Source organism: Trichoplusia ni, chromosome 3 (genome assembly GCF_003590095.1).
Source record: "Trichoplusia ni isolate ovarian cell line Hi5 chromosome 3, tn1, whole genome shotgun sequence".
NCBI classification, from domain to species: domain Eukaryota; kingdom Metazoa; phylum Arthropoda; class Insecta; order Lepidoptera; family Noctuidae; genus Trichoplusia; species Trichoplusia ni.
The window spans coordinates 16841645-17128821 of NC_039480.1; the positions used below are offsets into that span (position 1 = coordinate 16841645).

The 287177-nt window shown below is 36.2% G+C and overlaps 30 protein-coding genes across 42 annotated transcripts in view; 16 read left to right on the forward strand and 14 right to left on the reverse strand.

The window, feature by feature from the left end:
• The first annotated feature begins 30449 nt into the window (after window positions 1–30449).
• On the forward strand, window positions 30450–32094 carry LOC113492178. Its single transcript, XM_026869527.1, has 3 exons — window positions 30450–30707; window positions 31310–31546; window positions 31889–32094. The coding sequence occupies exons 1-3, from the start codon at window positions 30623–30625 to the stop codon at window positions 32041–32043; spliced, it is 477 nt and encodes a 158-aa protein (XP_026725328.1). The 5' UTR covers window positions 30450–30622; the 3' UTR covers window positions 32044–32094.
• Window positions 32095–32342: 248 nt separating this feature from the next.
• LOC113492179 lies at window positions 32343–34282 on the forward strand. Its single transcript, XM_026869528.1, has 3 exons — window positions 32343–32623; window positions 33190–33443; window positions 33751–34282. The coding sequence occupies exons 1-3, from the start codon at window positions 32544–32546 to the stop codon at window positions 34017–34019; spliced, it is 603 nt and encodes a 200-aa protein (XP_026725329.1). The 5' UTR covers window positions 32343–32543; the 3' UTR covers window positions 34020–34282.
• A 76-nt stretch (window positions 34283–34358) lies between these two features.
• On the reverse strand, window positions 34359–35945 carry LOC113492180. Of its 2 annotated transcripts, none has more exons than XM_026869529.1 (4): window positions 35693–35945; window positions 35404–35527; window positions 34854–34880; window positions 34359–34547 (listed from the first exon to the last, which is right to left on the reverse strand). In XM_026869529.1, exons 1-4 carry the CDS (start codon window positions 35772–35774, stop codon window positions 34415–34417), a joined length of 366 nt encoding a protein of 121 aa, XP_026725330.1. In that variant the 5' UTR covers window positions 35775–35945; the 3' UTR covers window positions 34359–34414. The 2 variants fall into 2 exon arrangements, with proteins under 2 accessions (XP_026725330.1, XP_026725331.1); XM_026869530.1 differs by having other exon boundaries at window positions 34359–34529; window positions 35693–35940.
• A 1615-nt stretch (window positions 35946–37560) lies between these two features.
• On the reverse strand, window positions 37561–39018 carry LOC113492412. The gene is made up of 4 exons (XM_026869891.1): window positions 38742–39018; window positions 38500–38618; window positions 38073–38227; window positions 37561–37781 (listed from the first exon to the last, which is right to left on the reverse strand). Exons 1-4 carry the CDS (start codon window positions 38893–38895, stop codon window positions 37610–37612), a joined length of 600 nt encoding a protein of 199 aa, XP_026725692.1. The 5' UTR covers window positions 38896–39018; the 3' UTR covers window positions 37561–37609.
• Window positions 39019–39370: 352 nt separating this feature from the next.
• Window positions 39371–42621, forward strand: LOC113492181 (leucine-rich repeat and death domain-containing protein 1-like). Its single transcript, XM_026869531.1, has 3 exons — window positions 39371–40618; window positions 40840–40940; window positions 41333–42621. Exons 1-3 carry the CDS (start codon window positions 39537–39539, stop codon window positions 41593–41595), a joined length of 1446 nt encoding a protein of 481 aa, XP_026725332.1. The 5' UTR covers window positions 39371–39536; the 3' UTR covers window positions 41596–42621.
• A 1119-nt stretch (window positions 42622–43740) lies between these two features.
• Window positions 43741–45787, reverse strand: LOC113492185 (nucleoside-triphosphatase THEP1). The gene is made up of 4 exons (XM_026869535.1): window positions 45393–45787; window positions 44924–45180; window positions 44533–44730; window positions 43741–44107 (listed from the first exon to the last, which is right to left on the reverse strand). Exons 1-4 carry the CDS (start codon window positions 45436–45438, stop codon window positions 44018–44020), a joined length of 591 nt encoding a protein of 196 aa, XP_026725336.1. The 5' UTR covers window positions 45439–45787; the 3' UTR covers window positions 43741–44017.
• Window positions 45788–46017: 230 nt separating this feature from the next.
• Window positions 46018–52416, forward strand: LOC113492184 (probable enoyl-CoA hydratase, mitochondrial). The gene is made up of 6 exons (XM_026869534.1): window positions 46018–46251; window positions 47880–48056; window positions 49931–50079; window positions 50465–50669; window positions 51881–52068; window positions 52203–52416. Exons 1-6 carry the CDS (start codon window positions 46152–46154, stop codon window positions 52266–52268), a joined length of 885 nt encoding a protein of 294 aa, XP_026725335.1. The 5' UTR covers window positions 46018–46151; the 3' UTR covers window positions 52269–52416.
• Window positions 52417–52881: 465 nt separating this feature from the next.
• Window positions 52882–59438, forward strand: LOC113492183. 2 transcript variants are annotated; one of them, XM_026869532.1, is made up of 6 exons: window positions 52882–53293; window positions 54107–54256; window positions 54911–55085; window positions 55565–55761; window positions 56187–56366; window positions 56660–59438. In XM_026869532.1, exons 2-6 carry the CDS (start codon window positions 54128–54130, stop codon window positions 57584–57586), a joined length of 1608 nt encoding a protein of 535 aa, XP_026725333.1. In that variant the 5' UTR covers window positions 52882–53293; window positions 54107–54127; the 3' UTR covers window positions 57587–59438. The 2 variants fall into 2 exon arrangements, with proteins under 2 accessions (XP_026725333.1, XP_026725334.1); XM_026869533.1 differs by lacking the exon at window positions 52882–53293 and adding an exon at window positions 53310–53460.
• Window positions 59439–65392: 5954 nt separating this feature from the next.
• On the reverse strand, window positions 65393–85618 carry LOC113492186 (glutaminyl-peptide cyclotransferase). Its single transcript, XM_026869536.1, has 5 exons — window positions 85336–85618; window positions 83441–83771; window positions 80102–80334; window positions 76345–76570; window positions 65393–65868 (listed from the first exon to the last, which is right to left on the reverse strand). The coding sequence occupies exons 1-5, from the start codon at window positions 85423–85425 to the stop codon at window positions 65717–65719; spliced, it is 1032 nt and encodes a 343-aa protein (XP_026725337.1). The 5' UTR covers window positions 85426–85618; the 3' UTR covers window positions 65393–65716.
• Window positions 85619–89308: 3690 nt separating this feature from the next.
• LOC113492187 (raffinose invertase-like) lies at window positions 89309–92088 on the reverse strand. The gene has a single exon (XM_026869537.1). The coding sequence runs from the start codon at window positions 91207–91209 to the stop codon at window positions 89686–89688; it is 1524 nt and encodes a 507-aa protein (XP_026725338.1). The 5' UTR covers window positions 91210–92088; the 3' UTR covers window positions 89309–89685.
• A 144-nt stretch (window positions 92089–92232) lies between these two features.
• On the reverse strand, window positions 92233–97257 carry LOC113492188 (sorting nexin-8-like). 2 transcript variants are annotated; one of them, XM_026869539.1, is made up of 7 exons: window positions 97147–97257; window positions 95744–95953; window positions 95168–95393; window positions 94803–94908; window positions 94456–94588; window positions 93700–93922; window positions 92233–93078 (listed from the first exon to the last, which is right to left on the reverse strand). In XM_026869539.1, exons 2-7 carry the CDS (start codon window positions 95947–95949, stop codon window positions 92938–92940), a joined length of 1035 nt encoding a protein of 344 aa, XP_026725340.1. In that variant the 5' UTR covers window positions 95950–95953; window positions 97147–97257; the 3' UTR covers window positions 92233–92937. The 2 variants fall into 2 exon arrangements, with proteins under 2 accessions (XP_026725340.1, XP_026725339.1); XM_026869538.1 differs by having other exon boundaries at window positions 96957–97255.
• On the reverse strand, window positions 96982–98601 carry LOC113508728 (N-acylneuraminate cytidylyltransferase). The gene is made up of 5 exons (XM_026891812.1): window positions 98503–98601; window positions 98186–98382; window positions 97822–98035; window positions 97499–97666; window positions 96982–97120 (listed from the first exon to the last, which is right to left on the reverse strand). Exons 1-5 carry the CDS (start codon window positions 98532–98534, stop codon window positions 96997–96999), a joined length of 735 nt encoding a protein of 244 aa, XP_026747613.1. The 5' UTR covers window positions 98535–98601; the 3' UTR covers window positions 96982–96996.
• A 291-nt stretch (window positions 98602–98892) lies between these two features.
• LOC113508729 (ATP-dependent DNA helicase Q1-like) lies at window positions 98893–104563 on the forward strand. Its single transcript, XM_026891813.1, has 5 exons — window positions 98893–101070; window positions 103626–103718; window positions 103789–103991; window positions 104164–104426; window positions 104499–104563. The coding sequence occupies exons 1-5, from the start codon at window positions 99132–99134 to the stop codon at window positions 104548–104550; spliced, it is 2550 nt and encodes an 849-aa protein (XP_026747614.1). The 5' UTR covers window positions 98893–99131; the 3' UTR covers window positions 104551–104563.
• LOC113492190 (UPF0193 protein EVG1 homolog) lies at window positions 101266–103398 on the reverse strand. Its single transcript, XM_026869540.1, has 5 exons — window positions 103157–103398; window positions 102822–103005; window positions 102489–102652; window positions 102031–102252; window positions 101266–101916 (listed from the first exon to the last, which is right to left on the reverse strand). The coding sequence occupies exons 1-5, from the start codon at window positions 103278–103280 to the stop codon at window positions 101774–101776; spliced, it is 837 nt and encodes a 278-aa protein (XP_026725341.1). The 5' UTR covers window positions 103281–103398; the 3' UTR covers window positions 101266–101773.
• A 60-nt stretch (window positions 104564–104623) lies between the features above and the next one.
• LOC113492191 lies at window positions 104624–105314 on the forward strand. Its single transcript, XM_026869541.1, has 2 exons — window positions 104624–104758; window positions 104866–105314. The coding sequence occupies exons 1-2, from the start codon at window positions 104730–104732 to the stop codon at window positions 105251–105253; spliced, it is 417 nt and encodes a 138-aa protein (XP_026725342.1). The 5' UTR covers window positions 104624–104729; the 3' UTR covers window positions 105254–105314.
• Window positions 105315–106724: 1410 nt separating this feature from the next.
• On the reverse strand, window positions 106725–107891 carry LOC113492192 (histone H3.3). Its single transcript, XM_026869543.1, has 3 exons — window positions 107780–107891; window positions 107340–107627; window positions 106725–107254 (listed from the first exon to the last, which is right to left on the reverse strand). The coding sequence occupies exons 2-3, from the start codon at window positions 107619–107621 to the stop codon at window positions 107126–107128; spliced, it is 411 nt and encodes a 136-aa protein (XP_026725344.1). The 5' UTR covers window positions 107622–107627; window positions 107780–107891; the 3' UTR covers window positions 106725–107125.
• An 806-nt stretch (window positions 107892–108697) lies between these two features.
• Window positions 108698–118653, forward strand: LOC113492193 (putative E3 ubiquitin-protein ligase UNKL). Of its 2 annotated transcripts, none has more exons than XM_026869544.1 (6): window positions 108698–109035; window positions 109109–109345; window positions 110940–111223; window positions 111301–111401; window positions 111509–111746; window positions 111831–118653. In XM_026869544.1, exons 1-6 carry the CDS (start codon window positions 108977–108979, stop codon window positions 112895–112897), a joined length of 1986 nt encoding a protein of 661 aa, XP_026725345.1. In that variant the 5' UTR covers window positions 108698–108976; the 3' UTR covers window positions 112898–118653. The 2 variants fall into 2 exon arrangements, with proteins under 2 accessions (XP_026725345.1, XP_026725346.1); XM_026869545.1 differs by having other exon boundaries at window positions 108699–109035; window positions 109136–109345.
• Window positions 118654–119993: 1340 nt separating this feature from the next.
• On the reverse strand, window positions 119994–144428 carry LOC113508730. The gene is made up of 23 exons (XM_026891814.1): window positions 143783–144428; window positions 142107–142260; window positions 138270–138341; window positions 136672–136890; window positions 136391–136496; window positions 134497–134643; window positions 134038–134196; window positions 133530–133669; window positions 132803–133070; window positions 130910–131163; window positions 130133–130256; window positions 129611–129731; window positions 128849–129089; window positions 128392–128513; window positions 127876–128029; window positions 127086–127242; window positions 126618–126764; window positions 126286–126417; window positions 125847–126003; window positions 125530–125674; window positions 124926–125017; window positions 124696–124831; window positions 119994–124329 (listed from the first exon to the last, which is right to left on the reverse strand). The coding sequence occupies exons 1-23, from the start codon at window positions 143967–143969 to the stop codon at window positions 124206–124208; spliced, it is 3558 nt and encodes a 1185-aa protein (XP_026747615.1). The 5' UTR covers window positions 143970–144428; the 3' UTR covers window positions 119994–124205.
• LOC113492194 (diphthine methyltransferase) lies at window positions 143165–153411 on the forward strand. Of its 3 annotated transcripts, XM_026869548.1 has the most exons (6): window positions 144500–144779; window positions 144964–145157; window positions 151384–151523; window positions 152028–152489; window positions 152607–152742; window positions 153065–153411. In XM_026869548.1, the coding sequence occupies exons 2-6, from the start codon at window positions 144970–144972 to the stop codon at window positions 153366–153368; spliced, it is 1230 nt and encodes a 409-aa protein (XP_026725349.1). In that variant the 5' UTR covers window positions 144500–144779; window positions 144964–144969; the 3' UTR covers window positions 153369–153411. The 3 variants fall into 3 exon arrangements, with proteins under 3 accessions (XP_026725348.1, XP_026725347.1, XP_026725349.1); XM_026869547.1 differs by lacking the exons at window positions 144500–144779; window positions 144964–145157 and adding an exon at window positions 143165–143426; XM_026869546.1 differs by lacking the exon at window positions 144964–145157 and having other exon boundaries at window positions 144484–144779.
• A 1351-nt stretch (window positions 153412–154762) lies between these two features.
• On the reverse strand, window positions 154763–162792 carry LOC113508731 (uncharacterized protein CG5098-like). The gene is made up of 10 exons (XM_026891815.1): window positions 162152–162792; window positions 158910–159044; window positions 157615–157733; window positions 157403–157485; window positions 156983–157281; window positions 156415–156900; window positions 155893–156351; window positions 155507–155802; window positions 155141–155363; window positions 154763–154843 (listed from the first exon to the last, which is right to left on the reverse strand). The coding sequence occupies exons 1-10, from the start codon at window positions 162224–162226 to the stop codon at window positions 154763–154765; spliced, it is 2256 nt and encodes a 751-aa protein (XP_026747616.1). The 5' UTR covers window positions 162227–162792.
• Window positions 162793–163188: 396 nt separating this feature from the next.
• Window positions 163189–165153, forward strand: LOC113492195 (B9 domain-containing protein 1). The gene is made up of 3 exons (XM_026869549.1): window positions 163189–163656; window positions 164093–164320; window positions 164610–165153. Exons 1-3 carry the CDS (start codon window positions 163407–163409, stop codon window positions 164729–164731), a joined length of 600 nt encoding a protein of 199 aa, XP_026725350.1. The 5' UTR covers window positions 163189–163406; the 3' UTR covers window positions 164732–165153.
• A 5803-nt stretch (window positions 165154–170956) lies between these two features.
• Window positions 170957–190881, forward strand: LOC113508733. Its single transcript, XM_026891816.1, has 3 exons — window positions 170957–171223; window positions 185488–187201; window positions 189097–190881. The coding sequence occupies exons 1-3, from the start codon at window positions 171206–171208 to the stop codon at window positions 190818–190820; spliced, it is 3456 nt and encodes a 1151-aa protein (XP_026747617.1). The 5' UTR covers window positions 170957–171205; the 3' UTR covers window positions 190821–190881.
• Window positions 190882–192591: 1710 nt separating this feature from the next.
• On the forward strand, window positions 192592–203339 carry LOC113508734. The gene is made up of 4 exons (XM_026891817.1): window positions 192592–194334; window positions 196865–196995; window positions 197200–197500; window positions 201046–203339. The coding sequence occupies exons 1-4, from the start codon at window positions 192592–192594 to the stop codon at window positions 202786–202788; spliced, it is 3918 nt and encodes a 1305-aa protein (XP_026747618.1). The 3' UTR covers window positions 202789–203339.
• A 1465-nt stretch (window positions 203340–204804) lies between these two features.
• LOC113492199 lies at window positions 204805–209240 on the reverse strand. Of its 4 annotated transcripts, none has more exons than XM_026869554.1 (4): window positions 207025–209240; window positions 206111–206249; window positions 205992–206024; window positions 204805–205892 (listed from the first exon to the last, which is right to left on the reverse strand). In XM_026869554.1, exons 1-4 carry the CDS (start codon window positions 207155–207157, stop codon window positions 205514–205516), a joined length of 684 nt encoding a protein of 227 aa, XP_026725355.1. In that variant the 5' UTR covers window positions 207158–209240; the 3' UTR covers window positions 204805–205513. The 4 variants fall into 4 exon arrangements, with proteins under 4 accessions (XP_026725355.1, XP_026725354.1, XP_026725358.1 ...); XM_026869553.1 differs by having other exon boundaries at window positions 206111–206264; XM_026869557.1 differs by lacking the exon at window positions 205992–206024.
• A 109-nt stretch (window positions 209241–209349) lies between these two features.
• LOC113492196 (acylamino-acid-releasing enzyme-like) lies at window positions 209350–218759 on the forward strand. Of its 2 annotated transcripts, none has more exons than XM_026869550.1 (15): window positions 209350–209529; window positions 210300–210349; window positions 210926–211137; window positions 211877–212043; window positions 212524–212672; window positions 213058–213195; window positions 213542–213671; window positions 213941–214074; window positions 214628–214805; window positions 215229–215344; window positions 215597–215744; window positions 216115–216249; window positions 216595–216892; window positions 217907–218116; window positions 218493–218759. In XM_026869550.1, the coding sequence occupies exons 2-15, from the start codon at window positions 210329–210331 to the stop codon at window positions 218593–218595; spliced, it is 2139 nt and encodes a 712-aa protein (XP_026725351.1). In that variant the 5' UTR covers window positions 209350–209529; window positions 210300–210328; the 3' UTR covers window positions 218596–218759. The 2 variants fall into 2 exon arrangements, with proteins under 2 accessions (XP_026725351.1, XP_026725352.1); XM_026869551.1 differs by lacking the exon at window positions 216595–216892 and adding an exon at window positions 217218–217515.
• A 571-nt stretch (window positions 218760–219330) lies between these two features.
• On the forward strand, window positions 219331–224615 carry LOC113492198 (forkhead box protein J1-A-like). The gene is made up of 3 exons (XM_026869552.1): window positions 219331–222373; window positions 222515–223191; window positions 223448–224615. Exons 2-3 carry the CDS (start codon window positions 222538–222540, stop codon window positions 223916–223918), a joined length of 1125 nt encoding a protein of 374 aa, XP_026725353.1. The 5' UTR covers window positions 219331–222373; window positions 222515–222537; the 3' UTR covers window positions 223919–224615.
• A 2260-nt stretch (window positions 224616–226875) lies between these two features.
• LOC113492200 (alcohol dehydrogenase [acceptor]-like) lies at window positions 226876–230299 on the reverse strand. The gene is made up of 3 exons (XM_026869558.1): window positions 229720–230299; window positions 229361–229563; window positions 226876–228867 (listed from the first exon to the last, which is right to left on the reverse strand). Exons 1-3 carry the CDS (start codon window positions 229859–229861, stop codon window positions 227434–227436), a joined length of 1779 nt encoding a protein of 592 aa, XP_026725359.1. The 5' UTR covers window positions 229862–230299; the 3' UTR covers window positions 226876–227433.
• An 81-nt stretch (window positions 230300–230380) lies between these two features.
• LOC113492201 (geranylgeranyl transferase type-2 subunit beta) lies at window positions 230381–233670 on the reverse strand. Its single transcript, XM_026869559.1, has 6 exons — window positions 233381–233670; window positions 232719–232836; window positions 232356–232449; window positions 231851–232021; window positions 231337–231490; window positions 230381–231105 (listed from the first exon to the last, which is right to left on the reverse strand). Exons 1-6 carry the CDS (start codon window positions 233572–233574, stop codon window positions 230829–230831), a joined length of 1008 nt encoding a protein of 335 aa, XP_026725360.1. The 5' UTR covers window positions 233575–233670; the 3' UTR covers window positions 230381–230828.
• Window positions 233671–242507: 8837 nt separating this feature from the next.
• On the forward strand, window positions 242508–262903 carry LOC113492202 (galactokinase-like). Its single transcript, XM_026869560.1, has 9 exons — window positions 242508–242773; window positions 248485–248652; window positions 255677–255863; window positions 257038–257164; window positions 258803–258928; window positions 259354–259535; window positions 260874–260989; window positions 261709–261867; window positions 262770–262903. The coding sequence occupies exons 2-9, from the start codon at window positions 248485–248487 to the stop codon at window positions 262881–262883; spliced, it is 1179 nt and encodes a 392-aa protein (XP_026725361.1). The 5' UTR covers window positions 242508–242773; the 3' UTR covers window positions 262884–262903.
• Window positions 262904–266266: 3363 nt separating this feature from the next.
• LOC113492203 (guanylate cyclase 32E-like) overlaps window positions 266267–287177 on the forward strand; it is a 122230-nt gene continuing 101319 nt past the window's right edge. For all 3 annotated transcript variants that reach the window (XM_026869561.1, XM_026869563.1, XM_026869564.1), the window contains exon 1: window positions 266267–266436. The gene's annotated coding sequence lies outside the window, so the exon portion shown is untranslated. The remainder of the gene's footprint in view (window positions 266437–287177) is intronic.

The following is a 287177-nucleotide window of genomic DNA, read 5'->3' on the forward strand; positions in this document are numbered from 1 at the left end:
TATCCGCAGTACACCTTTCTTCCCTCTTCCCTAACAAGCAAAATCCCTAACAAATGTAGTCCAAAAGGAGGAACAAACAATACAAAGTTTATGATATTATTATGTCGATCAAAAATGTCCTGAAACGAATGCAATCGTTCGATACGTTACAAGAGGCTAGGACATTCCGCATAGGGCACGTAACATGCGCGCCGAGGACTCGACTCACGATCAGTCCTCGCTATAACTCCGGTAATTGACGTCAGCCACCCAGCCGGCAGGGGGCGAACGAATACGGCATAACGCAGGGATAAAAGTTTTTGGGAAATCAATTACACTTATAATGATTATATATTCTAGGACATCTCTAACGGTGGAAAAAATATAACGAGGCAAAATAGATTTCAAAAATTACTACCTGACATCGCCAACATCATAATTATGGGAAGTAACCCCTCCCAGAGGGACGTATATAGGTTTTAAGGATTAGCGCTTATGAGTGCTTCGGCTGCACCATAGCCTGTATTTGAGTGTCATGATTATTGTTTACACTAGGTTAACATAACTGAGCTACACATGCTCATACCCGTAATACCCGATACCATACCCGATTTAGTTTTTAATCTAGTTTTTAAATACTTAGCTTTTAGTTCTTAGCTGTCGTATTATACCCTAATACGACAGCTAAGAACTCCTGATCCTGAAGAGATCCTGTAAAGATAGTTTAAGGTGTTTTTTTTTTAATAAATAAATAAATAAATAAATTTCTCTCACTATTGAGCGCGGATACAGATTGAGTCCAAAACCATGCATGCAGTCAACCAGAGTTGATGGTTATATTTAGACTTAATAGTCAAGAAAATGTTTACAATTCAATCACATTTCCGAGCTGTTATTTAAAAAAATATACTACTACAATATCAGAAAACCTTAAAAAAAATCTTCTCTAGAACAAAATGAAGAACGTAATGATAAAAATACTTTTTAGCACCATCAAAAAGTGTGACACTTAAAAGAATCTCTTGAAGATGCTTCAGACCCTGATCTCGACATTTTCTCTAAATCCTCAGTTGTCCCACTTGCGCCGGCGGCTGTCGGCATCAACTCGTCCCTATAACTCTTGGGTCGCGTGCGGTGACTTCCCTATGATAATTTAATTGTTGTGCGTGCGCTACGAAATATATTTATAGCTGGCAGCGAGCTAGGGCCCGATAGAGATGGACTTCACTTTAATAACAGGTGCTTGAGGGTTAAGGACTAGGACTTGATAATTAATTAGTGATTAAAAGGCTGGGTAAATGGAAGTCTTAGCGTTAAGAGGAAAGATATTATTATTGCAGAAAAGATTTAATCGAAACAAAATACTCGCAAACGGTAATTAAATTAACTGATAATCCGTTTTACTGTAATTTGCTGTCATAAACACGGCGACTTTCAATTGTTTTCTTCTGGTAACATGTTAAAGTGTTAACTCCTGGTTACTGGCTATGTGGTGCCAATTAAGCTGATCAATCGTATCATTTCATGTAACTTCTATAAATTATTAGGTATATAAACTTCATCTCATCATTTGTTCAAGCTCTCCACGCCTAGAATATAACCATTTCTCAGTTATTTTTTTATATCATTGTTCTGTAACAATATGTATAATATGTAAATTTCAGTCAAGTCTATCATTTTCTTAAGTCTATAGCTCTACAAAACAAAGCTCGTCCGTATCGTATGTACTGGAAATTAGGGCTGGCACTGCGTCAATTTAAAACAATACAGAGTCTTTAATCAAATAGATGTTTTGTTCTTTGTTTTCGAGTCCAAAGTAACAATGGATTTATTTGTGTTTGTCTTCTCGTGTTTATTGAATCTTAAATGTGTTGTATTGATTTTGTTTATAAGGTTTTGTAAGGTTGTTTGTAATTGGGTTGTCGATTTAAAAATAAATATGAAGATTTTAGAGGAAAAGTGTATAATATATAAAATGGTAATACTAATTATATACTTAGACCTGGCGAAAACGATGCTATAAAGTGAAATATTCCACGCATTTTTTATTTTGATTATAAGCATTAATTCTACAAGACTAATTAGGTTGAATTACTAGGTGTGACAAGTCAAAATCAAAATCGAATTACCTTTTGGCTCAAGTTTGTGACAACCCTCATTCACTAATACTTCTAATCTTCCTACTTTGAAGAACTCATAAAGAATGTAAAGCCTGGCTCAGCAACTAATCTCTCCTTAGTCGTGTCGGATTGCTTTACCATTGGGGCACAGCAATAAAGGAATAGAATAGAACTGTAGTTAAGCAGAGAAAACAATTTTTGACAATATACTTAGTAAATATTATCAATTTAAACATTTTTATTTATTTGAGTCTACAACGAATGAGAGGCCAGTAAGGCATTGCAATAGCATTCTTCTCTCTTACACTTTTGATCACTTATTCTACTCCTAATAGTCCAGATGAGGACATTGTATGACGATGTATGAATATCTTTTGATAGTAACTGTCGTGAGAATGATTAATTATTAAATGATGTAACGGTTTACTCACGCGTATTTATCGGGGTAGCTTTTAATAATGTATGAAAATCCTCTAATTTTCTGCAATATTTTCTAAATTCTATATTTCTGTGATACAGCACCGTCTCTTTTACACTCTTTCCCTATCTCTTTTAGTTGTTATAAACTAAAATAGTAGTAATACTGACTCTTTATAGACAGTAACTTTTAAGAAATGAAAGCGAATCTCATGAACTGAATTGAATTCTGGCCATGAATGAAGTAAGATTCTAAGTGGCAAAAAGCTGATAGAAATTTTAGAAAGTATTTTATCGATGATCTTATATTCAAAATGGCAAATATTTAAGTTGATGGGAAATTCAGAAAGCTTTTTATCGAAGGCCTTTATAAATCAGTAGGTATACTATGTCATCAATTCTCCAGGACAGAAAAGTCTCTCTCATAGTTAGTTGTACGTACCTCGGTCCCTCGTCCCGCCAGCCCTACTCCCCGCGGCACCACAAAGCGTGTAGCCCGAAAGCTCGCAATATCTCGGTCCGTTGCTATCCGCGTTCGTCCTCGCATAACATTATATTATTTATTGTATTAGTGCCGTTGTACTAACACGACTAATGACGTTTGTGGGACATTCATTATGCGGTGTAATTGTTGTTTATCTCCATAATACATTCTCGATTAGGTGGTAAAGTATTGCGTACGGTTCGTGTAATGGGTGCATGCTATACAATATATTGGTTATTCCTTGTAGTCTACATAAAATTACTTTTATGTGTATTTATTTGATTTTTATTGCAAGGAATTATAATATACCCATATATTAGAAGTGTATTTCTTGCAATTGGACTTAAATCTTTCTATAACAAAATTATAAATACTAACCTTGCAAAGAAAGAAGTTGTAATCAGAGTCCCTAATAATTATCAGTTCTAATACTTTCAAAAATGTTCACCAAAAGTTTTGCTTAGGTCCAAAATATAACAATGATTCTTTAAATAATGTTGATGCAAATACTTAACTCCCATAACATTAGACCTTCGTTTATATGAAACAATAACGTGCAGCTCCAGAACAGTTTACAACGCGTAAAATCGTTGTTTAGCCCGCGGCGACCGATGTAAGATGCATTACTTCGACAATAAATTATTTTGTTCTTTTGAAAATCATATCGCTAATTTTATAGTGTTATTTTCTAGCGGTGGGAGTAAGGATGCTGTGTAGTGATTACAAATGGTTCGTTCATTTATATACATAGTTCATGAAGATACGCGAATTCTAAAAAGAATATAAAGTTTTATTATTTTTTGTATGCATGGAATTAATCTCATTTTAATAGACATGAATATTGTCAACAGTCAATTTATTTTTTACTGGAAACTGAAAACCAATTTTTTGAAAAAATATTTTGGTTATGATCGCGAAAGTCAATTTGAACTATCATAAAAATTGCCCAGGGTTGAATAAGTTAGAAATAGGTTAAGAACTTTACTGACTCGATTCTTTATTTTATTTTATTTACCACAAAAAGGCTTTTTACTCCTTCTTTTCTGGGTTTTCCTCGGTAAAAGTCTTCCGCCCAACCAGAAATCGGTAGGTCTCATGTAAAGATTTCCCATCCGAAAAAGGCTTTTCGTGTCCAAAATCAACTAATTATCTTATTTTCAACGTTACATTTTAAAAGATACATATTTTTAAGTACAAATGACATTAAAAGCAAATCTTGACAAACGACATATAATTGATTCAAAATTGAACAAGAGCTCCAGGGCACCACGACACATCGATTTCAACATTCGTTTTTTCTTTTTTACTTCAAATGGCATCCTGAATGAATCGAATGCAACCGTCGCTAAACTGGCCAGTGATTGTAGAATGCTACCACGATCATGCGCAAATGGTCTCAAATAATCAGATGTGTGCTGACCACCGCAGATATAATGGGGCGATGCACGCCGTGTTGCCATGTCGATCGGGTAAGGCTTTATTGGATAAGCGGAGCGAGAAACAAGGCAAATTCAATTTTAGTGACAATTCTGGGTATCAAAAAAATATCTTACCGGGAATATTTTGAACGGATCGTAAGAATACTTTGAACTAATGGCAACTGTCGTAGGTGTCAATTTTTAGAGCCTTCTGAGATGTCACAGCTGGGTAAAGGCTTCCCGCTTTTTTTAAACTTCTCTACTACCCAAATTTCTTACTAGTTCATGACACCACCTTCGGATAATAATAGCTACGATGTCCTTTCTCTTGCGTCTAGTGGGTAAGCACCTTTGTGCATCAATAAGCCTGTTCGTGCGTCTTGATCAATCCACCTCCACCAGCTTAGACCAGCTGTTAATTCTCAGATAATCTTCTACTTACGTTATGGAGCAGAGAATGTTGTGTCTAGCTTGGTCTGACCGATAGCTCCTTACGTCTTTTTCTCTTCAAATAAATATCATATTTTCAGACACACGGCTATTGGACTGTTATGACTCACACAAAAGCCACTAAAAACAACTGAGAATTAAATTATCAATTTTCGCAGAGATGATTTCTCCTCAATAGCAAAAAAAGAAAATCCACACAATATGAAGACAGAAAATAACTAGGTCTAAACGCGCCACTCAACACTAAGACCGCAGCTTAAAGGTCAGCTTGTATCAGCAGATACTTGCAATAGGTAAACGCTGCAAATTGTAACATGTTTACATCGCGGCTGGGATTATGGTCAGCCAGGGGTTTTGAGGCCGGCTTCCTTTATTGTAGACTCATAGATTAGTTAAGTAAGATAAGATAGGATATTTTTGAGAAAATACCTCTTAAAGAACCTGCCCCAGAAAAAGAAGAACAAAGTCAAAGTCAGATTCTTTATTTCAATTAGACCAGTATATGGCACTTTTGAACGTCAAAAAAATTTACATAGTTAGTCAGTCTGTCGGTCAGTCTCCTATTGAAGCTACCGCTCGTTCGGAAGGTAGATTCTCATGGAGAAGAACGAGCAAGAAACTCCATGGTTACTCATCATTTGAGAGGGTTAAAAAAACTTACACACCCTTAGATTTTAACCGACTTCTAAAAGGGAGGAAGTTAACAACTTACTTGGTATTGTTGATATACATCTTTTACTCCAAAACGATCCGGTTTATGTGATATTTTTTTTGAAGCCAAATAGCTACGATTTGGTTGAATTTGACTAGTTTCATTTTAAAAGCATCATTCGTAATTTGTCCGTCGAATTATCGTAATGCTGGCGAGACTTAGGTTATTCATCCATCCATCAATATTTTTACTATAAATCTACGACACCAATTTAATACACCTTTTCCAATTGCAATCCGAATTCAAATAAAAAAACACTGGCAAGATTAAATTCAAATCATTTCTTCTAATTTTAATACCGTCCATTTACCCTTCTAATTCTAAAATCAAAGTCGCCGCCCCTACTAAAACAAATGCCCGACAATACTAAGACACCAATAGTGTACTGTGAAACCCGAACGTTTATCACGTCAAACCTTTGTGTCCTTGAGTTATGCAGACGTTATTACTCGCCCGGATGACTTAGGACACGTCGCTGTTCCGACAGACTTACGTTTCGTATCGGCTTTAAATTGTGCTGTACAAGTGGTAGGGGATTGTGTTTTTAATGGTTTGTCCGGTTGTAAACATTTTATAATGGTAGATAAATGAATTTCGTGAAATTCAGCTTTCCTAATACTTAACTATGCACTGTATACGTGTGTGTAGTCCCTTAGACTTTAAAATAAATATATATTTTGAGATATACAAACGAGTCAAACTTTTAATGTATCTTCGCAAAAATTAAAACACCATTCTTATAAGTATAAATACTATCTGATTACTACACATTAAATATAAGTAAGAAGGTATTATTTTTGCATTCCAGTTTAAACATTTTCAAACCATTGTCCAATGAAGCTAAGACACCTGCTGATCACAGTGACAATCGAAAGCAATATTCAACCTCCATCCTAAAAATACAAATTGCTTTTAATTAATCCTTACTTTCCAACACTAATTAATGAAATTGCTTTATTTTATCAATTACAGTTAAGTCGTGAAGAGATGTTGAGATAAGAACTTCAATTACCGTGTTCCTTGTATTGCTAATTGTTTATGTAAATTATTACAGTTTACAGTAACGATACAGATAGTCCTAATGTGCTTAACCTAGAAATATATCTGTTTTATCGATGTTATACAAATAGTAAAGGCGGTTAATATCAGGCACTTAAAGGCAATAAAACCTTTTTTTATTAGTACGGTAGTTATAAGTAAACAAGCAGGTATCGGTTAACTTAGCTTTCAAGACAAAAAAATATGAAAAACATTTTATATAACGGGCATGTAATTTGACTTATCAGATTTATAGATTCAGACAGGAATAGACATTTAATGTCATTTTTCTGAAACACGACGCTAATTGATGTAAATGTCATCCGAAGACATTTTGCGAAATTCGAAAAGCTTCTTCCAAAAACGGTAAACAATAGTCTAGTTATAAGGATGACAACATTTCTATTCAATATTCCAAGTATCCCGACGAGCATGAGAGCCCAGCTTTACAATATCCTAAGCAATCATTAAGAACTAAAATCAAAATTCAAATCGCAACATCAAAATCATATATTACAGGACATACGAGGAACGTGATCGCATTTGTTCCCTATTGTCATCGCTGCCGATACGGGCCGAATAGAGCCGAATAAAGCCGAATACACCCGATACGCATCTCGCGCTCGCGGGCGCATGACACAGATAATCTAAGCATTCAGCCACCCGCCGAGTTACCAGCGATTTTATACAGCCAACTTAATAAATGCCCATTAAAATAAATTGTTTGGCATTGTCATAGCTTCCGATCCGCTTGCACGTTGCATGAGCCTCGTTTACATTAGCCATTCTCAGTTAATATATGGGCTGTAATTTATGCCTTTAACTATGTCCATAAAGAATAGTAATGGCCCAAGATTGCTTCTATTGGGAATGGATATTGAAGAGTTAATAAAGTTTTGCGTGATTGTGGATTGTACGCGTGGAGAATATAAAGTGTGCTAGAACACGGCTTGTTTGTGAATCGTTATTTATGTGGCTGCATTACTTGTTATTATGTGATTATAATGCAAGCACTTAGACGCTTTGGAGTTGTTCGTTTATATAAGTAATTGAAATATTGTCCTATTTGCTTTACTTGATTGTGTGAGCACTGTTGTAATATTGTAAACTTATTTGCCGAAAACGCGAGACGGGTAGAAATCATGGAGAGGTCAACGAACTGTTTTAGTGAATTACCTATTTATTATGGCTTGATTATTAGATCTACTTTATTATGACTATAACATAAGCTAAACTACACACATACATTCCTGTTTTTTGTACACGCACAAAAAAATATTTTGCTTATTTGCAAAAACTTATTTGTAATTAGTAAACATATTTTTACCTATTCATATTTCAAAATTAATTATTTTTAGTATTCTGAACTGCTGACCGTTGTAATCAATGTCATTGTAATGCGTCATGCAACAGATATGTTTCGTTGATAACAATTATTGTCACACCAACAGTGACAAATTATTTTGATACCCTATCATTTACGGATAAAATACACTTTGTATGACAATATCTCTATCACATGACTTTAAATCCTCACAATTAACGGCTGACATTTTACTGGGTAGTACAAACAATTGTATTTATATAATTACACCATATCTTTCAAAATTAATGAAACAATCAAAAGATTATAGCTAATAATTAAAAACATCGGTTTTCATACAATACAATAATACAGATTAAAAAATTGATAACTTTCATTATCAAAATTCAAAATGGCGGATGACAGTTCAACCGTTCTAAGCATACCAATTAATGGTTTTTATAATGTTTGACAGGAGCCAATGTCAGATATATCGTTTGTTTTAGATAGTGATCGTGACAGACGGACAGACGGACAGCAGACACTCTCGTTACATGTTAACCAGGTGCTGATGTTCTTGTTTTACAAACATATTTATATTTTCAAGATTATTGTGGATGTAATATTTAGTTTCATGTCAACATTTATAATGGACTTCAATTTTATAATAATGACTAGGTACAGCATGTTTTTCCTTAAAGGGTCCGGCGCTGTATACTGCATCGTCCTTCCCAAACGAAGTCTTTAAACTGCTATCGAATCAAACCCAAAATCGATTAGTGATTGTCATTTTTCAGCGTCGCGTCATTACTTATTTGAGTTTTGCTCCAACTTGTGCCAAAGAACTAAATCAATCACAATTCGACTGTGACTCAATTTTGTCAGGCATAAGAATACTTACTTTCTACGCCTAGTTCCTCAGAATTTTATCGATAGATCCAATCGACATGTTTCAATCATTCCACACATCAAGGGGTAGTTTCCTATCGTTAGCAGATCACCGATAAACGGTTATGAGTGCGATTGTTATAAACGCGTGTTCGGGGGCGCTCGTGCTAATGTGCTCGTGGAGTGCTCGGACCACCGGCGTGACTCTGCCTAATACTAGGGCTGGTACCGCCGCGTACACTCCAAGGAACCAAGCATTGAGTTTCAACCAGAGAAACATGTGCGTGAGTAAAGCAGGACTTCTCGTCCAGCATTTAAATTGAGAGTTTTATTAATTCGCTTCAAAAATCTCTTGCATAGGTAATAGACATTACTTAGTAGTTTTGTTAGTATGAAACCCTCGTCAATGTCACAGCAAGAACTACAAAAGTACTTTCAAAGAGTTACTAAAAGATAATACACTGAAACACGTGTTTAACTTTAGTACGTTGTCTTAACCTCTAATACTTCTACTTGCTGTTAATATACACAAGGCCTGATCGATACCTACTAATAAAAAAACTAATTTAAATAACTATCGTAAGGTATTCATAATTTGTATCGTAATCGATCGACTAGTTTCACCAACTAAATAATTTACAACAATGTTAATTTAAAATTATATCATATTCAAAATCTTGCTAGAGCCCGTTCCAGTGATAAAAATACATTGCAATAATGAAAGAACAAAACAATCAAGTCGACAAAGACTGCTGGATCTAGCCTAAGTATCAACCCTATTTAATAGTCTGTTTTACATGTAAATGGCTTGTAAGTTGCTTACATATGCAACACACTAAGATATAATGTTTTGATAAACATGAAAACTGAAATAATGGCGGGCATAATTAAACCCTTTCGGATGAAACATAAAACTAATTGAGAATACATGCATACAATATGGCACAGCGTCACGTTTTGTTAGAGGACCGGATACATAAATGTTATTTATTAGTGACAATCTCCAGCCCAAGAGCAGGCCTTCCTGTCATGTAGCTTTTAAATACCTTCATATTTTAAAACCTATGCCTCTAGCACGACTGCCATCTAAATGTCATTCGTCGAATCGAATTTTTATTTGTGTCCACAAATATGTTCAAAAATTAGAAGTCCAAGAAATATATTTTTCGTGGCTTCTCTTTTCACACCGAAAAAAGGAGTGTTATCTGATTTTAAAACAATCGAGCTAGGTAGTCAGTCGTTTGATTGTCGAATAGATTCACAGACCAAAATTTCAGTTACCTGTCAACACCCATTCACCTCTTAAATATTTTTGAATCCTTTTAAGAACGTTAGGACCCGTATATCCTCGATCAGATCCTTATATCTCCTCCATTTCATAACTACCTCAAAGCCTTCAAATAAAAACAAACTACATCGATCTCCCTCACCGCCTGCCTAGCCAACGTCAGCAAAACCTATATTTATATTAACGCTCAGACCTAATTTTATAAAAGTTATGTCTTAAAATTATACACCGCGGTAGGTGTGAAATACTAGGTTAGCTCCGAGTTTCAACCTAAGTGATCAACTGATCAATTTTGATGGAATCCTGATTAAATATCAAAGGCGATGAAGTAAATAACAGCCTTTAAGAAAGTAAACGCAATTTTGACATGGATGTAATGGGTTAAATAGACAAATGGCTGGAGAACACTTTACTAAGTTAAATGCAGCGATGCGGGATTTTAATATTAATGTACTATCGAAGACAACTTTATTTTCCCGCAGTGATTATTATTCATGAGAAATAGATGGGCGATCAGCAACAGTCGATCTTGTAAACTATGAGACGAGTATTTGCTTCGACATTGTGCAATATTGCGGATTTAATTATTATAAGCAAACGAGTAAGTTCTCAAAACCAATAGAGTGCAGGTTAGCGAAAAACTCATTTTATTTTTGCAAACACATATGATGTAAAAGATAAAACTCGTACTGTAACAATTGCTTTTAAAAGAGTAATTTACGAAGTTTCTTGCGGGGTCTTCTCCGCAATAATGACACTTTGAAACTGTCCGACTAGAGTCACTGGTGTAACGTTTTAAAAGTGCCTGGAAAACAACCTATTTGAAGTAAAAACTTTTGATTTTTACCGTTGAACGTTTGTATTCAATGTATTAGCAGCTAATATAACAGTCTAACCTACCCAAAACATTTGAATTATCGATATAAAACCCTTTCCTAGCACATGTTCTGAAAAAATCTGATATAAATTAGATTGATCGATTTATAATTCGATATATCGTCGGTATAATTCATGAGAACAAGATTTATTATCGCGGAGTACCGCTGCTACATCCCTAATGACGTTATCGAGACTTCACTTTATGATATCTGTGCGTTATTGATTGAGAACGATACTGATTATGTGGTCCAAGTAAAGAATAGAAGCGTTTAAAAGATTATTTATTTATTTCATAACGATTAACTCACAGGTATTTCGACTAGTTTCCGCCGCGTCAGCTCATGACTTCGGTTTAGTTCGGGATTGGCCGGGCTATCTATCGTCAACTCGTCAGTAAATAATAATTAATCCGCCTCACGACAATTGTGCTTTACGCACGTGTGGCACAGACGCTCCCAAATTGTAGACGACGCTCAGTATGAAGAAATACTGACACCGAATACGTAAAGTGACCTAAGAGTTCAACACACAAATGAAACAGTAAACATTCCTTCATATAATTTAAGCTTTACGACTTCTTATTTTTAAACCTAAATCGCTAACCACTCTTCACATAGCCCACAATCTTTACCAACCCAATGCTCCCGCCTTACAATGATCGATCGCCAGCGAAACGCCCTCTTTAAAGGTTTGTCTCAGCAAATTAAGCGGTACTTATAAAATGTCAGACCACAGATTAAGAACTAATGCCGACTGCTATAATTTCCTGTGCGTAGATCTAGACTTTGAGAGATGAAATTGCTAGGCTAGATATATAGAGGTCCCAAAGGTCCCGTGTTAATCAACGTTGGTTTGAATGAGATGCGATTTTTTATATGCTAGAGAAGTCAGATTTGTAATTACAGGATTTTCTCTGAATAGGGATATTGATGGGCTTAATTGAGGCAGAAATTGGTGTTATGGGTGACGGATTAAGACTGGAGAAAGGTGTTGGATTATTGCGTTGTGACCTGCCTTTTATTCAAAAGTTAATGATGCAACTGTGAACTGCTTTTCTTCCGTCATATCACTTGATGAAACTTTTCCCGTAGACTTGAGATGCGATGAGAAATTACTTAAACGTATTGATCGAAACTATTCCCAATGGCAGCGGCAAACATCACTATTGACTTTTTCTAATAAAAGTTACCTATAACTTTTAAAAAGGGATGGCTTTTGAGACATCTAATAGTAATATTATTTCGGGTGTCTAAGAGAGATTCCGATCTATGCTCTGCCACTGCTGCACTGGTCCGAAAACTACAATAATAATTCTTCAAAATGTATATACATCAAATAAACGAAACGTCAAAATACTTTTACGTAAACCTCATTTAAAGGTTAGAAGTCCCTTTAAAACACTTCAATTTCAAAACAATGTATTTGGGTCAACACCTGCCTATCTCTTCACGTAATTATAAAGCTTACAATGCATTTAACACCAGCCTGATTCACTAGACGAGTAATATCTTAGAGCTCAGACATTCACACATCAATCGAAGAATAACCATTGTTTTCATATCATGAAACTTTTATATACTATTGCGGAATACCGGGTGTGTCTGCCTACTTGTATAGCGTACACATGTTTCGTACAACTTTTTGGTATGAATGGGATTTATGCTAAAAAAACTGTCTCTTCTTCTCTTAATCTTTTTTTTACCAAAAAAAGATAGTTAAAAAGAAAGACCTAAAATCACGCAAATTTACCAATTTGCGTGATTTTAGGTAACCCTAACCAAATTTCTTTCGATAATATAAATGGCATGACTGACACGTTGTGTCGTTAACCCAAACATTGTACAAACGACCAAAAATTCAAGGGCTATGATAACTTATTTGGGGGTTTTTAAGCTCCATTGGATAATTACTTAAAAAACATTTATTACATTTTTCAGCTAAGTTTTTAAGTTCTTAAGACAAAAGGACAAAAGGGTTGTTTCCTTTTTTAACTACCTAACAAATGGAATATACGTATTTAGTACTATGTACATCTGTAAATGAGATTTTCATCTACTTATATTTCCTAATTATACAGCGAGCAGTTCTCATACACCACCCACATAAAACCACCATAACATTAGCATTTAATTCAAGATAAACACACACGATTCCGCATTAGTAGATATCATAGTTCAGTCGATCGCGATAACTATTCTTTACTGCTGCCGAATACAATTAAACAATACTATTGCTGACTCCGTGCATCGCTTGATACTAAACCTCGTTATAATGTGTAAAAAACGTAGATTGTGTTTAATAGTATAATAGTAATACCTCTACAGATAAAATATTCGATAAAATTTCGGAATTATGTAATTGTCAAAAATAACAGTTTGATTATTGCCAAATGTTTTGTAAAATGTTTCCCACGATTCGAAGGTTAAAAACATTAAATTAATAAACTGCCAAAGGACCATTTTTTGGAATTGTGTTTTCTTTTATTACATTTTATTAAGAAAACGAGTTTATGCGGATTGTCTGTTTTTTAATGTTTAGTTTAACTTATTTAATAAAAATACACAAAACAATTTAATTTTAAAACCCCTATTTATTTCGACAACTTCGTTTCTATTTCTTTTAACCTGATGGTTATCAAATGACAATGCGACAAATACAGTCGCATGCCAATAAACTCAATAAACTTTAATTGCCATTTATTTGTCGTTAAAAATAAATACATCTTTACTTTACACCATCAATTTTTTTTATTACCGGCTTCTGTCATTTGGTCTTGAATACGACCTATTTGTCGAAGAACTCTTTGAAAAGTTCGGAATTAAAGCTCATGCGATTGTTCGTAAACGGTGGATAAATACCGATAACATTTAATTTTATTACCAATATTAATATTATTTTATAGATTATGTAATAAAATATTAAAACAAGAAATGTTTTTTTAGGCTGGTAACAAAAGAGAATTTATGACGTTCCAATGAAAAAAATTATGGGCGGCCATTTTATTAATTGGCAAATCGTAAAATCATGCAGTTCTAGTATAGATAATAGAGTATAAAAATATAATAAATAAATGGTCAATAAACATGAGTGGCAAAATGGCCACTAAAAATTGGAATGGGCAGTTAGAGAAATAGTTTGGCAGTTAACACTAGGACTTACCATATGTACGACTGTCATATGGACGACTGAACTAGGCTTGGTCAAATATTCCCCATTTCAAAGAATATTTTTATTTGCAAATAACATTCATAAGAAGAGAGTCGGTCCTTTCAACCCGACTGCAAAGAAAGGTTATGTTATTTGCGTGTATCTTGTAAACTTATTCTTAATTACCTCACGCCTGCTAAAACGCCGAAACATAATTGAGGATTAGTTAGATTCGTAGCAGACAGTGTTTCTAGATAGGTGACGTCAAAAAAAATATAGTTGCCTTTTGTAAAAAATATAGGCTTACCACAAAAATTTTGGAAAGATATATTATAATTATAATTTCAGTATCTTTTAAGTAAACCTTCTTTAGGCGCAACTAGAAGGTAACTAGACGACGATGCAACGGAAGTCCGTTACGGCAATATGGAGTACCATTCAGTTTTTAAATTTTTAGTTTTTTTTCTGTCTATAGAGAATTTATAAACAAAACCTTTTTCAAAAGTCACAACTTTTCAGAAAAGTTTTTGCGATTTTACTCAGGCGGGTATTTCATAAAACTTGTTAAACAAAAGCTTTTATTTCATACCAAATATAATTACGATAAGATCTCCCCGTATCGAGTAAGTTCATATACAATTGTAACATTGAAGAGTCAGTCCGTGTCTAGTCTGACACAGAACTATTTGCGTGCCGGACCTGCACGGGGAGCAGGTTGTGAACACTCGCGTGCGAGGATATCGACACACGTCACGTTTGAATTAAATTTATAATTTATTATTTAGAATACTGGGTCATTTCGTCTCATGTTTTATCATATTTCTAGCCAATTATTGTGTACTAACATCGTGCCATAACTTATCATAATTAAAACTATATTTATATTTCTAATCGTTAACCTCCTTAGCTTAAAATGTTATTGACAAACCTTCACTACTTCTTTTTGACGCCAATAACTCTTTCTGATCACGATATTGGTTTTTTTTTACCAAAGGAAAGTATTTGGATTTTTTTTTAAAAGTAAACGCTAAATAAATGCATAACACACTATTGAACGTAGCCTACGCATTAGACGCATTGTTTCAGTAACAGGTAGCAATAATAACAAATACAAATAAAACTAAAATAATAATATAATATAAAATAATATAATATTCAAACCAGCTACTGAAGACACCACTGTCTCCGCGGTACTCCGACACTCATTGTGGATATAATTGGAGATTTCCCTGTAAGCCCAACTACGGCCGGTTATTGAGTATTCATAGCCCAAAGCTGGCTAATTGACAGAGCCGACCGATGTGACGTTGTCGCGAGGTGCGAACTGTCACAAGCAGGGCTGGCGAAAATAGGTTTATTGAGGTTGTGGTAAACCTCCTTTTACATGCCTACTATGTGGACTTTGGTTTTTCATGAGTAATTTACATACCGTCTGATTGTAGGAAATATTCATCGGAGTAGTCCTATCGTCAAGTGAGAACGCTTGTGAAAAGACACATTTCCTTTTGGTGACTAATAGTATTGAAATTCCGTACATTTCATTGATTTCCATCATGAGTTAACACTTTCAGAAAATCCATTTTTAACAGGAGTACCATATGAGTTTTACTGGAAAACACAGTTTTATGGGAACAGCTCATAACACAGGATTAAAATTTATTTTCAGAAGAGACCTTTCCAGCTGATTTAATTTTAATTCCAATGTATCTTTGACAACCCTACATAAACTCAGTATGGATATTGGATAGTCGCATCGCTATGGACAATAAAGGCTCGATACAGCATGTGCTTTGTAAATTAAACCCCGACACAGGTTGTGTCGTGCGGAATATTCACTTAATTATGCTTGTTAGGACTTTCGAGACGGGTATGCTGATTCTGTTGCTACCTTTTAAAATTAATTTGTTCTCACTGTGTATCTTACCTAGTATTCTAACATACACATATTACAGTTAACTAAGGTTTCACTGAAAATTGACAGCAAACAGTAACGAAATACTTACTTTCTAAATTATCAAGTGGATACCTGGTTTTCGTTTTGTTGGGTATAATTCAGGTGAAGTCCATACACATTTTAACATTATTTCTTTCCCTATGTTGTAAAATTATTAGGTTATATGAATGTTAACTACGTACTCTGTACCGCTGTTGTGCTAATTTCTAACTAGTTTTAACTAAGTTTAATCAATTATGCCAAACAGCATTTTAAACTGCATATTGCATGACAACTATCCGAACGTTTAACACCTACGTTTCCACAAGCCATAATTATAGAAGATGGTTGGACGTTCAACAATATAAGTGGCATAACCATCTGACAATCATTATGAAATTCTAATAAATGTCTTGTTTGTTCTCAACTTAAATGAATACGCCATAAAAAGTTGATTAGAGTAGCTTTATAATTAACATACGGACATTGTTACACCTGTCATCTACTGCGTAGGGCAGAGGCGTATTTGTGAGGGTCTGTTAGTTGTAGCGTGGCCGTTTCTAAAATAGTATATTTAGGAGAAATCGGAGACACTAAAATCTAAAGCAATCACTCAAGCTAAATTTAAGACTGGTCGAAGAAAAAATAAACATTGGATCGAAGACAAAATAAAGATTTGTTGTGTGTGTGTATATATATATAATACCCTGGTCATATATAATATGTATGTACAACACTTTAAAATATGGCCTAGCTATTGAGATATTTTCTTTTTGCCGACGCGGTGTAAGCGATACATTTTTTTTTGCCACCCTTCCATATTTTCATTTTTTTGACGTCCGATATGATTAGAAAAATTATCCGGTGCCTTCCGAAATAGCCGTGTCCTGAGGACCATGACCTGAACTAGAGAGAAACAGTTCTGGCTTAAAGAAATTTTCCAAAAATACATCCTATGACAATGACAGTTAACCATCTAGGTCGTAGCAAATAAAACCTTATTTTTGAGAGTCTTATTAAAATATCTAATTCCGCACCTGAGCACGCCCCTGTTATTGGCCAGTATACATTTTAATTTGTTTTGACAGTGTTAGATGCGTTCCTATTATTACAAGCATCGCATATTACGCACAGCAGGTGAATCCACACTGTTAGTAGATATTATATTAACTGTATAACTGTTGTTCTTAAAACTAATAACGATATAATCATATAGAATTTGTAATTTATACCTTACGTATTATTTTTCGCAATTCGTTTATTAATTCTCTGGTTTCTAATATATCCATTTTTTAACATAGTAAAACATCACATGATCTAAAAACATGAAATCAAACGTAAAAAATGTTTACCCATCCCTCCCTGTACACTATACTCCACATTATAAAAAAATACAAACCATGTACTTGACAGATTGAAAAATCTATTTCCATGCCTCATTCTACAGACTCGATCCACACATCATAAACAACCATTAATCCTGTAATCGACTCATTCAAACCGCATTTGCAAAGTAATCGATTACGTACCACTATTAAATAAAAACGATCGCAACTCATAATCAATGATTTACAAGCAAAACGAATAATTATGATAGATCAACAACAGGTTGATTCTAATTCATAGCCTTTCGTATGATTAACCTGGTAAGAATGAATGGCGTCGTGTTCTCAATAAATTGCTTACAAGCGTCGTAAAGTAAGCGAGGTGATGGCGACCGTTTGTATTCGGTCGGGTTACTCCTAATTGGGCGCCTACAGATTTCGATGCGTTGCATGTTTTTTTGGAATATTGCAACGATTAATCGGATATTTATAGTACTTATTAAAGGAAGATTTTTTTTTGAAGGTTAATCAGAAGCAGTATTTTCCTTCTTCTGTCTTTTGAAGAGCTCTGCCAGTTCAGCATATTGAAACTTAATAAATTAAAAAATCGTAGCTTATAAATATTCAGATCCTCTTTGAAAATTAATGCATACATCTTACGCTATGATAAAAAGAGCGAATGGTATAACCACCATAAGCCTACGAATCGGAGATTCGATCCCCGTTTAGGACAAGTATTTGTGCGATCCACGAAATCATATTCCGATTCTGGGTGTTTTGTGACGAATATGACGTCAATTTTTGTTAAACCTCCATCTACAGAAGGATTTAAGTATATTGTGCCGTAGTAGATTATTTTTTATTTTTTAAATAAACCAAAATTGGGGTTTAAATCATAGGGATAAAGTTTATTTCCCACTTCTTTTATTACTACTGACGTTGGTTGTTTTATGTAGTCTATAAATTAAGTATCTCGAAGGCTCGTGCGACACATCGACATCAATTTACGAGCACATTACGAGCTTAATTAGACAAAGTGCAGAACTGTGCACTGAACTCGCTATTTACATTACGATTTGCAGAAGACAAATTTAATTGCTGGGTACTGGTAAATAATAGTAAGTTGCAAATTTTATTAACTGTATTAATAAAATTGTTATCGCCGAAATATTACGACACTCGTAGTTCGTTTTTAGGATTACGATCCAAAGGATGATAAAGGAAGGCTCCGATATCTGCTCATTTGACCATCCGTCAAATGGATGTATCTCATAAACCGTGTTAGTAAGACAGTTGCAATTTTCACAGATGATATGTTTCTACTACCGCTGTTACACCAAATAATACATACGAAGTCGAATTACAGCGACGGTTAATACTTCCCAAAGTTTGATGGGTCACCATTTTCTTTTACAAATTTGTTTTTCTTTAGACCTTGTGCACGGTACCTTCAAAGACGCGGGTCCGAGTTACATAATTTTGATTTAAATTTAATATAGATCTTTATATTATGAGTCTTCAAAAAATATGTAAGCTCAGTTTCCCACTATTACTGTGAAGTAAGTGGGTACTGTCAGCAATTTTTTTTTCGCAATGAAAAATATATTCCCTTCAAGAAATGAAGCTAGAATGGCAACATTCAGACAAGAATCAGGATGACCATCAAATGAATGAGCAGAACAGACATTTCCCTAGTCCCCTGCCCTCGTTCGTTAGATAAACAAATAAGATACAGTATAAACAACAATTTGTATGCCAGATTGCCGGCATAACGACAGACGCGATTTTAACGCGAACTCTGAATTTTTTCGCCTTTAAGAAAAATGTGGTATGGAGTTGCCTGATGTTATTTAGTTGAAACAATTTAGTTTAAACCGTTGCCTATGTCTGGCGAAAAGGGTGAAACAGTCAAAACGTGCGCATAGGGTAAACTGTAACCTTATAAAAAGTATATCATCATAAATAAATAGATTACAAAAAGGTTTTATGATAGAAATTTTGACAAGTACGAGAAAGGAGTTTTTCATATCTATTTTTTAAATACTGTACTTTCGTTTTGGGCATTTAAAATTATGTACTTTAAAATGTACTCGAGATTCTATTCTGTTAATCCAAAACCAAACCAGAAAAGCTCTATAGAAACTAACTTATACTTCTTTATCTATAGTAATATTTTGCAGCAAGTTCGTTTAACGCTGTCATCTAGATCATTTTCTAAGATCAAGATACTTTCGTCAGGATCTGCATGTGCCAGTATTTGCGCACATAGCCGACTCCTGATCACATCTACTTATGCATACTATCTCAAAATAACGCAAGCCAGCTCCATAGATTTTTGTGTCGCGATGACATCTGTGGCGTGAAGCCAGTCCATTACCGACGTATCACGTTCGTTAGTACGACACATTCTAACTGCTCGTTACATTAAGGATCAATATCGTTTCCACACTCCGCCGTCCGCCTTGGAAATGCCACAATGCGGCACTTAATCTTTAAACGAATATAGACTTTATTGCGCTGGGAATTCTTCAATTGTTTGACATGTCGAATAGTCATTGTGGACCAATATCTATTCGGTACACAAAGTTGTGTTTGCGTTTACTTGACCCAAGATTGTTGAATATTCAGCTTTATTTCTTGGGTCATAAGATTCTTAGGTTATTCTGTGGTTTAGTGAAGTTATTTGGCAGTATATGCCACCCGCATTTGGATGGCGTTTGATAAGAATTGCCAGTAATGGGATGCTGTGGTTAGCCTGGCGAAGACTCGGCTATCTCTATTATTTAGGAACAAAAATCTGGTATTGAATATCAAGTGAGAGGTATTTTACAGAAATAAATGTTTGTTATTATTCCCTGGGAAGTATTGCCGTCGATGTCGTTTGTTCTTCGAGAACGATAAATTAAGATACAAAGAACTATTATTTTGCCTATGGTAAGTGAATCTGCAACATGGTATGTTTATAGTGAAAGAATATGAAAAAAATAAGGAAAGTTACATAGTATAACAAAACTAACTGATAATATTTTTACTTCGTAACTAGAGTGGTTGAAGTCACTACGCCCAACCCACTGTGCGCGACGTGTCGCAGGTTCCATCTCCGCGTAGGACAATCGTTATCAATGTGTTCATACCAATGCTTGTCCTGAGTCTGCGTGTCTTTGTGCATGTGCACTTGAATATTTGTGAAACCCCTTATGTCGCGGAAGGTTATTTAATTCTATTTATCGCGGGAGTAGTAAAGAAAATAACTTAGGAACACCGCTTAAGCTTCGATCAATAATGAAACTTCCTTTAGCACACTAAAAGCGAGCTTAACATTATGTCTTTCGAAATTAACAAATTACTGTCAATCACAACACCTAACACGACATTTGACAGCGGAGTTCCCGGCAAAGATTAATGGCTTCTGCCAAGTGCACGTTACATAATGGCTAGCTATAAAGTAAGGTGCGTAACTTCACCGCAATTACCATATCGGCAACGCACGCTCGCTTATTGAAACACATACTGCGGATTATACGTAAATAAGACATTATGAGGTGATACACGGGAGGGTATTGTGAACGGGAATGTTTTACATTCGATAATAGATATATAAGTATCTGATCATCATCTCAGCCTATAGCTGTCCACTGGTGGACATAAGTATCTGATAAAAGTGTAAAATAGAAATTATAGTTTTAAAACTCATTGTATTGATCATCATAATAAAAACTTAAAGCGCTTTCTTCGCTTTAACATATTACGTGTCGTCAGAGTTTTCACCATCACTCCTTAATATGTGATATTATAGTCAAGAAGATAAAGATGCATCACACAATAAGGAAACCAGAAGCACAAGTTCATGTTCACTCCTTAGCTAACTTTTTTAATTTCCCCATTACTACTACTCTATCAAAACACCTTTTTTTGGTTTGCCGTGGGATTCCTCATGGACACTTTCTCCCCGAGGTAGAGTCAGACTCTTACTGACCAAACCTGAACTGCCGTGCAATGTCATCTGTATTTGCTTGTTGTATGGCAGTGCATAGCAATTCATCATACACCGCAGATAGACATCTGTCCCGTTACAATTACCAGCCTGTATGTCTCATCCCATTGCGTTGACTGCTGATTACAGATTGGTTCCATGACCCGGTTACCGGCTGGAAGCTCCTATGTTTAGTGGAACACTCCTAGTTAGTGATCAAATTGGAACAATCCAAATTATGCTTATCCCTCCACTCACCACGGAAGAAGATCAGCTGGTGTCGAGACTCCCGTTATTTTACTGTACATTATAATACATTGTAATTTAAATCTAGAGAGGCAAGTGAACTCGAAACTGTATTGTTGTATGCCACCACACTTTGCTACCTTCTCAATACTGCAACATCGATAAATGAGGAAGGCATACTCGTAAATTGTGAGTATTTATTTGATTTTTTAGGAAAACACTACTTATAGAAATGTAATCCAATAAGTACTATCTATCTATCTTCTAAATTAAATATACCATTACTACCATATGTCTTTGTTTGTCCAAATAAAAGACAAGGGAAAGTCTAGGTCTAACCCAACATCAAACAAAATCGATAACACAATCGATTATACCATTTTTGTATCGAGAATCGGTAGTAATACATCGATAAGTACCGATATCTACCACGAGCCTATAATCAGATACCAGCTGTTTACATTCAGCGGGATATTTAAATGTACCGATGTTGTCTGGGTTCAACCTGTGTGACCCGAAGATTGCCGATAGGAGCCGAGGATCCCCGATAACAAAGGATTGAGAGATTTGAATTTCATACTTGGATTGTCTTGTGATGAGGCTTTTGTTTATCTTATGTCAATGATGGGATATGGTAACGTGACTCATTACATTGATTTGCCGTTGATCTCTTGTTAACACCTTCATAAATAAATACTCGGAAATCCACAGGACCAGTCATCGTGAATCGCAAAAAAAGGAAAACATTTTTTCTGATATAACTTCCTATGGGATAGTCTTACCAGAACATTATCGAACTCCTTTGCTAGTAATTAAAAAAATAATAAATAACAGTAATCCCATTTTGTTTCATGTTGTACTGTCCATCTTTCCACAATTTGGTGGAAGAATCCAGAATTTGCAACAATATTTAACGTTCTTTCTATGTAACTTTGATAAAACTCAGATTAAAATCAAAGCACAGGATCTCCTGTTTCTTCCACATGTTTTCTGCACAACACACAAAGACGGACAAGCAAACAAAATAAATAAAGAAGCGCGGGTCAGATAGCCGCGGGGTCCATACATCTTAACTACCATCTGGTCGACACAAACACTGTTGTTTACAATCTAATCTGTCCCGATTACAATAAATATGATCTCTGATAGCAACACGGGAATGGTACAAGGAAACCGTTGTCAAACGTATATGGTGTCGCTTCCTCATTAGACGAGGGAAAGTGCGTTTTCTTGTTCAGGGTTCAAAGGTTTTAAGTCTTGTGGCTTGTTACAACATTGTTTTTGAAAAATTATTCGACGTAGTAGCTTTTTAGCTTTTAAGTGGCCTATGGTCAGTGTACTGTAACGGGTTGAGGATGCATGATAAAGATGACGCAGAATAATTACAAATGCTACAAATTAACGACCTGGTTTTAAAAATCGCTAATTTATTGCATTGTTAAATCAAAAGTAACTTTGGCATGAGATTTGACTGATTATATATATATACATCATGATATTTATCTTTATAACGTTTTATGAAACTAAGTAAACTATTCTTGCTTTCCATTAGAAAAACCTACTGCTGTCTAAACAGAAACAAGTGGTGTTCAGTCACTCGCTACCCACAGCTTGAAGATATAAGATAAATAAAACACCGCAGGTAGCGATCACGATGTTAAACTTTAGTCTCGCAATCGTTCACTGGAATGAGCTCCTAATATTAAAAGGAAGTAAAGTATTGAAGGCATTAAGAGCTGGCCCGTTGCGTCAGAACACCCAGATGCGCGATATAATACTTTGGTTTTGATTTAGATTGCGGCCCAATTTAAAAGATCCAGCGAAATGCGTCGTCTAGAGTCAAAAGGCAAATGCTCCATATAAAATTAGGAATTCAGTTGAATCCAGTAGGGAGGCAGACCCCAATAACGCTTTTTAGAACACGGTAGGATTTTCATTATTGTAAATTTAAATTTTGCACAACATTGCCAAACCCATTGTTCCCTACCTTTGAACAGATGGACCATTTTATGGTAACTTTCGTAAAGATGATTCATATTTAAGTAATGAAACGGTTTACTCAATCTTGGCTCGGCTTACTGAGATAGCCCGACACGTTTTAGCCCCAACCTTAGTCGTTAATCAGGACCTGACGCAGCGAGGTCAGAAGTCCAAAAAATCGAGTGGCTCTAAAAAATCACAGGTTTAAAGTAGGTAAATAATATATTTTTATTATAAAAATATTGGTATTCGTTTAATCCTTTCCCCTGGACAGCACTCCACAGAGCGCACGAACGTAAAATATATCGAGTGTTTACGCGCGTGCGCCGCATTAGTACACGACACGCCGCGGACGGCCCCCGATATTACTGCGTAGATCTAATGATAGATAACAAACACCAAACATTCGTCATTTACTTACCTTATTGGTATTTTGGTTATATTCGAATATATTATAGATCTATTTATTTATTTAACTAAAGTAAATAATGGTATACTAGTACCTCTAAAGGTGGAAGACGGGCGCCATTTTACGTCGTTTATGCGTCGTCTTCCTTCCACACAATCTTCAAAGGTAGGATTTCAAAACTAGCATATTTTTTCTAATTATTAGTGAAAGGAAAAGTTAGACACGGGGAGGATATATTATACATATAATATGTGATAAAAACATGGTATTCAAGTGAGTGACAAGTTCCCGCAAAACCTCTTAAATCGATTACTCCTTGTTAAATATAATGTGATATAACATAAGGCAAAGCTTTTCAGGGAATAATCCATATTTCATCGTAACTCATAAGTAGTTATAACGCTGCAACAGTCTTCGCCTTATTTTATGGCAGTTTTATTCGATTTTAAAGGTGATTGAGCTAGTGCTGTCAACTCAATTTGATCTAGTTTATGTCTTTATTGCTTAAAACAAAAACCCACAGTTTATGGCATTAAACTATAATTTTCGGAAAAATAAAAGCCAGAAGATTTTTTTACTTTTTTGAACTGATATGAAAATTAGTGGCCTATTACCTCGAGACGTGGTGATGCCAGATGAAAGGGGATTCATAGGACATCCTTCTTCTAACAAGACAAATACCTCCATCTGAATCGCTTATTGTCCTAACACGTTTTGCCAAGTCACAGTACAGTAAGAAGAAGTGACAGTCCCCCTTTTTCGGATTTTAAATCATAAGATGACTCCTCCCACTTTGGGGTTGAGCGGAAGGGAATATCAAACTTTTACTAACTAAAAGTCAACCATGTAACTTTTTTTGCCTTAATGTATCAAGACTGTGGTAATCCTATCGGACAATCACACTGTAGTAGTAAGATATGGATGATACAGAACCCACCAACGAGGAAAGATTCTCGGGTTTTAGAAGACATAATATTCTTTTAACAAAAGTACAAAGCCTCGGTGGCTGTAAAACCCAAAAGGATTTCCCAAAATTTTACTTTCAGACCTTAAATCCAACGACATTACCTATACGCCTGCATACCATGAAGTCGTTCACAGCCAAGCAGAAACTCTAATATTTAAAAACATTACAACCACAAATAAAACCGTACAACCAATAACAATAAAACAAAAAGGAATCGGTAAGTACAAACATTTACGATAGGATCGGGGCTTAATACTAATTAATTTGGGCCCACCGTTCAATACGCGGTATTTATTGGCCATAAACGCCGCACAAAGAGTTAAGGCGTAATGTCAAGCAAACAATGCATTTGTTGAACACGAATCGCTTTGCTGTACCGAAAGGCAAGGAACTAAGAAGAACAACGTTGATATGAAGGACTACGTGTATGTTCCGTGGTCTAGCTTGGAGACTATTGGAATTCGATCGGAATTGGGATTATTGAGCAACAAAAGATAATAACGCAACCCCATGGCTAGCGTTAAAACTGAGGGTTTCGGGACAAAGGGTTAGGAGACAAATGAATTTATGGGCATCCAATCTCAAATTTATTGGTCGACCACCAACAATAGTATGTCTATAACAAACGTTATTTAAACACGATCTTCATTTTTAGTATTTGTTATTACAGCGGCATCAGAAATACATCATCTGTACAAAGTCTAGCTATCACGGTTCATGAGACAGCTTTATGACCTACGAACGGACAGCGGAGTCCTAGTAATCCTAATAAAAAGACGCCTTGTTTCTATAATGTCTTCCTTCATTCGTCTTACTTTAAAAAGAGGAAGTAAGTTTACCGGTCCTGACTGAATTCCAATTATCTTTTGAGACTTCACTGTTTGTCCCCCCGAAGCTTTGTTAGGTACCAGTAATATCGCTAATTCACGATTCAATAAACCAAAAAGTTCTTACTGGATTCATACCGTTACGACCCGTTACCACTGGCGACCAGGTAATGAATTTGTTAAATTAATATTTTGCCCTAAGTTGACAATAAATCATGGTATTTATGAGCGTTGTTAACGACTTCCCTGTTAAGAACTTTTGCCGCAAACACAAAATAAAATCGTTGTGTTCAAATCATAAATACGAAAATGGAACGTCAACGGAAAATAGGGGTCGAGCGAATTGCCCCTTGTTTTTAATATGTCACGATAACTTTCTTTATTTTCACGACAACCCTAGATATTTTATTCTACCTCTTCACAAAATGAAACATATTTATTTTATGAGATCGATAATCTTATATTATTCTTAATCTTATTTATTTATTTTTATTTAAATGATGTTGCTCGTATATCTACGTCATCGCCTGGGTGGTTGATTGACTTCGTTATTTTAATTGGAGTAAACATTACAGGTACACTAACGTCCATATCTCATAACACAGAAAATAAAAACTAAACCGGTCTAAAGAGCTTATAATTTATTTTAAACTTGCGAATACGCAAGTTCAAAATAAATTTGCAGTTTTGACATGTCAAAACTTTCCGTTTATAGATTTTTAATTAATTCTAAATCTAAAACACCCAACATCGCTATATACTCCTAATAAAAATCAAACAATTCCTCGTTTAAATTTGAACTTCGTGCATCTCCGGCAATCTCCGTCGCTCGTGCGGCTCGGATTGGTGGAAACAATGCTGTTATAAGATTGCTGCTAATGGCAACAATAGCCAAGATAACCGTCTAACTCCATTATTCTGCACGGATTCTGAATAATGTACTAGTTTTGAAAGCATTTAGATTGTTATTATTCAACCGGAGATTTATTATAAGTCTAGTTAGTTTTAGTATTGTGGAATCATGCCGCTTCGTTTGGTACCTGACTATGATAAAACGCTAAATACGAATTATGGTTGTTACAAAATTGTAATGTTGTTGTAATCTATTATTAGCTGTTCGCTTGTTTCCACCGATTCAAAGTGCGACTATACATCAATTAAACGTCATAGATAGTTGATAGTATTAAAGTATTGCTTGTTTCCGCCTTGACAACAAATGGTTTGCAAACATGAAAACAATTTTCCACCAATAAAGCTCAATTTATTTAACAATTTATATGCACTGAAAATTCATAGTAAGAAGGATTTGAAAAGATATTTACTAGGGTTAATTTCAATCGTTTGCTTTTTTTATATTTCGATAAATTAAAGCAGGCAAAGGCTTTAAGACAGTCTGCCATAATTTGCCATTCGAACTAAATCGATATAACGGCACAGAGAGTGAGGGAATAAGTTGGCAAAGCACAGGTTGATAAGTAAAGGCGAACTACTTACCCAGTCCGGAATAACATAAACCATCTTCATCTAACCCTACTATATGATCATCTAGAGATATATGATTCATATCCGATGTAATATCTAGATCACAATAATAAGGATGTGATATTAATCGGAAGTCACACTACGAAAGCCTTTAATTAATTTACTACTGGTTTACATTTCCTCATTTCCTAATTTCCCGCACTTCATATAATTGACTTATTTAAATACCGGAATTGTTTGAAATCATAACTATCTGTGTGGTCGTCTCTATATAAAACACGATGCTTGCTCCAATACCTGTTAACATGTCATAATTCACAGCCAATAGGGTGAAGGTAACTATTATAGGCCGTTACTTTTTACGGTTTGATATGTACCTAGTTTGGTAAATTAATCGCTATTTCATGCATGGTGCGTCATTACCGGATTAAGATGAGATGGTAGTGATATGGTTGCAATGTAGGCCGGTAAGCTAGCTAATAGGTTAATTATGTTGTTTGAGCCATAATACTGTCTTCGTTGAGGACTTACTTTGTAATACAAACCCTTTTTAAACAGACTTAATATCTACTTGAAATTGATTAAAAATATGCTCGTAACGAGACGAACTGTATCAGGAGTCAAATTTCAATTTGTACTCGTTACTGTATCGGCAACTATTCTTAAATATTAATTTTGAGCAGCTCCAATCTCAAAAATACTTTAAGCGATCTACAATAAAATAAAAATCGAAAATCCAACTGCCGACAACATGTGCCCCCTCCCTAATATTATCCGCCAATAAAATCATTTTATCGACTTGACCACCCCGCATAGATGTTACGATTACAAACTTATATAAACCACCGTAAACACCAAAAGACCACCTTCTCACTTAGACCATAAGATTTACAATCGTATGGCTATAATTTTGCCAGCATCATTAAAAAGTTTGCCGATAATTCACATCAAGAGCATGGTTAATGATTATCAGGGATATAAATCCACCTGTTACAACCACATTCTGTCAGACTGTCCATCATAACTCTTGGAAAGACACCCACTTGGATACCTGTATTGAAATTGGCCCACATAATTGCGTAGTGTCACCAACTATTATCATTAGGTATTGCCTGTTGGGGAGAGGTGATTGGATTTTTAATAGGTAGTGAGGATATTATCTTTAGAACGAAGTTATCGTAAGGTGCCGAGGATTTTCTACGTGTAGCTTCAGAGTTTACCTATTAAAAGTCTTTATTATATTATAAAGTAATTGTGGAGATCGAAAAATCGAAAAAAAAAAATATTATCCGGGAATTTTCTAGTAAATACTTTTGCTAAATTTAATTTAAGTTATTAATTATTCAATTTCACTGACAAATACTATCAATTTCAATAAAAACCACCAGAGCTCACGCCATATAAGAGCAAATGAAATACTCACAAATATTATGTGAATTCTAAGTAATAGCCCAATAACTTTCGTAATATAAAACAGGTAGAGCAGTATCAACGGCGACAACTAAACAATGGACAATCGTATAATTATATTGTGGCCGGCGCCGCTGTATCGGCCACAGATAAACTTGATGCATTATTTTGTTAGACAATTAGTGCGTCTGTTAGTCCACTGTCCACGCAATTTGGAACGTTTATGGATCGTTTGTACCTGGTTGGGGTACATTGCTGTCTAGATGATATTGGTGCAGAAAAGATTTCTGTTTCTAGACAAGTTTTTGAATTGGTGCCATACTTACGTATTGCAGGTTTCAGGATACACTGATTGTTTCTATGCAAAGAAGTTTGCAATTTTAAACAATATTAAATCATTTCTTTATTAATCCAGTTGTGTTCTACTTAACGCTAAAATTGAAACTGAGAACGTCTGTTAAACTGCCATGTCGCAAAAAAATAAATAGCATTTAACCTAAAAAAATATATTTCCATTTATTTATTCTAATATCTATTAAAATATCAAGCAGTATGCTAGTATGCAGTGTAACCAAACCTCCAGGTGGTAACAATCGCACCGCGTCAGAGGCCGCGCAATATTATAGACCATAGACAACGAAATACCACCAAAGTAAGACTGTGGCATTTGTGGAAACGAGACGCTACTATATATCCAGTAGCGCTGTCTCGCTCTTATAAAGGCTAGTTTAACTTTGTTAGTATTTGAAGTATGATAGTAGGTCCTATAAGAGAATATAAGCACTAGGTTTTACCTTCGCGATGGACGGGCCCGATAGCACGCGTGCCATATTATCCTCGCTCGGTGCTAACATAGGGTTACGTCTTGTAGTCTCAAGTCTGAACAGAACTGATCGAAAATATTGATGAAACACTCCCTTTTGTTTTGTTTTGACTAATGAATGCAGATTGTAGAAAGAAAAAAAATGTTTTTTTTTTGGTTTTTACTCAATAATTCAAGCCGTTACTTTGATGAACTCTAGTAAAAAGTGTATCCCTTATGGTTATATTTGCAGTAACCATTATTATTGTTAGCTCATTTTGTTTTCCACTTTTAGCACAATGGGATTTTTCGTATTTTCTCTTAATGTTACCATTAACGAAAAATAACAATAACGACCTTTCCTGCCCCTTTTTATTGTATACTTATAATTATTGTTGAGCTGTCTACGAGACTATAGACTAAATAAATTAGTTCAGGCCTCCTTACATGGGATAGATTAGAGGGAAGCGTGAAATGCTGGTATATTTCGGTGCTATCAGCTGTCAGACACAGAAGGGGGGTCAATTAACTGCGCCGGGCCACGATTGTGTAAGCTATTGTTAATTAATTGTCTCTGGTCTTGCCTCTATGGTATTGACGTTGTTCTGTCGGTAGAATTTGCATATTTGAATTTGGAATTGGTATGAATTCCGTGTTAGAAATGTTTTAACGAAATTACGTTTACTTGTTATTCTAATCAATTAATTAAAGCATTTATTTGTTAATCCACACACTATAAATTAGATAATTGAACACTTTAACTGTGAGTCAATTGTCAATGGGTCTGTATTTTGAGTGAAATTGTTCAGTGCACCTTTAAAACTTATTCCATATTATTTGCTTCTTATTTATATTCTAGATCACGTCTGACTTCCTCAACTTTAATCAAAGTGCCGCTACCTACACTTCACAAAAAAAAAAAAAAAAGTTTGAATTCCCGACGTTAAAATATTTTTTTGTTTTATGTTGTGAGTGGTGACCGCTACTCGACATTATTATCAATACCAAAGACCAATATATATGCCCATTAAAGTTCCAATCTTCGATCGCCAATTTACAAGTCGTTAATATAAATTGGACTATGAAGCCCACAGTTGATTGGCTATTGTTGGTCCTCGCAATGCTCAGTTAAGAAAACTCTAAAGATGAAGGGAATCGTGTTGGCCGCCTTGTTGGCTTGTTTGGCCAACCATGTTGGCGTATTGGAGGGATACATCGTAGGCGCGGGATGTAAGTATTCAAAAAGCTGCTGAAAAATATAGAAAACCTTCATTTGATTTGGTGTTTTAATGTACCTATCGTAAAATTTTATAAAATTCAAATCGTACTCTCTTTTTAGAATTTGATGTTTGGGGTATCCCTACATCGAAGCAAGTGAATATATTTTTACAAAAAAAAATGCTAGAACCCTTTTTTCAAAGGGGGAATCCTTATTGAAGCCCATACCCCCTCGGGGGAGAAAACGGGTAGTGTCAGAATCTTACTGACTAAACCCGAACCGCAGTGCTACGTCATCCGCGTTTTTGTATCGGTGTATAAATAAATAAATGCGCATTTAAACAAACATCACATAACACTTTGCAAAGTAACTTCCTAAAGCATTTGTGTTATGGAATTCAGATAGAACGAAGGTACCACAAGGTGTATCTACCTGTGGCAATGCGGTGCAATCTTTCGTACACCAAGGAATCCACTTTTCGTGACGAATTTACACGACGAAAGTGCTTCTTTCTATACGACCTAAATACCCGTACAGTTATTTTCAGAAACAGATGTTTTAAATTTTTTGCCCTACACTCATGAAGCCAATAATGTTCAATTGTTTCTCATAGTAAACGTCCGCTTCGGCCAAATGCTTTACACGGACAGTAAATACCAAGTGCTTAGAGAGGAGATGGTGAAGACCAACACTCGCAACCTGGTGTACCACTGCCGAGCAGACAAGAGCGACTGCGACGCCGCGCTCGCCAAAATGCGCTATAAGGCCAGCAAGCACTTCTATGCGCTGTCGAAGGCAGTGGTGGACTATGTGAAGAATAAACGCCAAGCGAGACCCACTGGATACGTCGGTTAGTGTTTTGTTTTCGTCACCCGCACTAAGGAATTTAATCCTTGTCTTTATTATTGCTTAACCCGCTTTAAATCACCTATGTTGTCTCTAAAAACGGTATGTAATACTGAACTAGTAGTAGGTCACTAGGGCAGTCTGTTGAATATTATGTGGTCCCTGTATCAATTTCGTGGGTCACAAATGCTTGTCATACGCGGGATTGAACCCACGATATAGCTCACAGTTCGACTCCTTGTCTATAACGGTACATTAGCGTAAAGCCCTCTTATAGAATTGATAAACATCCTTCTTTATTATTCTAAACCTCATTCATCCAAACCCCTAATCTTTTCGTGCCCAGGAACTGCCACGTTCTGTCAAGACAACATCTGCGTGCCGGACACAGACCCGCCCATCGTGTTCGGCGGCTGCTTCACGCTGGTCTCCTGCGGCGGCAACCAGTCATGGCACCTGGACCCCATAGCATACAAGAAGAAGAAGGGCAGATTCTTTTAGTTGTATGCTTAATAAATATAGTGCTGGCAAACTTGTTTATTTCTATTACTCTATCTATTGTCAGTACATAGACAAAGTTGCCTTATGAACATATTTTTCACAGAGACCAAATCCGATCTGTTACCAAAAAGTCTTCAAACCGCTGGTTTTATAGACACAATGACACACTTCAGATTCAAACTAAGTTCATTTCGTTCTACCGTTAGCCCAAAACCCAAAATCAAACAAAAAACGAACTCATTACCATCGAAGCCAATAACATGTTAAAACTAAAAAGTTCCCCTGATATAATATGACGCACTCGTCAGCCGAACTCAGAAAATGAATAAAAAGAGGATTCAAAAGAAAAGAGTTCATTCACCACCTGTTGCATTGTGCAGCAACAATGCCACTTCCATTCATTGTTGTATTATCAGTTGAAAATAGGCTTTAAAAGACCTTCGCTAGTGTTGCGTCGAATTGTTAAAATGCTGCAGTCCTGAATACTGGTGACCTACGAAATGGAGCTTCTGTGCCTGATAGTCTTGCTGCAAGTTTATTTTGCAGCCTCGGAAATAAGATCCAGTTTAATTGTGAACAAGTGAGTAAACCTTTACATTTAGAACCATTGTATTGTGACAATGAGTGTCACAATACAATGGTTCTAAATGTAAAGATTGGCATGGGTTATCAAGTGTAAATATGTGAACAACAATAAACGGATGAAACAGATATAGAAAGATGCAAAGAATGTTATGGTGTGCATTTAAAATAAAAACGTAGTTCACACTGATTTCCTTGTAGAGGAAGATGGCTTTAAAAGATTTAGTCGTCCTGTCACATTCTAGGGAAATAAGTGCTAACAAAACCCACTTAGAAGTGTCAATCGCAGGTGCAGTGTAGGTAAGTGGTAAACATTGCGTCGTCAGTTATCGATAAAAGGTGTGTTACGCAACAGAAATTCATGGACGATTTTAGCAAAACCTATATAGCATTTTAAAAGTACTGTGCAATGAAAGCAAATATACAATTGTCTCTTGGAATAGGTTCAAGTATCCACGAATATATTTCTAATACTTGCTATAATATAAATTTCGTCATCAATTTCTGCAAAGCAACGCTGGCGTATATTAATTATTTCTGTAATTTTCCAAATCTTTTGACCAGGCTCTCACGCGTGCGTCCAGTAGGCGCCCATGTCGGGAAGAGCTTCGTTCCCCTCACGGAGATCCCTCCCCCCCACATCCCTCACATCCACGTGTCGCCTTCGCCGTCGAGGCGTCACCTGAGCGATGACTGCACCAAGAAGCCGCCGCCCCGCGAGGTCCACGAGGGACCCAGGGTCGAGATCTTCGGAGACTACTACGATGATAAAATTATGAAGACGGTAGCTACTGTGATCTTTCCAGATCATATTGACCGTAAGTTTTCGATTTTCTAGCTTTCGTTTTTGGATGTAAGAAAATAAAGTAGCGATAAAGACCGTTGTTTCGTAATAGGACAGAAAAATACTATTTATTAAAGATATTTTTTCGATTAGATTTTTGACTTCAACTGTCTGAATTTAGTTTCCATTTCAATCTTCGCTTAAGTTAATCTAGCGAACTTTGTTTACGAATCTTTTAAATAATTATCCGAAACAAAAAGTGTTTTAAGTATGCAGACACGCTTTTATATTTGAAATTTTGTAGCTACTGTTACTGTACTTGCTAACTCTACTGTTTTCAGACAAACATTTTCAAGTAACCACACAAGTGCCTTACCTCACGTTGGGCCCGATCGAAGCCATCGGGTACCACCCGAGCACGATAAAAAGCGAACACCCGAGTGAGTGCGAGAAAATCTACCAGGATCACTTAGACGACCAGTACTCCGAAGAATCCAAGGACTACTCCGAGGAGTCCCTGGAAATGGCCAGGATGCCTTTGTTCCCGGCAGAGGTACCGCCGTCCATAGAAGAACACTTGGACAAAATGTACGACGATATGGACAAGTAGACAAGCGTCTGATTTTATATTTTTTTATAGTTACTTGTAAACGAAACTTATGATTAAATGCTTAGTGATTATTTTTGTTGACTGTTGAGTTTTATTTGGTACGTAGGTTCTTTCAATTTCAGGGTAATAATTTAACATTTATGTATATTTAACTTATATATGATAAAGATATATCGCAAAGCATGAATAAGACATATATTTTTTTACCAAAACGAATTCTAAAACTGCTATCACTAACATAACAAAATATGTTTAAAACGTGGATGAACAACGCCCATATTTTTTCTGCAATGTAGCTTGCTTACTAAAGATGCGAAACATATCAGGGAAACAGATAGGTCACTTAACAAGTTTATTAAACATATCCTTATTTCTAAATACTATATTACGATATGTTACACTGGGCCTGCTTGTAGATTGTATTTATTTGGCACTTTCACATCCTTATCCTTATCATCAAATATTTCTTCCGTGTCATCGTCATCAAAGTCATCCATATCCAAAGGATTCCTGTGAAGGGAAGAGAACCTGCAATATAGTACATTTATTTGTTCTTTTCGTTTGACACTGGTTGTTAGACAAGTTGTATTGTTTTCAGCATTGGTGGTCTACTCGTGGGACTGATTACTGAAATGTGTGGGAATGACATTGCTTTGTGACGTGACTTTGACATGTTTGTCAATTCAATGTGTTTGCGAAAAGAAATTAAAGTTGCCTACTTATGAATACTTGAGGCGTTGACTATAATACTAAACAGCTCATCAAATAATATGCGAATAATGAACTAACTAATTAAAAAATATAATAATGCATGTGTACAAAATTAATACTTACTTGTTCCAATCAATTTTATGCCGTTTTCTGAAAAAAATACAGATCAATCGTTAGATAGTGCAGAAAACATTGTATAATTGAAAAGATTGTTACGTATAATTCTATGAAGGCACTCATTACAATTAAGTAGTGTACTCTGCTCGATATCTCGGGTTTATAGATATGTTCTAGAATATTCTAATTATTAGTAATACTGGCTAACGTTATAGGATCATAGTAAGAGGTTGTGACGACCCCTTTCTGATGCTCTCGCCGAGTAAAGGTGATTGTGAGATCCACGAATGCTTCTCCTCGGCACGAGGATTTAATAATTAAAAGCGGGAGTCATTCACGGAGAAAAACATCAATTTGATAACTATACCATATGTAATCACTATCATTAGGCAGTCTTCATTAATTTTTGCCATTCTCCTCTATCTTGCCCTATGTGCTTTAAGTTACTTCTGCGGAAAGTAAGACAGAGTTCAGCCTTGCTTCCACGATCAATAATCACGCTTTTTGTACGGGCATGATAATTATAGCCTAGTTGTATACCACTGGTATCACCCACCTATTGGTTGCTATGTAGTCTTGGTCCATGTATTCCTCGGACACTTCTACTGATAACGGCTGCCCTCGATGGTCCTGCAGGATCCCGAAGTACCGCGGTGCTCGTGTGACAGTGAATAGTAGAGCTGTAATGAGTGCAAACGGTAAGAAAGGTCTAAGAAGGTCAAGAATTATAGGAATAATGATTTCAACGGGTTAAGAAATAAAAAGGATTCAATATCCTATAAGCGGGGAAATCTAATAATATAGAAGAAAGACATAACACAAACACGATCAGTAATTATGCTTACAATCATCAACTGCTAAAAACCCTTTAAATGTTAAACATAAAACTATTAAAACTACTTGTAACTTTAATTTTGTTTCACACATTTTTCTAATTATTTGAATAAAGTCTTTTTCTCTGAAACTACTATAACTGGCCACAAACTAACGTTTTACCACATAACTTAAAAAAAAACTGAAATGTCTTTCACCGCAAACAGGTTGTTCAGTAAAAAGGTCTTGTTCTAATTTTAAAATGAGTTTAGGCTTTTGATTTCCGTTGCCATGAAAGTTTGTAAAACATGGCGCGTGTTTATTAACTCGCCAAAGTGTTGTAGCGGTTCTCTCATAGACATTACGAACAATGGGTTGCATAACTAGGCATGATGCACGTGACTTTAAATTAGTCCCGTGTTTATTTCTTTTATGAGAGGTGAGTTCCACCCAACAAAGATATAAACGAAATACATAATCTTACGGAATATAATGTAACAACAACGCTGCCAAAACTTGGGGAATAATATGAATCATGCTGGACTCGCTCTCAGCTTGCGTGACCGTGAGCGATCCAGCTAATCTGGCTAGGGTAACAGAAAATCACACTCTACATTAAAATTTAATTTATGAATCGTTATCGGATAAATATTAGAGTAAAAAAAAACATGAAAGGATTAAAGAAGGCATTAAGTACCACAAAATACTATTAGATTAGAAAAGCACGAATAAAAAATGGTGTGGGATATCGATTACCACATTTACCACCGTGTGCGATGCGCTGCGTGTTCGCGACTTACAAATGTTTGGTCTCGGTGACTTCGTCCAAGTTTTATTTGTTTATGCAAAGTTTCGCGAAAAGCATTTAATTCCGGGGTACAGAAGACGTTTCTTGAACAAGTAAAAATGAATCTTAAACTGAAAACAGTTTTTTAAACCTATAACTAAAAAGCTCTCACTTGTCATCACATCCCAATAGGTTACCTTTTGTTTTTTAAACTATCGTATCTGGTATCGCACAGTCAGGGTGAAGCTTCCTTTCCATGACGCTCCTTATTCTGTGAAATTCACTTATGCATTGATCTAAGCTCTTTAGGAAAAGTCTTAGTTTTGACCAATCAATCATTCCTATAGTAGTGCCATAGTGTCTAAACTAACGTTTGAATTGGCCGGATTTCCTAGGCTGGATGCAGTTTTAAAATAGGCTAGTAGGTGACAAGGTGAAGTCTGCGGAGTAACTAAGCTGCCAGCTTAGGGATTCGTATACTAGACATAAAACTACTAGTTCAAATAAATATAAAATGATATCGGAGTAAAGGAACTCCAAACAACAATTTACACTCACTTTATAGAGTCAGTTCACAATGTTCATGGTCTCACTTATGATATAAGAAGTGGTCATCGTGACAACTAAAGGATCATTGATACAATAACTAAAGCTCATTTATGTACGTTTTAATTTGCTTCAGCTACCTTCACAAAGAAACAGTTCCCACATTAACCTAGGTCACCATGCAAGTGCATAAAGCGTGCGACATTTTTGGACAAGCGGAGATTAAGTTACAAAGGGTGCGAAAATAGATAGATAGGTATAACAATGATATTAGCAATTATTCCGCAACAGCAGCCAAGGATTACTATCCAGTTATGTTATTTTACAAGTAAATGATCAATTACTTCAGAAAATGATCTTTATATTGTACATAGTCTACCTAAGGATATGTATAACGGTATTCCTATTTGGTTTTGATTCCGTGCGAATGTCATGCCTTTATGTATCTATTTATTTTTTTGCGCATATGATTACCAACACGTTACATTAGACGTGAATTTCTAATTTATTTTTAGCTAATAGGCGAAGCTAGCGTTCTCAAATAGTAGCTCAATAAAAAGTCCCATATCTACAAGTATTCATTTAATATACAACTATCATTTATTTAAAACTACACTTATTTCCTATAGAAGAGGTTCCCCTCCCCGCCCCACAGCCTCCTGCCGCCGTATCCGATCAGATCCTGTCGAAGAGTGTTGTATTTCTTGAAGAACAACTTCTTTAAGATGCGCTTACGACGCTTGTCCTCTTTGAGACACGACTCCAGCTTGTCCATGCACACGTCCTCTCTGAAAAGACCAGAATCGTATTAGGAAAAATAAATGCTACTTGGCTTTTTGTTCATTAGAATGAAGCTTGGGACGAAGAAACCGTTTCTTATTTTTTTGGTTGTGTTCGGGAAATGCAGACTGCATTTCCCGAACATCAGACTTCACTTTGCAGTAATAAAGTGTGTTCAGCATTTTGCAGATCGTACAAGAGACTTACAGCCACCACCAAAGCAGTCCTGTTGCAATAAAGGCAATCTTGCTTTCAAATCAGTATTGATTATAACTATTCCTGGTATCTAACACACTTACTTATAATTCTGATCTAGCAACAACTTGATAGGTTCTGTCTTGGTGAACTTGTCAGGTAGTCGTGCGCCCGGCGGTAACTTGGCTAGCTCCTTCATGATACCCATTATAGTATTCTCCAGTTGGGCCAACTTTGGCACCATCAGCCTTTTTATGACCTGAAATATTTTTTTTTCTGTTTATCATTTCTTATACTAACGTAAAAGTAGTCTTTGTTTAAAAATCATCTTTAGTTGAGACAATCTTGCTCCTAGATACTCAATGGTCGTATGTAAAACCTATGTTATTCTCACACACAAGTTAACTGGATAGTGGATATTAAGACACAAGTTTATGACAAATGGATTCATTACCCATTGCCATTCAATACAAATTACTAGATATACTAAAAGTCTCAAGGTAGGTTAGGTTATCAAAAGTTAGAGTATACCTTTCCGCATCGATTACCAGTTTTACAGGGCGTCCGGAACTTTCGGCCGAGCTCCATGGTTGGTAGATTTTGTATCTGAGTTATTACGTTTGAAAACGTTCCTGTAGCTGTTTTTTGCGCTGAAATTTAGAATTTAGGAATGTTCAAAGTACCCTCATAACTCAATATTTTAATTAAATCTATTTTTTCTTATAACACGATGATGAAACCAAGAAATCACTACAATGGTATTTTTGACTTACCCATTTTAGCTTTTTTCGTTTTCCCTTGCCTAGCAATATCCGGTTTGGTTCCACTGGCGCTTGTATATTCATCAGAATTCTTTGCACCGTGTACAAAAGTAACGAACAAAATGGTACATATAAACTTGACTAAAATATATTTCTTTAAAATCATTCTAAGTGCTAAACGCGACCACTTCCTTCTACTGCTAATGTGGAGAGTAAAAACATGGGATTTTCGGCTGAAAAGTGTTTACAAAACATTACTTCTACCAAGGAAATTTTAGACTTTTACGCCTTAACGTAGCACAATATAAATTGTTACATCAAGCAATGTTTGTAAATGATGAAAAACTTTTGTTATTAGCATAATACCATTGTGTAGCAGGCATAATACCGTATGGAGTTGTAATACAATATATTACAACATCGAGGTTTTTACTGTTCCAGACTAGTTTGGTTCCGTATTCAAATTAGTTTTTGTAACTATTCACACAGATGGAGCAAATACATAAAAAACAGCATTCAAATAAAAATCCTTAACTACACAATATTTTAAATGTAAATAATAATTTTAACAAAACTTAAATGTTTGCTTATCCATTTTTATTTGATATTTCTGGCACTGGCAACAATTCTTGCAATTCTGTGACCATGACAGTGACATCAATGTCAAAAGTTTGATTTATACGTTTTCAAGCGGGAGCAGCTTATGTTTGTATTTTGAACATAATATTTTATTTTTATTTTTTGTTGTCATACGTTTAATATGTTTTTTATTACTTAATATACAGTAAGCTTATATCAATTAACAAAATGGTGGGCACGGGCACTAAAGATAAAGATGACAAAATCTCGAATATTACTAATGGAATTGAAAATAATCATATATTTGAGGTAGATTACCTAAATAACATTACCGTCCTTGATTTGAGCAAGAGAAATCTATCAAGTATAAGTGAGGAACTGGATGTACTGCCTAATATAAGCCACCTAAACATATCCCATAACAATTTTATTGAAGTTCCCAAAACAGTGATGAACTTGAAGAATTTAATAACTTTAGACATTTCTTATAATGCCATAATATTTTTCGATGACCTACCGAGTTTCTGTGATATAATAGAAAAACTTGATATATCAAACAATAAACTAGAAGGCCCACCACTTTGGGTATGGGTTGAAAAACCTAAGAAATTATCTCAATTGAATATAAGTAACAATAAGTCCATATGTCAATCATTAGTAGCTGGCTATTTTGAAGAGCTACTTCAGTACAAAACTCTAGTCAATGAAATAATTATAAATAATTGTAAATTGAATAAACATATGACCCTACTGGCCACATGTTCTAATGCTAGAGTTATACAATTAGGTTCTGAAGACTATGATTACCTAGCCGTCAATCATTTAGACCATGTGCCATGTGTGGGACTTGACAAGTGCCTTGATGTAGAAAAGTTGCACCTGTGCAACACACAAATATATGATATAAACTCGGACATAGATATATACAAGAATTTGAAAGAGTTGGATTTATCACAGAATCATATTAACAGTTTACCTAATGAGTTTAGCAACTTAGAGAATTTACAAATATGTGTATTATCATTTAACAAGCTTCTTTATTTACCTGAAAACTTGAATAAGTTGAGAAAGTTAGTTAAACTTTACCTGGACAACAATGAGCTTTGTATGTTGCCAGAAAACTTGCACGAGTTGCCATGCTTGAAGACATTGGACCTCTATGGTAATTACCTTTGTGATGGGTTAGAGTCTGTACACAATCTGGAGGAACTAGATATGGCACAGAATTATTTTGTAGAGCCTGATAATGAAGAATATTTCATTAAGAAAAATAAATTAAGAATCCATCGCACTAATAGATTGGATGGCCAGTAAGTTTTATTTTAATTATAAAAAATCTTTAGAATTTCATTTATTTAGATAGTGGGTGATGATAATGACCAAAATACTTAACCAAGTAGAAGATCACTGCTTATGTTTCTATCAAGAAAAAAAATACTACTTAAACTTGTAAACATTCAAAAGTAAAACCTTATACTGAATATTTATTTGAAACCAATGCATTAAGGCAACATTTTTTATTAATTTTCAGGAGAGCGGAAGCTGTCCGAGAAGAAAGTGAATACAGTAAAGATGAAACTGATGATGAAGAACTGTACAATGCTATAAATAATGGATGTCAAAATCAACAAGGTATAATCTTTTGCATAAATTTATTACTATGTATAAATATTAAAATTGTATGACAATGATTCTCCTAAGCATCCCTGCTATACTTTTCGGAAACTGAATTAAACGTCACACTATTTTATCGATTTTTAATAAAAAAAAATTTTACCAACTTAATATTTTATCAACTGCACGGATATTCGGATGAGGTCATCACGCCAAACCCCACTGAGTGCGACGTGTCGCGGGTTCGATCCCCGTGTAGAACAAGCATTTTTGCGATCCACAAATACTTGTTCTGAGTCTGGATGTCACACCCACAAGGATTAAATTCCTTAATGCAGGAGTTTTTTAAAAAAAATCACAAGCCACAATTGGATATCGATAAACAAAACAAACTTTCGTACGTATTACAGATAAGCCATGTAGCAGATCGAGTACTCCAGAAGACTGGGATTCTGATGACTACTGGATCCCACAATACTACAAAGCTATCTCCCCACCGCGCTCCCCATGGCTGTTCTTTGTGAAGAAGAAAATGGAAGAAGGCAACTTCTGCCCAATGGATGCACATCCTATATCAATATCTGAAAAAGTTAAATATGAGAAAATGATGAATCCCCAACCAGTGCATGAGTCTGATGGACAGTTTGATGATTATTCTGATGATGACAGCTAACAACTTGTTGAAACCTCTTTATTCAGAAAATCAAATCAAAAGCTAATTATCATGTCCCTTATCGGCAACCTATGACCTACGCGACTTTAAAGCCACCGTCATAGGGCATCGCATTGCTTACTATGTTACCAATACACCAGAGCCCGCGGCAGAAGCTTACGCATTATCGCGGACGACTTTTCCCCACACCCACTCATGTGTGGTTGTTACATTGTGGTTTAATTCGTGATATCTTTAATGGTGGAAACCGACCATTATGTGCCATATTCGTTATTACAGTTTTATAAATATGGCGCTCAGAGGGCCTACCCCTTAAGAAATATTATTGTAATTGTGGAAGAGAGATACAACTACGCCATGTTATCGGTTGCACTCTTCTAAACCTGCAATAATATATGACTTCAAGATGTCGTAGTTGGCCTTAAGCTTTAACTAAGCAGTACATATTTACCAGAATAACTGGTTGCTTTAATATGAATCTAAATAGGTTAAAGAAGTTTAACGGTGCTAATTGTTCCTGCCGTCATTTTGTTATAATTACCTATGTAAATGTACAAGTATTATTTGTCAGATTTAATTGGAAGATCTTCATAATATGTATTTTTGTTTCTATTTTCGTTTGGATAAATAAACATATTTTGTTAATTAAATGCCCTATGATTTTAAAGTGATCTTCGAACCAGGGAAGGACAGCAAAAGCTAGAAGTATAAATTGTTTTTTAAACAAAAGCTGCAAGCTTTCTTAAAACTTACGAATTTGAATCGATTTGGTACTAAGTTCAGCACTTATTCGTTGAGCTAATTTAGTTGGAACTACGCCTGAACGAAAGCTAACGATGCTGATCACAAGATCGCAGCTTGATCTTCGTTTACACCATTTCAGAAGCAGATCGAGCACCGAATTTATTTAAGCTGGCGCACTTATAGCGAGTGTAAAGATAATTTCTTTGCGAATCCGTAAAATAGACTTTAAAACAATAGGTGTAAAGAGCATACTTAATTAAAAAGCATCGAGAACAACCCAAGATTTTACATCATTTTATGAACTTAACATCGATTGTTTTAAGGTCTATTTTCCAATATCCTAAATATAATGCTGCACAGCGCGTTTATATGTGGCGAGTTATAGGTACGTTACACAGGTAAAGTACTGAAGCTAACAATCATTTCTTCTCAAATTGGAAGCAGATCAGTGCATTCTTAATTGACTCAGAGTGTGTAATTTTAATGTAACTCCAGCCTCTATTTAAATGTAATTTGTAGTTTGTTTCCAAATCTTTTATCATTAACTATTTCGAAGCACGACTCTTTGCTAAACTGCAACTGCACAAGTGGATTGATCTCAGGTTAAGCTAAGCTTGTTACGGTCGGTCCATGGATGGGTGACCATCTATTTCATAACGAGTTCCTCCGTGTTTCGGATGACACGTTAAATTGTGGGTCCCAATAACACATCTTTGACAGTCATTACGGATAGTCAACTAAGGGACAACATATTGCCCAGATAACTGGATTGAGCAGGATAGGCAGATAGGCAGTCGCTCCTTGTAGAAAATCTGTTATTCAGCTGCATCCAGTTAGACGGGAAGCCAACTCCTACATAGTTAGGAAAAAAGCTAGGATGGTGATGATGAAACACGACTTCATGTCCTGGAAACAAAGGAATCAAACTAGCAAAACTAAAACTATTTTAGGTAGAACTTACTTTATTTTATTTATTAAATCATTAATATACGCACAAAATAGTAAAAAACAATATAACAAATCACTACATTAAATTTTAAATTAATTCATTTTAAATCTCTACGGAAGCCAAAAAAAGTTTTTAATCACAAACCAACATTACATAACACGTACTTATATGCATATACATACATTCCTATCAATAAATATACACACAATTACATTGATATTGATACATCATGATGATGATTTTGAAAGACTATTAATATTCATATCATAGCCATAGTGATCAAACATGTTTTCTACAATACTATAGTAAGAATAAAGATAATTTCAATAATTTATTATTCAGTGATTTCTTAGGTACACGCGAATGTTAGACATTGAAAAAAAACTACTTATACGGATTTTATCGCGCGCCATCTCAGTCTGCCCGTCTGCAAAGATGTCGAAACGTCGGGAACGAAAATCCAAAATTTAGCCGCGATAAAATCCGTAAAAGTAATTTTATTTCAATTTATTATTTATTAACTTAATCACTAGGATGTAATGTTTTAATGCAATTCTTAATTGTTGCAAACACTAAGACCTAATGGTTTTTGAAGTGAAGTTTACGAACGGATATGAAATAGGAATCAATGAGGTGAGTTTAGAATGATCACAGTACACCAGTAATAAGGGTATGTTGTATTGTTTACATGTGTGTTGTAAATGTGAGTATTCCAGGGCAGACTTCAATTTAATATGATTTACATACTATTATATTATATACTTTATTCATTTCTTTCAGTATTTCGTTGTGAATGGTATTCCTATTCACTTTGGTCACCTGTAAAAGGAAAGGTTTTATTAAAAAAATGTTGGTTTATAGACCAAACAAAAAATTCTAATCTGGAATTAAGTTACTGTGTTTACTGTTCTTTCATGAATTTATTTATTTATACAACACAGTTTTAGCAACATTCGCAAATAGCTGTAACATATTGCTTGCTAGTCATGCCCTAGCAACTTCAGTCATGTGCAAAAGTGACTTTGGACACTGTTTTTAGACCTGGCCTTTGAACAAAATGTACTTATTTCACTTTAGGAAGCATTGCCAACACACTTGCTTACTAAGTTATTTAAGACTCAAGTCGTGGGGAATTTCACAAACATTCAATTCACATGTGCTTTGGTGTGGTGACCTCAACCACTTCATGCAATCAAAAGGGGGTTTTAAAAACCATACTTAAAATAATTATTTATCATCCTTACCGTGAACACTCTAGCTTGACTATGGTTCCTGATAGTCTCAAGCAGTTTATGTCCATTCTTTATAGGTATGGTGGCCAGAACTGTGTAGTCTGATGATGGAGCAAATATTGTTTTTATTGCATTCTTAAAAGGCTCACTAAAAAACTCCATTTTGCCAATTTCATCAATGACAAGTAAATGTGCCTCCGAACTTACTGGCTGCAAATAATTAAAAATAATTATAAATAACTAAGAAATACATAATCAATATGACTTGGCTGTGACTTTGGCAGTGGCCTAACTCAGCTTACTATAACAACATTGTAATTTTACTATTTTTAAACTAAAAAATACACATTGAAATCTGCTGTTTATCAGACTGTAAATAGAAGTAATAAAAGTCTAAACAAACCTTTTTCAAAGCTGGTAAAGCAATACTTTCGAACTCGTCTACTAGAACACCGTATCTGCCAACTCTATGCTTCACTGGGGTATTCAATAGGCAAAAGTCTCTTGCCAAACGGGCTCTTGTGCCATCAAAAGTAACTACATCAAAGCCCTCCCGAAACGTGGGATTGCGAATCTCTTGGGTATAAAAGCCTGTAGTTTTTATACCATTGTTTGCCATGGCTGACGATAGCTTTTTAGTTAAAGTTGTTTTGCCGACTCCTGCAAAAAAAACCAATTAATTATTTATAGGAATATGAATGCATCAACAAAACTGATGTCACCGCCCAAATCGAATTTGTCGTATCCGACATAGAGGCCTAGGAGATCGAAATTTTTGTTGAATATTCTACTTGGGCGACGGTTTATTAAATAATATTATATTGAATGGCAGCGGAATTAAATCACTCCAAATATTCAGCGTAATACCTAACCAGGTTCGCCGGTGAGGATGAAAAACTTGTTCTTATTTTTTGCCATTGCTGATATAACACAGGCAGACGATATCTCGATATTAGAACAGATTTTCTATAAATAGATAATAGTTGAAGTTTTCTTCTTTCTACATTATTGATCGTTTCTTCCCCTTTATTTTGATTTGTCAAAAAATGTAAATAGCACAATTTTGACACCTGAGCTGTGGGACGTGTTGTTTCCTAGTGGTTTTCTCGTATCGATTTTTTGAGTTTTTAACTACAACGGTTTTTACACGATTGAAGATTAATGTCTATTTTATTTTAAATAGATTCTACTGGGTTATAAATTTATATATATGAATGATACATTTAAGGCCTTATCATACCCCTATTAATTGATTGAAAATTTTATTTTAGAACCATTTTAAATCAGCATCAAGCTAACTAAACGCAAATGTCGTAAGGCAACAAGTATGAACCGCCGAAATTAAAATGCCTTAAATCAAATGAGGCGTGTAGTGGAAACATCTATCATTTAAAGAAAGTAGTATAATACAAACTTTATTTACTCCACGATGTCAGTTCTCTTTCACACATACGAATAATCCGTTTATTGGTCTCGCTTTAACGCACATTTATTGTTCTTATCATTTACTTATCGTGCAGTATCAAAGTTCATTCTTTGGAAGTTATTTTTGCCGGTGTTTGAGATTCATCGGCAGTCATTTCATTTAGTATTTGTTAAGAAAGACTACGTTATAGTAGTTATCACAGAAAATGGCCTCTATTGGTGCTGTAACTCGTGTTTTGTTGGGAAAGAATGTGGCCAACAAGGTAGCTGCCGCGAATACCGGTTTTATAAAATTCTATAGCACTGGTAAGTAAAACAATATATTCAATTGTGACGTGATATACCCACATGTGACCCATCGGTCTTTAATTTAATGATGTAATTGTAATTATTGATAAAGATAGACGTGGAGTTATTGTACTTCTCAAATAGTCGAAGTGTTTTTTTCAATATTCTGTTAAACTATAGCAAACTGGAACCAGTTTTACTGCTTTTAAATTTATATTAGTAACCTTTTTCTATAAATATTTATATAGATAACAATATGAGATTCTTTATTCCTTTGAAGTTTACCTTTGTAACAGTAAATGTACCTGGTTAAATTGTAAATAAAGAATAACTTTTTTTCTAGTCTAGCAAACAAAATGTTTACATAAGGAAGACTATAATTATTACGATCAACAACGACTGTAAAACAATTGAAATCTTGACAATAACTTATTCACATTAACATAAAGTAAGTAGATTAAAATTGTGTAAATATTTGCATAAATATGCAAAACATAAAAGTTTTGATAGGTTTAAAAGACAAACAAAGGTTAACTACTCCCAAATAATAGTATTATTTTCTCATAATAGACTACCTGCAGGTGATGAATTATAAATTAAAGAGGGACGGACCCACGATTGCAAGTCAAGGTTAAAAAAAAAGCTGTGTTACTATGCCAAATAGTAATTAATCATAAGCCTTGACAATGTAGCATTTTATTATCTTATCATTCAATTATTGTCTTGGACTAAGCCATAGTCAGCTAATTTTAAGGGTATAACAATATTATATCAATTTGTAACTTTTCACACTTTTGACAAAGAACCGCCATAAATTTGCATAGCTTAAACATTACTTGGCACACTATCAGAATGTTTAAAATAAAAAGTTTGTCTTTAAAATGTAGTTATGCTTGACGAGAACATTTGTTAATAAAACTGAAATAATTACTGATAACAGGCAAAGTATTTACAACCAAAGAATTATAAGAAATACAGCATACATATTTATATGGTGTTTTTTGTGCTCCTCCTTGTTGTAGAAATGGAACATAAAGTTATAGAAACATAAAAAGGAACTGTTCAGTTTCTTGTTACCTACTTCAAAAGAACCAAATATACACTGCTATAAAATAATGCATTATTGTGCATATATGTAGATCTGGTCCTACTCTATGCAACATTAGCCATACATTTTCAACCATCTGCTCTGAACCAAACAAACACTATATACCTTTCTTTAACATACTTCTAAATGATAAAACAACAATCTATATTCTATAATACTCTATAATCTATATCTATATCTTCTATACTTCTATATCTATACTTCTATACTAATATATAAAGCTGAAGAGTTTGTTTGTTTGTTTGTTTGAACGCGCTAATCTCAGGAACTACTGGTCCAAATTGAAAAATTCTTTTTGTGTTGAATAGACCATTAATCGAGGAAGGCTTTAGGCTATAAACCATCACGCTGCGACTAATAAGAGCGAAGATAAGTACAATGGAAAATATGAAAAAACAGGGCAGGTATAAATCATAACTTATATCTTCTACCCACGGGAATGAAGTCGCGGGCAACAGCTAGTTCATAATAAAACAGCAACAGACTAAAAGTTAATTCAGTATCCGCCAGTAATAAGTCAATTGTCACAAATCCCCAGCTCCAGCTTACGAGAACATCAAAATCGATGTAGTTGGTGCCAAGAAGAATGTAGCACTCATCCAGCTGAACAGGCCCAAGGCCCTGAACGCTCTCTGCGGACCCCTGTTTGTGGAGCTCGGCCAGGCCGTGAGGGACTTCGATGCCGACGACAAAGTTGCCGCTATTGTCATCACAGGTAATATCATCATTATCATAATTACTTACTAAGAGCATACTCATTTATCGCGTCAGCTCATGGTTAAGGACTCCGGTTGGGCTCGAAACTAGTCGGGCCATCCCGATAAATAAGCGTGATTAAACTGTAAAAAAAATATTATGATTATTTTTTTTCCACCCAGTAGTGGGCCAAGTTTAATCAATCAAATCAAACGTCATTTTATCAAATTAGGCTACTTTAAGTAGCACTTTTTGAAGGGCAGATTACATTGGATAGCACCAAGTTTCGCCCAGCCTTCATCGCTTCCTAAATGCTTTCGCTGTCACAAACGTATCGTTCTGGGTGCCTACCACAATATTTTAAATATAAATTATTGCAGTTGTAGAAACGTGACTGCGTCCTGTATAGCCTGGTTTCTCGTCCGCAGCTGCAAAAAGATTACTTAACAGTTGGTTGTTTTCAAAGACTGCATTTTGATCGCAGGCCTATATATTCCTTTTTGTCGTTAAAACCAAGCTGTAACGCTGAAAATAAAAGTTTAATCTAGTCATAATGCGCATGGCAGACTATTTGCGACATAATCTTATCGCTTAAAACGGCAACTCATGAAATAAACAACTAAGGTCATTTTTATAGTGTAACTGTGTTGTGAATTATTAATGATTAAATGATGCAACAAACTGACTTTCGAAAAGCGACCCCGTCGCTTGAGCTCATGATTAAGGACGTCAGTTGGGTCTGAAACTAGTCAGGCGATAGCAATAAATACGCCTTACATCATTCAATATATAAAGTCATGTCGCAAAATCATACAGATATTCCTGTTATTTATTTACTGGGATTTATAAGCGAATCTGTTTTCTATTATAAAAATAGCGACAACGGATATCCAACATCCGTAAAAAAAAATGTAGTAATAGGGTTCCGTTCTTACCTTTTCGGTACGAAACCCTCACTACTTAGTTAAGTTAATGGCAGAACTCGGCCCTCCCTGTCCTAACTATGAAGAAATTCAAGGAATTACATAGTTTTCAATTATAATTGTCTTCTTTCTGTTGCCCCGAGGCATTATGCCGTCTTTCCACCCTAATGCTACTTGTACTAAGCTACTCACATTGTGCTAATTTTGTTTATAATGCAAAAAGCGGACTCTAGACTTCGAACTGGTCTGTCAGCGTTCCACTTAATATTACAATAGCAATAATATCTATTTCAAGTTCGGCAAAACAGCTTTATAAATTCTATTTGTAAGCCTAAAACTAATAGTAATCTAGCCATAATTTACTCCACCGTATCTCTGTACGGTAGTAATACTATAATTTATTATGTAACCAGAACACCACACCTTTTGAAGTACTCCCGCGATAATACGTTAAATAGCTGATAAGTAGCATGTTTTATCAGTGTTCCAGATAATTCGTTACGGAGATAAAGTTTTTTGTTCAAATATAACATATATTGCGAACTTAATCTATTAAACGATGTTTTTAGTCTTTCTGTATTTTTTATCTACGTGTCATATGAATAATGAGTACCTGTGTATGAGCTGTAGCATTTAGCATAATTCTTAACTTTTTTTTAAATTACTCTTGCTATCAGAAATTGAATCAAGGGGTTTCATAAACATTCAAGTCGCATGCACAAAGACACCTAGACATAGGATAAGAATTCGCGGTACACACAAATGCTTGTCCGACACGGGGATCAAACCCGGACAGATCGTTCTCAGTGGGCTTTTGGATTGGCCTTTAGACTTCTGATTTCACAAGGAGTTTTAGCCTCCTACTTGGCCAATTCTCAAACCTAATTAAAGTTGACCATAAAGCTTCTTGAGCTCTCGTTTCACTGATCACTAACCATGTTTTCTTAACACAATGCGTCTTCCTCACCAGGTAACGAGAAGGCTTTCGCTGCTGGAGCCGACATCAAGGAAATGCAGAACAACACCTACAGTGAGAACCAGAAGAAGGGATTCCTCAAGGACTGGGAAGACATCTCCAACTGCGGCAAGCCCATCATCGCTGCCGTCAATGGATTCGCTGTAAGTTATTAAGGGAAATATGATGAAAAACAATGCTTTATTCAGTATTAGTGTATTCGTTCTCACACCATCCAAAAACCTTGTAAAATCTATAAAAAGTTGAATGTATATTTGTATTCTGTATAATAAATTAATGTTCCGGATGCCTTATAGTCATACCGAATGCTATGTCTGTTCAATAAATCAATATCCCAGTATTCCCAGTTGTAGGCATACTGCCCTTCGACAAAGATAATTGTCCATGAGGTGAGAAACGAAACGTTTCATAAAAGAAACAATACTTGGTGGGGCTCTGGTGACCAGCAACACAGGTTCCACAGACTTGATGAGAAAAAGAAGAAAACTTATTGTGATAAGAAATGTTATCATCCTCTTACTTCCACAGTTGGGTGGTGGTTGCGAGCTCGCCATGCTGTGCGATATCATCTACGCCGGCGAGAAGGCCAAGTTCGGTCAGCCGGAGATCAACATCGGCACCATCCCCGGCGCCGGCGGCACCCAGCGCCTGCCGCGCTACGTCGGCAAGTCCAAGGCCATGGAGATCGTGCTCACTGGCAACTTCATTGATGCCGCTGAAGCTGAGAGGATGGGTAAGTCACTTGCTTAAAGAGATTGAATTCTTAACCTCGAAAAATGCTCTCAGGTACAGAAAAAAACCTTGCGCGACTTAAATGAATAAAATACGAATTAAATGAAATAGTTTATTTTCCATATAGGATAGACGTCATCAGACGTCATATCACTTTTACAAGTCATTTTTAAGCTAGCTATAGTCGACATTTCCTTGCCCGCTAATGATAGTCATACAAGAATATGATCAATTCACGGGCGAATTGACTTCAGTATAGCCAAAAATATCGGGTACTACTGTAAAGCAACTACAATTCACATTACGAAATCTAAAGTACTTTATAAATAAAATAATAATTTAAAAAACAAAAAACCCGCCTGCATGGATAACTACAATTAAAAATCAACTGAAAAGACTGAAACAAAATAAAAATTCAATGATAAGGTATTTAAAAAAGCAATGATTAGGTAGGTACTTAAAACTAGAAACGTAAATTGAAACACTACAAAACCTATGTACCTACGTATTGTACACTTAGAAATATCAGCACGGTAGTCTTTAAATTTTTTGCAACAGTATGAACAGAATTGCAGTCGGAGGCATGCGCAAAGAGATAATAATTTATCATATAGAAGCACTTAATTTCATTTTTTTTTAATTATTATTTTTTAATTGTAGTTATCCATGCAGGCGGGTTTTTTGTTTTTTAAATTATTATTTTATTTATGTCTTTTTAGTTAAGAAAGATTACGTAACCGGATTAATTCCTTAAATTAGTTTATGTCATGTGGTTGATTTAGCAATTTTTTAGCGTCAAGAGAACTGAAAGTTATGATTTTTATGTCACTTTGAGTACGTTATTCATTTTTTTACTATTTATTTATCGTTCCATTTAATATTAAAAATGCAATTTATGTACATACTTAGAATCAGTGTTTAAAATCCTTCATTTTGATACCCCACTTAATATGCCTGGTAGATTTATTTTTGTTTCCTCACATTATGGCTTCAAACAGCCGCTATATTGTTTTTTTTTTATATTTCACCTACCTAAGAACACTCAGGCTATTAAGACAAATCTAACGATACCTCAAATGTGAAAATCCATTCAACGGTTCTAGAGATACAAGGTAATAAAGAATATTACATACATACAAGATACGCGCTAAACACATAACCCTCCTGGCAGTCGGGTAAAAACTCCTTTTCACATTTACCCTCTCTCCCCAGGTCTGGTCAGCCGCGTGTTCCCCGTAGACAAGCTGTTAGAAGAGACCATCAAGTTAGCCGAGAAGATCGGCACACACTCCCCGCTTATCGTCAAGATGGCGAAGGCCGCCGTCAACCAGGCCTACGAGACCACGCTCAAGTCAGGACTCCTGTTCGAGAAGTCCTACTTCTACGGCACTTTTGCTACTGTAAGTATCCTGTTATATGAATATGAACCGTAATTCATTGACATAGAGATGATTGCACAAAAACAAACCTTGTTATCCGTTAACATAGCCACAACTGTCACTTGTTTTTAATTAATTAATTTTTATTTTTACAGGCTGACCGCAAAGAGGGTATGTCTGCATTTGTTGAGAAGAGGCCACCAAACTTCAAGAATGAATAATTTTCTATGAATTTTTATACATCATATTACAATCATGTGTCTTTATACTCTAAGAGAAGGTGCAATAAACTACGTAGTACTTTTTTAATTCCTGTTATCCAGTTTGTATTTGTATCGTTTATACATATAAATGAATTTATTTTCTAAATAACTTGTTTTAATATAAAGTCCCCTAAAAATATCAAAAAAATGGTAGCATGCAACAGAATGAACAGCACATAGCCACCTTTCACAACACATTTCTGTAGATAGAATCTGGCTATTTGGAAATCAACATATCGAAGAATCCTACAATATACTAGACTAACACCCTACAAATATTATTGAAATGATTCCTTTCAAGTAGGTTTCTTATTGGAATTGTGCTCGAAATGATTATAATGATGTAATTTAATTGAAGCAGAGATAAGGCGAGCTTTCCCTAGAGAGTAAAAATCCAAGGTTATAATCCAATACTGTGCATTCATATTCATATTCTAATAACCACGCAGTACATTACATGTATGTGTATCCGACCATCGATTATCAAAAGGTTTGGGCGGTTCGTACGCACAGCTGTCAAAGTATAATACGATCAATTTTGATAGTCACCGAATTGACAGCAAAACACTCTATCATAATGAATTGCTTTAGCATTTCAATTTAGTTAGTATGTTTTGATAGGCCGAAAACACTAGTTGTTGTACGTAATACGCCCAAGTTTCTTGTATATAAATGAATTAATTTACATAAATCAACTGCTAAATAACAATGTATAAAATAAATAAGTAGTTGTTAGTGTAGTTCCGGTGGGTAAACAAGTGTTTTGCGGTTATATTGAGAGAATCTGTGTCGATGTTTTGGGACCATGTTTACCGTAATAGGCATATCATGCAAGAGTTTGAAGACCTAGAGGTACACAAAACAAGTGTATCTGTGTTCGTGGCCCTATTTTATTTAGAAATGCTATATATTTTGATCATGACGTTATCTATTTTAAATAGATTAAATCAAAACTTACCGTCGTAAACTTATTTACATAAGCCGTGAGTACTGTTTTTATTAGCATTTTGAAGCTAACATCTGTTTTCTAACCTTCAACTTTAACCCCTGGTTTAATATTATTTATATTCAAGAAATAATACGGGAATATAACCAGACATATTATTTTTTTTCTATGCGACCCAGCTACCCGCCCACATTTGAAAAGACGGTAATTGGAATTTACTTGTTAGTAGATCTCTTAACATATAAAATAATTGTTTGCAAAATAATCAATGATGAAAACCAAAAATGCAAAATCACATATTTTTATTTATTCTTACTTTAAAGAATAAGGTACTTAAATATGTTCACAATGAATGACTAAAAATATTTAATACTTTCAAATCCCCTTCGATTTTTATCATCAAATCTTGAAGTAATATCACCATACTTATGGAAATGTGACAGTACAATACACTGTATAGAGCGGCATTTACCTTTCACACCCACAAGAATAACTTTAAAGTGGCGCTAAACAACCAACCATTAAGAGTTTGTAGGATTTCCAATAGTCATATTTATGTACTTATTTAATGCTTTTTATAGAATTACACCTTATTTGCATGATATCCACTGTATTTCAATGCACGGTTTTGTTTAACAATATAAACGGTATAATAAAAGACTTGTGTTAAAACAATGACACAAAAAATATAATAACTAGAATTTAATGTATTTTTGACTGTATTGTGATGTAAAATTTTATGATATATTATGATGTATTAATATATAATTTGAAGATGTATCTGTGTCTGTAACTGTTGCCTAAATTATATTTTGCTTTTTAAAGTAAAACAATTGACCGTTATTTTCAGTTCCATATTTAAGTGCTCAAGATGATGTATGAAGACCCTGTGGACAGCCTGTACCTAACTCATTATGATGAAACCTTTATCGTTAGTAACAGTAATGTACCATCACACCATACTGATGGAATCCGCTTTCTCTTCAAACAATTTAAAACGGTTAGTGTATGATCAAATTATTTTCATCTTAATTATTGTTTTCACACTCTCATTTAATACTTGCGGAGCCTGTACAGACGAACAGGCAAGTAATAAACATATTCAAGTATTATTTCATTCATACGCAGATTGTGTAGATTATTAAATATCATAAATATCTACTGAGGGTTAAAATGCTTTAAAGTTTAGGAGAGGGAACTTTGACGTAATATATAATACGCAAAAGTCACGGCACACGTAACACTGTAATTAGAGCAATTTATGTTTGCGGGATAGAATAAATATTACATATCTCTATTATTGAGAATTGTTCATGACGTACATTAATCTCAAGACTTTGTTGAACTATATTAACCCTTCGACGTAATGCTACTGCCAAGCGCGCGCTTTACAACCGCCGCTATATTTACGTCATATCACAACGCAACTAATGGCTGCAGTTGCGATATGTCAATCTTCTAACGCGTATTAACGTTCTACTTACTCGAATGTGGGCCTGCCACCACATCTAGTTTAGAAAGAGACAACATACTACACGGCGTATAGCGGCATCTCTCTTTCACAACTACAGCATTCTTTCTCTAAACCGTCTGTTTAACGAAACAAAGCGTCATTAGATCTTGAGCTAGACATTTAATTAATGTTAATTTTCAGAAAAAGCCTGGTGTGATAATTAACGATCCATATGGGTACGGGCGTAATATCCAGACGATACTGTTCCTGAAGGCCATCCGCCGGCTGCTCACCAAGCCCGTGCTCATCATCTGCGAGGAGGGCAACGAGTTCGAATGGGTCGAGCGGTTTGATACTTGGACCGATATGTACCATGGTGAGACTCAGTTATATGGGATGAAGGCTGCAATTTTGAAATTTAGATTCCTATGGTAGCCTATTTTTGTTTGTTTTCTTTCTTTTTGGGTAACGGTGGTGCTATACCACTCTGCTATCCGTCGTAGACTCAAACCCGACGTCAGCTTTTACTAAGGACTTCGATTGGTTCTTATTACGAACAATTGTATAATTTCAGTATTAAGTTTGCATGTTAGAGAAATTAATTAATTTAAACAGAACATGAGAGCACACACGATATTTAAATACAATATGTTTATAACATTACTTTTCTAAGCAAGTAGCTATTTATAGTTTGTCCAGATCCACTATTAAAGTTGTTGAACATTTGATTCAAAACTTCATTATGTAATATTTTGACAAAGGTACCCTTTACGGAAAGAGGCCTATGCCCAGCAGAAATACGTATGTAGACTGGTATTATTTTTATAACAAATCCAAAAATAATTCAATTTCCAGAAGTAACAATAGAAACACACTACCCTAGCACCAGGAAGATGATAATGATTAACACTATGATCAACCTGCCGAATTTCTGCAAGCACGACTGGAGCGTGCTTATCGTAGACGGACAGAAGGATAAGGCTGTCTACCAGATACTAAAACTACCTTTCAAGGCAGACTTTAAGATATGGAACACGCCGCTTAATATGAGAGTAGGTTGATTTTTTTATTAAGGACTTTCACGGTAAGACATTTCATCCTTGTGTCGCGGGGGCTTTCGCAAACTTTCAAGTTACGTGCTCAAAGATACCCAGACTTAGGGCTACATTCGAGGATCAGATAAATGTTTGTCCTACGTAGGGATCGAAAATGCGACACGTCGCGCTCAGTGGGCTTGGCGTGATGACCTCAACCATTCGGCTATCTATATAGACAGTCAGTCAAAAGTAAAGATTTTTAATAGTGTGAATATGGCGATTGATACTCCATATTTCAAAATAAAACAGAGAAATAAATAACAGCGCATTAAACTTTTAAATAAATCACAAATATCAACAAAAATAGAAAACGAAAAATCATGCAAGCAAATTTCACTTTTGTACCATAGATTTAAAGTTCAATTTTCTTTAAATTGCAGGAGAACCTTAAAGTATTCGGGGAGCTGTTCAAATGGCTGTACCCTAAGGAACAGTTTGACGAGTCGTACTTCGTGCCGGACCACACGAACACGCTCGACGTGTACGAGAAGATGATCCTGCTCGACTCCTTCATGGAGGATATCGTTATAAGGAGAGATGATTTAACACGATCTTTTGATGTAAGTACTTTATTACGAACTTAGTTTGCAAGTGAAGAGTGGGGGATACTGCATTCCTTAATAGGTTCAATTGAATTCATAATTTATTTTTTTAATAAAAACAATCAGTAAAAATATTGTACAACAACATCCGGCAAAAGTCAAATAATAAATCACCACATATTTCCAAATATCACAGTTAAAATATTGTTGTATAATTAAAACAAGCAAAAATGAATAATTACTGTTAGTACCAAATGACCCCGTGGGTATACGGGGTCAGCACGTTATAAAAAGCCCTTCTATTGTTCCAGAAATACCAAAGAGAAAACCTAATGCCACCACCAAAGGCTCCACCGAAAGTACCTCCAGTTCCATCTAAGAAAAACAAAGACGCGACGGGAACCAAGATCAAGCGATCGAAGGGGAGAGCGGCAGAGCTAGCGAAGGAAGACAGTGACCAGGCAAAGGTGGTCCCTCATACTGCGGTCACAGAAGAGGCAGGGGGGTCATCTAGCGGTGGTTTATATGATAGCAAAGATGACTACAGCATACAAAACTTCAAGCGCAACTACGACGGCGATTTCCTTAACTCAGAAATAGAATCACAGTTCAAAACTATTGATATTAACCCTTCAGAAAACAGTGAACTGAAACTGTATTATGAGTCAGACCCCATTCCGCCAAATGTTGATGAAATCAACCACAGAGCGTTCGGAAGCTCCGCCTTCGATAGCCCATCAGGTTTGCTAAGAAAAAGGGGTTCTAACATACCTTTTACTTATTCCGAAGATAATTTATCAGAATCGGACGATGAGGTCTTCATACATAAGCAGAAAAGCGCTGACATTTATAACGATTTTGTACTAGAGGGCACCAGTAGTAACAGTAAAAGTTCACCTTCTGACGATCAAATAGCAGCTGAGACTCCGTTGCCAAACGATGACGAAACCTATATAGATAATAAAACTGTGACAGCTGAGTGTGATAGTTTAAGTTTAATACCAAATAATGGAAGCATGAATCTCAATTTGTCTGAAAATTTGGATGATGTTCAGCCAGAAATAAGTCAAGAAAATGAAAAAGCGAATCAAAGCGAACGTCTGCAGGATATCGGGGCTGCGAGTATCAAACAAGTCACAAATAATTTAAAACGCAACAACATCGATGATAAAATCAAAGAATGTGAAGCCAAAGTTGCAAAGAAATTTAAGGGATCCTTTTTAGATAGTTTATTTTAAATGAACGTGTCAGATGTTAGATCGTGAAACTGTTTTTATGAGCCTTACGTTATACGTACAGTTGAAAGCACAACAGTGGGGTCTTTCAAAAGAACATTTTGAAAAAGCTTGTAGATTTAAATTGGAAATTTGTTACCACTGTCATCTAGTTGACTGTGACTGCGCTATTCTGTTTGCTGTGATCGTGTTGCTCTCAAATATGATCACGTGTTTCAATTACATGTATAGCCTTACGCAATACGGGGTCGCATGACCACGATATCGCGCCGGATCCACCGCACACCGTGGGAAGCCTGTTTCAAAAGACGTACGCATAAAATATCAGTTACTCTAAAAACTAATCATGGGGTTGAATTTAGCTGTGATGCTTATTGAACATAATAGAACTGGAAAACAGAAACATAATCTTTGAATATCCCGTAAACAAGTAACATTCGTGCAAGCGTCAACGATAATAGAAATTGCTGAAATGTTGGCTCATATTTTGGATAAGTCACGTGACAACTTTTTATACACGAATCTGAGCGATTTGATCAGCGTTTTCGCTAGAAGGCTGTCACTTGTTTACGATTGTATAAAACTGGCTTGGTCCCGATTCGCTTCAATATCAATTTTGACTTATCCCTACTTCGGGCCGGTTTTTTAATCGCCAGATAACATTTCTGAAACGAATATGTTTGACAAACGTTTGGAAATACGATAAACATTTCTCAGATGAACTGATGATTGAAAAGTCGGCCCTTTACAGATACATTAGAGCAATTCGACTTGCATTAGCACTGGAATTAAAGCAAGTTGTCTAAGGGCCGTGTTTCTTGTCTATAGTAGACTGTTAGCACAAACACCTAGTCATTTCCTGAGCCCTGATATTTGCCTTCACATTTAACATTAGAATCATTTATACTGCAAAATGATCAAAGCTCGGTATTACAAGGAATTATTAACGGTCTAGGAAACAGCAACGAATTTGAAAAAATCATGGCAGGTATTTTGGAGTCTGGTCATACCGGGTGACTTGTAAATCATTATATAGTAAAAATTTAAAGAATAGTTAAGAGTTGCAAGGAATGAGTCCATCAACCGCCAATTGGACCAAAAGCGAAAGAGACCAATTGCAAATTTTATAAACCTGGTCCCACCAAAGGATGCCAATAAGATTCTGAATGAAACTGAAAGCGAGGTCGAAAATAGTCTTCGACACAAACCGTTATATAATCCTACTAATATTATAAATGCGAAAGTGTGTATGGATGTAAGTTCATCTTTCACGCAAAATACACTGCGCGCATTTAGAGGGAATTTGTTACGCAGACAGTTTATAACCAAGATAAACAGACTAGATAAGTTTTAAACCCATTTGATGTTCCCGTGGGATCATTTTTGATTTGTAGCGGGCGGGCCCGCGGGCTACAGCTAATCTATAAGAAAGTATCATTTACCAGTCACCCTGTATAGACCAGACAAAGACGTCAGTAAGACTGTTTACTTGGGTCGCTTCCACTTGGGAGGCCATTACGCATCGTTCTTCAGAGGCTCTCTACTTCTCTGAAATAAACGTTTAAATGTAGTTTCTATGTTGTAGTGTCTTGATTACCACGTCAAAGCTGTGATGCGAACCAAGTGCGAGTAAAGAACTGTTTTATGAGATGTAGGATGTTTGAACCTCCGGTATCTGGATGGCTGGTCAATTTGATGTTGTCAAATAAAATGATAAGACCATTAAACGGGATAATGGTCAGGGATGATGACAACTTTTTTTTCAGTGACCTTCTTGTATTCAAATACATAATAATAGAGGCGTATTTTTAATTTGTCCATGAATTGATCAAATTACAGTGAATATGACTTAAGCGTGACGTCACTATTGATAAAATTTTTAATTTACGAACTGACGGACTAAAGGATTTTTTACTTTTTATAATCAGTCATCATAGAGATATAGATTGATCGGCGTTCGAGAAACCGGCTGAAAATAGTACAGGTTGAAACAATCATGTTTAGAATGAATTGAAGCATAATGTTGTATGAGACTCGCACTTGGATGGACTGATTTGCAGTGGCGGCCATAGAAGGGATATTTAGGCTTTTAAGTAAATTCATTAACAAAACGTCAGGTTTTTAGTCCATTATGATATTAAAATGTAAATAAAAAAAAATTAAAAATGAATTCGGCTGCCGCTGCTAATTTGGATAAGTATTTTAATACAGGTGGTATTTTAGATATTTTCCCATACACAAATTTGGTGGAGTATCAACTAGCTCTTAAGTATAGGTGTTCTAAATAAAATAAGTTTAAAAACATCAACGTATTTATTTTTTCTACTCATTAAGTAGGTAATAGGACTACATGTATAACATTGTTTCATAATTGGTTTGATTTGAACTAATAAACAAAGTTATATAATATTCCAAAAATAGAAATAATACATTCTAAATGTCGTTTCAATGATTTTCTCAGTGTTTTCATAAGAATTTTCTACGTAAAAGTAGCGAACAATATTTGAAAACTAACTTATTGTCGAATACTGAAACGTTAGCTTTAAGTCGCCAAGTTTTATGGTGTGTTTTTCTGGGTGTAAGATGGTGACAACTATACTCAATTGCTTAAGATACTTAAAATGAGCTAAACAATCTTGATGTGTCTTATTGTCTTAAAATAAAATGTTACTTAAAACCAATTTGTCTTGAAAACAATGAGGATTTTATGTATGATTTGACTTGGTTTTAAGATTTATACAAGTGAATATAGCTGAATGTCAACAGTCCCTTATTATTTACTAAATAATAAACGGCTTTACAAATTTTAATAACACCAACATTGTTTACCTTTTTATGTACCTAAACATTTAGTTAAACATCACGTACGATCACCGTAAGAAGTTGAAAAACAGTTGTATTCTTTGAATAGAATGCATTGAATTGACAATTCAGTCACATCACTTAAAGAAGAATGACATTCCGATTGATTTCTCATTCCGTTCCAAAAACATCTAAGACCAAGTACGTTTCAGTATTCGGGTTTTATAAAGACATGTTTTCTTAGTAAATAAGTACAACTATGTATTTTTAGAATAACATACCAATACATATAATTCTTTGCGAAATGTATAATTATCGCAACTCTCTAAGTAAGTACATTGTGGAATACAGTTCAGAACACTTTATTTAATTGTTTTATTTGGTGAACTTCCAAATGCATTGACCCTTATGCTTGAAGATCTTCCTCCGTTTTCGGAGTCGGTTATAAAACGCAAAAATCCTGATAGGCGAATTACTTTTCAACAAGAGTCGCTAATTAATTTGGAAAGTCACGTGACATCCAAATCCGACATACACTGTGATTTTTTAGTTGTCTTACAAAAGCAGCCCAGTTCATGTATCCAATGACTAGAACACGTTCATGATAAAAAAATAGGTAATTATGAGATTTGAATAAATTTAAAATGCAATTTTTATTCAATATTATATATTATGAATTCGTAGTTTTTTAGAAACACAGCTCTGTGCGAGCGCGGTCCGAGCCTTGTAACAATGGTGAGGGGCGCGGGCGGCGGCGTTTTTATCATTTTTAAGAGTATATTTCAGATTTCTCTTGTTAAATTTTTCTTAGTACTTATTATCTTACTTGATGATAAAAAAATAATAATCGCGCCTAGGGGTATTTTACATCGGATACATGAACTGGGTTACTTTTGTAAGACGACTAAAAAATCACCGTGTATAAACGTCTCGTTCAGTGTTAATCATTGTAAAAATGTCACTCGCTTATCAGGATTTATAAGTATTGCTTAGTTATGCTAGCCAATAATAAAAAAGCATTCGAACTTCAAGAATATAAAACAAAATAGATAAATATAAACTTTTTCAGAATAAATACTTTTTCACTAGAAATATTAAAACAATAGTTATTTCAATAAAACAGGTGTGGTACCAATAGTACTATGAACAAAGAATGAGTATGTTATCAAAAATATACATTTGATTACAAAGCTAATAATTTCAAAGCTGGAAAGCGATTGAAATAGATTATTTATAACTAGGCAATATCATTTTAGTGGTAATTTTATACTATAATAATATTCTTTAAGTATATTTCCTAATAGATTATATACCTCTCATAATTTGACAATTTTCTTAGTAATTTTATACAGTCAACGACAAAATTAAAAAATCGTTCGATGAAATATTTCAATCAGACTGGGACGACTCACATTAATTACATGAGAGACTATAATATATAAATTAAGTATTTATATTTCATTTTAAAATCTGACTGCGTTAGGTAATAGTTACAGATGGAATTAAGAAAAACCTTTAGCCTATTGATATAAAATAAAATACAAAAGCAGTGTGTAAAAAATAAGGTTGACCTGTAAAAATAATACATTTGTTGAATTGTCAAAAAATAATCATCGCATTGAATGGTGTAGCCACATGTAAAATTGATTACCTTCACAGATAAACTTATAGATCAAATATGAACCTTATACATACGCATTAAAGTCTATTATACTACTTTACATATTTATGTACATAAAATGATGGAATATGAAAATATGGTTCACTAACGTGCAAATCCTTTTCACACAACCGTTTAGGAACGAATCGGTATAGATAATTGAGGTTATTGGCAGATATATGTGTACGGCAAAGCTATACTTTAAAGAATAATGAGTACCAGCATCAATATATAAGTAGATCATTAATATAGGTAAAAGTGGCCAGCTTTGACTGTCCATGAACTGGACCCCAATTCTGCTATTTACAAGGGGAAATGAATGAATGGAAATTGGATAATATGAGCACAATTCGTATTATTCTAAGCATTTTTCGAACACAATAATTGGCAAAATGTTTAAGAAAATAGGAATAATTTAGTTTCATATATACATATTCGGGCATATACGGGGCCCTGGTCGTGAATCCATGAATATATTGATTCTTAACGATTGTTTTTTACCTAACGCAAGAAATATGTTTTGAGGGGCAACTCTCACCTCTTAAAGTTAGAGTGTGGAAGAGAGACGACGTTCTACGCCATATAGTGCTGTCCTGCTTCCACAACTGAAATGAGGTTGTGGTCGGCCATTAATTTGCTTACTTGTTGAAACTATCATAAGATAGCCATAAGAAAAATGCTTTTATAAAAGTGTAGGAATGTTTGAAGTACATAAAGTAGGTATTTTAATAAATTCTCATTTATAGGCAATAAAGGCAAATAATAACTAATAAAATTATAATATATACAATTAATGCACTTATCAAATATTAATAAAATGTATTCATGTCTATCAAGCTACCGCTAATGTAACATAAAATATTCATAATAATTATATTATCATTTAAAAGGCCGACAAGTTAAATATTATTAAATAGCTCATTACTCATTAAAAATAAGATAATAGATGATAAAGATCATATTTTGAGTTTAGAGGCGAATCCTTTGTCGGTAAACTATTACCGACAAAGCGGCGAAATGTTATCAAATGGAACAGTTACATTAAAGTAAAACGATCGTATCTTTGATGCGCTAAAAGCATACTACTGTTTGCTGTCGGTTAAGCAACTTCAGGCACGTCAGTCAAAGATGGGTGGTTAATAATGACTCAACATTATTAATTTGTTAATTGATTAACAATAGTACACTGATCTGCAACAAGAGCCACTACTATAACGTTTTAAAAGTGCCTGGAAAACGGCCTATTTGAAATAAAAACTTTTGATTTTGATCATCTATAATATTAAATATTTTCGTATAGTTTATGTAAAAGATCTTTAACTCGAGACATATATTATGACAGTGATTTTAGGCAGAGGAATACTAAGGGCAAATGCAATATACAAAAGAGTGGAAGCATCATTCGATTCTGAACTTTATGACATTGAGTTAAGAATGAATTTACTATATTCATTAGAAGCTGGCTTCCTGGTACTTCAAATCTTCTCTAAAAAGTTTTTTGCGTCTACAGATGGATTTTGATTGAGAAAGTCGTTTAGGTACGCCGGAACTCTATCATTAGTGAAAAATATCTATATGTATAGATTAAATGCAAATAAGCATCTAAGATAGATATCTAATAAATAATTATAATTTGATAAACTATCAAAATTATATTTAAGTAAATAGGATTTATCAACGCATTATTAATTGCAAAAGCAAGTTGCGTTCTGAAAAAAAAAGATAACATTTAGTATATAATATGTGTATTGGAATAATAAAATAGCTCCGAAAAATAAATAATTTGCACAAAATATTTAATTAATATTTTGTACATGTAATAAATTAAACATTAATTTCATTCGTTGTACGGAAAAAAATATTGTAAATATGCATTGGAATGTTTTTATAATACCAAATGTAAATAAAACTATTATACAGAGTAAAGTAAAAAATAAATCTAGGTTTAGCACCGAATATAGCATAACATAAGTTCGGTCTTGTTTATTAAAAAAAAAAAATAACGTTCATCTTTATCTTTTCCGTCCGTGTCACTATTTAGCACCTAACAGGAAATTAAAGAAATTTACGGTTATAGTAAATTTGATTTTAAATATTTAATTTAGTTTTTATTTTGATATAAGCGGGTAAAAGAGCGCCAAACGCGACTGTAATATAATTTCATAAAAAAAAACTTTACATAATTATTATTTACGTAATTAGTTAGTTGGCAACCCTGTCGACAAAACGTAACCGATTAAAATTATAAAATCAAAACTGGAACTTAAAATAATGAGTGTAACAAAATATGTAACACGCTTACATCGGTGGCTATTGAAAATTTAGAATTTAATGGCCTGTAGCATTGATACAGATTTAAGAATTATAATTGGTTTTATTTTCCTACATGTAGTCGATAAATAGATATAGTATATATTTAAGAATAGACTAGAAGAGGTCAAGCATTTTATGCATGAAATTAACCTGCCTACTAATTAAAGTATCAAAGCTAAGCAGAATCTTTAATAAATAAAAAAGTGTAAATAAAATGTACCTGTTTCTTGTAGTTTATGATTTAAAAGAGCTCATAATTCTATGGCGTTACGGTTGGGCTTTATGGGTGACCATCTTTGTCATAACGAGTTCCTCCGTGTTTCGGAAGGCACGTTAAATTGTGGGTCCCGGCTGTTATTCCTACATCTTTGACAGTCGTTACAGATAGTCAGAAGCTGAAAAAAGTCTGACAGCCAGTCTAACCAAGGGGTATCGTGTTGCCCAGGTTACTGGGTTGAGGAGGTCAGATAGGCAGTCGCTCCTTGTAAAACACTGGTACTTAGCTGAAACCGGTTGGACTGGTAGCCGACCCCAACATAGTTGGGAAAAGGCTAGGCCGATGATGAATTCTATGGCTTTACGAAAAAGATCTTTAGGAGTATGGGACATCAAGCGATACATCTAAGATATAATAAACTGCAATACAAAGCATTAGAAACATATGTGTACTAAAATACGCAAAAAAAACCATTTGTATTTTTTATGAATTGATTGAATCGTGTGACATGAGTATTAGCGATTGGATAATTATGGAGTTTTTGTTTTCATTTTGGCAAGATTTGTATAATGCGAGACTTGGCTGTGAGGAAATAACTAAATATATATATCACAAAATTAATATAACTGTACTAATAAGACCTCAAATTGAGATACCTACTAAATAAAACTACCTAAAATATTCTCTAACTATAACCTGTTCCAATCGAAACTTTTGACAGTTGTAATTTGACATTCAGCACAGTGGCGGATTCACCAGAAGACTGAGTAGGCTTGATTGAGCCTAGGGCGGCAAATTGAGGACCGATATTTTTTTGGCTACCAGAAATCAAGAATATTTCTGGATGACGGTTTTCTGTATTCTGAAGTTTTATAGATAGAGGTCTGCAACAAATTTTGCCGATGACTTTCTCTTCTCACTTATCATTGTACGTCCCGTAAATTTTTGAATTGTAAAAATAATCTAGGACATGACAGTTTGAAAATTGTGGATCCGCCTGCTCCGAGATCCGCCGCTTGTAAATCCGCCACTGATTCAGAACTAATGTTGCCAACTTATCTTACTGTTATGTTTTAAATTAACGTAGCCGTTTCTTGTACATTTTTATGATCATTAACTAGTGTCCTTGCCTTGTTGCCTGCTAAGGCTTGATGTGGAGGTACTCAGCGACGAACACTCGAAGTATTTTGTTTAGGTTTTCAATAGTGTTGAAGTCTAGGGCTGAGAGGTTGTCGGCAGGCGTGTGCCAGACGTCCGGGAACGGGGATGGAATCACGTGCAGTATATCCACATCTGAAACAATTAAATAATGGGTCAAGTTAAGTATAGTTAGACTTTTCTAATTTTTTATTTGGTAGTCAATAAAAATCATAAACGTGTTCTGAGTTTTAAGGTAACAATATGGTTTTATGATCTGTGTACGAATACAATGTTTCAAAAATATTTTTGTTGACGTGTTAAAAACTATTTTTTTCGCGTCTTTTTGTTAGCTTTTTATCTTCTTCACCCTTAAGACATGGTCTTGTAAATGTCAGACAGTTTTGTCGATGATACTTTTTGTTTGTTAACAATCTTTTGTATAAACGGAATTAAGACAATCCTGTCTCATCTCAAATTAACACTCGCCCTTTAGCATGTGTACATCACTAGTATACTAATGACGGTACGATAATGACGTTATCAAACAGCTGCAATAGTTTTTTATCGATAGAACGGATTTCATTATGAGCGCTTTACGGTCAGGTACAAATTTCAAAATAAAATGTGTTCTATTGAATTGTCAGTTTTCAGGCTATTATCGGATGTAAAAAATCCGGATTGCGAGGTCCCTAGACCCCCTGAATACACTTATTTATTTTTTTATTGAATAAACTATTTCTGTCATAAATGTTTTATTATCTAATGACGTAATAAACCAATTTTCATTTCCAAGCCCAGTCTCACCTATTGTAAAATTTGTGGAAATGGTTATCGTGAATTTTATTTTATTGAGACGTCACAAAATAACGTCAAAATTATTATCATCAAAATCAGATACGGCCAGGAAAGTTATTGTGAAGTTATAATCCTATTAAAATCTGATTACGTATCTTAATACTTTCCAATGGACGTGTGGTATCTTTATTTGTTTTCTTCTTCAATTTACCTCTTTAGTCTATAAACAAATAAAATCTTATGCTGTGCACATTCAACCTTGTACCATAATTATAATAATGATTTATTTGCCAACAGTTACGAAATATGTAGATACATATAAGGTCTTAAAACATGCGTAACCTCACACAGACAATAATAATCATGCAAATAATTTAATTAGACACGGAACAGCTTGCAGATTGTTTACTTATTTTTTAAATAACTATTCATAAAAACCATGACTTCATTCAGAGTGCAAAATGCCGGCCGGTTCGGGGAAGATTCGTCGTTTCTTAAGCCCGTACATTAAATAAAAACTCCTGTTTCCCTTTATTTCTTTTAATAAACGACCGAAGTAACGAATTTAATTATTGTGTGTCGAAGGATTTTACAAACATTTTAGTCATATGTACAAGACATCTAGATCACTTCTTGGATCATTAAAATGCTTGTCCTAAGTGCGAATCAAACCTGCGATACGTCGCGCTCACTAGTGACATATACCATTCAACTACCTATGCAGAATAAATTGAGAATTTATGAGGATATTAAAATAAAAACGGTTAAAAAAGTTAGGAAAACTTTCAATAACTACCGTTAAAAACAGTACCCCATATATATAACTCCTTTACAAAGTTAGTAAATAACTGCAACTACTTTCAATCAGTACGATTTTATAGCGGTTATCAAACCTCAAATTGGATCAAGGTAAGCTCAGGCCATTATACCTCGGGTAAACTGTTAACTGACCTTGCTCTTGTGCCATTTGTATTATAAACAAATAAACGCCACCTGTACTTTCACAGCATATTGTTACGACTTATTATTATAACAGGATACTGGTCTAACGCGACAGTAAAAAGGTTTTATTGCCAACAAATTAAAACTCGGTTTTAATGTGCAGATCGCCCTACTATAATTGTAATTTTGCTATTTGTTATAACAATACAACACGTAAACGCGGTATATTGAAAGCCAAAGGCATTTTATCCGGCAATAAGCTCCTAACACTTCATTGACTGCATCTGATAGCGCAAAATAGGGATAGATTATTGATTTTAGCAATGAGTGATAATACACAACCGAATCTATTTATACAATGTATCGGTAAAGTTGTTCTATTAAGGGTAAGTAGGTACATGAATCGAAGTGTTTAAAGCAAATTCATCTGTATTACAACAGCATAAAACTCATATTTCTCAGAGGGGCAAATAGAATGCGAGAATTTACAGAAAAAAAGCAATGTTGGTGTGTCCCTTGTGTCTGTCAATTCCGTGTTACCTTTTTAGAGTTTTATTGGTAGGAACGTTTTGCGTAATCAATTATATAAAACGTGCTCAAATAGATGCACGTACAACGAATTAAATGAGAATAATACAGAGGAAGCTTGTTGCATCTATTTTTGTAAAGATGACCGTGACTCAATTGGTTTGTAACTTGAGAATTATAATGGTGGCCGCTTGCCCATACTAATGAATCCTTTGATTGGATTGAGAAGGTTAGGACTAATACCTGTGCTATTCATGTAAATATAACTAAAGAGTTTGAAAATGATTTGGCATAGCATTGCTGAAAGATTTTATACTAATCGAATAGTTTTGTACTGATATGCAGAAATATGAATATAATTTTGTCGATGTGGATAGTTTTGGTTAAGGATATCACATATTGAAGGAATTGTTATTTTAAATTAGCTTCAATCCCAGGTATTTACGTAAACGACTATATTTCCGCTCCGAACCACGTTGAATATGTTGTTAAACTGCGATTTCGGTTTTTCCAACATATAATAGTTGAGGGAAAACTAAATTATTATTTTTATTACAGAATAAACAATCTTATCATGATTTCAATAAAAACTTTATTAAAATCATATTATTCTATTAAATTAATAATTCGTCATGTTGAAAAATGTGATAATATTATGATGACAGTCTAAAATATCTTTTATGGATTCTAAAACTCTATGGTTGAAAGAAAGGGACAGTGGTTAATGGGTTAGCAGCTACATCTCTCTAACTAAATATTTCTTTTTAATTTCTACTTCGGGCTTTGAAGTAATATGTTTTTTTACACCCATGCCATTGTATACATAGCACTTTAATATAAGCATTTCGCCTTTACACAATACTTTCATTATAAATCATAGTATTCAAACAGCAACGCTTCCAAGTAATGAAAAAGGTGTGTCATACATTCAACAAAAACGTCACAATTTTGGGCATAACAATTAAAAGCACGCTTCAAGTGACCGGTTTACCCGATAAGGGCTTAACACAATCATATCGAGTTAGTCCGAATGGCTTATCGAATAGATATATATTCCAGCCTAATCGATTGCGTAAACAGACGAAATTTGAATATATTATTTGTCCTGGCGATAAGTGAAAGAAAACCCAGACATTCGTTGCAAATATTATGTATTCTTCTACAATTTCACACGCACAATCCAGTCTCAACTGACACGAGGTCGACTTCGACGATGACTCCCACCAAAAATGCCCCGCCAAAACTAGTTTTTTTTCATCAAACGTCAAATCAAAACGTATATCCGGTTCTGTGTTGCCAGTTAATTAAACAATATTGCGTATATAAATTATCTTATGCTAACATTCGGCTAATCCTGACGTCAAACGCGGCCTCGCGTTTAACAAACAAAACCAAAAGAGATAGAGAAAAAAAAAAAAGGTTAGTGAAACAATTAACAGGACCAGGAATTAATCGTTAAAATTATTATACACATCACTTAATAACGACTACAGGCACTCTCACCGGTAGCGACTCACTCTTAAATCTAACATCGACTACAGGCACTCTCACCGGTAGCGACTCACTCTTAAATCTAACATCGACTACAGGCACTCTCACCGGTAGCGACTCACTCTTAAATCTAACATCGACTACAGGCACTCTCACCGGTAGCGACTCACTCTTAAATCTAACATCGACTACAGGCACTCTCACCGGTAGCGACTCACTCTTAAATCTAACATCGACTACAGGCACTCTCACCGGTAGCGACTCACTCTTAAATCTAACATCGACTACAGGCACTCTCACCGGTAGCGACTCACTCTTAAATCTAACATCGACTACAGGTACTCTCACCGGTAGCGACTCACTCTTAAATCTAACATCGACTACAGGCACTCTCACCGGTAGCGACTCACTCTTAAATCTAACATCGACTACAGGCACTCTCACCGGTAGCGACTCACTCTTATCTCGTATCATCAAATATAAGCGCTTTCACTTGTAGATTCACTCATTACTAATTATCATTTTTCATACAACATTTACTTTCAGGTTATTATTACAATATCTATAAGTCTAATTCTGGCTAAAATCACTATCATAATATCTATCGATTTATACTTCACACAATACATAATAATAAATTAATTAGGTTCTTTAAACTTCGAAACTTAACTTTTCCCTTTACAATGATTTCTCGACAGACTTATTTACTTCATACTGGTTTCATTTTTATGTAACTCATATTTATACTTATACTGTTTCGATCTAACTACAAAAGTAGATATAATAATTTTGTTAACAAATACTAATCTGTCATGCATTTCACACTCATTTACTTCTTTCCATAATACATTATTAGACATCATCATCTCATTATATTCATTCACGTAATAATAATAATTAAGAATGGGTCTGACAGTTCTACTACACATATTCATTACAATACTGATTTACTCTGAATCACTCGAGATCACATCATTATTAAATACGAGCCAAGGATGTATCTTGTCAACCGCATACACTGACCGGTAAGGCTTACTACCTTCTTTTCTGGTGATAGGAGTATCTTCTACTTCGTAGCGATCATTACCAATTACTTTTGAAATCCTAAACGGCCCTACGAATTTAGGTAATAATTTACGACTGTGCCCGGATTCCGTACGAATTTCTTTTTCGATACGAACTAAATCACCTATTTTATATTGAGCTGGTGGTTTATGTGAACTATCAAAACGTTCTTTCTGTTTTTGTTGATTTCTTTGAATCAACAGTTCCGCGTCCGTTCTTATTTTATCACGGTCTAACTGGACATGAGATTCCGACACAACCGAATTCATAATACCATCTGAAACACCAGTCGTTTGAACACCAAACAACATTTCTGATGGGGTGCGGCCAATAGCTTTATTTATAGTATTATTAAGTGACCATTGTATTTGAGGTAAACGTAAATCCCATTCATTTTCAGGTTTATCGTGATTAGCAGCTGTAAGGGCATCAACTATAGTACGGTTATACCTCTCAACTTGCCCATTGGCCCTGGGAGAGGCGACCGCATTTAAAATATGCTTAATTCCCTTTTTATTGATGAAGTCGGAAAACTCTTTACTGGTGAAACAAGTACCACGGTCAGATATAACTCGACGAGGCACTCCGAATAATGAAAAGTAATCCTCAAATATTTGTATTGTTATACTGGTTTTGACACTTTTTACTGGCTTTACAAATATGAATTTAGTAAACGCGTCTATTATAACCAAAATATGGCAATTTTTCTTTTTACTAATCGGAAAAGGACCACAATGGTCTACATGAAGTGTATCAAATGGTTTATTAATCTTAGGAATAGGATGGAGCTCACCTTGTTTTGCTCCAGCGGGTACTTTATTATGAGCACAGTTTAAACATGAGTTACAATACTTTTTAATGAAACGCCTCATTTTTTTAAACCAATAGGCTTGACTCACTTTATTGTAAGTTTTGTCAAAGCCGAAGTGTCCAGCATCGTCGTGATTCATACGAACTATTTGCCATCGTACTGCTTTTGGAACTACCCACTTTAGATTAGTGCTTTCATTGTCCGTCGTTACTCGATATAAACGGTCATTTTTAACGGTATAGTTCTTATGAATCTCAACGATGTCTTTGGTATTTGAATCCTTTAGAATACTAATGATTCTTTGTATTTCAGAGTCTTGTTCCTGCGCTGTACGCAACCAAGCATCATCATCGATTGCTAAAATGTCAACTACGTCAACAACTTGTTGAGTTACGTCAGTATTGCTCGGATTACGTGACAGTGCATCAAAATGACTCATTTTAGTGCCGTCTCTATGCTCTACAATAAAATCATATTCCTGCATCAAAATATACCAACGCGCTACCCTCGGTATTAGGTCCCTCTTTGTCATTGTGCTGCGTATAGCCGCACAATCCGTGATTACTTTGAAGGATTTACCTAATATGTAGACTCGAAATCTGTTGAGAGCGCAGACCACCGCCAAGGTCTCGAGCTCATATGAATGTAATTTGCTCTCGTCAGACGTCGTTTGTCGACTGTAATAGCATATAGGGTGTGGAAGTTCAGTATTTACGCGTTGTATTAAGATTGCACCTATCCCTATTTTGCTAGCATCAGTGTGGATTTCAAATTCACCTTGGGGGTCGTACAACGCTAGCACAGGTCATGTGGTAAGTCTAGCCTTTAATTCTTTGAACGCATTAACTTGAGCTTCGTCAAAATGCCACGAAGCATTTTTCTTGGTCAAAATTGTCAAAGGTTTGGCTATCACCGAATAATTTTGGATAAACCGACGAAAATAACTAGTAAGACCGACATATTGGCGAACTTCATGAACGTTTTTAGGTTCGGGAAAATCCACAACTGCTTGAACTTTAGCAACACCAGGCCGAATTCCATCGGAGCTTATTTCATAGCCCAGATAATTTATACGAGTTTGAAAGAAGTCACATTTTTTTAGATTTAGTGTAAGTTTAGCAGATCTTAACAGCTGAAAAACTTTTTCTAATTTATCCAAGCCTTCTTCAAACGTTTTCGACATCACTAAAAGATCATCCATATATGCTAAGGCCAAATTTTGCCTACCTTTAAGCATAGTATTAATTGTTCGCTGAAATACACTAGGAGCGTTAGCTAGACCGAATGGCATTCTTTCAAACTCATACAAACCATCGGGTGTTACAAAGGCAGTAAAACGCTTACTGTTTTCACTCATCGGCACTTGGTAGTACCCCGAAAAAAGGTCTAGACTTGTAAAGTATTTGTTACCGCCTAATCTGTCTAACTGATCTTCTATACGTGGCATGGGGTATTTGTCTTTCATTGTTTTTCTGTTTAGAGACCTATAATCAATGCATAACCGCTTTTCACCATTTTTCTTGCCTACTAAAATCACGGGGCTTGAATAATCAGATGTACTTTCTCGAATTATGCCATTAGTTAATAAATCATTAATAATTTTGTTAAGATGTTCGCGCTCACTATGAGATATCCTGTAGGGATTATAAACTACTGGTTTATCATCCGTTAATGTAATATCCATCTGTGTTATATTAGTTTTGCCTAATTCTGTCATATTCATAGCGAAGCAATCCCTATATTTTGTTAATAAAGCATATAATTGGTCTTTTTGTTGTTCCGATATCTCAGTACTAATTTTTACATCCATTAATGGTAACGGTTCATAGTTTTTAGCTTCATCTATTATGCCTATATATTCATTATAATATGTCTCGTTAAATTTGTGACCCCTAACTAGTAAAGAACCTTTATTAATTATTAATTTGTTAGAAGATAAATTTGTCAACATTATATAACCCCGTCCTAACTGGAAGCTAAACAGCCCTGGCATTACTATATATTCATTATTTGGAATAACTCGAAGACTAATCTGCACATACAATCCGCCAGTATATTTATCATTAGCGATCACATTAACTGGCATAGTCATTTTAGGTAATACGATTTCGTCCTTGTCTGCACAGAGTGTAACCTTCGAGTCATTATCACTTAAATCAGGTGTAGTTATGAACAGCAATTCGCTTTCCGTTTTTAAAAGTATAACGTTTGGTTTTTCCGTAAATGACTGTCCTACTAGAATTGCTGTTCGTAAGTACTGATCACTAACAACAAGAACTTCTGTCTCAGCTTTAACCGTACCAATACCTAACATAACTGTTATCCTACCTAATGGTTCTACTGCAGAATTACCAAACCCCTGTAGGGTCGGTAAGTTCTTGGTATCCCATTCATTGCATATAAGTTCAGCACTGGATCTACGCATTAGAGTACATTTACTACCTAAATCAATATATCCTCTTAAAGTTATATCGTTCACTGTAATATCTTTGTAATATTTCTCATTATCAGTATCATTATTAGTAATACACATAACAGCCTTGTTTTGTTCCCTGTCACTACTAACTTTAGTCGATTCGTCATTAGTGTTGTTCCTTTTACGACAATCTTTGGTATCGTGTCCTAATTTAAAGCAAAAGTTACATCTTTTAATAGGTTTGTTACATCTTAAACTTATATGTCCCGGTTCATTACAATTAAAGCAACGTAAAGTATCTGTGCTACTATTTTTAGTTTGTTCATTATTAGGGATATTAGACTGTCTAGACTGCGTATTAGTACGAATACGTGAACGGTTAGTAAACGAATTATTTTCATTTTGTGACACTGTGCGCAAATAATTAAGGACCTGTTCAGGTTCGTTAAACATGCAAGCTCCGGCTCCCATCCGTACAAACTTATCGTCAATACCATGTATGAGACAACCAACAGCCTTGGTTCCGGTTATTTCGCATTTATTTATAAGCGCCATTTTATCATAATAATAATGTTCTAGAGATTGCCCAAACCTACAACGGAACCTTAACATTGTCGACAGTAAGTCTCCGTAATTTTCGTTAGAAGGAAAAGCTAGCTTTAATTTTTGAATCCACTCATCCCAAGTGTACAAAACTGAAGGCAGCCCCTTGTACCACTTCTTGGCTAAACCGCTCAATTTAGGAAGTGCATAATGACATATTTGTCGATCATTCCAAGAATAAATTTGGGCGCATTCATTGACCTTATTAATCCAATTTTCTATCGTCTGACTATTATCGCTAGGGTCGAACTCGGGTACCACACTAAATGCTACAGGAAAATTATTTTGAGCCCAGAAATTAGGAAATGACAAAGGCACAGATGAACTACTTGCGTTATTCACTTGAGGGATATCAAATGTCGTGTTATTGGTACTAGGTAAATCGGTATTCGATTGATTATTTATAATTACGGGAGTGTTAGACATGTCTAATTGTACAGCCGAGGTAATTGGCGGCGTTTTGGTTCCTTCACGATTAGAATTAATTTCAGAATATTTTTGACCCCTACGATCGGAACGCGTTTCTTTTCTACTCCGCCTTTTACTACGTTTGTGACCATGACGTCGTCTTTTCCGTTGTCGAGATCTACGAGTATTAGTCTCACTACTACAAGACGAATCAGAATAAGAAGTACTAGTATCGCGTGAGTTGCGTCGCTTTCGCTTAGAATTACCCATTACTTTATCTAAAGTGATTCAAAGTACAAAAGTATCTACTATTTAAAAAAAAATAACCAAAATGATCAACGATAAATACAATAACAAAGTCAAATATATTCGTACGGTTTCACTTTTAAATCATCAAAATTAACTATTTAAATTGTGACGGTTTCAATAAACAAAATTATCAACGATAAATAAAATAACAACGTCAAATATACTCATACGATTTCACTTTCAAATCAACAAAATTACCTATTTAAATTGTAACGGTTTCAAATTGAAAATAATTTTCACCAACACAACGTAAACAAACACTGTTAATGTATCACTTTTAGTTGTTAGATATTCACAACATTATCACCACTTTCCTATTTAGTTGTAATGTACGTAGACTTGCACAATATTAATCAATAGTCTCGTGATTAAATTTGGAATTTCATCACGTAGATTCCGCGAGAATAACAGCATGTGATGTAGATATTGTAGGTAGTTTATAATGACATTAAGCTCTGACCTTAATCATCCACTGTTCAGGAACCTTCAGGAGACCGCTGCATGAGGCACGTGGAGATCACTATCCCACTTCTGACTTGAAAGAAAACCCAGACATTCGTTGCAAATATTATGTATTCTTCTACAATTTCACACGCACAATCCAGTCTCAACTGACACGAGGTCGACTTCGACGATGACTCCCACCAAAAATGCCCCGCCAAAACTAGTTTTTTTTCATCAAACGTCAAATCAAAACGTATATCCGGTTCTGTGTTGCCAGTTAATTAAACAATATTGCGTATATAAATTATCTTATGCTAACATAAGGAAAGTTTGTCAAAAATACACGCCCAAATTACGGTCCCTGAGGGCTCGTTAAAAATGACCCAAAAAGAGACTCAGCTCGTTTCCATAAAACGAATGTTATCTTTTATAGATTACTGACCGATTTACCGGTAATCCGTAGATTAAATCTATTTTTAATTCATTGAGGTAAGGGCGTTATTCCTTTTCTAAATTTTTATCTTTGTAACATCTTATTTATTTAAATACCTTCAACTCTCATTACAGAAATTATATCCCAATACGATACGAATACTAATTGCATTCTATCCCAATCGGGCTAGCTAATCTAATTTAGGAATAAATTCTGGTTTCAACACCAATTAGGCTGTTTCTAAAGATCAGCAGCGAGCGATATGTTTTTAAGAACCGAGGCTAGTGTCACACAGACTATTGACGAAGCCATTTTATTTACTTTTTTATTAGTCATATATAGATGGTAGTTGTTTGCATAAATTGAAGAGTTAAAAAAACTTACTTTTCCTCATAAACGGTATATGATCGTCTTCTATAACGGCACCAGAGCTCCTCAACCTGAAGTACGTCTGTTCGGCCTGCCCTTTGGAGTAAGCCTGGAACTGGTCGAGCTCGGCCAGCCGCTGCTCGGCCACTGCTAGCCTCACGTACCACTTCTCAGTGGACTGGAAGTAGCTGTAGAAGACTGGGTCAGGGGCGCCGAGGAGATCGAGCAATACCATCACGTCCTAGAACAAAAAGTATTTGTAATCTGGTGGTTGTTACCGTTGTTGTGTTGCTTTGCTAATAATGAACTAATAGAATAATGAATGATAGAAGGTCAAGACTCATTGATAAGGATCAAGTCTTTATCAAGAGGAAGAAGAATAATGATTGGTTAGGATCAGGGTCCCATATATCAAGAAGTATAATGAGCATTAGAGCTATTAGGGTCTAAACAGACAGAAACACTCACACGACTGCACGCCGACTGCAATTGCACTTCTGTTGCAGTCGTGTCAACTGCATTCAAACTGCATTCGAACTGCAAATTTGCAGTTGGATTGCAGTTGAAATGCAGTCCGTCTGTCTAGAGCCTTACTATTCTGGTATTTCTGGACATAGTAATTTTGCTACATGCTAAAATGCGAATACCGAAATTTGCGACTTGAATACTTGTTAACAAAGTCACTAACGAACTATTTAGTACACGGCGAGTTGATTCGGCACATATGAATATTCCGTGCACGTTTTAGCAAGTTAAATTTCTGCAACGAAAACTTTAAACTAAATTTCATATGCATAATTATTTTAATGAATACAACATATTATAATATATTTTTGTCCGAATGTATCTAATCCCTCGGGTTAATCAAAATTAGCCATATTCAACAGTTGTTCTGATATCTTAAATCGATATGTTGAAAATGCATTATTATCGATATTAATCACTACCGAAGACGAGCGATAACATCTAATGTCTTGTAAATATTGAATCCCACCAAAAACATTAAATGTAAAAAAATGCCAAGTCTCTCGATGCAGTCTTTCCATCGTAAAAAGTTTTGAGATCTCATAGAAGCCAAGTCCTATTCAAAATATTTTGTAGTTATAAATCAACATTTAGTAATTGTATCAATAGTTTTCTTTATATTATAATTATAGTGACTTGGCAATGAGCACAAGAAGAAACAAATAAAACGGCATATTTGTAGGAGTTGAAAGTTACACACACCGCATGCGTAAACATTAATATCACAAAATTAATTTTCTTTTGGTTTATCCGTGTCGTCCCAACCGAATTTCGGCAACGGCAGTCAGTCTTAGTGTACTCTCGATTCATTTACTTTCATAAAGCGATGGCCCGTAAGGTATTCTTAATTATTGTATTGGAGCATGTAGTCGGTAGTGACCATCATGATTCACACATAACAAATAATCTGATCACTGGTCTCGTCAGTAACATTTGCACATAATTCCAGGCATCAAGCAGCTTTTAATTTGTGCTCATTGCCAAGTCACTATAATTATAATATAAAGAAAACTATTGATACAATTACTAAATGTTGATTTATAACTACAAAATATTTTGAATAGGACTTGGCTTCTATGAGATCTCAAAACTTTTTACGATGGAAAGACTGCATCGAGAGACTTGGCATTTTTTTACATTTAATATTTTTGGTGGGATCTCATTTATTTTTTGTAAGTGTATTTCTTTCTTTTTTTTTAGGTGTCATAATTTCTAGGACTTCAGCTACTGCTTTGCTTAGAACCCATTCTCTATCTCTATCTCTTTTGTTTCTTCTCTGAGACTTCGTTACTTCTAATGTAAACAAGCTTAAACTTATATATATATGCATATATATATATCTACTAACTTACAAACTATAGCTAAACTAAACTAAATAACACGTAAAGTTCTCCGAATATCAATTATCACTACAATATTTTTTAGTTTCGAAATGGTTTTTCATAGACAGGTGGCGCTATCAAATGAAAATTATCGAATTATTCTGAAGTACTACTTAGACTGCGCTTTGTAACGAAACCATAGCGCGATTCAGACACGTACAACGCCATCTATCGAGCGCGCATACAATATTTATCGCAATACAATGGAGTTTTAGCTTTATTAATTTAATGAATTATGAATTTTATGTATTAATTTGTATTAATGATAGTCTGTGTATTACATTTATATTATTCTTTTCTATTCTATGTATGTATTCATCCAATTGAATAGGTACTTAAACAACGAACAAAGTTAACAATGCAGTCAAAATCCATACATAATGTTCTTGCCAAACCGCAAATATAAAATTGTTTTCTATGGCATATTATTTTTTAATGTTTTTATAATTTTTCCTTTATATGTGGCTAAGGACCTATCTTGGTGCAAAATTTGAAGTTTCTAAGTCTGCTAGAAGTACCTTAGATTTTTGATGATCTGTCAGTGAATCAGTGAGTGACAAAATGGTGTAGCTTTGATCGACCGTAACTCCTAAACCATTAATTCAATTGGCATGTAATTTCGAACTTAAGCTTGTTCTAATGCCTACTATTATTCCCCGAAAAGCTAAACTCCTAGCTTTGTCCACGTCGAAGATACAGGGGGGGCGAAACAGCCGCGAATCGCTTCGAGAAAAGATGGTACGGCCGTGCCCGTTTTGCTCGAGACTTGGCAGGGGCACTGCCGTGCCCTCAGATTGTTATGATTTTAATAATTTCCCGGGATCTCATTTGTCTATCAGATCCTGATTGCAGGTACATTATTAATGTAGAATTACTAGTATAATAATTATTAAACTGTATTAAGAGTATTTCTTTTAATATTGATAGCTAAGTTATGTTTAGGTACCTAATTGTCAATTTCATTAATATACTGAAATACGCACGGAGGCAGCGGGGCTTTTCATCTATTCGTGATGAAATACAGACAATATTAAAAACGATCTAAAAATGTAAAGTAACACTTACTTATATTTTTAAAGCGACTTTACAATTCATTCATACGCAAAAACTATCTATCTCCACCCGCCTTACAAAAGAGGTTGCAAATGTTTCATCGGAGAGGGCCTACTTAACAGAAACCGTTTTCCTCGTTCATTAGTCCGGGGAAAGTACGCGTGTTAAATATCAAGCTGCGAACTAAGGGTATTTATAGAGGCGACCTATTTTTTCATCTTACAACACCGCCTTAATTAGAAGAAAGTTGAAGACGTAACGACCCTTGTTTGAAGTGCTTGGTTTCAATTTTATTATTTAAAGTTTGTTATAGTGTGGTCGGGAAAATTTGGAAGTTTTTACATCGGTATGACATATTTAAAAAGTATGTTTTTAAAGTAGTAGTAGAAATCGTTAAGTATGGCAATGTATTGGCTTAATTTAATTTTAAAGAGCCCTTCATTTAAGGTAGACCAATCTGTTTACCACGGTATGGTCCATTTCCGCATACTGCTTTGCTTAAACTTGTTTTTTTAAGGTTTCCTTGCTTGAATGACTAATTTTCCACAAATCAATTTAGATTTGTTAGCGACTGTCAGGTTAATTAGCGACAGATAATTATCGAGAATGTCTGAAACTTCGATTGTAGTACCTACTTTTACAAACTCAAATTACCTTCGGTATAATAACCATGTGTGTGTATAATCTATCTTAAATCTTATGACTTTATGATTTTATATTAGATAGAGATCCTTAATAAACGATTACTCACGTCAATTTCACTTTCAGTCAATTTTGTAGGATCTTTTGGAGGTTATTTTAATGAAACTCACCATTCTCTTGAGATGACTAGCCCCATCTTTGTATTCCGTGTTGTGCCATTCCTCAGCTAGATGCTTCGCTCCATATATCGAGTCCTTGGGTCCCCACTGCCTGAAGGCCTCCTCTCCGTCGAAGAATATGAACATGAGGCTCAAACGATTTTTCTTCAGTGTTTCTAGCCTCGCTGACATCACTTTAGCTAAGTTGATCATCATTGCACAAGGCACGGCTGAGTCCGTCGCACCTGTTGAAGAAATCTTTTTATAAATATACTTTGTAGTAATAATAACTTTTGGGAGGCGGTTTCGTAACTATTTATTTAGTAACGGGTTGCTCACGCACATTTTTTGATAGCCCGAATTATTTCCAAGGTATAAGAAGTAGTAATCAATCGAGACATTGTTGGATATCCAAAGTCTGATTTTTAAACAAAACCTGAAGGGTTCTAGAGTCACGAGATTTAGAATGTAGAACTGTAAGATTTTGACTTTGAGATTGCTTTAGGGCTTAGTTTACAAATACTAAATACGTTTTCTAGTTATCAATAGATAATAACCAAGCAATAGTCTGACCTCCACTCTCAGTTACACATTAAGATCGTACTCGTAGCTACTCTGTACTAGTAAACATCTGAACTTTCAACCCATAGATAAGAAAAAAAGTACATTCATTTTTATATTTTACCTACATCTTGGTTATTGAACTGTCTCATGTTAAAATTCAATAAATCATCGAATCTGAAATCGATAACCCGTAAGTGATCAATGCTCTAAATTTTCCTATATGAGGAGAGGCTTTAGCCTAGCAAGGAGACAGTACAGGCTAGGATTATAAAGCTGGTTGGAAGCTGTCCGGGAGAATAGTTAAAGCCGAGTGAACTCAGAACGATGTAACGATGTATGGTTTTCTGTTAATGCTGTATGGACCAAACTGGGAGCGGGTTGCTAATAGGGCAACTCGCAACGCTATGAAAATGTATATCTAGTAGTGCCTAGCCACTAGTGTTTTATTTTGTTGTAGAAAAATAAAACACTAGACTATTTTTTTTTGTTTACTCAAATACCTACGTAAGGCCTGCCTAAGGATTCAAACGAAACAAATGAATCAACTTTAACATCGATATCAGTTAGTATTACCATAGCCGACAGCCGTGAGCCAATAGCATAATGTTTGCTATGTATAGCAATGTCACGCGTGGAATTTATAACAGAACAAAGCAGACAGAATATAATGGACACTGCTTTATTATATGTTAAAGACATACTAAAACTAATAAATAGCAAATAATTAAAAGAGAGTTCGACTCGCGATCCCGCCGCGTCTGCTCATGATTAAGGACTCCGGTTGGGTCCGAAACTAGTCGGGCTCTCCCGATAAATACGCGTGAGTAAACCGTTACATCATTTAATAATGAATCATTCTCACGATAGTTACTATCAAAAAAATAATAATAATTAAAACACCAATTAGTGACGACTGGGAATAAAAAGCTAAAAATCTATTTAGTCATTCTGTTAGATAATTAAAAAATATTAAAAATATTAGGGACGTATTTATGCGTTTTTCTGAACAACAAAAATTTACAAAGATAAATTGCTTTAAAGTTTAGGGTTTGTGACGTAACGTACGAAATGGTGACGTCACGCGTTTGTTTAATTTTTCCTTTTTTGGGGGGGTAAATTAATTTATCCATAATTATGCACTAAACTACAAGAGGCACACTGAAAATAAAAACGTCGTATTCCTATCACATTACGATGACAGTTAGTTTCTTCTAAATTTAATTTGTTTACTCAGACAAATACGCGAAGAGCACACGTAAGTTAAACGGTGTTATCTCTAAAAGAATGGCAAGTTCAATACATACGAGTATTTTGTCTGACATGCAGCTCATACGAAACTAACTACCTTTTGTTTTCCGCGGGGCAACAACTAGAGTCGACTTGGCGTGGAGATAAGTGACGGTATTGTCTTAACACTAGTCGATACAGGCAAAACAATTTATAGGTGTTCACTTACAAATAGTATGGTTTTCTATCAGTTAAGAACCCTGAGTAAATTAAAAATAATTTTCACCATAACTTGCGAACAAGCGAATAAACTTATTTTTGACATTCTTATGGTATTAACAAGGATTTAGTGTTTTACGAGTATGTTAGTCAACTTTCTCTTAATATTTTTTTCTCTATATGATTTACATGTTTGCTTATATTTTAGCTTAACGCGCTGGCCGTGACTAGCGGCTAACGAAAATGAAAGTGAGTGAAAGTTCCATACCCTTAAGTATTCCCGAGAGCGAAGCACGTCCACAAGGATTCCGTTGGGTCAAAACAAAACGCAAAATTAGTATAGAAGGGTGAAAGCAAGTATAATATTAAAACTTTAATATTTGAACAAATTTTTTCGTAATAACAATTACTACATGCTTGTAATAGAATCGAAAGTAGTAATATAATTGAATCGATAAAATCATATCGTAAGTAACTTTTACGTTTTATTAACATATACTACCTTTTCGCCTGCGTCGAGGTCGGTTATATCGCGTTTCCAAGACAACTCTTCAAAAGTCCGGGATAAAAACTATCCTATGTCCTTTCTCAAGGTCAACTCTATCTCCGTACCAAATTTCATTAAAATCAGTTCAGTGGTTTAGACGTGAAAGCGTAACAGACAGACAGAGTTACATTCGCATTTATAATATTAGTAGGGATAAGTATTTAGCCTTTCCTCTTAACAAAATCCAATTACAACCATAGTCACAAAACACCGACAAACATGAGTCATGTAAGTGCATGCATCTGCGAACATTGAAACGCGTAGCTAGTCAGTGGCCGTGACAGGCAGTTTGCTTATGACGAGCTTCCGTTGCTAATCCTGAATAAACTGTTTGTTTGTTTGCGATTTTAGGGAAAACTGTAAACAATCTCTGATACGTTTTTACAGGTTATTTATCTTAGAAAGACATTCTACAGATCGACTGGCAGTGACGCTGCGATAGCGAGCGATCAAGGTCTCTGCCTCTCTACGTATCCTAAAAAGTCTCGTGATTACAGTTAGATAATGTTTGCACTGTCATAAGTAAATGGGAAATGTTAACTTAAATATAAAGAGGTTTTGGATGGCGTTTTAGTTTGTTTGTATTCATTTCGAATAGGAGCTTGTTTTTGATCACGTTTTACCATACTGTATAGATATTTTTTTCTGACTATATCGCAAAACTTTGAACTAAAGTAAGTTCATTAAAAGAAGATAAACATAGGAAAATCGGGATTAAGTGTACTGGTTTCGGATAACTTCTAAAAAAAATACTTTCTAAAGTACGTATTAATAAAAACCAGTATAATACTTACCAACAAACACGTGTTCCCTCATATACTTGCTGTCATAATGGCACGCCAGCACCAAGAATCTGTCCGCGTCGCGGTTGAGTTTCGCGATGATATTCTTGAAGGTGAGTGTCCCAAACACGGGGGTTTCGTCCTGGAACTCGTTTTCCGTGACGTCCCAACCCAGACCCTTCATTTGATCAGAGATGTATGAAGCAACTTTGTCATGGCTCGGAGTCCCAACCACTCTTGGTACCAGAATTTCATTTAACACCGTTTTAAAGTGTTTCATATCTGTTAATGCAGCTAAACTTTTGACATCTCTATCAGAAAGTTGATCTGCTTCGTGGAAATTCTGTAAATAAGTTTCGGTTTTAGTATACTTTTTTAATACGAGATTCGATACGAGAAATTCAGATTAAAGTGAATCATTTCCTGGTATTGCTGAAAAAACAAACATCAAAATATCTAAGTAATATAGCGCACAGAAATTTGGGAAAATAAAATGTTGTAGTGGACAAAAACAAACAGCTATCACAATTGGTACTTGAGATATTAGAAAGCATTAGTGCTGATGGGTAAAATGACCTATCAAACCAAAGCATGACCTTTTCTCATCATACAACCTTGTTTTAAATTTAGCTCACACATTAAGGCAGCTGAGAGAAGAATTATAAAGTCTGATAAAGTCATAATAAACAGCAACAAAAAAGCAATTGTCATTATAGCATTTGGATTAAGTAATGGGAAATATCACTTAATTTTAACATTATATTTATTGCCCCACATATTTAAGAAACTGATTACCCACATAATATATAATTACTATGCATTGCAACATACACATGAGTAGTAGACATGTTTAAGTATGCCATGATAACAATAAAAAAAAAACAGGAACAAATAATTGTAATTTAAAAAGAAAACTAATTTAAATTTTTTGATATGGTTTCTAAGCATTATTGATTTAAAGAGTTTTATTATACAGAGGTGGATTTCATATGCTTAATGCCCTGGACTTCGGGCCCAGTCTATTAGGCCTGGCCCAAATCCACCCCTGGCCTTAATTATTGCCAGAAACTTACTAGAAATTAAAACACGACACATAAGCTTAAGCATCTTGATTCTTTTGTAATCAAGAACCTGTAAATGATTAAATTAAAAAAAAAATTGAAGCAGAAATAAAAGCAAACATCATAAATACTTTTTAATTATTACACAAGCCTGTATTAGGCAGTAAAGATATGTGAATGCAGTGTGAAAATTAAAATGTATTCATTTTTTCTTCACAGTTAAGGGAAAGCATGGTTCAATTGCTTTCATGTTATCAACAACAAATAAAGCCATAAAATACATGAAAATGCTAATACTTAATTTATGAAAATTAAAATGGTAATGCAATTATTTAGGTACACATTTTCATTTACCTACAAGACTTATAAAGACACCTAGCCAATAGCAGATTATTGCACAGATCTAACTTTCAAACTTTTGATACTGAGTCATCATCAGAAATATCATAAGAATATTATAAGAAATATTAAATAATAATGAAAAGGCCATAAATTTATATACCACAAGTCTTGCAATATAAGATAATAATTAACTCGTTTTAGTGCATAATTTGCCAAAAAGTTTGATACTCATTTCATGATACTCTTGGCATTTGCAAAAAGTATAATTTATTATAATAAATTCTTATTTAATGCTCCTACTAATACAGACATTAATAGATCCAATCTAACAATTAAAACTTGATTTTAGTAAAATTTTCTACATGAAAGAAAGTAGGAGAGAGAGAATACAGAGTTTTAACTAGTAAAAGTCGTACTTACAGTAAAATTTAGCTAAAAAGTGAAATAAATAATTGTAGAAATAAATGAAAAGTTTTTAATAACATGCAAAAATAAAATACTGACCTTTTCCTGGTAAAATTTTAATTCTTTTTTACTGTTTACAGAAGCAAAACTTAGTATCGCGAGAACAAAATAAAACAATGATTTAGACATGGTTTATATAGAATATTCAGTTTATACGTATTTTAGTCACTTTTGTAACATATGCACAGTTTTACTACGGTACTGTTGTTCACACGACGACTCAACAAAGTACTGATAAATGTTAGTTTTACGAAACTTGTTACGACAACCTTTCACCTCTCCTCTTCCTTACTCTACTTTGACTTTGACAGTTCGCGTCAATGAAGAAGTGATGCCACGATACTAAATATATTCTCCCTAACTCGCCATATTACTTCGTTTTGGAGGGAGTAAATATTCTTTAATTTATTTATAAAGTTATTGCCTTTGCTAAAAGAAAAAAAATATTACAATACCCGTAAACGCTTGTGTAACAAATTCTCATAGTATTGAACAAAGTCTAATCATATGACGAATAAAAAAAATATTGATCACAACGTTGACTCATTTTTTATTGAAATATTTCAGGATCTTAAAAACGTCGGCTGTAATAAAGTTTATTGAGAACATAATTTTGCCGCTATCGAAGGGTAATTGTTTAAACTATGGCAACCCTAAAGGCATAGATCAGAAAATATAATTTGTTGAGAGAAGGCCAAACAAACACAATTTACAGTTACGAGATATGATCTCGCTAATCATTTGTCCACTTTTGAATAATCATTGTGTAAATAATAACAGTACAATAAATGCCGTAGAATTAATAAAACTACCCGATGTTTGTGTAAGTAGGTATACTATACGGCTAGCTTTAACAACCAACTTACTCAGGCCCAACAAATTAAATCGCATAACTACGGGATAGGAATCTTTTTTAAGTAACCCGTCCAAATGTTCGAAAGCAAATCTCCGACTTTAAGGGTTACACTTTAAGACTACTTTGTGGTTTTAAGCAACAGAAGCTTCATTCGTCATAAATATTGCGTCAGAGGACCTATCTGTTATTGTAATCTTTGGTATCGTACATATGACGTCATAAGCGGACTTTCTTGTGACGTCAGTGTCAAGTTAATCAAAAGCGTCGCAGTATACTAATTCTGAAAAGTGTGTAGAGGCTTTAAATTTCATAAATCTTTTAAAATATTTGCCAACTAATCTTTTTAGTTTTTAGTCCTTCTAGCGACGTACCTAAGTGATTGAAGCAACACTTGTCATCATTTTTAATTTAAAACAACAGTCAGAGAACTGCAATATCACTGTTTTATTACTGCTACGTAGTCAGCTAACATCTATGATAAATATCAACAATTTACTTAACGATCTTTAATTAACTTTTTGGCCATGATCGTGTTAATAGATTAGGGAGTAATGGCAGACTTTGGTGTTACGAGAACGAGCTTTTATTTTCCTCAATCAGGAACCAGCTCTGACCGTGGGCGGTAAATATTATTTTATGACTTTACGTGTCGTATCAAGATTCGCCTCCCAAGAGAAATTCGCCATGTTATTATTTTCGAACGACAAGGCCATTTGTAAGTACGTCTGTCTACTAAAACAAGATAGCTACCTACCCACTTAATTTAAATGGTAGCCACTAGCCACTTAGTTAGGTAAATATTCTTGAAAGCCGAAAAAAAAAATCGATTTGGATTTCCAAAATAAATTATCATTCATCCTTCATACAGACTTTTTTAAGAAACGAGACCCATAGGTACCGCGTATTTACACCACGCAAGAGAGTAAAAACACATGACATTTAAAAGGGGTACGTGAACAAGTTACTACTTGAATTTCAAACACACGCTTGTGTTGTTTAAGAGCTAAAGGCATACGCCCACGACATGAGGGTTATTCTTCTCTAGCCTCCCACACAAGATTTCATTCACATTTTGTATCATCCGTGGGTGTATGGACGTCGTTATTGCGTCAAGACAATTCAGTAGCGTTAACAAGTCACTTATCTTATAATTAACGTAATAATAATCCCAAACCATCAATTATGTCAATAACTTTGACGCTCAGCAATCATCGCGTAGAATACTAATTATAACAGTGAGTAAGGCTTATGGTTTTATTTTTTACTGACTAATTAAGTCGCCTTGTTTAAAGGTTTAGGTAGGTACCTACCATAGAAATCTAAATAACAAGGTAATAGAAGTGCCAACGCCGCGTGACCTTGTCGCCACACTGGTGTCTTGGACGACACCAGCGCGCGAACTTACGCTCAGTCGCTCGCGGAACGTCGTCACAGCAAGAACCACTAAAAATGGTGTTTTGCGGGGTTTTTTCAGGCCGGAAATTCATCTGCATCGTGTAATAACATAAATAAATAGATAACATTTTATCGGTAAGTGAATTATTGCAGTAATATTGCTGTTATTGCAAAATTAAATTTCAAAACATAACCTTCATTATAAACCATATTTATATCGCACCATCCTGCAACAATTGCATTCTTTACTAATCATTGCCTCTGCAGTAGGAAACTTACAGAAATGCACCGTTGTAAAAAGAGAAATGTATAACGAAAAATAATATTTATCAATGCGATCGTATTTGTAGTGGTACGGCCGCACAAAACTGTCGGAAATAGTGATGTGGTTAAGTGCGGACAAATTATCTAAAATGAACATTGTATACGAAAAGTAACAATTTTAATAGTCGTTTGTTTTTGTGAACATATTATTGAATATATTTTTATTTCAGATTCCCACAGGATTAAAATAAATACAAAAGACAAGTGGATGTCTACCACGGGTAAACGAAATTGGTACCCTACAACTTAGGCCGAATATACACTATGAAATTAGTTGCATGCTTGATAACTTGCCGCCCGCCGCCGCCCGCGCCCCTCCCTTTTTACGGCTCGGACCGCGCTCGCAACTGAATGTTTCAAAAAGTACGCCTTGCGTTATAGCATAGCATTGAATAAAAATTGCAATTTAAATTTATCCAAATCTCATAAATACCTATTTTTCTATTATGAACGTTTACTAGTCATTGGATACATGAACTGGGCTGCTTTTGTAAGACGACTAAAAAACCACCGTAGGTATATACCAAACCTACCTACCAAGTATTTCCTAATAATATTTTTTTTTGTCAACCGACAATTAGCGAATTTTTTTTTTGTAAGTACATAATATAGAAGAATACAACAAAAAACATTGTCACTCATAATTTCGTCTTTCATTATATCCGTAGTCAATCCCTAGTGTAGTTTACGTAATCACTACGACTAACGCAAAAAAATGCAATGACTGTGTGAGTTAGTGAATCCATACAACGACAAAGTCAACCTTATTGCAATAGATGTACAGCCTAGTGTTGTTTGCTTGGTCTTCTCGATGTTAATGTTTGCGTGATTGCGTAGTTATTTGCTATGAATGTGTTGAAGCCCCGCCCACCGGCGACATGCGTTTCGATAGATCGCCGCGGTGTATGCCATTTCTATTACCTTGTTATTTAGATTTCTATGGTACCTACTGTAAATTTATTTTTCTACAATAGGTGACAATTTATTTTTCAGTTTCTTGTAGTTTAATGCATAGCAATGGACACGTATTTTATTTTGTCCTACGAACCTAAATTGATCAAATTCAGGGAATGCAACTTAGGAGTGACGTCACTTCTGTGCATAATTTTTACGAATTCGTTACGTCATGAGCTAAACTTAAAAGCAGTTTATCTCATAAAAACGTAAAGATATGTTTTTTTAATATTTTAATAACTGAGGGATTTCAAAGATTTTTACTGCTCATACCTAGTAAACTGCTATAACGTAGAGAGGATTGCGAGGCGGTGGGATTTACCCGCTTTAAGACGTGAGAAATACCTGTGAATTTTATGTACACTTTTATACTGTGTCTCGTTTTAGATTTACTGTGTGAGCCTTCACTCAGCGTCCCTCCTTCTCGGCTTCCAAATATGTAAATGGAATAGACACTAAATATAATTAAGAAAAACACAGTTGCCAGGAAATAAGTAGATATGTGAACTTAATTTATTTATCTGTATAAAAAGGTACTCATTCAATACAAACTAATTATACAAAATGTTGTGTTTAACCTATATCTATTCACCTACCGACCGAATTAAATTCCTAATTACGAAAATCACAAGTCAAAAATTTTCTTCCAAAAAAAAGTCCATTGATAAAAAAATAAGGCTAGATACACCTAACACTTTTCACATGATGTTCACTTGACTTCAAGTAGCAGTATGCCAAAACGCCTAAGGTTTTCAAATGTACGACCAATAAATACAATTGTTTAAGTGAGATCTTAGATCGTGGAATATCTCGCGTACGCTGCAATTGTTACAAAATAAACATTCTCAATGTGTCATGCTCTAATGATACCTGTTTACTACGTGATTCTTCAATTGCTTTCGTAGTTTGTTGTCGTAGCCGACGCTGCGTCTAAGCCGATATTGTGTCACATGTAACTGTGTATCCCCAGCAATTCTAATGCGCATAGATTTCCTCGGATAGATACGACTTGAGAACACAACTTCTCCCATACCGCAGAACACTTCTATGGAACTGTAGTCTACGAAGATTCGCCAGTGAATATGATTGACGGGATTCCAGTCAGCTCTCCTGATGCCGTCGGCTCCTCCGCGGTCCACGCTCACGAAGCCGCGGTCTGATGAATACGCTATCGTGTACTGCCGCTCTCCGCTCCACTCTAAAACAATTGCGGCGTCGTACATGACCGTGCTCGAGTTAACGAGCATCTCGAACGCCCTCGAGCCCGCGTAAAACGCCTCTCCAGGGCTGTACCACGCATCTTCTAAAACTTCGGCCCGAAGTTCAACAATTTCCCTAACAGGCACCATCAGAATTCTACCTTGGAATGTGAGTTTCAGTTCCCTCACTAAAGTCAGCATACTCGCCCAGCCGTCGTTTGACTCCTCGAACTCACTCTCCCACATTCCCAACCAGGCCACTAACAATCTTCTGCCATCATGAGACTGCATAGTTTTCGCAGCATAGAAGTCGTGCCCAAAATCCAATTCATTGAAGGTCGCTGTTGAAATCTCTAAATCTTCGAATTGTCCATTTAAATAATTAAAATTACCGACCACATAACCGGTCTGATATAAATTTCTAAATCGATGTCCGTCGCCTTGTATACCTTGAACTGATAAAATAAGAACGTTAAATCCATCCATTTCAAAGAAATCTGGACTCTCCCACATGTGGCCCATGTCTCCGTATGATTTAGCTATAGTGCCATTCAGTTTCCAGTTAAACAAATCAGGAGATGTATATAGGAGTAAATATGCCTCCTTTAGATTCGATGTTCCGATGAGCATGTACCACGAGTTTCTAAATCTCCACACTTTAGGATTTCTGAAGTCTTGATTCCCGTAAGGTCCTTCACGTACAACTGGGTTATACAGATATTTTTGGAAGATAATACCGTCCGCGCTGATCGCAACGTTTTGGGTTTGATGAGTCTTGTTGTTGGTCATCACATGTCCAGTGTAAAACAGAGTCAAATAACTGTTGTGGATGACTGCGGAGCCAGAGAGACAGCCGTGCTTGTCGTAGTGGTCCTTAGGCACGAGCGCAGGCGGGTAGAAAGCCCAGTCGACGAGGTTGTCACTGATCACATGTCCCCAGTGTATCGGGCCCCATGCGCCATTGTACGGATGATACTGGTAGAATATGTGGAACTGCCGCTTGAAGTATATGAATCCATTGGGATCGTTGAGCCAGCCCACCGGTGCTGATATGTGATACATCGGTCGATATTTCTTCTTGAGTAGGTACCGTTTCTGCTGAATGAAGTCCTCGATGTGCGCCAAGTCCTGCGCGAGTTCGGCGGTGGCAACACACAGCCACACCGCTAGTATGAACACTTCCATCTGTGAGTGAGTTCAGTCTCATACTAAAGCGTAGTGAAAAAAACTATCTGGCCGTGATGACTCAAAGACGAAAGTCACAATAGAATATGTTTGTAAACGTTTCGTCTAATAATGACTAGATTACACAACCACTTGTTCTAGTAAGGGCCATATTGTAAACAATTACGTTATTTGAGAATTTTAGATCATCTTCACCAAAATAAAGAAGTGTGCGTGAGTATCTATTGTAACATACAAATCAAGACATGGTCGGCACATAAAATACCTTAGTTTAAACAATAATATTGTATGAACAACGATCGGTATTTGTTTTCATTGCATACCTGTGTTTATTGATCATATTGTGGTTCACATGTAACATTTATCTAGGTAGGTTTCTATCTATTGACTAACAATAAATTCACAAGCTATCCTGCGACAGCTATGGTACTGATGTAGGTACTTCTAGAACTTTCTGCGTGTGGAACGTAAGGCTATGTAATAAGTTATAGGTACAAAAAGGATGTAAAGAAGATAAAAGAGTAACTTACATACTCACTGCTCACACAAGGTTTTGTCTTCACGAATATCCGAATGATCAGCACGCAAAACCCACCGAGCACGAAGTGTCGCGGGTTCGATCCCCTTGTAGGACAGGCGTTTGTGTGGTACGATACAGGAAACTTCTGTTAAGTGTACAGTGTATCAGTGTATGTTATTTTAAAACAAAATAAAAAAATTCCATTTAAGGAGTATGCTGCGCTTTTCCTCTGGCTGTGGGGGAAATCAGGCCAGGTTACAGGCACTAAAACTAACTAACTGCGATGTCGAAAAAAAAATTCTATCCGGCACGTAATAAGTATGTTTTTATGTATGAATGTTTGTTCCTCTTTCACTCAAAAACCACTGAACGGATTTGGATGAAACTTGGTACACAGATATTTTATAACCAGGATTAACACAATATATCCCGACATATACCTTGTAGTGCGCACATTCACAACCGTAATACAATTTCTTTTATAGGTAAATAAATAACAGAAGTGTAGAATAAAATATTGTATATTTCTTAGATAACAAGTACAGAATTTAGTAACAAAATAGAATGTTAAAGTCTTAACAATCGACCTAACCAATATTCGAGCTATTTTTAATAAATCTATATTATTATCCACTTCAACATAGGTATAAAATCCATCATCACGAAATTTTGTTTAAAAACTCACCTTAATCTAAGCCTAATTTATTGTACCTATAAATAAAATAATATTTGAGCACATTTCCGCCTTGCGTAAAACTAGTGGAATGTTTTATTTATTTTGAGATTACATCTTAATATCTATAAAAAATATAATAAATTTTATGCGTAACTTAATATAATATAGTCAATGGCTAACATTACTCGGTAAATAATACATTAATTAATATATTTTATCGTAAATTTAGATTATACAATTTATATCTTCTTTTTATATACTCTAGTGTGCTGCCAGTGGTAAAGTTTTAGCAACATTTTACCTCATTACAGTCAAAATAAGTATATATGTAGTTATAACTAATAACGGATATTTCATACGTCTTCGACATTATGCGTCGAAAATATTATTGTTCACAGTTACCTACGTCAAAAAAGTGTGGAGAAATATAGAAAATAATAATTGAGCTAACTTCTTTCACTTATTTTTACATTAACATGGTCAGTATCTACTATTATGGTCATAGTTTGTCGTCTGTAGGTGTTATGCTGTACTACGCGTGTGTGAGTGTGAGCGCGCGATGCAGGTCCTGCCAGAGCTCGGCGTGTTGCGCGTGCGCAGTGGCCTGAGCAGCGGCCAGTGCGGGCAACGCCTGTAGCGCACGCACTACGTATGCCCGGGCGACTGCACCCTCCTGCAGGTGATGGTGTTATTAAAGTAAATATAAGAACGATTAAATAGTGAATTGACTAATGAAAATCTCTTTTTGGTATGGGACATAGTGTTTTAACAAAATACAATGAAATTCATGCTTGGTAACTACTACGCTAATAGATACCGCATTTGGCAAGCTGAATTAAAAAAAACTGGGGAATCTAAAATCACCAACCCGCAGTAGGCTACCTTGGTGATAAATTGCTCAACCTTCCCACTAGGGGAAGGGGCCTGTGCCCAGTAGTACTTGGTATACAGGCTGAAGTATATAGGATAGAATTATTATTATTATTATTCAATACATATGTTCGGTCCCCGTATTCTATTAGTAGGTTATGGGTATTATAGCAGCCCGCGCGACAGCCGCCCGCACAGCGCGCGGTAGCCCGCCGCGGCCAGCACTACCCTCCGGCACTACTACTGACCTGCAGCGCGGCCCTGAGCGCGTACCGGTGTCGGTCCCGCAGCGGGCGCGCCTGCGGGGCGTGCGGCGCGGCGGCGGCGGCGGCGGCGCGCTCGGCGTGCAGCCCGCGCGACAGCCGCCCGCACAGCGCGCGGTAGCCCGCCGCGGCCAGTACTACCCTCCGCCACTACTACTGACCTGCAGCGCGGCCCTGAGCGCGTACCGGTGTCGGTCCCGCAGCGGGCGCGCCTGCGGGGCGTGCGGCGCGGCGGCGGCGGCGGCGGCGCGCTCGGCGTGCAGCCCGCGCGACAGCCGCCCGCACAGCGCGCGGTAGCCCGCCGCGGCCAGCCCCGCCAGCCCCACCAGCCCGCCCGAACACTCCTCGTCCTCCTCCTCAGCTGGACCCACAGCGCACGCCAGCCTTATAGGACAAATCATAATATATTTCGACATCTTACACACTATGCCATCTAGCCTTAAACTGAGCAAAGCTTGTGTTATGAGTACTAGACAACTGATAAACACAATAATATTTTTTTAAATAAATATATACATATTATAGAGATATTACACTCAGACACGAAACAAATGATCGTGCTCATCACGGAAACATGTCCTGAGTAGGAACCGAACCCAAGACCTCCGATGGAGCTGTCTGTACGACTAACCACTAGACCACCAAGCTATAAACTACACATTTGAAAATGAATCTCATTGGATCGACAGCAAGCCTTTTATCATTTGCGACACTGACATGCCTATCATTAGTATTTAAGTTTTACGTCAACTTCTTCATTTTCTATTATTTACCACAGCCATATCGGCATAACATATAGTTTTATCCGTTTTCGATAAACAAAACGGTCATATCTACACACTGAAGCTTGCGTCCCACAAGGTTCGATCCTGGGTATCATGTAAGTCATAAATAGTAAAATTAAGTTTAGTACATACTGTGCGGCAGCGGCTAGAGAGTGGGTGACGCTGACCCATTGGGGAACATCGGGCGTGGCGGGAGTCGCCAGTGCACTCAGAGCGGCTCCTAGCTCACGAATGTCCGCGCGTTCAGCACCACTGCGGCTTTCCACTGAATGCAAAATAAGTATTATCAGCTTATATTATAGTTACGATGGACAAAGATTTTAATAATGCCATTTGCTAAAGAATAAGTGTCACAACAGATTTCGCACATATCCAGATTAACCACAAAAGAATGATAAGTGACAGAATATGATGCTAAAATAAGCCACAGGCACATTGCAGGAAGCACTATTTATGCTTAAGCACTTGTGACAACTTACCTTTCTCGAAGATCTGTGTGAGTCTGTCGAGGCCAAGGTGCGCCAGTCGCAGCTGTTCCTGCTCGCTTATGAACGCGGCTTGCATCTCTTCTATTGTTACATCACTCTACAAATATCACAAGCTATGTAAAGCAGACTATACTAACTACATACATATTATACAACATACAACAATGCACTGGTAATTTAAGAAACTGCAAATGTGAACCTTAATACTTTGGCATAGCGCTAACAGAAATAAATTGTGCTACTTTAACCTTATTTACTTACATTACATTTTCCTGAGATATGAAAGCATGTAAAATAAAGCTTGGTTATACTGCTTACATTTTTACTTAGACATATCTAGTCCTGAGAAAACTTACCGGGGTGTCCTCCTGTGTACCAGCAAGAACAAATTCATCATGTTTGGGCTTCTCGAGTCTGACATTGCTCTCGCATAGGAATACTCTGAGGTCGGCATCATGGGCCAGTACTGGGTGTCGAGCGACTAACGTCAGCCATCGCTGTAGGGCTGCGCGCCGGCGAAGCAGGAACCGGGAGCTGCCTCCACCGACCACTACGCGCTTTGGTGGTAATCGGCATATGGCTCTGGAAGAAACGATGACACAGCTATAGTTTTTGACAAATCATATGGCCTAAAATCACTCATACAATTTATTTCAATACTCTATGAAAGCTTAATAGATTGATATTGATTGAAGTCAGATAAGAATAGCATATAAGTCAGTCCAAGGTGGCACCTATCTCCATACCAAAATCGACCCAGAAAATCAGGTGTGAAGAGGTTACAAACACACTTCCATGCTTCCACATTTAGAATATTAGCGAGATTGGGGATTTTTGTATAATCTTTGTAGGAGTCACAATTGGAGTGAAATAAATTGTTCTTATCATCAATTTTGTAGATGAATCTGAATTTTTTTATTCATATAATTTACCTGTATGGATATTTTGCATACAAAACATCATAAAGCTGCACAAAATCATTATATCGTCGCGAGACTGTTGTACCGTGTCGTCTTGAGCTCACATAGTATTCACAATGCTTCAAAATCAGCCCTTTTCTCTCTGGTATTAGTTCCACACTTATTACATCCGTTGCTTCTAAATCTTCAAATGTTACTATTTCTGTGATACTTGACATAATACTGAAAAATATAAAACTTACTTTAGAACATTACTCACTTTTACAGATATTTCATCCATAAATATGCATTTTTGCATCAACAATTATTACTATTTTTATTATTTTTTAATTATTATAAGCCCTATGTTGACCCTACTGGCCTCTCTCTATTCTTTCCATTTTTAATTTTAAGCTCATCATGCCATTTAAGCCTCACATACGATTGTTATACAATTTTATTATAATTTTTATGAGATAAATATAAAACTATTATCAAAACACCAGTGCCACATAATGCAGGAGATAAGAGTAATATCAGTGTTCCTGCAAAATTGCCAGTCTGGTTACCAACAAAACTGTCAGATTGGTTTTAAAGAATTTTTCCTCACTTATCATATTAGATGTGTTATGATAAAAATGCTGATTTATAAACCTGACCTAGAGGTTTAGCATGGTCATTTAATGTGACAATGCTAGAAGCCTTGTTGCACATTCCCATCTCCCAGCAATGATGCTGGCATATTTTAGAATGCAATGTTTAAAATTGTTTTTTTTAAGTGATTTATTCTGTGTGCTATTAGATAACAAAGTTATAATTGGATACTAATTATGTAGGTCAGTTATTCTTCATTTAAATAAAGAATATGTTAAAAAAAAATGATAAAAATAATAAGCAGCGTTGCCAATTGATACATCTTTACAAATTGTATTTGTTTTCTTCTTGTATCTTGTGTGTTCATATTTGTGTCAACATATTTTCATAACAAGTTACAAAAACAGACTAGTATTAAAAATAATATAGGAAGTTTCATATTCCAGTGCAAACAGTTTAGTGGGGTTTTAAAAATATATAAATAAAATAAAATAGTTTAATAAATATATAAATAAAATAAGTGTTGTTGTGGCAAAACTTGGATGTCAAAACAGAACTTTCTTTTACAAAAAATATATATAAACAAGTAGCGTAGAGTTTCTTTATTGTTAAAATAAAAATATATGATTTAAACAAGCCAAGAGCTACGTACCTTGATTACTTTTCCTATAAAGCACGATCTAATCTTAGCCTTAAAAACCTAAGTTAGCATTAAGTAGAGTATTAGCTAGACGTAGATCTTCTAGTGTATCCACTTCCAAGCTTTGAATACCACTAACCTCTTGCACTGTGCAACTGTAATCATGAAAACATTGTATTTACTAAAATATAATAATAGTCACCTCGTAATATTGTTGTAAATTTCCAAATTCAGCACTCAAAATAAGTATGCTTGAGCACTTGACACTGACAGATTTGAGACATGACATGACAGCTTGATAAATGTCACAACTTTTTAATGTCAAGCTAGAGCTCAAATCAAATCAAATTTATCAAATCAAGTCAAATAAAACTATATATATGGTAAAAAAAATATCAAGTCAAATCAATCTATTTTCTCTAAAGACATTATAATATATTCTACTAATTTTCTCAAACTCTCTCTCTCTAATCTCCAGCCAGCTATTATGGTTCTCGTTCCAGTCTTTGCTACAACGCTTTCTTAGAAGTTCAAAGACTAAATTAATAACTTACTTATAATTTTGGAATTGACCATTTTCAAGAAGCCACCTTCTGGTTATATAAAACGCTCCAGTTTCCAAAAACTCACCATCCCAATCTTGCCTACGAACTCGATTTTTAACTTGGAAGTTGGCAGGATGCAATTTGCCTTTTATAAGACGCCAACGAAGTTTATTACTTCTAAAACAAAATGTTATTGATTTTAGTACAACGTAAAACTGTAAAGTATACAAATATTTGTAAGATTTACCTTAAATATAGATAGACCTTTAATGAACAAAACTGTTGGTAATTATAATAAAAGTAGTTGTAAATAAGGTCAAAAAACTACTCGCCTAGTTACGGAAAAAACACAGTCGAATGGAACTGGATTGTTCAATTTTTCCACAGCGCTCCTTATATCTGCTGGTTGAGTGAACGGCGAAGTTGTTTGCATCAATATAAGAACAGTAACGTTAGGTTTGGCCTCTAAAAATTCTAATGCGCCCCATATTGAAGGTGCCCAATCTGTAGCGGTGGCAAAACTGCGACGAAATTCGGTAACATTATCTAGGAAAAAGTATTTAATTAAATATTTATCTCAAGGGCTGAAGATTTTCTTAACAATATAGTACCGAGTACCTAGTTAAATAGATGATCCATGTTTTACTTAATCAATAGAATTTGATACCCAAATAGATAAAGAAAAAATTAACAAACCTTTCACAGCTTCAAGAGCTATTAATGGATGATCAGTCGACACAGTGATATCGTGTAATCCAGCAGCCTTGGCCGAATGAATTGTACGACTTAATAAACTAGTACCGCCAACCTTCCTTAAGTTTTTTAGTCGAAGTCCCTTAGAGCCTCCTCTAGCAAGAATGAGGACAGCTATTTCGGCACTACAGCAATATAGACTAATAGAAAGAAACATCGTTTATTTCATAATAATTATTATTTATGTGAATAATATATATTCTGAGCCAAAAGTAATAAACTGATATTTTTAAGATAATCATTAAAATTAATTAACTTACATTGTCGACAAGCTTAACACTTGAAACCACATTGCTTACAAAATAATCTATTCTTCATTATCAGACTCATTAAAATTGTGTAAATATAAATAAAGTCACGTCTTTAACGAAATTGGCTAACAAATATTAAACCCTGCGTGTGTTACTGATCGCTTCCTAAACTGTAATGGAGTTGAGAAAAGGAAGTCTCTAATAAAACTGTTAAATAAATAAGCTTGTTGAAAAACATAATTTATTATGAATCAGAGCGCACTTATAATATGAAAGCAGGATGGGATGGTGCATTACTCAATACTCTGCACTGTGGATTTGGGTGGTTTTAACAACTTTTGACAACACTGTTCTTTGATTGACGGTTCACGGAGGTTAATGGTTTGACGTAACGTAACTTGTAAGGCAAATCGATCAATGCCTTTTGTTGTGATCGTGTGAGAACTGAGAATGTGTATAATTTAATTGAATTAAATTTTATGAATATTGTAGGAAATGATGAAATTATCGACTAACGTGTACCTACCACACTAATGGTTTTTGTAACAATTAACTATTAGCTGAAAAAGGGTAACAAAAACGAATCAACCTCAAATTACTTGTAAAAACCAGCTACAAGTTTAACTTGTATTGTAAAAATGGCAAGTATGGAAGAAATTGAGAGGGATTTACTGAAGATAGACAAGGAGATCGATAGGATTGAAGCTGTTATAAGCAAGTTGAGGCTTGATCAACGCGATCTTATAAAAAGAAAGACAACTTTGAAAAATTGTATAAATAAAATAAGGTCTGACAAATTATCTCATTTAGATTGGGCCGGAACTACGTACGAATGGTCTGAAGACGTACTCAAGATTTTGAATGATGTTTTTCACATTACAAGCTTTAGACCCAAACAACTTGCTGCAATTAATTGTACTTTATCTGGCCAGCATGCCATTGTAGTCATGCCAACAGGTGCAGGGAAAAGTTTATGCTATCAATTACCAGCTCTTGTAAAACCAGGAATAACTTTAGTAATCTCACCACTGGTCTCTTTGATGGAGGACCAAGTGAGGTCCCTGACTAAAAAGAACATACCAGCAAAGTTATTGTCAAGCACGAGCCCCAAACAAGAGACCACAGAAATATTAAATGCATTAAAAGACAGTCAATCAGATATGAAATTACTGTATGTAACTCCAGAGAGACTAGCAAAAAGTAAGAGATTCATGGCTAATTTACAAAAATGTCATGAAGAAGGCAGACTACAAAGAATAGCTATTGATGAAGTACACTGCTGTTCTACCTGGGGCCATGATTTTAGACCTGATTTTAAATTCCTAGGGGTGTTATCTGACATGTTCAAAGGGGTACCTATTTTGGGTCTCACTGCTACTGCTACAGTGAATGTACTAGTAGATGTTCAGAAAATATTGAATATTTTAGGCTGTTTGGTTATTAAATCAACCTTTAATAGACCCAATTTATTCTACAAAATAATGGAGAAGCCCACATCTCAGGATGAGTGTATGTTAATACTAGAAAAATTACTCAAAGGAAGGTATAAAGGTCAAAGTGGAATTATATATGCCCACAGCATAAAAGATGCAGAAGATATTGCAGAAAAATTACGGAAAAGAGGATTGAAAGTGGGATGCTATCATGCCAATCTAGAAGCTGCCACCCGATCAGAAGTACATCTGAAATGGCATGATAATCGCTACCAAGCTATTGTGGCTACAGTGGCCTTTGGTATGGGGATAGACAAGCCAGATGTTAGGTTTGTGATACATCACAGCATTAGCAAATCAATGGAGAATTACTATCAAGAAAGTGGCAGGGCTGGCCGGGATGGTCTAAGAGCAGAATGTGTGATTCTGTACAGAATGCAAGATATTTTCAAAGTCAGCACAATGGTCTTTTCTGTTGCTGCAACACTAAAACACCTTTATGGTATGGTGAAGTACTGTTTAAATGGTTCCTTATGCAGAAGGAAGGTGATAGCTGAACACTTTGATGAAAATTGGGGTAGTACTGACTGTAGGCAAATGTGTGATGTCTGCTGCAACCCAGAGAGCATTGTTAGAGAAATTGACCTGAAACCACACTGTAAAACAATATCTGAGGTTGCTGCCATTGCCGAATCTGAAGATGTCAAGCTGACAGCTCAGAAATTGCTTGATGCCTGGTTTTTAAAAGGTCCAACTAATTTAAGGCATTCTGGAAAAGCACCAAACATCTCAAGATCCCTTGGAGAAGATATCATTGCCTATTTACTAGTTAAAAAGTGCTTGAATGAACAATTTCATTACACAGCATATTCTACTATTAGTTATATAAAAACTGGAGTTCACATGGCTAAGATAAAAGATGATAATGATGTCTTTAAAATGCCTGTTAGAAAATACTTTAGTTTTGATCTGGATACACCTCCTGATATGGATGTGGAATTTATGGATATGGATGAAACTGATGAAAATCCTACAGAGACTGTTGAGAATAAGGACAATAAAAAGCGGAAGTCTGATAGCAGTAAAGAACCCAGATCGAAATTGCCCAGACCAAAATCATTAGTGATTGATAGTGATAGTGATTAAATTAATGTTAGAGCAAAAACTTTCCAGTACTGTTCCAATAATTTTATGTGTATGCAACATTTTATGTATTAATCGTGTATGTAATTAGAGGTGTGTTGTACGAAGTATAATTTAATGTTTTTAAATGTATCTGTTGAGTAAAGTGTCTAATAAAACTTAAAGATTTTTTTTTTAAAGTGTCATTAAAGAAAACAAGTTCTGTAATAAATATTTTCATTGTAGCTCACAATTGAGCTAAAATTAATGTTCGTAAAAATAATATTGCGTGTTTTAAAGAAGAATCAGTAATGTGGTATTGGAGACAAGAATCACTGAAATTTCACTATTTTCGTTGTTAACGTGCATTTTGGTAAGCAGCATATAAATGTTTCAGTATACATAATAAGCAACAACCAATTAATTACCCTAGGACCATTAGTATTTCTCTGATTTTAGATTTCAATATTTTACATCCAGGGGCCTACAGCCGCTTCTTAAAGCTATATTACTCCGGGTCTAGGTGTGCAAAACAGATGCCTCTCGGCGCTGTGTATTGGGCTGTCACGCTACTACGAATAATATTTGTAAGACGTCGTGGTAGGCCCTCTGCAGAAGAATACTTTTTATCAAATTTTATTTTCATAGATACAAAAGAGTCTACCCTATCATTTGAACAATAAGTCTGAACTTTGAGTGTATAGGATGAGGGTTCAAATTTCAGCTTAAACGCGACGTCTTGGCGAATACTGTAAAGGCGACAATTGCGTGTAGCTGGCAACATTTTCTTCTTTCTTTTGGGCTCTCGTCGTTCCTCGAACACTACGCTTTCCTTTACTCCCATTTGATTTAGTCGAAGTAGCTGAAACTAATAGTAACAGCTGTTAAGGAACCTATGCGACAGCAATGCTATTTTTATGCCTTAATCGTAGCATTTAAAATTGAAAGCGAAACATATAAACAGTTTAAAAAATATAAATACCTGGTATGGGTTGGCGTAACGGCACATCTTCTCGACTTCTTCTCGTACTAAACCCTGAAGCACTAGACTTGGGAGTGGAACATTCACTGTCGATACCCAAAGCGTCTAAAGCCCGCATCCTTTCCGCTATTTGATCTTTTATAATATCCCGATGTGGGCCCGCTTGCCCCAAATACTCCATTTCCGCAAGCCATTCGGTTCGCTCGCGAATTTGAGTTACCACTGAAAAACCACCACCACAACTAATTAAGTATTCAAGGCTTACATCGCATATAGCGGGCAGAATAGAACATGGACTTGTAGAATAAAAATGAGGCTTATAACAAAAACGGAGGTACAATAAGTAGTACAAGCAGAAATAGCCGCCATTTGGACAGAATTTTGGGCGACGGTTAGCTTTAAATATTCAAATGGAATTAAAGGCAGTATGTTTGATATATGAATAGCTAAGTCCTTACAGTCATGCCAAACTTCTTTTGTAGATGGTAGCTTCGGTGCTTGCTTTTTAGGGACAGTAGTAACAACTTGTACGGTTTGTTCCTGATTGTCCCCATATGCCATAGTGTTTGCGAGTTTTTCTTTCATTTTCTCTCTATCTTCACCGCGTTTTAATGGTCGATACCTATAAATATAATGTATTTTTGATGTTATTACTTGATGTTGCGCGCGTTATGGTTGTGAAGATGTGATGTCTCCTCCCCGTCAATGTCAATGTATCTATTGTTTCCCAAATAAAAATAAATAAATATTATAAAATTGACGATCTTAATAACTCGCGGTGAGTGACTTACTTGTCCATATCGTATATGCCTGATTCCCGAATTGCGGACAACGATCGCCTGCGGGATGTGCGCGGACGGACCATGATTGGCATCCGAACTTGTGGTTGTTCTTCCGCTCTTCTTTCATCTTCACGCAGCTTTAGGGCAGCTTTTTGACGCTGAGCGATAGTAAGTTTAGATTCTTCTACCTGTACTAAACAAACACGAAAAGGAAAACGAATTTTAAAGGTAGGTCATTAAACTCTTAAGTTATTTAAAGATAAATTAACGGATTTATGGATGTGATGACTAAATAAACAACTTTGGTATAAAGATTGCCTAACTCGAACCATAATGGGTAATACCTTTTAATAGAAGACGTTGGTTTTCCGTTGGTTCTGCGACACGAGTGTGAAAAATACCACCGTGTGGTATATTTTTACTAGGCCAGTTGATATTGACAAAACCGTTTGCATCAGGGTTTTCCATCCTGGATATATAATGTATTTCTAACTTTCTATCTGTCTGATATTTTGATTTAGGATGTCACCTTAAAAATATTGTATCAACATGTAAATAAAAAGTTGCTTGTAATATTTCCAAGGTAACCGATTTACCTCAATACCATGCCATTCCGTTAAACGGATAAATAATATTGTTAAATTACAAAAATATATGTTACTAGATTGCAATTGACTGCAACTAATTAATACTTACAACACAAATTAAAAAAAAAACATTCATTCATGACACGCGCCGTCTGGGTCGTCTGGGTCTAACACAAAAGCATTGGCGCCATTCAATTTCCCAAATTCTACACCTAATCGAATAATATTTACGTCATGGATAATTCAGTGGGGCAAACTCTCGAAAAAATTAAACTTCAAGAACAAAACAATGAGATCAAACTCAGAGAAAAACGTGAATGTAAGTTCACTTTATGATTTGATATTTTTTTTTGTTTTTTGTTGGGTAATAACTATTTTAAATCCAACAGTGAACAATGCCCTTATGTCTCTCCACCGAGCAATTCGCGACTCCACATCTCAGTTAGGACAACTTTCAAAAGAGTATGTAAGTCTGACTGAAACAACTGATAAATTGTCGGCTCGTTTAGAAGTAGAAAAGACACGGCGAAACGCCCTCGCCGATCAACTTTACAGCAGTTGTAAAGAATTAGATGAACTTCGAAACTCATCTGTAAGTATTATCTAGAAACAATTTGTTGTAAATAAACTTCACGTGCCCTATTTACCGAGTCATTTATATTTAGAGTTTAAGTTTAAGTTCTAGGGCACAAGAATTGAGTAGAAGTTCTCTTAACAATTAATGCAAATAGTTCACTATATTTTCCTAAAAATGCGTTTTATAGTGTGATGGCGTAACTGCAGTGTGGAACAAAAGATCTAAATTACTTGAGGCAATTCAAGGCATCGCAGACAAATGCGACATTTGGGCGTTACTGATTAGGCCCACTTGCAATGATATTGGACCGTGTGCGAAAAACTATGAAATTAATCAAGAACCCGTACTGAATGATGATAGACTGAAGACCTCTATAGAACGACGGAACAAGATGCTAGCTGAGCGTGATCGCTTATTAACTGAACCTGAAATAGGAGAAGAATTTATTAGGAAAGTACTATTATATTAGTACCTATTTTAATTATTGTCATCAAAAAGTTAAACATGTTATTTTTTTTACAGAATCAAGAATGCACTACAATATTCAATGGGATTCGCTGCTAACGTTGAATAAAATAAAAATGTTTTGTATGGTATGGTATCGATTATTTTATGAATGCATTTTTTTTCCTGTCAGGTGTCACTGTGAATGTGTCAAATTATTAAATAACAACTTATTATAGTGTTCTCTTGCGTTCTCTGCCGATTTCAGTGTATTTATAATGATAGAAAACGTTCAATAAAATTGTGAAAATGAACAGGCAAATTTGTAACGTATTGAGGTATTTGTTTATGCATAGTAGTATAATGCTTTTCTTCCAACTAACCTTCCTTTAGAATGTAAATGTACTGTGTGAGGGTTTACTTAAAATAACGTATTTTATTTCAGAACACCTACCCGCTTCTGCAGAGGTCGTAGAACGTTCAGTAGTGAAATAAAAAATAGTGAAAATGAACCAATCAAATTTTCAACGAGTCCAGCAGCACGGAGGGCAGTCGCTACTGTTTTTAAGAAAGTGGACTCTTCCATGCCTTGGTATCAGCCATATTCTGTAATCGGCAGTGTTGCAGTATTTTTAATATACTTCTGTGTCTTGCGAGAAGAAAACGATGTCGACCAGGAATTCAATAAAACATTGTACGATAGAATTAAAGGTCTAGAAAAAGAACAACTTCTACAGTCCTACAGATTTAACAAAGAGCACGGAAAAAGTGTTGAAGACATAGAAAAACGACTTCAAGAATTAGAAGTAGCAGAAAAAAAGCTTGTCGCATAGAGTTAAGAGAAATAGTCATGTACATGCACCTACACATTATTTAAATAGAATATTTAGTTTATATTGACTTTTATTCGCTCTGTTTCCTTACCCATTTTAAACTACGAAAGTGTAGGCATTCTCCTGCAGTTTATGTTCTGACTAATAATAATCTATCTTATACACTAGAGTTTCATGCACAGAATCACCGAAAGTGCTGACAAAGTGGTTCGTAACTAGATTCCGGCTATTCCAGCAGTTAAGTGCCATTATTGCAATTCTTTATGAAATAAGTCGTTTTATGCTTCTATACTAATATATAAAGCTGAAGTTTGTTTGTTTGAACGCGCTAATCTCAGGAACTACTGGTTCAAATTGAAAATTCTTTTTGTATTGAATAGACCATTCATCAAGGAAGGTTTTAGGTGATAAACCATCACGCTGCGACTAATAAGAGCGAAGATACAATGGAAAATGTGGAAAAAACAGGGCAGGTATAAATCATACCTTATATCTTCTAACCACGTGGACGAAGTCACAGGCAACTGCTATTACTAGATATAATTCAAATTTAATTTATACCTCTGCAAATGAAACTGCTCAAATTCAGCAGCACAGCATGCTGCGTCTTGGTGGTGATGCAATGCATGGTACATAATAATACATTGCACAATAATGTAGCATTATTGCTTAATAATTGTAAATATTCACGATAGGTACCTGATTACATACATCAGGAGAGAGCTCTTTCTTTTGAAAAATATTTTTTAAATGAATTAATTATTTTAAAGGTAGTAGCAAAAATTCTTCATCATTGAAAATTTTACTTGTCTAACAACGGTGAGTCACCAATCACCATTATAGTGAAGTGACAAAAAGACAGATGGACATTAGAGCCTTTATTATTTATTATTATCTTCTGATTTTACCATGCTATTTTTTAAACCTAAGCAGGTGATTAATAACTATATGGGCCATTTCACCTGGCCAGCTTACCCCCCACAGAGAATTACAATTGTTTAGGGTAGTGCCCATAAGGGCAGCATCAAATTTACTGACATATATTAAGATTAAGCTCCTTGTAAGAAGCAGACCACTCAGGAAAAGTATTTGTTGCTTAGATAATGGATTTGTTAATCATCTGTGATCTGGTAAGATAAGCTTGCATAAATAATTTCAGTGACAGAACTTGTGCATCTTTCAGCAAGTATTATAATTTACTGGTATCATTCTCCCTTATTGAGAGGTGGTAATGACACTTCTATTCCTTATTAATCTATGGGAAAAAGTTTTCATGTTTTAGAAAATACTGTTGAAATGACTTTTCAGAATTAGTTGAGACTAAAAGCTAATTATAGACTGGACTGTATGTCAGTCAGTCAGTATTATAGTCTGGTACTAGTCAATATTGTGTAACATGATGTGTAATACTGAATAAATTAATCATAAGGTTGGTGAGTAATGATAGCGTGTAGGTAAGAAAAACAAAATGTTTAGACCCTAATCATATTATTTTATTATTAATAAACACCAATTTTACTCATTATACATCATTAGATGCCACTTAATTAATGCCAAACACAGAATTCTCACACATTGGTTGACAACATTACCTATTAAACTACTTAAGAAGTAAAATTACTAAAATACGGCTGTGCTCATGTATGGTCTACTTGAACCATTGAATAAATTCAATGGTATAACCAACATGTGCATAGTCAACTTATACAATAAGAATGTATTTAATATAAAAACTCAGTTCTGCTGCACCCTATCTTAATGAATATGAAGTTAATAAAATAAATGTTACATTACAAAAATGTTATGGAATTTAGATCTATTGAATTACAAATAATTTATGATTAAAGTATACCTCTACTATAGAAAAAAAATTTAAGCACGCTCGCCACGGATTCGTCGGGCAAGCTGAATATCTTTAGGCATGATAGTGACACGTTTGGCGTGGATAGCGCACAAGTTGGTGTCTTCGAACAGACCCACCAAGTAAGCCTCGCTAGCTTCCTGAAATGAAAAAAAGATGCCATATTTAGTTTTGAATTTACTTTTAGGGTATGGGAAGTCAACTATAGGACTGTGTAATGCTTACCTGCAGAGCGCCAATGGCAGCGGACTGGAAACGCAAATCGGTCTTGAAATCCTGGGCGATTTCTCTCACCAGACGTTGGAATGGCAATTTACGGATCAGCAACTCAGTGGATTTCTGGTAACGACGAATTTCACGAAGCGCTACTGTACCAGGGCGATAACGATGGGGCTTCTTGACTCCACCAGTGCTTGGCGCTGATTTACGCGCCGCCTTAGTGGCCAGCTGCTTACGCGGAGCTTTACCTCCGGTAGATTTACGGGCCGTCTGCTTGGTACGAGCCATTATTCACTAAAACAGAAAAATTATGTTACAAAGGCGCGCAACGATTTCAACAGGGACTCTCGAAATCACAACCACGGAAATATCTAACTCCCTAGTACTGAGTGAGTCACTTTTGAATTACACTTGATTATCATACAAACATTTACCAAATTACACACCTTTTTGAGATATTTGTAAGAGATTAACCACAAATATTTATATAAACTGGATCAAGCGACCAACAACAATGATCATATGCTCAAGATGGCGTCGAAAGAAGGAATGGCGGGTGAAACTGACGCCAATGTTTCTAACGTCCGATTGGTTGAAAGCTGAGCAAAGTACTGTGTTTGATTGGTTGTTAATAAAAGACCTCTGATTGGCTGTTTCATCTGTGACTCTTTTGTACAAGTGCTGTGATTGGTTGTAACACTTTAATGTTGCCAAACAAAACCATTCTAAGTTTTTTTTTTTATTAAAGCTTTAAACACACTTACCATATTACTAAATCCAGTCTCATGATTTCAGCTAAATGCAGTTACACACGTATTACCAACTATTTTAGTATGTGATCTTAAAAAAAGCAGTTTAAACATTTAACAAGGAAATGAAAGCGATGTATTGTACTTATACAAATACAAAGTCTTTATTCGTAGAATATAGGTAGTAAATAGGTGTTTCATCAATAGAAATGACCGCTATGTCTAGCCGGGACCGGCATACAAATATTTTAAGTTTAACACTGAAAATTGACAAAACTCCTTCATATTTATTTAGCTAAGTTTTGCCCTGATAAGTATCGTGATCGTGCTTAATGTTAGAATAGTATCGTGACAGGTCCAAGGTTTCATGAATAATAAATTTTAAACAAGCTAAATGCTATTTTTCGACATTCTATCATGCACAATAATTTTGAACTTTTATGATGCTTTTTAGTTTTCTGATACAAAATGACAGATGAATTTTCAATTTTTCCGTTTTGTTATCATTGGTAATACTAGTCGTTTTGGTTTATTGTTGGTGCACAAGTTTCTTTGTCCTATTTTTTATCTCTTTCTTTCCAAAGAAAGATGCTACTGAGTAGAGTGAACCAAATAGAAAACATACAACTTGACAGTTCTGTCAATTGATTGCGTTCAACTTTTTTTTGTTGCCGAAATTAAGTTCGTCTTGTGAGATAACGCTTGTATAAGTTCAAGGCCATTTAAAATTAAATTCTTAAATGATTTTAGTAGTATTTTGATAATACAAGAACTCTATTTACATTTTTTACCTTTCTAAAATATTATGTATCACGTGATCGTATATTGAATTTTAATTGGTCGTCGGTGAGCGTGCCCTGCGCGACGCGAGAGGCGCAATAATAGTTTTCCAAAATGCCGTCGGAATCTAAACCTTTGTTAGCAGCTCAAACAGAAAAACCAAACCATTATAAGTAATTTCATGTTTCTATTCTATTTTAATGTGAAGTGATAGTGTTTCGAAGGACTTACAATATAGTGTATTAGCTCTGAGTCTACGATTTTATGTTCCAGATATCTAAAGGAGTTTCGTGTAGAGCAGTGTCCGTCTTTCTTACAACATAAATGTACACAACATAGGCCTTTCACTTGTTTTCATTGGCATTTTAATAACCAAAGAAGACGAAGGCCAGTTAGAAAAAGAGATGGGACTTTCAATTACAGCGCCGATAACTACTGTACAAAATATAACGAGACTTCGGGCATCTGCGAGGATGGGGACGAGTGAGTGTCGTTGCTTTGTTTTCCTTTCTCTTTATCATGGATCATTCATGAAATGTTGTTTAAAAGTACAAAATAACGAATTAACCTTTGTATGGATAAATATTTTCGACAGTCACGATGTATTTGAAACTAATTGGTTTCCATAACATTTTGTTTACTGCTATCTGAAATGCAATCCGACCAATTTACAAAGATGCAGTTGCGGTATACATTCGCGGCATGTTATGGCGTTGTGTTTTGGTAACGTAATATTGATGTCGCCCATTGTTCATATTTGTTTTGAAATTTGAGTCACAATAAAGATTTAGTTATTTGTGAGATTTACCATTAATGCAAGTTTGTAACTTCAGTATTATAAATATTAACCTTTTATTAAATCACTGTAAGAGTATTTGGGTATTAAAAATAATCATGTACCTACAATATTTTTGGCCAGTTGTAAATTGTAAAAGTTTTATATGCATCATATTTATAAAAATAGTATACCTACTATCTGTACTGGAATAATTGATTTACATATTCAAATATGTTTTCATTGACTGCTATTATCATTTGTTGTGGGTAGTTAGAAAAATATATATAAAAATATTGATTGAGGTTACATAGGCTTTCTACATATTTAGTTGTAATTTCAGCAAAATATTGTTAAGGCAAACATTCTTATATGTAATTGATTAAAGTGCAGGTGTAATATTTTCTAATAAGTAGTGAAGTTGGTCTAACTGGATTGCTTTCTTACTTGAATCTAGAAAGTTCTTTTTGCACTCCATAACAGTGGCTGGTATAGCAAACAACATTATGCAATCTAAAAAAAATCTGTTTGCTACAGTCTTAGTTAAAGGAAAAAGGCTGCTAAGAACCTAACACATATTGAAATTAACTAATAATTGTCAACTTAAACTGTACCACAAAGCAATTTTATAACATAGTGTAAATAGTGTAAAATGGACAATACCCTGTGTTTACAATTGATTCTCCTATATAGTAGAAAAAGCATATTCTATTACAAGTTCTGCTTAACCATAGAAATGCTAATTTTTTGGTATTAGAGACGATAATATTATGTTACTTTGTTTCAAAAACTTTGGTTGAAAACCTAAAAACATCAACAAATTTAAGAAATTGTGTCTTTTTGGAATAAACAATCTTATATTACCCTAATTTCTTCTGTATTCAATAAAGTAGTAAGTTCTCTTGTAACTTAAACCATTGAAAGTCTGATTATTTTTACAATTAATATTTTAGTAAAAAATCATCTCACTTCTTTATCAGTGGATTTTTGGTTGTTACACTTGTTATCAGCCTGGGTTTATATAATGTTTGTAAAAACCATTTTATATTCTTTATGATAGTGAAAGTAATATTTTAAGTAAGTGTAAATAAATGTTGATGTACAAACAAACAAACAAAATAAACCCATTTTCCTAATTGTGACATAAGTCTACTATAAAAATGGATGAAAAGCCAAGTAACCTAATTTCAATATGATCAATGTTAGCCAATCTAGTGGCAAGCCTACCATTTTAGAATGTTCTATTAACAGAATATGATGTTTACAGTACATAGTGAAGTGAGGTGTTATTTGTTGTTACAGATGCCCATACCTGCACCGCACCGCGGGCGACACGGAGCGGCGCTACCACCTGCGGTATTACAAGACATGCATGTGCGTGCACGATACGGACGCGCGCGGGCTGTGCACCAAGAACGGCGCGCACTGCGCCTTCGCACACGGCGCGCCCGACCTGCGCCCGCCCGTGCTCGACATGCGCGAGCTGCAGGCGCTCGACAACCCCGACGCGGCCGACGGCGACGCCGCCGCGCCCAACGCGCTCGACCGCGAGCGCAACCTGCAGAAGGAAGACCCCAAGTGGCAAGGTACCAAACTAACAACATCTCATCTTGTCACTTCAATGTACTTTGTGTTAAGATACTAATAAGAGTTTTTATTCCAGATACAAATTATGTTCTATCATCATATAAGACAGAACCGTGTAATCGACCGCCTAGGTTATGTAGACAAGGATATGCATGTCCTCAATATCACAATAGTAAAGTAAGTATCATGTTTAAAATCATATTCAATATCCAGCAAAATTTTTGATTAAGATTTGAGCTATTATATGTAAGGCTAAATTTACTTACACAAAACGCAACTTTCAGGATAAACGTAGATCACCAAGAAAGTATAAATATCGTAGTACACCTTGCCCAAATGTAAAGCACGGTGAGGAATGGGGTGAGCCTAGTAATTGTGAAGCAGGCGATGCCTGCGGCTACTGTCATACACGTACCGAACAGCAATTCCACCCTGAGATCTACAAGTCTACCAAGTGTAATGACGTGCAGCAGGCTGGATACTGCCCGCGTGGTCTGTTCTGTGCATTCGCTCATGTTGAACGTAAGTGGTGCTAGTCATTATTGTTATACCATAATTTGTATTAATGCGTCTTCTTTTGCCGGCTCACATTTTTTGTGTCCACAGCTGAAGAGTTGGGCGCTCGCGAGTTGGGTGGCCCGCTGGACTGCGGTACTAATTTGGCCGATTTGTTGTCGTCCGCCCTGCCGCCCGACAAGAAGTCTGAGCACCGCACGGCGTCCCCCACGGCCCCGCACAGCAACGGCAGCGGCGACGGCTCGGAGTGCGCGTCCACGTCGTCCGGCGGCTCGGGCGGCCGCGCCGGCCCGCGGGACGAACACAAGCCCGCGCCGCCGCAGCATCCCGTCTGGCCCGCGCGCGCCACCTTCGATGCCACCGTGTTGCAGGAGGTCGTCGGGAACGCACTCGACGATTTGCATCTGGATGACCCGCTCAACTTGGTGGCATCGTTGGACCGAGATTTGTCCGACGGCGAAGGTCTGCTAGGAGGCTCCGCCCCAGTCAACATCCCGCAGTCACGCGGAGGATTGCGCGGTTTCAGTCCGCCGCCCGGCGGTTCGCCACTGCCGCCGTTCTTGCGCTACACTAACGACACCGAGCGCTTGTTCAATGCTCACGCCATGAAGGCGGGCAGCTTCGGCGGCGGCGGGGGCGGCGGGGTGTTCGAGTTCCCGTCGGCGTCGCCGTCGGCGCCGGCCGAGCTGTCGCGCCTGCGCGAGGAGGTGGTGGCGTCGCGCGCGGCCGTGGCGCGCTGGGACGAGCGCATCGCGCAGGCGCGCTCGGCCTGCGAGGCCTGGAAGCGGGAGGCCGACGAGGCCGCGCGCGCCGCCGCGCTGGCCGAGCGCCAGCGGGACGACGCGCTGGCGCACGCGCTGTCGCTGCGGCGCGAGCTGGACGCGGCGCGCGCGGCGGCGGCGGCGCTGGGCCCGCGGCGCGAGCTGCGCGGCCTGCCGCTGCCCGCGCTCAAGGCGCTGCAGCTGCAGGCGCGCGCCGAGCTGGAGGACATCGAGAAGGTGTTGTACCTGGAGACGGCCACCAAGTGCATGGGCTGCGAGGAGCAGCCGCGCAGCGTGACGCTGGCGCCCTGCAACCACTACGTGCTGTGCGACGCCTGCGCCAACACCTGCGACGAGTGCCCCTACTGCCAGACGCCCGTGCAGCATCACCAGTAGCCACGCACCTGCTGCATCGGATTTTGACAACGTTTTTCTAATTGCAAGTAGACGAGCTAAACGCATCTCGCGTTAGCAATAATCATAACATATTGTAAGGCCTAGGGATACCTTTTATATACAGTTCTAATTCGCGCGTTGCCGTGTACGTCCGTAAAACTAATATTTCTGGACGCTGTCCGACCAGTTCCATTGTTGTTGTCACTCCACGTTCACCTGCTCACCAAAGTTGCAGACACTATGTACAAATATATTTCCTGTATCGATATATATTATTATCAGATGGAATGATATTTATATCCAGCATATATACTAGAAATATAATGTTATCAGTATGATGCTTTTGATGTTAACATTTTTGTTTTTAGCCTCTCGTGTTAGTGGACTGTTTGTTGCTTTTACTCGTAAACAAACATACAAAATATATATTATAGGCATTTAAAAGGTTTTTATCTTGAAAGTTATACTTTGTGGTTATGCTTTCACCAATGATCGTAGATGTTAAGAAAATTTTGTATCGATTTGGATATTCTCAATGTGACTCAATTTATATGTAAGTTATATATTATGTATTGATATTGATGGAAGCACGGCCATGAACATTAGTGATTATAAATATTGGAGAATATTAAAAGTAGTATTTAGTTTTATACAGATATATCTACAAATCATTTTACATATTCAGATTAGAGTAATAATATTATGGTGTACTGAGAGTAGTGCGGCCGCCGTGATCAGAACTCGTGGCTTGTTTCGCCTTCCTCGTTTTTACTTTCACTAATATATTTACCATCTAAGGACCAAATTTTTGTATTAATGTATCGATCTTGTGAGCGTGGCAGATGTATTTCGTGCGACGCCCGCGCGCAACACATCTTCCACGAGTCACTGCTTGCATATTTCACTTAAAGCCCATACTGAAACAAGCTGTATATATTTTTGTAGACAGAGCATTATGTGCTTCATTGACCAGATTTCTATGAAAATCTTGTGACTTGTATGGATTATTCATAATCAATTTGTATCAAGCGTTTGCTCGCAGCTATTCGCGAAAAAAAAAGAATCTTATATCGTTTTTAAATTATTTTTATTGTTCTCGCTATCTCCAGCGAAGACTACGTCAACGAATTGATGGAAACTTAATGGGCAAACGAGTATTTTTCGAAAGAAATTATTATATGAACATGGTATTGTAAGTATTCTAAGTTTTATACGAGTAGTATCGATTGAAACTGTAACCGCCGCGCGCTGCGCTCGTGCGACCGCTCGTCCGGCGCGCGGCCGCAGCTCCCGCCGCGCGAGCTTGGCGCGTGAGGCCGCCCGCAGGGCCCCGCGCCATCGCTCACACGCCAAGCATGCTCGACTAAGGATAAGCTTACTGGCAGTATATAGTTTTATTATTTAATAAAATCATGACATTTGTCTGCCGTTTGCTGAGATTGTGTGTTTGAGTAGGTTTATTTACAAATCGTAGCATTTTATGTTAACATTCCCAAATAATCACTAGATATATATTTATATTGAATTATCCTAACGTTAGCTTCCACATTGATGATAAATTCTTACAGAAATATTGTATAATGTTGAAACATTTAAATATTTAGAAGTAATATTTTTCTGACTAAAAACGTTTTAGAAAATGAACATGTTTACACTTTAATACTTTGAATAGCACATTAACGCATTTAACTATCATTTTTGAAGATAGTTAAAGGGTGTGTATTTAAAAAATAAATGATAAAATAGGATTAAATGTCTTGAAACGCAAACACAATTTGTAGATATAAATCGCCTAAATATGTTGAACCTAATTACTTTGAAGAATATTTAATGTCGCAAATGGTTCCCAGGTGCCACGTGTTGTAAATGTTGATATAAATAATATTTTAGTACTGATAGATGATATATTTATATATTTAAATAGCATATATTTGGTTGTTAGTCTATAACATGTTAAAGAAGTTACGTGTCATAGAGTCCGCACGTGAGGTATTCAAATGTTCAGGATAGATGGCTTGCAAACTCCATTAAATATTTTATATTCCATAGGCTTAGAAGAATTGATCAACGTTAATAGAGCTATATAAAGCTATCCGTGACTCGGCCCCGTGTTAACAAGTACCTTAAAATTTCTTTAAAAAATATTTTTTCTTATACAGCTTCTTGCGTGATAATTAAAAACGTAGAAAAGTCAACGTAAACACAATAAGACATGATAGATCATAGTTATAATGTTACTAAAGTAGAGTTATTTAAAGCTTTAATAAAATCTTATATCAAATTTAATAATAAGTACTCTTTTACGCTGCCATTGGTCTACTTGATGATTCTAATAGAAACTGTGATTTTTCAAGAAAATTATGAATAATTGGTTAACTATGACATGAATTGCTACATGAAAATGATTTGTTATAATGTTGCATTAGTTATTTATTTTTTAAATACACACCTATGCTCGTTACTATTTGCGTGACAAATTTGTAAACCTTTGTGTCTGTAATACAATGTTATTACGGCAGATGATCATTATAATGATTCATTTGTACCTTGTTGCTGTCTAAATAAGGTCTACTTTGCGGTGACTGAACTTGATTGGCCGATTTCTTAATTTTTTTGTGCCCAATTATCCACATTTGTTTAGAGTTATGAAGTTAGTATCAATGTGACCCCACGGATGTCATGTATTATGACGTGCCAACCACAGATTTTACATGAAAAACTAAATTGAGTACAGCGACATTTGAATTTACGTTGCTTTATTGTCGTTTAATTTTTTTATATAAAATCTAAAATCTTGACGTGAAAATGCACCTTTATTGGGATGGATGGATATCCAAAAGTATCTTATTTATAGAACAACAATAAGATTACCAGCCGTCCTTAAGTTTGACGACGCGTGTCTAAATGTGAACGCGGGTTTGAATGGTGGTAATCGCTCTAAAGCTCGGTGAATTGCACTACCTCGTTTATAAGGATTTGATACTTACCAAAATAATTTAATTGTTGTAAAAACATAATATTACAAACATGCAATCGTTACAAGTGTCACGCAAACAGAAATATGCTTTTTACTGTTACTGATGTCTTATAATCTGACCCGTTTTATCTTCAGATGTTTGGCCCGCAAGTCGAATATCCTTTATTGTTATATTTAAACATTCTACTGTAATTTTAACAAATTTCCTATAACACGTTTTATAGATACATGTTTATTTCAATTTTGCTATTTTAACTCTTACACCGCCGCGGGCGATACCCATTTTTTTATTCTCCAAAAATTTGCATTTGGTGTGTAGATGTCGCTACTGTGCTTGCATTTAATCCTTCCACTAGGCAAGAGAGAGACACGGTGGTCGACCTAATTAAATAGCTTTTGGACTTGCGTTGTAGTATATTCGTCTAATTAGGTACCTATAATTAGTTTCCGCTTCGTATTTATATCATTAAGACCAATATCAAATCTCTCGCCTATTGGTTTTATTGAATGGTCATTTCGACGACAACAATAATTAAAAGCTTTTATTTCGCATTTCATTAATTTGCGTCACATGGCGGTGAAAGAGCTAAACATATTTATACTATGAATCTTTTAAAGTTTTTTTGTATGGATATAATATTGTAATAGTAATAACAAATTTAACTTAGATGTAACTTAGATTTAAGTAGTGTTTTCAAATTGTAATGGACATTGTTTTTAAGTGTGTAGAAGCGTCTTGTATCGTAAACAGAAGCAATATGACCACAGCCGCCTTTTATAATATTCAGATATATTCAATGTTGAAGGCGCGGCGCGCAGCGGAGACGTTTGTTGTAATGTTATTATGGAGATAAGCTTTCGTCTGTCAACGCGGGGGCACGGGCCTGAGCTAATGTGGATGAGGCTAAAACTTGAACTTCATATTCATTAAGGAACAAACATCAGACCGTTCTAATATCTGTATGTACACAGTGTTTGAAATGTATTTGCTGCACATATCTTTTGGGTTTATTAGCATCGGTTGCGTGCACCTGCTTGATCAATCCTATACAAACTGTTCAGTTAGATATAAGTACCTAAGAAACCGACTGCCTTATAAATTGGCTCCGCTATGCGTCGCTGCCCTTGTACAATTATGTCGACACGGTACATTTTGTATACTGGCTTGTTTTTGTGATTGTATTGATAAAGGATCTCGCTAAAGAAAGCTTTGAATGGTGTGATATGTAACGTTAGTTGTAACAGGGAAAAATATAACTTTTGAATTAATTTTAACTATGAAATCACGAATTCGTAATACTGAAGCGGTTATTAAGACTATTGAGCGTGAATATTCAAAAGTAGAAAAAGTTTGCAAATTTAGGCCATGATACAAAAAAATCTAATGGCCGAGATACATTCATAACGAAGTGACTGTAAGGATATGTAATTAACAGTGACTCAATCAATCTTTGAGCAAAACAATTATTTATTAAGAAAAAATAAGTTCTTTAAAGTAAACTTAATAATAAAAGTAAGCAATTAAACATTCTTACCTTCCATTCAGATATGTATAATTAACTGGCTTGACAAAAACGTTTGCGCTCAATCGTACTAAAATGAACGAACAGAAATTCTTAAATTTGATTCTAAATTGTATCTCACCTTGATGTCGGAAGTTGTGATAAATTATAATTGGCGAGTGCTTCTAGACTCGGATGTTTCGGAGAGGGCCGGAGTCTCATTTGAATGGCGTCACACGTACAGTCGCTTCATTGTATTTCGAGTGGACGCTCTCTAAGTAAGGTATGAGTACGGTAGTGAGTGTAAGAGATCGTCACAAATATCGCGTTTGTAATTGGATGTAGTGTGAAACAAAATGTTCTGTGTGGCCATAGCGTGTTATAGTCTAGCTTGCTAAATAATTTGAGATTTAGATGTGTATTAGAGTCGATATTTATTTTTATATAGAAATCTTTATCACATGGAGAGTGTAATTTTGTTGATGAAATTTTGTAGTTGCTATAGTTATCGCGTGGATCCTATCTGTACCTAGAGTGATTTAGTTTAGTCTACTGACTTGTGCATTTCACTAACATCAAAGAGAAGATTAGAAATATGTTTATACATAATTTACAAATTTGAATGTCGTTTGTATGTCACAATACGTAAGGAAATGTACAATGGGACGCTACCGACATGCGGCAGGCGGGCGAAGGGCACGGTGTGTCGCTCGTGTCGCCCGCATCACTCGCACCGCTCGCACCGAGTGACCGACAGGCGTGGTGTGGTTCTTGTTGTTGTGTTGTTTTATCCTCGTTTTAAGCTATTATTTTATTCAACTTTTTTTAAACAATATTTACAGTTTGCATTTTGTTTTTAGTTTGTTTAAGGACCAAGGTAGTTTAAAAGGCTTTTGATTGGTGGTTTTCGCATGAGCATAATAACAACATTCGACTATTTTACTTAATATATATACATATTTTTAATTTTATTTAATTTTTAGGTAGGTAGGTCCAACAAATTCTTTCAAATTTTTATTGTTAAATTTAGAAATAGAATGTTGTAGTAGATAACCAATTGAGACATGCGTTCACACTCACACAATGGAGATCAAATTGTTTTAATTATTTTATTTATTACAAAAATATGCATTATAGCTTTTAATATCATAGTAGATATTTTTTAACAAAATAATTTTCAAATCCATGTGATACAAATGTGTAACAGAGATGTGAAGATTATGAATATTACTAGATAGGTAGGTTTAATAAATTTTAAATTCCATTCAATAACAAAAGTGTTTTATTTTATACCCTATTTGAAAATGTTGCTATCCTTAACTGAAGTCAAATTTCGCATATACCATAGAATTTATTCCTATGGTATTTTCCTGGCGGTGTCAACGAAGCCAAAAGGGATTTCAATACTGAGGCTGGTCAATCTGTGACTGGTCTGAATCTAATGAACGTAATGTGTAGAAATGGGCGACTACGTTACTAAGCGAGGTCGCGCGCAAGCTCGAGCATGCGTGATCCGTATCCGGTATCCGTATCCGTAAAGAAAATGCCCGAGGCCTCTGGGGGATTATTCGTCCCCGTCCACACCGATCCTTACACGGTAGTCTTTGGTAGGCAAGCCCAAATTCGGAACATCTGTTAGGCTAAAGTGACTGGAGCTTATTTAAATTTAAAATAAAACAACATCGTAAGTTCTGGTTCTTTAATAAATATGTTTACAATATTGCATTGCTTTAAACGAAAGTGTTGATTAACAAAAACAAAGTTTAGTCAGATAAGTGCACATAGCGTTTAGTTTCATGTCATTTCTTACAGTTAACTATTACGGATTATAATTTATTTATTGCATTTTGTCGACTCGTTCGATCTGTGTCGGGCCGAAATTATATTTATTATTAATCACTATTACGTTCTAAAAGTTCAGAATATAAGGCAAACATTGTCGTGGAACGCACTAAGGTCATATTTTTATCTATGGCAACACATCTAACCGTTATGCGTCTACTTAAAATAAAAAGTATTCGAGGTCAATTAGGCACTTTTCTACTTGTCAGATAAAACTATCTCATTAGTAACTTAGTATCTATACCACGCGACTCATGCTCTTACAATTATATTTTTAAGCGACTCTGCGCGAGTGAGGTCACAAATATTTTGGCATAAAACATTTACAGACATCAACAACATTGATAAAAAAGTAAAGTTTATAAAGAAAATAATACAGTAAAATATTTCATATCTTAACCTGAAAAGAATTTAAAATAATATTATTAACATAAAATGTTATTATTTTTCTCATAATTTATTTGTAAAAAAATGTTCTAAAGCTACTAAAAATATCAAAATAAAATTATTTAATGAAATCTCACTCGGCTCGCAACAGATACGAAGAGAAACACATCACTCTTATTTTTGAAACTAGCTTGCATTATTATATTTTAAACAACCACACTATAACACTCATTCATTTGCAAGTGAGTCAAAACTACAAATAAAACACACAGAGGTGGTTAAAGAGTAAAGCTTAGAAATGCATCAGACAATATTCCTAGGAAGCGGTACCTCCGTTAGGTCCCATCGACAATCTTTTAAATTTTAATGTTGTTGCTTCCATAATTCCATTGTATTTGAAAAAAAAAAAGAATTGAAAGTTGCATTTAATGGCAATAGACATTTTCTTTAGTTCGAAATTAATTAAACAGATAATTATATGTTTGAAAATAGTGTAAAAAAATTAGATATAATGATTTAGATAATTACTTTATGGTTTTAATTCTGAAAAATGAAATATATTTCAGAACTAATAAACACACAAGTTCTTGATAAATGTTTTAAAAAATCTTGATGTGTAAAGATATATAATAAGTTGGGTATGTAGGGTGGATAATTACAAAGGACGGATGTGATGTCAAGTCAAAAATAGCTGCCAAATAGTTATTAGACGGAAAAACAAACATTACAAACTTCTTAATTAGTTTCTAAATAAAAATGTGGGTTTAATTTACTTAATTGATATGGCAGCGGAAGAATGATTACGATGACATGTAAGGACTTACGTTACAATAACATCATGATACTACTTAAAATACTGGACGCGCTGCTCAAAAGAAACGTTTTGTTCGTAATGGATACTTAAAAGAGGTGACCCGGTCATAAAATTGTATCTATGAAACACATTCAACCTTTTTAAACTCACTTTACAAGTATATTTTGAGGTAGTGTACGTTGTACCTGGGTCTGACAGACAGTGCCTGCACATAGCAGAGGCAGCGTCGGCACCTCAAGCAAGCAATACGCATCATACTCAGAATAGCGCGTCTAGTTAACGTACGTATTTCGTTGTATTGTGCATAATAACAAAACGAGATACATCCTATGTCGTATATTTAACTTAGAATATGAGCAAATGCCGCTACGTTGACCGAACAACAGGCAACACTAACCTTACCCTACGTTAAACGATTTAGCAAATTATTTTATATTTTAACACGGTGTATAATAGGCCCGATATTATATTAAAATAATTTCTTTACGCGTTAATCGTATTTTATAATCTAGTTGTTTTAGAATCTAGAAGAGAGCTTCAACCTACTCATAATAGGTACTATAATACAATAAGATTTTAATTGTAATTAATAGAGGCATCAAGCATTATTTACACTAACACCATGAATAAAAGGCTCTTTGGTTGAAACAATCAGATCTCTGGCACATAAAAGAAAAAAGTCCTTACAACAAAAGTGGGACAAAAATAATACATAACTTACTTGTGGTAAAAATACATACTGTTCTTACTGGTTACAGAAAAATATTTTACGAAGAAATTTTATTATACAGGTTGTCACTTTTTTAAACGACATCCAAATAGCGAGTAAATTTTAACCTGATGTACCACTGATGTACTACTACAGATTATAAAAGCGCTTCAGCTGTTCAGTAGGTGTGTTTAGACCTTTCTGTAAGAATTGAACAATTTATTGGACATCGTCATTTGCGGTTCTTATTCTGAAAGCGAAACACATCCCGTCTCTTGCCACCTACGACGGTTAAATCAGTCCTTTTTTATACTAAAACATTTTTTCCTGGCGAAATTACGCAATTGCACAAAATAAAGATAATTTCATTAATTAGTATAAATTAACACTTTGTAAGAAATAAGGAATTATGTATACTCTAAAATAAAGTTTATGATTTTTGCACTTTATGTCTGTCGCTTGAACGTGTTTCGATTTTGCAAACGTTCACAGCAATAAGACGTACATATATATTTATTTCATTAAATATGACCTAACCTAAATAAAGCTTACGCCCCGTCCAACTTGGATATTTAACATTATTGAGAACAAGCCACTAGACGTAGGTTTTGAATTTATATTCAAAATATACTTTTAGCTGAACTTTATGTGCAACCTGGTGGCCGAGTTTAAACAGCCCGACGGCTGACGTGGCTTTAAACACCATTCAACAATTTTCAGGTTTGTATTTTATGTTGTTTTCCTTCACGACGAAGCTACAGTCATAGTCTTAAAGCAAAATGACAATAGTATAAACGATCCGATAAATAAAGGAAGAATAAATTGTAACTCCTTCGGCTGGGAAAGTGCCCGCAAGGCTGGCGCCATTGCCATGTTCATTGGCAATTGTAATCCACTGTACGAGGGTCTCTTGTTTTGTATGTATTTGTTTTTTATTAGTCCATAGCTAAAGTATGTTTAGCTCGAGACGTGTTTTCTCGAGAAGCAATAAATGCAACGAAAATATTTAACCGATGACGAGATAAGATGAATATTTCATGCAGTTTTCCGGTAATAATCAAATTGATTTTATCCTAATAACAGTATCCAAGTTAAATGACACAGATGTTTTATACTATATATAAAACTTAAGAGGTAATAGATTTGAATATTACTAATAAGGATACGAAATACGAATTACACATGGGATTAAAGCACTTTGTACACGAGGCAAAATACTCTCACTGACAACACTTGCATACGTACAAGCCTCTATGATTGTATGGTGGTACGATGCAACAGTTAACTTACGCGTATTTATAGGGATTGCCCGACTAGTTTCGGACCCAACCGGAGTCCTTAATCATGAGCTGACAAGGCAGGGTCGCGAGTCGAACTCGAGTCAGTAATTATTAGCAGTGATTGCCTCATGTAATGGCTTCATTTGTCGATAAGGATTTAGGGTCTAATATAGGGAGCTCGTTTTACCGACTGAGCCATTACTCATTCTAGACATATCTTAACGTTTACACGAATTTCCAAGATTTTGTGCGCTCATTTGGCTCAGTCTTACTACAAATGCTTATAATTGACTCTTTGTATTCCGACCGATATTATTGCTATTTTGTTATAACTATTTGGTGTAAAACATTGGGTAAACAAATGAGGAATACTTAAATACGATGTTTTTCAATGTTAATTATTTCTACCGTAAATTAGAGCTGCCTTTTTTTCGTAATTTATACCTTAAGCTTCTATAAATAAGTTTCATATTTGCTACATTGTTATTCATTTGTCATTTGATACGTTTCGTTTTGTTCAATGTTTATAACACGAATACCGGATATCTTTTGTTTTTGTTCGACGTAATGATTTTGCTTCAAATATATTATTTAAATTTTAAATATATTTTGCGGTATATTTTATTTACAATATATATTATTATTGGAACACTAAGTTTCGTGCTACGTCCGTCTAGTCTAGGCACTATAAGTCGTATTTTACAAATGCGTCGAGTTCAAACAGCGTGGCGTTACAGATACAGCATTTACACTGCAGAAAGTTTTAATAATATTTCTATTCATAGCGGCTACTTTAAAATGGTAAAATTGTTTAATATTTCATTTCTATGCCAATAAAAATATCTCCACTCATTAACGCTTGCATCAAGCTCAAGTCAAACGATTTGACATAAGAGAACAGAAGAAAGTACAAAAAAAAGATACATTGTCATGAAAACCTAAATTGTAAATACAATATATTCTATTTTGGCAAGCAATAAGCCAAAGAAATTTCATAATTTAACTATAAAAGAAATACGTTTATCAATAGAATTGATCAAAATGATCCCACTTGAGATTCAATACAAAAAATAACCCAATAATCTCATTAAGGTTATAACCGCGAGATCTTTCGATTTTCATTCAAAGTTTATATCTAAAGTCATAATATACGAATAATGGGTTTTTGTGACCTGCCGAATACTAGTTAAATGACCAATTTATTTAAAAGTAAGATGAAAATATGATGAGTTTTTACCAAACGTTACTAAAGGCTATATTGGTACTGCAGAGGTGCCGAACATTTTGCTCACACCAAATTTTTAGTGCCGCGTAAGACTTGAAGGGAAACTTTTAAAGGTAGTCACTAACGAACGATACGCAGCCAATGTTACGGGTCAAAGCGAGTGTGTATGCAGTCGATCGATTCGTATTCCAAGTATAGACTTCTCAAATACTCGCTTTGTAGCTTAACATTACGACGAATATTGCCGATCAGTACTCTAACCCCCCTCCCCCACCGCCGCTCCACTTAAATACCGTGAGCGGTGATAAGCACGGACATGTACACATAAAATTCGTGTACGTTATGTCAATGACGCCTTACTCCCTGCTCTCCTTTGCTTGAATATCGCATGCCGTGAAAAGCATGCACATGTACACATGAAAGTCGTGTCGTTATGTCAATGACGCCTTACGCCCCCCCCCCCCCCACACTTCGCTTAAATCCGCGAGCGGTGATTAGCACAGAGTATATAGCCAATAGGTGTGTTCTAGTAAGGTATCGGAGTGTAGTGACATGTGCAGGCAGGTCCCCGCTCAGACGGAGGTCCCGTGCGCGCGCTCGGTGTCGAGCGTGACGTCCTCGGGGCTGGCGAGGTCCGCGCGCAGCCGCACGCCGCGGCCCGTCAGCGTCCAGCGACACGCCGCGCCGCCCGTTACCCTGCACATATGAAACACTAGTAGGGAAATGTTTCTTGTTTTACACTTGATGTTGGGCTACCAACTGCATTAAGTACGAAAAAAGAGAAAAAGGAAAAAAGACTTAAAACTTAAAAAAAAAATGAATGAATATCTATCGTACCGTTGTCCTACAGCGTGTCAATAGACTAAACTCCCCAGAATTGGTAGTCACTTGGTCATTCACAGTTCGCCCGGCGATAGCGGGAATATTGATTCAATGAGATATCATACAATATTTTCAATTAATTTTTTAGTAAGTAATTTTTTATTCATGTGAGAATGCATTTGCACAGACAAGAGAAAATATCTGCACAGTGCACAGACAACGTAACATAAATTATGGTACCTGCACAACGAGTCCTCTGGCGTCGGTGTAGGTAGCGGCGCGATGTCGGCGGGCGCATCATCATCGTCAGGGGACCCATCACTGGCTGAGCTCGAGCCAGCGGAACTGCCGCCGCCACGGTACCGCTCTACTTCATCTATACAATAAGTATAATTTATTTAAATTTATAGCAAAATAATGATAGAATCGTTGATTTTTTGTGATAGTTAATTTTGAAATAAAGACGTTACCTCGTTTGTCATCGCAGTCAGGAGCGTCCTCTAAACTTCTCAGTATTTCGGCGCAAAGCTCTGAATCTAACGGCACTGGGTTGTCAGATTCTCTGCAAAGCAACATAAATTTTATTTTAAACGTGTAGCTTGTATAAAATAACATGGCCCAGTTTCCATTCTTTGAATTGTCATGCCTAAATGACCCCTGACCGATGATTGTCGTTGGCCTTAGGTTACATAAAATTTTTAGTTTGTAGAGAATAGCAGTGATAACATAATGGCTTAGAGATAGACAACATTGATTTTAGTCGTTTATGTCATCATCTCCTCACTTTGTCCAGTTATGACGACTCCCTGTATGTTTCAGACTTCAGACGCGGTTCTGTGTGCACGTCCGAGGAGACACACCGTTTTAACCGGTAAGAGTCCGGCACTAACTCCGCCTGGTATGTTTCCCCAGGTGAAGTTAGTCCCTGCGGATTTCCATCGTTAAAAACTGTTGTTGTATTGCTGGGAAAAGATTTCAGTGTGTGTGTGTGTGTATGTATGTGCGTGCGCGTGTGTGTGTGTGTGTGTGTGTGTGTGTGTGTGTGTGTGTGTGTGTTGGGGTGTCCGTCCTCACCGGTTGTGCAGCACGAGCGCGACGGCGGCGGGGTGCGGCACGGGCGGGTTGTGCGGCGCGCGCGGGCTGAAGGCCGCCGCCTCCAGCGCGGGCGGGGGCGCGCGCGGGAGCGCGCTGCCGCCCCACTCACACCACACGCCCATCGCTGGGGAGGGGAGGGACACGGTTATTGATGTATGATGTTGTTGATATCAAGTAGTCCATGTCATTTGCCACGAATGTGAGATTTGCCACTACTGTCAAACAGCCGTAGCTGTAAGTGTGTATTTCTATCACATTTATGTCAAGTATCGCTAGTATATGCAGTGTATAGTTACGCGCGGCGGCCCCCCAGTCGTCCCGCTCGGCCAGCACGTCTGGCGGCGCGGTGTGTCGGCCGCAGCGCGCCGCCCACGCGCGTTCCGCCTCACCGCGCTCCAGCGGCAGGCGCGCCTCGTCCGCCTCCAGCGCCACCAGCACCTCCGCGTCGAACACCTGACAAAACGTATTACAATTGTTAAGCCATATTAAAGAAAAAAGACACCCCCCCCAGTAAAGTCTATGCATTGTAGTTAGAACTACAATGCATAGACTTTACTTACCTGAAATCAAAAAAAATAAGGCAAGTATTTTTGGAAACCTTTTTGTCCAAAAGGGTGGTATGGTATCATAAATAAAGAAAAGAAAACTGCAAGCCCAGGCGAGCGCGTGCCAGTCGGGCGCGTCGAGCCCGCGCGCGGCCCACCAGTCGTGCGCCAGCCTATGTACATGACGTACCTCGACGAGCGTGTTGGCGGCGAGCGCGTGCCAGTCGGGCGCGTCGAGCCCGCGCGCGGCCCACCAGTCGTCAGCGCGCGCCGCTGCGCCGAACGCGCGCGCCAGCTCCTGCGCGCACGCCTGCACGGCGCGCTGGGGACCACAACATCGTAAAGGTTATTTACTGGGTCAGTAGTCGTCAAATTACGATTTTACCTAACATGTTAAAACTCTATTAATAATTTTGATGAAAAATGGTGACATGCAATAAATTGGAACTTAACTTTTTTTAAACGTCGTAACTTTTAACTCGACACATCTTGCTTACACAACTACAGCGTTATTGAGCTCACCCTCAAGTCCTGTGACGTCATCCTGACGCGCGCCCGGGCCGCGTCACTGAGTCCCAGTGCGAGCTCCCGCCGCCGCGCGCTCGCCTTCTCCCTCAGCGACGCAGTTAGAGAGTTACATTCCTTCTCTAACTGCTTGTAAGACCCCGTCTATTGAAAACATAGGTTCATAAGAAATACAGTAGGTATACTTTATTTTTAAAGGGAGACTTCTAGATGACGTTTTGAACCGAGAAAGTTGAGTTATAATTGTAACGTTTTTAAAGTGTCTCAAAACGGACTATAAAGGACGCCTGTGTGAAGTTATGAATTAGAACTTGCAAAAAGTGTGAAAAAGATTGCAACCATCGTAAGCTAGATTAAAAAATATCGAACTTAACATTTTATTTTTCACATTCCTGGTGCCAAATCTCATGATAGGTATAACATGTATACATTAAACATTTGTTTTCTTTATCCAAATGATGTTACCTTAGCTATTTGCACAGAGAAGGGTCCGAAGCATGCCTGCACGAAGTGTTCGTAGTCCCTGAGCGGGCGCTCTATGGCGTGCTCGACCTCCGACACCCACGTCGCCAGCGCGTCCAGCTCGGCGCGCGCGCATACTGCCGCCAACGCTTGCCCGCTCCTGGATGAAGGACCATCTTTGTCATAACGAGTCGTTACTGGTAGTCAGAAGCTTGAATAGTCTGACAACCAGTCTAACCAAGGGGTGTCGTGTTGCCCAGGTAACTGGGTTGAGGAGGTCAGATAGGCAGTCTCCTTGTAAAACACTGGTACTTAGCTGAATCCGGTTAGACTGGAAACCGCCCCAAACGTAGTTGGGAAAAGGCTAGGCCGATGATCTATAATAAATAAATGCGGACAACATCACATACATTGTTCTGAACCCAGAGTAAGTTGCTAAAGCACTTGTGTTATGGAATTCAGATACAACGAAGGTACCACAAACACCCAGACCCGAGACAATGTAGAAATGTGCATTTTTACATTGGCCCCACCGGGGTTCGAACCCGGGACCTCAGAGATAGCGACAGCTTGAAACCGGTACGTATGCCATTCGACCACGGAGGTCGTCGATCTGCCTCTAAATAGCCTTATTTTACTCAAATTTAGACGAAGATCGTTAAAAAATTTCAACATAATTGTTTGACGATTATCAACTTTAAGATATTCGTGATGCCTTGACTGTAGCAGTGAACATTTTCATAAAATAACGAGGGATTCACAAAACATTGAAATGATGTAAGTATGCACGCACGTGATCTGGTAGTATGTCTTGGTGTGCAGGCCGGGCCCGCGCACGCGGCGGCAGAAGGCGGAGTCGTGCGCGGGCACGCGCGCGCCCCGCGCCAGCACGCCGCGCCACGCCGCGCGCTCCCACACGCCGCGCAGCCCCCACCACGCCGCGCCGCCTGACCGCACCACACACACGAGATTATTTCGTTAGTTTCGATCCCCGAGTAGGACAAGCTTTTGTGCGATCCACGAATGCTTGTTCTGACTCTGGGTGTCATTGTGCATGTATATTTGTATGTTTGTTAAACTCCGTCGGTTGTACATGTTTACTTTGGTAATCTGTGTCAGCTCGACTTTTAATTGACTGTCCATTTTCAGGTCAAATAATGATTTAGTTTGATATTAATAATTATCGAAATTTATTTTCACAACCATATTTTTACAGATTTTTTTATATAAAATCGTCTAAATCACATATAATCAAATAATAATCTTATCCACAGAACACTAAAAACCTACTAACTACTACACTACTCACCGACTAACAGCAACAGCGCGCCCAATGGACATAATACTACCGCCACTATAAGCGCCGCCAGTGGCTGTATTATACCCAAAACGCCGATCCGCCATATCAACACTTCCAACAACACGAACCACCTAATATAAATCATGACTTACTTTAAGTACTTGACTAACTCATAGTGAAGATCATAGGCGGTAAATCAGAACAAAAATTAAAAAAATATTGCGTTGATATTTGAAACAATATCTGCCTGGCGAAAGGGTCTATCAACATTTTGAGTGGAAAAATAAATATTTTGTTTAAATTAATAAAAGCATAACGACAGTTTTAACGTCTTTCTTCTCAAAATCGGTTCATAAGAAAAAAAGGGAAAGTCAAACTGATTACTTCCAATAATGACCTATATATAACACTTGTCATTAGACCTTAATTAGACTGTTTTAACTAAATTAAGTAGTCCAAATCTTACCTATTCAGTTTATCCGGGTCAGGACAATCCACATCATAGACCAGCGCGTTAGTGGCGTGCAGAGCTAGAGCGAGCGGCGGCAGCCAGAGCGGCACGGCCAGCGCGAGCAGCCCGCACACGGTACACGCGGCCAACGCCACGATCGGGAACCCCAGCAGAAGGCCCGCGGAACCCAACCCGCCCACTATGCCGTAGTTCCAGATGCGGTTCGCTTGTCGGCTCAGGCCCTTCCCTAGTAAACCTGCGAAAAAGATATGATTTTCCGTAATTACTTATAAATATACTAGAGATCGCTCGCGAGTTCTCCCGCGTGGGATATCGCTGTAAAGCATAACCTTTTTTTTATTCGAGTAAAAATAACCCTATGTTACTTCTATTGTCTCCAAGAATCCGTGCACAAAGTTCGATGATGATCGGTTTAGTATTCTTAGCGTGAAAGCGTAACAAACAATTGTATTATTAGTAGGTAATGTAGGGATTATTGTGAAGATCGTCGGAATTGTTTATTTTCTTTGGTAAATAAAACATTACTATTATTATAGTTTTGGAAAATGAATGAAATTTTATTTAAAATTTCCAGAGAAAGCATATTAACTAAGTTGTAGGAAGTAAAAACTATGGAAAAAAAATACGTGACCAATTCCATGGGTACTACATATTAGCAGCTTACGTTCGGTATTGCTCACTTAACTAATAAAACGATAATAATTTTTCATTCACCATTATCAGATTTCACATAATAATATATTACTAGTACATTACCTGTATCGGGTTCAGTTTCGAACCGCGTGCGTTCCTTAGACACGTGCCGCCACAGCATCAACAGCCGCGACCACATCGTCTGGGTCTCGCTGCTACGCTTCGGAAATAGTGTCCCGTTCACCTAAATATACATAAATAATCAAACAGCTGTTGTATACACATAAAGGAAACAATAGTCTTAAGCTCTTAGGGTCCACTGCTGGGCACGGCCTCTTCCCGTAATGGGAAGCGAGCATTAATCACAACGCCTGCTCACTGCGGCGATACCCTAATATTACTTTTTTCACCATTTGTGGTAAAATAAATCATATTCACTCTACCTGCGTTGGAATCAAACCTGCATCTCATGCATAAATCCGCAAAGCCACCACTGAATTCGAAATCAGTGACTGATGTCGGGATATAATCTATATTAAAGCTTAGCGTTTCTACCCGGTTGCACTGGCCGTGATCGTAAACAGTCCACTTGCGACCGCGGTCTCTATGTTTATTCCGTTTGACGTCATTAAATTGTGAACATACCTGTGACAGCTCGTAGTCAGGCACAAAAGGCTTGATGCACAAGAGAGTGCGCAGAGACACCACCGAACACCAGGGCACCAACACGCCCAGCACGTACATTATGTTCCAACACCAACACCACGTCCTGTGTGAACAAACACAAATTGAAGACTATTTTGTCAGGGCGACATCGATTTAGGAAGGTAGCGGTCGAAAATCAAGGACTTATTAGTATAATCATTTAATTTATTAATCATTCGGCCGGCCAAAACGTCATGAACTACACATTTTCTTTTTATTTACGTTCGCAGTAAGGTATTGAATCCTTCTGTTGCAGGGAGCTTGAAAAATAATTCAAATCACGTGCACAAAGACACCCAGACTCTGGCAAAGTATTCATGGATCACAAAAACGCTTGTCCTATACGAAAACGCTAATGATTTTAATCTACGCCGAGGGTATGGTGTGGGGATATGTCGGATTTTCTCCGACTAAAAACATCCTAACCCCCCCTTGAACTGCCCGAGGCGGAGTCACGGGATCACTCCGCACACGTTCTGCGCGACTCTGGATGTCGGTCACAGTGTGTATTGCGTGGCTAGGATGAGCAGTACGGCTGAACTGATTTTGCTTATTTTAGTCTTGAAATATTCGTGGAAGTCCAGGGAAGGTTGGAACGGTGAGAAAATATGGAAACAAAAACAATTTTCGTCTGAATTGTTATCATCGATTGTAGGTACGTAGTTCGTAGTTAAATATATAAATTGAGGTCGCATCGTCGGTAACGGAAGCATGGACCTGTGCGCCAGGTTGAGCAGCCGCCAGGCGGGCCAGCGCGTGGTGGTGGTGCGCTGCGTGTCGCGCTGCAGCAGGAACACGGGCTGCGACGGGTCGGAGCGCGGCGTCACGATGGACGTGGCGCGCGCCGACAGCACCGTGGCCACGCGCTCGCGCCGCCCGCGGAAGTGCCGCTCCACCTGCCAGCGCGACGCGCGCCACGTGCGCCGCGCCCACGTGAACGCGCGCGTCGGCGACACCGCGGCGCGCAGCTCCTGCGCACACATGTAACTTGTGCATTGTGCAATACAGTTACAATTCAAGGTTACTTGTGTTTTTTTATTGAATTTTGATTTTTCAGTAAGGTAACGGTGACCGCTGACGTCAGTTTGACTCGCGATCCCGCCGCGTCAGCTCATGATTAAGGACTCCGATTGAGTCCGAAACTAATCGAACACACCCGATAAATATGCAAGAGTGAACCGTTACATCAATTAATAATGAATCAGTCTCACGATAGTTAGTAGCGCGATTAGGTACGTTTGCTGCTACAACCAGGATTTCGCAATATTTTGAACTTTTGTGTTTACTTAAATTAGATAAAGATATATGTATATAAATCGATCTCAGTGGCGTGCACTTGGAGAGGCCTATGTCCAGCAGTGGACTTCGATAGGCTGATGATGATGATGATGATGATGATATGTATAGGTTCCATTTATGTGAATAAACGAAATCAATTAGTTTTGTTAATTTTTTGTAAATAAATATCAACTAGATAGGAAATCTATATATATAAAAGAAAGTCGTGTTAGTTACACCACTTATAACTCAAGAACGGCAGAACAGATTTAGCTGAAAATTGGTAGGGAGGTAGCTTAGAGCCAGGAGACGGACATAGGATACTTTAATTCCCTTTTTTATCCCGTTCGACAGCGTTCCCGTGTGACTTGACATGAAACGTCAGTCACTATAAAACGTGGTATAACAAAACGCAAATGACAGCTATGTAATGACGTATGGATGACAATTTGATATTTGTAAGAAATCAATATTAAAACTACTTCTATCTCTATATATATATATAAGAAAGTCGTGTTTGTTACAACACTTATAACTCGAGAACGGCTGGACCGATTGCCATGGTTTTTGATTTGTTGGATTTGTTTCCGTCCCGAAAACAGAATATATCTTAAAAACAATGAAAACTCGATATGTGTAATGAATACTTTCATTTCAATAAATGCTGATTTGTTTATTACATGTAAAACTTTTGTTGTCCATAGGGTGATACCAGGAGATCAGATAGTAGTATTTCATGAGGGTTGTAGCTGGGGAGCACGAGGGCGGTACCAGGAGAGCACGTAGCCGTAGTTGATTAGGGTGATACCAGGAGATCAGATAGTAGTATTTCATGACCTTAGAGTAGGTAGCTGTCATGAAGGGATTACCAGTAGAGCATTGAGGGTTATAGCTGGGTAGCAGGTACTGTACGCGTGAGAGTAGGCTGGGACCTTAGAGTAGGTAGCAGTCATGAGGGGATTACCAGTAGAGCAGGTAGCAGTAATACATGAAGGTGGTACCATTAAATCGGGGAATGGTAGTCAAAATCAAAAATAAACTAGATATCTATTGGCAGCACCCATGAGTTTGGCTCTAAGTTGCAGTAGATGTATATGAAGGTGGTTGCGATCTTGCTGAAGGGACGCGATTAGCATAAAAAACTAATTCAATTGGCAATATTAGTAAATCATGTGTTTCTTATTTACAACCTATATACAACTTAAAATGATTACTTAAAAATAATCAGCAATATTATCATCGACTCTAAGGCGGTACGAAGTCCGCCGGGAAAGCTAGTGTAAGTATATAACCTTTGTTAACACTAACAAATTGGACAATGGAAAACTTTACCTTCATAAGTAGCGGTTCTCTGTCCCTCAAGAAGGCAAGATCTCTGAGTAAGAAGTATCGATGTTGATGCAGCTTGTGGGCTTGCATCGCTGCAGCCGCGTCCTCCATAGGCGTCCAACGCAGCTCGTTCTGTAGGCGCAGCGCTGCAGCCGCTAACTTCTCTTTACGCCAAGCCTCTGCCCGGGACAGGATAGGATGTGTCGCGCATATTCTAGCTTCGGCAGTCGCTAAGCTTGCTTCTAGTTTTCTGCGGACGCCTTCTTCAGCTCTAGAGACAAAAAATAAAATTAATAGATTTAAAAAATCTAAAAACCCATGTTTTTAAATGTCCTAAAATAAGAACTCGATGTAGAATAAGAAGTCACTTCAATCAAAATTTTATCAAAATCGGTCCAGCCAGTGTCATCGGACTTGAAGCTACGCTGAAATTTTAGCCTTCTAGCTTATCAGGAAGTACCACAAAATTGAGTTACAAAAATCCAACCGGAACGACAAACAAAAAAACAAGAAAAACGTGGAAAAAAATATTATCTTCCTGATAACAGAGTGAGTTATTTGGTCACACTATTCGGGCGATTTGTTTTTCAAGCACAGCATTTTTTTTTCAAAAGCCTGTACTTCAGTTGGAGGTAACATATTTGGAACAAGTTGGACAAAATATTGAAACATGACTTTTTATTTGACATTGTAATTTGAAAGAATTTGCCTAAGTTGCTGAAGCTCTTACCTAGTGACAATGGCGGAGGCCCTGAGCTGCGCGGCCAGCAGGCCGGGCACGTCGGGCCCCAGCGCGGCCAGCGGCTCGCTCGCCAGCACCGCCTGGCACACGCGCGACACGTACTCACGCATGGCCGCCTCGCGCACCTCCTGATATATTACAATATTTAATTGGTATATTGTGAAATTAAGGCAGTTTCATTATCCCAATTAGTGGAAAGTCGCTGATGTTTCTGGTAATGATGTGTATGATAATCGAAGAAGCTATTTGGGCATGTTTTTGATGTCACGTGAATCCTTATTTACGACACAATTGAGTTTAACCAAGTAAAGTTCGATTGCAGTTTAATTACAGTCGGCGTGCTATCAGACTGTGCTAGAGCGTAAGTCATGAATTAGTATTTTCTGATATTACACTTTTTAGACTATGTAGCAGAGCTTAAGTACAATACGAAAGTGTCTCAAGAAAACAGCCTATTCTTGTACTGCTTGTTTACTCAACGTATTTAGCACGATACCTCTTCGATATCCTTCATGGGCATCTTCTGGCTGGCGAGCTGAGCCGCGCGTCGCTCCCTGAAGTGCAGGAACCAGCCGCGCGACTCACGCTCCAGTAGCGACTGCAGCGTAGACGCCGCGCGACGAACTAGCTCGCGACGGTATAGGCGGAGATCCACCTACAGTAAAATTAATAGTTATTTCATATTTTAGTGCTGGTTTTTATTGATTATTGAATCATAGATAAATACCAAGTCAAGTGCTGTATCTGTGAGTACAATAAACAGCAAACACTAATTCTTTTTGTTTCGATGATAGATTTAAAACAATCATTAAGCACAAAAACTGTCTTAAAGTTCACCTCCCAGTACAATAACGGGACCTTATTTGGCGGTGGTGAAACAGGCCCTAAGTCATCAATCAAACCAATATTAATTGATTTCCTTTAGTTCAAGTTATACTATGGTATATAACAGTACCTGTGTACGTTGCGGTGTGGTATACAGGCAGGGTACGGGCGGCGGCGGGCGCGGCGGCTCGCGCGCGTCCGTCTTCTCTGCGGCCGCGCGACGCATCGCCCGCGTCACCCACGCCGCGAGCGCTGCTATGTCTTCCTGGTGCTCCGGCTGGGGAAATGAACACATATTGTGTTTTTTATAAGCTGGCGAGCCCACTGCTGAGTCAGCTCGTGATAAAGGACCTCCATTGGGTCTGAAACTAGTCGGGGTATACCGATAAATACGGGTGAAATCGTTACATGCTAAACAAATATTGAATAAATACATTACGTTGTATCGTTAAGAAGACGGTTTTTCTCGGCGTTACAGTTGATGCAAAATTAAAATGGACGGCGCATATTGCATACCTAGCAAATAAACTCAGCTCTGCGGCTTATGCGGTTAGAAAAGTTAGGCAGATTACTGACGTGGACACAGCTCGTCTTGTTTATTTTAGCTATTTCCACAGCGTTATGTCCTATGGCATACTTTTGTGGGGTAGGGCAGCAGATATCGAATCGATATTCGTCTTACAAAAGCGAGCTGTCAGATCCATTTACCAACTAGGCTCTAGAGTTTCTCTTAGGGAGCGGTTTAAAGAGATAGGCATTTTAACGGTAGCATTCCAATTTATTTTAGATAATATACTACTGATACGAAAAAACCTTCACTTATACTCCAAAAATAGTGATATTCATAGTATAAATACACGAAATAAACATAAGTTAATTGGTACATCGCACCGGTTACACAGGGTACATAATTCATTTGTGGGACTTGGTGTTCGCCTCTACAATAAACTGCCTCTCACTTTATTGGAATTGCCTTTTAACTCATTTAAAACAACGGTTAAAGATAAACTGTGCAAGAAGGCTTACTATACAATCAATGATTATTTAAATGATAAAAATAGTTGGTCGCCGTGATTTGCACAGGACGGTTTAGTGTGGATTAATGTTTGACGTGTATTTGTGTAATTTGATAGACATACTCTATGTGTGTAACATTGTGTTACCTATTTTGTTTTATTTTTAGTATAATTATACGCATGCACGTATATATTATTTATTATAAATTTTGACATGTATAATTTATTAATTATAAAATTGAATGACGTAGCAATTTATGCCGCCTCCGTGTTTAGGGCTATGCCAGGTAAATCAACGTTTGGGGTATTTCTTTCAGTCTTATTTTATTTTATTAGCCGGCAGCAGATACGTCATGCTCCCTAAGTCGTCACTGCCTGCGGTGGCGTCTTGGGTCGGGTCACCTCCTTCCCTCTAATATGGCGAGGGAGGTGATGGCTGACCCTTGCGTCATACTCGTGAACGGGTGCTGCTTGCGGTGGCTGGTCGGTCTGCTGACCTTGGCCTTAGTACTTAAAGTTTAATTTCGTATAGGTTTATATACAGCGACCTCAAACTTTTGTTTGTTTGGCATGGCACCTGCACACTTATTTTTGTTATTGTTCTGTACAATTATAATATTTTTTGTAAACGGAATGACAGCGTGCTGCTGGGGAGTTTGTTGCGCCGTTTCTTCTCTCACAGCAAAAGCACTTAGGAAGCGGTGAAGGGTGGGCGAAACTGGGTGCTGTCCAATGTAAATGACCTTCAAAAAGTGCTACTTAGTAGCCTAATTTGAGTAAATGAATTTTGATTGATTGATTGATTTGAGACGATAACAAAAAATAATTTGGTTGCCTTTGCGAAAGCTAAACGGCACACTTATTAAACTGCAACAGTGTGTACACGGAAGACCCCCTGAAACTCCTAACGTTTTAATTTTTTCTGATGGCTACCAAACTTTTTGATGTTTCCAGTAAACAGAGACAACTAAGTACGTTTGGTCGACAAGAGAAAAACTGTTTACGTACCTTACAAATTAGTTCAGCTACTAGGTAACGAGACCTTTCTTCTCTGATTTTCTTGTCAAGGTCGCGCGCTTCTAGGGATGACATTCCGAATGCCAAATCCAGTAGTCTAAAATATTTTATGAAAAAAATTATCTCAAATTAACAGAAACATAGAGCATGTAGTACTTAACGATTAAAAACTTTAAATTATTTTTAATAACGACTAAAACTTCAAATGTTACAGTCGACAAACAATCCAATCCATTTCAAAGTCCAGACAGTTGTCCATCAAAACGACATACCTATGCAGCCCCTGCAGCAAGGACTTGGCTCCAGCGATGACTGAAAGCAGCTCGTCGCGCAGCAGGCGGTCCCTCGCCACGACCACGATGAGCGCGAGCGCGCGCGCGACGTGCCGGTAGAGTTCCTCACGCGCGCGCGCCCGTCCCCGCTGCAGCCAGCCCGCGACGCGCCACACGTGGGTCTGCCCGGGGAAGTGACGGGAGGGGACTTCGAACTCCCTGTATGAAGTATTAATATATCAATTTTTAGAAAGTTATCATTGATAAGGGTATGGTTGCTATGTTGGATACGTAATTATTCCGATTTATTTTAGTGGAAAAAGGTTTTGTCGAAGAGTTTATTTGGTCGAAGTATTTAATCAAAATTATTACAATAAGTAAAGGATTATTAGATAAGCTTTTTGTAATATTTATGTAGATAATAAGTCCGTCTTTACACTGCAGAGACAAAAATAGCGTAAAAGAACTGAAATTTCATTTACATTAATGAAATAAAAAAGGGCATACAAAGTATAACAACCTAAATTCTGTAACCTATAAATATTACTACTACATTGACTATGGTTTCAAAACCATACATTCAACAATCACGATTTCAATTCTCCATTGTCATATTTGTAAGAAATAATCGTATGCACGCGACAAAACCTTTTTAAATCGCGTCGCGAAATGACGTCACAGAATTGATTTTTAAGTAGACGTATTGTATAGCGCTGCGCCGAACAGACAATAGAAAAGAGGCTACGTTTAAAAAGGTTCCATCACCTATTGAAGTTACTGCATATTTAAAAGAATAATTTACAGAAGTAATTTACCTAAAGTCTATTTCAAAGAGATCTTATTTACAACACATTTACAAAGATTTATTACTCGCTTAGCTTCTTGAACAAGAATCACAATAGACGCTTTGCAGAAAATATACTTGGTCAGCTATAATTTTTCTAATCTAAAAACTAAATCGTTAACTAAATGTACGGTAAAATAAATCATGGAAATACTGCACAGATAAACAATGCATTTCTAATGGTCATGCTATGATAGGGACAACAACACTGGCTCCAATGTCCTTATTCATAAGCCGAGGTATTTAAATATAAAGCTCGAAAGCCCTAACAAAGCGTGAATGGGAAAGGATAAAGCCCGCAGCACTTGCGCGGGAATTAATTACATTACGCAACAGATTAAAAATCTACTGGCAAAGCGCTGAAATACAGGACCGCACTCTAAAAATTAAATGTTATATTCTTATTTTGCTATTGGGGGTACGAATACAAACTCATTTTAAATTACATATTTGGGTAACAATGTATACTATACATATTAAAATAAAAAGTATACAATAAACATAAGATATAACAACAACAATAATAACTCGCTAAAAATACTAATAATAAGAGGGAACACAAATCAGTAAAATATAATAAGATTCACAAATGTAAATGTAATGTGATTATTATAAAATTCGAAATGGCTGAATGGGGAAGGTGATATTTATATAAAATCTCATTAAAAACTGCACATTGGAGCCAACGTTAAAAATAATAATAACACACGTAAATGTAACATACATATACATAATATAATATAGGGCCACATACCCCCATTCACGTATCGATTCCAATTGCTTAGCGTTTAACTTCCTCGGCTTAAAAACTTTGTCCTTGTGCAAGCTTCATGAGAAAAAAATCAGCTATATTGACCATTACACATAAAATGCGAACATGACACTATGTCCTAGTGATTCTAAAACTTTACGTCATCTACACGACGCTAAGGGTATGACAATACTTAGATCTAAAAGCGTATTTTGATTTAACGCATTTTATATACGTCGACTTATCTTAACTGGAACACGACTGTGATCGGTAATTACGAGACTAAAATTACCAGCGAATAAGTGATGTATTTACGCAAATAAAATCAGCCAGTATAACATAACAAGCTTAAATTTTATTGAAGAACCTTCTTATGGACGAATAGCGTCGACCTAACCAAATATTTATTGGGGCGTGAAAACACCCGAACATCCCTATTTATAAAAATCTTCGCTTCGCAAGAAATATATTATATTATCCTCTCATATTTGAAATCAAAGTGAATTAGGTTTACCGGTATAAACAAAACCTTTTAATATTCCCCAAATGCTACTGAATTACAGTGTAATATAGGTCAAAAGTTTCTTATAATTCCCGTAACGAATTGGCAGACCCGACCGCGCATGGAATCGGCTCTCAGCTACCAATGTACCTGCCAATTACGTAGATTAAGGCCAAATAACAATGTCCATTTTACGCACTGCAGTAGTGGGACATAAAAATATAAATAGGGCGACCCAAGTCCAGTACTGTGTATGGTTGTATTAACTTTACGAGTTTCGTCTGGGCGGTAAATATTTGTAAAATTGCTTCGACTCGAGCCTAGGACAGACTTACTTAATTACTTTATCAGACGGTGAAAGTTTTCTTGCACAAACTGAGATGGGATGTCTGGGTTCTATGTAACTGTACAAGTTTTAGTTCTATATGGGACTTGGAATTCAAATTTAATGTAAATTATAGCTATCACTTAAAATATCTGTACGCTTGGATACCACAAGGGTTCGCCCGGCAGAGGGTGTCAATTTCAATGCTTGCCGACTGAAACGAGTCTGGTTATAACGAGGGCGAGTTAATTACCATTTATAGGTTTTTAAATTGTTATAGGCCTTTTACAAATTTCGTTGTATAAACCCCTGATGTATATACAGGGTGACTTACCAAGTAAGAAGTGTTATTATAATTATGACCTGACTAAACTGTATATTTTACGTAATTTTCTTTCCAGAGTTTTCCTCTCTGCCATGTCTAGAAAAGTTTGCAATTCTACGTGTAAATATAAGTATGACACGACACCGGCTAGTCCAGTTCGTGTAGAGTTACATGGATATAATTAACTGTATTAATTGAATAGGCGTCCTGACAATGCGGAGGTGTTGTGTGTCTAGTTCAGTGTTCCACACGTAACGTAGTGCACATTACATGTTTGTAAGGTTGTCGTTAATTGCAGTTCGAGTAAACACTTTTTGATCCTCCTATTGAACGTAACTTTTTTTTTTGTTTACCTTTACTGGTATTTCAGCCGTCACGTATTAAACTATACTCCTTCGTTAAGCTCAACTTAGATCAGAAGCCATAGATTGAACTCGTCTTGAAATTTTCTTTCTTTGTAACACATAAGAATTGTGTGAAAATATATGACTCATTTTAAAATAAAATGTTGCCTGTTATATTTTGTCAAATAAATCACTACTACGTAGTAAAACTGACATGCTTGCGTGTAATAAAGCTGTAGCCGTGTAACGAACTGTTCACTTACGCTCTTAACTGCACGACACGAGAGAAATTCTCGTTTGGACAACGTTTTTATATAGATCAGTAAAAATAGAGTCCGTTGTACGTTAATTACGCTACCAATTCACATCTGGACACACACACAATGTGCGAGTATTTGAACATATTAAAGAACTAAAAATAGCATGTGTTTTTGTTAAAACACATGAGTTACATTTGGTTAAGCGCCGATGTGAAACAAAAGAAAGTGCAGCGATCACAGTGCCGTGGGACACAATTGTACAAGTCGGGCCGAGCGCACTGCACCGGACTTAAACGTTTGAGTGAAAATATTAATTGAGCTTGATGAATAAAGGGCATGAAGAGATCCCCTGCAAGCTGCTTAACGACAGCGAAAACAGTTAGTTAACGTCAATTATGAACGTTACAGAACGAAGTTAACGTTTTCATTAGGAAAAGGTAATCAAAAATAAGAGCTTTATAACATTACGGCTTTAATAGACGTAATAAAATTTTAAGCTCTGTATTTTAATTTACAAAAAATACTTCCTAACTACAGTCTATTCACAAGTGATTGTTCCGTAGTATTAATTATTTTTAGTATCTAAACTTTTAAACACTTTCGGTGTGGTCCGTGACACACGTATACTAATGAACGTTTAATTACGCCGGTGCTACTATTAACTTGGGCCGATGTGTACATATATCCGGCTGGAGTAAAAAGCATATCAACTGCTTTCAATTTCAATCATGTCTTACTCAACTGGGCTTGACTCACCAGCGACGTATTGACGAAGATTGCAGAATACGCAAAGAGGATAATTGTACTTGCTGAAACCTTTTTTAAATCTAGCTTATTGTCCGTAAAGTATTTATAAAGCCATAATTATGCATTTCTTCAAGGTTAACTATGATTGAACAAATGTGACTGACCAAACTGACCTCAACATCGAACTGTTTTAATTGAGCTCGTTAGAGTTATTGAGGTGCATTTTTGACGTGTATCAACGAAACAGTTTTTCTCATTCATAGAAATATTTCAGCCGTCGTTATCATATCATGATTTTTGACTACTGGCATGGATCGAGTATGTAACCGGTTGCTCAGACTTGGGCCTCCAAAAACACATTTTATTAAAAAAAAAGATGCTCTGTTTCAGGTACCCAATACTTTCCAGAAAATCTAAGGCTATGTCTAGGTGATGTCTGTGTATATTACACCTATATTATTATAAGTAGCAGACCTAGTGAACGGGTTGCGCTTCGCAAACGAGTTATTTGTTGTACCATTGTTATATATGCAAGTTGTGTTGACGTGTATTTGAATGCCACTGTTATAATGTGTTACTCATATACGAATGCGTCAAGAAAATTATATTTGAAGAGATTTTCTAATAAGAGTTTAGATCACTGTACAAATATATGCAAAAATCTTGAGCTTTAGCCAAAAGCAGAAACCTATGTTTGGGTCCTACCTAAACCTAAACATTGGTCTATAGTTTATTAATCGGTTGAGTATTGTTATAATATTAAGATTTTTAGTATGCAATGTGTAGAACCGAATACCGCTAAATCCTGTGCCTATTTATCTCTTTCTCTTTCGAAGCCAGACGGCTACTACGCACTGCGCAGGGCGTAGCAACGTCTCACCTTCGTAACTGCAAGACTGTTTTTGCGATATTATGATAAACGTACTTTTACATAATAGAGCTCGTGGCTAAGCTATAACTACATAAGTGAATCGATCACAGGTTAAGCTCGCTTGACGCGGTTGGTCGTCCTTATATGGGTGACCATCTTTGTCATAACGAGTTCCTCCGTGTTTCGAAAGGCACATCAAATTTTGGGTCAGTATTTTGGTAACAGCCTACTGTTATTCATACATCGTTGACAGGTAGTCAGAAGCTTGAAAAGTCTGACAACCAGTCTCGTGTTGCCCAGGTAACTGGGTTGAGAAGGTCAGATTCTGCAGTCGCTCCTTGTAAAACACTGGTACTTAGCTGAATCCGGCAAGACTGGACCGAACCCAACATAGTTGGGAAATGGCTAGGCCGATGATGATAATAAGTAAAGCACTAAGCTCGCACTAGCTTATTCCACAGCTTACCCCTTCTCCCTGATGGCGTGCAGTTGCTTCGCGGAGAGGGGGTGCGGCTCCACCCCCGCGTCCAGCGCCGCCGCGTCGAGCTCGTCGCATGGCGGCGGGACGATGATGTCTGATGGCCGGTTGCCGTGACCCGTGAATCGGGATGGAGGTAGCACTGTGGATGGATTATGTCTTTAGAGGATATACTTTTAGGTGCGGTAAAAGGTCATAATTTCGACTTCTAGAGTGATTCAGGGTATTTATCAGGCTTAAATATTGGTGGAATTTATACCTAAAAAAATAGTTTTTCTTAGCCCTGGATGTCCTGGAACATGTAACTTGATAGTAATTAGTCTGATTGTATCTTTAAATTATAACATGACCAAATGTTTTTGATAAATCAAAAAATTAAGGTATTTATCTCAATACACTTTCTTAAGCACATCTTACATATATTTTTTTTTCAGTAAAAAACAGTTTACATTGATATTTTATCCCTTTTAGAGTTTTTACCACTAACACATTGATCATTTAATAGGCACCTAAATAAAAATACCAATCAAAATATTTTCAAGTATACAAATTCACAAATTGTTATGATAATATGACATTGTTTACTGTTTCTATATTAGTATTGTAATCACTGCATTGATATATTGTGACAGTAGTTTGTAAACAGTGACTATGAACTACAAAAATGTTTCACAAAGTGACTCTGACATAGAGTAGTTTACTATAAAAACAATTTGCTTTGTAGGCACTGTAGTAAATGATTCATGGAAAGTATGGCAACTTTAATATATTTTAGTATGTCAGTTAACATACTTAATTCAAAAATCACATTAATGTACGGTTTCTTTAAATAATAATAAAATTTATTTTAATAAAAAAATATTATTGTTTAATGTATTTTATCTCAAATCTGTTCCAAAGCACTGATCAAGCTATCAAAAATCTTTTTCTGGTCAACTAAGTTATTTATTCCTGATAAAATATATGATACGGTCAAAATAAATAAAAAATTAAGCATATTTCAGGTTTTCAATGTTTCTTCACATTTATCTACAAGAACAACAATGGGCATTACTAATAGCAGACAATAAATAGCAGCTAATAATAGGAACAAGAGACAAAAAGGTCAGTTTAATTCAACCTTTTTGGTAGGTTCTACAATGCTACAACAATAGAATTTATACTCTAAGTGTTAGTCATTAAGGACTATATTAATGCAGAAATCTAACAGATTGATAGAGAAGATAACTACAGTAATGAGAATTCCTACACAACAATTAACATTTTTGTAGTGAGGAGAAAATGTTGCTTACAACAAGCTAGATAATGGTATGTGAACACTTTCATACTAAACATTCTGTTTCTAAAATAGTTGTGTAGCCATATAATTAAGCAAATATGGCCTACATACTGAAATATTTTAGTCTTAAAATTCAATGTTTCATACATTTTTTACTATTATTTTTGGTTTCAATGCATTCTTATTAGGTTATTAATATAAGTATTTATAAGGCACTGGTAAAAAGAAATGTACTTCCTAAAACAAAGGAGGCAGAACAGACTAGTTGATGTAAAAAACTTGTAAAGCAGTTTGTCTGATTTATGTTACATATTATTCAACTTTAAAAAGTAGCATCAACAAAAACAACAGCGACTAGAACAATAAACACAAAAACAGTTCTCACCAATAGGGAAAGTCTTCCAGTGATAGAGGAAGTCCTCAGCCACTTGCTTGATGTTGTTGACGAGTTGCTCGACTTCCGGCGGCGCGCCGACCAGCTGCACGTCGAAGTGCAGCGGCTCGCGCTCCGGGGGCGGCGCCTCCAGCACCAGCGAGTTCGGCCGCGAGGCCCGCTCGCCTTCCCCAGACATTCTCAGAACTCCATCGACATCAACTCGACACACAATTCCCGTCTCTCTAATCGCATAATGATCGCAGTGGGCGGAGAAATCACTTAACACCGACCTCTTATTGTTTTATTATTTACATTTATTTAATCAATTTAAAATAATACATCATTGATAACGCAAACTTCCTAAACCTAAATTACATCTAAAACTATTCCTCATGGAATTCGATGCTATACTTATATTTTGTTTTGGTCACTTAAAAATAGGTTTTCGTAGACTAAATTAAATTGCCAAGAAAGAAAACCAATCCCAGCCTACGAGACCGATTGACAATCTGAAGTCCTGTTACAATTTACGAAACAATGACAGGCGGACAACCAACGCTAGGAAAGAAGTTCAATAGGATGTAGATAATGTTTCAAGTAAATTGGAACGTATACTGCGGCAAAATGCAACATAAAAAGGATTTCAGACTTTAGGCTTAAAATATTTTGAATGCTTATTATTTAAATATGTCATTGATCATTATTAATAAATTAATATAATAAACTTTCAAAATAGTACCATTTTAAAAGTTTCCTGGGCTGAATGTCTCGGTGTCTATGCCTCGCAACATCTCAATAAAAAAGATTAATTATTGTCAATGTGGTAATTTGTGGACTTGTTTGTTATTTACAATAAAATCGTAAAATACGGGTTTTAGTTACGAAAGTCGTTTGCATTTATAGAAATATAATACATTCCAGCATAGTTTACTACGACCACTATAAGTGTGATACTTACGCTAAGCGACATTGGTTTTCTTGAAGAACCCGAAGGCGAACGGATTAGGTATGTCCTACATAACACATAATTTATTGTAGAATTTATCACTTATCACAAGCGGTTGTGAGTTCGGTCCGTGTTTTTGCTCGTGAAAATGTATAGTCGATAGTTTTTAGATCGGTAAGTTTCGTTTTGTTAGTGTATATTGTCGGTTTCCTTTGTTTTGCTAATATCGCACAAACTCTTTCAGTGAGCGATGGAAGCAATGGACATTCAGGCCGTAGAATCCAAGTTGAGTGACGTCACTGTGACGGCCATACCTATGAGTGGGAAGAATATTCACAAAGACTTGAATCACGGAAATAACAGCCAGGCTACTATATCGACCGTGCCGGCGACGTCCCCTTCCTCTGGGGGAAAAGACAAGGATAATGGAATGTCGAAGTATGCGCAACTGCTAGCCGTCATTGAGGAGATGGGTAAGGAGGTTCGACCAAGCTACTCTGGCAGCCGCAGCTCAGCAGAACGTCTCAAGCGTGGCATTATCCATGCTAGAATCCTCGTGAGGGAATGTCTCATTGAAACTGAGAGGTCTGCACGACAGTAACTAGCTGATGGAGAAGTTGTCACAGTCAATTTATAGTGTACCTCAAGTCATGGCAGAGCATGATGTAAAGAACAGGATTGTATAACTGCATGCATGTTTGTTATTGTTCATTATTTAATGATAGAACTCGGTACCTGCACAGTAACTATTTATTATTATAAATAGTATAAGTAATGTTCTATAAAGATTTTAATGTTATGATATTATAAAAAAGTATCATGTCTTTCTATACTTGCTGGGTAAGTCAATCATATACTTGGTTCTATCATAACAATGCTACAATAAATCTCAAATGATGGCCATAAAGATGTCACATCAAATCAGTGTAACAATGCCCAATTTAGTTGGTTATAAATTAATATCTATGGACTCTGGAGTATTGAGTCTGTTATGAAAACCTCTGAATTAAGAAAAAAAAAATGTCTTTGGTAGCCAATGTCTTTAGAGTTCAAATTACTGTAACATGGTACAAAATAACAAGTCTTACAAATAAAATTAAGGAATATATTTTGAATAGTTATACAATATGAAGTTTTTAAAGTTATTATGATGATGATGACACATTGGAAGAAACTGAAGTAAGTTATGACATTGGCTAGAAAGAACTTTGAAAGTATACCTACATTTTCCCTTTACTTATAAGCTGTAACCGTAATTTTGATATTAATAATTTAACACACAAGGGTAGCAATTTGATTGTTTATAAATTGTTTATAAGTAAAGGTTTTGTGATTGGTTAAAAGTTTAAATGTTCACTTACAAGAATAGACAAACTGCTGACTCTAATATTTTTGTAGCTTTCATATTGCAAACAAATCTAAATACTATTATAAAGTAAGAGGCTAAAATTTACAAAATATCTGGGTTAAAAATGTATACTTTATAAAATTAAACACTAATAGCAAAAATATTAATCTCAGCAGTATATTTTAAAACATCTAATTTATTAGAATTAAATATAATTCAGGGTACTTAGACATAAATTTAAGAGAATTTAGTTTAACATTATTATCCCATACTAAATGGCAATAAGTTTGATGATATTAAAAGTTTTTATTGGAGGTGGCCTAGGTATCAGTGAAAAATCCTGGAAAGCAACATTAAACACCTTTGTTTTGATGCTCAGAATTAAAAAAGAATATTATTTTACCTTTTTGGTAGTTAGTCTGAGTAATTATTTAATATACATATTCAACACAATTATCAAAATGAAATGCTGTGAGTAATATCTAACATGTAGTTTGAACAACTCCTAAGATTTGATGATGAACAATGGCCACCCCTTATTCCAAAGAATGCAGACCCAAATAGTGACACAGGTGTCAAAGTTTGCCTACCACCTCATCTGGATGCAGAACTTGGGGACTACCATCACCGCCAGCATGTGTGTACTTGTGAAAGAAAAAGGCACTTTATGTTGTGGTAAACAGTCTCGGTGTCTTTGTAACTAAGTTTAAAAACAAGAGTAAAGATTACCTAAATAGATATACCACTGAAATATATGAATTCCTTTTTTATGTGCTTGTTGGGCAAGATGCCTAGATTGTTGTATGTTGTTAGATATCCAAACCAGTGGAAAATAAATGTACATTACCAGTTTTATCAGATTAGTCTTGTCCTGTTTACAGAGGTGGTGGGTTTTCTGCTTGAAATGCCATTTGTGGTTGTCTCAATCAAGTTTGACACTCTGTAGTATAGCTGTCCGTATTTATTGAATGTTAACATTTGATTTGATAGTGATAAGTGTTAAATGTAAGTTTGGCAGTTGAGAATACAATATTGATTGATTGGATGGTTGTAGGAGCTGCAGTGTTTTGACAATCTTAAAAACATAAAAAAGCCATTTAAAATTTTATACTAAGTAAAATTTTTGATAGCTTTTCTTGACATGAATCATGCTGATTAAGCAAGTATTTAAACTGAGTTTTTTAATATTGTCACAACTCCTTAAACCATACAATCACCGCACTAGTGGGTCAAAGGTATCTGAACAGTTATTATGTCCTGAATGTAAACAGGCTGTGATCGCAACATTTATTGTGAACATCTACCTCATACACAAACAAAATATTAATATTTTTAATGTTTAATGTCATTGTCGTATATTTAATCTGTGGCATAGCTTGATAACAAAACTGTTTTTGTGTAATTTATTAAAAATATTACGTGTTGTCCCTTTTGTCCGGTAGGTGGCGCTATTGAGCTGTTGAAATAATGAGAACTTTCAAAGTTATGGCAATACATAAAGCTAGGTAATAATTATTGTTATTTTATTATTGTATTGTTGAATTATTGCTCAAATAATTTAGAAAACATGGCAATTTATTTCTGTAATGAAAGTTTAATTTTTCGGTGATATCAGCTTAGTAGCGCCACAAGTAAAGTGTTACAAAAGGCACAATGAACATGAACTAAATATTAATATAGCATCTATGAAACAAACTGGAGTCCATTTGCCTAGGTGTTACCTAAACCTTGACTTACTCTCTTCCGGTCAGTTCTATTATTTCCTTTTTCTGAAGTGTTTATTTCAAAACTTTATAAGACACATTTAATTTACTAAATATACGTAAGCGTCCATGATAGATGAAAACACAGGAACTATATTTTTAACATTTAGTTTGTAAAAAGACCTCTTATTCGTATATTATTGACAAGAAAATGACAACACTAGATTCCGAAAATTCCAATAGATATTTACGAATGAGAGGTTCAAACTATAACCACTCTTATTCCTACGATATTAAGTTGATATTATAAAACACTTGACTGGAGAGTCTGTAGTCATAGTTAAATACTAAAATCAAGCGTAGCAGTGAACGGATACATACGGTATAGTTCCAAGGAACTCAGTGCGACTACAGCGCCACTTGCGCATTCAAAAGTTACAATCTAAAGGAACACTAAGTCTTTGCTATGGATTACTGTATTGTGAAATAGGTATTAGAACTGACACTTTTGCTGGTCGAGCTTTTGTACAAGTTTAGTATACTCGTATTTTCATAGTGTCAACATAATTGCAGCCATAAAAGTATACTGTGTGTATCCGTCCACCCTGCACATCGTGACCTCATGTTAGATAACGTCATAGCTTGTAAGAAACGTGCTCATTGATTTATGAACATTATTGTTTGATAGTTATTAAGTTGTATAAATTTAGTTCTAGTGCCTACCATTCAACGACAATAGTTCAAATATTTATGGTATAGACGGGGTGCTATTGCTGCCGATTTTCCGAACAAAATATGTTTGTTTATGTTACATGTTGTTTTTTTTTTCATTTCGTCCTTTTAAATGTCTGTGGAACACGGATACATACATACGATTCAAAATAATTACTTATGCATATTTATTTGGGGCCTCTTACTACCTTAATATTAGTTCACTCACTTTCCTACCAGTGGACGTTAAAATAGCTGCATTATACTATCTTGAATAAAACCAGCATTTAAAGGACACAACAAAAATATTATACTCATAAAAGTACCACCGATTTAAGTTAAATAATCCCATATTCTTACCAACTCGTCTATACCGAAACATGTTCAAATATTAGAAATTTTGGTCCAACTGCCGTCGAGTATACTTCTTAGTGTAATTAGAATTATGAAGAATTTACGAAGTAGATTTTAAACTCCTTATATAAGTTACCATTAATGAATAAAGTACTTACGTAAATAAATGTTATTGTATGTAACCTCGGTAAGTCCGTTTCAATTGATATTTTAAAATATTTTTGTATTTATATTTCCTCTCATTAGAATATGTATTGTCTTTTTTATTGTATGCTCTTGATTACTATGCTTACGTTTTTTTATTGTGGTACAGTTGTCAACATAATGTTAATAATGTATCATTGGCCTAGCCTTTTTCCCAACTATGTTGGGTTCGGCTACCAGTCTAACCGGTTTCAGCTAAGCTACTTAATATAAGTACCAATGTTTTACGAGGAGCAACTGCCTATCTGACCTCCTCAACCCAGTTACCTGGGCAACACGATACCCCTTGGTTAAACTGGTTGTCAGACTTTTTCAAGCTTCTGATTACCAATGCTAAGAATGTATCTTGTTGTTATCATCTGTTGCAGTCATAAATTCGTGACAATTATACATGTTATGTTAATAACTGTACCATAAAGCGTTTTAGACGATCATTTGTTAGTTTCGTGATATATTTGAGTTTAATTCTGTCCGCGATACAGAATTGTCTCTGAACCACTGCATTGTATCTATCAAGAAACAACGGAACAGGTTTTATTGTTGTCATTGTAAGCTATTCGGAATAAAATGTTTAAATGACGGAAATTTACGAAAGAACACGATGTTTGCCGAGTAGTATGGCCAGAGCAAAAATCGTTGTGAAATACGTTTAAAAATGTTCTTTACCCCTACGTATACGCTGCAGACACCGCTACGTGCGCCTGCTTTACAAATTATCAATGAAATACGATTTTAGGATTAATCTATTTAACAATGTTGCGATTTTAACAAATACGACAAAATTATACTGTAACGACAATATGAAATATAGCGTATACGATTTGTAATTTACTGTATACTTCTTTAGTAATATAAGCAGTCATTTTATTATTCTCTTAAACAGAGTAGTTACTATATTTTGTATCAACAATGAAATCAGTCATAGACAAAGTTATTACTTTAAAATTATAATTACATATCCATGTATTAAACTGTACCATTATTATAATTCAATGATTTTCTCCTTGTAATTTGAAAAGGATTCGTTTATTTGTCTATTTATAAAAAAAATGTTAACAATAAATAAATAACTTCAGATGTCGCTGTACGCTTCATAACTATGATTTGTCAAAGCGCCAGTGTAGCATGTCTGAAGAAGTTTATTTTTGTAGTTTCACAAATGAGTCAAATAGTTGGAACAACACTATAAATTCGTGACTTCTACGTGGGTTTTCCTCAAAGTGTTGTTGCAACATCTGGCTATCATTAATTAAAAAAAAACAAGATGTAAAAAAAGTTTGTATACTAAAGGACTTCCTTAACCTGAATGATACGAAACAGTGATAGAAATAATAGATCAGATGATATTAAGGATATTGTTATACGTTGCTAAGCATACCGATTAATACTAGAATTGTAATTTTATATACTTTAAAAAATTACGTACCGATATTTTGCACAAACGACGCATGATTGGTTTAATGTTTAATTCTGTAATGTTTGATGATTTCTAAATCTAAACGAAATTGAATATTTTTTCAGTAACTTCATTTTTATGTTGACGGTACTTGTGGTCGCCAAACCACAACTGACACAAGCCTTTGGCTCTGTTTTTATGTGGTTGTGTAATAAGAGTATTTTAGACCACATAATGACAAAAAATGCATTAAACATTTTCGTAACACTATCTTGAAACGTTATACCTCTCATGCGTCGTTGCGCACCCAATTCATGTGATTTCGGGACAGTCCTGTATAGATTCTCCTTTGTCCCAATTTAATATGTAAGTGGCGAACCACAACACAGTACAAATTTTTAGCAAATTATTAACTATATGTAAAGTGAATGTTACGAAGAGATACTTTGATCGTCTTATAGCGTTAGTAATTATTCATGTATGGGCATATTTTTATTACAATAAATGGGTTTAAAATAGTAATCTATGCTTTTATTTTTACCTATCTTGTTTACGCATAAGTGCTGAGAGTCCTTACTTAGAGTATTTATTGAAAAACCCTTTTTTAAAGGACTCGTTAAAAGACACATGACTGCTTTACGTAGCCGAGTGGTTGAGGTCACCACGCCCAAGCCGCTGAGCGCGACGTGTTGCGGGTTCGATCCCCGCGTAGGTCAAGCATTTGTGTGATCCACGAATGCTTGTCCTGAGTCAGGGAGTATTTGTGCATGTGACATGAATGTTTGTAAAATCAGCCGCGACACATGATTAAATTTCTTCACGCGGGTGTCGTTCTGTTTTTAAAGAAAGGGCGCAATATAACTTAATGAGTTTGCAATCAGTTAATGTCCAATCGAATGTGTTTTTTTAACCGTCTTTCCATCTTAACTACATGATAATTGTTTATAGTCCGATGGCGGTAGCTTGGCAGAACAAGCTGCGATGGGATACAGGGTACAGCGCAGACTCAGTAGAGTGGTGCCCCGTGGAGCCACATCGTGCCGTACTCGTTTGTGGTACTTACCAGCTCGAAAAGAGTGCCGAACAAGGTGAATAAATACAATTGATCTAAACCAAGAGTTTTCATTTCTGATAGGCCGTTTTCCAGGCACTTTTAAAACGTTATAGTAGTAGTTATAGTAGCGACTCTATTTGCATCGTTCATCATCATGTTGGACTGGGCTCCAAATCCGCTATTTACAATGGCCGATGAAGAAATAGAAAAATTATTCAATTTGACACTATTCGTGATCTTCTTAGCATTTTGGCAACACAAGAATTAGTAGTGCATTGTATTGACATTGTGTACCGCGACCGCCCCGTACTGTATTTCCAATTTTTGTGTTGGCAAAAAGCTTAGGAGAATGCGAATAGTGTAATTAAATAGCGCAATTGGGACCCTGGAATCATATTTTGGGTGTAGATTTCCCATTCTTCTGTTTCTAACTTCTACTTGTTAGACCCTTATCAAATATGTCACCATGTTGCCAAATATATACCTTAAGACTTATGAGTAAATGAAATATATACATTAAAAAAAATACATTTTACAGAAACCAACGCTACTAAGCAGACGAGACTTGGGAGAATATATTTATTTACCATCAACAAGGATACCACAGAATTAGTTCCTATTCATTCTGTTGACACCTCAGGAATATTAGACCAGAAATGGTGTTACCATGCTATTCAGGACTACCCTACATTGGCGGTGGTAACTTCTGTCGGTACTTTACAACTGTATCGCTTGACTAATGAGAATGGTTCTTTAGAACTGAAGTTATGGTTAGAGCATGTGATTGGTGATGATGTGTTGGCGCTCTCTGTTGATTGGTCAACGAACAAAAGCTGTGAAGCTGGAGAACACTGTTTAGTGGTAAGCGACTCCGCTGGTAGCGTTCACGTGCTGAAAATAGCTGAAAATGGATTGAAGGTTATCGGCAGCTGGAAGAGTCATGGATTTGAAGCGTGGATAGCAGCATTCAACTATTGGAACCCTGATGTGTTTTACTCAGGTTAGTTTTTGTTTGTGTAGCTTACTTATAAATATTCCGTTCAAATTTTAGCCTCTAACTTCCCGAATAAACGTATTTGGGAGATCAGAGTCAAGTAGTCTTTTTCAATTACTCCAGGTGGCGACGATTGCCTCTTCAAGAGCTATGACGTGCGAGTTCCAGAAATATCTACAGCTGTTAACAAGAGGCATGAGGCTGGGGTCACCTCAATCAGGAGCCACGTGGATGTGGAATATCAGCTCTTGACTGGCAGGTAAAATATGACATAATTTAGGCCTACCATGCCTAGCTTAGAAATAAACAAAGGTAGATTTACACTGTATTTTCCGTACCACGACTTATTGACATAATTTACTATACACTCACTTTTTTGTTTGTTTTTCGCACCGGTTGGATTTTTGTAACTCAATTTTGAGGCAGAAATTTTGCATAAGCTAGCAGGCAGAAATTTTGAGGGTAGCTTAAAAACGGATGAAAATGCAATATACAACTATATAAACACCTGAACCGATTTTTATAAAATTTGAATGGATTTATAACATGGGATTTTTATATCTATTAATTTTCTTTTACAGTTACGACGAAAAGGTTCGTTTATGGGACACACGAAGCTTAAAAAGCTCTGTTGAAGAAATAGACGTTAACGGTGGTGTTTGGCGTCTCAAGTGGCATCCTTACCGGCAGAACATAGTCCTAGCTGCATGCATGTACGGCGGGTTCCGTGTATTACGGGTAGAGGGTCAAATGGAGATCCTTAGTGAATATTTACAACACGAGAGCATAGCGTATGGGGCTGACTGGAAGTTTGAAACGGACGCCCTGGTTGCAACTTGCTCATTTTATGATTGTAAAATGCATATCAGTGAAATAGATTTATAAGAATATTGGTTGTTAACGAAATATATTGTTTGGTTATCTATAATTGTTTTAAGTAAAAATAAAAATTTCATGAATAATATAAAAGTTTCCAGTGTCATATACAAAAATACTCCACCCTTCGAAAATGCATTGGCTTTTCTGACAAGGATAAGGAATGAAGTATATAATGACTTATGGCCATGTCAACATGTTATTTTGTAAATAATAGTCAAAATCATTTTAAACATGTTGTATTTCAATTTGCTTATAATGTCATGATAAATATAATTTATAACAATTACATACTTAATAAAGTAATCATTTGCCGTTAATGATAAAAAAAAAATCTTACACCATTTACATTTCCAAGGCTTTAGGATGTTGATTCTTGTTCGTTCGAGTCCATACATTCATGTCCGAATAAATTTTTTAAAAACACTAAACTGGCCAGATTCTCTCTACTATAAATTTGTACCTTAACATTTTCTAAATAAAGTCTATTTTTTCTATTCACTGGAATTAAAGTACGTTACCAATTACTAACGTAGCACGAAGCACGTGCTCGCTGCCTGGCAGACGACAGCTACTTATGGTACCCTCATACGTTCACACTTCAAACGTTTCCGTGCGCGTTTACTAACTAAATGGAATCAGACATCACAACTAACCTCCTCGCGGAATTAGTATTCATGTTGGCATTTAAACTATGAGAATCACAGAACATTACTCGTAAACAATAAAAGCTCAGTTAAAGTATGTATATTCGTTTATTAACACAATATGTGTGAGTTTCGTCGAAGCACACAAAACATTTGAAGTGTCACGTTAAAATTATGTAAGCGTAAAGTTTTTTCGGTATAAATAACCATTAAGTATAAGAGCGCTACACATATTTGTGTATTATTTATTTATCCACCGATAACAATGCAGTATTCACAAACATACATATTCCTTTACCAAGCTAAAAATGTAAATTTTTATAGACCCCAAACGACTTTTATATATTTTTTTTAATAAATCACAAGACACTATTTATTTAGACTAGTTTTTGATACTATAAATGGCAACTAAACAGTTGTTTATTTATTATTTATATTTTTTACATAAAAAATATACTTATTACATCCAAGGTCCATTTATTACTTGAAAATATCACTGCATTGTTACATGATTATGTAAACAATAGGGAATTGTTTGTAACAACAGTTTGCGATGAGTGCATGTACACAAACAATCGTCTAAATTATGATAAGTAGATAATTTTGAACAAATATATAAATGTAACATTGAGATTATCGATTTAATATCAAATAAATATAATCAGTGTAGTTGCCTCATCATAAACTCATGCTATTCAGACCTATAGGTTGACACATTTACAGTTGGGAGAGAGTAAGACGGCGGAGCTGGTGACGTCAGCCCCTCGGCCGCGGCCGCGGCTGCAGCAGCCCGCCGGCCGCCGGCCTACGTACAATACACGCGAACGCGTCCGTATCCTACGAAATACTGTCTCGTTCAATTACAATGCCACATGATGTCGTATAGTATATTACGTCTTACAAAATGGTGTTCCGATGCATAAAACTGGTATTTACATTATCACTATATGTACACTGAGCGTAGAGTCCGTGCGGCTAGGCGTGTCGCGGGCAGAGCGCGCAGAAGGTGTCGTCGCGCAGCAGCCAGGGCGCGGCGGGCGCGGCCGGGGGCGCGGGGGGCGCGGGGGGCGCGGGCGGGGGCGCGCGCGCGCAGGGCAGGTGCGCGCGGGCGCGGCAGCTGCGCGCGGCGCAGGCCAGCTGCGCGCCGGGCAGGCCGCACAGCGCGCAGCGGGCCCCGCGCGCGCCCCACACGGCGGCCGCCAGCCCCCACAGCCGCGCGCCCGCCGCCACCAGCCCGGGCGCCCACACGCCGCACGCCTCGTGGAACCACACCTCGTCCGCCACCTCCTCGTCGGGGTTCTCCGTGCCCTCCTCCGCGCGGCTGCAGTAGCGCCGCCGTGTAGCCTCGTCCATCGACCTACACCGAGTGGTATTCATGTATAATAATGTTCATATCCAATCTAACATACTCATCTAAAAGAGGGTTAAAGAGTCGATGCTACCCATTTATATGAATATATTTATCCAGTTTGGAAATATCATTAAGTGTGTAAAGCGTACCTGTACTCATCGCAGTCGGTGTCGAGCGTGTAGGGCCCGAACAGGTCCCCGAGCGAGGCGGCGTGCGGCCCCCGCTGGCAGAAGGCGCACAGCCAGGTCTTGTCGGGCGTGCTGGCGTCGTAGCGCAGCCCCAGCGTGCTGGCGTGCAGCCCGCGCCGCACGCCGCGCACTCCGCGAGCTCCGCGCACTCCGCGGAACTCCTCGCCCGCCTTGCGCCGCCCTCCTGACTCCTCCTCCTCGCCAGTAGTCGTGTTCATAACGCTTACCGACAGCGGCGAGTCACGGGGACCGCGAATCTGTTGAAAATGCGTAATAACGTTAAAAAATCGATGGAAATCAAATCACTAGATTTAAAGATCTTAGAATATCATACAAAATCTACACACCTGTATGTAGGGTCCCCTCGACTTGCTGGAGCTGGCGTTGCTACCCGAATCGTAGGCGTCTCGTGTGCTCGCTTCTCTCGGGCCCTTGCGTGGTCGTCGCGCGTCCACCTTTTTCCTCTGCGCCTTCTTCCGCGCGGCTATAGTGCGGCGGTCAGAGCGCGCGGGCGCGGAGCGGCGCCTCTTGCGAGCGGCGGCGGGCGCGGCGGCCGCCTCGCTCGATCCTGGTGCAGGACTGGAGCGTGGCTCTTCTTCTAACCCAGCGAACATCTTTTCGAGTTGGTTCTCCACCTCTACGAAGCTTGCGGCGGCGGGTTCCGGTTCGGCGGGCTTGCCCTCGGAGGGAGACTCCACCGGCACATTGGGCGCTTCGGGGTTTGAAGTGCGCGCACTGCGGCGGCGAGGGGCTGCCGCGGGGGCCGGGGGCGGGGCGGCGGCCGCCTCGCTGGCGGCGGCGGGGCCCTGCTCGGGCGCGGGCGGCGGGCTGGGCGCGGGCGGGGCCGGGGGCGCGGCGGGCGCGGGGGCGGGCTCGGGCGCGGGGGGCACGGCCTCGGGGCGCGCGGCGTCCGGGCTGGCCAGCACGCTGCGCAGCTTGTCCACGCTGACGGCGGCGGGCGCGGGCGGCAGCAGGGGCGCGGCGGGCGGCGCGCTGTCTGTGTCGGCGATCATGGCAGCAATGTCATCTATCGTCTCCGCGGAACCCGAGCGTGTTTTTCTTCTGGCGTGGGGTTGTTCAGGACGCGGTGAGGCGGGCCGCTCGTCGGGTCCCTCCGTTTTGACGTCGTTGTGCGGCGTGTCACCATTCTCTCTTGGCAGAGGCGCGGGCGCAGGTGCAGGCGGGGGGGAGGGCGGCGGGGACACTCGTGGTGCCACCAGGGGCGCGATGGTCGCGGGCACGATGACGGGCACGATGGGAATAGGTGGGGGAGGGGCCGCGGCCACACGCACGGTGCGCTCCGGCTTACGTTTCCTCTTCGAGCCGGGGGGAGCACCGCACGAATCCGCCGAATCCTAAATTAAAATAAAGACAGACTTAAAGATACTGTTCAGATTAAAATGAATTGAAAAAATAAAGCTTGGCTAGATGGCCCACCTCATTGGAGGAGGGCGGCGAGGGCGTGGGCGCGGCCCGCGAGTGCACGATGACGGAGTGCGGCGACACGGGCGAGGGCACGAGGCGCTCCAGCAGCGAGTCCACGCGCGCGTGCGGGTGTCGCGGCTGCGCGCGCGCGATGAGGCTGTTGATGGTGGGCGCGTCGCGCACGGACAGCGCGGGCGCGGCGGCGGGCGCGGGCGACGTGGCCGCGCCGTTGGCCGCGCGCCCGCCGCCCAGCGACAGGTCCACGCCCACGCGCGTGTACGCCAGCAGCTCCTCCGCGCGCATCTTGTCCGCTGCACAAACACATCCATTACTAAACATTTCGACTTAACCATACTATTTAATGTTTACAATATGATTGACAAGTCATTTATATGGTACGAATGTAGTTTAGTGTTGTATAAAATTCCTTACCACGAGACGGTGCAAGATGTTGATATAAGTCTACGGGTGGTAACGCGGCATTAGCCTTTATGTCTCCAGGAGAAGGGGTATGTCTGAAAAAAAAAGATACATATTATCAGCTCATTACATATCAGAAATGTAAAAAATATTACAGAAACCTGGTTCAAGCTACTATGCTTAATTCTGAAACTAAGTTTCTGTATACGACACAACACACATACCTCATCAAGTGTTTATCCGGCGGCGTCGGCGTATGTCTGTACAGTTCGGGTGGGGTCGCAGTGTGTCGGAAAACAGAGTTCCCGCCCGCCGACTTCAACGCCTGCAATTGCAACAGACCCTACGATAGTCATCGATAAGGCATATTAATATACAACAAAGTTAGTATCATGAACAGTATGGACATGGTATTAGTGTCTTAAGCGTGATCATTATTAACATTAACGTCTTAATGCCATGTCGGTAATTGCACAGTGAATGGCAATGAGTGATTATGCTTCAATTATAGGAATTCAATTATCAATTTACTTGTAATATGAGCGAAGATATAAATTGTAATACAATAATTATTTAAAATAAGTAGTAATATAAAAGCTTTTCTTTATCTAGGTTTGATGCAGTTATTAATAATCTATAATCACAAACTTGACTACGTATTTCGGTATATGTATTTGTTAAAAAACTAAGATTTTGGCAGGTCTTTTATAATAAAGTAGACATCATAGTGCCTCATTTTGGTAACACGGCTTTACTAAAATGCCAACTTTAGTTCAACAACGTAACAATATAAATAAACTAAGAAGGTTTGGGTGTTTACACAAGTGTTTTAGCATGAATGACCGTCACCTCAGTCAATTGCAAAGCACCCGTATTTTCGTAATCAGGCGTGTCACATACCACAACCTAAATCTGTAGTACGTTAATGTTATCTGTGCATACGTAAGCAATGTGCAAATTAGTTACACACCCACATTTTACTAACGAGACATAAATTGCTTTTGTTAGGTCATATAAACGAAAGTACTATGGCATGGTGTATTTTCTGAAAGAATATTACAATACACAAGAACTTTCTACAGCGCCCAGCAGTAACAATTTTCATTGCGAAAAAAGATACAAATGAAAATTAAAAAAAACAGTAAAACGAGGGGAAAATTTACATCAATAGCCAATGACTATAAATGGAAACAAATATTAATTATTCAACCAGTACAGATTTACCGTTTCTGGGTTGATACACTACTGCCGAAAGAAAATTAACGAAGAAAATTACACGCAAAAAATATTTATTCATGGACTACACATGAAAATAATATAATCATGATATTGTCATTAATTAAGGCTAATTACAGAGGAGCACACATGAGATAAAAGAAATGTTAGTCAAGCTCTGAATAGAATTAATTATTGTTAATTTCCTTGTTCTAATACTTCTTCGATGAAAATGATATAACCCTTATGATTTACATGCAATTAGCTAATTTCTACACGACATCTAGGTTGGTAGTGTGCGTACCTGCAGGGGGTCGGGGGGCGAGGGCGGCGGCACGTGGTAGAGGGGCGGCGGCGGTGTGGGCGTGTGCCACGTCACGCCGCGGTCCGACGCCATGTGGGCCTGCGGCGCGCGCGCCAGCAGGTTCGCCACCTGTAACTGATTGGCAAACTGTTATAACTTTGAGTTCTCATCTGCAACAGCTTCATTTAGAGTTAATGTTTCTTGATGTGTAGTTCAAAAGGATTAGTTATTCTGAGGGAAAATATCAACACTTATAGAGTAGGGGCTAACACCCCCCTTAATTGAGACAGTTGCAACTGGCAAGTGAGACGTTGCATTACTTGCTACTGATCTGCTACTGTAGAGCAGTATCTTGCTTCTACGACTTCTATGATCGTGCTTTAAGAGAAGTGGTAGGCCACCTAGAAATGAGAGGTTTTTCACACCCTACGACAATCAGCAGTTTAATTCATTGACGCAAAAATCGGAAGACTTCCTTGAATACCCAAATAAAATATATTCTCTGACACTATTCCCCTAGAAGCAACTACGACGTAAACCACTCAGACAAATTCCGTTAAACAATGGACGAGTAAATTAGACTGTGTTTAACAGAAACATTTTAAGTGACTTTAAAGAGAGAAAACTGTAATTATCTAATAGCTAACAACTGGTTATAATGACGCGAGTAAAGTATGTTTACGAGTACGACACACCCGATAGGACTATCGCTACTCCGATACGTCATAATTTACAATAAATACTATGCGGGTTACCAATGCTTGAAGTCTTCTGTGGTACCATAGCCTAGCATTAACTAAAAATACAGTTTTCCAGAATAGATAACCGAAGGAAAAGAGATTCACGAACCTATAAATAGTTTCTTCAATTGAACTAGGAGGAAAAGCCTTAAAGCTTGTGAGAAAAAATAGGTGCTTTATTGATCAGAGCAAGATTTTTATCTTTTTGTACCTGGATGCAGCTATTATTATGCTACTATGCTGCATAGAAATCTTGGGATAAACATAAGAAAGGCATAAGCAACAGGTGTGTTAGTAGTCTGCTGAAGTATACACAACTTCTAAGAAAGTTTCAGCTTGCACGCACTAGAGAAAACTTATGAAAATAATTTTAACTTCTTAAATCATATCAAAAGTTTACTTAATTCTCAAGCCTAGATATTTTTATTTAATAGGATTAAGAATGTCTGTGGTATAACTTAAAGACTATTTTTGCATGAAAGTATAGCTTTCATAGTTTTAGTTTGATAGTATTTGATAAAAAGTTTTGAGAATTCTTGTTAAATGAAAGTGTGTATAGACCAAGTATACAAGGTACTTGCAAAGTGTTAGAAACCATTGTGCCATCACAAAAGCAATATTATTTATCGGCTAAATGAATTAGAAACCTCAATAGAATTTTTCACAAATCAGGTTAATGTAATTAATGCTCAATCAGCCTTAGAGATTGAAAATTAGCATTGGAAAATCAGGATAAATTTTTTGGTCCCAATCAAGCACTGTCTAATTTAACCAGCTTAAGAACCAAATCTTATTTTTCAAGTTCTTGGTTCTGATGTCACAAAAATATATTAATAGGATATGAAAATGAAATTGAATTGGTCATATTTGGATGCTGACTGACTTTTAGACTAAGGGCATCATGCAGTGGCTGGTGAACAATAGAAATAAACTATTCAGTAAGCTGAGAAGATGGGGAGATGAGCTTGATTCCATTCCCTGGGCTGACCGCTGTTAGCCATATACTATGACTATTGGAAGGCCTTTGCACTGACGACATATAATAATACTGAGAAAATATAATACAGTTAATAATTAATAAATTAAATTATGAAGTGCCTGTCCCCTAACATTACAAATATAAAACATCTTTACATATTAACTAGATCGACAAGAGTGTAATATTATTTTCTTATAATATGTGGTTTAGTTTTTAGTTTATTCAATATATTGTGGTTTCTAAATATTATGAGTTACAGTAATAAGATAATACACAAACAATTCTTGTTGAATTAAGTCTTTGGCTTACAATTAAAATTAAACAGTTGTTAAGTACTAGCATTACTTTTACATAAATTAGTTTTGAATGAATGAATGTGGCAACATAGCTTGGAATAATACCTAAATTTTATTTAACTTAATGCAATATTTTATTCTTGTTTTTGTCATCGAGTTCTTACCATTTATTTATTAGAAGGGTTTGTTTTCATGCATATTGTTTTTTCATGTCTACTAAACATTCACTTTTCTCTTTTGCTCTTACCTTATTTGCATTTCAGTCAAACCATTTTAACACTAGCCAAACCCTTTAAACAGTTTTTTGAGACATAGAATACAATGTATATTATATACATGTGCATAATAAGACTTTTTGATTGATAGTATCCCTTTTCAGACTTTGTCTGCATGTACACCTCTTTCCATCAAATGTTTCCAATGTTATGTTGTGGTACCTCTTGACAATTATAATTTGTTGTTATTTATTTGATTTGAAATAAGTAACATGTTCTTACTCCATTTACAAGTGTTACATCCATAATATTACCTTAGACCTTTTTTATTGGTAATTATTAAACTATTTAGGTGAAGCCCGAAACCCCATTATATTGTATAGTACACATAACTAAATCATGTTTGACATTGTGATTAATTATCAGTTGATACTAATTAGCCCAAGATAAATAACAAGCTGCCTAACTGAGATTAACATGACAAATAATTTATCATGAAAACTTATATTTCATCATTTTGTTAACATCCTCAGCATGTAGTAAATGTTAATTAAATGTAGGTATGTGGCAAAAGTATAATTGACAGGATACAAATGACTCACAATCTAACATACAAAAATCTAATAAGGATTGTTGAGATACAGAGTATATTTGTATGTTGTTGAGTCTAAATAGGCCTAGTTATAAATATAAACAAATAACAGAATACTATCTGTGGTATTCAATTTGATAGCAAAAATGCCATTATATGTGTCACCCAAGCAAGTGTGTCAATGAAAACAGCTGATTGGTATGTGATTAACACACTAACAATTCTCAGGGGCAGACTTACCTACACAAAGGATTATTTCTTATTTCGTACGTTTAATGAGTTTTCAATGTATTTTACCTGATCACGTTTACAGTGTACGTAAATTTCGTGTGCATAGATCATGCAAATGAAACTTCCGACAGGATGTTACGAAATTCCTAGAGGTTAGTTAGTGAACAATAATACGTGAATAATAAGCACCACCTGCAGGGGGCTCCATCCTGAGCCCAGCTGCGACTGTCGACCATTAGGGTTGTGCTGCGAGCCGCCCGACATCGTATGCGCCGCACTGTTTACAACACGTATTCAACACCAATCCGTCAACAAACACTCCTTCAGTCCACCATAATGATGCCGGCAAGTTTGAAGCCTTCGCCCGCGTAACTGCGCTCCCTTACGACGTGTACAGATACTTCTGAAACGTTTTCATCAGCGCACGTTAAATTTTCGACTATCCACAGCGTGTCACACGTATTCCGGGGGTGAAACAACTCACTTACACGAGTAGCAAACACTTATTCCAAAGAAAACTAGGATTATTTAGTGCATGGTATGGTGTTCACGAATTTGATGCTCACTTCGCGTGACATTTTGAACGCATTTAGGTTTTGAAATTAAGCACTTCTAGCACAAATTTTAGCTTGAATTCGGTTCCCAAAATATTGGACACTGTATCTTACCGAATAAAACTTTATATTTCGTCGGTAATTATCACATAAAACGTTAAAATCCCCAAAGTATGCAATTGAATCGCCTTCACAATGGTGGCCGATTAGGTTTTTGAAAGCATACACAACGCCATCTTGCGGAAAACTTCGAAAAGAAGTCGGTAAAACAGTGGAACGGAAGCATGTTCTCTTTTGTCTTTGGTGAACAAAAAGTGCAGGAAAGACATGTTAAAAATAAATAAAAAACATATAATAAAGAGGCACCTTTTAATGTTTGTCGATAGCCTATTTATCCTTGAATTACAAAGGTCTGTCATGTGGCCATTGTTGAGGTAATTTAAAAGAAAAATTGCGATTGCGAGAAAAAAAGGTGTAAAAGTTTACACTTTCATAAAGTTATTCATGGAAAACTTACAAACGTTCTTTTAATCAAAAAAGGTATGAACATAAGAACTGATCCATTTTTATATCTTATTTGAACTTTGTTTACTTACATCCAAAATTTTAAATGAAAAAAACATTCTTCGCTAAAATTTGTTTCGTTAATAAAATTTGTAAATATCAAAACTGTATTTTGTATATTTAATTGGACTAAGTGCGATTCATTGCTGTAATAAGTTAAATATATTATTATCTCGCAATTTCACAAGCAACTTTCATTTTTATTGTAGCAATACTAGCAAGCTGCGTTGCTATAGCAACGATTGTTTTGTTTCCATTGTGCTGACAGAAACGTCATCAATAAAGTTTATTGCATTGCTTGCAAATATTAAAATAAGTTATATTCAATGAAAGATAGTGAAATTACTAAGTTTTTGGTATCTTTTACTGGTCAGATTGAATATGTGACACTTCCAGATGGGGTATTTGACGATCAGTCGTATATACAGTATGAAACTGTTTGGGGCCCTGACTGGGCCCCTATGTCGGGGCTAACTTCGGGAACTAGTCAAATGGCACGCTCTGGAGTTGATCCTGAGCGAATAATTTTCAATTTACCTTTAGACATGGTGTTCAGTAGCACTAACGTGTCTGGGTGTAAGTACACGAATTCTGAAACTCTAAAAAGTTCTATTGAATATTTATGTATTATAAGTGCTTAATGATACCTTATTAGTTATATATTCATATGTGCTTATTGTACAAGCATTGTATTGTAGTGTTACCTTTAAAGCATACTAATAAATATTGGTTATCTCCGCTGCAACCATGTCATTTATCAAAAGAAAGGACTACTTTTATGCGTCTCTCTAAAAGTTTGTTAAATTAATAAAATATGCTATGGAAATTGGACAGTTATTTAAGTTATTGCTTTGACTCTAAATTGGCATAAACATGTTTTTATTTTAATTTTCACTGTCAGGCTTTCGCTGGTCACCAATCATCCTATTTCACTTTATATACTTTAAACATTACAAAACTGTATCAATTTATATCAATAAAAAAAATATTTATTACATACTTACCTTTACAGGGCCACAAATAATAGTCACTCTGAGGGCTCAAAATACAATAGTTGGTGATGTTTTAAGAGGCTACTCTTTGTTCTTAATGCCACCAACCACTGGCCTGAACCTAACCTCTGCCCCTCTTGTGAGGCCACAGGCTGCCACTCTGCTTGGCGAGTGGCTGGCATGGTTAACTGGCAGATATCCAGAACTGGCAGACCCCAAAATGCTGGCAAGTGGCAAGGATAATTATTGTGAGTTTTATACTGCGAATGATTGGACTGCATGGATAGCTAGGTTTAGGTCACTACATAAATAACCACTGTGCGCGACCTACTGCGGATTCAATTGCCTCATGGGAAAAGCATTTTTGATGGTTTCTTGTGCATGTGATTTGAATGCCTGAAGCCCGTACGCGACATAAAGGTCAATTTCTAAGTGAGGAAATTGTATTATAAAAAAAGTAATGGCTACAATAATAACATTTACAATTTATTTGACAAGATAATTTGTTATTTTATTGTAACTTGTTCTTTTTTTCAGTATTGAAGACGGAATCTTATGGGTCAGTGACAGTCTCTTTGTCTATGGTGTCGAAAGATCTGCGGAAGCTTGGCTATGATAATCAACCCCCTATTTATAAAACTGTTTCCGATTCTTCATGATTGCCTTAATAAATAAAAGCTCTAGAATTTATTATAATTAAGTAAAAACAAAACAAAACTAACGCCGCGCGCCGTTGCCGACAGCGTGGGAAGTGATATTGGTATTACAAAAAGTGTGTATATAACAAGTATCATTTTTTACTTGAATGCACAACGTTTGCTCACTCGCATTTTCGGGACCCGTCATCGCGTCATTCAGATTAGCTCGCCTCGCGACCCTGTCGCTGTGTCAGCTCATGAGTAAGGAAGGACTCCAGTTGGAACCGAAACTATTCGGACGGTTTGATGCCTGCGTATTAGTAAATTGTATGATTTAAATATTAATTATCATCCTAACAAAAATTAGACAAAAAAGGAGTTTGCTTTGTCGTATTTAAGTATAAGGAAATAAATAAAAAGCATAGCGACTTCTACTTAACTAACTAAGTGCCTTTTTCATTACAAATCAGACTACATTAGAATATCTCACGATAACTATCCTGGGTTCATTATCACCTATATTTTCACGAAAAATTCGAACTTGGTGCTATCATAGCGACATAACAATTCTGATGCTCGTAATAAAATAACCCGTTCCAGATATGACAATATGGCGGCAATGTGTCTTAATTACCAGAGCCTTGCCCGCATGTTTGTGATACGCCCATAATTGCACACATATTTTTAATTTCATTGTCATCCATTTTATTATTATCACTTGTCGGCTGACGTAAGTGGCAACTATACATACAAGCGGGACTAATTGCATTTCGAAACGCACGAACAATCGTGAAAAATAAGTTTTAAAAGGTTCTTAATTTATTTAAATCAATTGATGCTAATTCGGGTTCCGTCCTAAAAGATAAAAACTAAACCTCATTGCTAAATCTCCAGTGCCTGTCTGATTATACTGTCCGTTGGTCACGAGGCTGTATCTCATAAACTAAACGGATATGATACAGTTGTGGGTGACTTGATGGACTTAAAAAACAAAACTCTGTGTGGAACCCTAACTCGTCCTCAACCCGAACCTCACTTTGACTGTCTTTGACCTTTCTGACATAAATCTCTATCTTTGCGGTAATTTCCTTTTAATAGGACAATAATTAATAAGCTCCATGACTATACCGAAAGATATTGCAGACTTGTTTACCGACGTATCTACCTATCTCATTCCGAGTACTTACTTACGCGTGTTAGTACCTACCTTCTTAGGTTGCTTTGAATCCTGCACGTAAATCTAATCGAAAATTCTTCAGCAGGAAGTTTCATGTCAATAACAGTTAAATTCTTTTTAGAGGTATCCACCCGAGCGCGGATCCACTATTGTGGGCACGATGGGCATGCCCACAACCCTCATAAAATTTTAACGTCACACTTCCACAGTCAGTACTTATTTATTTTATTATCATCTCCTTTGTAAGAATGCACTATATCGATCACAAGCGAGTTAAAACTCTGACTCGTATTTGACCAATATTCGGGTGGCTGTGACCACAACCTTTTTTGAGGGCTGGATCCGCGCCTGGTGGATAAATTATTTATCCACCAGTGACTGAGTGTTACACATCAATGTCTAAAATCACCAGACCCAATAGAAACAGTAACTGCGTCTCGCATATACTGATTCTTACGTATGTACTCCATCAACAACTTTTTTACAAATGTACTATACATTTAGGCTCTTAAGGCCAGTTAGCTCCACATATTCCTCTTATAATTAGCCCTTTAGGTCACCTGCATCAGATCTAGAGTCCTCCGTACAGATTACAAATAGCCGAGGTGATGAGTGTAGCATGCGGGCATCGTCAATACTGACAGGTGGATAACAGCTCATTAATCTTGCTAATATCTAGGTAGCTATGAACCACACCTCTCTACAAATTCTCTAGAATACTGTATATGATACACTACATGTTTAGTCCGCATTAGCTTGTGAACTATCCAATTTTTTTTATTCAATTTTGGTTCGAACTTCCATGCATTAATCTGCATAAGGAGGCATTGTTTCCATGGAGACTTTACTATGTTCATGAAACTTTCGTCTTATCCTTGTAATATTGTTAAAGCGAACGACTTTAAAGTGTGGATGTATAGATGGATGAATGTTTGTTTCTGTTCCACGCAAAAACCACTGTACGGATTTTGACGAAACTTGGTACACAGATTTAAAGCCAGGATAGTTTCTAAACCAATTTTATGTTTGGCGGCCGGGTGGACCGGCGGGCAACAGCTAGTGGTAAACACTTGTATGAAAATCGATGAAATAACCTTTTTTGGTAAGGCATTTTGGGTAGATCCTCATGGACACCCGCTTACTCGGGGAAGGGGACGAAAACAGAATGTTAATGACTACGCAAATGAAAATTGCAGAATTTATCCCTTGATATTTCGTCATCTGAGAATAAGTGCCACACAAAATACGTGTTTAAAACAATAAAGCGGCAACAAAAATCCCCTCTTACGTCATTTACTGTCCATATTGTACGTACCTATTACTTTTACTTTCCTGTGTAGTTTGAAAAGCTAACTCATGGGCAAACGCACGCGATTTAAACGTAAGCATAGATAACCTCCTAAAAAGATGGTTATCCCTGGTTGTAAGCCTTCGATGTGTATAACTGTACTATTATTTACAAACCCGTTGCTGGGAATGACTATTCTCCACTGTTCGATTCTGGTTGAATAGGTCCATACCTACATTTTAAATTTTGGTTGGATGTCTTTATTACAAATATGTATTTGTATATGTATAGCAATAACTTATGGATTCGGATTAGTGTAACTGAGTACTCGTAATAAGTATCTTTTTTTCTCTAATCAATCTTACATCATCCCTGAATAATTAAAACAATTAGAGCGCCGCAGATTATTTAGACACCATTTATCGTAAGCCAAATACATCCATAGCTTTCTGGGATGATAGTACCTTTAATGCAAAACATGTACACTGCCCCAACTCAACTATCGGGTTCATTGTAAGTATACATAAAAGATCAACAGATCGAATATCATTTTCGGCCGAAATAATTTAGCTTAGATAGAAGCTACAAAGACGCTTATCCTTGGGGACTATTAGACCTGCTTTTATTCAATTCGGCCTAACTCATAGAAAGAAATTCACTCATTTCTCTAGTGTGAAGGTGTATTTCTAGATAATGTTTCAGTTTTTGTAGTAGAAGCCCTCCTCGTCCGATCGTCACCAAATATCTACAAGGCTGTGTTTCCACCAGTGCGATGGAAATGTGTCGGGCGAGGATGTCCGCTGAGCCGTTTCAACCAGAGCAGTGCTGACCGAGGCGATTCTATTGTTTTTTACAAACACATTCCATGCTACGCAACCTCGCACATCTCTAGTGGAAACGCAGCTTACTTGAAAGATGAGCAGAATCTGGTTAAGCAATCGAAACCGACCTATGCAGATAGACAGAGCTCACGCTTGGTTTATTGTTTTACTTGACAATGCTGTTTCAATTCCTTCTACTTTATATTTATGTGTTAATTGCTGTAAAGATGGTTAATTCAGTATATACGTCAGCTCTTTTTCGATAGATTCTATGACAAATAATTTGTTGCTTCATCTTGTTTACCTACTGTTCAATTTTCTGCTCATATTTGGTGAGTTGTGATTAATGGAAAGGTACATATAGATTTAGCTTTGTCACCGATTCCATGGTGCCTTATTCCTAAAGTCATTAGATTCATTATTGTAATTTTTGTTAGTCATCCGTGTGATACATACACGTCATATTATGTCAGTTTTCCTTGTCACATCGGGAGAGGTTTCATGCGTGCGAGGCCTCACGCCCTCTCCGTTGCTTTTTCTATTCCATACATGCGGTTTGAGATTGTTTTGCATACCAATATCTTGACACAAAGTTACGTCATTAATTATAACGTCAGTAAGTGTTTGATTCTTAGTTGAGTTTAATAAAACAATTCCCCTATCTTTCTCTTGAGGAATGTAGGTTTGTACGGATAGCCGAGTTGTTAAGGTGACACGACAAACGCACTGTGAGCGACGTGTCGCGAGTTCGATCCTCGCTAGAGATAATATTTTGTGATCAACGAATGATTATTCCGAGTCTGGGTGTCTTTGGGCATGTGAAAATGATAGTGAAACGTCTCGCGAAATAATATAAAATCCTTAGTGTAGATAAAGAGAAAAGAATTAGAAATTTAATATAACTACGCAATTTAATATAACATATTTCATTTATATAAAGAATTTTGAACAAAATAGTACTTAACCGTAGCGTCGATGTAGTTTCCCCAAAATAAATAGGTATTTCAGTTACTCATTTCTGTGGGTTTTAGGAAGCTACATTTTAAACACACAACTAGAATTTCCCTCTAACCTCAAAAACAAATGAATATAAACTATATACTGGGCCCTAATTCTGATATTTGCAACGGCCGATGAATGAATGAAATTTGGATTGAAATGTCAATTTTCGTATTCTCTTAAGCATTTTTCTACACAATTATTGGACATTCAGTGCGGGACGGTTCACTCAAGGTTAATATAATTAAGTTCCAATTATTGTATTGGAAAAATGCTTAAGAGAATAGGAATAATTTCAAATTTAATCCAATTGCCATTCATTCATTGGCCATTGTAAAATAGCAGAATCGGGGCCCTGGTTTTAAATGAAGACGGAGAAACTAAAAAAAAATGATTTTAATTATTTTTACAAGTCGTAAAAGTCCTCTTGAAACTGCCATTTTGTGAAGGCGAGCTCTAACACACTGTCCGTCTGAAAACGAACTAATATCTAACGAAAACCGATTTCCATACCTTGGATCGACACATTCAGTGTCACAGGCTACTTTCAGCCGACTGCATTAAAGAAGGATAATGTTCTTGGAACATTGAGTATACTGCTCTTGATGCAATATGTTCCATTGATGCAGACTCAGCCTAATAGGATAAAGCTAGGTAACATGCCTACGTCATTAAACAATGTTTGTTTGCCTGTACTCTGACGCACAATACAAGCCCCCGGGTTGACCACCTCTACCTATTGTAGTTTGACGTAAAATACTGTTTTCCTGTAGAAATGCCTAAATCGTAATGCAAAAGCGTTAGTTTTTACGTATATTTTTTTTTTTTTTTTTTTTAGTCAACAGCTAAGGTATATGAATGCTGGCGTAACAAAACACAACCGAATACAATATCCCTGAAAACAACAAATTGCAGTTTTGGAAGTATAAAAAAGTACTAAGGCCATCTTTGAGCCACGTCTTGAGGGTTCCAAACCCGCGGAGGACAAGCGCGTGTATGAGACACGCATGCTCCTCAGCGCAGGAGACCCTAAAAAATACTGCTTTCTTACTACAACTAACTTAAAAAAAAAAAACAGGTGTTTGTGAATCAGACTGTTTCGGTTTCATTTTATATTAGTAGTCAACAGCTATTTTTCTGTCATTTATATTTTTTGTGAAAAAAATAACCAGATACGTGTCTTGATGAAGCACTGTCCACACAAAACTGTCCAAGTCCCCTGTACCTATTGTTTTCACCATGTTACTGAGAGACTATATACAATCTTTTTTTTTATAACTTTATATGTCAAATTCTATAATTTAAGGTATGCAGTGCATTATGCATACATATAGCAGTGTATAAGTGACCCATCTCTGGGGGAAATAAGGTTATTCATTTCTTCTAGTAATATCTGTAAGAAATTTGTATATTTTCCCCGTTATTATAATTGGTACCATGTGGTACCGTTTTCCTCCAACCATTAAGAATGTCCTTTTCACATTTTCCGGAAAAGGCCCTGTCGCTAAATGAATGAAAATGATAACGTTACAAGGATAGTTTCTTTCTTAGCCTTCAAATTCTTGTTAATGATTTAACATGTGTGTACAAAACAAATGCACTTTTTAGCATTTGCGCAAATGTTAGAAGTTTTTGTGAACAAGGTCAAAATAACAGCCTTAGCACTGATCGAGTCTAATTTTAAATCTGAATATTGTTTTTATTCTAAACACAATTTGTGTCCTTTACAAGGAAAACTGTTGACTGCAATTTAAAACATAATTTAGTGTTCTAAATAGTACTTATGTATGTAATTAAGTGACTTCACAAAAAAAACAAATATTTTGATATCGAATTAGAGAAATAAAACCAGCTTAAAAATAACGACAGTATTTTTATTTTTTTAATACGGGTTCTAATTTCGAATAAAGTGTTGTATTAGTGTTGTTATCAATAGAGTATATAAATGCGAACTCCTGCGCACCTTGCATCTATTCACGAGTGATCTTCAAGGCAATAACTGTCACTTGCGCAGTCGTTACCGCGGCCGCGAATCGAGCGCTCGTGACCGCGACTACTCGATATGTCGAATCGATAAATGTATCGATAAGTTGATATGAAAAAGTAATTGTACCAGTGAGAAATATTTTATTTATTTCAATTTATTATTTATTGTGTAGTTAAAGTTAAAAAATAATTTCTTCGAGTTGTGTTTTGTATCCTGAAAGTGAATGGTGTCCTTTAATAAGGTGAGTTTATATTGTTTATTCGTACCTATTGTTATACTCGACTATTAGTTTTTAATTAAAAAATAAGTTCATTTTATATTTCTATTCTAAGACTCATTTGCGTAAAGGGCAGCGGGTTCGAATCCTTCAAAGTTAATATATGATGGGATAAAATTTCCGAATTTGTTCAAAGTGTGTCTGCTTATTTTGATAAGATCATTTTTAATTGCCTCAATGTAGATCCTATATAAAAATATATATGTGTTCAAAAACTAGCAGGTCAGATGATAAATATATACAACGTTAGCTAGCTAGCTAGCTTTGCAAAGACATAAAAAGTTTTTATATTGTAGTCTCAAACCGGTGCCGTGTAACATCTATAAAATTGTAATTATGTAAGGCAAAAAATAAATTACGGAATAAATTCTTATGTTAATATGACCAAATGCGAATATCGAGATTATAGAACCGGATAGATACAATATTGTTACAAAACTTTTGACATAGTGGTAGCTAGATGGTTCTTGAGGTCAAGGATCAGGGCTTCCTTAGGTCTACGATCAGCTATCGCGGTAGATTACAACGTTCCTGTGGTCCTTAGTGCAAGGCAAGGGCGAGGCACTCCTGTGGCTTAAACCGGTAAGAGTCTTCGTTTCCTCCACTGACGAAAAAGTCCATGAGAATTTCCCCGGAAAAAACAGGTCTTTGATTTTTCGGATGGGAAATCGCGATCGGTCATTCAGCATAACACAAACATTTAACTCATAAGACACGAAACAGGATAACTTCTCAAATAGTCAATATTTCGATCATAAACATCCCTAAATGAATTATGTTCAACATCCTTAAATGTATACGTCTCGAAACAAAACTAGTAGAACCGAACCAAAACTATTAAATCGGTAATAAGGTTATTGAAATCTGGAAATTGGGCCCTATGAGTCTCGTTCCAAAGTCAAGAGTAAAGTTTAATAACCTTTAAACCAAAAAAAGGGAATATAAATGAGAAGTGCTTTTTTGTACTAAGTAATTCAAATGACCTTCAGTTATGAAACAATTAAAGTTAAGGAAAAATTTAATACCTAAGCCAAACGATTTTATTTCTGTGCTGAGATTTTTTGCGACCGCCTCTGTTAGTTTTAAATTGAATCTTGAATTGTAATGTATAAAAAGACAGACTAATTGCCTGTTTTAAAGGTTACAGAGAAACACAAACTGAGTCTATCTGTGTTTTTACCTACTTGTATTTGACTTAGCGGCTACAGCATAGGGGAAGGTGGGGTAAGACGGGGACCTTAAGGTATTTCATAAATAAAACCCATCTTTTTTAATTGCACAACGTAGGAACTTTTATTAATTAAATAATCAGTCTTTCTTCTTTTAATAACAATCAGTCAAAACAAAAAAAAATAAGTTCTTCTCATAAAAATATAAACTTTTAAAAAATAACTGAATCACCCCATCTTACCCCACCTATAGGGTAAGATGGGGTATACCCCTGGGGTAAGATGGGGTATAGACTATTTAAGCGCCGTCATCTTCACAAACCGGGCAGATATGTTCAGCTTCGTCATCGCTGTCTTCCACTCCTGCACAGACACAATGCGTTCACTTGCCTCAAGTACGATAAGTGATACAAGTATGATAATCGGAATACAAGCCGCGACAGTATAGACATTCTGTATCTTCTTCTTCTGTGCCTTTTCGCTTTTTCGGTTTTTCAAGTTCTCTTTATTGTTATTTTTGTCATTTACTTTTTGTTTGTTACATGTGGTTTTAGTTTCTACCTATTTTAGTTTTCCTCTCATTCTTTTTTATATAGAAAAGCAGTAATAATAGCTGCTTTTCCCCTTCTTCGAACTTGTCTTGGTCTTTTTTCGGCGAATCGCGAATAAGGCATTAACTTTTTCGGGCTAACCAGATGGAATGCATCATTATCTATATAATCATTTACTGTTGCCTGCTTGAGACATGAGGTTGAAGCAGTTGGTGGAGGTGGAGAGTTTGCTAAATGATTTACGGCGGTGTAGCCATTTAAGCATCAGGAAATGACAAAATTACTGTTTTTGGAACTGTACTATAAAAAAATAGTTAATGTTGAATGCAATCTCAATACAAACTGAATAACAACTCAGCGGATAAGATCGGGTACCTACCCCGTCTTGCCCCACATAAGTGTCCCATCTTTCCCAAACTGGACTTAAAAGTTGTATTGAATTTTTAGAGGTTATAAATCAAAAGAAACCGGCATGAATTAATGAGTTTACAATAGTAAAATAAATACAAATTAACAAAAAAAATATGTCACACATTATGTTTATCATACATTATAACAGTCATGCACTTTATATGCTTCAATAATTAGATAAAACCACTTCAAATTTTAAAAATGTACTTACCATGAAGAATCGTGCGCTCCTTCGAACAAACTTTTTGCGACTCTAACAAGTACTGATAAATACGACTAGATGGCGTCAAAATAACTTTTCAATTAATACTGTATTATATATTTTTGGAGGGTCCCCATCTTACCTCGCTACCCCGTCTTACCCCACCTTCCCATAATATAGAAAAAAAGTCCCTTGATAAGTTAAAAGCGAAAAAAAAACTGCATTATTAATGTATGTAAAAAAGTATGGAGTTTTTCCACCAATAGATGGAATTATTAATATTACCATCAATAGGTGGAAATACTCCACACTTTTTTCGCAGTTCACATTAAATGTATATGTAGTCATCGCATTTTTTTAAGAACCAAATTGTTCTTAATTGAATAGCAGTTTCTATTTCAAACTACGAAGTTTTCCGGCCCTTATAGCACATGGATAATAACAATAAAGGCTTTATCAAAATATTGTATAACTTCAGCAAACTGTGTATGCGTTGATTATAATTATCAGTAATTTGTGGTCACAGGATTTCGCTAGGTAATTAAATTCTGTCATAATGATATCTCGTGTTGATGTGGTTGGGTAGTGATGTTCCTCGTGAGATATTCATATATTTACTTTTAAATCTATCTATACAAGCCTTAACTTATGCGACAGATAAATTATACTCTAGAAGATAATAATCTAACTAAGGCAATGATTTAAATTGAAGAGGTAAAGTTTGTTAAGTAATCGCTTAGGTAATCTCGGCATCGCCTATACCAATGTTGGTAATCTTTTACCATTCAAAAGCTACGATATTCATTTTTCTATCTTCTAATATATAAAATTCCCGTCACGATGCTAGTTACCGCACTCCACCGAAACGGTTCGACCAATTTTTATGAAATTTTGTATACATATTGGTTAGGTCTGAGAATAGAACAACAACTATTTTTCATACCCCTAAGAGATAAGGGTTGCTCAAACTAAAAAAGAAATTCTTTGGACGTAATTGTTTTTTTTTATAATGTGGCATTAAAAAAAACATACAACTAGAAATAATTTATGAGGCAGAACAACATTTGCTGGGTCAGCTAGTATTTCTATAAAATGAAGCGAAAAATACAGCCCTGATTACAAATTGCGAATCAGCTATTAGGTAGCTTTAATTTAATATTAATTGGATTTACCCAATCAGTAGTAGACTTGTAATACAAACTGTATATGTTTAAAAATATTTGGCTTTGGAATCTCAGTTTCCCTTTCGTCACACACTTCGTACTTTTGTTAGTCTTGTTTAAGTACAATGTACCCAAATTGATCACGTATGTACTTATATTAAGCCAATGTTAACAAGTTTAGTTACAGATCAAAATGATTTTGCACCCATAAAAATTGTTTTGTCATGATGAATGAAAGTGTATGAAATCGAATCAGTTCTGTAGATTAAGTAATACTTATACAAGGTTTTAAAATAATATAATAATGACGCAGTACAGCATTCATGTAATTTCACCTGAAATATTTCGTAATCGTGTTCTTTAAGACTTCTAAAGCAAGATAATCTCATTTTCTACAAATAAGATAGATGTGTAATTTGTTTAGACTAGCAATAAAATCTTACGCCCTCTATGGTCGAGTGGCATACACACCGGATTCAAGGTGTCGCTAACTTTGAGGTCACGGGTTCGATCCCCGGTCGGGTCAATGTAAAAAATCACATTTCTACATTTTCTCGGGTCCGGGTGTTTGTGGTACCTTCGTTGTATCTTTCATCTTACTTTGGTTTCAGAACAATGTATGTGATGTTGTCCGCATTTATTTATTTACTCTTATAAAAAAAAAAACATTTCTTGAAATAAAAAAATATGCTTTTAAGTTACGTTAATCGGCACAGCCCGTTTGATAATGCACATCACTAGCAGTCGCTAGCTTCGTCAACTTCATTTTACTATTATACAATAATTGTTATTATAATAACAACTTACATAGGTATATAACGAGCTCATTGTAAATATAGGTAAAATCGTCCTTATTATGTTGGTAATAATAATATGCATTATCTATAATAAAAGTAATGCACCACAAGATACTAAATGCCTTTATAATTATCCTCATAAGTCTAAAATTATGCATTAGGGGACTAGTGAGTTTTATGGATTGTGAATCTACATGGCTACGTATAGGTATAGGGGGTATCAGAAGAGGGTATACAAAGATAGAGTAAGAAAAAAATAGGGTCAAAATTTTAAAAAATACGACATTCCTTTTCCATTCTATAAAAATAGAGAGAGCCGTTAAGTAATTGCACAAGACGTACAAGAACATCCCTCCTTCGTTGGGTTTTGGGTTTGAAAAAACAGTCAACAAAGTTAAAAAGACGTCCAATTTTCAAACTTTGTTTCGTAGTTCTATTACTAAGTAGTTGTAACTCATGTATTTGAAGACCTAACGCCATGTCTTAAAGTAATTTTATTGAAATTGTGGCAACGTGACAGCGCACTACACAATGTAGAGCGGTGTCTATCTTGACTCTTCTAAAAACGCAATTATACAATGGTGGTACTTTAGTACTTTGTTGCTGACTGTACCATCAATACGACCTTGAAACAATGTTTTATAATGTGCCACCATTGTTTTTGTATGTCAATGCCCGTAGCTGTCACGTTTATGATAAGAACAAGAGAATTTCTTAAAGAAGTTTAGAAAATAGAACTGAAACATTGTTATTAATATTTAATTATTGGTTTCTGTTAATCACAGTTTTCTAACCTTCGCGGACGGTAATATCGGTCACAGCCATAGAAATATTAAACGCCATCTTAGTTTAACGCCTATATCTCTTTTGTGATGTAGTTTTGTAAGATCGGCAGTTTAATACCGAAATCGCGTGTCCGAATAGAAGTAAGGAGAAGTGTTGTTTTTAGTTTGGTGTTGTCCCTCAAACATTTTCAGGAGTCTCAAAAAAGTTGACAGCAAGAGTTATAAGTTATTACATGAAAAAAGTGTTAGCACATATTCTAAAACACGAACTCGTCGCACTAAACATAAATAGCTGTTAATACTCGTACAATGTTTAAAAGTTATTCTAAAAGAAATCAATCTTCACATCTAATAATAGAAGAATTCTATTTTATTGTTTGTCTAGTGAAACGAGAATAGAATATAATTACAAATTGCAACACCGAGATAGATCCATCCGAGATATAATCACCATCCTTGATACGGATGTGATAACATTATCATTTTTATCTCACATATCTTTTATCAGACTCTGAATAAAGAGCATTTCGCAAACAGCTGTACATTTTTATTGATGTTTCATTTGCCATCTTGTAAGAGGTTTGAGATTAGGGATTAAACCTACTGGTAGTTAGTCAAGATTAAACTTTTTATGTCCATGTAGCAAGGATATTTTGTATATGAGTGTTTTATCTCGGGTTTTGAGCGAGATTTTTATGTATTTATGACAAGTTAAGACATTAACATAGTTTTGGGAATATTAGAAGTCGGTAATTCTGTACAGAATTATAATTTGCTTCGTATCACCCGCGACTTCGCCTGCTTGGAAGCAAGTTATCATTGCATAGAGTTCTATAAGGGGGTCCGTTAAACACAATATTTACAAGACCACTCAATAAACTTATTATACTTATAAACTTATAAATAAACTTATTCATAATCATCATATTTTTGTAAACCTCATGGAACTGATTGAATTGTAATTTCAAAAAAAGGTTATCTAAGTGGAGCTCAAATAGATAAAAACTAAGCTTTAATAAATAAACAATTCTGTATTGATATCTTCGGAGAAATCAAAGGATAAAAATAAGATAACATAGATATAGGTACAGAAATAAAGGTAATACTAAGTATCTACTAATAAACTAATTTATTTATATAGTACATAATCGTCTGATAGAGAATGCCACTGGCATTTAATCCACCATTGTAATTGCTCATGGTGATACAAAAAGTGTAAATAAATAAATAATTACTAGACTACTTTTTATAAGGGTTTTTACTGTATTATTTTCCTTCTACGTCTAAATAAAAGAAGCCGACACTAAGAGATCCGTAACTAAAGGCTTGAGAAAAACAAATCGGATGACATATGGGGGATGAAAAATGGGGGAACCACAACCCACCGACAAGTATATGAGCACGTAACAATATTTTTAATTAATTACAGCGGCAAAAGAAATACATAATATGTAAAAAAAACTTAGCTAACACGTTGTATAAGATACAGACTGACGCGACGGACAGGCTGATACACGGATGGAGGCACAGTAGATCGGGTTGCGGAGTCTCAATATTAGGGTTAGTTTTAAAAAGTCGGGGAAAATCGTACTAAAAAAAAAGTTCGCGCCGAAACGTGCGCGTTGCACAGAAATTCAAATTACATGCATAATGGCAACCATAGAATAAAAAGTATTAGTTTACGAACAAGTATTTGTGGATCACACAATTTGCACCGATTCCATTGTTAAATCCTCATTTGCGTGAAGGACTGCTTATCAATTGTTTTTATATTGTGGTTTATAATATGTACCGCAGACAATTAAAAAGTAATTATCTGCAAACACACGTCAGAATGATAACGTTAATGTGCTCTTAATGTTGTTAGTAGTTGCATACATGCGATCTAGTTGCTATAATTTCGCAAATATGTTTTTCAAGTAATATTTTATAAAGCGAAGACCTCGTATCCTACAATATTATAAACAGGAAAGTTTGTATGTACGCAAACCGCTGAACGGATTAAGACGAAACTTGGTACAAAGTACATTGAAAGTTTATTTGAACTAGGATTAACACTTAGTTTTTATCATGATTTTATGTTCCCGTGGGATCATTTTCTCATGTTCTGTCAGGCCTAAAAGCCTCCCCCCTCCGTTTTAGTTAGTCTACTGCACTTGTGGAAACGAGGTGGCTCTATAAGATGTACAGTGGGCTATTTTGCATCAACAACTACAAATATCGATTTAAAATAACAAAAAAAATAGTATTATAATACAGCTGGCTGATACATCTAAAATAATAACAATCTGTATAACCTTTCATAATTGGACACGGTTAGTGTACATGATTGTTCGCAACGCAACAGTTGTTTATCTTTTTTTTAACAAAGCATGTGCTTGCGTCCTCTTTATCCCGGATTCCAGTAAAGTATGTTCTTAAAAAACTTAAGTAAGCATACACCTAGCTTTTATAATAATGCTTTGGTACATAGTTATTTTATAGGCTGATGATGGACAGATAACTGATACAGGAAAACACATTTTCCTCTTTGATTCGGTACTCTTTGGTTGACAATGACCAAGCGGTCTGGTGACTGGTGATACGTGCTCGGCGAATCAGTCTTCCGGATGGTGTAAGAAACTGAGTCATTTTCGCGGGGTCCGCACGTTTTCTGACTTAAAACTGTTATTGGAATACACGCGGAAGTGTTTTGGAGTTGTTGATGTCAGAAGTTGGTGGGTTAACTAAACACCCGATTTACTTATTGTAGATGAAGTTCCTAAATACTAAATTTCTTACAGGGAGTAAGAACACTAGGCTTGGCCAACAAATTGATTTGTCAGCGAACCGATTATGTAGCGCTGAATCCAGTGTCGCGAGCTTAACTTGCATTCGACCTGTTTTTTTACGACCTAATGCGTTCGCAGAAAAGGTGTAGATACTGATGTTAATCTTTTTATGTTTTTCCAAAAAAAGAGGAAAATCACCTAAACAAACTGAAATATCGACGTAATGGAAACATGAGTCAAAACTTTACAAGTCACGACGAACGGGAGATTAGTTCAGTACTTTCATTGTCATTTGTTATTGTGATCATAACTTAATTTAAATAATTCTACACACTAGCCTGTAAATGTCGCCAGAAAAGCGATCTCCATGTACCCAGGATCCCATAAAGGAAAAGATTGCTGTAAATTACTTTACCAAAAAAACGACTTCAATTTAAGTGAAATAACTTGAGGGTCTCAGAGAAGTGTGGCGGGGTAAAGTCTTTTCATCTTCGATAGGAGCCAGAATAACCAATAATTTAATAAAATAAGTACTGCCTGAAGTCGGCGCTGAACCTAATTTTCCTGGTCATTTGGCAGATATTTTGTATTAAACAAAAGAATTATCAAAATCGGATCAAAAATCTCGAAGACACTCGTTCTATTTGAAGTCGTTTAAAGAGGCCCAATGCCCATGGTCCTTCAATGAAACCACTTGAATGGGCAGGTAGCCATAGATACTACTGACAAATACAAGAGCTATGTGACACAAAACAAAAGATATCTCGTTGATAAGATAGGAAATAAGTTGTTTGTAAAGATGCGTTTGTCTGGGCTCGACTTGGTTTAATGCTGATAGTATTCTGTGAAACAAAATACTCAGTGATAATACATGATTGATGATACTTGTTGAGTCACTTGAGAATTGGTAGGCCTATCACTATTAAAGTTATGAGATGTGGAAGTGAGACGCCGCATTATACGGCGTGAAGTTGTCTCGCTTTCATCACTGCAACTGACTTCGAGATGTGTTGGTATGATCCCTGGATAAGGTGTAGAAATCAGTCATATAAAATGTTGAATAATAAATACTATTTAAAACAAAACTTACATCATTAGAGATATAACATATTGATAATGTGTACGAAGGAAAAATAACAATGAACGTACGTAATACACATATATTACGAGTTTATGAGTATAATCTTAATATCTCGTTTGTGTTGGGGTAAACACAGGTAATTCCCATTATCTGCACTTAATGCTTGTCTGCTTCTGCCCTCTTACCAAGGTCCTTTAGACTTACTACTCTACTGGAAGCAGTCTGGTGGTAGGGAGGATTATTTTGGCATTATTCTTCTCTTTAATTTCTAATCTTTAAGTTATATTGTTGCAATGATTGAAAAGAGGGCATTTATTACCATATTCTCACTCTACTTCCACACCTGCAACAGTTTAACAATAAGAGGTATTTGTAGGGCTCTTGAAAGTGAAACTGAATGAGTATTTTAACGACAGCAAAAAAACATACTTGTCCTATTACACAATTTGACGGAACCTTCTTGTTTTGCTTAAACCGACTCCCATGCTAAGGAATATAATCCATGACAAGGAAGTTGACCCCCCACAGTTGGAAAAATTCTAGGCTGATGATCGCTGGGGTTTCACTAACATTCAAATTACGTGCTCAAAGAAACCAAAACTGGGATCGGGGATCAATTTGTGACTGAAAACCTTCATTTAATATCTGTCAATTGTATTTACAGACAAACAGTACATGTATCTCAGCCTAGACCGTAATGCCGAGCATTTATCTGTAAACTAATAACTTGTAACAGCTTCATTGAAATAAGTGTCAACTTAAAACATAGTAAGTAATCTTATTCTTAACAACTATGTTTGTTACCGCCAAACGTCATAATTCAACGTTTTTCTATGCATGATAGTCGTTCAACAATATTGATAAGAGAGGACAATGGGCAGTTAGTGACATGTACACCTCAGCCGTCACAACTCACAACTTTATGGTCACCATTTAGGATCCATCATATTGTTCTCCCCTTTGAGAACGGAAACGAAATGGTATTGCGTCTTAATGGAGATGTAAGTCCTTACCTTAACTATGAACTAGTTGTGAACATTTCCCCGATGATGGTTTTCAATTGACATTTTTAATCATTTATTTACTTCATCATGGGGGCATTGGGGACGCATTCATGGGCCGTTTTATTATTATATTAAAAAAAAGGAACTAGGAAATTTATGACCATTACAACAGTTGCTTACCGTGTATTGTTTTTAAATTTTAATATCTGTTGTTATAGCGAGCGGCAGTAGAAATACATCATCTCTGAAAATTTTAACAGTCTATATATAATATCACTGTTTATGAGATACAGCCTGAATTCAAACAGACTGCGGACTTTCAGTAATAGACCGCTTTTACCCTTTGAGTAACCAACTCTAAAGACAGAGTACACGTCGTCTTATCTTCGCTGTTTTCACATACTTCAATCTTAAGTATTATGTTCAACCTTCATCTAATTAAACAATGAGTACCTATTGAAGGGCAGAGTATAGCAGTTGGTAACCTTTTTTTAATCGCTCCCATTCAATTTCCCTATTGAACGATGACCTCGCCCTTGCTTTTTATCAGACAGCTGATGGTATTACACCGTGAATAATATAAGATAACTCTTATTTGTAACAGTAGGTAACACTGATGTTTTGAACAAAAGATAAAAGACTAATTTGTTATATAAGGAGCTCGTGGCTAAGCTACAACTGCAGAAATTGATCGATCACACGTTGAGCTAAGCTTGATACGGTCAGCTCGTGGATGGGTGACCATCTATGTTGTAACGAGTTCCTCTATGTCTATATCTAAGGCAGGTTAAATTGTGGTTCCCTGTTGTTATATGCACATCTTTGACATTAGTTTTGGGTAAGAATCTAGAAAGTCTAACAACCAGTCAAGGAAGTATCGGGTTGCCCAAGTAACTGGGTTGAGAAGGTCAGATAGGCAATCGCTTTCGTTATATTGGAAAAGGCTAAGCTGATGATAATGATTTAGTTTTATGTATTGAAAAACGAGTTCGTCCATCCATGTTCGAAGTCTTTAAAAAATTGTATTTTGTTCATGTTCGGCCATTGCGTTTGGGCTATTTAACCTCCTTGGGTAACACCTTACTAATAGCCTAGTCTAGACGAAAGCATAAAAGAGTATTTTTAACGGATTAAAAACAATACAAATGACCTTTAAAAGCGACCGTGGCGCACAAACTAGGTCATAATTTACACTTGTATGTTTACGTTTTCGCCAAAATAGTCCTTTCACCGGTACTTGACAGAGAGTTTGGTTTCGTTTCTTAAATTCGGTCTAGAACTATTAGGCAAGACATTCTGCTAGTTATCGTCTGCGAACCGGCTATTATTCTTGATAGTTCTGAGAGATCCAGGATTTTCACCCCCGAGGAAAGAAAAGATTTTATTAAGTGAAATCTTCGATTGAAATCTATTAGGTTTCAATTTGATTGGAGATCTCAACCTTTTGGAGAGATTTCTTGTTTTGAATTTTACAGTGATAAATAATGAGGATACCTTAAAAATGAAGCAACAAACTTATTAGATTCGGCTATTATCTAAAAACCTCACATTTAACTTTTTGTAACATACATTGTAAGTTATAAGTGGAATGATTGGCTAATAAATATCAGCTAAGATTTTTTGCACTTCGATTTATTTTTAGATCCGAACCGGTCTATGTATCGATAGTCGAGTGATTAGCCGGCCCCATACAATTAAAATGTCGAGGTTTATTAATATTTAGCAATAAAGTTTAAAAATAGCAGATTTAATAGCATCCTAAACTTGATTTAAGTCACTCGTGAATAGAATTAAAGTTGTAAAGAAGTTTTGATCTAGACCTTTGCGCTACTTCCAATTCGATTTCCTGTTATGCATTCGTAATTAAATCTTTGCGAATTAAATACTCATGTCGAGATATCCAAAACCATCTAAAGTTAATTAACCAGAAAGCCTAGAGGTCCACTAACCTACACCATAATCTATTATATAATACGACGTTGGGTAATACGCTTTTTATTGCTCTAAAACCCATGTGCCACATACATACATAACGACTATTATCTTGAGGTGGGTCGCCAGAGATATCAGTGCCACAAATTGTGTCTGCTAATACCCATATTTAACCTAGAATTCTTATTTAGAGCTGTTAATAGTTTAATACCATAGCGATTTACTGGATCGTGTTTTTGTAGATGTAATCTTATTACAAAAACTTATGTTTTAAGGGTTGGATTGAAGAGCTTTTAAATTTTAATACATTTTTGTTCTACAAAACTGCTAAATTAGTGTATTTTAATTTTTTTTCTGGTTGTTTATTCCATCATCAATTCCATCGAAATGCCTTCATCTGGGTAACGTCAAATCGGGTAATATTCTCATCACCGTAAGATGGGCTGTCTATAAGTAGTTCATTTCCATAAAAAAACATATAATTATCCGCAAATGCAAAATCTTTATCTTTATCCGCTATAACTCCTACAATAAACCCCTTATTAATAGTAAGGGCAGCGGAGATTTTTTATTATCTAGATACTTGTTAAAGGCACTTATCCCAAAGAGCTCATTCAAATTTTATATGCAAATAACATATAGATATGATGTTGTCTTAACCTTTTTATTTATTTATGGGTCAAGAACTATCCTAATGACACTATACACCTAGTTGGCTACGAACATAAACGCGGCATAAGGCAAATCTTTTTGAATCAAGTGTATCTGAGACCGCGAAAGTTACTTAATAATATTTCGCTACGTAGGAAATCAAATAATCAATTTGTTTGCGGTGATAATGCAAATTCACCGAAGTTGTAAGCAAGGACTCAATCTTTTTTATATTTAATAATATTTATTATTTACGGATCACGCTTTGTTATACTAAACTAGTTGTTGCCCGCGACTTCGTCCGCGTGGTTAGAAGATATAAATTATGATTTATACCTGTTTTTTCGACATTTTCCATTGTATCTTTGCTCCTATTAGTCGCAGCGTGATGGTATATGGCGTAAAGCCTTCCTCAATGAATGGTCTATTCAATACAAAAATATATATATAAAAAAAAAATTCAATTTGAACCAGTAGTTCCTGAGATTAGCGCTTTCAAACAAACTCTTTAGCTTCATGTATTAGTACAGAGTATAGATTAAATAAAAACAAATCTCATGTCAACCTCTTACCTGTTAGAAAGTGAAATGTTCCGTACCCAACAATTTGTGCACTTGATTAGCGCATGTTTGTTTGTGTCACTGCCACATAAACATAGTTCTCATCCTAAGGGATTTTCACTGCTTTCATTTGTTTCGCTGAGCGTAGGATCGTCCTTAACCATTTTGACTTGATTTAGAGTTGGGTAATTATAGCATTTCAAACTGTTTTGTGTTGTCACAATAATATGGTGAATTTTATTAGTGATGCATTACTATAATTTGGTAATACTAATGTAGGCGAACCAAAATTGAATATGTTGTAGGGAGAGGGTTTAAACAATAGCCTAGAAATTTGGTACGAGTCGAATTTAAATTTAATCATCCCGAAGACGTTAGGATATATTGTTTGTATGACGGAAAAAACGCTATATTGATTGCGAGTAGAAATAAGAAAAAAGCCAGTTCCAGTTATATTACTTGTCAGTCAGGACTGATAGTGAGGATTCTTATTATAATCTTCAACTGTGAGATTGTAATCCTTCATCAGCGACCAAAACTGTTTTTTTTGCGAATGGCGATGAAATCCGGTCAAGTACAAGTGTAGAAGTGATAATAAATGAACTGCCAAAACACATCGATTCACGGTCAAATATATTTGCAAATTGTCTATACGTTAAAAAATATGATATTTATAAACGTCTAATTAGTGGAATAACTTGAAGATTTTGCCCTTGAGAGTTAATTGTCCTAAATCAATTTTAATTGAGCAAAGCAAAAAACCATTTAGTTGAGTAAATTTATTTATTTTCATATGTAAAACGTCTTTATATAGATAATCTTTTTGTACAAGAGCTACAATGAACAGAATGTAAAGACTTGAAAGTAATTCCACGGTGCTTATTGTAGTGACAAGTCGAAGTCATTAGCTGAACAAATAGTTCAGATAATTACAGAGTTTGCGGTTGAAATCATCTCGACTGTGAATCTAGTTCCACTTGAGGAGCTTCATAAACAAACAAGGTTGTTATGTAACTTATTGAGGGCAATAAAGGTGTCGTTAGAAAAAGAATTAAAAAATGATGAGTTCTTTATTAAAATAAATCCATGTGAACATAGCTTGGTTAGGTACGTCATCATACGTACTCACATTTTTGTTTCAATTATTTCAGATGTGGACTACCTTGATGATTCTGGCGGCAGCCAGCCTGACGCAAGGTGTAGAGCTCCCGCCGAGCTGCAGCAGACCAGTCTACTGCGACAGCAACCTTCTCCACCATGTCCAAATGGCAAGGATCTTCAACGACTCCAAAACTTTCGTCGATCGCGTCATGAACTACGATGAGACAAAAACTTTGATGGACTTTGATGCTCTGCTCAATGAAACCGAACAAAATCCTTCCAAAAAACAGATCAAAGCGTTCGTTGATCAATACTTTTCCGAAGAAGGTGAACTTGAAGAATGGCAGCCAAAAGACTTTAGTGAAAACCCTGAATTCCTTCACTTAATACGTGATAAAGATTTAAGAAATTTTGGAAAAGGCATTAACGATATTTGGCCAATTCTGGCGAGAAAAGTGAAGCCAGAGGTACTAGAAAAGCCTGAGCAGTTCAGCTTAGTCCCTGTTACTCACGGCTTTATCATACCCGGAGGACGTTTCAAGGAGATATATTATTGGGACACTTATTGGATTATCGAAGGTCTTCTAGTAAGTGGCATGCAAGAGACTGCCAAAGGCATGATTGAAAATCTCATAGAGCTTTTAGTTAAATTTGGTCACATCCCTAACGGGAGCCGATGGTATTATGAGGAGCGCAGTCAACCACCCATGTTAACTGATATGGTAGCTCTTTACTATAAATACACCCAAGATCTTGAATTTCTAAGGAAACATATAGCAGCTTTAGAAAATGAAATATCCTACTGGTTAGATACACAAGCTGCTTCGTTCGAGAAAGATGGCGAATACTACACACTTCTTAGATACTACGCTCCAAGTGCAGGACCTAGACCAGAATCTTATTTTGAAGATTACAATATCACTATTGGCATGAGCGAGGAAGAACGAACAGACTTTTACATTGACACGAAGAGTGCTGCTGAGAGCGGGTGGGACTTTTCGTCTAGATGGTTTGTCGCCCCGGACGGAAGCAACAACGGTGACTTATCTGACCTTCATACAAGGTACATTATTCCTGTGGACCTAAATGCTATCTTTGCCGGTGCTCTTAAAAATGTAGCCCGATTCCATTTTCTATTAAATAATGGCCGTAAAGCTGCGCAGTACGAAGTGCTGTTAAAGCAATGGATGGACACCATTCAAAAGGTCTTGTGGGTTGATGAGGACGGAATTTGGTATGATTATGATTTTAGGGACAACGCTCACCGTAGGTATTTCTATACTTCTAACGTTGCACCGCTGTGGCAAGGGGTTGTCGCCTTGGATCTACTTAAAACGCAAGGGCCAAAAGTGGTAGACTACCTTAAGAATTCTGGCAGTCTGAACTTCCCGGGTGGTGTGCCTACCTCGCTCAATAAGACTGGAGAGCAATGGGACTATCCTAACGTGTGGCCACCAGAAGTTAGCATAGTCGTAAATGCTTTAGAAAAAATTGGTACTAAAGAGGCGTCCGATCTGGCTTTTGAAGTAGCTCAAACATTCGTCAGATCTTGTCACTCTGGCTTCCTTCAGTACAAGCAGATGTTTGAAAAATATGACGCCGAGAAGCCTGGACAGTTCGGCGGTGGAGGCGAGTACAACGTGCAGTTCGGTTTCGGGTGGAGTAATGGCGCAGTACTAGAATTCTTGAAAAAGTATGGTAGCAAGTTAACTGCTGATGACTCATCAGAGCTAGGTCCTCCTGACGGAAATACGAACAGCGCATGACTAGGCGTGGGCAACTATAAATATGTCTTAATTGCCCTTTTAATGATTATAGCGTCCACCTAGAGTATCTATATCAAATAAAACAAAGGTTGTGAACTTAGTTTGTAAATAAAATTAAGTTAAACTACAAATGGTGCCATACAGACGTGAAATGTCGCGAAGACAACTAGTTGAATCAGAAGAGGAAAATGACCTTGTACAAATAAACTAAACCTTTTAGTTACCAGTCTTAGAACCCAGTATCGATGCTAGGAGACTTAGCTGAATCGCTCTTGGTTAAGTGCGAACGGCTACGGATAATGTTCTGAACCGATAAAGTATGTATGTACTTACTTTTTTTCCGGGGTGAAACGCTAATGTCTTCAACCCACAAGCGCACGGCGTGGGGATATGTCGGACTTCCACCGACTAAAAACACCCCGGGCCCCTTCTACTGCTTCAGCCAGAGGAGTTACGGGATGTACTTATTTACTTCATTATACTTTTAGAGCTTTAGATATTTATGAATGTATTGTAGTCATATCTAACTATAGTATTATGTAATGCATAATTTATGTACCTAAGTATTTCTTTTTTTTTTTTTTTAGTTTTTAATTTCTTTTCCTACGTACTTCATTCTTTTCCAGGGTTGACCTTAAGATTTGAGTTGGTAAACAGATGCAAAGTACCTTAGAGTGAGAGTGTTACAATTGTGGAAGAGAGATGCCGCTCTACGTCATGTAGTGATATCTCTTTTCCACCACAGTCTTGAAATATATAAGACATGATAGAATAACATTTTAAAAGTATTACGTAGTTATTGTTACTATTAAATGAATTATTCTTAGTTATTTATTATTAATATGTATTAGAGTAATTTTCCCCCTGATATTTCCTCTTTTATTGTGTTTTACTTGAATGTTTAAATAATATCGCAATGATTACATTACAAGTTACCTACCTTATATAGTACATTTATGGTTAGCTAAGAGTTTCGTGTCATCGTAGTTTCCTCAAGGAAGGAACAACAAATTAAATGCAAAAGATTTTTATTTATTTTCTTATGAATCTTAGTGTTGTAAATGTCGTTTATATTTATTATATTATCTATTGTATCTTTAAGTAAATAATTGTTTTGTAAAAAGTCAATTCAATAATTATGAAATATTGCGTTATATTTCATTAAGTTTATGAACATTTTAATAAGTTTTCTGTTTGTTTTAAGAACCAACCTAGTTGCAATATTGTTGTTCATTAAAGGCTGTGTCTGTATCCGTTGTTTCATTTATAAACTGGGTGATATTGGCAACTGAAGATCTTCTTTAAGTACTTTATTAATGTCAGGGACAAATATCTTTCACATAGTGAGTCAGTCAGAATGGGAAGGGGTACACCAAGGATCAACCTATTATAGCACAATCAAAAGAAATGGTATAAAGGATTAATCATAGATACAGGACAAGGCCTCTGCGCTTAATAATCACGAAGATCTATGTTTGGGCATGCATCGTTCAAAGACAAGAATCTAAAGTCAACATGACAGTTCATATTCTGACTTTGGTAAAAGCCGCGCAAAACGCGCGATAGCGTGTTTCATTTTGAAAAAAAACAACATGACTTTTAAATCCACAGTGTATATTTCACACCCGACCATGTAACTCCAGTTACCGAATGTTGTCCACGCAGTCGTCAGGTGAGCTGGGTCAGTTACCTGCCGCACAATCAGTACAACGCAGACGCGACCAGGGATCGTCATGATGCACAAGTTGTCTTCAATGGGTCCTGCAGCTGTGATTCGCGGTCACCCGCCCCGCGTATTCACAAACATTGCAGCTAACGGCCATGTCCTGGCATAATCCAATCACCACATTCCACAATCCAATGTCAAGAGGAAATCGTAATCGTGAATAAAAATGTTCAAAATCTGTATGTCGCTGTACATGCCCATGTACCGGGTTTTGGGACTACTGGGGTGTGTACATGCACACGCCGACCTCCCACCGAACTGCAGAAGACCAGTCTACTGCAAAAGCAATCTTCTCCACCATGTCCAAATGGCAAGAATCTTTAGCGACTCCAAAACTTTCGTCGATCTCGTTATGAAACACGATGAGGCAAAAACATTACACGATTTTGATATTCTTCTTAAACAAACAGACCAAAATCCGTCCAAAAAACAGCTAAAAACTTTCGTTGACCAATACTTCGCAGAAGAAGGTGAACTTGAAGCATGGAAGCCAACAGACTTCACTAGTAATCCTGAGTTTCTTAACTTAATACGTGACAAAGATTTAAGAAATTTCGGAAAAGGCATTAACGATATTTGGCCTCTGCTGGCGAGAAAGGTCAAGCCAGAGGTTCGCAAAAAGCCTGATCAGTTTAGTTTAGTCCCTGTCACCCACGGATTTATCATACCTGGAGGACGTTTCAAGGAGATATATTATTGGGATACTTATTGGATTATCGAAGGTCTCCTTATAAGCGGAATGCAAACTACTGCCAAGGGCATGATTGAAAATCTCATAGAGCTTCTAGTTAAATTTGGTCACATTCCTAACGGGAGCCGATGGTATTATGAGGAGCGCAGTCAACCACCCATGTTAACCGATATGGTGGCTCTTTACTATAAATACACCCAAGATCTTGAATTCCTAAGAAACAATATAGCATCTTTGGAAAATGAAATATCCTACTGGTTAAGTACACAAACTGTTTCCTTCGAGAAAGATGGCGAATGCTACACTCTTCTAAGGTACTACGTTCCTAGTGCAGGACCTCGACCCGAATCATACTTTGAAGATTATAATATTTCTATGGACATGAGCGAGCAAGACCGTACTGATTTTTACACTGACGTTAAAAGTGCTGCTGAGAGCGGGTGGGACTTTTCATCGAGATGGTTCGTCGCCTCGGACGGAAGCAACAACGGCGACTTATCTGACCTTCATACAAGGTACATTATTCCTGTGGACCTAAATGCTATCTTTGCCGGTGCTCTTAAAAACGTAGCCCGCTTCCATTCTCTATTAAAAAATGATCGCAAGGCTGAGCACTACGAAGCGCTATTAAAGCAATGGATGGACACCATTCAGAAGGTCCTGTGGAACGATGAGGACGGAATTTGGTATGATTATGATTATAAACACCACGTTCACCGCAAATATTTCTATACATCAAACGTCGCGCCGCTGTGGCAGGGAGTTGTCGCATTGGATCTGGTGAAGGCCAAAGGGCCAAAGATTGTGGAATACCTCAGGAGTTCTGGCAGTCTGGACTTCCCGGGTGGTGTGCCTACCTCCCTCAAAATGACTGGAGAGCAATGGGACTATCCTAACGTGTGGCCACCAGAAGTGAGCATCGTCGTTAATGCTTTAGAAAACATTGGTACTAAAGAGGCGGATGAGCTGGCTTTCGAAGTAGCTCAAACATTTGTCCGATCTTGTCACTCTGGCTTCCTCCAGTACGGGCAGATGTTTGAGAAATATGACGCAGAGCAACCTGGACAGTTCGGCGGTGGAGGCGAGTACAACGTGCAGTTCGGATTCGGGTGGAGTAATGGTGTGGTTCTAGAATTTTTGAAAAAGTATGGTAGCAAATTAACTGCTCATGACTCACCTGACGGACCAGCGAGTGACTAGGTGCCGGGAATAATTAGAAATATATTATAATAATGATTAAAGTTTTAGAACCTTACCTATTGTTTATGAGTTTTTCTTGCAAGTGTTGAATTATTTTAAAATTTTCAAGACCTAAAAATCTCTGTCTGAATAAAAGGATGGATAACAGATCATCAGCTAATCAGCTCCGTATATTCCTGATTTCTAAGCACCCGAAACGCTTTAAATCTAGCCCACCTTTCTGAAAATCATAAGTTAAGTATGTATATATTAGATACTTATAAACATACATCCAGCGGTTTCTTTTGAAGGCCTTCTGGTAGGAAACTAGAAGTCCCGAAGAGAACATTAAAAAGTACTTAGTTTTTTATTCCAACGGGAGACCACATTTCATGCAGCAAGTGTGGTCCCAGTCCCAGTCGAGAGGACAACGCTTGAACGCTCTTCACACGTCGGCTTTCAAAAAACGAAAAGTACCTGTTGACTCCATTTAGCCGACACGCGACGGTACCCCAGCTTATTCAAAGACAAGTCAGAAATATCTATCGAGCCCATTAATGGGTGATGTCACTGGTTTTTGTAATGCGGGAGAATCCTCATGGACACCCGCTTCCTCGGGGGAGGGAACTAGTAGTGTCAGACTCTACTGACTAAACCTGAACCGTGCTACGTCATCTGCGCTTTTATGTCGGTGTATGGTAACGCGTTGCAATCCTTCATAGGCCATTAGGACTAATGATATTATATATATAAAAAGGGGGGTAGGACTGATGCTTACAGCGGGATTGTCCGAAAAGGTTAACATGATCTCGTTACACGAAGAGCAGAGAAAGGAACGTGGGTGGGTTTTAGTCAATAGAAGTCTGATACTCCTTACTCAACCCAAAGCGGAAGTTTAGATTATACAAACAATTATCGTTGTGTTCATGCTATTTACGTATACGTTCTACGATGACTATAGACATTTTTTCATGAGTGTTATGAAGTAACTTATAATAATTCCTATTAACAAAACGTGAACCTAAGCATTGATCCTTATAGAATGTTTATGCCAACCACTGACCCATGACCACACAGCCCTATTTTAATAAGTGTTGAAAGCGCCATCTAGCAGTTTTTTTTGCGGTAGAGCAGCATTGTTTCATCGTTAACATTACCTGCGTATAGATGGAGCTAGCATTGACTTACTGATAAAAATGAATATAATTTTATGCTATGTTCTAAGACACGTAGCCAGAGTCACGCAGTGCATGTGCGAGCTATCCCGTGACTCTGGCTTAAGCAGAGGCAGGCTCCCGGGGTATCCAGTAACGCGCGCACCTCACACGTTTGCCACCACAGTTCCGTCACGTCGGGAAGCTTTCCACGTGAGAGAAATGCCAGAAGTGTTGTTGTTTTAGAATATTGTAAGATGCTGACACACCAGATATTGTATATATAAAAAAATCTGAGATTAAAAGATAATAAACAAGAGCAAAATAAATGTAATTATTTTTTTGTTAAATTCCATGCGGACAAAGTCAGAGGTACAGCTAGTCGTAAATACAATAGGTTCTTACAAAGCAATATGCTTCAAGTCTAACGAGTTAAATACAAAGTAATCGCTTATTCTGTTTTCCTAGGCTTTTATTTTTAAACGATCGGCATACAACAGATGTGTTTTTCATGGGTGTTGCAGCTGTGATTTGCGGTCACTCGCCCCGCGTCCGCTCACACATTGCGCTTATCGCAAAGTTCCTACTTAGTAGAAACTAGTCTAGTCTGCTTGTGATAGTGAATCACAATGTTCGAAATGTATTTGTCGCGTTATATTTTACTGTACCAGGTGTTGGGTCTGGTGGGGTATGCTCACGCCGCAGACCTCCCGCCGAACTGCAAGAGGAAAGTCTACTGCGATAGCAACCTTCTTCACCATGTCCAAATGGCAAGAATCTTTAGCGACTCTAAAACTTTCGTCGATCTCGTCATGAAACACGATGAAGCAAAAACGTTAGGCGACTTTGACAATCTGCTTAAAGAAACAGACCAAAATCCGACGAGAAAACAGCTAAAAACTTTCGTTGACCAATACTTTTCGGAAAAAGGTGAACTTGAAGAATGGGAGCCAACGGATATCAGTGACAATCCGGAGTTTCTTAATTTAATACGTGACAAAGATTTAAGAGATTTCGGAAAAGGCATTAATGATATTTGGCCACTGCTGGCGAGAAAGGTCAAGCCAGAGGTTCGCAAAAAGCCTGATCAGTTTAGTTTAGTCCCTGTCACCCACGGATTTATAATACCTGGAGGACGTTTCAAGGAGATATATTATTGGGACACTTATTGGATTATCGAAGGTCTCCTTATAAGCGGTATGCAAGATACTGCTAAAGGCATGATTGAAAATCTCATAGAGCTTCTAGTTAAATTTGGTCACATTCCTAACGGGAGCCGATGGTATTATCAGGAGCGGAGTCAACCACCCATGTTAACTGATATGGTGGCTCTTTACTATAAATACACCCAAGATCTTGAATTTCTAAGGAACAATATAGCATCTTTAGAAAATGAAACATCCTACTGGTTAGATACACAAACTGTGGCTTTTGAGAAAGATGGCAAACACTGCACTCTTCTAAGGTATTACGTTCCTAGTGCAGGACCTCGACCAGAATCATACTTTGAAGATTATAATATTTCTCTTCCTATGAGCGAGAAAAACCGTTCAGAGTTTTATATTGACATGAAGAGTGCTGCTGAGAGCGGGTGGGACTTTTCATCGAGATGGTTCGTCGCCGCGGACGGAAGCAACAACGGCGTCTTATCTGACATTCACACTAGGTACATTATTCCTGTGGATTTAAACAGTATCTTTGCCGGTGCTCTTAAAAACATAGCCCACTTTCATTCTTTATTAAATAATGATCGCAAAGCTTACCACTATGAAGTGAAGTTTAAGGAATGGATGGATACCATTCAGAAGGTCCTTTGGAACGATGAGGATGGAATTTGGTATGATTATAACTTCAAACACAACGCTCACCGTAAATATTTCTATACATCGAACGTGGCGCCGCTGTGGCAGGGGGTTGTCGCAATCGACCTAGTGAAGATACAGGGGCCAAAGGTTGTGGATTACCTCAAAAAGTCTGGTAGTCTGGGCTTCCCGGGTGGAGTGCCTACCTCACTAATTGAGTCTGGAGAGCAATGGGATTATCCTAACGTGTGGCCACCAGAAGTTAGCATCGTCGTAAATGCTTTAGAAAACATTGGTACCAAAGAGGCGAGTAAGTTGGCTTTCGAAGTAGCTCAAAAATTCGTCCGATCTTGTCACTCTGGCTTCCTCCAGTACAAGCAGATGTTTGAAAAATATGATACAGAGAAGCCTGGACAGTTCGGCGGTGGAGGCGAGTACAACGTGCAGTTCGGATTCGGGTGGAGTAATGGTGTGGTTCTAGAATTCTTGAAAAAGTATGGTAGCAAGTTAACTGCACATGACCCATCAGAATTGGATTCACCTGATGAATCTGAGAGTGACTATACCCGAGTCACGAAGGCATGAGGAATTATGTTCACAGACATAAAAAAGGTTAATGAGAATTAATAAAGTGTGACATACACTTGGATATTATACGATCTCATATAAAAATTGCAAATTGGTGCACCTATACTAGGGTTAAAGTATTAAATTGCCAATTAATAGTGAAAATAAAAAGCTTTTTTTAATTTAATTTAAAATGTGTTGATTTTCTATAATTATTAAATAAAAACGAAAGAAAAGACCCGGATACAAACACTGTTGTCACGGGATCGAACCCCTGACACTTCGCGCAGAATGGGCTTAATGAGGTGACCTCAACCACTCGGCTACCCTGTCAAGCATCGCTAAACCAATCCGCTAATTGGTGGGTAGTGTGCTGCCATTTTCTGTCAAAGCTTGCAACATAATTTTTGGTATATTTCTGTGTGTTTATAAATTATAATCGAGTTAAAATGTAACTATCAATATTTCAATTGAATTACTTGTTTAATTCAATTATATTGAAAGCTATGCGAAAGCATCATCGACTGACTATTTACTAATTTAATAATAAAATTATTTCTTAAACTTTCAAAGCACTCCACCAAAACTGTACTTATTGTTATATTTATAACTGGATAAATTATATCACAAATCATAATGTACCTAATTAAAATACTTTTAAATGATTTGTATAGATATATAATATAAACATGATTTTTATTATACAACTAGCTGTTGCCCGCGACTTCGTCCCCGTGGGTAGAAGATATTTATGATTTATACCTGCCCTTTTTTTTCACATTTTCCATTGTATCTTCGTTCCTATTAGTCGCAGCGTGATAGTTTATAGCATAAAGCCAGTACAGAACTACTGATCCAAAGTAATTTTTCAATTTGGATCAGTAGTTCCCGAGATTAGCGCGTTCAAATAAACAAACAAACTCTTCAGCTTTATATATTAGAATAGTATAGTGTATCACGTATGTATTATGAGAATATTTACGTAAAACATGCGTGTTAAATGCAGACGTATTATAATAATACACAATATTATACTAGCTGTCCCAGCAAGGGTTGTTTTGCCATATCAATAAGTTTTAGGGAAAAAAGGAGCATGAAATATAGATGTCTGATTCTCAGACTTACCGAATATGTACACAACATTTCATAAGAATCGGTCGAGCCGTTTCGGAGGATTTCATTATTTAAATTTGCTGTTACAATACTCCTGACTTATTATGCTATTTATTTAATAGAGTAGGATTTTCTAACGATTAAAATATACTATTCATTCAATTGAAGATCACATGGACCAAGATTGCGCTTATTATATCGACGATGAAGTGACAAGAACTCCTAACTGACATTTTTGCGATTTTACTTTTTTTATGTAGATAGACTTTAAATAATCGTTTGCGTGAGCTGGCAAAAGCAGCTAACTTTATATCTTATTTTTAACGAGTTATTAATAACTGACAATAACTATTAAGCAACTATGCCTCAAATTTGCTGACAATATCATCTAATGAACTAATAACAATAACGACTAAATAACCTTCGCGTAATTATTTCTGTCAAGACCTCCTATCTTCACTCCTGCTAGACGCGTCCTTACTCTCACGCAGCTGCCGGCCGACTGGATGGTCCCGCTGGCGTCTAGGAAGGATAATATTTCATAGATAGGCTAAAATGCGGGAGTGAGACGGGTATAACGGATCATGCGATATTCGCTTACCTTTTTTCTTCTGTCATTTCGTTTAAATTCGGAGCAAGTTGCAACGTGCAAGTTGGCGTAAAGAGTGTTTTTTGTTATTTTTAAAGTAAATAGTGGGATTTTTGTTATACCAGGTAATTATTTTTTGCCTTATATAATGCTTATACAGTTAAAACATATTTAGTAGTGTATTTTCTTTTTTTTTTGTGTATTTGTTAAAGTTAATGAATATGTTCATCAATAACAGTAGGTTATCTTAAAAGCGATGAAGTCTTCTTGTTTTTTTTCCGAACTATAATAATAAAATATAAAGCTTTTGTTATTCGTTTACTTAAATTAAGCTTTATACTACAATAATATCATAAGACTATTATGTTATCGTTATTCCTATTGGTGTGTTCCAAGAAGTTAGAAGTTATTGTTCGAGTGTACAAATTTTATTTGTATATTTTAAGTAGATAGAAGCAATTGTTTTTGTTTAATTAGTATTGGATCATTACTTTTATTTCGCACTAACAATAAAATACTGGTGTTTAGTCATCAACAATAATAATCATCTTTTTTATAGACCAACAATAATTATTATTACTACCGCTATGGCTCGATTTCTACAAGGAGTGAGAAGCAAAAGGATTCTTAGCGAACTTCAACAAGATGATTTGGTAACAAACCTAAGACATTGTACTCCTGAGGAAAATGAACAGATATTTGGACGTCAACACGAAATGGTTAGATATTAAAAAACATGTTAAGGTTTTGCGTATAAAGTTTTTCTGCTGTGTAAATACCTACTTTGTAAGAATTCCTTAACTTTACATATTTTGATAATGATCATTTATTTATTTTTAGCCTGAAGATAATATCAACACGCCTCTTTCTGGAAAATGCTGTAGTCCTAAACAAAGCGATGATGCTAATCCAAAGGAAGCTATCAACACCAACGTCGATGTTTTAAGTTCACCAGATGTCTCTAACTTTAAGCCCACAGAAATCCTCGACAATAATGATTATGAATCTACTTCTTTAAATTCATGCAGTCGTCGTCGTCTCGTAGTAAGATCTTGGTCATTATCTGATTTAACACAGGATACACACAACATGATCAGTTCCCTAAAAAAGTCGCCATCGGTTCCGGCCTTGTTAGCCATTAGCAATAATCTTGATGTATTAATTGCGTTTACCAGATCGGATCAGATCGAAACTGTATCGGATGATGTTTACCAAATTCCTGAAGAAAGGAGTTCTGCTGAAGAATGTGTGACTGAGTACCAAAAAGATTATGGAGATATGGAAGAAGGTCGAAAACGTCGTCACAATGCTGATCCTAAATCTTGGAAAAGGAATAAGGCTCGTTTGAAGCGAATGCGAGGTGAAGAGTATCTTGGCTATTCTAAACCAAAAGACAGGAAGTTCCAACAAGATACTTTAAGACAAGCAAGACGGTTAGGACCAACTTGCGTCTCCAATTTTTGTAAGAAGAGTAAGGTAAGAGGCTGTGATAGGTTCAGTGAAGATTGTCGGAAGGATATACATAGCAATTTTTGGAAGAAAATGACCTGGGATCAACGAAGAGTTTATGTTACGGGATTGGTGACACGATCTAGTACATCTCGGAAGACTAAATCAGCTAGTGAACCATCTAGACGGGAAGGAACCCTGTCATATTTTTTGCCAATTGAGAAAGACTGTTCAAATAAAGTACAGGTATGTAAACAAATGTTTTTAAACACTCTAGCACTGGGGTCGTTTACTGTTCAAGCATGGGTAAAAAAGAGTGAGTTTGGCATGACTTCAAACCATGATGCAATATATGATTCCAAAACAAAGACTCCAAGAGCAGAAGTAGAAACGAAACTATCTATTTTAAACAATTTTTTTACCAGTTTGCCGAAATTGCCGTCTCATTACGCAAGAAAAGACACATCTAAACTCTTCATAGAACCAATCTATCGTTCTCTTACCGATTTATACAAAGCGTATCAGAAATATTGCACTGAAACTAGTCAACCTAATGTTAGTAGATTTACATTTGAAAAGAATTTTCATGAAAAAAATTTGTCACTATTTACGCTTAAAAAGGACATGTGTGACACCTGTTCAAGTTACAATTCGGGTAATTTAAATGAATCAGATTACCAAATACATGTAATTAAGAAAAACCGAGCTAGACAAGAAAAAGAAGAGGACAAGAAAAAAGCAGCTGCTGGAGAATTTTTACTTTTGACTATGGATTTAGAGGCTGTAAAGATTTGTCCTTACCTTACTGCTAGTGCTTTATATTTCAAGACAAAGTTAACGTGCCATAATTTCACTGTTTTTAATTTAGTAACCAAGCACTGCACTTGTTATTGGTTCGACGAAACTTCTGCTGATTTAACGTCTAGCACTTTTGCAACATTTTTAATTGATTATTTAGAGAGACATTGTATTCCACATCAGTTACCAATTGTTATTTACTCCGACGGGTGCACATACCAAAATCGTAATTCTGTGCTGGCAAATGCACTGCTCCTTTTAAGCAAAAAACACAACGTAATCATCATGCAAAAATTTTTAGAACCAGGTCACACTCAGATGGAGTGTGACTCGGTTCACAGTGCCATTGAGCGAAAACTCAAAAATCGGGAAATACATTTGCCCAGTGATTATGTTACGATTACCAAAGAGGCACGAAGCACTAACCCCTATGAAGCAATTAATGTAGATCATGAATTTGTTAAAGATTATGCCCGACCTGAAAATATGCTTTATAAAAGTATTCGACCAGGTCGCAAAGCGGGTGATCCACAGGTTGTAGATATCAGAGTAATAAAGTACAATACGATGACAATCGAAGTTAAACTGGGTTTTGACGAAGAGTGGATACCTTTACCGCACAGACCTAGGTTACTAGCTTCGGAAGCAATCTATCCTCAACTACATCCTACCAAAATTCCAATTACTGTAACGAAGTACAATCACTTGCAACAACTAAAAGCAGTATTACCTAAAGATTGCCATAATTTTTACGACACTTTGCCATTTGTTTAAAACATTTATACATTTAATAATTTTTGCGATAACATAGCTGTTTTTCCATCATTATCTTCCTGCTCTTGTCCTATTTTAATTGGGGTTGACGCAACACAATATTCTTTCTTCCATTCTATCCTGTCAGCAATCACGCTATCACTGATTCTCTTTTCTTTCCTAACACTCCCATCCAACTTTTCTTTGCTCTCAACCTTTTCAGTCACTGGTGCCACTTTCAAACTTCCTTAAATATACTCATCTCACACTTTTTCCATTTTCGACACTCCAGATTACGTACCTAGTTGTTCCAATAATATTAATTATAAACTGATTATTTTGTTTTCTTTTAATTACGTCTCTAAAGCAATTAAGCCATTTTTATGTTCTATCAGATATTTGATTGTAATAATTAATAAGACAATATTATTTTCTAATTATGTGATTATTTTTTTTAAGTTGATTAAAATTATTGTAAGAAAATCATGCCTTTTCTTTAAAAATATTATAGAATTCCCTTACTAGAAATATCTTCTATCTTTGTTATTATAATGTATATTATCAAAGCCTAGATTGCAATATCACCTATCTACGTCTAAATCAAAAAGTTGATTGTATATACACTAGTCACACATAGCCCCCTATACCCGATACTTATTTCATATATATCCAATAATAATATTTATCATAACTTGTGTTTAAAATTTTTGAAACGTTTTTTTCGTTTCTTGTAAAATCATGTTCTGGTAGATAAAGGTTCTTGTCACTTCATCGTCGATATGCTTAGATAAATATTAGTTCTGAGTTCTGAGTCGCGGCCACAACAGCATAACTCTTTTATAGCTGGAAGCGCCATCTATTAGCTTTTCAAAGAAACTTGAGCATTCCCTTTTGTTTTACGTAAACTACATATAGATGGAGTTAGCATGTCTCAATATCAAAATGTTTAGCATCTGCATGCTGTGCTCCCCTGAAAGGGTAGGCAGAAATAAAGGCATTTTTCGTTAAGTGTATTTATTTTATTGAAACGTGAAATAACAAAGATGTGCTTCACTAAAATACATGCTAAGGTAATCTTAATGATTTCGGTATTTTATTAGCATGTAGTAATGTTTTACAGGTTTACCTTCATATTTTAATAGTAAAGTAGGTCAAAAGAATATGTGATTGATGTTATATCTATTATTTATTATTGTAAGGAAGTTGCAGATAATTGGTAGCTACTGGTAAAATAATAATCATAGCCTGTAAGCGGTTCTAATTCTCTTATCTAACCAGGAATATCCATTGCTATCAATAAATTATAATAATTGGTATTACTGACCGACATTCGAGTGGCCTTGTTAGTAACTTGTTAACTTAGTTTCAAGTGAATTACTTGCTCAAATAATAAATCTAATATACCGATTTTTTTGCCTATTATTCAGATGCCTAGATAAACTTATCTATTTATAGGTATCAGTCACGTCTAAACAGTAAGTTAGTAGTAGTAACCTACCCGCTTATTATCTTACGTACCCAATAATTAGAACGTATTACAAATGCTTTGGACATTTTATATTTTGTGAGTGACGTACAAGGATGATAAAGTTTGATAATCTCAAACATCTGTGATTGGACATTCCGCTTTCAAAGACAAGAATCTAACGTCAACATGACAGTTTGTATTCTGACTTTGGGAGAGGGGCACGCGCGCGTTTTATTTAGATAAATCACAAGGACCTTGAAATCAACAGCGTGTATATTTCACTCCCGAAAATATGTCTCGCGTTAGTGAAAGTAGTCGGTGCAGTGTCAGCTGAGATAGGTCGGCGACCTATCGCACAGTCAACACAACGCAGTCGCGACGAGTGATCGTCATGATGCACAAAATGTGTTTTATGAGTGCTGCAGCTGTGATTCGCGGCCACTCGCCCCGCGTCCGCTCGCCTCACTGTACGCTCTACGCTCAAACATTGCGGTTATCGTGCATTTCCCAGCACAATCCAGTTAATGGCAAGAGAAAATTGTGATAGTGAATAACAATGGTCAAAATTAGTTTGTCGCGGTATATACCGCTGTACCCGGTGCTGGGTCTGCTAGGGTGCGCGCAGGCAATCAACATCGTCCCCGTTTGCAATTCCTCCATTTACTGCACCGGTGAACTACTTCGAACCGTTCAACTTGCCAGAATATTTCCTGACTCGAAGACATTTGTCGATTTAAGACTCGCCCGCACCGAAAATGAAACTGTGTCCAATTTCACGAATCTTATGAGACAAACAAATAATAAACCATCTCGGGATCAACTTAGAAAATTCGTAGATGATAATTTTATTGATGGAGATGAGCTTGTCGCTTGGAATCCGCCGGATTTCGACCCAAACCCACCAATTTTAGAACAGATTACGGATCCTAAATTGAAAGAGTTCGCAAAAGATATCATCGATATTTGGCCGGGGCTAGGTCGAAAGGTCTCGCCGGATGTGGATCGCCACTCTGAACAATACAGCTTTATCTACGTGCCAAATGGGTTTATCGTTCCAGGAGGAAGGTTTAAAGAGATGTACTACTGGGACACATACTGGATAGTTCGTGGTCTCTTGATTAGTAATATGATGCAAACAGCAAAAGGTGTCATTGAAAATTTCTTGCATCTCGTGGATAAATTAGGGTATGTTCCTAATGGAAGCAGAATTTACTACTTGGGGAGAAGTCAACCACCACTATTGACCGCTATGGTGAAAGACTATTTTACCGCGACTAGAGACGTCACTTGGCTAAAAGCAAATATTGATATAGTAGAGAGGGAACTTCAATACTGGCTAGCTAAGAAGAGAATAACCGTTACAATAAATAGCAAGCAGTACATGCTGTTACGTTATAAGGCGGATAAAGATGACAAAGGCCCGCGACCGGAATCTTATTACGAGGATTGTGCTACCAGTAGCGTACTACCTGAAGACAAGCGCGACGACTTCTACATGGAGATGAAAAGTGCAGCGGAGAGCGGCTGGGACTTCTCGTCGAGGTGGTTCGTAACCCCAGACAATCTGACTTCGGCCAACTTATCCGACGTACACGTTACGCGAATAATACCAGTTGACCTAAATTCGATGTTTGCTGGAGCCCTACAAATTATGGGCGATCTGAGGTACCAACTTAAAGACAGGCGCAGCGCACAGAAATGGTGGAGTTTAGCTAAGTACTGGAGGATAGCAATAGACCATGTGCTGTGGAATCAGAAAGACGGCGTTTGGTATGACTATGATATGGTAGCGAAATCACCGCGGAAACACTTTTATCCGAGCTGTGTAACCCCGCTATGGGCTGGTGCGGTAGAACGTACAAGCGCTCCTGTATACGCTGCTCATTTGGTAAAGTACTTACTCTCAAGTAATGCTCTTAATTTCCCCGGCGGTATTCCTACTTCCTTGTGGCACACAGGTGAGCAATGGGATTTCCCGAACGCATGGCCGCCCCTTCAGAGTATTATGATTGGAGGTTTAGAGAGGAGTGGCAATGAAGAAGCACAAAAATTAGCAAGAGAACAAGTCGCGGTGTGGATTCGAGCGAATTACATAGGCTATACGAAATGGAAGAAGATGTTTGAGAAATACAGTGCTCTGCAGCCAGGAGAGCATGGGAGCGGCGGAGAGTATATAGTCCAGTCCGGCTTCGGGTGGACTAACGGGATCGTTTTGGAACTGCTCCAGAGGTACGGCAAGGTGTTGACTTTAGACGAGAAAGGCGAGGACGGGCTACCTTCCGTGCGAATGACGTAGCTAATATGTACTGACAAATCAAATTTTAGTTTTATTTGTACTTAATATTGAGTGTTGAACATTCTTGTTGTTATTAATATTATACTTACATATACCACATATCCCATGTGCTTATTAACATTCCGCTCGACGTACAATAGTAAAATGACACTGAATCGTGTTTGTGAAACAAGAAACTTATTTTACTTGGACTTGGAAACGTTTACAGTACTGTTTTATATACTTTTACAATGTTTGTGTATATCCTTGTGTACTGAGGTATCATGTAAAGTCAAATCAATTGAATCTCGCTTTTAATTGCATGTATGTAGTTAGAAAATAAATTGAATGCTTTTGATAGATAAACGCGAATTTATTTGTTATTATTTTTAATCTGTTTGTATCACGTATGTTACGTATTTTATTTGATAAAGCAAAAAACGCGTTGCTAATGAGGGAATTCTACACAATACGGAAAATTTTCCTCATAATTAACTGAATGTTTATTTATAGAAAGACAAAATGTAAACAAATATGTACATAATTGAAACGAAGTTGACTAAATTAAATGTATTTGCTGAACAAATTGTTTTTTTTTTAATTTTACGTCCTACATAATGCTGTCGTCCCTTTTCCGTAAATAGAAAATGTTAATATACATCTCTGTATAAACTTGGTTATAACCTAAAATTTATTCAAATTTAACATCGTTGTCCTATTGAAATAAGTGTCGTTTGTCGTGGGTTCGATCCCCGCTTAGGACAAGCATTTGTGTGATCCTCGAACGCTTGTATTGACTGGGCGAAACATCGCGCGAAACAAGGATCCTTATAGCGGCAGTCGCTTTTTAATAAACAAATACTTGGTTAGCATATTAAGATATTTATGAAAACAGGTAAGTTTAATAAACGTATAAAACGTCGACAAACGCCAAACTACGACTTATACCCGGGATAACTTAGGAAGAGGCGGATAAGTGAGCTGTCCTTTGTATTTTGACTTTCAAAAAGTGTTACCTACTTAGCCTTTCCTACATAAAAAAATGGTTTTGCAAAAGATACAAAGTCCATAACTATAAAGGTACTAATAGCAGTCGGCGCCGGCGACTAGCGTTCGGTCACCGCGATTCTAAAACAAGCCTAATACTTTATGTTTTAAGGTTGGTAATTGTAATTTGCCACCATCTACACGAAGTCCACTATAAGTACAATAAAACGCATTGTATGCATTATTACAATTGGTAACCAATTGACTATTAAAGTGCTATTAAAATACCTAAAGTCGATCGGTGCACAATTACTTGTAAACATGAGTTAGCAATAAAAGCTATTAAAATTACATACCTACCTACTTAAAAATAATATTGTTGTCAAGTGATATTTCTGAACATTAAACTAATATAAAGAACTATTGATTTCAAACATGTCAATTGTTTTTTTCTCCATTTAAGAAACAAACGCGACTTGGTCTTTTTGTAAACCGTCGATTTCCTTAATAACTTAATTAGAAGGTACCTACTTAGGTATCTAAGTTGTAAGATGTGGGTAAGCCTTAGATAGGGACGCATGAAATTAAACATTCGATTCGAGATTAATAATCTCTCTCAAAGGAAAGAGACTTACTTAAGAAAAAACCTGGCCCCGATTCTGTTTTACAATTTCCGTTGAATTAATGAAAATTGGATTATATTGGCACTGTTCGTATTATTCTAAGATTTTTTCAACACAATGAATTTCCACTTAATGTGTTGGCAAAATGCTTTAGAGAATAGGAATAGTTTCAAAAATCCAATTACACCATTCATTCATCGACCTTTGTAAATAGCAGAACTGGGGCCCTGAACTTCGTCGTCACAATGTTGTGTGAATTAAATTATCTGTCACTTACCTCTCGAGTAATGACCGCAAGGTGGCTATTATAACCTCATTAATCCATGTTAAAAGATTAAAAAAAAACATTAAATCGTAAAACTGACATTCGCTTGGGCCACTGATTTAAAATATCGATCTCTATCTATCGTCGAATAAAAAACACAAAAAACTTTAAAAGATTTAATGTACAATTGTATTATCTAATTCATAAATAAAATACCTAACTTAATCAATGAAATGAATTAGAAATGCTCATAAGCCAAAAAAAATGCTTATCGCACAGACACTCAATCATTCTGCCAAATTCGTATCACTGAATTAAAATGGTTTTATTCTTCTAAAACTAATTTTAATGAATGCTACAGGGTGCTACAGTCCTTATCTAGGACTAGGAGTAGGAGTATTGAAGTAAACACCGTTACTTTAATTTTTATTTTTCGGGAAAAAAGTTTTAAAATATTTAAATTGCATATTCTTTTTCTCCCAAACAAAAAATAAAAGGCTGTGTGAGATATCTTACGTTTTAACAAATGCGTGTTTTCAAACTAAATATAATTAAACAAACATTGTCTAGCTATTCTTTCTACTGAATGATAACAGTTTGTGTGTTAGGAGTTCTAAGTTCTCACTAGAACTAAGTATGAGGTAAGTAAATATGATTTTTCTGTACAAACCTTATCCTTTTTTCATTAAACGGTATAGACTGATAAGAATGTGGACACAAATCTCTTTTCACTAATTCTCCTTTAATAAATATTTTTCAAGAGCAAAACCAGAATAACAGTAAAACTTAGGTTGTAAAATGTCCTAATTTCGTGTATATTTAGCCTTAAAATCTGTGCTATTTATCTAAAACTTGGTAATCACTGTTACGACTATTCTGAACCATCGTAACCACAATCACTGGCCGGAGTGACGTAGGGGATGTCTGCTTGCGATCCGAATTCTGATTCTAAAAGGACTTGTTGGATTTTAAGTCGTGCGAGGGCGTTCTGTTTGGGGTTCAACCTTTTCAGAGTGGGGGCGCAACTGAGCAGGAACAACTCGTCGGGGTCTGTCCTGTTGCACTGACAGGGGTTGGAGTCGTCTTCGATGGAGTTTAGCCGAATTTTCTTTGGTGAAGATTCGCTGTCGTCGTCATCGTCATCCTCATACTTCGTGTCCTGAGTAAACGCAATATCTGGCAGGCATTGTATCGCTCGTTGCCGATTTAATTCTTCTTCTGCGTCTGAATCGTCCGCCTCTTTTTTTATTCTGCAAACAAGATTTATAAGTTATCGTTAGACAATTTACTCATGTACACATTCAGGGTTATGGCGAACTGTTGCATACTTGAAATAAAGAAACACTCACAAAAATATTGTTTGATCGCCAGAACTGAGTTTCCTTTTCAGGCAGTCATGAAACAAAGTACCATTTTCAGAGAGTAGGTAAAAGAGAAAGCTTAATAAAAAATGAATTAAAATACTTACCCGCTATCCTTGGGTTCTATGTGAGGTAGTAGAAACCTCATGGCTTGGTGGTAAGGCCACCGGGTTCGGCCTCCGTGAGTCCGTTGCAGCTTTATAAAGGAATCCCGGAGCGATCGCCATCGCTTCTTGCACTCCGATTCTGAAAAATAAAAAACTAAATGATTTGTCATAATTCTCCGATCCGGGATTTGCACTGCAAATTGTTAAGTAATTACTAACCTATAATATTTCTGGTGAATATTATTAAGGCTCTTGGGATTTTCGTTTTACAGATAGTTCTAAAGAATTTTCAGCACAATTGCATCAACAAACATTGTGATAGACCAATATAGAAATCAATACAATAAAATTGTAGCCTTGGACCTACTTCTTCCTAGTTTATTAATTACAATGATCACAATTGATAGCGCAGAACTTTCAGATCCGTTTCAGGTTTTAACTTATTGTGACTTGGCAATTATTTTTTTTATAAAATTTAGGGAACCATTGATATTTGAGCGACAATCAAATTTGTTATAAATTAAGCTTTATCACGGCGCTTTGTGATGGCTAGTTCCCAAAATAGTCGACTTCAAATATACTTTCTCTCTATAGCTAGCTAGCTTGTTTTTAAACTTTGAGATTGTCCTTCACTTTCATAAGACCACAGGGCTAGGTGCGTCGAGGGCTTCGCACCGCTTGTGTATTATCTGCATGCTATTAGTGCTATTAGTGATAGTTCAGTTGGCACACACGGATAAAGGTGAGACCTTTATAGTTGTGAAAAAAAATATTATTGTGTCTTGTGTTGTTATAAATTGCACTAAGAACTTCTTAGTGCCCCAATAAGAGTTTTGTTGAAAAATAATGAATAATTATTTAGTCTACTTATCTACCTACCAGTTCACGATTAAGCAACCTTCTCGAGGACTCACCAGATACGTTGAGCGACTCCTGCACCTCCTTCCACGCGTCGTCTCTCAGCTTTGTCTTGTTGAACCCGCTGACAGACTTATCGTACAGGATGGGTCGCTTTTCCACCTCTTTAATTAAATCAATCTCATTCATTTTGTTTATTCTGATTCACTTACTGATTAAAGTTTTAATGTTATAAATTGACTTTATTGCGAACTTAAATCGTAACTTCACTTATATCTGTTATTATAAAATCTCAATATTTTTCTAGGTGCTGTATATTAAAATATTTCCATTTGGTAATCTTTGTAATAGCGGACGATTTTGATTATATAAAGATTTCTTTTAAATTTGCGCTTAATTAAGCCTTGTAATAAAATTCAATTTTCGTTGTAAAATGGTCCACGTGTGATTGGTTTTTCGCGATTTTTTTGATACGTCACTTTTTGGTTGTTTTACGTTAGAGAGGTGTACGTTATTGTTTGATGTGTACACAATGTGAGACTGGTGGTGAGGCAGGGTGGCTCTCGACTGGATGACGCACGGTACGCGCGCGCCGCGCGTATCGAGCGGCGCGGCCGGTGCGGCGCGGCCCGCGCTCTCCCAACCCTCACAAACTCCAACTTTATTGATTTTGCTGATTAGGAAACAAGTCGAATGAGGATTAAATACGTGTAATGTTACGCTCGCTGATGCAACACGTCATAACATTAAAACTATAAGTGTTAACATCATTTTTATAGCCTTTAATTCGAAATTATGATTAAATCGAATCTTATTAGAAAATATAGTGGATATAATTTAACGATAAACTACATAATTTTATTGTGTCGTTAAATAGCAACCAATTCATGGATAATTATCTCGGGATTAGCCGTAAAACCAAATGAGACGTAGCTGTGTATTTCGCCGGCAACCTGAAGCCTAATGCAGCCTCTTATCTTTCTATGAACTAAAAGCCTATTCGGTAAGGCCCTAAACAATTGTAAGTCTGATTGTTTGAAAAGATTTATGTATACGTATTTTCTTCATTATTCCCATAATGTCAAAATTAATTTAAATTGGATTATTATTTGAATACAATACATTGTCAAAGCTCCACAAGTAGGTAAATTCTAGCAGGATAGATAATTCAGCTGGGATTTGATGACTCATAGTACTTGCCATTAGTTACAAGGTTACCGGAAATTAATATCCATCCTTCTTTCAACTTGATACTTGATAAGCTGCCTATGTAGCTTGTGGTGGAAACTGAGGATTAATCAAATGGAATCAGACTAATAAGGTGCCTATTACTTAGAAATTCGAGACGATATTTAGCTAGTTTTTAAGAAAGAAAGAATGTAAGTGCGTTTGTGTTACGCATTTGCGGTTTAATTACTAAACCAATTTTGAAATCCTATCATACTCGAAAAGTTTCATACTTATTCTCCATTCCTATTTTACTCAACAAGAAACAAAATCTTTATTTTGTAGCTTTCTGTATTCCCAATTAAACAGGAACTAAGCGGGTAAAACGACGAGGCGAGGCTAGTACTAAATGCTTGTACCTAAGATATGTACAGACTCACAGATATCACAATTTATAAGACTCGGCGTTTTCAGAACCTTATCTTGCATCGTAAGTAAAATGTGGGTGAGCGGTAGGTTACCTAGAACGCACGTGAAAGCATGACCCGTCGCCGCATACCAATGCCGCGATGCGAGCTTAGGCATTACAGAAATAAGTACCTGTGTGTATATCATAGTACAACGTAATGCATAAGAATTAAAAAAATCACGCATTATGAGAAAACGGTGATTTGTCTGTCAGAAGGTAGTGTGTACTTAAACATTTAACTTTTGTTTCGTCATATACCTAGGTATTTCTATTGCTCTATTTTAATTTTCTTTTTTAATCATAATTATTCATAATATGATGGCCAATGATGATGATAAATATAGGCAATGGAACACAAGTCGAGACTGCATTAATTCTGGACTCCAGTTTTTGTTCTTAATTTAATTATTGTCTGTTTTCCACTATTCAACTTATCAGGTTTTTTTATGAAATAAGGCTACGAGAACAAATGAATCCGAGATAGATCTTTGAAAAGACGGTGATTATAAAACGGAATAATTCTATATTTTCAATACTAACCTATATTGGGCTTTAAATAATAAATATAGAAACATTAGAAACCATCATTCAATATAATTGCAATGCAAAAATATTTTCGCCTGTTTAGAAATTAACATAGAACTTTTGTTGTCTATTTGGATTGGTTATGGTTGACACTTGACACTGACAGGTGACAGTTGACTTAATATTTGACACTAGGGATACGGCAAGTCAGCTTGTTTTGGTCCTATTGTCTGCTGGTGGGTGATTGTCTGAGTGTCAGGTTATTTTAATAAATGTATTTTCATATTGTTTTTAAAATCAATAAAATAAAATAATAAGAATCTATCGAATAGCACATATAGCCGACTTCTTCGTGCGGTACATTCAAACACAATAACAGCAATTGTCGGCCAATTTGTCGGTAAGCATAGAACAATAATATTTCTATTTTTTTTTTAATAATAACAACTACATTTCAAGTACTTGGGTCTATTATTAAACCAATTAATTTACTAAATTGAGTTAATATAAGACAGTTTTCATTTGACTAAGTTTACTTTAGTAAAAAGTTTATTCCAAAGAATTTAATAATATCAAGTGTAAGCAAGTTACCTAAACCTTCATAGCACCTAACATGAAGTTTATATGAAAGTAACAACTTTATAATGATAGAGTATAGAACTATTGTATTTACATAATTTAATTATTTATTTAAACAACTACTATCTTTGACTATCTTATCTTACTGTGTGTTTGTGGAAATGCTGAAGAAAATTATGTCATATTATTATAATAAACTCTACTTTATTACTCTGTGTTTTAAAAAGTGGGTAGTTTCCATGAGAAGTGGGTATATAAATTGCTACTAATTTAATTTAATTTTATTGATAATATTTAAGCAAGGGAATTATTTTTAGTTTCATTCTTACAACTGCATAGTTTAAGGTCTCTTTCATAAAATTTGTGGAGGTAAAAATGCACAGTTATTTAGTTCAAAATGTCTTTAAATTGTTTCTGTATTTATTTTTCTAGTAACAGAGTTATTTAATATCTAAGTTATATATTTTCAGGTAAAATATTTAACCAATTTAAATGGATAAAACCTGCACCAAATGCTTGTGAAACAATAGATAATTTACATTTACCTGTGTGTATAAACAGTCATAAATATTTAATGTGATTACTTTGCAGATAACATACCCATTGCGCACTGAGCTGCTATGTTAAAAATGTCGTCACAGGTGAGTTTTATTATTTAATTCCTTTATTTTATTTAAATACATATAAATTACATTTTTAAATATATATAAAAAAACAACATACATTTAAAAATATAAAAAATAGTGTCCAACCGGCAACGGGAACAGGGCCCAAGCTGCCGGTGGTCAGGGCTCCAGAGAGAGGAACCTCCTCACGATGCGCGCCGTGTCAAGAAGTACCGCTTTCTGAATCAAACCCTTGACCCAGATGCCCAACGAGAGCCTCCGAAGATTATTTAATTAATTATTATAATATTGCAGGAAATGTCATTTTAGTATTAAAATTTGTGATGGTTATCCATAAAACAACACCATTTTTTGAGCAAAATGACACCATATATAATAGTATTCTAAAATTGTTAGCTAACTTAAAACAAAATATAGTCAATATTTAGTCCTTTGGTTGAGACTAGATAGTGTTTTGTGAAATTTCTGGAATATTTATAAATCTACATAAATATTTTCCATAGAAACTCATCCAAACGCTCAAATACCCAGTCCAATCTATCTAGACCTACTCTGCTTTAACAAACTATAACTTAATCTTATCTATTACAGCTTGATACAATAATAAGTGCATACAAAACCCTAGCAAAGATTCCGTCAATTGCTGGTGGAAAGCTCAACAATGCAGCCAACAGGGTCAACGCTAAGTGGTCTGTCAGAAACCTGGACAGAGGGAAGACCACCAAATATGTGTCAACGTACCTCTTAGATGATGCCCTCAATGTAACTGATCAGAGTGAATTTGGAAGTGATATAAGTAATGAGTAAGTAGCTATATACCGATAATACATACTCCAACTAAGATTTTAATGATGTGGGTATATGGAAATAAACAACTTATTTTAATTGCCTATTTAATGCTCTTGAATGGAAACTCATTATTTCTTTATGCATTATAATTGTATGCTAAATTATATTCTACTGTCCTTTAATAATACACAACTTAGCAGCAACACCAACCCTTTGTATCTGTGTTATATTATCACTTAACCACAGAATGCCAATATTGCCGATATTTATACCACATAACCAAATTATGGTGCAATAATATCATACTTGACAATGGCATTGTAGAAAATTAGAAGAGGAAATAATATTATGCATGATATCTCACCACATAACAAATACTTGCCTTTCTTTTATCCATTCTGAATAATCTACTTTTCTGGCCAGATTTGATCATTTACATCCAGTACGCTTTCTCATTAAGACCATTAGTCGTATCTGTGAATACAATGCAATCCACTGACCGGATATAATGCACATGATATTATATCATATTTTCCCACGTTTTTATAAACTCACTTTCTTGTTTGTTTGTTGTCCGGTTGGATTTTAGCAATTCAATTTTGAGGCACTTCCCGATAAACTAGCAGGCTGAAATTTTCAGGTTAGCTTCAAATCCGATGACAATGCAATTTTCAACTATAAAAACTGTCAAAGTTTGATAAAATTTGACATTTTAAAACATTTTTTAAATCTATTAATTTTGTTTACTCTTAGGCTACTCTCGGCGATTTCGCCCCGGGAGACGTTTAAGGCTATTATTCGTGAGGAGAAGACTGGCAAGGACACCAAGAAGCAATTTCTAGAGGTGTGGAATAAGAACACCCTGGCGCACTGCGTCGACCTCACCGCTTTGGACATGCACGGAGATGTGTATGCTGACTGTGGGTATTGGGTATTGTAGTCTACACTCCTACACTGGTATATTTAAAAAATCAAAATCAAGTTTTTATTTCAAATACGCCGTTTTCCAGGCACTTTTAAAAAGTTATAGTAGTGACTCTAGTTGTAGGGGGTGGTAGAGTTTTCACCAACCATTTGATAGAGCTCTATAGGTTGTACTATGATTTTGCTGTTTTACAGGAGACCTAAATTTACATTTTCCTAATTTCTATTTGTATAATGCGGCTCGATGGATTTGAATATTTATTGCTTTTTTGGTATTTGGGTAGCTGCAATATATCTTTCCTTGGGCAATTTCGCGGTAATGACTAAGTCCGATTTCAAGAAAAGTGCAACTGCAACTTCTCTATCCAAACCCTCTAGTTTATTCTAATATAACCAGGTTTACTGACTCAAACAAAAAAGAACGATTCTCAAATCCTACTTGTTCACTGACATAACATCATTATAATTTTCTGCAGCTGAATTCGGTAGTTTGGATTGGAACCAAGACGAGACGGCAGTAGTATACGTCGCTGAGAAGAAGCCGTCCAAGTCTGAACCTTATATCAAGAGGAAACCTGAAGACAAGCCCAAAGCTGACGGCAGCGGCGAAACTGCTGTTAAGAAGGTAACTTGTAACAACGAATTGCTAAAATCAATCTTAAGTCTGAGTAGTTAAGGCAGTTTATACAACTTTAACTTCTTATGCTCTACCAAACAAACAAAAATTTTATTCTATTTTAATTAATTCGAATATATTATAATAAATACAGGTGGATTTGATGTTATAAGGTATGGAAAATAAAATTCTTATCGAAAAAAAAGTCTTATCATTGTGTCACTATTTTTGGGATGGGATCTTTTAGAAACAGAGTATACAAACAATGGTTAGACTTCTTTGTTATGAGATGTTACTTGACAAAAAAAAGTGTGCAGAGCGGAGTTTAATGGAAAAAATTGAGGGATTCTTACGCTACAGTGTCTTCAAAGCTAGAATTTGTATATTTTTTCAGGGTGAAGAATTTCTGTACAGACAAGACTGGGGCGAGCAGCTGGTGGGCAAGCACCTGTCCGTCATAGTGGTGTGCAAGCTCGCCACCGAGACCCTCACCATACTGGACGGTCTGCCGGAGTCCTGGACTCCTGGACAGGTAACATTGCATACTCATTCAATACTAAAATAGTCCATATCGCTTGTTCACACACGCAGGGGTCGAACTTTTTAAGTCTTAAATTCATTATCTTCTGAGACTTTAGACCACCATAGAGGAGATATGTTAACGCACGGCTTCTAAACTGCGAAATGAGAACTGAAAGAGTCAGTAAAGTTTGAAATTCTAAAATCTGAATTCAACCTTATATTTAAACAATCGTCCTCACTAATTTCATTTGCCCACTGCGACCGTTTTTCAAAATGTCTTCCTCTTATAAATCTCAAATAGCTTGAATCAAATGCGTAGTGTCTGCTTGGCTTTACCTTCAAGTATTTTCTTTAAGGTTCGATTCTTACCGGACGGCAGCGGCGTGGTGGGCGTGGCGTGGGAGACGGAGCCTCGTCGCCTGGGGCTTATCTTCTGCACCAACCGCCCTAGTTACATTTTCAGCCTTACCTTGGACGGGACTATGAGTGAGTTCTGTAACATTTTCTTACTCCGAAACAATGTTAAAACTCAGGTGTTTTTTATATCTGGGCCTGAAACTTTTGGACTTTAGTATTATTAGAATAACTAATAGGTATTTAGGTTATTATTTGGTTTATAGCTGGCTTATACGTAAACAAAACTTATTCCAACTAGTTTAATTATTTTAGGTTTTAAAAGAAATGAAATCGATTTTCTTCAATCAAAAGCACCTTTTTCCAATTCCATGGGTAATCTGTAATAATATTATTTATAGAGAAGTTAAGCGGCGAAGGTCTAGCAGTTCGATCCCCAAGGTGGAGTCCAGCAGGTGACCTGGTGTGGCTGCAGCGCAAGGCGGGCGGCCCGCACCACGCCTGCCACCAGCTCGTCGTACTGAAGAAGGATAGTGTAAGTGGAGCAGTGTGGCACAGATGAGAGCTGGAGTCGTGGCGACCTCTAGCGGAATTAAAAGGGAAGCTGGTGTCCATCTGTGGATATCTTTATGAAGTCGGCGGTCGACCTACTCCTAATATATTATTAACGCGAAAGTTTGTATAGAATATGAAGTATGTTACTCTTTCACGCACAATCCTCGGGCTTGGTCAAAATTTGATACATAGATAGTTTACAGCCTGGATAACACAGGATGGTTTTAGTTTAGTAGACATTTTTATATCGATTGTCTTCAAGTATTTTCATTTTCGATTTGTTGCGGGTGGAGCCGCTGGCAACAGCTAGAACTAAAATAACAAACCTTTAACTGTCTTATTATTACGCCTTGCTTGCTTTCAAATAAATGTCTTTGTCTTTGATTAAGCATTGTTACCAAGGCCAATGCGAATTTGCTATACCAGATTCCAATTCTTGGACTTCGATTGCTTCACTATAATTTCCTTTGCCATTAATCACCGACCAAATAAATATCAATAAACACTCTTTTCAACTTGCTACTGCTTTTTAGACCGAAGTGAAGATAATCACAGATATAGTGGACACGGAAGTGAAGACAACCGGCGGCGAGAGTTTCTACGGCCTGTACAACCAGGCGCTGCCCGCCAAGTGCTTCAGTAGTGACGGCAGGAGGCTCGTGCTGGCCACGCCGCAGCAGAACGAAGTCAGGGCATATGTTGTAGACATCGGTGAGTTGGTAATATTGATAATTAAAAATGAGGTTGGGTAGGTGCAAACAAAAATAGACTTTAACTCGTCCGCAGAAGATTAACTTTTTGGTGATAGAAAATAGTAACAGTTAAATTTTCGCCTGATCAATGAAGTTTTGATTAATAAATCTCCGAATTGACTGTAGACACAAATACTGTATTTGTTTAATCTTTATGAAGAGGCTACTTTGTATGGACTTAAAAAGAAGCGGTGACCCTTGAGTTTGTTTTGAAATTTCTTCTCAGGGCATGCCGTTACTAAATGTCGACTCCAAAGAATACGTCATGCAGGAGTGAAAAAACTTATTCTATGTGCTGAATAAACTATTTCTTTTCATTTGATATTCAAGGAATTGGTAAATTACTCTATTTCATAATAGTTTTCTCATTAATTTGGTTCAGATAGCGGCAAAATAACGGACATATCGAACAAGAGCAGGCCGTGCTCGACCAGCGTGCTGGACGTCCGCTGTGACACCCTACTGGCCACGTGCTCCAGTCTCACTACGCCGGGACAGGTATCTTACCTAAATCTATACAGTCAAGTCACATACACAAAGATTCAAACTCGGGACAAGCATTCGTAGATCACACAATTGCTTGCATACGCAGGGATTGAACCCGCTACCGCTATATAGCCTCACTCCTTTTAATATCATTAGATGATACAGGCTTCCGAATTCTATGATAGTTTTGAAAGGCCATGTCTCAAGAAGTCGTTCATGCCGAAATTAGCGATCAAATATATATAATGTAACCTTTTTCCCTAGTTATACGTCGCTCGTTTACCCGCTGAAGGCAGCGAGGCCGATATAAAATGGTTGCTAGTGAGCTCCAACATGTCCGCGCCCGCCGCCGTGGAGACCTCTACCAGCGAGTATATGGAACTAGAACACAAAGACTCACAGGATAGCATCAGTAAGTAGGATACACAGCTTAATGTTACTACTAAACCGTTTGGTACTGAAAAAGTATCAAGATTACTGAATTATCATTCAGTAATTTTCTGCCAGTCCATGGGGCCCTTCGAGGATAATTTCATTCATAATTTTGGCATTACTACATGCCTATACCTACTTTTCGCCTTTTTTATACAACCTATTTCGTGCACTATTTCGGAGCATAATGACTTACACATCAAAGAACGCCATGATACTTTCAAAGACCTCCAAGAAACCTCCAAAGACCTTGGATGATTGAGCGATTAAAAAAAAAACAGATTTATTCTGAAATGATTCCTAAAGTTGACTTTATTCGAACACATAACTTATGAGAGAAATGCTTTCAGAATCGTTTACTGCGATATACTTCGCACCGAAAGCTGAGGGCAAGCCATTACCGCTGATTGTGTGGCCGCACGGAGGACCGCATGGGAACTTCGTTAACGCTTTCTCTATGGAAGCCGCCTTGTTCAGCATGCTGGGTGAGTTAGTAGAATAATAATGTTGGGTATAATGTGGTACACCATTTATATAAAAATCGTCCTTATTACCTTGCAATAAGAGTTATGGTAATATGGACGGTGTTACAACATATCTGCTATTGCTTTATGTGTCGCGTTCTTGAATAGTGTTTTCAATCAATTATTCTCAATATTCAGATAAGCTGACCTTCTTACAACTCCCGTCCTTTTATAAAATAAGCTACAAACATTTCCGTTTAACAATATAATCTGTACTTCCAAAGAAATTCAAATACATTTTTCATTGAACTAGCCCCAATTACAATTACACACAAAACAAGTAGTCAGAAACAAAACAAATTCCAGGATTCGCGTGTTTACAAGTCAACTTCCGCGGATCGACGGGCGCGGGCGAAGCTAACGTAAACTTTTTAACCAAACGCGTCGGTGATGCCGATGTCAAAGACTGTAAATTAGCCACAGACGAGACAGTCAACAAGTACCCCATAGATGCAAAGAGATTGTGCCTAATGGGTGGCTCTCACGGCGGGTTCCTTGTCACACACCTGAGCGGGCAGTACCCGGATGTGTACGCCGCTGTTGTGACCAGAAATCCGGTTACGGATGTCGCGAGCATGTTTAATTCCACGGATATCGCTGATTGGTGAGTGTGCATGTTTGTTCTGTCGTTGTGTTTGTGTGTTTGTCTTGGATAATTTGGAGTTAGAACCAAATGTAGTTTAAACTTTTGAAGTCTTTGAAGCTTTTTTCCCTTTAGGGTGCATACCCGATATTAATTTATTTGCAAGTTTGTTTATAATCATAAATTTAAGAAAGCGGTGATCGAACGTTGTTTTTTACCCAAGATTTTGTTTCTGCCTACTTGTTGAAATATGTGAGCCAACAAATGAAGACACTACCAACCCTGCAATTACCAAAATGTAGGACAAAGTATAATTTAAACAAATTAAATATAACTTTTACGCTAGGCTTCGCAACAGCAAGAGTAAATTACCGCGGCTCAATCGGGCAAGGCGAGGCATGCGTCCGCTCGCTGCTAGCGCGCGTAGGCGACTGCGACGTGCAAGACTGCTATCTTTGTTTAACTACCCTCCTTCAACAAAAGGAATTGTGTGACAAGAATGTATTTCTGTACGGCGGGAGCTATGGCGGGCTGATCGCGGCACACTTAGCTGGCTTGTACCCTGATCGGTTTAAAGCCATGGTCATGAGAAACCCGCTCATAGATCTGGCAACTAAAGGCCATTATGCTGATAACTCCGATGGGTGAGTGTTTGTGTATAATGTGCTAAGAAAGCTATGTACCTACTATATATGTATAACTAATTATGGGTAGCATGTAATTTGTCTAATAAAAACTAACGTTCAATCACCGCTTAATAAACTTAAATTTACAAAATGTATATATATGTTTATAAAATAAGTATATTCTTATATTGATTCGGCTCCTGGACCACCTTACGTACGCAAACTTTTTTTAAATCCTTTCAAAATCAAAACCCTTTCATACTTATTATAGCCCAGCGTTCACAGCCACCTAAGTGGTCTAGCTGTGGGTAAGAAACTACAATTTACAAACAGACTTTAGACAATGTCATATCAAAAAACGATTAAAAAACCACTTTATTCACAAACACATCTTAAATAACAAAACCAGGTGCGCTGTAGAAGCCGGCTACGACTTCACAGAGAAGGGACCGGTGTGTGACGAGCACTTGCTGGCCATGCGGCGCTGCTCGCCCATCGCGCACGTGCACAAGGTCAAGGCGCCCACCGCGCTCATGCTGGGCAGCGGCGACAAGCGGGTTCCGTACTTCCAGGGGTTGGAGTATGCTAGGAGACTCAAGGCTAATGGAGTTACTACGAGGTAAGTCTAGGATAAGGCTTCAGTACTAGATTCTTTATTGATGTTCTACTTAGTGCATGGAACAGGACAGGGGAGAGGTAGAGGAGAAACAGGGGTAAAGCTATTCAAAGGAAAGTGTTTTAAAATATGAAAAGGTGAATTCAGTTACTCTTAATCCCATTCGATTAAATAGTTTGACAACCTTAGATATCAAAAGGTTTTCATGATATTTTGAAAAGACGTTACAACAAGTAAAACGATTCAGGAAAATATTACGTACAAACTTACAATCGTAATTCGATCTACTGATTTTTTCCATGTCTCCTATCCCATTATACTACTGTCAGATACTATAATACTAAAAAAAATGTGATAATAATAAAAAAAACCTTTTCAGAATATACATGTACGAGGACAATCATTCGCTGTCTTCTCCGGCATCAGAAATGGACAACCTTATCAATGGCGCACACTGGTTCATGGAGCATTTGCAATTATAGTTCATTTGTTATGCGCGGGCGCCGAATATCAATCAGAACTAAGTAGGTTATGAAAATGAGTGCTAATCAATTGTATCACGCATTTATGTAATATATAAAGTAATATAATTCAATTTTGGAAGAATTTTGTATCCTATGTAATAAATACGTATTTTTAACTATGATTTTTTTGTTTTATTATACTCTCATCTTTATTTAAAAGAATCCTGTTAAGGTATTCATCTGTAGGATATTAGCACAGCTACCAAAATGTGTTATCCAAATATCAATGAAGCTTCCAAAATATAAAAGAAGTTCACTTTTTTCATGGTTTTTTAAAAAGTAATGAGCTATTCTCTTCCATTTCACGTATCATTATTACAAATATAACTGAAGGGTTTACAAACATGCCAATCCAGTATCAAGAGGCGATCGTGAGCTAATATTTTTGTAAAGGGTGGAAATAAAATGGGGTGGATAGCAAACGGTACGGTTAAAACAAAGTGCCAATAAAACAAAAGTGAAATTACACTGCTACGTACCTAATCGCCTTAAAGTTGAAACAGTAAAACAATTACAAATTTAAAACAACTTCGAGATGCAATCAAACAAGAAAGTGGGATTTAAAAGACTTTAAATATGAATATGTGTCATAAAAACACTAGTTAGGCACACAGGTAGGTAACTGAAATGTCAAAGTTTAAAACAAATAAAAAATAAAATAAATGCGGACAACATCACATTCATTGTTCTGAACCCAAAGTAATTTGCTAAAGCACTTGTGTTATGGAATTCAGATACAACGAAGGTACCACAAACCCTCAGGACCTCAGAACCTTAAAACCTTAAAACCGGTGCTCACGCCACTCGACCACGGAGGTCGTCAAAGTTGTTTTGCGATAGTCCCCAATACTCTACAAGACCAACTTAACAAAGATGAAGATTTTAAAAATGAAGATACGGTATGGTTAGGGCAATCTGTTATGGGTGGGTAACTGTCATAGGTAACTTAGTACTTCGAGCTCTTACTAATCGCCAGTTCACATTACTTGTCTATTTCAGCAAGAACATTTATAATTTAACTTTTCTTCCGTCAAGTACGGGTTACATTGTATTCTAATCGAAATACATGCCTTCGGTCCTGGGACTGGATTACGAAAATACCTAACTAATGGTAAATGGCTTTATAATAAATCATATACCGGGACCTACACTTTAGTGTTGTAATTAAATTAATGAATATACACCAAGCTGTACTACTGTAGTTTCCTACGCAGTGGTTACCTGCCCTACCGTAACGAGACAGGTGTCTAGCATGTGTTACAATACGTCCACATGGTCTCAAAATGTGACGTCATTAATTATAATATAGTGTTTCTAATTTTTTATCCTTTAAATTATTGACACAGCACCAACTTGTAAGTAGGTCCTTAATTTAAACTTTAACAAACACTTGCAACATCTTGCAACTAACAACATCAAAAACAAGCACGATAATTGTCATTTTTCATATTTTTTAGAATAAAATCAATACATTCGTTGCCTCTTAAATGGTAAAAGATTTAAAATCCGCCTTTTTCTTGCTTGAAGTATCCTAGCTAGGACTCAAATAATCAATATATTTACATTTGTCTGTTAAATTAAGAAAAAAGGTGAACAACCTTTACCCTAAACCGCAAAGGGTTGGTTTAGGTCATTTAATTCACCCTAATTATTTATTATCAGTGTTGCTAATTATTTTCAAAACCGAGACCTAAGCGTGACGAGATAATAATATATTGTAATGACATTGGAATATTTTTCCCGCTTTTTTACCCTCGGGGCGGCCATTTTGTCACTATTGTCAGGTGGGACCGCAAACCGGAACGCATCCGTACCAGTCGCGGGCCGCGCTCCCAATTTCATCCCTTATTTAAAAAAAATATTAATTATTTATTGTAATAGCTTTTATTGTTTAGGAAAAATAAGCATTTGTGCTTTTAAGGTGATGTTACGCGTATGATCTTTCTTCATCGTGTGGTGTGTGTTTTACTGAATTGAATTAACGAATACACAATATTTTCGCGCCAGTTTTTCTCCAAGTAATAGGTAATCTCAACTTTTCAGTAGATAAACCTACAAGAAATCTGTGATGTTACCTGCTTACCTAGCTAGGTCTTCCTAGTAAACACTTGCTTTTGTTATTAAGATTGAATATTTAATTTTAATTTAATTACTCATGTTTTGAACTATAATCTCATATAAATAATGCCTATGCCAGTTCGATAGTCTTTAGCTTTACGAAGTCTGTTTTAATCCATTAAAAGTATCTGTAAACATAATTACTTTGTAAAATCACGTTCCACGCTTTGACAAATGACTTGGCTCGTATTTTTTTTCTTAGGGCGGGCAAAGACCTTTAACCTTCCAAAATCGATTGGAATGAGATATAAGTACCTACGTAATTAGTGGTGTATGGTAATATGTACATATATGGTATACTTATAACAATGTACTTGAGTAGCTATAAACATACAAGTTACAAAATAAGAACTTATTACTTATAAGGATAAACACGTTTTATGTATTCACTTTTATGACATTTGTTTGATAGTCGTGCTAACATATTTTTTCGTATAGTGAATCTCCTAAATCCTAACTCTACATGGATACACAATTCTCTTTCATCCGGGGATCGAACCCGCAACGTCGCGGCGGCGCATATCTTCGGCTACTAAGCTACTATAATACAAATATTACTAAAATAGGTTATGTTAATATGTTGCAATTTTTGATAGAAGATCCAAGTTTTGGTTTTATTGGTTAGTTTAGGTGAATGTTCAGATAATCACCTTAAAGTTAAAAAACTACCAAGTTACCAAGTTTTCGTTTGAGTCATAATTAGCCATGAGTACCGACATATAATATTTATTATCGGCTCAAAGTAAACAAGGGCAGCAAGGGTGGCGTAGGAAAGCACTTGCTATAATTTTGTCGAGTCGATATGTTTGACAAATAGTTGTTGAGTACATGATTCATGTATGGGGGAAGAAGATCTATGCTACCTTGTTCGATGCGTTTTTGTAAAATTTTGAGACTGGGTGACGTCAACAACCCTTACACTAGAAGACAATAAGATACGGTGACCGCAACTCTTTCAAATATTTACTTATGCGGTACTTGGCTATGAGACCTTTTGCATACACGTGTGAGATACGCCGGAAGCACCCGTATGTACTGAGTCATGAAGTCGTGACGATATGCCTCGGCAACATTGATCAGGCCCGCACTTAGGGTGGCTACAGCTATCTATTATGAACGGCTATTATTGGAATAAAATGACTGCAAATTATAACTTTAGAATTGAAAATAACTAACATTTTCTGCACCGCTATAGAAAAGTAGAATTTTGCGTGTTATTGTCGCGTGTTTTGTGTTTTGAAGGTTGTCGGTAGTGGTAATGATGGGTTTTGATAGAGACAGAGTGCAAGCCCGGTCCGGTCCTGCGTCCGATAACCGTGGCTAATTGTCCGGAGCTATCAGCGATGCGGGCCGGCGTTGTCTTGCGGCGGAAAAATATCGATCGGCAGCACACACCTGTTCGGAGTCGGGCGACGGTGCACAATGGGGCGCGCACCTGCCCACTAGCAAGCGCGCCGCCGCCCCGCACAGCCGCACACACGCACTCCACACAGCGCCGCGCCAGCATGCGCGCGGGGGGGCCTCGCTGACCGCCGCGACGTCACACCGCCCGCGCCGTCGCCGATCGATTCACTCGGACATTTTGGTCTACACCGTCCACCACCTTCTTTTAACTCAGGTAAACTTTCAGTGTCCACTATTCGGCCACATCAAAAGCTTTTCATTATTCAACTTTCTTAGAAATCGACTTTTCCCATTCCGATATTAGCTGATTCATTAAACTACGTGACTCATCAGTTCTATGTCGCAACATTTTCAGGGCGAGCGATGTAGTTGGCCACGATGCATATAACGTCAGGCCTGTCTCCGGCGTCCGGCGAGATGCTGGACTCGACGTCGCTCAACTTCTACGGAGATGCGGGCGAGCAGTGCGCCACCACGTACTTCGCAGTGGATCACACCGTGCCTGAGTCATCTCACACCGTCGAGATAGAGTACGTGTACGAACAGCCTGAGACGTACGCGATAAACCAAGAAGATATAGACAAATATGGTGCTCAGAAAGAAACAATTGTGGTGGCGGAACAGGACGACTATTCAAAGAAGATACGCAGCAAGCACAAGCTTAGCAATATGGTCGTGGATGATGAACCAGAGGCGGACCTGACGAACCTGACGTGGCTGCAGAACATAACGAACATCATGTCAGTGCCGCAGTTCCCGCTGCCGCCGATGTCACCAAACCCTGAGGTGAAGACTCAGCCGCAGAACACACGCCTGCAGAAGTTCAACCAGACGATAGCGAAATGTCAGAAAGACTTTACGGAAAACAAACAGGAGTACCAGACGAACAGCGAGAAGAAACCGCCGTACTCTTACAGCACGCTGATCTGTATGGCGATGAGATACAACAACGATAAAATGACCTTGTCAGCAATATACTCGTGGATCAGAGAAAACTTCAAATATTACAGGAACGCCGATCCCACATGGCAGGTGAGTGCTATCGCTTCGGTAGGGAACCTTATGATTTAATAAACGTGTGATTGGTAAACAATTAGATAAGATAACGTCTAATTGAATTTATGAAGGGATCGAGTGTTTTTCGATTCGTTTATTGGATATAATATAAGTGATTGGTGATTATATACGCGATAGTGAAATTAGGGAGCATATTTTGACCCAGTTTGAACAATTATTCGTTCACATTTTGACCTGTGAAATACAATAATGATTGATTATTCTATTTCAGAATTCGATTCGGCATAATCTCTCCTTAAACAAAGTGTTCGTGAAAGTCGCTCGATCTAAACACGAGCCGGGAAAAGGTGGTTTTTGGAAACTTGACCTCGCGCACCTCGAAGGCACCAAACGAATCTCAAATAGACCACACAAGAAGAAGAAAACATCACAGAAGGACAAAGCCACAGAGGAGAGAACTGCGGTTGCAAACATACCGCAGATCAACGCAATTGAAGATATCACGGATGAAATAAATCAGGCTGTGACGTTACATTTGCCAGACTTCAATCTCGGCAGCATCCAAAGCCTGCCAGACATCGATTTGGAGACGAACATCGGAGCAAATGTGATCGTGGAACCAGCTATTCCACCTCCTCTGATCCCCGAAGATGACCTGTCCTCACTACTCCTGAACCCTACGGACTGGGACGACCTTCAACTAGACATGTTGGATAACTATCTGGATTCTTGTTTCAAGTAAGATTATTTTTACTTTTTAAGATACCTGTTTCAGTGTTAGGGAGTGTACAGTTTGGTTTTAGATGTAGACGTTGATATTTTTAATTTGTAAATTATCCGATGGAAGGCGTTTTCCGTAATGTCATTTATTTTTATAAGACTACGACGTAAATGTTATTGATTACAATATCAAGAAAATGTATGGTGACGAAAAAGTCTTGATGTAAAAATGACGCATGACGTAAACCTAAATAAATAACAAGTCAATAAGTTTGGATTACATGAGTCACTATATACTTTGACTTAATACAATCGTGAATATTGAAGGCTAGTAATTTTCTATAGAAGTAATATCTATAACTCAATTACAACAGTTCATTACAATCGGGTTTAAAACTTAATCTAGTCAAAAACGGCATAAGCGAAAGAGTGGATACGTAAAGTATCAAAACCGTTGTTTAAATAGTATTTTATAACACCGTTAGATCGATTTTTTATTTCTATCAACTTTGTTGCTGTAGTAATGGTAATCCCGCCATTTCATAAAGTTTCCAAATTGTGACAATTAACATGAATGAAATAATATAAAAAGAAACTGTTAATAAAACTATAGCATTTAAACAGCTTTTACTCGCGAATAGGTCCGTGTAAGTTTTGCTGTTATCCTAGTCGTCATAATATATAATTTAATGTAAGTTGATATGCACAATATTTATATATACCTAAATTATAATTCAAACGTTTGACGAAGTATGAAATACTAATAAAACAATTGTCTCAAAATAATGTTTTTGCTCAAGACACGGCTCAGTCGATTTCCTTCATAAATTGGGAAATCGTAATAAATAAACGAAGCAGTATTAATATATTTGGTCAAGTTATGCACAATTAATTGTAGCAAATATTTAATATACAATAATTATTGTAAAAATAGGGCTATATATTTAGGAGTTAGCGACTTTACTCATATACACAGATAGAGAGATATATTATTTAGTGTTGATTTTCTATTGTCTAACTAGCCTTGTGAATTTGGGCTTCATGATTTCTTATGATATCTAAGGTCTATAAGGTAATAAGGTAAATAGTCTATGTTCAGACTTTTGCTGGTTTCTAAGACAGATTAAAGGAATATAATGTGCCTTTTAAATAACTTACGAACCAACTTTTTTGTTCATCTGTTTTCTAAAGATAAAAATGTCAAAAGTCCGCCATGGTTTTATATTTATTGGCTTCAACTACGTTCAAGGCTAGGTGATATGAAATAAGAGCTTACAAAACATATTTCTTAAAAGATTTGAAATAATGGCTGAAGTTGCTAACTCTACCGCCCTCTATATGACGCATCTACCGCTCAGTATTATCTTGTACAAAGTATTAATAGTTTATTATATTTTGTAATTAGTGAAAAGTGTGGCAATATTTTGTACATTTTAATTATAAATGTCTTATGAAGCATTATCAGATAATCCGTCCAGTATTATGTAAGCAGTCAACTGCTTTTCGAGTGGATTTTGCTCAGAATAAGAAATATCTAGTGTTTTATTGGAGTGTAACTTTTTGAAGGCCTCATAAAGGCTGCATCGAGAATTTAATAATTGGAAAAGTCACTACGACTATTCACTTGATTCACCTATAAAGTGTAATATAGATTGTGTTACTGTTATAAATATATTTATATGTTCGTAAAGATAGCCGTAATGCTTTATATGTTAGAGTTGAATAATTCACACGTAAAAGGCCTTATTTTCAATATGTATGACTGTCTACTCTCGAATTGAAATAAATAGCAAGATCAGTAATGTCGTCAATAAATAAAAGTATTATTTACATGTTTTATAATGTAGCAGAAGCTGTTGTATGTTTGACATTTATAAGAATTTGAAGTTAAACAATATTTCAAATATTTTTCTTGCACAAATTAAGGTAACGGTGTTTTAAATTGTGTAAAGATTAGATTTTAATGTAGAATCTTCCGTCCGTGGGTGTCTTATAAGTAATATTAGCGTCACAATGATGTTACTGTAAATCTGCCTTTGTGAATTTAGGAAAATGTTATTACATATTTGACAAAATAATATTAGTAAAAAGTAGGCGATTTTTGCGAAACTATGCCTTATAAGTAGGCCTGTACCTATCTATGGGCTAAATTTGTTTGAAAAAACCTATCGTATTAAATATTTAAACTAGTAGTAATTACGTGGGTTCCTTGTGATAAATCTTTGTCATTTTCAATTGATATAAACATATCGATAGTCAAGTGACATTTTGATCAATAAACAGTTGCCTTATATGCCCCATGTTTAAAATGTATAGTATGTAGTAAAAACTTTGTTGGGGTTATTTAAATATTAATCGCTGACGGCGTGTTAAGGAAAAAATATATAATTATTATACTTTTTATCATTTATCGTCCCTGTAATATTGAAAATGAGATATTGAATTTTTTTTTTAAGTTTCATTCTTACCTTCGATCTTTAAAACTTCGATCTTTATTTTTTAAGTTAAATATTGCATTTATAATATGAATTTAGATCTTGGTTAGTCGTTTTTGTGACTATGTTGGTCGTAAAAAATGTGAAATTAGACATTTGACAAAACGACCTATAACTGTAAGTGCCTGCAACATAACTAGTCACTAAATATTTGTCTTTACGTGTTTAGATTAGACGTGTAGATAACTGAGTCATATATTAATAACTATTTACCTTTTTAACGATAATGATTACTTTTAATTTAGGTACAACAATTTCGTTCCAGCACGAGTATGTGAAACAATAATAAATTAATAAGTTTGTGTAATATTTATTTTTGTAAGTTTATAACTAATATAATAATTTCGTTTAGCACAAAATACTTTTAAGTTCATAAAATGTATGTAATGGTTATAAGCAGTATTAAAAAAAATGATTTGACATAGAATAAAAAAGAACTTGAATAAAAGTGCCTCGTTTTAAAAAAATAATAGAAACTGTTTAAAAAAAGTAACGAATGTGTCTTGAAAGATTGTAATATTTTATTTCATGTCAAATTATTTAATATTGTAATACCAATGGTTGTCTTGGAATTGCCGCTCAAAACATATCTGCGATTTCATGTTTAGAAGTGTCCTTAATACATTCAATAAAGTGTTTAAATATATTTGTTGTTTTATTCTTACATGTACAGTTAGCAACGAAAATCAATGAACACTGGCGTATTTAGAAGGACCAGCGTAATACATGCAATCGTTTACTGGAACTAGGTAACAAGTGAAATAACTGCAATACCGGGTAAGTATTGAACCCCAATTTTGTAGGGGTCGCTAAATATTCATGGCACATGTTTATCTGACTTTGATCATCGCGTTTTGCTGCTCACTGTACAACTGGTTTAATAATATTAGGATTTACCTACAGGATACTGCATACCTACTTCCAATATTTATATTAAGCTATATTCAACAATAAATATTAAAAGTACTTAGTTACGATGCACAAATTCAGTTCAGTCTTTCTTGTTGTAATTTAATTAATAATAAATAATTTCATATTTTCTTTACATAACAAAACAAGTTTTTAACAAATAATTATTTAGGTAATCTCTCTTATAACATAATGGAATGTTTCTTTTCGGTTTAATATTTGTATCAAAAAACACACTAGCCATCATTGCTATGGCTGCATTAATATTGCCACTAGGTAATGTTGGCAACACTGAAGCATCAGCAACAAAAAGGTTCTTAACACCTAAGACTCTGAATGACGTATCTACTACAGTATTTTTCGAGTCTGGTAGCCCCATAGAACAAGTACCTACTGGATGGTAGCTCGTCAGAGTTAAATGTTTTATGTAGCAGTCAAGGTATGAATCTGTGAATATTTCAAAATCATCGCATCCAGGGAAATGGTTGGGATTTATGTAGCCGCCAATATCCTTTATAGCCTTAGAATTCACAAATTGTCTAACTAATTTAAGGCCATTTATCAAAGTTTCTCGATCTTCCTTATGCGATAAATACTTAGGGTTTATCAACGGCGGTAATGTAGGATCAGTACTATTAATATAGACACGGCCTTTACTTTTAGGGTGCAATATTACGGGAAAAATTGTAGTTACGTAGCTTTCAAATGTTTTTGAAAAATACTTATCCCAGACATCATCAGCTATATTAACAGTGCTTCTTAATAAACTACCTCTGTCAGATGAAAGTCCAACTGGCAACACCATGAATTGAATATCAGGTGTTTTAAGGTTTTTTGTAGATAGCATCCCTATAGCTTCACATCCTGGAGTTGTCCAGGGACCTTTGCCGTTCCAAAAGTATTGGAAAACATGGAATAGGTCTACCATATCATTAGCAGTTATTGATACACTCTTGTTGAACAGAACTAAGTCTAATCCAGAACCTATATGATCCTGAAGATTTCTACCAACTGGTAGATTTTTTATGACTGGCAAACCTAAGGATTTCAACCGATTTTTAGGCCCAATACCTGATAGTTGAAGAATTTTTGGTGAGTTTATTGTCCCAGCTGATAAAATGACACCTTTCTTAGCATACACTTTATGCTTTTTACCAGATTGTGAAAAGCTAACCCCTTTTGCTGTGTTGCCATTAAATATTATGTTTTCTACTAAAGCATTAGAAATAACTTTTTGACTATTAAGATTATCTGATATACACCACCTTTTACCATTTTTCTGACTGACAATTGTTTTCTTAAATCCTAAACTATGACTTACATCTAATGTTTCATAATTTAATTCCTTGGCAGCATGTAAAATTGCTTCAGCCAATTCACTATCATATTGTACATTACTAAGATGCAAAATTTCATTTTCAATAAACTCAAATTGTTTTTTAATATATTCTTCTCTGTGTAAACCGTGGAACCAGTCATGATAATGGGAAATGTTACCTCTTATGTGTATCATGTTATTCATTTTTGAAGAGCCTCCCATAATCTTGCCTTGGGCTAATTTGCATTTCTGAAATTAAATATTAAATATACTATCCAGCTCCCAGGATTGCATTAAAATTAAATTAATTATGGACAATAAGAGATAAATCAAGAATCTATGCAGTCCAGAACAGACACTAACTTTTTAAATATATTTCTTTTACTTAAGGTTATTTTGTTTTAAAAGTAGATATATTCTACATAATGTATTATACTAGCTTTTTGCCCGCGGCTTCGGTCATATCGCGTTTCCAAGAGAACTCTTCAAAAGTCCGGGATAAAAACTATATTCCTATATTCTTTCTCAAGGTCAACTTTATCTCTGTACCAAATTTCATTAAAATCAGTTCACTGGTTTAGACGTGAAAGCGTAACAGACAGACAGACAGAGTTACTTTCGCATTTATAATATTAGTAGGGATTATCATATGACATGATTATCATATAAATAAACTTGTCACATATTTTATAGAAGCTTTCTCAATGTTTAATTTAAAGACATCATACTGAATTTTACTTACTTTGTCTTTCATAGCAAAACAAGCATATTTCTGAGGCACAGTCTCAAACTGCCAGTCAAACACAGAGCCATGGAAGAATGGGCCAAACACTGGTGCCTCAAGCAATGCATTGCCCTTACTTCCTGCTTCAAGCACTATGAAGGTATAGTTTGTTTCTGTTGCTAGTCTATGAGCTATGACTGAACCAGCAGTACCAGAACCAACTGAAAAAAATTACAAATTTTATGTTAACAGAAATTTTATAGCTTTTTGAATGGCTGTATGGGCTTAGGTGTCCTTGCCTTTCACAAAAGAGATAAACTAGAAAAATATATATAGGTATAGCTTTGTGAATCTTAAATTGTGTTAGTAAATCTTACCAATAATGAAGTCATACTCTGGTTGGAGATCTTGAAAATATGTAGTTGTTAATACATCGCTGTAATATACCAAATAGGCGTAAAACGTAAATATTTGTACACAACCACTAAACAACATTAACTGAAAAAAATATATCGACATTTTGCATCAAAACGGGATTTGAATTAAGTGTTAGAATATAATGTGTTAATGTTGCATTTGATAAATAAAACTATTCAAGACATAATACATTATCTGTTATTATCACTAAAATCTCGGGATGAAGTCATTTGTAGGTTATAAGTTTGTTTATGTACAATATTTTGACATTTCAGTTTTTTTATTTATCACAACTTAGGCAAAGGTATGAAGCACACAGCTTTAACTGTTTTTGACCCGTTTTCACCAACATAAATAAGGTATTAATTAATGTTATCAAGTTAGTATTTTAATTGGAATATGTAGACAATATATGCATGCAAACAAAATAATCGTGATAATTGACAGTGATAATGTGGTGATAAGTTGCATGACCTGGTAAGTATATAAATTTTGAGGGGTCTCTATGAGTAAGGTGTTGTTACCAAGGTTTTTTTATTTACACGTAACAAGATAAGGAAAGGAGCAGGTTCTTATTAAAGATTTTAGAAGATTAAGAAATTACTAAATAAAACAAGAAAATTATTAATTTATCACATAATATATTAAATATTTTATTTTGTAGTAATGCATATAAAATTGTCTGCGCGTGCAGATTTAAAGTACTTTAATCCTTTATGGTACTTTGAATACAAGGCGCAGCCCTGACAAAGTTGGGAACCATCACTAGGTTTTGAAAGTAGTTTATTTTCATGGAACCATAGGATAAATAGTGTTGCACCGATAAAAATATATTTTTTTAGATACATATTTTGCAATGTTTTAGCGAAAATAAAATGTATACGACTCAGAAAAGCTAAGGATTGAGTTGAGTTTGAGAGACTGTATTTATGGAATAGTCTGGTTATTCCATTTACAAGTGAACACTGTATACTTAACTAACTTTATAAAAAAAAACTTGTCCCTTTGCCATGCTATTTCGTAACTAAGTGGTTCCATTAAAAAAATATAATGATATAGCTATAATAATTTAAACTTTCTTCAAGATTTGAGGTTCCAATTTTAGTCTAGTGATTGTTTCTTGTGGCATGCAGTAAGTAGGGTTGACTGGTTTGATCAAGTCGCTATTTCCTAGTAAAGAGAGGCCTGCCAGGCCGAACAGTGTGTGGAAGGGGTCAGGGATGTCTCCAGGTCTATCACTGAAGCCTCCCGTTTCAGCATCTTGACAAGCCAGGATGAATTCTTCTAGTTTCGCATTATCGACCCAGTGGATTCTGTTTAGCATTGTCAAGGAAGACATTACCCACCTGAAATGATAATTTAAGTGTTGTCAGTGCAAAAAACATGTTTTCCAAGCTTAAAATACAATAAATAATCTATCTTTATTGATTTATAATAAATCTTTATTGATTTGTGCATTTTTTCAATTACTACGCGTTTTATTCATTATTTTAAAAGTCGGCTAATATTTCCACAACATTTACACTTGTGCGACGCCATTTTCAAATGTTTCGAGTTTTTTAGTGTTATTATCTTACCATGAGTAACACAAGTCTGGTAACTTTTCAGGCCTGCCGTTAAGCCCACCGCTGGGTAACTGTCTCTCGCACAACCACCATGCAAGGTCATCTACTTTTAAGGCATCTAATTTCTTGCATATCGAAAGTGTGCCCACACAGCAGTAGATTAGACCTAGAAAATAAAACATTAAAAGATTAGTCGAAAAATTTGATGTTCTCTTATTTGAATGAGGATGAAGGTTGCTACTTTAGAACTTAGTAAAGTTGTTTTATTGAGTATGCAGTTATTTAACATTACAGCTTCGATACCAAAGTGTATATTAGAAGTATTTTTAACTTGGTAATTGAGCCAGGGGTCGACCACCACATTTTAAAGTATAATTATTGCAGGTATGGAAGAGAGATGCCTCACTACGTCATGCACACCAATGACCATAACAACTATAGTTTCAGCCATGGATATGTTAGCCTTAGATCTCACTGTTATTAAAAATAAAGCGAAAACAATAATCACTTCTTACGCCTAACTTACCAGCATGACTTTCTGAGCCAGGTTTGGACCCGAAGCCACCATCAAAGTTCATGCAGCTGAGTACAAACTGTACAGCTTTGTCAACATTAATAGCATCCAGTCTTTGCAGCAGCGACAGACACATGACAGCACAGAATGTGAATCTTGTGTCAGTTTCACCCCATTTGTCTCCTGTAGAATCATAAAAAAAAATGTAATAAAACCTTCTTTAAGGTGGATCTACTTTATGATTTAGGAACCTATGATAATATTCAACATTGAAATATAGAATATGGAAGAAATTAAGTTGTATCTAAAGATAATTTAGCAACTAAGTATTAAATGAAATGAATATTTGAGGATCACTATATAGCTTGGATAGTCTAATTCTCAAGAGTAAAATGTTGATAAAGAGCTCAATATAAAATAAATTAGTGCGCCATTTTGCTAGCTGATATTAATACTTTGTTCAGAACTTAATCAATGTGTAATAAAACAGATGTTTTTTATTTTAGGTTTTACATACCAAAAAAGCTGCCATCCTCCTGTTGCAAGGACTTTATAAATTCTACAACACCGTCCACATCAATTGCATCTAATCTATCATACATGGTCAGCACCTGGTGAAGGAAATGATCAAATAACAATTACAGAAAGACTTGTATGCTTTACAGAGAGAATACCCTTCAGGATGGTTGAGAGCGACAAGGAACATGAAATAAAAGTAATTACATCTTATATTTAGAGATTTGTAAGAGATGAAATAACGGCATACACAATAAAACTTTCCTTTTTCAATTAACATTTCTTAGATCCAGTGAAAGCAATGAATCAACATTATTTTTTGTTAGTTATAAGTTATATTTTGTTAATAACCAAGTAAGTATACCTGCACAGCACTAAGCGTGTATAATATATGTGGGTCGTGTGGGAAACTGGCCGAGATGCCACCACTCTCCTTGTTCTGACAGGTACTTATGAAGCTTATAATTTCCTCTTTAGGCATTCTGTAATTGATATAAAAATAATTTAAATAATGAAAATCTGTTCATCAGAAATCCTATGATAAAAAACGTTGTAGTATTTTTATCATGCGACAATAGTAATACTGCACTTAAATCTGTATAAACAGCCTTAAGATAATCTGTTAATTAGTCTGAATTCCACTTTTATGTGCATAAAGATGTTTGAAAACCAAACTTTAATTTAGATATTTCGTTATGAAATAATATAATACTAATATTTCTACTTATCAAAGTCAGTGTCAAGTGATTTAGTGGTAGGTTGTTTCTACTCTATAACATGTGTTTTCTAGATTTTTTGCTGTTTTTAGGTATTTAGGTATACTTTTCAGGACAGAAGGCCTGTCCATTGGTTTGTGCTAAATTAATAGGCTAAAGAACTTATTAATGATGATAACTTCTTTCAGATCCATCAATAGCACCACATACGAGGAGTGACAGCAGCCCACTACAATGGGGTTTACTAAATGTGATACCTATTACCTAGCAAGGTTCGGTTGAACCAGAGAAAATTAATAAAGATCCTCACCTATGCGACTCCCCCATAAGCTCCATAGCAGTTAAACTCCAGTATATTCCCGACATCCGAAGATATTCAGTCATACAGTATTCATAATCATCTTTATTCGTTCCATACTTCGCTAAATAGTCGGAATGTTTCTCTATTAACAAGGTAGTGGGTCTATCCGGCTTTAAGTTCACGTCTTTGGTTGTGAAATCCATGATTATTTAATGTCTTAATCACTAAATCAAACTATTTCTTAATAAAATTGATTTGTGATGATTACATGACAGAAATCTACACCACGGTAAATGTCAATTGTTAACTGTCAAATCAATATTGACTTGACGGATTTGACAGTTGTAAATATGGTAACTTTAGCCTTATAATAATAGTTAATTAAAAATATCTATTACAGAAGCCAGCATGATGTTATTAAAGTCCAATAAAAAGTTATTTATGCAAAAAATACTTAGAATGTTTGATCGTATCTGCATAGAACAAAACGTAAATTGTAACGTTCCGCTACACGTACGACGGACACACTTAGGCAAACCAATTAAGGAATAGGTAAATCACGACGACGATAAAAGCCATGACAATATTTAAATTATTTAAATACCTGGCCATTTATAAAATAATGTGAATGCAAATAAGTTCTATTACAAAAGAACACATATTTTTTTTAAATACTACTCCCGCACTAAGCTATGTATAACCGGAGGAGCTTGTGGCTAAGCTATAACCGCATAAGTGAATCGATCACAGGTTAAGCTAAGCTTGACGCGGTTGGTCCATAGATGGGTGACCATCTTTGTCATAACGAGTTCCACCGTGTTTCGGAAGGCACGTTAAATTGTGGGTCCCGGCTGTTATTCTTACATCTTTGACAGTGGTTACAGCTAGTCAGAAGCTTGAAAAGTCTGACAACCAGTCTAACCAAGGGGTATCGTGTTGCCCAGGTAACTGGGTTGATGAGGTCAGATCGGCAGTCGCTCCTGGTAGCCGACCCCAACATAGTTGGGAAAAGGCTAAGCCGATATATATAATTATACTTTCGCACTAAAGAATTTATTCCTTGTGTTGCGGGGAGTTTCACAAACAAAGAATTCACATGCAAAGACACCCACAAACGCTTGTCCTACGCGGGAATCGAACCGCTCGCGCTCAGTGGGTTTGGCGTCGTGACCTCAACCACTCGGCTATCCGTGCAGTCGAATTTTTACAGTAAAGAAGTTAGCAGGTTGGATTTTGCATTAACTATGTATTTGCCTCGTGCCTATACCTATCGCAATTCATCGTACCTGTGGACACGTGCAAATATACGATTTACGATATATAATATAATATATTCTTTTATTGAACTAGTTAACAACTAGAACTAGGTCTGAAAAGTTTCAACTTTACAGAATTCTATGAAAATCCCTATTCGACCTTTCATCAAGTTACAAAGTATCATGTTAACATTGTAGGTATTTCTAATTTATTTTCACAAACTCGGCCTATTGTCAAAATAAATAGCTTTTTAATCAAACCAAAACAATACAAGCTTTGTTTTACTACTACACTTACCATTTTTTAGTTTGAAAATATTTGGTTGTGTTTCATATCTAAAATCGAAATGTACCTACTCTACTTGGGTATAAAAATATGATGAAATATTTTCATTCAGATGTAACGATGTTTTTCTATAAGAATAAAGGCAGGGGCTTCACCTTTTACCTGTACCTGCTGGGTAGTTCCCGTTGTCCGACAACGGGAACAAGGTGAGAAGAGAGAGTTGCTACTATCTACGACTAAGAGCCGCACCATTAAAAGGGAGATGAACTTATCCTTTTTTAGGATCCAGTAAAAAATCGTCATGACATTCCTTCGCACTGGGGAAGGCAAAAGGGTTGGTTCTTACTGTCCCACTTTAGAGATCCACTAAGAAAGCTTCTCCATTCCTTCTAATCGGGAAAGTAAACGGGTATGCTTTCGCATACCTCCCCGAAAACGAAATAGTTCTTTCTTAACTTAAAGCCTTGGTAAAAGTTATGCATCTATCTCACTAGCCATTAAAACGTAGAAAGCCTGAGCTGGTTAATTACTAAATTTATTTACCTATAATCTTTCTAATAACTATCACTATCACTACAACTAAAGCTGTCTAGTTTTACGTACATTATATGCCAGGCAGGCATGCCATGATGGTGATCCCGACGATGGTACCGGAGAAAATTAATTAAAAAATCCCTAGTCTAGCCTTAATACGTCGTTACTTAATCGTTTAACTTCGATTTCTGAGATATTCTGGTGTCGAAATGTCAGTTTACTTTGTCAAAGTCGTCTGCAAAGGCGACGTAGTTGAACTTAGTATCGCGTCTATTTCACGGTAAATGTTTAAAACGATCAACTAATCTTCTGTTAGAAATATGAAAGCAGGTTTAATTATACATCTTCTGTTTTTTTCGTAAATATAGTGACTTCGATCCACAACAGAATCGGTTGACAATGTTTTTTTCAAAATACTTTAATCTGACGACTGTCTGGTGTAATGATTAACATAAACTTGGAGCAGATGGAGTCAGTCAATTTAATTTGTTTGTTAGTGGCACTTTTTCGGTCAGTCAAGTCCCATATTTACTCCATGAAATTAAACCTCCTATTAGGAAGAGAATCGGATCGAGATCGTGAACTATTCTGCTAAAAGGGTTCAAATCTAATCGTTTTGAGCCAGAGAGCAAGCGGGTAACACCAAAAATACAGTTAATATTTTTTGTTTTACAACCAAGTATGAAGTTTCTGAATGAACTCCTCACTACTTAGACTTGGAGTCTGTCTTAGGCGAGTTAAAAACTATAAAATATCGTATAACTTGGGACATTGGTTTCAACCCACTCACTCAATCTAATTTCCTATCAAATGTAGAGGGACATTAAATCACTACTTATGTCTATAAGCCTTTTGATTATTTTATACCTATTCTTTACATTTTTTTAATGTAAAAAATAGGTATATGAGGTATATAGGGTTATGAGCTGAAGTATCTAAGTGAAAATTTCCTTACTTATACGGAGTATTTCGGGCCACAACCGTATTTTACGAGTAACTGAACACCAGGAACTTATTCCCGGAGGTCAGATTACCAAAAGGTTTCAACCTGAATAAGCACTAGCCATTAGGACGTATACAAACAATGTGTTTCACACAAACTATTTACCTTGACATTCACTGACCCAAATCCGGAGAAAACAGTCCTTTTCCAGTGTGAAACTATAAAAATAACGTTCAGGAATAGAATGCGTTTATAATTTGAAACCATTAAATTTTAGGCCGATTCTCACTTTGTTATATTTATTCAGTTTCGACTTGTACACAGATTCTGGAGAGGAAAGAAAACCTTCATGTCCTCGTAAGATTTTATTAAACGACTAGCGAGCGTTTTCAAACATCGATTGAACCCGCGACACGGCGCGCTCAGTGGGTTTGGCTTGGTGACCTCAACCACTCGGCTGCTCGGTGCAGTCAAAATATCATCTTGTCTTTATTTTTATTAAAACTTTGTCGCTTTTGCAACAACATAGTTCTATAAATTACACAGAACTTAAAGCTACAACAAAAATTAACATCAATTTACTACTTCTTGGGGGAGGCCTTTGCCCAGCAGTGGGACACAGTAGGCTAGGAAAAAAAAAACTTCTTCTTAATGTTCGGACCGATGCCTTATGGTCCCATGTCTTGAATGCTGTATTATTCAAAAGTATTTTGATCTTTTTCGTCAATTATACCAAAAAGTTTCGTTTAGTTTCAGCATTTTTTTACAGTCGATGCTTAGCTGGCAAGGAATTTAATTTTGCTTCGCGTAACAACTGCACTTTACGCTGCCGTAACAATTCTCAAGCAAAATGGAAAGATTCCAGAGCCTGTAATAGTTAACAGAAAATAAACATGCTGAATACTTTTAACGTCTATTGTTTAGCTCCAGAATCGAAGAACATAGGGTATTTATGCACTATTTAAGGATAAATGCTCTACCTACTTCTTATCCCTACTCCCAAAATAATTAGTTTTGTTATTCCTAAACTTGTTGGATTTCCGAAAATAATGTCTGATTGCGAATAATAGGCAAATTACTAACAATATACATAGAATAGAATAGAATACACACACTTTAGATGTCACAAATGGTAGGTATATAACAAGCCTTTCAACGTTCCAGACACCCTTTAATATAATTAAACATTGACATGAAACCTTCTGACGAATCTAATCACAATTAGAAACATAATGCCGTAAAGGTTTCAGCAAGAACTTAGGAAAATGAATCTTAATACAGCGCACTAACGGTGATAACAGCAAGCAAATTGGTTTTAATATGTGCATGTGACCGTATCCAGTATTTTATCTTATCAAATAAATCGAATAAGACTTCAATGCACATTATAGACTCAGTACCATATGTAAGGACTCTCAGAATGTTGATCATGAATTCAAAAAGCGAGATAGAGCAATAAACTTTATATAACAGCGTCTCTTTTACCCATCGCTAACAGTCTTGGTTTAAGTTTTTTTACTTTGTACCCTCAGGGGTCGTTCACGCTTGGGTTTTGTTCATCAAAGCGTTATTGATGTAGCCAGAATGAAGTGCATTTATAGAATCGAGTGGGAGTCAGGATATTTGAATATTGAGTTGTTTGATTTTCATCCGAGCTTAATTGATCCTGACTTCAAACAAAGATGGTTGCCAACAATAGGTAGATTGCTCAATTTGACTTAAATGACTCTTCGAAAATGTAATGAACTCTACATACCTATATAGCATTTTATAAAGGTTTAACAGACGTACATTAGTCTTCACCATCCTAGCCTTTTCCCAACTATGTTGGGGTCCAGTCTACCCGAAAGTATGTAAATATAAGTGTTTTCAAGGAGCGACTGCCTTTCTGACCTGGGAAACATGATACCCGATATAGTAAGTAAGATTTATAGAAAAACAGCCGGGAGGTAAAATTGAACGTACCTTCCAAAACACGGAGAAACTAGTTATGACATAGATGGTCACCAAACATGGCGTAGCTTAATCTGTGACAGATCAACTTGTGCAGTTGTAGCTAAGCCTAGTTGTCCTAGTATATAAATAAAAGCAAGAAAGACTCTAAATACGAACCCAGTTTCCCAGCATTCGCACAGAAAGCAATGAAAACGTACATGTCTAAAAAATTTCGTGTGTAGCTTTCTTGTTGATATGGATTTACCGCAGTAATACGTGTTTTGTCAAATATTTCCAATTTTTATGAGAATCTTCTCGGACCTACCACTTACTCTTAAAGTAAGAATGTTTTAGTTTTGAACGTGAGATGGCGTTACACGACGAAGAACGCTGTCTCGCTCGTACTATTGCGACAGTTACTGAAGTGTACCATTTTCTGAAGTATGTAATGTTGTCGGTCGACTTACTTTTGGCTTACGAACCCGAACCTATTGTTGTTATTGAGGTCATAAACGTTTTATTTCATTGCAGGAAAAGGATTATGTTACGTATTTTTTTTTGCTTTATATTTTTCCCTACTCTCTATGGAAATAATGATATTTCGGTGCGGCATTTGTTTATTTATTTTAATACTTTAGTGGTAGGTTATTGCGGCGGGCTTCTATTTTCAAATTTTATTTTTATTTTTATGAGAAATTCGTAAGCCCACTGATCAATATCATCGTCATGTAATAATCTGGTACTCACCCAATATTTTCATTAATCTAGCATTTCTTTATTTCTAACTTTAAAAGAATAATTAGTAACAGTAATTCATCGTTGATTCATGAAGACGCGTCGTGAGTTTTACAACATGAGTTATCTCGTGTTATCTCAATGAGGGGTCATAAACAATGTACTACAGCTGATAATAGCTCTTTAGTGGCCGGTGTACACGAGCGGCGATGATATGCAAGCTAGATGTAATGATGAAAATATGGAGGATTAAAAAATGGGGTAAGAAGAATAATTATAATATCTACGGTAAGTATATTTCAATTTATGTTACATTTCTTTTCTTTTTGTTAAAAATTGGATTTATCACGTTACTTTTTCTAAATACTCTGTACACAGTTTTTCATAATATCTTATTAATTTATCCTATCGCTGGTCTGCTGACGATATGTCTGTTATTTTAATTGTTTGTGTACATAAATGGATATAAATAAATAAGTATCTAATATTCGTTTACAGGGATAAAAACATCCGACTCAGTAAAACATCTTCCAATTCTTGGAAGTCATGGATACATATACAGCTAAGGTTTGGTGTTCGTTTTCAGGGTAATTTGCTTCAATTAGAGGGATCATCGGCATATAATTTCAGATCTAATTTACAATAATTGATGCTATAGATATAATTATAAATCTGAATGAATTAAGTCTTGGATGAACTTTGACCATATCTGCTTCGACTTAAAAATTACAGACATGGGTTTAAAGTGATTTTAATCTATATCTATGCTATACTAATATATAAAGCTGAAGAGTTTGTTCGTTTGTTTGTTTGAACGCGCTAATCTCAGGAACCACTGGTCCAAATTGAAAAAATATTTTTGTGTTGAATAGACCATTCATCGAGGAAGGCTTTAGGCTTTAAACCATCACGCTGCGACTAATAGGAGCGAAGATACAATGCAAAATGTGAAAAAAGGTATACCTGCCTTTTTTCACAATCATAACTTATATCTTCTCCCCACGGGGACGAAGTCGCGGGCAACAGCTAGTTTTTATTAAAGCAAGACAGTACAAACATTCGTTTCATAACAACGTTTAATTGTTCTACAACCCTGGAAAGGGGTTTTGACTATAAATCACGCTCAGTTGTTTTTAGTGAGTTGATTTGCAGAGTCCCTTTTCAATGAAAGTTTTTCACGTTGTTTTCTTAACATCAGGTATCAGTAGTGTCTTAAAATGATATAATGATACAAGCCTAATTAAATAGAATTATGTGGACTAACAGCAAGGTAGGTAGGTATACAAAACGCGCATGTACAGTTTGCGTTCCATCCCTTGTCTAAAAAAAGCGTAGCGCGAATTAGGTGTCTTGATGGGATCATTCAAGATAAAAATATAAAAATATTTTTCCCTCGTGAATTCGATTTAAGTTAATACAAGCATCTGTTGAATCTCAAAGCAGTAGCTTCAGACAAAACTATATAATGGCTCTTATAACGAGATCTTTTCTACACGAGTGTTTACTAAGCATATTCAAACGGTTCATATAATAGGAATATATCTCGTGACGAACGATGTCTGACAAATTACGTATGTATTGCTTCACTTCACACTAAATAGCTGATTTACATAATATCTTTAAACCATATAATTATGGAAATGTATTTTCTATTTTTTACTTCCAATTTTATGTGAAGCTGATGTGCGGACTGTTTGAGGAAATAAATCAATTATTCTGTAAGTAGGATATTTCATCACTTTTACATGTTTTATAAGGTTTTTGAGTTCATTGGATACGTTGACGATACATACTAGCTAAGCCTCTCAGTTTCATCTTCGCTTATACTGTCCTATTAACTGCTCTTTTGGGGCATTGAGGCAGATGGAAGGGAATTTCTAGGGGTCTGCACCTTGTTATGTTGGCCTCTATCGGGTCGCCTGTTGTGGGCCTCACTGGGCAACTTGAGAAGTTTGGTAAGTGGTCAATAGAACTCCTTAGATGCATCTTTCGTCCTTGCGAACGCACACATCTGATCTCATCCTCTACTGACCTGCTTGAGTCTGCTAGGGACATTTATTTCCAGGGACAATGTTTTCCAATAAGGAGCAGGTGGTTTTTAGGGCCCCTCTCCAAATTTTTCTATCAATAGCGTTGAAATCGTACTAGACAAACAGACATTAATAAAACACACCTCTATTTTCTGGTAATACATTATTTTGCCAAACTAGGTGTGGCACAAGCATTGCCTTTTGTAATTTTTGACGAATTTCCGGGAATATGAGGTTCTATGGTATCCACTCCTGGTTATTTCCAATACAATGATTATAATGTATTATGTGTAAAAACCGTTTTCTTGGAAAACAATGTTTGAATATTTTCATAAACCTACGGCATGAGGATTTCAGTAAAAGTGACTAATATTCTAGACGCTGGAAAGGCAGGAAATTTCTGAACGACGCAAAATAATTTTTAATGTTTACTGAATCAATATCATGAAATTAAAATATAAGTTCCAGATCTACTTTTGTGTATTCTTAAGACTGATCTGATCAATGTACGGATGCATCAACAAACTCGCGTTTTCTTCCTTACAAAATATTAAAGGAATAATTTCAAAAAAAAAGGAATCGTTTCAATATTACAAGGATTATGCATTTCCTTGTGAAGTAGGTAAGTGAGGAATAGGTTATGGCTGCGAAAGAGGAAAAACCCGTAACGACGGGCTTCCTGTCATTTGAGGAAATTTCCTCTTTTGGCACACTTGCTTGTGGCAAAAACAAATGGTTTTATTACTGCCGCATGGATATTGGTACCATTTTTCTTGTCCCGCAAAAACATAGGTACAGAAATTGAGTGGACACTTTTCCAGAAACCATATGTAATAAATACTGTATCTACTACAAAAGTACTATTTAATCTCAATATATATAAATTACGTGTCGAGCTGTTTGTCCGCGATGGACTCCTAAACTACTTTCCCGATTTCAATCTATTTTGCATATCGTATTTAGTTGTATCCAACTTGAAAGATGAGACAGGTTACAATCTCTGATTCTCAATATATTCGCAATTTTAATTTTTTTTTACTTTCCGCGCGGACGAAGTCGCGGGCAACAGCTAGTACAGTATTTTATAAAATTAAGCGACAACGCATAAATTTAATTGTTCGCGGAAAACTACTTTCCGATAAACCTCAGCAAATACAACGTAAAGGAATTACGTCATAAAATAATATTGTCCTGGATTTTGTTGACCCAGGTCAGTTCTGAAAATATAGGTTATTGAACTGTGTTACCAAAAACTGACAATCGATATCCAAACGAAAAATGTATACCTATTTCCCATGGTCACGCCATAAGGTTAAGGACGGACACACTGAAGTATTTTTTCCATAATATTTCAGAAATTTCTCCGTGAAAAAAGGAGAAAAAATTAACAAAAAGTAAGCAATAGAAAATAAATAGGCGGGGGACGTCGCAGAGAATACATAATTACACAAATGACAGTAGTTATAGAACAGATCGAATCACAGCCCTTAATCAACTCGAAAAGCAAATATATAAGAAGACAGTTACAGTTATATCAAGGAAGATGACGCACGGCTCGCCTCAGTCAATTGTTCCTATTGAGTACTCGCCTTAACAATTATTAACAGTTTTATTAAGCGGCCGCTATCGGGCACCGAGTAGCGTGCGTCGCGCAACTTCGATCGGTTGTGTTCACTATTCAAGGTATGTTATTACTATAATACAATAACATACAGCTAAAGTGAGTATTTAAGTAAATCAGACCATAGTTCAGTGCACTTAAGATTGATTTTTGGAAGCTTGTTAAATTTTAGTGTTTGTTGTCATGTTTATTCAAGTGCCTCACTTTGTTTACGTCTTTTTAAAATGCGTTAATCATGAATTTATAGGAATGTCTGTTGTTTTCTATGAAACCTTACGATTTACCTACTGGTTCAATTCGAGTGGATTGGATATCGGTCGATACGTATTTACAGAGCATAAGTATATATTATACTAACATGGTATTACATGCGAACTCTTTCGTAGAATCCATCAATTTCGCGGTGCATCCGCCGAGAATATTATAATTTATTGGGGCATTCGAATTATATTGAAACGTGATATTAATTACTAAAATTAAGCATTTATTCTGTCCATTATTAAATGAATGGAAATTTATGATTTCGCCAGGTAAGTTTTAATTGGTAACAATTTGATTATCCTCTTTTTAATCTGTATGATTACAGATTAAAGAAGTAGAAGTGGGTAAGTTGGGATATGGAAATATATTCGTACAAACACATATTGGTGTCTCAGTAGATGATGGTCTTAATCATAATCACAAAGCGGCCGGTTCGGTACCAACACAGTAATAATTAATATATTTATTTTCATAATAAAGAAATGGCCCAGAGAATTGATTCCTATCATTTGATAATTTCCCATCCGAAATAAATAAATACTATCATCTTTTGTGATCTTGAATCATAATCTACATGTTCAAACAGAATCCTATTATCGGTCACATTTTACTCGTAAATATACCATGTCTGGATAAGAAACAGACAAAATCTGTTCAAGAAAAACAATTCTCAATTGGGCCACATTCAAATTTATCTTCAACTATTGAATATTCGTGAGGGTCCAACATTTTTTAAATATACTGCATCGTGCCCCAAGTGCTTCATATCCACAAACCACACATATACAGAAGAGATATTCGTACATAAAATAATATTTGGATCTGTTTATACACATAGTAGGGACCTAGGTATACACAACTTTCGAAGGTGTATCAGAAACTTAATATAGGCATCATGACAATACGCATACCTACATATAGCTTCATACACACACCCTGTCTGTACGTCACAATATTGACAACAGGAATGACGACAATTTGGTTTTTATTGTCAGGTAGGTTAGAAAATAATAATGGTAACATATTTTATTTTTCCCGCAAACATCACATAATCTCAGTCACAGTAAATGAAACTTACGCCTGACATCACTTCTGTGTATACATTTTGCGAAGTCGTTACGTCACAAGAACCCTCATCTAAACCTTGTAGCAGTTTATCTGTAATTTTTTAATTGTGTCCATAAAGGTAAAATGCGTGTAAAATATTTTTAGTCTAATTATCGAGCTGATGGAATAAAAGGACTAACATTTTTATTTTGAACCCAAACATTATTCCTGTTGACCAGACTTTTCAGCCACAGCCAAACACAGCATACCCAACTACATTATTAAAAAAGTTTAAATAACAAAAGTACTTTGTTTTCTAACACATGTAAAATTACATTGTAACCATGAAAAAGTTATATCATTAAAATTTTGATATACTCGACATGTGTTCTTTGTTATCAATGTTTAAATAACCTTTTTTAATCTGTTTTGTAGTCACTTAGTTTTTACAAGATTGATAATGGAACGAGATGACGGTACCACGTCGCGAGCAAATGTTTATAAACTTTGTTTTGGTAATATTTGGCTTATGATTTGGTAGTTACTCGTCAAGTTAATAATATGACATAATTAAATATTGCAATTTTCTTTAGCTTTTCTTGTACTGATCGACAGAGGTTACGAATTAGGAATTAAACTAGGAATTTAGAAGTTTTCTAAGAGGCAAAAAGTACCCATGCATGCATCAACCGTCGGGATTTTGTTAAATTACTCATTTTAATCCGTTGAAGCAGTCAAAGCCCGCTGAGGGTAATTGCTTAGTAATTTAAAAAAAAATGTAGGCGTTAAAAATGCATGTAAGTACTTCAATTATCTTAATTAAAAAAAAGAAACCTTAATCCTTGTGTCGCGGGGAGCTTCACAGCATTCTACATGCAGAAAGACACCCAGACTCAGGTCAAGCAGTCCTACATAACACAAACTGTTGTCCCACGCGGGGATCGAACCCTCAACACGTCGCTCAGATTACGTTTGGCTTGGTGACCTCAACTAATCGGCTACCCGTGCAGTCAAAGTCTTTGAGAGGCCTAGTCTTGTAATTCACGGGTATCGAACCCTGAACACGTAGCGTAGATTTCGTTTGGCTTGGTGACCTCAATCACACGGCTATCCGTGTTGTCAAAGTCTTTAAGAAGCTGTGGTAGGCCCCCAAGCAATGATTCCACAAAAATATTAGTAGGCAAAGGTGGTGGGTGTGTATGAAACAATATGAAAGTCATGGGCACATACGTAATGTAGGTTTAATAGTCAGACGACAGTATCAGTAATAAGCGATAATATTACTATCACGTCAGTTATTTACGACACGGCTTTAATTTGGTTTGATCGGTAACGTGTCTGTAATTGTGTATCTGGATAGCAAATATTTGAGCACAATAAATTAGAATTAGTTTTAACAAGTGGAATCTATTAGAATGACACATTTTTATGACTTCTTTTTGCGGTATTGTCGTTTCGTCATAGACAGATTAGATTCGGACTCAATCAATGAATAATTTATATTAAATTATATAAAATAAAAAATAATATTGTTGAGCCACTTACTCATCTTGAGGATTATTAAAAAAAGGCATATAAATGGATCAAGTTCAACTGAATAAAAGTTTTTAAAAGCAGCCGCACCTAACGATTTTATTCACAAAAGTTTTTACAGTAAGTAAATACGTGTAGTTTTGATTACAGAGAAAAAAGTCGTGTAAATATTTCATTAATTCATCTTATTTTGACAGGACATTAAAACAAACAGTCAATGAACTAATCCTTATCGTAGATCAGTGTTAAATACGTAAGAACATTAGATGGCATAACTAATATGATCTGCTCTTATCGCTCTTGACCGTCGACCGCAGACAGACCAAGTTAAATTGGACTATCCGATAGTATTTGCCGAGTATGAAACTCGTAATTAACTTAGTGCTTTATATAAATCCTGGATGTGTGCTAAACGTTCATGTTCTGTAAAACCGTTTAGTTCCGTATAGTTTAATTTGAGCTATAATTGTCAACTTCGATTTACAATCTGCAGCAGCAATATTTGAAGCTGGCTTTTAAGGCTAACATTTAATAATAAACGCATAAGTATATCTTATGTAGGGGACCGATACTTGGAGTATTAATTGTAACAATAGCGAAGTGGCTTGTGCCCATGAAAGTAAAGTCGTAATATTATTTTTTTGTGTAATGATTTATTTTCCTGGTTGGTTAGGTTGAAAAGATAGTTAAGTGCCTATGCTTAGAATTTCGGTTAGGCTTTCGGAAACAATGACGTATAAGCGTGAAGCATAGATGAGTAGGTCAATAAAATTTAACACATTCTATTTTGACATGCAAAACGACACCAAATAACAAACATTAAAGGATAATCTCATCACTTGTTATAAATCTGTCAAACGTGTAAGGTTGATCGTCATCTCCAAAAAGCGACACACCATCATTACCTTAGTGGCACTACCTTCCACTTCTTATGTTCCACGCGTATTAAGGTCTTCGTACTCAATATCACGTATCGTGGGAACAGCACACTTGCTATCTGTTTTATAATCCATAATTATCGAATCGAGGCTTAAGAAAGGATCGTTAGTCTTAGCAGCAACATGTTTGTAAACGATAATCTGTGAGAATCACAGAAATCGAAATAACAAGGTAATAGAAATGGCATACACCGCGGCGATCTATCGAAACGCATGTCGCCGGTGGGCGGGGCTTCAACACATTCACAGCAAATAACTACGCAATCACGCAAACATTAACATCGAGAAGACCAAGCAAACAACACTAGGCCGTACGTCTAATGCAATAAGGTTGACTTTGTCGTTGTATGGATTCACTAACTCACACAGTCATTGCATTTTTTTGCATTAGTTGTAGTGATTACGTAAACTACACTAGGGATTGACTACGGATCCGAAATATAATGAAAGACGAAATTATGAGTGACAATGTTTTTTGTTGTATTCTTCTATGGATTACATTATAATATGTACCTACTTACAAAAAAAAAAAATCGCTAATTGTCGGTTGACAAAAAAAAAATATTATTAAGAAATACTTGGTAACTAGGTAGGTTTGGTTTATACGGTGACTTTTTAGTCGTCTTACAAAAGCAGCCCAGTTCATGTATCGAATGACTAGTAAACGTTCATAATAAAAAAATAGGTATTTATGAGATTTGGATAAATTTAAATTGCAATTTTTATTCAATGCTATGCTATAGCGCATGACGTACTTTTTGAAACATTCAGTTGCGAGCGCGGTCCGAGCCGTAAAAATGGAGAGGGGCGCGGGCGGCGGCGGGCGGCAAGTTATCAAGCATGCAACTAATTTCATAGTGTATATTCGGCCTAAGTTGTAGGGTACCAATTTCGTTTACCCATGGTAGTCATCCACTTGTCTTTTGTATTTATTTGCAACCTGCGGGATTCTGAAATAAAAATATATTCAATAATATGTTCACAAAAACAAACGACTATTAAAATTGTTACTTTTCGTATACAATGTTCATTTTGGATAATTTGTCCGCACTTAACCACATCACTATTTCCGACAGTTTTGTGCGGCCGTACCACTACAAATACGATCGCATTGATAAATATTATTTTTCGTTATACATTTCTCTTTTTACAACGGTGCATTTCTGTAAGTCTCTTACTGCAGAGGCAATGATTAGTAAAGAATGCAATTGTTGCAGGATGGTGCGATATAGATATGGTTTATAATGAAGGTTACGTTTTGAAATTTAATTTTGCAATAACATCAATATTACTGCAATAATTTACTAACCGATAAAATGTTATCTATTTATTTATGTTATAACACGATGCAGATGAATTTCCAGCCTGAGAAACGCCGCAAAACACCATTTTTAGTGGTTCTTGCTGTGACGACGTTCCGCGAGCGACTGAGCGTAAGTTCGCGCGCTGGTGTCGTCCAAGACACCAGTGTGGCGACAAGGTCACGCGGCGTTGGCACTTCTATTACCTTGTTATTTAGATTTCTATGGTGAGAATGCATAATGCAAACGACCTTCGTGGGATAACAATAACCGAGTTTACAACTTGATGTCATTTTCATGAAATTATTGATTACAAAACGAGTTCGTGAATGGTAGACAAACAATTTAAAAGAGTTTTTCAGAGATAGGCAATCTAATTATTATTATTATGTTATCTAGGCTAAGTCGATAATTCGATCTTTTTACAGTTATGAAAACTTTAATTTTGAAAACATGTTGGTTAAGGTAAATAACAATGTTTATTAGAAACTGCGTGTTGCCAGGCGGACAAGCTTAGGTCATGATGCTTCGTTTGTTATGTTTATCATAAAATCATATTATTTTCTGATGTGTATTTTTAGTAATTTTTACTACGTTAATTAGGGAAAGTACAACAATCAATAAAAAAAATACCTAATAACCTTCAAGGTCAGTCATATAATAAACTTTAAATATATACTTTTCTTTGTACAGATGTCAAACGAGTTAGTGGCGAAAGGCGAGCGGGTGCTCCTGCAGCAGGCGCGCGACAGATTCGTCGCAGCGTTTAATCGCACGCCCACAGCCGCGTCCTGTGCGCCCGGCCGCGTCAACCTCATAGGTGAACACATCGACTACTGCGAAGGATTCGTGTTACCTGTTGTAAGTACTATTTCATATAATTCGAGTCTGGGTGTATGTTGAAACCTTCCGCGATGTAAGGGATAAAATATTCAGTAGCTTAAAAACATGAAAATTAAGCTCAATTTACATTGAAGCTCTCGTACAAAATTAACTTTCTTCATTGGGCAGTTGCGGCGTTTCGATGTTCTGCCTCTAACATAATACTTAGTATTTATGAGTCTGCGGCAGTATCAACAACATGTTACAGCGGTTACAGTATGGAGGATACATTCAGTTTTCAGTTAAACTACCTCATTGGCAGAATGCCTAAGTGTAGACTTCACCTTGTACCATGAAACTGTAAAGCAAGACTACAAGGACAGACTACAATTGCCGATAAACGAATCGTATTCTGCTTAGCATTTTGCTAACACAAGAATTGAAAATTCAGTTGGAGCCGACACACTCACTGTCATTACAAAGCATTTTTAATGATAGTATTTTTTTTAAAAGGACTTCCGCACTTAGGAAATAGTCCTTGTGTCGCGGGGGATTTCACAAACATACAAATCACATGCACAATGACACCCAGACTCAGAACAAGCATTCATGTAACACGTATTCTCCTAAGCGTTTTGCCAATACCATCCCCGCGTAGGACAAGCATTTGTTAAACCGGTTAAACGTTAAACCAGTGTCACATTTAATCCCACTTCCATTCATTCATCGTTCATTGTAAATAGCAGCGATGTTGTGGAGGCGCCATACGGCTACTACTACAAAACACGTTGTCTTGCTTTCACAGTGCCAATGGTCTTACTGTAAGATTTCATGGTACAGGCAACGGCTATAGTTGTATGAGATGAGTGTCATTGATATTAACAAATACTTGGTCACTTATAATGATGACTTGTATCAGTTAAATGCAGTTCCAATTAGTTTTCATTTGCTTATGATTTTGGTTAATTGTCGAAGGTAATATTAATTGTTATAACTTGATAAAACTGCACTAAACGTTATGATATATTGAAATTTAATGTTGAGTTTTAAAAAGCCGTACCTTTATTTACTTATAGGGTAACTTATTATTGAGATGAAAATTCGCTAACCCTTCTGATTAATTATCAAGTTTTGGCACCCCATTTCATGCACAGACAAATGACGATGTACATACTCACATTATATCATATAAATTCGTAATTAGCTTTCGCAAACACTTAATTACCCAAAACTCGATCACAAAACAATAATTATAAACTTAATTACAAACTCCTTATAATTGGGTTATTGCTGTGAAAGATTAAAACAAACAAGAGTCTTATAGATGGCAGCACTGTCAACTATTTTGTTTGAGCCTCTCGTAAAATATAATTTACCTAAACATCCTTTACTTAAAGGCTAATTCTACAAGAAAAGGTTAAGTTAGCTATTAAAATGAGATTTAACTAAGTTTTACCTCAATTCTTTTCTATAAACTTTGGAGACTAGGTTACTAAACTAAAAAATACAAATGTATTTAAACTTAACCTGTAAAAAATAATTGATTTCTTTTTCGAACTTTAAACGATAGAAAAACATTTATCGTAACAATTTTAAAAGTAAAACAAGTTTTGTAATCTTCGTTCAGTGATATTATGTAAATGGCTGAGCCGCTGTTGTTTTAATACTTTTCAGCCATCGTTTTTTTATAGGAGATTGATAATAATTGAATACCTATCGTGGCACGAATACTGACAACAAAATATGTGTTATGTTATGACACAACTTGTATGAGCAATAAACGTTGTTCATGTAAGTCATGACGCTTCGGACGAAACGAAATACTTTTGATATTAAAGCACAATTTATCTATTTATATATAAAGATTTTTACAAGAATCTTATTTTCTAATGCTAATCTGTTGGTCAATGAGTGAACAGTGAGTAGAATGAGTAGGTAAAAATTATAATTAATCTTAATTACTACATGCAGTGTGCAGTGTACACGGATAAAGTACCTTTAACTATTTATTTGATATTGACTCACGCGTATTTATCAGGATAGCCCGATTAGTTTCGGACCCAACCGTAGTCCATAACCATGATGCGACGGCGGGGTCGCGATGCGAACAGCCGTTTTCTGTATAGTCAGTTCAAGCCGTTATATAATTAAAAATGAATCCGCCACACGAAAGTTTTTATAATAATACATAAGTAGGTATAATCAAAAAGTATTTATACAAAAGTACGTATGACAGTAAAATGTTCCTTCCAAGTCGGAGGCAGTTTAACTAAACTGAGATTAGCTACGGACAGTGTCAGCCTCCTTATAAATATTTATAATATGCGAGTAAACGTCTGAGATGTTTCTCTCTTAACGTAATTTTATCAATATTTTGTTGTTCTAACGATGATAAATTGAAGTGAGCTCAGCTGGTTCATCTTTGTCAAATAATTCGTAATCGGTTAACTGGAGTTTATGTAAACAAGGTCTTATGAGGGGCGTAGCAAGTTCATTGGAAAATTCATGGTATAATTATGGCTGATTTAGGCATTCCAGGGTACCTACCGACGTCTCTTATAGTGATAGTAGGTATATTATAAGAGTTGTCGAAACGTGACAGCATAATACATAAAAAATGGCGTCAGTTTTTCACTTCAGTTTTTTAAGAATTTTCAATATTGAAGTATTATCCGCGACAAACGCTGGCTCGTTCTTTCAGATACGTTTCAGATGTGTTTTAGTGTTAAAACACAATTAAATTCGTGGTTGTGGAGATAAGGAAATTAAAGAGGAATTTCTTTTACATCCGTCGTATAGACTAATGAAATAAAATTGGACAGGTCTTTTTATTTTGTCCTTCAAGCCTAAAATTATCACAATAAATAGTGGTAATTTCACGTGACGTTACGTCTATGTACAATTAGTCCGCGTCACGAGGTTTTACTCTTGAAAAGCACTTTATCTTTATCAATTTTTATTGTTTAGTTTTAGGTAAAAATTTGTGTCTATTATTTTTTATGGATTTGCTGATGAAATTCTTAAGTTTATACGTTCAATACCCAGCCAATATTCCTTTGCATTATTATTGTACGCGGTGTTTCAACAAGTTATCAAATGCCTAAAGTTTATTTATCAAAAACAATTTCTTTACTAATGTAATAATCTTGTCGGTTTTCTTCTCTCTTCTGTTCTGTTTTATTGATTGACTAGCTGTTGCCCGCGACTTTGTCTGCGTGATTTTCAAGATGTGAAAAACTATGAAGTTTAATAATAACGATCATCATGAAACACTTTTTTTTACATTTTAAGCTTGCTTTTTTATTTCTAAATTTTAATGAATCTTGAGCGGCCCAAAGACTGTCAAATGTTTGACGACCTCCGTGGTCGAGTGGCGTACGCACCGGTTTCAAGGTGTCGCTAGCTCTGAGGTCCCGGGTTCGATCCTCGGTCGGGTCAATGTAAAAATTAACATTTCTACATTGTCTCGGGTCTGGGTGTTTGTGGTACCTTCGTTGTATCTGAATTCCATAACACAAGTGCTTCAGCAACTTACTTTGGGTTCAGAACAATGTATGTGATGTTGTCCGCAATTTATTTATTTATTTATTTGTTTGAATCAAACAAATTTCATCATTTACGATACTATCCTGGTGTCAAATATTTCACAGCTGTTTTAATGACTTTTTCTTATTTAATCCCAAAAAGAGGGGTTTATAACTATGACATTTATCTGCCTGCCTGTCAGTCTATGACATCATAGCTTCCAAACGAATTGAACTATTTTAATTTAAACGTGAATTATATGCGAGTGTCCGTTTAGACAGGTTTGACAAATCGAGCCGTTTAAAAATGGAGGGGGGGGGGGATTCAAGTAGGAAAAAATAACAGAAGGTATAACTCAGTCTTAGCACTTCTGCTAAAAATGTTTTACTTTCGAGGGTTTTCCATTTTCTAATTGGGTGGGTTATGATTTTCGAGCACGTCTGTTCTTTGGCCGGCCTACGCCTGAAATTGCTAGACGGATTATGACAGTGGTTATGAGGTATCATAAAATTATTATTGTACTTTAACCAAAAAGGTAACCCAGAACCATATTACTGAGGCCCCGGTGTCCGTTCGTCTGTCTGTCACCTGGCTGTTTTTCAGGAACAGTGATAGCCAGACAGTTGTTATTTTCACACACGATGTTTTCCGACGATATAAAGAAGATGTCAAATTACTTTTGTGGACGGAGCTGGTGAAGTGAGAGTCGGGCTCGGTAACTGTGGATTTTACATAGTGTCATAAGATATAAGATTTTGCAAAATTGCGCCCAGATAAACGGTTTCCTTAAACTTGTTATGTTTTATTGTCCTCTTAATATTAAAACTGATCTTCCTCACAAACATTTGGAATATTTCCAAAATAAAAAAGTTGGTAAACGTGTTATCTTGGCCCCCTGGTGTTTTGATCATGATTTGCCTTTAAATTGCTGATAAATAAATAGCGTGATAATAAAAAAATATCAGACACCCATTTTTTTAAAAATTGACAATGACAAAAATCTAAAGTATAGGATATGTGTAATTTGTGATGTTACGACAAAGCAAAATATGAACATAAAAGTGACTTCATGCGCAAGAGTTCTATTTACTGTACCAATTTACAAAGGAAAATTACGTATTTTATTCGTTAACCTACCAGATGATCATTGAAGTAAAATACCGTCATCCCTACTGAATAAATGGAACTTAAATAAAGACTACATGAGGTTTTTTTTAATATATCCTGGGATATATTACTACATGAGGTTGGTTATGAGGATACGCTGTCGATAACGACAGCCAAAATGAATTTTCCAAACAAAAATTAACTATTCCAAAAGTTAACATTGTATGACGAATGTAAGTGCTGATAGCTACACGTTAGTATCAGCCTTATTGGGGAAATTTCCAAAAATATGTTCTTAATCCTCGTCGGCTTAGCTTTGGGATCTCAGAAACTCATTCAGTCTCGTTCCTTCCCCTGTTTTTACCAGGCTACGAAAGAATTTTTTTTTAAATAAGTACAGATTACAATAAATTGTTAAAAGAATTTGTGGTCTCTGTAATGGCGGATGTAGACCGATCAAATAGTTAAAATATTGAAAAATAGTTATCAGTAGAAATTGTTCTATCAATAGATACATAATGTCAAAAACCGTCTAGGCTACGCTCTTATATTTTTATACTTATAGCTTTGGTCTTATAGATCTTTCACATTGCATACCTATTATGCAGTTTTTATGCAAGTTTTCTGGGGTTTTTTATCCGAAATACTTTTGGCCTATGTAATGGAGGCGCTCGTAGCTAAGCTATAACCGCATAAGTCAATCACAGGTTAAGCTATGCTTGACGCGGTTGGTAAGTAGATGGGTGACCATCTTTGTCATAACGAGTTCCTCCGTATTTCGGAAGGCACGTTAAATAGTGGGTTCCGGCTGTTATTCCTACATCTTTGACAGTCGTTACAGGTAGTCAGAAGTTTGAAAAGTCTGACAACCAGTCTAACCCAGGGGTATCGTGTTGCCCAGGTAACTGGGTTGAGAAGGTCAGATAGGCAGTCGCTCCTTGTAAAACACTGGTACTTACCTGTAATTGGTGGGACTGGTAGCCGACCCCAACATAGTTGGGAAAAGGCTAAGCCAATAATGATGACTTTTGGCCTATGTAATGTTGCAAATTTAAGCAAAACATTATTTCATTGTTTGAAAGGCTTTTTTTTCGTTGAAAGTTTATATTTTTATTGCGAGTTGTTACAGATGAACCAAGGTAATAATTAACTGTGTCGTTCAGTAATTTATTGTTATGCATAATTATAGATGAGATCAATGTGAACTAAATGCAACTTTGGGTTGAGTGTCACTATGAATGTTTTGATCTTGAAGTAGCATCGCCAACATTACCGAGCTAAAAACATAGGTTTGTTTATCTAGTTTAACCTATGTTTTTAGGGAATATATAGCAAATAAATACAAAATCATATTACGGCCTTCCACATTTGAACTTGAGTAATTTTAGTTCATCAATAAAAATAATTTAATTTCCTTTCTTTCAAGAATGTATCGATTACGGTAACAATTGCATAAAAAAAACGTATTAGTTTATGTTTCTTTTATTTTACTTGTGAAATAGTCGCGGTAGGCCTATATCAGATTGGCAAGAGAATAAAATGACTAATTTTGTGAAAATGATTTTCTTTCGAAAAATCTTATTATTGTTCTGCCAAAAGTCTTAAGATAAATAGCTTGATGTTTTTTGCGTAAATTGATGACCGTGCTGCCTACTACTCAATGGGGTGAAAATACACCTCATAATTGTATTACACGATGTTACGGGTGAGTCTAAAAATTTAAAACTTTACTGCTCATGCTCTCTGCATAGTAGCGTTATGGTTTTTGTATATTTGTTGTATCATGTGTACGATAAGGTTCATGCAAAATTTGAACGAAATATATTCAGTAGTTTATGAGATAATTGGATATTTGTTTATAGATATAAAAGGCTCCTGCTCACCCCCTGTAACGAAAAGCGAGATAATAAGTAAAAAGTATGTTGACCGGACCTCTTGTTGATATTCTCTGAAAATTTGAATCAAATCTATCCAGTACTTTCCGAGATCTTTCCGGACATACATACAGACAAACAGACAAACAGACAAAATTTCTAAAAATCATATTTTCGGCATCGGAATCGATCGTAGACCACCCTGCAAGTATTCTTTTTAAAAAATATTCAATGTACAGTTTTCACTTTCCTACAATTTTATTATATGTATAGATGTGATAAGGGATTATCAATGTACCTAGCTTTTCTGAAAAAACACTTTGAGTAAACGATGGTCAAAACAAAAATACAATAAAAAAGAGTCTTAAAGCAATTACTGTTCAATAAGTGGCAAAATTAAAGGCGAAAAGTTTTAATAATTACACTACTGTTGGTGTTACATTAGAATATCTTCACTTAAATACTAAACTCAGAACCATATACAAGTATGGAGATGATATCCTAAGATCTGTTCTAGCGTCTTGTAGATGAGAACTTAACTTCCATTTTACTCCCAGGCTCTACCCTTCGTGACTGTGGTGGTGGGAGCCTTGAACAACACAGGAGAATGTAACGTAATCTCAGTGCTGGGGTCTGGTGAGGAGGTGAAAGCCAGCTTCTTGGCACCGACACCGTCCAGCCCCCTGAAACCAGGGTCACCAGCCTGGGCGAACTATGTTAAAGGAGTTGTTGCTAACTTCCCAGGTAAGGATGTCTAAGGCTCTAGGCAGACGGACCGCGTTTCAACTGCAAATTGCAGTTCTTATGCAGTTGACTACACTGCACTGCAATATAACTAATCGTGTAGTCCGATTGTACGCCGACTGCAATTGACCTGCATTGTATTTGAAATACGGTCTGTCTGTCTTGCGTCATAGATTTTACCAGACCATACAAGATGTTTTAATACCTAGACCCAGTTCTTATTTTAAGAACCGAAATTTTATATGTAAATACTTTTTGAAAAATATTCAATTCCACTTCCTACGCCGCGTTGTAATAATTATTATCAGTTTTTGAGCATTTGTCCGGTTAATCGTCGAATTATTTTTCGGACTAGGCGACTGCTTGGTGGGATAAAGTTGATCTATTCCATTTTTAGAAGGTTTTAATGATGCTGCCTTTTAATTGTGATTGTGAATTAAGTAATTACGGATGTTTGGATGCTTATTATTTCTTACTAAGTATTATTGAATATTAGCATTACCGGACCAATTGAAAATGGAAGCTAAAGAAACGGTGTCGTTGGATAACTAGAAACGTGTCAAACAATATTTTCCAAAGGTTAGACATCTAATAATGTTTTCTTTTAACAAAAAAATATTATTATTATAAAAGTATCATAAAGCAATATACCAATTACTGTTAAATTTGCGAATAAGTATTTTATGTCCAAATTATTTTATGTTTTTATTATATTTATTATTTTTTCTATCTTTATGAGTATACTATCTTAAGAGCAATAATTTTGTTTGCCCGGTAAAGGTTGATTCTGAAATTAATAAAATGTAATTTTTAGAACACTCCATTTCCATTTTTTCTCCTTGATGTTTTTTTATTAGTTTCTTGTTTTTTCTTGGTATTAATGGTGTAATAATAAAAAGGGCTTTGATCGTGTTGTGGGACGATTCCTCATGAAATAAGAAAATGGGTTTTATATTTTTATTAAATATAATTATTATTTAATAACATTAAATATAGTCCATTTGGCAGATGTCAATATCTTTCCAAACCTTTTTTGTTAAGGGAGGTAAGACCAAGGTATAAACCAGAAATTGTCACACGTATTTTTTCCTAAGTTCCCCTAGTCCGATTTTGAAATATTCACACTAATGAATTGTAAAATATCCTCTCTCATTCCAACACTCTATTATTACAGGTGGTGTGAGCGGGTTCGATGCAGTCATTGTGACAGATGTGCCGATAGGTTCTGGACTTTCAAGTAGTGCATCTATAGAAGTTGCCATATTCACATTTTTGGAAGGACTCACGGGGAATACTGTAGGGTATGTTTTGTTGAACCCTACATAACTTCATAAACTATTGGGTGAAAATGAGCTTTTAAATAAAAAGAAAATACGATACACATTTGCCAAAAAAGGGAAAACTTTCAGATTTCATGAATATTATTGAAGCTATACGTATACGTGGTGAAGTTAGATAAGCAAATTAATCATAGTCCGAGTCTATGATAGAATCGGATTGTCTCGGATCGATCATTGGAGACAATCCAGATTGGCAGATCCAGAGCCCAAAAGGTAGGCCCAAAGTAAGGGCAACAGAGCAGAATGGTTCATATCTCAAACTCAAAAAAAATTTGCTGTCAGTCTTGTCTTTTTAATTTTATTTTCTTTTTATTTTTTGAACTGCATGTTAATTCAAAACTATAAACAAATAACATTAAGAATTACATGGAACTCGTCGGCACCTCTAATTAGCCTGTAGCCACGGCTCAGTGACTCCGGTAACGCGATAGGCACAGCAAACACGGGGACAAATTGACTCTTAGCAAACACGTAGCTCGCATTTATTTGTCAGGCGCTTACAGGAATGTGGAGGACGTTGAACTCTGGAAGATAAATAATTATGAAGGGAAATTATCAGTCTTAGGGACTATCAAGTATGTATAAACCTTACCACTTTTAGGAGAAAAATAAAAACTGGTCAAATACGAGTCTGCATAATCAAAAACGTTTTATTTCAAGTATGCCATTTTTCAGGCACTTTTAAACTCCAGTTGCGTGGGTCCAAAATCAGATTTATAATATTCCTTAAACTGAAGGTTCCTTACAAATATTCTAAAGAAATACAAAGGGATTAGGGATAAAAAAGTATATACTATGGCCGTTGAAACTGTTGCTTTAACTCGATATTTACTGAAACTGAAATACATTATTCACGAATATTTGAAATCTTTAGCTATCACAATTCATAGATGCAGTCTAGTAACAAGCGAATGGGCAAGTACTTAGGGCAGGGAAAATACTTAGGTTTATGGTCCTTTTCCCCTTTAGGTACCGGATCCTAAAAAGTAGTTTAAATAAAATTCCATTGTATATGCTTAAGGTATTTCGTGTTGAAAAGTCAACTAATTTGAGTATGGGACGTATTAATTGTATTCCATGCCTAAAATCACTAATACCTATATTCATGAAATTCCTTTCTAATTACGTATCTCAGGCGTAGGGTTTATCACGCCTTCTCCCCCGAGGCGGAGAGCAGTGAACGGGATTAGTGAACCGATAATGAACGCTTTGTAGAGGTCGCGAATATTGGTATCACACCAAGAGTTAATATCCTGCCTTGACGACAACTGGGGGCAACATCCATAGAAGGGTTAAAACAAATCGATTTACAAGAAATAATTTAGAAGAGATTAGATTGTTTGTTCATTAAATTAGTCATTGTAATTTTTAGGGTCTATACTTAAAGGGTAGTAACGATAATTAAGAATCCGCTGTTTGTCTGTCCTTTTACCACCAGGCTGTGTCTCAGGAAGGCTGATAGGTAGACAGTTTTTTTTCCTTTGCCGCTAACTTTAAGGTGTATAACGTTCCATACTTTAAGTGGTTAATTTTAGCTTAAGTTACCTGTTATCTGGTTTGATGTGAATGAGGTATATTAACTCAACCATTTTATTACAGGCTTGTAGAAAAGGCGAAGCTATGTCAAAAAGCGGAGCACGAGTTTCCCGGGATGCCGTGCGGGATCATGGATCAGTACATCGTCACTATGGGCAAGAAGGACCATGCGTTACTCATTGACTGCAGGTTTGAAAAAGCAGTAATTACTGACACATTTTTTTACATTTAAGTAGTAAGAGAATATTGAAATTACGTAGAAATTTTAAAAAGAATATACCAAAATAGAACATATTTTCCTATTATATAACTTCCATTAGAGCATTTCAGTTTTTAATTCTGATGTCTCTGACCCCGGCGTAAATGAACAAAATTGGTATTATTTACTTCATTAGGACCTTTTTTATGCGACGGAAATCCCCGTTCGATAAAGTCAGGCTGTAACGATTTTGTAGACTACCGCGAACCCTGTCAGGAAAGCTTCTATGATAGGAACTGCACCGCTGGTGTGAGAAGTAGCAATGTTTTCCCCATAACTTTTAAATTCACGCACATCCGCACATCTTTGAATAGTACAGCAGTCTTCTAGAAATAAGCTTACTTTCATTTACCAGATCATTAGAAGCCCAACAAATCCCAATGGAACTGGGCGAGCTGGCGGTGTTGGTGACCAACACCAACGTGAAGCACCAGCTGACTGGCAGCGAGTACCCCACGCGGCGCGCGCAGTGCCAGGAGGCGGCCGACAGACTCGGACTTCCCTCACTGAGAGGCGCAACTGTGGCTGACTTAGAAAGTAAGAACGGATAGATTGAAGAAGAGAGGTTGAAGTCACTACGCTAAACTTACTGATCGCGGCGTGTCTGGCCAATCGACGCGTAGGACAAACTTTTGTGTGATGAACGCTTTTCCTACGTCGAGGTATCACGTGACTTGAGTGTGTGCAAAACCCCCGCGACATAAGGATTACATAATTTGATGAGGGCGTCGTTTTTTTAAAGGAAAGAAAGCGGTGACATATGTCAGTTACCAGTTATATTTACACTTCTGTTCAATGATTGGAAATATCTGTCATTGATCGTTTTTGAACTTAATACATGTTAATAATTAACAGCGGTGCTCGTGCATACGATAAAATTTGCTAAATTAGTTAGCTAAGCTGGCTTGGGTTAGAGTTAGCTGTTGCCGACAAGCCATCACTTTAATAATTATAGGATTTGTACGTAAGTCATTAAATAAATTTTACGCAATTTTAACTGTAGAAAATTAAGTATTTATTTTTGGTTTTAATTTTAAATTTTTACGTTAAATTGCTTATTGATTTTTTGCAGTATTTAATCAATCATCACCAGTTTTTCAAACGACAAAAGTGTTGATTACTTCAAAATATTATATTTAATCAAAGTTTTCGTTTTCTGAAGACAATGTAGTCATAGTTAGAAGGAAACTTAGAATTATTATTCAAACTGAGAACTGCGCAGGTGTTGACTTTACCATGCTCTAATTAAGGTACCAAATCTAGTAGACTCATAGTCTGCAGCTAAAACAGGTCGTGCCCTATTTTGGAATAGAGGAGAATGTGTTGTGGATGTTAAAGTAGATTCCGGTGAAGCTATTCAGCTGCGGTGAGCAGAAAAGGCCGAATTACTACGTACCGCGTACAGTTATGCATAATGATTTAGTACTGTGCATTTGTAATAATTTTATGCAAATATACAATATAGTAGTAAAGGGAGGACAATAAAAGTGTGAAAATATTTCTGACAAGTGCCTGCCCGGACACTATGTGCTTTTAAACCACTACTTTTGCTGTGGTCTGTATTTTGGATGATAGCTTTCAAATATTAAAACAAAGTAATACGCAGGTTAGGTACATGCAAAAACAGATTGCCTACATATTTTATTATTTTATTGCGGTTTAGGAAGTCTTGATATGCCCTTAGTTTTGATGGCATAATATATTCCCTATACACATCCTCGTCGATTACTGAGGAATTGGTCAGCTTTACATTACGCATCCTAATTTTTAGCCAACTACTTCTACAGAATTCGCAGGTTGACTTTACTCTGGAATATCCTTGCTAATACTTCCAAGTGAATCCATATATTTATCACTGTCTTTTGTTATTTTCAGAACTAAAACAACAGAACTGCTCTGAAGATGTCCTAAAAAGGGCGAAACACGTCATCGAAGAGATCTCCAGAACAGAAGAAGTTGGCAGAGTCATGACAGAAAAGAACTTCCAACGAGTAAGTTGATTTCATTCAAATAAAAAACACTGCGTCGTTACTACGTAAATTAAAAAGTTCACTATTTTATTTTGGACAACGTTGCAAAGCGGCTAATTCAAAATGAGACCTGCGATTTATACTGTAGCGTAGTGTTAAAAGCTCGTGGTGCAATTCGGAGAAAATCCTCTTTTCAGTCAAAACAGCTCATTAAAATCTGAGTTCGAATTACTAAATGTCCAATGGAAACTGGCATCAAACTGTTATTGCTAAGTAAATTTCATCCTGCTATGATTTTATAGTCGACATTCATTTTGATAGTCCAGGCAACATGTTTTAGTGGAGCACCTATTTATAACATGTGTTATAGGAAGCTGCTTTACTGAGATAGTAAACTCGCATTTATAATTAAGTATTCAGCTTATTTGTAAGCAGGTGAATGCTTAAAGTGTTCTAATTAGTTGCCATGCCCTACAGGGTCCTATAGTGTACCATGCTAATAGTACCTTTGCAACATATGGAGTGCAATAAAAGTATTGAGTTTCCTTGTAGCCCTCGATAAATGAACTATAATACTAAATGCGTTCTGCATTCTTATATTGCGAATGGCTGTAAATATTTTACTCAAAACAACTCCGTCGGCAAAAAACTTAAATATGGATTCTTTAGCGCCAGCATCTATAAGCAGGTTGCGGTTTTTCTGCGTGTCAATTCTATAATAATAATGTTGATTCTACCAGGTTGGAGAGCTGTTCTACCAGTCGCACGACTCCTTGAGCCAGCTGATGGAGGTTTCGTGCCCGGAGCTGGACCAGCTCGTGGACATCATGCGCGGCGCTCCGGGCGTGTATGGCGCGAGAATGACGGGAGGCGGCTTCGGGGGCTGTGTTGTAGCTCTGGTATGTATACCATAGGTGTACGGTAGCGTGCATGGCCAAGTTCTATCCAAAGCGTGTATTTGTAAAAATGAATAATTTTTAATGCTTGTGCTATGTCGTAAGAGGGACCAAGAATAAATGCCAAAGTGATTTTACAAATTCAAATTGTTCGCGACATGGCTGGGTTTGAACCTATAAATCTTATTATTGAACCGCTTGGCCGTCAGAGCAATATTCTAAAAATCTAACTGGTAAATTCGTTACAACCAAAAGGTCAGACGAAAGTTTGCCAACATAATAAAGTAAAAATAAAATAAAAACAGCATGCACGATTTACTTCTTTAATTTTTGACTGAGAATTTATATTTTCATGTTTATTTGTTATAAAAATAAGTAATAGCGCAAACAAAATGCCAATAATCGAGTTACAGGGTATAACAATGACAGTATCGAGGTATTCAGGTCAAACCGGTGCGCTTTATGTGAAACCTAGATCTTTGAGCGCTGTTTCGATACAATATTTTATTTATAAAATGCAATGCAATAATGATATTTTATGTCAAAGGCAATGGAAGATTTTATTTATCTAAAAATAGATAGGAAACATAATACTAAAAGACCACAAAGATAACCTGAGTTTGAAGATTTATCCAGAATCTTGGCTATGAAAGTATTTTTTCATATTTGTGTGCATTTAAGCACGTATTTTTTTTAGCCGATTCTGATCTGATGGCCAACTCTCCAGAAAAATCTGTTGTAACTGTTGGTGCAGGGCTGTGTTCACACCACATAGATAGATCGCTCTCCCCAGATTTGCTTTATGACATGTTGATAAGCCCCCAGCATCTAATTTTAGGTTCGGTTCTAAAATCACTGAACTTGGCCATTATAAATTATGTACTAATTTAAATGTTTTCTCGTAGGTAAAGAAAACTGAAGTGGAAAATTTAAAGAAGCGAGTTCTGTCTTCATACAAAGGCACGCCCACATTCTTCGTTAGTCAGCCGAGCGATGGAGCGAAGTTGTTAAAATTGTAATAAAGTATAGGTTTTATTTATCGTTGTTTTTTTGACTAACTGTTGCACGTCACTTGGCCTGCGTAGAACCATGAAGACACAAGTTGGGATTTTTCAATGCACGTCCCCGTTTTTGGAACACATTTCGTTACTGCTCTGCTAATATTGATCATTGGATGATGGCATACATATATCCTATAGCTGCTATAGATGCTTACATGGATTATCTAACAATGGCTTGGCAACAGAATTTTGATATGCTAGGCTAGCAACAAGCAATCCATTCGTTATAATTAAACGTCAAAAAAATGTGAAATTGAAATACCATTTCCTCTGGTTGGAAAAATGGAAATGTTATTAGTATTGTGACTAAGTAAAGTACAGGCAATCACAAAATACAATTTACTTCAATAGGTATAAGTGTTTTTTTTTAGTTTCCTCGCAATTTATTTGAAGTTATTTATACCTACATGTGTCTGAATTTAGATTGCGTTTTACATTCTTTTGAAACTACTGCCCACTACACACGGTTACCCACCATCCGCACCGAATGCGCGCCAACTACTATTTTTAGTTCTACCAGGCTGGGCCTCACTCAGTCTGAGTGCACACTACGAGATTAATTGGTTTGCGGATTTGAGTATAAAACGTCGAGAATCCGTCGGTGTGCGCGTAGACTTACAATAAGGCTTTCAACTGGCTTTTCTCACTGAAGAAGTCGAGTACTCCGGGGATAATAGATCCTTCGACAGATGTAGGTTAAGTTAAAAGCACAGCTAATTTGAAAAGTAGGCTAGAATTAAAGATATCTTTTGACAAAAAGTAGTTAAGACCTGTATTCTCAAAACCATTCGAACATTTTAAGGGACAAACGGAGAGAAATCTTTTGACTTTGATACGCCTATGATCGATAAAAAACGGAAATTAAATATCCAACTCAAACGACGAAAGCTGGTTCGTTATGTCAGTCATATAACAATTGAATGTAAAACATCGACTCCTCGATACAGGAAAATGATGCTTCAGTACAAGTGTACGAGGTCGTAGCACTTGGGGTGCTACCGCTACGCCTATGCCCAATATTTCAGTTGTGGAAGTGAAACAGCGTAATACACGGCGTGAAGCGGCATCTTTTTTCCACAATTCCACTAATATCATTCAAAAGGTAGTCATCTGTTATTAGTGGTTTTCATTAGAAGGAAGGAAAGTATCCAGAATTAATTGTTACCATTCTCCCAATATTCGTAATTAGGTAATCTTATTTGACACTTGTTGAATCGTTTCGCGTTTGTTTACTTCCAGCCATTATTTGTATCCTCCATGCCTGTAAGAATGCTCACAGCTAATTAAAACGTTTCACACATTTGTGAGTGTAGACAAACTGAAGTGTAATTCTACATTAACAAAAACATTTTGTATAAATACAATTTGGAAGAACCATTTCAGTTTTGTTGATTACTGTAAAAATACTGATGTATTTAATACATGTAAGCAGTGTTCTGACCTATTTTTACATAATTTTGACCTATTTTTATTTATGGTACGTCAGCCCCGGGCTACCTAGGCTGGGCTCGACGAATGCTAATGGATCCGTCTAATGCAGTTTCCCCGAACAAAAGGTGATGGAAATGGTGAAAAATGCCTTTTAATAGGTGACACGAGTATCGATTCTAAAATTTTTAAATACATTCGATATTTTTGGGGATAAATCCGTGGGGATAATACCGTATTCCACATCATATATTGTCGATTGCAGTTCAGTAAACTTTGCCAGCCACTCGCCCCTTCCGGTTCAGGTTCGATCCCTGCAGATGTGCTTAAGTTGTGGAACGTTTTAATGCAAATGTTAGTATTTTCGGAGTATGTTTTGTTAAATGTAACGACTTTGTAGTCTTAATAAGGAGCATCAAAAACTTTCGTCCTTTCAGAGAGAGATTTTTCGAATCTTTAATCTTTTTCTGTTTCTTAATAACCTGCGATTTATAATCAGTAAAAGTAATGTTCTATACTCATGATTCCATCAGACACGTCTAAGCAATCATTACTAACCACTATCAGTTTGGGCCTATTCCAGACGAAAATATGCCTAAATAGAACCATGTTACGGAAAATTTTACGAACTAAGAATAAAACTTACACGTAAAAGATTGTATAAGTCTTTCAATCCTACAGCTTATACCAAGAGACGAGGAAAACGACACTCAGACACCTCAAACACTTTGTTATTTTTTATTTAAATCTACATAATCTTGTAATTGATTCTCGGCAGAGTAAGTCTCAAGACACCTACCACAACGTCTCACAGAAACATCATTACCGTTGTAGGAAAGAGATGCCGCTCTACACTTATATAATGTTGTCTCTCTTCCTCATTTAAACCAGTCTTGCTTTGAGAGGTGCTGACAAGACGTCAGGTAAAACATTGAAGCTAATTTAAAGGCCAAGGTCACCCTTAAAACCCTTGTTCAGAGAGCATTAAATGTATAAATTGCTTGTTTGTACTTGTATAATGTGAACAAGATCGTGTTCTTCAAATCGATTCGCAATTTTCACAGCTTATAAGATTGTTTCCGAGTAGGTACACAAATATAGGTAGCTGTCATCTTTTTTGAGTGAATTATTATAAATTGAAACTTGTTACCAAGTAAGAACGTTATTTTTTTTATGATGTTTGATGCGATTTGCTTTTGATGTATAAGAATGGCTCTGCGGTTCTCTGTATAGAACCATAGTTTCTGTTATGGATAATTTCTATAAATGTGATTTTTTCAAAATTATGTCTATTTTTTTAATTATTCTAAGATACCACTGACAAACGGAGAAAGAAAACATCTGGAGGAAGCTTGGATTAGAAATATTGATATCTGAAGACGCCAACACGCGGTGAGCTATACGGGAAGAGCCCTGTTCCTGTCAGTAGGATGTCTAAAAGCAGGTGTTGCATTGTAAATCTCTTTATGGGACAAGAGCTCTGTGATCCACAAATGCTTGTTTAAAGCCTTGGTGTTCCGGCAGATTAAATAACACAGCGTGCAAATCGACTTTGTTAAAATTATCTATTCAAATCCAGTCGCTAGATTAAGAAGAAGTAGTTTACCTACTAAGAATTGAATGTAAGTCTTACTCTGAACCAGAAATCCGAAATACGTAGAAATTGCTAACTTTTTCTGGAAAGGTTTTAAAAGAGAATTAACACGCCAATGGAAGATTAAAAAACGCAGTACACTTTCGCGCAACAGACGATTCCTAATGCTTCTACTAGAAAGCGCATTTAATCCCAAACTAATATAACCTGTTTTCCAAACCTCCTTTAAAGCTCAGTTGTCTATGCACAGCTTCACTGTAGCCTCAGTTTCCCGGCACTTTAGTCGCTGTCTCTTCAGTCTCTCGCGGTCGTTCGTGGAGGCAAGACGTGCCTACTCTATAGCGACACTCAGAAAACGCGAATCTCGGAACTTGGAACTTAGTGTTTATAAACTCAGAAATTTGTTAGTGTATTCATTTGTTTGTTGGTGTGTTTGTTAGTGATCTCTAAATTGGATTTTCTTCGATTACTTAATATTTTGCCGACTTTGTAAGTACTTGTTGATGTTTCGTACTTCATTTTATTTGTTGATATTTGAATCTATTTATGATATTTTTAGTAGATTAGATAGTTTAGTTTTCATTTATTGTTTAGTTGTATAGGAACGTATTTTGATATGGCTTTTTTTCGTTTTTGTGTCTTGAGTTTTTTTAATAATCCTGATTTCACCAAAGTTATTTTACTTCAGTTGCCTCAAACATATATATTTTGTTGAAATAGTCACCTCTTTTAACATACGGTGAGGTTTATAGGAAGGAAAATAGAAGAAAATAAAAAAGTACACTAAAAATTTTAAGGTCTTTTTAGGGCCCCATATGAAAAACGTGTTGAAAAAAGATGTTCATGAAATCTCCGCTTAAACACAAAATTAATTATTAAAAGTAGCAACGAATACTTTAAACTAAATTTGAATCAAATGAACACAGACTACAAATTAATAATTTTACCTTTCAATCTATACTAATATATAAAGCTGAAGAGTTTGTTTGATTGTTTGTTTGAACGTGCTAATCTCAGGAACTACTGGTCCAAATTGAAAAAATCTTTTTGTGTTGAATAGACCTTTCATCGAGGAAAGCTTTAGGCTATAAACCATCACGCTGCGACTAATAGGAGCGAAGATACAATGGAAAATGTGAAAAACAACAGGGCAGGTATAAATCATAACTTATATCTTCTACCCACGGGGACGAAGTCGCGGGCAACAGCTAGTTTAGTATAAAATGTTGCGAAATTTATTTAATACCAACCAATTTGGTAATGGTAACAAAGAATCTTTGTTAGCCAGACTCCCGGGGGATAGACTTGCCCTTCAGGCTCGGCCGGGAGGTAAACACATTTAATACAAAAAGCTTTCTTATGCTTAAGACGCAGTATGATGTAAACATTCGATTACATTATTACATGACTGCCTACATTAAGTGTAATGTAATGTATTTCATCATGATCTATAATGAATTTCACATCGGCTTAGAGAGCAATACAGATTTTTGAAAATGAAAGCTTCGAATTGCTAAAATGCACTGAACTGATAAGTGACGTCACTTGTCGTAGGTCGGTTATATTTAAAGTTTACAAAAAGTTTAATTGCGATCTAATATTGTCTAGGTAGGACCTTAAGGTTTAGACTCGAATTTAAGATACTAAATTTTTTCGACAACACTTAATAAAGCGTACTCTCCGTGAAACTGAAAAAAAATAACGTTAACTTTTTTTTTAGGTTAATCTTTAACCTATAAAGGCTACATTATAATCGGCCACATTGACTAATGGTTGTTTAGCCGTTACGCCGTAACGAGAAAATTTTCATTTTTACGTTCGCTATTTTTAATTTTTTGTATGTTAAATTTCTTGTTTCGGATATTACTGAGAAAGCAAATACTTTACGCAAAAATCAGTATCATATCTATTTAGTATATTTCAAACGTAGTATGACATTGTACCGTACTCAACGAAGTGACGTCACATTATCCAAAACGATAAAATTATTTCCTGTACTTATAATCATTATTATCTATATAACAATATACATAGTTGTAATCTTAACGACTGTGGACTGGATATTCTGAGTCATGTTGTTAGGTGGCTTTTAATAATAATCTGGTATTTGCCCATTAGTGAGCAAGCTTCGTTTGATACAGAGAAAAATAAGAGATCGATTATCATGGGTACAAATCATCGAATAACATTCTGCATGTATGGATGCATGCTTATTATGGATGGATTTCTCAATTATCGTCGTTTTATTTCTAAGAAAAGAATTTCAAGTTTTGGTCGAGTGGCGTACGCACCGGTTTCAAGGTGTCGCTAGCTCTGAGGTCCCGGGTTCGATCCCCGGTCGGGTCAATGTAAAAATTCTCATTTCTACATTGTCTCGGGTCTGGGTGTTTGTGGTACCTTCGTTGTATCTGAATTCCATAACACAAGTGCTTAAGCAACTTACTTTGGGTTCAGAACAATGTATGTGATGTTGTCCGCATTTATATATATATATTAAGAATAATTTATTTTGTTTTGACAATGAAAAAAAACCAGACAGGATTAAACCTTGCGACTCCTAGCTAAACGCGTCAGTCGCTTAACCAAGTAACCTACTGAGGTCACAGAACAAGAGTTCTAATTTTTCTATTGTATTCTGTCATTCCTTTAAATGAAGATAGTTTTATTTTTCAACATCTGTTTTGAAGTTTCTTCATAATAGGATTAAAACGTCTGCAAATTATTTTTAAATAGATAATAATATTCTTCTTATCACTTTAAATACCTACTACACACATGTTTTGAACTCTTGCAATAATGGGAGGTTTTACTATCATTCCAATGAACTACGATTTGTGGCGCACTCTGAATTTTGCCAATGCCAGGGTAGAAGACACATTACATGGTGAACAGTGGTAATTAGCGTGGTGACATATCGCTATGGGACGCCAGCTTAGTTAAATACGTGGCTTAGATAACTGAGTCACTGGTGACTTACAACCTCACTGCTGAATCTACTTATGATTAATGGCTCCGATTGCGTCCGAAACTAGTCGGGCGGTTAAGTAGTTGTATGTATTGACTGTTGGTCTAATAGTTAGTAGCCCTGACTGCTATATAGGTCGTGGGTTCGATTTCCACCGAGGATAGGTGTTTGATGAGTACGATCATTTGTTCTGAGTATGGGTGTAATTTATCTATAATGTGTATGTATTTAGAAATATTCAAATGTGTTTATTAAGTATTATTAGTACTGACAATACAAGCTTTGATTAGTTTGAATATTTCTAAATATATATTATTATTGATCATGAATCGACGCGAAAGTTAGTACAAAATATGAGAAAAGTTTTTTGCCAATAATTAAAATTTATTTAATCTCCATATGCAATCATCAATTTCAATTAATTATTTTGTATCCTCGTACTGTAACAGTCACTAATGTTTTTTGACATATTACTAACAGTTACTGAACCTATATTTAGCTCTACACGTGTACGATCCATGATCCGCGAATCGTAAAAATGTGGGGCCATTTATCAGGTTAGTTTTACCAACAGTAACTTTTCAATGTCAGCGTTCAGTGAGTACTGTCATTGAAAAGTAAAACTTGTAACTGATTACATTAAGTCGGAAATGCTTTGGGCATTGCAGTTTAGGTGGGACAATGTGCCTTTAAGAATGGAAAAGAATTAATGACGTCTGAGAGAATGCTATATGATTTCAACTGGATATGATGAGAGTGGAAGGTCTGTATCCAGTTAAGTTTGATTCCCGGCTAATTGGATTTATGTGAATATATTCACTCTTAATGTCTTCCTGGTCAAGGTTAACAAAACGTGCCTAAACTATGCAGGTTTTTATAGTAACCAATTAATAAGTTTTTCTTTTATTTTTGAACCAAAACTACTATTTACCTTCAACATTATAAAGTTACCATTAAGCCCCCCGCAATATACCTACTAATATTGAAGTCATATTGTGAGTCAATAAATAAATCACAAAATAATTAATCTTCATCCAATTAAAAATCAACGCATTTCAGTGCAATTTGCTCCAAATAGGCCTGTCCTCTCTGAGGCTCTTAACCTTTCGGCAAAGTTATGAAAGCCTTAAATTTTCACGTGTGACATAAACCATTAATTTTGACTAAGTCTCCATAATAAATGACACGATATATTTCATTTTTTTGTGCAAAATACAGCCTTAATAAATTTTTTATTACCCAAGTGAATATTATTGTTTAATTAAAGGAGATTAATGGATTAATAAATGGCTTCGTGTACTTGCGATAAAGGTCAATGATTGATTAAATAAAAAAATAGAAAGAGAGATAGAGTTGAGTAGAAAAATAGAACGTGGAATGTGTTTTTTTTAGCTTTAAGATCGGAAGAAACATAAGAATCAGTTCAGACTAAGCTCTGCTAATCAAAAATTGGATGAGATTTAGGAAAAAGTGATAACATTTTTATCACTTTTTCCTAAATCTCATCCAAAACCAAGGTCGTAACTTGATTTTGTTACTTACTGGTCAGTCTCGGCCAGCGATGCATGTACGTAATACTTCTTGTAGCAAAAGACACGTACGTCTACGAACGTGCTACGGCGTAGCACATACGTAGTCAACATTATTACGTTTTCGAGCTACGACGCAGTATTCTGCGAATAGTATTTGCTACAGATCTCTATCTTACTGCACATCAGAGTGTTGGTAAAACAGAGGGGAAATAAAAACTCTGTCAATTTTAGGAAACCTTGGAAATGTTATGAAACTTCTAAAACTAATTTGGAACAGATTGCTCGACAGTTTGTCGCACAAAGTCTTTTTGCCAGAAGTGACACTGAAAAATTGTAAAAAGAAAATTTGGTGGTTGGACATTCTTCGAAGTATGTCCCTGACGTTGTATGAGAAGTGTAGTTTCGAACACCTGGGGTTAAAATGGCAAAAAAGGTATTCTTTTGCATTTGATTTCTGCGATAGCGGATCCGATTCCAAAATACTGCAAAAGATTGTAGTTTAAACACACACAACATTCAAAACTGTATTAATATAAAAGTGATTTTAAATTAATTATTTTACAAGTCTTCGGAGAAACGTGAAAATCCTATAAAAATCGCTGTCTTATATTTTTCTCAACAAAAATGATAAACTTAATAAGGCATGAAACATCAAGGACTTTAAAACAGGAACAAGACGGGAAACAAAAAATGTAGCGAAAAGTATCGCATTTTAAATTTCTGTGCTTTTTTAAATGAAATCAAAAACTTTCTTCATACACCCGCCATATTCCCGCCGAGCTGTGGTCATATTTGACATTAATTGGCCAACTTTCCTTAAAAATGACCGTAAAATAAAACTTGTCACTTTTCATGTTTTTGCTACGTGTTATATTTTTTCTCAAAGCCAATACATGGCTGATATAAGAGTGGCTATTTCTGAACGCTTTTCGACGCTTTTAGAAGTTTTCTCACTTAAGAACGATAAATATACTTTAATGTCTCTTTACTATTTTGTGCTGAGTACGAAAAACTGATTCTAAATTCTACTGATGAAGTACTGAGACTGATTCACCAATTCTAGTACACAATTTTGAAAATATTGTATTAATTGTCAAAAAAACACGACACGAGTATTAAATTTAATATATTTAAAAGTATGTGATATAGAAATAAAATTAGTTTTACGGATTTTATCGCAGGTGTACCTTTACAGGTATCATAGTCACGGGCACATTTATTGCAATGTCTGACATTCGCGTAAACCTAAGAAACCTACTAGTATTTGATTTATTAACAATTAATAAAATAATTTGTACTACATTCGCTGGACCGCCGTGATGCCTCCGTGTACACACAATGGACAAAAATCTACAGCATGTTTAATTTCCGATCCGTTCTCTTATTTAATCAAAGTGAAACAGACGCGTGGTTTTTGGTACATTATTTAATTTAACACGATATACGCAATCGTGCATGTAGTCTGTTTTGTTGTATGGTGATTTAATGACGTCAACCGTATAGTTACTTCATTAATTTATTGAACAATATATTTGATTTAATTATTGTTATATGCGTAAACAACGACGATATTCGCCGCATGCATTTAATTACTGCACGGATAGAGGAATGGTTTAAGACCCCACGCCGACCTGCGTGGGTGCCGTGTTGCGGGTTTGATGCCCGCGCAGGATAAGAGTTGGCTGTTCTGAGAAGAACAGGAGTAGTTTTCTCTCCGAAAAAAAATCCTCTTCGTATTGCGTCCCACGAATCCATGAAAATGATCCCACGGGAAAATAAAATGAAAAAAAAAGTGTTCATGCTGGTTATAATTTTTGTACCGAGTCTAAATACGGTTTTTGCGTGCAAGAGAAACAAACATCCATACATACAAAGTATCGCGTTTATAATATAAGAAGAAGTAGGATATTCTTCACAAAAATAGTTGTCGTACAGGTATATCACAAGTTAAATTATGACGCGCTGACAGTACCTATATTTGTCGACGCAATGATACGAAAAAAATTCTACACTATTATTAATTGTTGACCAAATGTCTGATAAATACATTTTGAAGTTAGCCTTGACTGACACCTGCCTGGCTTACAAGATTAGGACTAACTATAGAATACAAAAAAAAATATTGAAAAATAATTAAACTACATGTGTTATGTTGATATTCAAAATGGAACCAATATGTTTTTTTCTTTGAATTTGAATCATCTATGATCAATCATAAATGTGGTATTTTAGGAAAGGTTAGGCTACATGTAGAAGACTCAGGATGAGCATTCATGACACACACATGCTTATTCAACGTGGGGATCGAACTCGCGATACGTCGCGCTCAGTTCATTTGCTCAACCACTGTGGTTATCCGCATAGTCTAGTGCAGTGCGGTAACAACTACTTGTTGTTTGGATTGGTTGTCAGAATTACAGAGATAAAATGACTACCGAATATCACAGTATTGCAGCCTGGGTCGAGAGCTTAACAATTTTACTGACCCGATAGGCGCAATAATGTTCATATTTATTTTAAATGACAGAAAACTGGTCAAGTGCGAGACAGACTCGCGACCCTGAGGGTTCCGTGCAAATTATGAACAGAAAGAACTAATCGGTCGGGCCACAAATAAATTGTTACGTAAGCAAATAATCACAAGAACCTTTTAGAAGAAAGAAACCATCTAGAAAATAAAACTGTTTAGTTATTATGGTTCATGCAATAAAGCCGGACAGACAGATAGTCGGACAGTCAGCGGTGCCTCCACCTTTTTTATGGGTACGTAAATCTAAAAGCAATAGCTCGACATACCTATATTACGTAACATTTTTTTTATGCAAGTAAACAAAACATGATGTTTACGCATATAAAAATTATAAATCAGAATTTCAAGGTTGGTTCCTCTCCGCATAACTTATCCAATTACAGTAATCGGCTTAGCTAATCCGGCGTTAAATGTATTATTGAATACAAAGTATTTTTGTACGTCGCCGTTATCACTTGGCTTATTTTTATGATATTTGATGCGATTAAATGTGGTATCCGACATTTTGTACATTTTTCGGAAGATAATATGATATTTTTACTGAAAATGATGTCGAGAATTTGAATGAAGTTAACTTTGATTATGACAACCTTGTCTGGGTCTGGGTAAAGCGTGTTCTTTTTTTATTTCGTTTTATAAATACAAAACAATTGTTGCTCGCAAATCAATTGTTTTATCTGTCTGTCCGTCTGTCTGCCTATCCGACCGTTCGTTAATTTAAATCCCGCCATAACAAAAAGTACTAAAAATTAAGATCGAGGCAATAGGCTTGTTATGGTCATACATTTATCAGACAACCGATTTTTAATTCGTACGAAGTCCTCTGTTTCGCAAACTTGCATTTGACCAGCTCTTTATATCAAAAGTTTGACTAACAAAGGCATATCTTAATAATATAAATTCAGCTGGTTTTATTGATCCCAGTTAAACCATTTCGTATTTTCGCAATTTGGAGATAGACGGGTAAACTGTGTTAAGCTGACGGATGAAATTGAGATTCGATAGTGAAGTCGGCTCAAAACCAATCGCATCTCACGTCTCGTCCAGTGGTTCATGCATAAATTAGTCTTTGATTCCTTCTAAGATGACTACAAAGGAGCCAAGTATCAGGACATAAAACAAGAGCTGTTACAATTGTGGGAAAGGGACGGTGCTCTACAAAATGTAGAGCGCCATCTCGCTTACTCTTAAGGAGTTATAAGTTAGAGGTGAGTCGCTGGTATTGGTATAATATCACTGGACAGATTGAATATTAATTTAATTTAAACAATAAATGATTTACGATGTAAGAACAATATATATCTTATGAGTAGGTAGGTACTTCTTCAGTTCATCCAACTTATTTCTATTGTAGATCTTGTTTCAGTCCGTATTTCCACATGTCCAATAATTTAATCCTTTGTAAACTGAATCCGCGCTTGTGTGAGGTTTAGCTCTTCAGGAAAAAGGGGCGTGACAACACATTAATGACGACATTTTATATAACATTGAGTAATCATGAAAATATAATTTTAATCAGTGTATTATAAGTATAATAAAGATTGTGTAAAAATAGATATTATTACATATTTATTACCTTTGTCAGTCTATATTTTACCAGCGGCTGCGTTTGTACCCACTGAAGCAAATATTAAAAAAAATCTAGAAATAAGGCAAAAACATGTTGATCTACATTATGAAGCACTACATAAATATTAGATGAGTTTACGTTATGATGAGACGTAGCAAACATACATAGTTATATACTTAAAACTGTATGTTATTGGTAGGATTGAATTTGGATATTCAAAAGGTAGAAACCGTACCCTGTTACTAAAACTCTGACATACATATATCCGTCTGTCCATTCGTCACTCACTAACCTATATCGCAGGAACTGTGATAGACAGTTTATTTTTTACATTTAAAGTATTTTGCTAACAAAAAATACTTAATCTAAAATATATTTCTTTTGCCTATTTTTACGGAAACCACAGTGTCACGTTTCCGATGTCAATTCACACTTGACCGGGTTTTTTGTATTATGTTATTTTAAATGAATATTATATAATATCATTTTACCTAGTATAGGCGTAGAGATGTCAGCTGTTCTCGCTAGTATGTCAATCTAGTTCTGTTGCCTAACAGGTGTCTTAGTAGATAACTCGATGATCTACAGCCCGCAGTGCAGTTGACGTGGCAGCATAACACTAGATTATAGCATCGTACACATGGTAAATTAATATTATTATACATACTGCACTTTTTTACAGCTGGGTAATCGTATGTGTTTGTATAATAAGATTTTTTTAGTTTTGTCGCTTGATATTTTGATTGCCTGGTTAGACCTGTTGTCAGACTTTTCAAGCTTCCGACTACCTGTAACGACTGTCAAAGATGTAAGCATAACAGCCGGGACCCAAAATTTAACGTGCCTTCTGAAACACGGAGGAACTCGTTATGACAAAGATGGTCACCCATCTACGCACCAGCCGCGTCAAGCATGGCTTAACCTGTGATCGTTTCACTTATGTGGTTATAGCTTAGCCACGAGCAAGCTTTAGTGCAAATCAATCGATCTGAAAACCGTTCGGTTACCTAATCGATAAGTCTGTTATTTAATGACTTCTACGTAATATTATAATTAAAATGAATGATTTAGTTTTTAAACAAAATTAAATTTGAATCAATCCATGAATAAACCATTCATCTTGACTAAGCCTTCAATTAAAGAGTTTAGCTTAGAATATTACAAAATAACGAATTTATTTAAAGAGGTTTTTAAATTATACATTGCATAACTTTATACAAAAATTCATAAACAAGTTTTATTAAAATGTAATATTTTTTACTAGAAAAACAACTGTTCACAATTGGGTACATTTTTATTTAACAGCAAAACAGTGAGTTTCACTGTGTAATTTCTTACGATACTTGGCGACCTGCGGCAAACAAAAAATAAAATTATTAAAAAATCTACTACTGCAACATCAATGAAAATTGTTGCCTAAAATGTTTTTCACACCCTTGGGCGAGGCGTGTTCTTGAACTTAGAAAAACCTTAACTAATAAACATCAAAAATCAAGGTCGACTGGTTAAAAGAAGTTCTAAATCAAAACCATGCCTTGTGATAACATTGTATGGAAACAGCTCGAACCTGCAGTGTAGGTTACTTTTACCGAATTAAATATCTCAACGAGAAAAACTAAAACAGTAATCACATTATCTACATATTCGACATCTTTCACACATCGCCACCTAGTTTCAAACCAAGCAAATCTTTTATTATGAGCAGTAAATTACTGATAAACATGTATTCTAAATACACACACATTCAAGACAAATGACAATCAGACACGGAACAAATGATGGCGCTCACCAGTATAATCTACTTGTCATTAACAATTTACGTACGCAATCATTTTAATATAATACCGTAGGTATTCGAGAAGTTTAGTACAAAGGAAATGCTCATTAATGTTATGAAAGAAGACATAAGATTTGAATCTGTATTGGCAGGCTATAATACGAACTTTAATCATGATGATGATATTATAGTTATTATTGGACCATTTCACTTTAATACTTCCACTAGTAAAAAGTAATGCCTGGAAATCTGTGGCAATTAAATAACGAGTCCGATCGTCGAAATAAATAGGTCGTGTTAATGCGCTTTAAAGGTTTAAAATAAAATGTTGGTTACCCCTGGATTCAGCGTGTCGTGTCCTGAATTCAGTATTATTTCATAATTTGTTTCAGCTTTTTGGATGATGTACGTGATATCGTACATTTAAATGATGAACGCTCACCTTGACCTGGTTTTGTTGTATTTTTTTATTTTTGTTAACCCTAGCTGTGAACGGACGCTTTAAATGAAAAGTGCTCCATATTGCTTCGAGTTTTTGCGATGGTTTTAAAAACTTTTTTTATCGGAATTGCGCTGTTAGTTGACTTGATCAAGTCAATACAACAATAGCCGAGGAAGAGAAAAATACATGTTTAATTAAAAATCACATTACATATAATACCGTATTAACCGTTGCTCAATTTTTACTGTTTATGCTCCTAGTCACCACAAAAAGAAATACATCAGTCATCAGTGACAATTTCTATTAAATTGCTATTTCGATTCCTGACAAGCCTAAGTACCGGAGTACTGACAACGAAACTTAGTAGTACCGTTTTTACTCTTTGAGAACGGAACTGTAACAATCCTAGATGTAATTGAATTTTTCATAACCTGTACCTAAATAAAATGAAATACATCTTCTAATATATAAAATTCCCGTGTCACGATGTTAGTTACCGTACTCCTCCGAAACGGTTCGAGCGATTTTTATGAAATTTTGTATACATATTGGGTAGGTCTGAGAATAGAACAACATCTATTTTTCATACCCCTAAGTGTTAAGGGTTGCTCACACTAAAAAAAAATATTTTATTTTTGGAACGAAATTGTTTGTTTTTATTTTTTTTATAATGAGGCATTAAAAATACATACAACTAGAAAAAAAAAATCGGCAAAACAACGTTTGCTGGGTCAGCTAGTACATATATAAAAACAGTGTATTGTATCAATCAAATCAAATACAAAAATTGGATTTCCATAACTCTCCAGGGGTAAAATAGATATATACAAGTACCAGGCTATCATAAAACAGAGAAGCAGTACTGTCACGTAGTACACCAAGATGAAGTGCTAAGATTTTGAACTGTCTAAAGTGTCTAGGGAGCGCTGTCAACATAACTTGCTCTCTCTAATGTTTATTACTGAAATGAAAAGCGGCTTCATGTATCACCTTTTCTAGCACGAGTAATTTGTATTTTAGATAGCCGAGTGGTGAGATCACACCCACTGAGCGCAACGTGACGCGGGTTCGATCCCCGCGTAGGACAAGAATGTGTGTGGTCCACGAATCCTTGTCCTGAATCTGGGTGTATTGGTGCATGTGACTTGAATGTTTGTGAAACCCCCCGCGACACAAGGATTAAGTTCCATAATGCGGGAACCGTTTTTTAAAAAACATAACAAATAAACAAATTTTTAGCGTCTTTATTTTATGGGTTAGCGATTTTATATTCCAATGTTTTGGGTTCGGGATTCCTCATGATGTTTTCCTTTCCCTTTTGTCAAAGGTATCTTAGAATAAATAAACTAACATATTACTTTCAAGAAGTCACATTAGTGCGCACAGCTGCTCCTCATCCATTAATCTTCAATTCTTTTTGAGTAATGATGAAACTTTTTAGCGACAATTTTAAGATGGCCTGTTTTATTATGATTGATCGTCCTAGTCAGACAATATGTGAAGGTTAATGTAGTTCCAAGAAAAATAGGACGTCTCATTCGGCTTTTCAGTACTCTTACGTTGTCTCTGCACTTATCCTGAGCACAGGATTTAACTCCTTCGCCGGATTTACTGGCGAGAATTTCAAAATCCCAACCAAGGCTCCGATTCTGCTATTTACAACGGCCGATGAATGAATGGCAGTCGAATTACATTTGAAACTATTCCTAGTCTGTTAAACTTTTTGCAAACACAATAATTTTAAATTCATTGTATTGACCGTACCTAAATGTTATGCTGAATACCTATCCAATTGTTGAGTTAAAATACTTAGAAAAATACGAATAGTACGAATTTAATTTAAATTGCCATTAATTCATCGGCTTTTGTAAATACCAGAATCGGGGCCCTGAGTAAAGATCTTTTCGGAAATCTTTCCTTCGTTGGATGCCTACCATCATTTCTTGAAGGAAAACATGCAGTAGTAGAGAAGGACGTTGCTCTACGCCAAGTATTGCTATCTTGCTTCCACAACGGCCACAATCATACTTAAAGAATTGGTAGTCGGCAATCTGATTTTGATTTATCGTTTAGAAACCATGTCTTAAAACGTCAGAGTGAAAAGTTTTGTTAATTATTTTATACAGGAACAGCCAACACGTTTTCTAAAAATAAATCGTGATTCAGCGCTTTCTCTAATAAAAATATATGGCAGTAGCCTTACAGAATGATTAATGTGGCCACAAATTTAATTAGACTTTTAGTCACGAGGTTCTGAAAGTTGAATATTTATGTCTACATTCAGTAATATTTAAAGTTTTAGTATTTCTTTGTTTTATTTTACTGCTTTTAAGATTCAAAATTTGTAAACCTATGTGCATAGTAACTTTGATATTGTTTGAAAAAAAAGGTTCAACTCTGAGTTGGATTGGCAACACTCAGGGTTCTATAAAAATAGGCTAAGTAAAAATAAAATTAGATTTTTATTATTTGTTGTCATGGCAACAACAGAAATACAATGTAAAAATCAATTTGACAGCTAATACAGTTCATGAGATACAGCTAGGTAGTAGACAGACGAACAAATCGCAGATTCTTAAAAAGGGACGGGTATTTTTTTTCTTTAGCATCCATTTTCCTTTAAGATGTTAAAATTATTTAGTTTTCTGCAAGAAGATTAATCTATTTTTATACTAATGGTAGTGAACCATTTAACAATCGCTGTACGCCATTGTACCCAGACTCTTACACATTATAACTGCTTAATTTCACTTCATAACATCAAATTTTACGAAGCACTTTTTAGCGCGACTCATGTTACGAGATTTTCCTTTGTCCACTGACCTTCACTTGTTTGCTATTGCTGAAATGAACGTTCCTACAAAACGTGGACTACAAAAAAATGAAGTGAAATGCTGTGATATAAGGTTACAGTTTCAACATTTTGTATTTTTTAAGGAACTTTTTCCACACGTGTTGATTTCAAAATTTAATGAAATATATTTTACGTGTATTAAAATTTGGTTACAAGATAGTTGTAATAACAAGATAAATTTAGTATTTCCAAAAATAGATCGCTCGAGGTATTGATTGAGTAATATTGTTCAGAAATTCTGCTCCAAGACCTTGAATAATGAGCTCTTCAAGCTGGGCTAACGTTATTGTGGGAACTAGACTCGACTCTAGAGATAGCTGTCAAGTTGAGGTCATCACGCCAAACCCACCCCAGCATTTGCGAGATCCACAATTGCTGTCTGGCTGTCTTTGACGAAGAATTGGATCCATGATGATAAGACAGTAGTATGTAAATGGTGTTATAGTAACAGTATATTATATGGTATTTGTTAATCTATATACGGTAAAACGGGGTGAATAGAGTTTCAAGGGGTGAATAGAGAATAGTGTTTTTAGGGGGTTACATGAATATTTTCTTACATTAAAATGCTTAGACACAGTTACTTTATGAAATACTTGTGAGTTTGCGTATAATCTTTATGTTTTTTTCTAGTTGAACGTCCAAATTTTAATAAAAACTCTGTTTCTATCCACCCCAAAAAACCCTCTATTCACCCCGTTTTACGTATATAAAAATCAATGCCACTTTTCGTTGTTACTTTATAACTCAACAATGCCTTTACCGATTTGGCTAATTTTCGTCTTGAATTATTCGTTGAAGTCCAGGGAAGGTTTGTACGTAGAGAAAATTAAAAAATGTCTAAAATCAACATCTTTCTATACTCCCATATACAAACAATTTGTACTAATACACAAAAGCCAATTTGACGTTAGTTCTGTCAAACAAATTTAATGTCATCATTATGTCATTTCATTTTATCAGTGTGTATTAAAGGGATTTTATTGTCAGATTGTTTGTATAAAACAATGGGCAAAGCGAAATATGTATTGTACTTATTTAAGCCTCTGTACTCAGGCAAAGACACTAAAATAAAACAATACTGAAAACTCAAAAACAATGGAATATCAAACTTATTTCCTAGAAATAAGGTCGTTAATATCATGCTGTTATCGGAATATTTTTTCCAGACTAAGAATAAGCTTAAATCATTTTCATATTTATAAAATGTCAAAGTTTAAAGAAAATTTCCCCTGGTCACAGAAAAAAGAAGTCAAATCAGTCAAGCAAATATTTTTTTCTCACGGTACTCGATAAAACACTTGAAGCGTATTTATAATATTTATTTCACATTAAGTATACATCTTTAGGATATTTTTTAAGACATTTCCACGAATAAGTATGAGACAATACTATTATTTTCCTATAAAATTGGTCCTAGAATTGTAACCAATAAACGGATGATGGACATGTAATAATTCTTAATAAAAGGGTCAGTTCAGGTTCTAGGAAATAACGTAGGATTATCTTAAACTTATTGGATTTATTTTGTTTCACAATCGTCCGATCACTTCAACACGAGGTAAAAGAATAATGTCCGTTACAACTGAATCCGCGAATGAATGAATCGTTGGAGTGACAGCTTGTCAAAAACGTCACTAATGCCAAGAATGACATCGATGTCAATCCAACATTCACTCAATATTAAGGATATTTAGTACAAAGAACATAGATGCTTATAATCGATTCTTACAGCTCGGCCATCCTTTTCAGTGTGGGTCCTCACACATGGCAACTTATAATGATACAATAATAATCATAATACTACAAACACCATATCATCTTAATCACATTTTTAAATTCAAATCTCTTTTATTCAATTTTGGTTACAAAGTAACAACGCACTTATAAATGTGTTTTTTTTTTTTTTTTTTTTTTATGTAAGTTAATAATAAAGATATTCTATAGATTGTATAAGAGGATGCAATCGTTAAACTGTTGATTACCTATATCATCTCAGCCTATCGCCGTCCACTGCTGAACGTAGGCCTCCCCCAAAGAGCGCCAACCATCCCGGTCCTGGGCAGCCCGCATCCATCCGCTGCCAGCCACCTTCTTCAAATCATCGGTCCATCGTGCCGCAGGACGTCCTACACTACGTTTGCCTAAACGTGGTCTCCACTCTAACACGTGTCTGCTCCATCGACCGTCTGTCCGTCTGCAGACATGGCCGGCCCATTTCCACTTCAGCGTGCTGATTCTGCGAGCAATATCGGTAACTTTGGTTCTCTGGCGGATGACTTCGTTACGAATTTTATCCACCAGAGATACCCCGAGCATCGCTCTCTCCATCGCACGCTGAGCAACCTTGAATTTATGGACCAGGCCCACGGTGAGTGTCCACGTTTCAGCTCCATACGTCATTACGGGTAGGACGCACTGGTTAAAGACCCTGGTCTTAAGGGATTGTGGTATCGACGATTCAAAGATATGACGTAGCTTCCCGAATGCTGCCCAGCCCAAACGTATTCTTCTGCTCGCTTCCTTCTCGAAGTTGTGTCGCCCCAGTTGGATGGTTTGGCCAAGATATATGTATTCTTGCACAACCTCGAGAGCAGCGCCATTTACGACCACGGGTCTCGGAAGAACAAGGCCATTGTACATGACTTTAGTTTTATTTAGGTTCATTCCGAGACCCACACGTCGCGAAGAATCGCTTAGGCCGTTAAGCATCAGCTCCAACTCCTGCAGAGATTCCGCCATGATGACTATGTCATCTGCAAATCGCAGGTGTGAGATGTACTGACCGTTGATGTTCAATCCCCGTCCTTTCCAATCAAGCGTTTTAAAAACGTCCTCCAATGCGTTTGTAAACAGTTTCGGAGAGATTACGTCTCCCTGTCTTACTCCTCGACGCAATTGGATTGGTTTTGTGCTCTGTTCTTGTACTTGAACGGTCATTGTCGCGGCCTTGTACAAACACCTCAGCACCTCGACATATCGGCAGTCCACGAGACATCTCTGCATGGATTCCATCACAGCCCAGGTCTCGACGGTGTCGAAGGCTTTTTCGTAGTCCACATACGCTAGGCATAGAGGTTGATTATACTCCTCTGTCTTCTGTATAATTTGCCTTAGCGTATGTATGTGGTCCACGGTGCTTACCGATTACCTATATGTGATATATTATATTCTCAAGCAATTGTGATTAATTATTTACAACGGAACAAAATCAAAAATAGATTTCAAAGCACATAACAACCTTAGTTGTCTAATAACTTCTAGTCTTATCTGTAATCTGCTAATCATTCTTAATCAGATACAAACATTTATGTATATAATATATACTACACACTTCATAACCTCTCGATCGCATTACAAATCACACACAAATCTGTGCAGGGGCACTAACGCTTGCAACCTATACCAGTACAGTCTGTCACGATCTGCGTCATCTATGCAAGCAGCACTGACGCTCGCAACCCATACCAGTACAGTCTGTCGCAATCTGCGTTATCTGTGCATAAGCGCTGACGCTCGCAACCTATACTGATACAGTCTGTCACGATCTGCGTCATCTGTGCTAGCAGCACTGACGCTCGTAACCCATACCAGTACAGTCTGTCGCGATCTGCGTCATCTGTGCTGAACCTAACGCTCGCAACCCACACAGACTGATCTGCCAAGATCTGCGTCATCTTTGCAATTTTCATTGACGCTCATGACTCATGTCAGTGTAGTCTGTCACGATCTGCGTCGTCAATTCAGTGCATTGATACTCGTGACCTATGCTGATATGCATACATACAAAATCATATGCGATCCAACATCAAAATCATAATAACATACACGTACAAGTACCTATCTTACAATTTTTAAATATCATTTATCGCTTTCACAATCCGTATTTACTTTGTCGCTGTCGTTTTCGCTATCGAATTCCTTAAAATTTAACCAGGGGTGTATTTTATCAATAGAGACGATGTTTTCATATTTATTTCTCCCTTTTCTTGTAAGAGGGGTGTCTTCTACTAGAAATCTATCGTTGGGTAATGTCTTCACAATCCTATAAGGTCCATGAAATTTGGCCATGAGTTTCTTAGACTTTCCTATCCTATCCTTGTCAAATGTTGTCCTTTCTAACCTAATAAGATCACCTTCATTGTACTTAGTTGCCAATTTCCTATGCTTATCATAACGATCTTTAGCTATCACTTGTTCTTGCTGAATTTTACGAACCGATTCATTCCTCAGATCCGTTAGATTATCGCCGCTAACTCGGTCTACGGTTTTATCGATTGCATCACTTAATATATTCTCAGACATACTTTTAACCTTATAACCAAACAGTAATTCGGAGGGACTTTTACCCGTTGTTTTGTTAACCGTCGTATTTAGCCCTAATTGTACATCATTTACATACTCATCCCAAATATTATCATTCTTATCGTGACACTTAGTACTAAGAGCATCCGATATGGTTCGATTGAATCTTTCGACCTGTCCGTTCGCTCGCGGAGTCGCCACAGCGTTCAAGATGTGTTTAATACCGGCATCACCTACAAATTGTTTGAATTTGGTACTCGTGAAAGACGTACCTCTGTCCGTTATCAATCGAGTTGGTGCCCCAAAATAACTAAAATAGCTCTTAAATACTCTGATAGTAGTAGCAGTTTTTGTATCTCGGACAGGGTTAATACTAATAAACTTGGTAAATGCGTCTACGATTACTAAGAGATACATATTGCCCCTCCGCGAACGAACAAACGGGCCCAGATGATCCGCATGTAACGTGTGGAATGGGATATCAGGTTTTGGAATGGGGTGCAACAGTCCTTCTTTAGGTCCTCCCGGTGTTTTATGATACGCGCATTCCAAGCATGCGTTTACGTACTTTTTGGTAAATCGTCTCATTTTTGGGAACCAATATGAATTTTTAAGTCGTTTCAATGTTTTCTCATAACCGAAGTGACCGATGTCATCGTGATTCATTTTTAACAGTTGCCATCTTACGGTTTTTGGAACTACCCATCGCAATCCATCATCAACTACTCTGTATACATAATTACCTTTTAACTGGTAATTTTTATGAACGTCAACGATGAATGCAGTGTCCTTGCCCGATAATATTTCCTTAATTCTTTTGATCTCATCATCACCGCTTTGAACGGTCGCAATCCAATCAGACGTGTCTACAGAGAGAACGTCGATAACGTGTGTGGTATCCGAAGTGGTAGGCTCATCAACAGGAGCACGACTGAGGGCATCAACATGTGACATTTTTGAACCTGCGCGGTATTCTATTTCGCAGTCGTACTCCTGCAATTGTACCCACCACCGACCTATTCTAGGAACTAGATCCCTTTTTGTCATAGTGTACCGAAGTGCGTTACAATCTGTTACTATTTTAAACTTCAAACCTAATAGATAAATACGAAATCTATTTAAGGAGGCCACTACCGCAAGTGTCTCTAAATCAAATGAGTGTAATTTTTGTTCGTCAGCTGTGGTTTTCCTACTATAGAATGCCACTGGTCTCATGAGTCCATCAAGGCCACGTTGCATAAGTATGCCTGCAATTCCATGTTTCGAAGCGTCTGTGTGTAACTCCGTTTCTAATTTGGCATCATACAACGCGAGTATAGGTCTCTCTACTAATTTACTTTTCAACGTTTCGAATGCTTGTGAGTGTTCATCAGTCCATTTCCACACAAACTGCTTTTTTAATAGATCCGTCAAAGGTCGTGCTATCAGAGAAAAGTTCTTAACAAAACGCCTGAAGAAACTTGCTAACCCGATAAAGCGCCTGACGTCATGGACATTCTTAGGAGTCGGAAAATTTGACACAGCAGTTATTTTACGCGAACCTGGCCTTATACCTGAACCACTAACTTCAAAACCCAGGAAATCTATCTGTTTATAAAAGAAGAAGCATTTTTCTAGTTTAAGAGTAAGGTTTGCCTCGCGGAAAACTCTTAACACCTCATCTAATCTCTGCAGACCCTCATCGAATGTGCGCGCGGGAATTAAAATATCGTCCATAAATATTAACGTATAGTCAATTTTAGCTAGAATTCTGTTCATCGCCCTTTGAAACACCGACGGGGCATTTGTCAATCCGAATGGCATTCTTTTGAATTGGTATTGGCCATCAGGAGTTACAAAGGCCGTTTTATCCTGGGAGCCTTCTCCTACGGCTAACTGATAGTACCCAGATGCTAGGTCTAGACTTATGAATAGTGAATTTCCAGCTAAGCGATCCAATTGGTCATCAATCAGTGGAAGGGGAAAATGTTCTTTTTTTGTTTTACTATTTAACGCACGGTAGTCAACGCAAAGGCGTTTATCCCCAGTCTTCTTTTTAACAAGGAGGACGGGGCTAGCATATGCGGAGTTCGATTCACAAATAATGTCGGCATCGATCATTTCCCTTACCATTGATTTCACTAGTTCCCTTTCTGGATATGATAACCGATACGGTCTATAAACAACCGGTTTCGTATCGATTAACTCAATATCTATTTTGTCAACATTCGTATAGCCCAAATCCGATAAATTACTCGAGAAACACTCGTTATACTTCTGTAATGTATTTTTCAACTGCTGAACTTCACTATCACTTAAATTTTTATCATAGTTTACAGTATCACTTATTTTGGGGTCATCGAAATCTAACATATTAATGTTTAAGCACATATCTGTACACATAGCACGTGTAATTAATACCCCTTGCTCTAATTTTAATACGCTATTTGACATATTTTGTATGAGCAGAGCACCAGTTCCATTTATTAGGTTATAGTCACCCGGCATTAGGTAATACTCACCTCCCGGGTAACCCCGTAATGAACCATTAACATATACAGTACCCGAAAAATTTATGTCACTACTAATTCTTATTACGCAAGTATCGCGCGGGGAAATTGTAACGTCGAAGAGAAGTGAAAGTCTCAATTTTGTAGGCAAAGTGCGGCTGAAAATCAGAGAATCGCTAGTTTTCGTGATAGTTATACCTGGTATCTCAGTAAAACTATGACCAATCAACACGTCATACTTAATGATACTATCTTCAACAACATAACAACTAATCGATTCCTCTATGCCTTGAATTTGGATTTTGACTACCGCTACTCCGAGTGGTAAGACAACATTATTACCGATTCCGCGCATTGTAGGTAGTTGCTCTGACGACCATTGTATGCCTAAAATATTCGCTACGCTACGTCGCAATAATGTACACTGACTACCCAAATCAATATATCCTTGAAAAGGTTGGTCATTTACATTCAAACTAATGAAATATTTATCATTACTTGTGCTAGATATTGCATTCAGTGCCATAACCGATTTTTCCTTGTTAGTTTCTGATTTTGAAATATTATTAGTGGGTAGTTTCGAACAATCAGTAGTTAAGTGTCCTAATTTATTGCAGATAGTACATTTCAAAATTTTCTTATTACAATTGAAACTGTAATGCCCTGTCTCGTTACAATTATAGCAGGTAATAGCTTTAGTACTGTCATTCGATCTATTTAATTTAGTGTTCAATGTTTGTTTATCTGAACTACCTACATTTGTCCT

Bases quoted from the DNA above. Each gene is read 5' to 3' on its own strand.
- LOC113492178 (XM_026869527.1), top strand. From the start codon at position 30,623: ATGAAGGGAATCGTGTTGGCCGCCTTGTTGGCTTGTTTGGCCAACCAT. The intron at 30,708-31,309 runs GTAAGTATTCAA...TGTTTCTCATAG, and splicing joins ATACATCGTAGGCGCGGGAT to TAAACGTCCGCTTCGGCCAA. The intron at 31,547-31,888 runs GTTAGTGTTTTG...TTTCGTGCCCAG, and splicing joins GAGACCCACTGGATACGTCG to GAACTGCCACGTTCTGTCAA.
- LOC113492179 (XM_026869528.1), top strand. From the start codon at position 32,544: ATGGAGCTTCTGTGCCTGATAGTCTTGCTGCAAGTTTATTTTGCAGCC. The intron at 32,624-33,189 runs GTGAGTAAACCT...TCTTTTGACCAG, and splicing joins TCCAGTTTAATTGTGAACAA to GCTCTCACGCGTGCGTCCAG. The intron at 33,444-33,750 runs GTAAGTTTTCGA...TACTGTTTTCAG, and splicing joins CTTTCCAGATCATATTGACC to ACAAACATTTTCAAGTAACC.
- LOC113492180 (XM_026869529.1), bottom strand. From the start codon at position 35,774: ATGTGTGAAACAAAATTAAAGTTACAAGTAGTTTTAATAGTTTTATGT. The intron at 34,881-35,403 runs GTGGGTGATACC...TATTTTTTTCAG, and splicing joins GACTACATAGCAACCAATAG to AAAACGGCATAAAATTGATT. The intron at 34,548-34,853 runs GTAAGTATTAAT...ACTATATTGCAG, and splicing joins CATAAAATTGATTGGAACAA to GTTCTCTTCCCTTCACAGGA.
- LOC113492412 (XM_026869891.1), bottom strand. From the start codon at position 38,895: ATGATTTTAAAGAAATATATTTTAGTCAAGTTTATATGTACCATTTTG. The intron at 38,619-38,741 runs GTAAGTCAAAAA...TCTAAATTTCAG, and splicing joins AACGAAAAAAGCTAAAATGG to CGCAAAAAACAGCTACAGGA. The intron at 38,228-38,499 runs GTATACTCTAAC...AAAATATTTCAG, and splicing joins CTGGTAATCGATGCGGAAAG to GTCATAAAAAGGCTGATGGT.
- LOC113492181 (XM_026869531.1), top strand. From the start codon at position 39,537: ATGGTGGGCACGGGCACTAAAGATAAAGATGACAAAATCTCGAATATT. The intron at 40,619-40,839 runs GTAAGTTTTATT...ATTAATTTTCAG, and splicing joins ACTAATAGATTGGATGGCCA to GAGAGCGGAAGCTGTCCGAG. The intron at 40,941-41,332 runs GTATAATCTTTT...TACGTATTACAG, and splicing joins TGGATGTCAAAATCAACAAG to ATAAGCCATGTAGCAGATCG.
- LOC113492185 (XM_026869535.1), bottom strand. From the start codon at position 45,438: ATGGCAAAAAATAAGAACAAGTTTTTCATCCTCACCGGCGAACCTG. The intron at 44,731-44,923 runs GTTTGTTTAGAC...AATTATTTGCAG, and splicing joins CTTTACCAGCTTTGAAAAAG to CCAGTAAGTTCGGAGGCACA. The intron at 44,108-44,532 runs GTAAGGATGATA...TTCCTTTTACAG, and splicing joins GTCAAGCTAGAGTGTTCACG to GTGACCAAAGTGAATAGGAA.
- LOC113492184 (XM_026869534.1), top strand. From the start codon at position 46,152: ATGGCCTCTATTGGTGCTGTAACTCGTGTTTTGTTGGGAAAGAATGTG. The intron at 50,670-51,880 runs GTAAGTCACTTG...CTCTCTCCCCAG, and splicing joins CGCTGAAGCTGAGAGGATGG to GTCTGGTCAGCCGCGTGTTC. The intron at 52,069-52,202 runs GTAAGTATCCTG...TTATTTTTACAG, and splicing joins TCTACGGCACTTTTGCTACT to GCTGACCGCAAAGAGGGTAT.
- LOC113492183 (XM_026869532.1), top strand. From the start codon at position 54,128: ATGATGTATGAAGACCCTGTGGACAGCCTGTACCTAACTCATTATGAT. The intron at 55,762-56,186 runs GTAGGTTGATTT...TTTAAATTGCAG, and splicing joins ACACGCCGCTTAATATGAGA to GAGAACCTTAAAGTATTCGG. The intron at 56,367-56,659 runs GTAAGTACTTTA...CTATTGTTCCAG, and splicing joins ATTTAACACGATCTTTTGAT to AAATACCAAAGAGAAAACCT.
- LOC113492186 (XM_026869536.1), bottom strand. From the start codon at position 85,425: ATGTCTAAATCATTGTTTTATTTTGTTCTCGCGATACTAAGTTTTGCT. The intron at 80,335-83,440 runs GTAAGTATTATA...TTTCTTCAACAG, and splicing joins GAGGGAACACGTGTTTGTTG to GTGCGACGGACTCAGCCGTG. The intron at 76,571-80,101 runs GTGAGTTTCATT...TTTTTGTTCTAG, and splicing joins CTAGTCATCTCAAGAGAATG to GACGTGATGGTATTGCTCGA.
- LOC113492187 (XM_026869537.1), bottom strand. From the start codon at position 91,209: ATGGAAGTGTTCATACTAGCGGTGTGGCTGTGTGTTGCCACCGCCGAA.
- LOC113492188 (XM_026869539.1), bottom strand. From the start codon at position 95,949: ATGTCAAGTATCACAGAAATAGTAACATTTGAAGATTTAGAAGCAACG. The intron at 94,909-95,167 runs GTAAGTTTTCTC...TGATATTTGTAG, and splicing joins GTACACAGGAGGACACCCCG to AGTGATGTAACAATAGAAGA. The intron at 94,589-94,802 runs GTAAGTTGTCAC...TTTTGCATTCAG, and splicing joins CACACAGATCTTCGAGAAAG to TGGAAAGCCGCAGTGGTGCT.
- LOC113508728 (XM_026891812.1), bottom strand. From the start codon at position 98,534: ATGTGGTTTCAAGTGTTAAGCTTGTCGACAAT. The intron at 98,383-98,502 runs GTAAGTTAATTA...TCTTTCTATTAG, and splicing joins GTGTTAAGCTTGTCGACAAT to TCTATATTGCTGTAGTGCCG. The intron at 97,667-97,821 runs GCGAGTAGTTTT...ATTTTGTTTTAG, and splicing joins TGTGTTTTTTCCGTAACTAG to AAGTAATAAACTTCGTTGGC.
- LOC113508729 (XM_026891813.1), top strand. From the start codon at position 99,132: ATGGCAAGTATGGAAGAAATTGAGAGGGATTTACTGAAGATAGACAAG. The intron at 101,071-103,625 runs AAATTAATGTTA...AATCGAATAATA, and splicing joins GATTGATAGTGATAGTGATT to TTTACGTCATGGATAATTCA. The intron at 103,992-104,163 runs GTAAGTATTATC...TGCGTTTTATAG, and splicing joins ATGAACTTCGAAACTCATCT to TGTGATGGCGTAACTGCAGT.
- LOC113492190 (XM_026869540.1), bottom strand. From the start codon at position 103,280: ATGGAAAACCCTGATGCAAACGGTTTTGTCAATATCAACTGGCCTAGT. The intron at 103,006-103,156 runs GTATTACCCATT...GTGTTTGTTTAG, and splicing joins CCAACGTCTTCTATTAAAAG to TACAGGTAGAAGAATCTAAA. The intron at 102,653-102,821 runs GTAAGTCACTCA...TTATATTTATAG, and splicing joins GGCATATACGATATGGACAA to GTATCGACCATTAAAACGCG.
- LOC113492191 (XM_026869541.1), top strand. From the start codon at position 104,730: ATGAACAGGCAAATTTGTAACGTATTGAG. The intron at 104,759-104,865 runs GTATTTGTTTAT...ATTTTATTTCAG, and splicing joins CAAATTTGTAACGTATTGAG to AACACCTACCCGCTTCTGCA.
- LOC113492192 (XM_026869543.1), bottom strand. From the start codon at position 107,621: ATGGCTCGTACCAAGCAGACGGCCCGTAAATCTACCGGAGGTAAAGCT. The intron at 107,255-107,339 runs GTAAGCATTACA...TTTTCATTTCAG, and splicing joins CTGCCATTGGCGCTCTGCAG to GAAGCTAGCGAGGCTTACTT.
- LOC113492193 (XM_026869544.1), top strand. From the start codon at position 108,977: ATGCCGTCGGAATCTAAACCTTTGTTAGCAGCTCAAACAGAAAAACCA. The intron at 111,224-111,300 runs GTACCAAACTAA...TTTTTATTCCAG, and splicing joins GGAAGACCCCAAGTGGCAAG to ATACAAATTATGTTCTATCA. The intron at 111,402-111,508 runs GTAAGTATCATG...CGCAACTTTCAG, and splicing joins CTCAATATCACAATAGTAAA to GATAAACGTAGATCACCAAG.
- LOC113508730 (XM_026891814.1), bottom strand. From the start codon at position 143,969: ATGTCTGGGGAAGGCGAGCGGGCCTCGCGGCCGAACTCGCTGGTGCTG. The intron at 136,891-138,269 runs GTATGTGGCCCT...TACTTCATACAG, and splicing joins GAATCGATACGTGAATGGGG to GGAGTTCGAAGTCCCCTCCC. The intron at 127,243-127,875 runs GTGCGTGCATAC...TCCTTCATCCAG, and splicing joins AAGACATACTACCAGATCAC to GAGCGGGCAAGCGTTGGCGG.
- LOC113492194 (XM_026869548.1), top strand. From the start codon at position 144,970: ATGGAAGCAATGGACATTCAGGCCGTAGAATCCAAGTTGAGTGACGTC. The intron at 151,524-152,027 runs GTGAATAAATAC...TACATTTTACAG, and splicing joins CGAAAAGAGTGCCGAACAAG to AAACCAACGCTACTAAGCAG. The intron at 152,743-153,064 runs GTAAAATATGAC...TTTCTTTTACAG, and splicing joins TATCAGCTCTTGACTGGCAG to TTACGACGAAAAGGTTCGTT.
- LOC113508731 (XM_026891815.1), bottom strand. From the start codon at position 162,226: ATGTCGGGCGGCTCGCAGCACAACCCTAATGGTCGACAGTCGCAGCTG. The intron at 159,045-162,151 runs GTGCTTATTATT...TTTGCCAATCAG, and splicing joins GATGGAGCCCCCTGCAGGTG to TTACAGGTGGCGAACCTGCT. The intron at 155,803-155,892 runs GTGTGTAGATTT...CATTTTCAACAG, and splicing joins CGAGGGGACCCTACATACAG to ATTCGCGGTCCCCGTGACTC.
- LOC113492195 (XM_026869549.1), top strand. From the start codon at position 163,407: ATGAAAGATAGTGAAATTACTAAGTTTTTGGTATCTTTTACTGGTCAG. The intron at 163,657-164,092 runs GTAAGTACACGA...TTACCTTTACAG, and splicing joins TAGCACTAACGTGTCTGGGT to GGCCACAAATAATAGTCACT. The intron at 164,321-164,609 runs GTGAGTTTTATA...TCTTTTTTTCAG, and splicing joins AAGTGGCAAGGATAATTATT to TATTGAAGACGGAATCTTAT.
- LOC113508733 (XM_026891816.1), top strand. The intron at 187,202-189,096 runs GACTAGGCGTGG...CGTGAATAAAAA, and splicing joins CGGAAATACGAACAGCGCAT to TGTTCAAAATCTGTATGTCG.
- LOC113508734 (XM_026891817.1), top strand. From the start codon at position 192,592: ATGTATTTGTCGCGTTATATTTTACTGTACCAGGTGTTGGGTCTGGTG. The intron at 194,335-196,864 runs GCATGAGGAATT...ATTTATTTTTAG, and splicing joins ACTATACCCGAGTCACGAAG to CCTGAAGATAATATCAACAC. The intron at 197,501-201,045 runs GTAAGAGGCTGT...TGATAGTGAATA, and splicing joins ATTTTTGTAAGAAGAGTAAG to ACAATGGTCAAAATTAGTTT.
- LOC113492199 (XM_026869553.1), bottom strand. From the start codon at position 207,157: ATGAATGAGATTGATTTAATTAAAGAGGTGGAAAAGCGACCCATCCTG. The intron at 206,025-206,110 runs GTAAGTATTTTA...CTGCCTGAAAAG, and splicing joins ATAGAACCCAAGGATAGCGG to GAAACTCAGTTCTGGCGATC. The intron at 205,893-205,991 runs GTGAGTGTTTCT...TCTTGTTTGCAG, and splicing joins GGCGATCAAACAATATTTTT to AATAAAAAAAGAGGCGGACG.
- LOC113492196 (XM_026869550.1), top strand. From the start codon at position 210,329: ATGTTAAAAATGTCGTCACAG. The intron at 212,673-213,057 runs GTAACTTGTAAC...ATATTTTTTCAG, and splicing joins GCGAAACTGCTGTTAAGAAG to GGTGAAGAATTTCTGTACAG. The intron at 213,196-213,541 runs GTAACATTGCAT...ATTTTCTTTAAG, and splicing joins AGTCCTGGACTCCTGGACAG to GTTCGATTCTTACCGGACGG.
- LOC113492198 (XM_026869552.1), top strand. From the start codon at position 222,538: ATGCATATAACGTCAGGCCTGTCTCCGGCGTCCGGCGAGATGCTGGAC. The intron at 223,192-223,447 runs GTGAGTGCTATC...ATTCTATTTCAG, and splicing joins ACGCCGATCCCACATGGCAG to AATTCGATTCGGCATAATCT.
- LOC113492200 (XM_026869558.1), bottom strand. From the start codon at position 229,861: ATGTCGATATATTTTTTTCAGTTAATGTTGTTTAGTGGTTGTGTACAA. The intron at 229,564-229,719 runs GTAAGATTTACT...AATTTTTTTCAG, and splicing joins AGAGTATGACTTCATTATTG to TTGGTTCTGGTACTGCTGGT. The intron at 228,868-229,360 runs GTAAGTAAAATT...ATTTAATTTCAG, and splicing joins GTTTTGCTATGAAAGACAAA to AAATGCAAATTAGCCCAAGG.
- LOC113492201 (XM_026869559.1), bottom strand. From the start codon at position 233,574: ATGGATTTCACAACCAAAGACGTGAACTTAAAGCCGGATAGACCCACT. The intron at 232,837-233,380 runs GTGAGGATCTTT...TATCAATTACAG, and splicing joins CTTATGGGGGAGTCGCATAG to AATGCCTAAAGAGGAAATTA. The intron at 231,491-231,850 runs GTAAGTTAGGCG...TTTATTTTCTAG, and splicing joins TGGCTCAGAAAGTCATGCTG to GTCTAATCTACTGCTGTGTG.
- LOC113492202 (XM_026869560.1), top strand. From the start codon at position 248,485: ATGTCAAACGAGTTAGTGGCGAAAGGCGAGCGGGTGCTCCTGCAGCAG. The intron at 257,165-258,802 runs GTATGTTTTGTT...ATTTTATTACAG, and splicing joins CTCACGGGGAATACTGTAGG to GCTTGTAGAAAAGGCGAAGC. The intron at 260,990-261,708 runs GTAAGTTGATTT...TGATTCTACCAG, and splicing joins CAGAAAAGAACTTCCAACGA to GTTGGAGAGCTGTTCTACCA.